General features: G+C 34.2%; 35 protein-coding genes, 1 long non-coding RNA gene and 2 pseudogenes across 68 annotated transcripts; 19 read left to right on the plus strand and 19 right to left on the minus strand.

Annotated features, from left to right (window-relative positions):
• Positions 1-6,219: 6,219 nt before the first annotated feature.
• Positions 6,220-6,717, minus strand: LOC142518525 (uncharacterized). Its single transcript, XM_075621313.1, has one exon. The coding sequence runs from the start codon at positions 6,715-6,717 to the stop codon at positions 6,220-6,222; it is 498 nt and encodes a 165-aa protein (XP_075477428.1).
• A 3,289-nt stretch (positions 6,718-10,006) lies between these two features.
• LOC142517639 (protein DMP7) lies at positions 10,007-10,908 on the minus strand. The gene is made up of 2 exons (XM_075619967.1): positions 10,550-10,908; positions 10,007-10,318 (listed from the first exon to the last, which is right to left on the minus strand). Exons 1-2 carry the CDS (start codon positions 10,868-10,870, stop codon positions 10,007-10,009), a joined length of 633 nt encoding a protein of 210 aa, XP_075476082.1. The 5' UTR covers positions 10,871-10,908.
• Positions 10,909-13,533: 2,625 nt separating this feature from the next.
• Positions 13,534-19,835, plus strand: LOC142517671 (uncharacterized). The gene is given in 6 exon segments (XM_075620039.1): positions 13,534-14,481; positions 14,987-16,481; positions 16,483-17,152; positions 17,241-19,290; positions 19,388-19,552; positions 19,641-19,835. Coding segments are annotated over 4 exon segments (3,009 nt in total). The 5' UTR covers positions 13,534-14,026; the 3' UTR covers positions 17,630-19,290; positions 19,388-19,552; positions 19,641-19,835.
• Positions 19,836-21,878: 2,043 nt separating this feature from the next.
• Positions 21,879-25,522, minus strand: LOC142517672 (prohibitin-1, mitochondrial-like). 3 transcript variants are annotated; one of them, XR_012813356.1, is made up of 7 exons: positions 25,398-25,522; positions 24,903-25,090; positions 24,120-24,236; positions 23,299-23,469; positions 22,677-22,889; positions 22,133-22,410; positions 21,879-22,082 (listed from the first exon to the last, which is right to left on the minus strand). XR_012813356.1 is itself a non-coding variant. In XM_075620041.1 (7 exons), exons 3-7 carry the CDS (start codon positions 25,077-25,079, stop codon positions 22,231-22,233), a joined length of 858 nt encoding a protein of 285 aa, XP_075476156.1. In that variant the 5' UTR covers positions 25,080-25,090; positions 25,200-25,288; positions 25,398-25,506; the 3' UTR covers positions 21,879-22,230. The 3 variants fall into 3 exon arrangements, 2 of the variants coding, with proteins under 2 accessions (XP_075476156.1, XP_075476155.1); XM_075620041.1 differs by adding an exon at positions 25,200-25,288 and having other exon boundaries at positions 21,879-22,410; positions 25,398-25,506; XM_075620040.1 differs by having other exon boundaries at positions 21,879-22,410.
• A 5,137-nt stretch (positions 25,523-30,659) lies between these two features.
• Positions 30,660-32,093, minus strand: LOC142518815 (zinc finger CCCH domain-containing protein 61-like). Its single transcript, XM_075621632.1, has one exon. It carries the CDS (start codon positions 32,019-32,021, stop codon positions 30,885-30,887), a length of 1,137 nt encoding a protein of 378 aa, XP_075477747.1. The 5' UTR covers positions 32,022-32,093; the 3' UTR covers positions 30,660-30,884.
• Positions 32,094-33,775: 1,682 nt separating this feature from the next.
• LOC142518433 (protein TPX2-like) lies at positions 33,776-39,034 on the plus strand. Of its 2 annotated transcripts, none has more exons than XM_075621220.1 (21): positions 33,776-34,037; positions 34,628-34,710; positions 34,803-34,898; positions 34,968-35,032; positions 35,127-35,176; positions 35,269-35,428; positions 35,518-35,614; positions 35,719-35,838; positions 35,925-36,035; positions 36,135-36,314; positions 36,392-36,454; positions 36,544-36,627; positions 36,716-36,871; positions 36,946-37,077; positions 37,158-37,241; positions 37,343-37,462; positions 37,548-37,714; positions 37,822-37,930; positions 38,013-38,072; positions 38,153-38,247; positions 38,336-39,034. In XM_075621220.1, the coding sequence occupies exons 1-21, from the start codon at positions 33,875-33,877 to the stop codon at positions 38,460-38,462; spliced, it is 2,322 nt and encodes a 773-aa protein (XP_075477335.1). In that variant the 5' UTR covers positions 33,776-33,874; the 3' UTR covers positions 38,463-39,034. The 2 variants fall into 2 exon arrangements, with proteins under 2 accessions (XP_075477335.1, XP_075477336.1); XM_075621221.1 differs by having other exon boundaries at positions 34,974-35,032.
• Positions 35,709-36,359, minus strand: LOC142518434 (uncharacterized). The gene is made up of 2 exons (XR_012813549.1): positions 36,179-36,359; positions 35,709-36,106 (listed from the first exon to the last, which is right to left on the minus strand). It is a non-coding gene; the product is annotated as an uncharacterized LOC142518434 (long non-coding RNA).
• Positions 39,035-42,494: 3,460 nt separating the features above from the next.
• Positions 42,495-44,107, minus strand: LOC142518305 (squamosa promoter-binding protein 1-like). 3 transcript variants are annotated; one of them, XR_012813508.1, is made up of 2 exons: positions 43,531-44,107; positions 42,495-42,970 (listed from the first exon to the last, which is right to left on the minus strand). XR_012813508.1 is itself a non-coding variant. In XM_075621070.1 (2 exons), the coding sequence occupies exons 1-2, from the start codon at positions 43,827-43,829 to the stop codon at positions 42,983-42,985; spliced, it is 303 nt and encodes a 100-aa protein (XP_075477185.1). In that variant the 5' UTR covers positions 43,830-44,105; the 3' UTR covers positions 42,532-42,982. The 3 variants fall into 3 exon arrangements, 1 of the variants encoding a protein (XP_075477185.1); XR_012813509.1 differs by having other exon boundaries at positions 42,495-42,975; XM_075621070.1 differs by having other exon boundaries at positions 42,532-42,986; positions 43,531-44,105.
• A 3,904-nt stretch (positions 44,108-48,011) lies between these two features.
• On the plus strand, positions 48,012-49,925 carry LOC142518754 (ADP,ATP carrier protein-like). The gene is made up of 4 exons (XM_075621567.1): positions 48,012-48,138; positions 48,247-48,768; positions 48,942-49,292; positions 49,418-49,925. The coding sequence occupies exons 2-4, from the start codon at positions 48,271-48,273 to the stop codon at positions 49,706-49,708; spliced, it is 1,140 nt and encodes a 379-aa protein (XP_075477682.1). The 5' UTR covers positions 48,012-48,138; positions 48,247-48,270; the 3' UTR covers positions 49,709-49,925.
• A 323-nt stretch (positions 49,926-50,248) lies between these two features.
• Positions 50,249-51,728, plus strand: LOC142518766 (pollen-specific leucine-rich repeat extensin-like protein 3). The gene has a single exon (XM_075621580.1). The coding sequence runs from the start codon at positions 50,375-50,377 to the stop codon at positions 51,575-51,577; it is 1,203 nt and encodes a 400-aa protein (XP_075477695.1). The 5' UTR covers positions 50,249-50,374; the 3' UTR covers positions 51,578-51,728.
• Positions 51,729-55,097: 3,369 nt separating this feature from the next.
• LOC142517771 (transmembrane E3 ubiquitin-protein ligase FLY2-like) lies at positions 55,098-65,221 on the minus strand. Of its 3 annotated transcripts, none has more exons than XM_075620209.1 (16): positions 64,888-65,221; positions 64,567-64,775; positions 63,597-63,669; positions 62,532-62,659; positions 61,559-61,674; positions 61,174-61,234; positions 60,011-60,077; positions 59,848-59,922; positions 58,640-58,797; positions 58,457-58,516; positions 58,248-58,341; positions 57,340-57,507; positions 56,331-56,659; positions 55,813-55,929; positions 55,580-55,729; positions 55,098-55,330 (listed from the first exon to the last, which is right to left on the minus strand). In XM_075620209.1, the coding sequence occupies exons 2-15, from the start codon at positions 64,702-64,704 to the stop codon at positions 55,628-55,630; spliced, it is 1,686 nt and encodes a 561-aa protein (XP_075476324.1). In that variant the 5' UTR covers positions 64,705-64,775; positions 64,888-65,221; the 3' UTR covers positions 55,098-55,330; positions 55,580-55,627. The 3 variants fall into 3 exon arrangements, with proteins under 3 accessions (XP_075476324.1, XP_075476326.1, XP_075476325.1); XM_075620211.1 differs by having other exon boundaries at positions 65,055-65,220; XM_075620210.1 differs by having other exon boundaries at positions 64,567-65,221.
• Positions 65,222-66,474: 1,253 nt separating this feature from the next.
• On the minus strand, positions 66,475-67,550 carry LOC142518709 (trans-resveratrol di-O-methyltransferase-like). Its single transcript, XM_075621519.1, has 2 exons — positions 67,268-67,550; positions 66,475-66,834 (listed from the first exon to the last, which is right to left on the minus strand). Exons 1-2 carry the CDS (start codon positions 67,526-67,528, stop codon positions 66,532-66,534), a joined length of 564 nt encoding a protein of 187 aa, XP_075477634.1. The 5' UTR covers positions 67,529-67,550; the 3' UTR covers positions 66,475-66,531.
• Positions 67,551-71,767: 4,217 nt separating this feature from the next.
• LOC142517878 (uncharacterized) lies at positions 71,768-78,433 on the plus strand. Of its 3 annotated transcripts, none has more exons than XM_075620374.1 (10): positions 71,768-72,012; positions 72,139-72,282; positions 73,152-73,316; positions 74,641-74,948; positions 75,041-75,151; positions 75,231-75,715; positions 76,123-76,291; positions 77,362-77,421; positions 77,495-77,601; positions 77,694-77,828. In XM_075620374.1, the coding sequence occupies exons 2-9, from the start codon at positions 72,150-72,152 to the stop codon at positions 77,588-77,590; spliced, it is 1,527 nt and encodes a 508-aa protein (XP_075476489.1). In that variant the 5' UTR covers positions 71,768-72,012; positions 72,139-72,149; the 3' UTR covers positions 77,591-77,601; positions 77,694-77,828. The 3 variants fall into 3 exon arrangements, with proteins under 3 accessions (XP_075476489.1, XP_075476487.1, XP_075476488.1); XM_075620372.1 differs by adding an exon at positions 78,169-78,433 and having other exon boundaries at positions 71,771-72,012; positions 77,362-77,601; XM_075620373.1 differs by lacking the exons at positions 71,768-72,012; positions 72,139-72,282 and adding exons at positions 72,319-73,050; positions 78,169-78,433 and having other exon boundaries at positions 77,362-77,601.
• An 8,673-nt stretch (positions 78,434-87,106) lies between these two features.
• On the plus strand, positions 87,107-88,551 carry LOC142517665 (protein ANTAGONIST OF LIKE HETEROCHROMATIN PROTEIN 1-like; annotated as a pseudogene).
• A 777-nt stretch (positions 88,552-89,328) lies between these two features.
• LOC142518527 (uncharacterized) lies at positions 89,329-89,766 on the plus strand. Its single transcript, XM_075621320.1, has 2 exons — positions 89,329-89,467; positions 89,518-89,766. The coding sequence occupies exons 1-2, from the start codon at positions 89,329-89,331 to the stop codon at positions 89,664-89,666; spliced, it is 288 nt and encodes a 95-aa protein (XP_075477435.1). The 3' UTR covers positions 89,667-89,766.
• A 562-nt stretch (positions 89,767-90,328) lies between these two features.
• LOC142517664 (putative serine/threonine-protein kinase At1g54610) lies at positions 90,329-95,346 on the minus strand. The gene is made up of 8 exons (XM_075620027.1): positions 94,337-95,346; positions 93,668-93,952; positions 93,256-93,573; positions 92,880-93,107; positions 92,564-92,664; positions 92,234-92,348; positions 91,016-91,483; positions 90,329-90,740 (listed from the first exon to the last, which is right to left on the minus strand). Exons 1-8 carry the CDS (start codon positions 94,742-94,744, stop codon positions 90,576-90,578), a joined length of 2,088 nt encoding a protein of 695 aa, XP_075476142.1. The 5' UTR covers positions 94,745-95,346; the 3' UTR covers positions 90,329-90,575.
• Positions 95,347-101,208: 5,862 nt separating this feature from the next.
• On the minus strand, positions 101,209-101,771 carry LOC142518866 (flowering-promoting factor 1-like protein 3). The gene has a single exon (XM_075621690.1). The coding sequence runs from the start codon at positions 101,703-101,705 to the stop codon at positions 101,388-101,390; it is 318 nt and encodes a 105-aa protein (XP_075477805.1). The 5' UTR covers positions 101,706-101,771; the 3' UTR covers positions 101,209-101,387.
• Positions 101,772-109,288: 7,517 nt separating this feature from the next.
• On the minus strand, positions 109,289-111,735 carry LOC142519461 (uncharacterized). Of its 2 annotated transcripts, none has more exons than XM_075622490.1 (3): positions 111,526-111,735; positions 111,284-111,405; positions 109,289-109,772 (listed from the first exon to the last, which is right to left on the minus strand). In XM_075622490.1, the coding sequence occupies exons 1-3, from the start codon at positions 111,680-111,682 to the stop codon at positions 109,485-109,487; spliced, it is 567 nt and encodes a 188-aa protein (XP_075478605.1). In that variant the 5' UTR covers positions 111,683-111,735; the 3' UTR covers positions 109,289-109,484. The 2 variants fall into 2 exon arrangements, with proteins under 2 accessions (XP_075478605.1, XP_075478604.1); XM_075622489.1 differs by having other exon boundaries at positions 109,296-109,772; positions 111,284-111,408; positions 111,526-111,733.
• Positions 111,736-112,664: 929 nt separating this feature from the next.
• LOC142519255 (pentatricopeptide repeat-containing protein At4g21190) lies at positions 112,665-115,341 on the plus strand. 8 transcript variants are annotated; one of them, XM_075622214.1, is made up of 6 exons: positions 112,665-112,781; positions 113,066-113,201; positions 113,856-113,954; positions 114,098-114,241; positions 114,361-114,573; positions 114,838-115,341. In XM_075622214.1, exons 2-6 carry the CDS (start codon positions 113,067-113,069, stop codon positions 115,153-115,155), a joined length of 909 nt encoding a protein of 302 aa, XP_075478329.1. In that variant the 5' UTR covers positions 112,665-112,781; position 113,066; the 3' UTR covers positions 115,156-115,341. The 8 variants fall into 8 exon arrangements, with proteins under 8 accessions (XP_075478329.1, XP_075478326.1, XP_075478330.1 ...); XM_075622211.1 differs by having other exon boundaries at positions 112,669-112,798; XM_075622215.1 differs by having other exon boundaries at positions 112,670-112,798; positions 113,066-113,153.
• A 466-nt stretch (positions 115,342-115,807) lies between these two features.
• LOC142518782 (acyltransferase GLAUCE-like) lies at positions 115,808-117,697 on the plus strand. The gene is made up of 2 exons (XM_075621597.1): positions 115,808-116,395; positions 116,676-117,697. The coding sequence occupies exons 1-2, from the start codon at positions 115,937-115,939 to the stop codon at positions 117,567-117,569; spliced, it is 1,353 nt and encodes a 450-aa protein (XP_075477712.1). The 5' UTR covers positions 115,808-115,936; the 3' UTR covers positions 117,570-117,697.
• A 1,600-nt stretch (positions 117,698-119,297) lies between these two features.
• On the plus strand, positions 119,298-121,876 carry LOC142519306 (cullin-1-like). Of its 4 annotated transcripts, XM_075622277.1 has the most exons (8): positions 119,299-119,569; positions 119,923-120,022; positions 120,231-120,416; positions 120,509-120,556; positions 120,720-120,923; positions 121,107-121,184; positions 121,369-121,455; positions 121,758-121,876. In XM_075622277.1, the coding sequence occupies exons 1-7, from the start codon at positions 119,409-119,411 to the stop codon at positions 121,447-121,449; spliced, it is 858 nt and encodes a 285-aa protein (XP_075478392.1). In that variant the 5' UTR covers positions 119,299-119,408; the 3' UTR covers positions 121,450-121,455; positions 121,758-121,876. The 4 variants fall into 4 exon arrangements, with proteins under 4 accessions (XP_075478394.1, XP_075478392.1, XP_075478393.1 ...); XM_075622279.1 differs by lacking the exon at positions 121,758-121,876 and having other exon boundaries at positions 119,298-119,569; positions 121,282-121,394; XM_075622278.1 differs by lacking the exon at positions 121,758-121,876 and having other exon boundaries at positions 121,372-121,704.
• A 3,535-nt stretch (positions 121,877-125,411) lies between these two features.
• Positions 125,412-133,461, plus strand: LOC142517735 (cullin-1-like). 3 transcript variants are annotated; one of them, XM_075620137.1, is made up of 20 exons: positions 125,412-125,567; positions 126,518-126,702; positions 126,790-126,889; positions 128,246-128,431; positions 128,643-128,690; positions 128,772-128,975; positions 129,137-129,214; positions 129,351-129,440; positions 129,530-129,610; positions 129,718-129,780; positions 130,899-130,934; positions 131,008-131,094; positions 131,195-131,344; positions 131,419-131,474; positions 131,560-131,680; positions 131,775-131,936; positions 132,023-132,166; positions 132,258-132,476; positions 132,604-132,771; positions 132,863-133,461. In XM_075620137.1, the coding sequence occupies exons 2-20, from the start codon at positions 126,563-126,565 to the stop codon at positions 132,962-132,964; spliced, it is 2,235 nt and encodes a 744-aa protein (XP_075476252.1). In that variant the 5' UTR covers positions 125,412-125,567; positions 126,518-126,562; the 3' UTR covers positions 132,965-133,461. The 3 variants fall into 3 exon arrangements, with proteins under 3 accessions (XP_075476252.1, XP_075476254.1, XP_075476253.1); XM_075620139.1 differs by having other exon boundaries at positions 125,431-125,567; positions 126,554-126,702; XM_075620138.1 differs by lacking the exon at positions 125,412-125,567 and adding an exon at positions 125,827-126,042.
• A 1,666-nt stretch (positions 133,462-135,127) lies between these two features.
• On the minus strand, positions 135,128-137,531 carry LOC142517847 (protein LATERAL BRANCHING OXIDOREDUCTASE 1-like). The gene is made up of 4 exons (XM_075620333.1): positions 137,079-137,531; positions 136,691-136,938; positions 136,177-136,504; positions 135,128-135,476 (listed from the first exon to the last, which is right to left on the minus strand). Exons 1-4 carry the CDS (start codon positions 137,328-137,330, stop codon positions 135,225-135,227), a joined length of 1,080 nt encoding a protein of 359 aa, XP_075476448.1. The 5' UTR covers positions 137,331-137,531; the 3' UTR covers positions 135,128-135,224.
• Positions 137,532-140,447: 2,916 nt separating this feature from the next.
• Positions 140,448-146,060, plus strand: LOC142517846 (sucrose nonfermenting 4-like protein). Of its 2 annotated transcripts, none has more exons than XM_075620330.1 (14): positions 140,448-140,572; positions 140,668-140,989; positions 141,106-141,190; positions 141,435-141,626; positions 142,136-142,270; positions 142,366-142,425; positions 142,828-142,917; positions 143,309-143,443; positions 143,716-143,860; positions 143,962-144,135; positions 144,736-144,799; positions 144,888-144,957; positions 145,518-145,632; positions 145,749-146,060. In XM_075620330.1, exons 2-14 carry the CDS (start codon positions 140,877-140,879, stop codon positions 145,844-145,846), a joined length of 1,476 nt encoding a protein of 491 aa, XP_075476445.1. In that variant the 5' UTR covers positions 140,448-140,572; positions 140,668-140,876; the 3' UTR covers positions 145,847-146,060. The 2 variants fall into 2 exon arrangements, with proteins under 2 accessions (XP_075476445.1, XP_075476446.1); XM_075620331.1 differs by having other exon boundaries at positions 140,482-140,532.
• A 6,028-nt stretch (positions 146,061-152,088) lies between these two features.
• Positions 152,089-157,260, plus strand: LOC142518045 (zinc finger CCCH domain-containing protein 32-like). 2 transcript variants are annotated; one of them, XM_075620641.1, is made up of 7 exons: positions 152,089-152,421; positions 152,538-152,683; positions 153,231-153,296; positions 154,521-154,640; positions 154,755-155,084; positions 155,247-155,561; positions 156,704-157,260. In XM_075620641.1, exons 1-7 carry the CDS (start codon positions 152,328-152,330, stop codon positions 157,079-157,081), a joined length of 1,449 nt encoding a protein of 482 aa, XP_075476756.1. In that variant the 5' UTR covers positions 152,089-152,327; the 3' UTR covers positions 157,082-157,260. The 2 variants fall into 2 exon arrangements, with proteins under 2 accessions (XP_075476756.1, XP_075476757.1); XM_075620642.1 differs by lacking the exon at positions 153,231-153,296.
• Positions 157,261-157,849: 589 nt separating this feature from the next.
• Positions 157,850-159,533, minus strand: LOC142518046 (uncharacterized). The gene has a single exon (XM_075620643.1). The coding sequence runs from the start codon at positions 159,294-159,296 to the stop codon at positions 158,268-158,270; it is 1,029 nt and encodes a 342-aa protein (XP_075476758.1). The 5' UTR covers positions 159,297-159,533; the 3' UTR covers positions 157,850-158,267.
• Positions 159,534-167,778: 8,245 nt separating this feature from the next.
• On the minus strand, positions 167,779-170,305 carry LOC142519525 (uncharacterized). 3 transcript variants are annotated; one of them, XM_075622568.1, is made up of 5 exons: positions 170,158-170,305; positions 169,791-169,935; positions 169,555-169,636; positions 168,735-168,851; positions 167,779-168,119 (listed from the first exon to the last, which is right to left on the minus strand). In XM_075622568.1, exons 2-5 carry the CDS (start codon positions 169,931-169,933, stop codon positions 168,069-168,071), a joined length of 393 nt encoding a protein of 130 aa, XP_075478683.1. In that variant the 5' UTR covers positions 169,934-169,935; positions 170,158-170,305; the 3' UTR covers positions 167,779-168,068. The 3 variants fall into 3 exon arrangements, with proteins under 3 accessions (XP_075478683.1, XP_075478682.1, XP_075478681.1); XM_075622567.1 differs by having other exon boundaries at positions 170,053-170,293; XM_075622566.1 differs by having other exon boundaries at positions 169,791-170,292.
• A 5,626-nt stretch (positions 170,306-175,931) lies between these two features.
• LOC142518868 (anaphase-promoting complex subunit 7) lies at positions 175,932-182,308 on the plus strand. The gene is made up of 18 exons (XM_075621692.1): positions 175,932-176,120; positions 176,256-176,324; positions 176,419-176,469; positions 176,833-176,979; positions 177,075-177,137; positions 177,389-177,504; positions 177,679-177,763; positions 178,425-178,484; positions 178,862-178,907; positions 179,340-179,413; positions 180,014-180,064; positions 180,138-180,338; positions 180,414-180,458; positions 180,615-180,708; positions 180,854-181,005; positions 181,284-181,507; positions 181,631-181,691; positions 181,946-182,308. The coding sequence occupies exons 1-18, from the start codon at positions 176,052-176,054 to the stop codon at positions 182,030-182,032; spliced, it is 1,695 nt and encodes a 564-aa protein (XP_075477807.1). The 5' UTR covers positions 175,932-176,051; the 3' UTR covers positions 182,033-182,308.
• Positions 182,309-182,491: 183 nt separating this feature from the next.
• Positions 182,492-194,739, minus strand: LOC142518699 (uncharacterized). Of its 5 annotated transcripts, none has more exons than XM_075621504.1 (17): positions 194,539-194,739; positions 194,290-194,372; positions 193,448-193,496; positions 193,187-193,339; positions 193,006-193,083; positions 187,185-187,289; positions 187,018-187,084; positions 186,874-186,935; positions 186,084-186,223; positions 185,799-185,925; positions 185,589-185,703; positions 185,251-185,339; positions 184,693-184,776; positions 184,264-184,605; positions 183,453-183,971; positions 183,300-183,359; positions 182,492-182,847 (listed from the first exon to the last, which is right to left on the minus strand). In XM_075621504.1, exons 2-17 carry the CDS (start codon positions 194,325-194,327, stop codon positions 182,767-182,769), a joined length of 2,109 nt encoding a protein of 702 aa, XP_075477619.1. In that variant the 5' UTR covers positions 194,328-194,372; positions 194,539-194,739; the 3' UTR covers positions 182,492-182,766. The 5 variants fall into 5 exon arrangements, with proteins under 5 accessions (XP_075477619.1, XP_075477616.1, XP_075477617.1 ...); XM_075621501.1 differs by having other exon boundaries at positions 193,415-193,496; positions 194,539-194,738; XM_075621502.1 differs by having other exon boundaries at positions 193,415-193,496; positions 194,515-194,738.
• An 816-nt stretch (positions 194,740-195,555) lies between these two features.
• On the minus strand, positions 195,556-196,077 carry LOC142518343 (monothiol glutaredoxin-S5-like). The gene has a single exon (XM_075621102.1). It carries the CDS (start codon positions 195,930-195,932, stop codon positions 195,624-195,626), a length of 309 nt encoding a protein of 102 aa, XP_075477217.1. The 5' UTR covers positions 195,933-196,077; the 3' UTR covers positions 195,556-195,623.
• Positions 196,078-203,366: 7,289 nt separating this feature from the next.
• On the minus strand, positions 203,367-204,011 carry LOC142518144 (monothiol glutaredoxin-S5-like). The gene has a single exon (XM_075620849.1). The coding sequence runs from the start codon at positions 203,867-203,869 to the stop codon at positions 203,561-203,563; it is 309 nt and encodes a 102-aa protein (XP_075476964.1). The 5' UTR covers positions 203,870-204,011; the 3' UTR covers positions 203,367-203,560.
• A 4,706-nt stretch (positions 204,012-208,717) lies between these two features.
• Positions 208,718-213,400, plus strand: LOC142518315 (secreted mono- and diacylglycerol lipase 1-like). Of its 2 annotated transcripts, none has more exons than XM_075621080.1 (11): positions 208,718-208,876; positions 208,963-209,032; positions 209,575-209,733; positions 210,416-210,481; positions 210,591-210,638; positions 210,748-210,815; positions 211,088-211,160; positions 211,279-211,440; positions 211,895-212,089; positions 212,443-212,531; positions 212,996-213,400. In XM_075621080.1, exons 3-11 carry the CDS (start codon positions 209,626-209,628, stop codon positions 213,210-213,212), a joined length of 1,026 nt encoding a protein of 341 aa, XP_075477195.1. In that variant the 5' UTR covers positions 208,718-208,876; positions 208,963-209,032; positions 209,575-209,625; the 3' UTR covers positions 213,213-213,400. The 2 variants fall into 2 exon arrangements, with proteins under 2 accessions (XP_075477195.1, XP_075477194.1); XM_075621079.1 differs by having other exon boundaries at positions 209,636-209,733.
• A 74-nt stretch (positions 213,401-213,474) lies between these two features.
• Positions 213,475-214,847, minus strand: LOC142518317 (uncharacterized). Of its 2 annotated transcripts, XM_075621082.1 has the most exons (3): positions 214,242-214,847; positions 214,043-214,108; positions 213,475-213,694 (listed from the first exon to the last, which is right to left on the minus strand). In XM_075621082.1, the coding sequence occupies exons 1-3, from the start codon at positions 214,762-214,764 to the stop codon at positions 213,687-213,689; spliced, it is 597 nt and encodes a 198-aa protein (XP_075477197.1). In that variant the 5' UTR covers positions 214,765-214,847; the 3' UTR covers positions 213,475-213,686. The 2 variants fall into 2 exon arrangements, with proteins under 2 accessions (XP_075477197.1, XP_075477196.1); XM_075621081.1 differs by lacking the exon at positions 213,475-213,694 and having other exon boundaries at positions 213,863-214,108.
• A 1,754-nt stretch (positions 214,848-216,601) lies between these two features.
• Positions 216,602-218,199, plus strand: LOC142519269 (mogroside IIIx synthase-like). The gene has a single exon (XM_075622235.1). The coding sequence runs from the start codon at positions 216,685-216,687 to the stop codon at positions 218,026-218,028; it is 1,344 nt and encodes a 447-aa protein (XP_075478350.1). The 5' UTR covers positions 216,602-216,684; the 3' UTR covers positions 218,029-218,199.
• An 8,674-nt stretch (positions 218,200-226,873) lies between these two features.
• Positions 226,874-228,450, plus strand: LOC142519199 (mogroside IIIx synthase-like; annotated as a pseudogene).
• Positions 228,451-228,954: 504 nt separating this feature from the next.
• On the plus strand, positions 228,955-230,614 carry LOC142518708 (divinyl chlorophyllide a 8-vinyl-reductase, chloroplastic-like). The gene is given in 2 exon segments (XM_075621518.1): positions 228,955-229,586; positions 229,588-230,614. Coding segments are annotated over 2 exon segments (1,272 nt in total). The 5' UTR covers positions 228,955-229,142; the 3' UTR covers positions 230,416-230,614.
• A 7,437-nt stretch (positions 230,615-238,051) lies between these two features.
• On the plus strand, positions 238,052-239,991 carry LOC142518714 (basic helix-loop-helix protein A-like). The gene is made up of 2 exons (XM_075621524.1): positions 238,052-238,545; positions 239,455-239,991. Exons 1-2 carry the CDS (start codon positions 238,255-238,257, stop codon positions 239,845-239,847), a joined length of 684 nt encoding a protein of 227 aa, XP_075477639.1. The 5' UTR covers positions 238,052-238,254; the 3' UTR covers positions 239,848-239,991.
• Positions 239,992-258,569: 18,578 nt separating this feature from the next.
• LOC142519116 (L-lactate dehydrogenase B-like) lies at positions 258,570-260,649 on the minus strand. The gene is made up of 2 exons (XM_075622045.1): positions 259,844-260,649; positions 258,570-259,152 (listed from the first exon to the last, which is right to left on the minus strand). The coding sequence occupies exons 1-2, from the start codon at positions 260,450-260,452 to the stop codon at positions 258,709-258,711; spliced, it is 1,053 nt and encodes a 350-aa protein (XP_075478160.1). The 5' UTR covers positions 260,453-260,649; the 3' UTR covers positions 258,570-258,708.
• Between the last annotated feature and the right edge of the window lie 7,982 nt (positions 260,650-268,631).

The raw sequence follows: 268,631 nt of genomic DNA on the forward strand, positions 1-268,631 counted from the left end.
ATACATAAGCCCACTTACAGTGATTTGCTATAAAGTTTCGGTTGAAGTCTACTGGAATTTGGCTGCTCTCGCTACTGGATTTTACTGCTTGACAAAGGCACTCTCTCTTAACTCGAAATTTAAGTGATAATCTCAAAGCTTGTGTAACCCATTTCAGAGACTTGAGGGTGTTATTTATAGGCCAAAATCTGACTATTAGCCTCCCTATTAATGATCATAATCTGCCATTAACAGCCTTTATTCCATGTTAATGCTTCAGTTACAAGTCTAAGCTGAATCAGTAACTGTCTGCTGAAATTCGCTCTTCTGCTGCTGGATTCTGTCTGCTAGATTATAATCTGCTGGAAAGATACCAGCTTCTGAAATAATAGCTTCTGCTGGAAATCCGTCTGCTGGAAAATATCATCTTCTGAATTATTGACTGTTGCTGGAATTGTTAGCTGCTGGGAATTCGGTTCTCACACTTCACATGTCAAATAAGTTCAAAAATGGAAATGTGACCGATGTGATACATAAAGTAATACGTAGATGAGTAAATATCTTGTCAGACGGTCTCACAAATCTTTATTTGCGAGATAAGTCAACCTTACCGATATTCACAATAAAAAGTAATACTTTTAGTATAAAAATTAATACTTTTTCATGATTGACCCAAATTTAAATAAGATATCTGTCTCACAAAATACAACATGTGAGACCGTCTCACACAAGTTTTTGCCTACATTAGATACAGTAACACTCAAATAATTGAAGATGATAAAGTTAACTTGTTCGGAAAAGTAACGTTATATTAATAATTCAAGAAAATTGGGAAAACTTAGAAAACTGTTTTGTAAATTGGGATAGTTGTGATTTTATGTCTTATAATTTTTCAAATATTTCCACTTATATTCCGATTAACTTTGCTTATTTTGTAATTTAATTTAGTTATTTGTGCTTAGGAAGTTGACATTATTGATACTCGACGCCGCACCAACAATAATTGGGTCGACATTAGTAATATATGGTGACACATCAATATTCCGGAGAAATATTATTAAATTTATGTATTAAAAAAATTATCGAACTAAAAGTAAAATTTGACTAGTTAGAGGGCCAAAATCACAATTAGACCAAGTTTTAGGACCCATTTTGTTATTTTCCCTTAAAAAATATAATAACTTACATACAAGTTTCGAGAAATATATATCAGTGTATTAACATATTGAAACTATCAGTAAATTTTTCGACCAAAATGGAATAGAATAAAAATTACCATATACTAGAGACTTTAATTAATTCATCTAATATAAAATGATTAATAATTATATTAATAATCTCCGCACTCAAACTTAAGTTTGCATTCAGTCTTTGTCAGAAAAATTATTGTTTGTACTCCTTAGTCACAAAAAAATGTTTCTGCCCTCCCTGGACTCACATGTTTTTACTTGGATGAAAATAGGTATAAAAAATTAAAAATATGGTACTAATATATAATATTTGAGTACCATTTGTTCAAATTTGGTACTAATATATGATTTTTGAGTACTGATATTGGTATTAATGACATATTTGTCTTTTCAAATTAAAATCGATACAAACTATTGAAAATATAGTACTGATATATCATATTTGAATATCAATTGTTCTAGAGCTAGTACCCATGTATGATTTTTAGGTACTCAAACATGTATAACACATGTTGATATTAATAAAATTGTTCAAATTTTATACTCAAAATCTTATCTTTTGTATCAAATCTAAAACTATTGTTATTCAAGTATTATATATTAATATCATATTTTCAATATTTTGTTTCAATTTTCATATACTAAAAATATGCAAATAGAGAAAGTGCATAAATAATTTTTTTAAATAAGATAATACCAAGACATATTTGTCTGACATTGACCTTTCCTCGCTCTTTCCATTTTTGTTGGTTTTCCTGTTTTGTGGAGACCGTCTTATGGAAACGACGGGACTGAAGCCCGAATGATCGGCCAACATCAATGGTTTTACTCGTTCTGTGTCCTTTCCTACAAATAATTGAATTGCTTACAAAAATCATAATATTGTAATAATTGTAGCCATGTAAAAAGTATTGGTTTTTTTACGTAAATATAATTATGTTAGAAAAATATTTCCTGTTTTTAATTTCGGGACTGAGTTATTATTTTATTATTTTTCTCATAGAAATAAGAATCGTGGGTACTATCTTGTGAAAAAAATTATGTATTTTAAATATCATAGTTAGTTATTATGTAAGTCTCTTATCCAACAAATCACTTGTAAACTGGATGCTATATCTGCTAGTTGAATTTAGTTTGGGCCAAAAAATTGCTGACCTTGTATTAAAAATTGCTGATATGTCTGACTCTACATATTTAACATCCATTATAGCAAAACATGATAAAAAAAAAAAAAAAAGAAATTATGACCAAAATCTAACTTTGATTACTTAGAAAATTAAAATCCAAAAGACGCGAACTTGGAAGTTCATTATGACGATATTCGTTATATAATCTTGGTGAGTGTTAAATGAATCATTTTATAACTTCATATGATGTAATGACTCAGTTGATTGTTGTGGCGTGTTCAATGGTATGAAGTTGCATGTTGATAACATTATTGTATATACTTACGGTGATGAGATGATGTTGTAGAAATGATGTTGCAATATTAATTTTGTATTTAAAAAAAAAAACACAATGAAATTGCACATAATTGATTTTTTTTTACAATTGCACATAATTTTTTTAAAAAAACAATTCAACATAATTAGAAGAAAACATAATTAAAAAAATACAATTACTCATAATTAAAAATTACAAATAATTTAAAAGTGGAGTAATTCAACTATGCATCTTCATGTAAACTCTAATATGTTCGATCAAGTTCTTTTAAAATCTATGGTGCAATTCTCAGTTCTAAATGATGATATATCGCTCCAGAAATGTGTTGAATCCTACGGTAGGATCTCTTGAAAGGACATCTTAGGGCACATAGTCAACAATTCGAGTTGAAAAATCACGATCTTCCAGCATATCAACCATTTTTTTCTCAACAATCATGTTATGGATAATGATACAAGTTTTCATTATATAATCTAAATCAATTGGATCTCACATGCGAGATGAACCTCTCACTGTATGCGATTGTGCTTGGAGTATACCAAATGTTCGTTCAACTTCTTTTCTCATCCTTTCTTGATATCGTGCAAAAATCTTATGTTTGTGTGATTGGGGCTGAGGTATGGTTTTCACAAAGATAATCCTTCTCGTTCACCTCAAATTGCAATGGAGGGGTTTCATCCTTTACAATGTTTAAGAACAAATTGGATCTCTCAAGCAAGTTGATGTCATTGTTGCATCCTGATATGCCGAAATATGCATGTTAAACCCATAAATCTCTCGATGCAACCAATATAATATGATTGAAGGTTCTTTTTGGTGTCCACTTTGATATTGTCATGCCCAAATTGTTGGACAATTCTTCTAGGCCCAGAACATAAAATTGATGCTTCCAAGCATCTCGAGAAATCCCCTTTCGAGAAATCCCCTTTCAAAAATTTCAGCATTTATTTGAGCGACGCCTGCAGGTATTAGTTGCCTCAAATATTGCTCCAAATATATCATTAACCCCCTGAAAAATATTTTCAAACATTCCATGGCTATCAATGCATTCATCCTTAGGTGTTCATCAACAACATCGTTTGCAATATCATATACAAATAGTCGGATCGCAGCCGAAACCTTCTGGAGTGATGATAACAGAGGTTTATCGGTTGTGTCCTTCCATTAGGAAAAGAAAGTCACATTGGTTTATAAAGTTTCTCCAAAATATATCCTCATTTTGAATCGCTTTTGAAAATCATTCTTGTTGTATATATGTGAGAATATCGTTGTAATATTGATATAATCTTTCAGCCCCACTAACACGTTCTCAATTTTTGATTTCGTTTGTAACCATGAACACGGCTCGACTCCCCCTCTTCAAGCGCTACAACAACATGTGTAAATAATATATGGGTTGGTGGTCGTCTTGAAGACATGAGCAATTGGTTCATCCTGGAATATGATACATTTTCATTGTCCAATGATGAAGAATATATATTTATCATAAGAAATATTGAAAAATGATGTGAGAAAATTTTAGATATTGTGTATGTGAAAGAATTTGAAGATTGTATGAAAAATGAAATCAAAATAGAGGTTCATTATAGAAAAATGTTTGAATTTTATAAAATACAACCGTCAGATTTTTTTTTTAAAAAAAAAAAAACCATATTTTCAACCAAATTTTGGATTTTTTTAATGATTTTCAGTTTTTTTTTAAAATTAAATTCTTTGTGACGACCAGATTAAGCTGGTTGTTGGATCTCCAACAGCAGATTAATCTAGCTATCAAATCAAGTTTTTTTTTTAATTAAAAAAGATTAAAAAAAATTCAACTCCACCGCGCACGAAAACTCTCCACACGAGGTCCACCGTGACCATCGCTCGAGAAAGAATTCGGAATCCACCATTGAATCTTGTCTATGATTGCACAAGTGGCACACTGGTACTGCTACTTGATTTCATTTTGTTTAAACACATTTATATTGCCGATTATTTCAGTACTCTAATTTCGAATATTCTTTCGAATTCCTTTCTCTGTCTTTATTTCTAGATCGTACTTCCCTGCGAGAAATTGGAGAAGGAGCCATGCAAGAATTTTTCATACAGTGACATCTGTAATTTCTATATATTTACTAAAGAAATATATTTTAGATAGCAATATCCAAGCATTTTTCATATAGTGGACACGGGTAATTTACTAAAGCAATCTAGGTTCATTAATGATTGGTTTTAACGGTAAGGTCCATTTTTTATAAACCAACCCGTATATGACAATTTGGTGTAATTGTAATTTTTTAAAAAGACCACAAAACCGCAAGGTGAACCCGGCCTAATTGTTTCCAGGACTCCGATTTCTGAATACTTGGCACTTTTGAGCTCTTTCATGTATCGTGATTCCCCACAGGAACTTGGAGAAGGAAGGGAGCCATGCAAGTAGAAATGATTGCTTGGACATACTTTATGATTACAAATGAAAGTTTAGAAGAATTAATCTACACCGTTAATCAAATCTCTAATACAATATTAGATATGCAACCGTTGGTTAATTTCGGTTCGATTTTCTGTTCAAATTTTCAAATGCCTAATTTGAAATCGATTTTTTTATATTACGATTTGGTTAATTTGGTTCGTTTTAACTTTTAATTAATAAAATGTTAGAAAAAATGAATATTCTTTTGAAATCTCTAAAAAATATCAAAGATTTGATAGTTAAGTACATTGGTAATTAAAATAAACACATAACTAAATATAATAAAATTAATAGAAAACGTCCATTTACTATTTTGCATTAAATTGAATGAATAAATATCACCCTTTTAACTATTTTAATACACAAGAACTCTTGTGAGACGGTCTCACGGATCAATTTCGTAGGTCGAATCTATTATTTGGATCATCCATAAAAAACTATTACTTTTTATGCTAAGAGTATTACTTTTTATTGTGAATATCGGTAGAGTTGACCCGTCTTACAGATAAAGATTTGTGAGACGGTCTCACAGATGGTCTCACAGATGAAGATTCGTGAGACCGTCTACCTACTCATTTTAATATATGTAAACGGTCGGCTCGGTTTTTCCGTGTACTAAACTTAAAAAACAGACCCAAAAAATCGAAATTACAAAAATCAAAACCAAAATCGATCGAATTTGAATCAAACCAAATAAACCTAAAAATTACAATTTAGTCGGGATGAATCGTTTATGAATATTGTTTTCATGTTACTGAATAAACCAGCCCTAATTTAAAATAATAATAATAAAGGTAAATTAATTTTTTTTTTTTTGATGCCATCTTATTAAATTAATTGAAAACTGGTAGGATGTCAATGTAGTTTTAATATATATAGATTAGATTATAAATAGGCTTCGTAAATTCCACGGTCTATATCGACTGAAAACTGTACAAAAGATATGTCGCTGTCCTCGTCTTCGTCTTCTTGTCCTTGTCCAATGCCGCTTTATCTGTATTTTAAAAAAAATAAAGAAATATTATTATCGTGTTTGAATAACTATTTTTTTAAATAAAAATATATTGTCAATATTTTCCCAAAAAAAAAGCATTGACAGCTGAAATCTTGTAATTTATTACGAATAAGATAGGTTCGCAATTACAAGTTTATTCAACCACAAAAGAAAAGATCATGCTCCCAAACAAAATGAGAGGAGGATGAAAAAGCAAAAGCAGCAACCGAGTGAGCCACCCGGTTAGCCGATCTCCTGACATGAAAAAGATGAGGGCTCTCGAGTGCCTCCATAAGTATGCTAATATCCGCAACAATAGAACCTACATAACTAAGATCCTCTTCTGGCCTTGTGACTGCTTGCACTGCAAGAAGAGAGTCCGAGGTGATTTGATGAATCTGAATGTTGTGCTGCCTAGCGACTTTCAAACCAACCTGGATGGCAAGAAGCTCGGCCATTGTAACAGATTGGGCCTTGTCAATCAATTCTCCGAAAGCCAAAATCGGTTGTCCCTCATGATCACGAATAACTCCACCGACTGCGCAACTAGGATATCCCTCTTTATAAGCTGCATCCACATCCAACCGGAATTGGTGAACTGACGGGGCAGACCAAGTGCTTTGAGAGCTGATCAAAGTTGACTCTGTGCCGCTCATAACTGAATCACGTGCCGAACGAAAATAATGGGAAAAACTAAAACATAACATCACTTAATATTTCGAAATCGGAGAAAAACACTTTTCATTTTTTTAGGTATATTTTTATTAGTAATATAGGTTTTATTATCGTTAAATGGTCAATATAGGAGATTATCAATGTCAAATATTTAATATTCGTTTGATTTGTTGATTTTGACCAAAAAATAGATTAAAAAAAATCAAAGTTATGTATGAAAACCAAAATATAACCAGTTATAAGACTAAATACAAACTAACTTACATTACCAGAGTCCTAATTTTCCCATAGCATGTTTGTCTTCAAGACCTTTGCCACATAGGAATCTTTCCGAAAATTCCATAGTTCAAAATGTCAAGTAAACTCTCCAAAAAATAAGGGGAAAATACATCATTACGTGTTGTGTTTTTTCATGTTATTTTATGGGTTTATGAGATGTTGCAGTGGAGATGTTAATCCCACAACATATAGAATGGTCACCTTTGACTTAAAACATATGGAGTTAAATTTTCTAACATGTGGAAAAAAAAATAATGGTGGTGATTAGATCTATTATGAGGATACTAAATCTAATATTTTATGGTATATAATTACAAAATTAATTAACTAAAATGGTATTTCACCATTACACCATTCAACAAAATCAACAAAATAAGAAGATTCAGAAGCTTCACGAGCCAGCTGATGAGCTACCCGGTTCATCGTTCTCTGCATATGGTGGACAGAAAAGAAAGCATCCGAATCCAGCATGTTTTGAATATCCGTCGTGAGCAACCAACGCAGAACTATTGATGGCATGTATATTTGTAATGAATCTGGAAAAACACAAACTTCTTTAATACCAAGTTTCAAGCAAAAATTCATACAGTATCTAATAGCACATAACTCCGCACTTTTTACCGTTCCGAGATGACGTATTATGCAAGCCGAATCACCCATGACTTTACCTTTGTTATCTCTGATCAAAGCCCCAACACTGAACCTGTTTCTAACTCCATCAAACCCAATATCAACATCTAATCTCATCTTATTCGGGGCTGTGGCGTCCAACAACGATCCAATGTCTTTGTCGAATCTATTCTGGTGGAGCAAGCCTTACCGTTCTGCCGAAAAGTTTCCCAGAAAAAGCCTACTCAATCAATTCTAAAATCTCTTTTGTGATTTAACGAATCATGGTTTCTTTTACATGTTTCTGTCCGTATAGCCTAGAACATAACCATAAACAACTCGAAGTCCTCGGTCTTAAAAAGCTTCAATATCACAGATGTTATCTCAATTAAATCTGCTCCTCTGAATTTTTTCAAAACTCCCCGAAAGGCAGTATGCCTTCACACATATTTTATATCCCGAAAAAATAACAAAGCACGACACATGGTAGCATAATTTAGTTTAGACAAATGCAAATACCATTTACTGGAACATGATGAGCTAGTAAATTCATCGAATCCGGAATGAGATTTCTCGAAGCACGCCAAAGAAACATACGTACCTTGGGTGGGAGGTTTAGATTCCAGATTTCTTTCCACCGATCTTTTTGCGGACGAGGCGATAGAAACAATGAGGGAGGTCTACAATTAATTTCCAAAAATATCTTCATCGGTGGGAAAATGATATCTCACTTCTTGTTCATTCCAAACCCCATCTTCTTGAATATACAGTGCCATTTTAAAATCTGAACTCACAAGCGAGTTGGGATGACTCCTACATCCAGAAAATTCCGGAATCCAAGGGTCTTGATGTGCCTTTATAGATTTGTCGTTCCCTACTCCCCAACACATCTTTTTTTTTCATAAGATCTCTGCCACAAATGAAAGAAAGCGCCATACGTGAGATGGTTTAGAACCCAAATCAACCATCATTATGTCTTTGCTTTTAAAATATCTGCTTTTGAGTACTCTCGCCAAAATTGAGTTTGGGGATTGAATAATTAGCATTACTTGCTTTGCTAGAAGTGCTTTGTTGAAAGCACGGAATTTTGTTAATCCCATACTTCCTGCTCCTTTAGGCATACAAAAAGGTTGTCCCATTTTGTGAAGAACCGATCGAATCCATGGTATCCTCCAAAGTGCATGGTCATACAAAGGAATAAATAGCCATGAAATAAAAATAATGGATGGAGCTTGAGGTAAATCACTTTAAAACACTCCAAATTTTCGGTCCCACTAGCTACAAGAAAGAGTGACTTTCTGCTACAATTCCTTCATCATTTTCGATCAAGGGAGCTGCCAAGATATTGACAAAAGGTTCTGTCCAGGAACAAGCAAAGTCTGTCCAATTTGAAGAATTTGTCATATCTTCTGTTGCGACATACATTGCATCGTTCGAATCACGGTTCGGTAGCTAGGAACAGTTCTTCGTTCGAACATCCCAACAAGTATTTTCTCACGTATTAATCCAAGAAAATTGGTAAGTGGGCTTGATATCAAATCATTAGACTATTTCAATATAAAAACTTCATTCATCTGATCATCTACCACTACTTCAACAGCTTCAGTGATTTGTTCAATTTTCCACATTTGCGGGGTTAGAGGAGGGAAAGAGATTAATCAATTATATTAAAAGTTAGTGATTAATTTTCCTCTTTAGATTTTGCGTGTTTCCAGTTCCCAAATTATGTTGCTTAATGATAAAACCCAGGGGTCATATATTTATTTCTCACGAGTTCCAAGTTAATATATATTTTTACGATATTTTTGGGAAGCAATCAATAATTACTTGTACTAAGATAACCATAGAAAACATAGCAATTCGGTTGATGAATAATTTTTTCTAAAAAATTAAGAATATCGTTAGAATAACCATAGAAAACATAGTAAGTTGTAATATACGAAAATGAACCATTGATTGCACTAATTGTAATCAATAATAATCAAATTCGTGACTTTAAATTTGATTGCAACCGTAAAACCGAGTGCTTGTCGTATCCATTACAATTTGCGCAATTTATGGATCGATTATTTATTCTTTAACACATTTGTCATATTTCTTTTAATTTTTTCGAGAGAAAATTCAATCAAAAACAATTTCTTCAATACGCAGCGCGTATTGAATTAGAAAATTCAAAAAATAGAAATGATATAAAATATAATTAATTATGTCAAAGGTACTAATTAAACGAGATCCGACAAATAAATTTAAAGTACCCCAATTTTTTTAAACATATGCATCAAATCGAATATCGAAACATTCCTTCAAATAACAAAACTAAAAATAAGAAAGAAGGAAATATCTAAAAACAAACAAAGAAGAAAGTGACGCGAGGTACGTAGGTTAACGGCGTGAGAGAGGAAAGCCAATTCCATGTCGCTTGGAAGGGAAAAGAACGAACAACAGGCTACAAATCACTCCCACCGTCACCGGCAACGTCATCAAAATTTCCACGGCCTCCTCCGATGGTGTAGGATAGAAGCAGCTGACCACATTCTTATCGAACATGGCCACCGCTCCGAACACCAGAATGGACAATATAGCATGAATAAAGTCCGCGATACTCACCCGATATTTTGCAGCCTCCTCCGGTGGAAGCCTGGCGGAGCCGTCCACGATCCAGAGCCCGCGGAAGGTGGCAACTCCGTACCTTACCTTTTCAAGGAAAAGAAACCGAAATTTGGTTCCGGATAAAGCATAAAACGTAAACACGTACACATGAATATTGCATTTCTCAATAAAGGTCTAGCTTATATGTTAAAATTGCAAGTGTTCTCGGCTTCTGAATAACCATGGTTTATAAAATAATGATGTAATATTTGGAATGACAACTACATACGAACGGTCATTAATGGCAGCCACTGTTATATTCATATGTGTCAGTACCTTTCCCCTTTCATCTCTGAAACTGTCGGTGAAACACAGAATGAAGCATGAGATCGCGCAGACGCTAAGAAGGGCGATGGTGGTGATTTGGCTGACGAATGATTTGCATTTGCCTTCATGTGTGAAGACAGGAGACATCACCTGAAACGCCATCACGGAGCCTGTGGGCAGCAGATTAGCCAGGTGGGCGGTGCCCTTGAAGGCTTTCCGGACAGCCTTTTCCGTCGGAGTTTTTTCTGGTTTTGAAGGCGCTGCTTGCTCCTCCAGGAGATGCAATTGCAGATCTTCATCTGTTTTTGTTTCTTCTCCATGGGATCCCATTGCTATATTTGTAAAGATTTCTTTCTGTCAATGTTCTGAGCTTAAATCAATATACGGTTTGGATTTTCAAAATTCAGATTTATTTTCCATGAAATATAATCAAGGTTTTAATATTGTTTCTCAAGATTTTTGCATGCATGAATCGTGAAGAGCAAAATGGATGTGGTCCTTTGAACATGTACAATATACATATAATTAAGGTTTTTCAATTAGTTACAAAGAGGAGTTTTAAATTATGTTAACGAGGTTTATAAATGTTTGAGAGACAGTAAATCTATATAGTAAATAAATTTGGAGTTTTTATTTTCGTTGTCAACCAGAACATTTGTAGGGTTCTCGACGGTTCCACCAACCACGTCAATCTCCGTGCTCATCAATGAGGTAACATCTATCTATTGGATGTGATGGAGAGTATACAATTTGTACATCCAATAGATGAACGTCACTTTATTGGTGGACACGGAGGTGAACAACATATTAAAAGTATACATATGTGTGTTAATTACCTTATTTCACATTTTAATGTTTCCAAAAAATGTTTATCTAATTGAGTGATAACGTTACCATAAATATGTGGAAGAGTACAATCATGTGATTGATTGAGAAAAATAATTGAATATAATATCTTGTTTTGAATTATTTATCTAAAATCGAATTCATCAATAGAAGCCATTATTGAATTATAATATTAAATTCCACTGTTATTTGTGTTGTTTTTAAAATAAAACATGAATTATAAAACTTGTATGAATACACAACTAACTAAGTGATTTTTGTTTTCAAAGAATCTTTGCTGAAAATATTAAAAATGGTTTTAACTTATTAATTCATTAGTGCTAGGATAAGCCGTCCGGTTACTTGAATGAGAAAAAAACATTTGAATAATATAAATATAAATATAAAATTATAGTCAATAGATCCATTGTGTGTTTTTATTTATAAAAATAGTCTTTTCTATGTACTAAAATATAAAAATGAGAGCTATTTGTTTTTTTTTTTTAAATACATAATAATGTAGTATCACCAAACCCTGCAACAGAAGAAAAGGTCCTGTGAACTGTGAAGTAGAGGGAAGCTTATACATCGTCACACTATCTACCTTCCAAAGATGCATGTAGACACAGCAGAGCAACGATTCCAGATCGGATTCCCCATCAGAAGGGGGACATGAGACAGTGATCTATTTTCATTAAATGAACTAATCTGATTCGTTTTTAAAATAAAAAGCAATCAGCATAAAATATGATTTTTTTTATGAATCGGATTGAGTCAAAAATATGTCTCACAAAATTTATTTATGAAATTGTCTTACATGAATTTTTGTATTAAAAATTGCCCTAAATCTTGTTTCATGTGTATGCATGTATGTATGTAATGTGTAACTAATTTAATTTGTAGGCATATAAATGATAATCCGACTTATAAAATGTAAATAGAAAAATTTACACTCTGTATCCATTACAGTTTCGATAAATTGATAATAGATTAATTAATAATGTCTTTCACACAATAATTTTTGTCAGTCAATTTTTAACGACGTTCTAAAAAGCTCGCTTGAAGCTCGATAAAAACGTCTCACTTTAGAGAAAAGGTAGTTTAACCGAATTAAACGTAATTAAAGCATTTAATTAAGTGTGTTTAAGCACAATTAATCGCATCTATTTATTTTTAAATTTTTTATTTTGAAGGTATGTCTTTTATTTTAAAATAATAAATTAGGTTTATAATTTAGATGTTTATTTTTAAATTTTAATTATGATTAAACATGTTTGATAATGATTTGACAAATATTTAACAATTTTTAACGTGGTCTGGTTGCAAAAACAAATAAAGATTGTAATTTTGAGATTTTTATGCTTTTATAAATATGAGAATTAATGTATCAGACTTAAATTTATCATATTTACGTATTATTTTATCTATTTATTGGTTTGAGATAATTACAATTACATTAAAAATAAATTTTTTTTTTTTCACGCGTAAACCTGTACTAATATCGCTTAAACTTGAAAATTTGGAGCTGACATCCGCGCACTTCACGTTTTTCAAAACTTTTTTTATTCCTCCAATTTTATTTTTATTTAAAAAAAATCGCCGACAAGAATTATTGCCAGTTGTAAAATGAAAATATTAATTAAGATAGGACTTCTCTCCATCATTGCTTTGCTTTGTCGGAGTCAAATAGTAATACATCACCAGTTTTCAACTTTATTAAGATATAGCTTTTCCTTTTGAGATTTAATAAATCAAATATTTTTCAAGGATAATTTTCACATCCAAACCCGCAATTTAGTTGATATTGTAACTATGGATTTTATTTGATACAGAGGAATTCGGTCTCATTTTGTCTGTGTCCAGAATTTTTCTGAAGCAAAAAAACTCGAATTAATATGATTTGTACATAAAACAAAACACATAATATACGAACCTAACCCATTATTCACTCTCGCTAGTTCGTCCTAGATAGACTTTTCATTGTGCTTTGACAGAAGAAAAAAGTAATCTTTTTTTTGAAAAAAATTATTCATCAATTAAGTAGCCGGGGCTAGATGTTGCTGTTGGTTGGTTTGGGTTTGGAAAAACAAACTAAATATTAAAAAATATGAATCTAGAAACCGAACTATATATTTAGGGGGAAAAAATGGAGATAATTGAGACGATGAAAGATGTGAAATTTAAGAATTTGGTTCCACAAAAAGTTACACTGTAATTGCAAAAATCCAAAGAGTCCAGACGAGAATGAGCCATAAAGCCACCCAATCAAACGCAAAAAGACCCCACGCTTTTGAAAATCTACGCTCACCTTTGACAACCCGCTCGCCGTTCGAATCCAATTTTTGTTCTTCCCCGTAAGAATTTTCACGCTCCTTTTCCCGATATCCACATTAAACTACAAAAAACACCTCACGCTTTTCTTCGTTCTTTTTGCTTTTTACTCCATTCCAATTCCATTAATCTCCACCTTTTCCCCAACTCTAAATCACTGCACATTTTTCCCGTTTCCTTGCACTTAAAAATATGGTGTTTTTTTATGTTTTCCACCCCAAAAGAATGACACTTGTGACCATCACTTTCACCTTCAAATCTCCGATAAATTCAAGCCCAGTGATCACTCCCCAGTTCCCACTCATATCTTCTTGATTCAGTTCTCTTTGCATGAGTGTATTTTTATCATCACAAGTAGCCATGCAAGTGAAAATCTCAGCTTCGTTCCTCTTGTTCCATGCTCTGACTCTGGTCTTCAATCTTTATGCCTTGAATCAAGAAGGATCAAACCTCCTAAAGGTGAAGCTTTCGTTCTCCGACCCTGCCGGCTCGCTCTCCGGCTGGTCCGATCGGGATGCCACCCCGTGTAAATGGACCGGAGTCGAGTGCAACCACCAGAACTCCGTCGTGTCGGTCGATCTCTCCGGTTCTTCTCTCTACGGTTCTTTCCCCGTCTCCCTCTGCAGCCTTCCTTCGCTCTCTTTTCTTCATCTCTCCAACAATTCCATCGGCTCTTCGCTTCCCCTATCCATTTCCTCTTGCCTGAATCTCACTTACATTGACCTCTCCGAGAATATTCTTGTTGGTCCCATTCCTCATACTCTTTCTGACCTCCAGTTTCTCAGGTAGGTAGAGTAATTTTTGTTTCACTGATTATTTGCTTGAAAAATTTCAAGAAACTTCGATCAAGATTACTTTTGAGTCTGTAAATATTCATATCAAAAAATAGTTGTCTAGAAAAGGGTCAAGTTTTCTGCAGTTGGTTTTTTCGTGGGCAGCGTGCTGCCTGGGGAATAATCAAAATTAAGGAAGAGATTTCCTAATTTATTTGAATTTTTATGACTTCTTTTTGTTTTGTTAACTTTTTGAATGGACGTTTAGGACTTTTGTTTTGGTGGGGTTGCCATGTTTCATTAGGGAGTTGTCTATCATTAAGTGTTATTAACTACTGCCGGACCAACTTTTGCCGTCATCATTAATGAGGAAATCGAAATTAAGTTTTTTTAAACTTCTAGATTTTAGAAAATTACGCATAGGATTTGGATTAATGTTTTTGCTCTTGAAATTTCAAAGATTTTATACGTTTTTCTAATTTTAAATCGCATGTTTCTGAGTGATATTTTGTTGCAGATATTTAAATTTAGCGGCAAACAATTTTTCTGGTTCGCTGCCTGCAAATTTTGGTCACTTCCGGCAGCTTGAGACTCTTATACTCACTGAGAATCTGCTAAATGGCACAATCCCTGCTGCTCTTGGTAATATAACAAGCCTAAAAGTTCTCATGCTGGCATACAATCCCTTTTCACCTGGTCAACTTCCTAGAGAATTCGGCAACTTGACGAATCTTGTAGAGCTTTGGCTCTCTAATTGTCAGTTGGTTGGCTCGATTCCGGAGAGTTTCAGCAGGCTGCATCAACTCAGGAATTTTGACTTGACCAGTAATGCGCTCGCAGGATCACTACCAAGTTTTATTTTTGAGCTCAAGAGCCTCGAACAAATCGAACTTTATAGCAACCTTTTTAATGGGAGTTTGCCAACGGGGTGGTCTAATTTGACTGATTTAAAAAGATTTGATGCTTCAATGAATAAATTTACTGGGATGATTCCTGCTGATCTGTGTGACTTACCTCTGGAGTCTTTGAACTTGTTCGAGAACAATCTTGAGGGTTTGATCCCTTCTAGCATTGCTAATTCTCCGAATCTATATGAACTCAAATTGTCTGGAAACCGAATCACGGGTCTGTTACCGCATGAACTTGGCAAGAACACAGCTTTGCAAACTTTGGACGTGTCAAACAACAACCTGTCGGGCCCCATTCCGGAGTTTTTATGCCATCGTGGAGCTTTAGAGCAGTTAGCTTTGATCAACAATGCATTCTCAGGGAATATTCCTGAAAATCTTGGGAAATGCAAGAGTTTAAGCCGGATTAGAATGCGAAACAACCAGCTTTATGGTGAAATTCCGGCCGAGTTCTGGGGCTTGCCTCACGTATACTTGCTAGAACTGTACGGCAACGCTTTTTCAGGAAGTATTTCACAAATGATATATGGTGCAAAAAATTTATCAACCCTTTTGATATCGAAGAACAGATTTTCTGGGAGCATACCTCACGAAATTGGGTCGTTGGAGAATTTGGTTGAGTTTTCAGCAAGTGATAATGCTTTTACTGGGGGAATCCCTGGTTCCATAGTGAACTTACGGCAACTTGGGAGGCTTGATCTTAGTAACAATGAACTAACTGGTGGAATTCCAAAGGGAACTGATTCCATGATGGATCTGAATGAGCTTAATTTGGCTAACAATCGATTATCTGGTTATATCCCTGATGAACTTGGGAACCTGCCGTCGCTTAGTTATCTTGATCTTTCACAGAATAACTTTATTGGACCAGTTCCAATGTCACTCCAGAATCTGAAGGTCAATATGCTAAATTTATCATACAATCAGCTTTCAGGTAATATTCCTCCTCTTTTTGCTAAGGGGATGTACAGGGACAGCTTTCTTGGTAATCCAGGTCTGTGTATCGATAATGCCAGTTATTGCAAACCCAAAAAGGGGTACAGAAACCAAGTATTTTCGTGGATTCTAAGGTTTATTTATGCAACAGCTGTAGTTATTTTCCTTTGTTGGGGTTGTTTGGTTTGGGTTGAAATACAAGAGCATCAAGAAAATGCAAAGAGGGGCCACTATAACAAAATGGACGTCTTTCCATAAGCTCTGCTTCAGTGAATTCGAAATAAACGATTGTCTTAAAGAAGACAACGTGATTGGATTTGGTGCCTCTGGAAAAGTGTACAAAGTTATTCTTCGAAACGGAGAGACGGTTGCAGTTAAGAAGCTGTGGGGCCGACAAAACAAGGATGAAACTGGTTTTGGTGTTGTCAGTTCTGATAAAGGAGAATTTGAAGCTGAAGTTGAGACGCTTGGGCAAATCAGGCACAAGAATATTGTCAGATTGTGGTGTTGTTGCAATGCTGCTAATTGCAAGCTTCTTGTCTATGAATATATGCCCAATGGGAGCTTAGGAGATTTGCTGCATGGTAATAAGCATCGATTTTTGGATTGGCCAAGGAGGTTCAAGATTGCCTTGGATTCTGCTGAAGGGCTCTCGTATTTGCACCATGATTGTGTTCCTCCAATCGTTCACAGGGACGTAAAATCCAACAATATACTGCTGGGAGAAGATTTTGGAGCAAAGATTTCAGATTTTGGAGTTGCCAAATTTGTCAAAGCTGTTAACAGGGCAGTCCAGTCCATGTCCGTCATTGCTGGTTCCTGTGGCTATATTGCACCAGGTATTGACATGATTTACAGTCTTTCATTAAGCTTACATCTTGGGGCCAATGTTCTGTCCTAGCTAACATATAATAATACCCATTTCAGAATATGCTTACACTCTTCATGTCAATGAAAAGAGTGACATATACAGCTTTGGTATAGTCATACTGGAGCTGGTTACAGGAAGACGTCCCATCGATCGAGAATTTGGGGAGAAAGATTTACCAACATGGGTTTGTGCTATAATGGAGCAGAAAGGAGTCGAACATGTGCTTGATCCAAACCTCGATTCAAGATTCAAAGAACACATTTGTAAGGTAATCGACATCGGGCTACTCTGTATCAGTTCCCTCCCGAATAACCGGCCTTCTATGCGCAGAGTGGTGAATATGCTGCAAGAATCGGGAGTTTGGATGCCCAAAATTGCAGAAAAAGATACTGAGACGTTCCCTTCTTTTTGTGAAGAGGAATGTAAGGAAGGAAGTTTGATATGAATATATTTATGTACTCTTTTCAATTAGGAATCTGATTTCTGTAAGAAGTGGTGATAGTAAATTTGATTAAAGTCGGAATCAAATCGATCGGAAGAATCGGGTACTGAATGCAAGGAATGGTAATTTAGTGGAGTATATATGGAATATTAGGCATTTTGCTGAAGTTTGAACAGATATTTTGATTGGTCCCGTGGATATCACATCGGTTTCCATTTCATATGGATGACTTGAAAAATATGCAGGTAAGGTGTCACGTCACAAGCTTGGTAGCCTATGACTTGGTGCTTTTCCCTCTCAATTTTCACAACCACAGACCCTCATGGCCCATTGGTGAGATGGGGCCTCATCTTTTCCAAAATTTAATGTAGGCGTGACAGTGTCATGTGGGGTCAATATTAGGAGCCACAAGTCGTCGGGTACAAGAACCCCTTATGCTCCCCTAGAATAGAAAATGGCTATCTAAATTTCGTGGCTTTTTACAGAACATACATACTAGGTTTATCTCAAGTTTCATCCGTTGTGAAATTAGATTAGCTCGGCTTGTCCTACAATTACTGTGTCCCCATGTCGCCAGAAATCTTAATTCAATTAACACAAGACATCACACAACCATTACCCTCGTGGTTGCTCCTAACTTAACACACTGCATTTTCAACAACCATAAACTTGATCAAGCAAGGGCGAGAGCTTTTCAAATATTACACACCACAAACAAATTTCCTCTCGAGGTCTTTTTGCTTGTAGTATGTACGTACTAAGGAAATACCCTCCTTTGCTATGTTCTAGCTCTTGTTTCAATTATTGGAACTTCATTCAAGGAATTTCCGCAGCTTAGTAGTCATCACGATATATCTATACAGTTATCGATTTCGTACCAAAACATACTATTTCAGAACTAAATCTTAAAAATACGTTAAGAGGAATCTGCAGTGGATTGAGTCTACAACATATATGACAAAAACTGTGAAGACCGTGCAATATGGGAGGCACCAGTCTTGGGGGAAATCCTTGCAACCCAAAAATCAATCTCCAATTGCACTTAAAGAAGCCAACAATCACTCCATTGCAGCGTGAGTCTCGGACGTGAACTTGCACCGAGAAAAGGCCACGTTCAACTTGGAAGAGGAAAGTGTAACCACCCTTTGACTAAGCAATCAGCAAAAATCTTGGAGTAATAGGAGCTTACCTTGGAGCTGATCATTCAAGCCTATATATATATATATATAGGTGAACCGAAGTGATACATACTGAAAGCTCCATCCCCGTACCTACAGATTTCGAAAATATAGCTGCTGGGAAAACAGCTTTCTCGATTCAATTTCCTGGCCAAATTCGAAGTCTTGTAGTAGTGTTTCGATGTCCAGTTGCTGTCATTGTTAATACCCCAGCCGTAACCGAGTTCCTGCTCATTCTTTCGAGCCCAGTTGCTGCCCGAAGTTGGTCCAAGAATAGCCGAAGAGCTTGATCAAGCAAGCTATCCAAAAACCCGAGAATTCCGCAACGGTTCGAAACAGATTTGCTGCCTTTTTTTTTCCAGACCACGATCCTGTCCATTTTCGAAGGTGACAGCAGCCGAATTCAGCCAAGATCGAAGCATTACAGCAGCCTAATTCGAAGCTTTGCCGCAACCTTGTTCGAAATCTTTTCGGTCCAGTTACTAGGTAAATTTCTGTCCATTTTCTAAGCTATTCAGTAGCCTCTTTCGGTCTAGAAATTCCAGGAACATTTCAAGTAAACGGTTGTCTCATGCTATCACAGTTCGAACCAAAAATTTAGATCCTAAGTTCCAGCAGCCGTAGAGCCAATTCCAGTAGCTGTTGGAGGTGTATTGGTCCAAGTCGCAATTAGATTTACCAAGTTTTGTACAAGTTCGAGCGGAGTTCTTCTAGCACACCTTCTAACATTTCAGTCCCAACGATATCAGTATTTTGTTAGTATTTGATTCAACATGCTTAATATTTAAATTACGATAATTTATTCGTAAATGCTCACCCCTTACATTCCCACTCAGATAAGAACGAGGAACAAATCGAGGATGAAGAGCAAGACTACTTTTGGGGATGGTGATGGAGCAAACCCAATTCGAGATCAGTCGAATTTATTCTGCCTTTTAATTTTATTATCATGTATTTCGCTTCTGCATTTTATTTCTATCGCTTTGTAAAGACGATTACTTTTTATGAAAAAGACTGGTTATTGCGATTTACTACGAGACTTATTGTTTTGTAATTATGTGATTGTGAGACAACGTCGGTGTCGACTAACCCCGGCCTCGGGACATGACAAAAACTAGATGATCAAGTCTCCCAAATTTACACGTACCAGGTTAGAGATCTGAACGGGCAGACAGTGACATGAAAACTGTAGAATCGGCCGTTTTAATTCAGTCGGCAGACATCATATCATGGCTTTAAATAGTAGGAAATTTTCCAGTCAAGCTCCTACCATGAACAATAAAGACAGCACAGAGAAATGAACAAAATTCCCAATCTGTCGTAGGAAACAGCTAAAGACTTCACCTTTACACACATTCTGTTAAGTAACGAGGATTATTGATACAAAGGCAATTTTATATCAAGATGAAGTCATTTCTTTCTTATTTTGTTTAAATGTACGAAGTATAATTCACGGTTAATGAGATCCTACCTATGTGGGCACTACCACACATACAATTTCAAAAAAAAAAAGTGGGTCCTATATATGCATGAGTAAATCTTGGCCATCCATCCTATCATGGGACAATGCCCACATGAGTAGAATGAAATAAATCATAATTTTCTAGCTTTTCATCATCAATTCCAAACCAAACATTTCAATCATTGGAAGTTGAGCATTTATACATTGATAAATTACAATATTCTCACTAAATTCGAGAATAAATCAAGAAACCAATTCCTCCATTTTCTTCGTGAAAACATAAACGTCAGTCTTTTCGTAAGCGTACTCTAGATTGCACAATATGATTTACTTGACTAATGTGGTTTACAAATTATTGCATTGGTTGGTTTGCTAAGTAACACAAATCATACTGCAATCATTGATTCAAATCTAGTGAAAACTATTATTATGATTAAAGTTCCTTTCATCTTTATAAAGTAAAGTTTCACTTGCTCAATTTGTAAAATTAATAAAAGCTCCATCCATATCTCTAACCTAGGAGTCACATTATCTCTCTTTACATGCAGGAAATCCGATCAAGGAAGATTATTACACAAGTTTCTTCTGCAATTATAAAACAAATGATTATGAGAAATTTGATCTCATGATACGGAAGAATTAAATTGTATTAATTTTGAAAAAGAGAGACAGGAATCGTCAAACGAAATTAGAACTATTATTGTAAATAACATTAGAGAAAATAAAAAAAAATTAAGTTTGAGTTTTGATCCAATAAGTTTTCAAAATTTGGTATTTGATATACTAAATTGTAATTTTCGATTATTTTGGTACAGTTGATAACATAGCATTCGACTAATAAATAAGTTTCGATGTTGTGTCAGTATTTATCGATATTGTGTCAGTATTTTTCGGTGTCACGTAGCATTTTGATGAAATAGGACTGAAATTTAAAATAAAAAATCAAGTTAATGCTTCAAAACCAAACTTTGAAAACTCGTGAACCAAAACTCAAGATATGATAAAAAAATAAAATTATACTCCATCTTTTGAACTGTGTTCTTTCCCGTCATTTTAAAGTGGTCGAGTGACTTAGAAAACAGGGACATGAAAAAATGATAAGGAATGCACTGTTATTTGTAGCCCAAAAGGGATTCAAAAGTTCAAAAACAGAGGTCCACCTTCCGCTAAATTTGCCACCAACTATACTTGAAGATGAATGAAGCCTAGGCTAGTGTACAATTTCTTGGGAATATATTTGTTAAACTATTTTTTGAAAAGAAAAGAAAGGATTGATCAAAGATATTAAGTTAAATATATATTTAATATAATAATTAAAATTTGATATCATATTTGCTTCTATCAAATCGAAATAAAGTGCCCAACAAATTTTATGAAGTCAGGTCCATCCAGTCATGATAGGACAAAAAACTCAACCGACAATCAACATAGGTCTCAAAACAACTATACCATATAAAGTATTAGTGCTTTAACAGTTACAAATATTATAGAGTTTGCAGGTGCAGTATTTTGTGTATTCTAGATTCTAGGGTGAGGGAAGACAGTTAAGATGGATTCAGATGTTCCGAATACATTTCACATATATAGAACGATCTACACATTAATCACACGCGAAATAAAACTTGAATACTTTTTCAGACATGATATGTAAACTATCCAATTGGGATGATGAGCCAGAACACATTCAAGACCATCAAATTTTGTCTGGCAGAGTATGAGCAAAAAATTAAATAGTATGTATGTCAAAAGATGACGTGCCCCCATAGTTAAGATCTAAGACATTGTGACACAGTTTAGAACGATGTAACTGATGAATCTCATAATATGAGACTATATGGAGTTCAGTCAAATGATACCAACTCTAACCAGAGTGACTTCTGTTCATTTAACTGCTGAGTTATGCGGAAAATCTTAATTCGATAGCAAACAGAGAGCTTTTATCCACCTCGTCCACTTACTTCCTTTCATGTTCTGCTCAGATCATGAAGGTTCAGCAGCAGCTCATCAGCTTTCAAATACACCTTGTTGCCTGAAGCTGCAACAGTATGCGAAATATCTTTAGAAGCTTCGATTCTCCTGAGCGTTAAAAAAGCTGAATAGTTGGCAATAGCTTGACCGATCAGCTCGGCACTCTTAGCCTCTCCCTGGTAATCGAATGAGAATTTTGCAATGATCAATTGAAATTTCCCAAGTTCAAGAAGAAAATTATTGAAAAAAAAATTGCAATGGACAAAATTGCTCTCGAGAAAGCTCCAGCTTGACCTCATAGTACTATAGGATACGACAGGAGAAGCATAAAAAGGAATAGATGTAGTTGCACATTTCATTTTTTTAATGTAATAGGAAAATGCAACATCCCGATCTTGAATAAGTGTTCACAAAAAACGATGTATGGTGGATTTATCTTTACCTGTGCTCTAATAATAGCACTTTGTTTGTCTTGCTCGGCCTTTTCAACTACGAACTTGGCCCTCTCAGCCTCTTGTGCAGCTACTTGTTTGGCTTCAATTGCAGCAGTGAACTCCTTTCCAAATGTCAGGCTTGTAATGGAGACATCGTCCAGTGTGATGTTGAAATAAGCAGCTCTTTCTGTCAGTATTTTCCGTATTTCCCTACTCACGTTCTACATACAATAAAATTACTGTCAATTTCTAATTCCATGTAATCAAGAATTTGCATATGATATCATAACCTCAATGTATATAATATCATAACCTCAATGTGCATGCAAGCCAATTATGAAAGGAGAATATGCTAAACTTTTTGAGTACATTCAAACTTGGACCATAGGGTCTCATCAGATCCTAGTTGCAGTCTCTATTTATCAAGAAACAAGTGTTTATATTCATCATAAGTAAAATACAAAAAAATGTTTCGCAAACAAATCACAAATCCTGAGAATATTCAATTCTAAAAATGGGAAAGCACGGGTCAATCAACTGTTAACATAATGTAACAACCGCATAATGCAGCCATTCTCCACTAGAAGAAAGGAAAAAAAAAGAACAAATATCCCTAGCCTAGCCATTTACCTCTCTCTGTGTGATAAGCTGGCTAGCATTATATTGAGCAACCACAGTTTTCAGTGTCTCGTGAATAATTGAAGGCAGGACTCGCTCATTGTAGTTTTCACCAAGGGTTCTATAAATAGTGGGTAACTGGTCTGGCACAGGGCGAGTAAGAACCCGAAGACCAATTTTTACCTGAAACAGTCAAACAGTTGATTAAATGTTGTAATTCAGGACTCCCCACCAAGGCGGCACCAAAAATATCATCAGGTGGAGGGGTGAAAATATCATCTGTTGGTTAAGTAAAGGTTCTTTTCCGCAACATAACAAACCATGAAGCTAAAAAGAACTTCCCAAAAAGATATTAATAGAAGTTTGTTCAATGTCGATTAATAATAAATCAAGCAATTTAGCTGAAAGCAGGTACATAAGGCAACCAGAATGCGGAAACATGGTGTTTTTTTAGATTATAGTAAACTATCAAATAAAACAAAAGTTTGCTCAGAAGATCAATAGAAAAATGGTTGGTACTTCAACAGAATAGAACAGCTTCAGAAAAGTACATCCACGAAAACTAAACCAAAGTGATTTATGGAAACGACTTTCTATGTTCCTTGAACTACAATTCAAAAAAGATGGCAACAGTAAATAAGACAATTATTTCAAACCAGACAGTGAACATCAAATCCATCCAAGATCATTCAGCGATTTCCGGCCCTACCGCGTATGATATCATGAATGCGGGTTTGGGGGTAGGAGTGTGCGTGCGTGTGTGTGTGTGTGCGCGCGCGCGCGCGTGTGTGTGTGTGACGTGTGTGTGTTTGAGAGAGAGACAGAGAGGTCACCATCTGAAGGTCGCGACTGCCTGAAGTGCTCTCCACCAGATGTGGGCGTGCCCGAACATCATAAATAGTTGGCCTTTCAAACCATGGGATCATCAAATGTGTCCCTTCTGGATACACCTGCACGTTGAGCGTATAAGAAAAAATATACAACATATCAAGACATCTCATAGAATAAAGATTTTAAAAAAATATTTAAGATATGGTAACTTATTGTAATAGAGTTAGGACCTTGGGTGGTTGATGACAGCAGTATGAAATACGAAGTTACAAACTTTGAAGAAGTATATATGGGAGCATGATGAGCCTCCGATGTAAGACATGTTCTTATTAATCGATGCAAAATAAAGTGTGGAAACGTTGAAGAAGATAGTAGTTTTCATCTGAGTTTCAGCAATTCATTTTGCAGGAAAAGCATGTCAAGCTTCAAACTGTATGATTATTGATAATACTTGATCAACTGCATGACCCAACATGGCCACCAACAATATTCCGTACATTGCTGTGTAATAGATATTCAATTTCTTTCAGAGCTTTGAGTTCATGGTGGAGAAGTGTCAATCGAAGAATATGTAACATAAGGAGTAAAACTACTAACAGAAGGCATAAACTGGACATAATCTTTTCTTCCAAAGTCCCATATATTTTCCATAGATATAAGATAGAACAATCCCTTTCCAGAGGACATTTGAACTTGTCAACGACAATTTTACAGATACAGATAAGGTTTAGATATGCAACATATAATATAATCCTCTAGATAAAGGCAAGGCTAAACGGCTAAACCTTATCTTTGACACCAACAATACGGTTGAAGACAATGGCACGGTGCCCTCCATCAACATTGTAGAGACTGTTAGCGACTCCATAGATACCAAGCCCAGCAACAATCCCAAGTTTGATCACAGCAGATGCTGCACCTCCACCAGGCATCTTCGGTACCTTGACATTGTTCAAATTCATATCGTAAACCCCTGCATTTATAGAAAATGCACAATTATTCACTCAAATATCGGATACTGAATCTAACATATTATTATAATGAAAATGAAGATCATATCTCATTGAATCAGCCAACTACACCTCAATCGCAAAATGAGATGATGCAGAAACTCAGAAGGCTCATATAATTTCACTAAAATCAGAACTTATTCGCACTCTCACCAAATCCCCTCAAAAAAAAAATCAATTTAAAAATAAAAGCAATATTAACGAACTTGAATCGAATGCAAATAAATAATGAGTTTAGACAGACAGAAACGTATAAAGAAATTTGCGTACCTCGAGAGCTGGAACGGTGAATAGAGAAGTATGTTTGACAGAAATGGGGAAACGAAGAAAAAGCTACAAAACCAGGGTTTTAGTGGGCAGGTCACTTGGACAAGGTGGAAGGGTTTACCTGTAGGTATTTCGAGAACAAATATTATTATTGATATTATTTTTATTATTTTAAAAATATGTTTTAAACTAGTTAATTTAAATAAGAAAAATATTTTATAAATATAAAAAATGAAGAATGAGAGTGATCATTCTCTCATTAGTATAGACTTTTTTATTTCAAAGTAGGTCTCTTGTGAGACGGTTTCACGAATCTTTATCCGTGTGATGGATCAATCCTACCGATATTCAAAATAAAAAATAATACTCTTAGCATAAAAGTTAATACAATACACAAAGCGTATAAAAATATACACAAAAGATCGGATCAGATAAGCAAATGACTAAAAATAATAGAGTTTAGATTTTGTTCATGAAAGTTCGATAACAAATTTTCTACACATTTCATTTTTCCGATTTCAAAAAGATTTTATTAGAAGATTTGATTAGTACAATATTACAAAAACTACTTAAACTCGGTTCAACAAGCCTTTGACCTGAGACTTCTAGCAATTACACAACAATACCAATCTATTCAGAAATTAATTTCCATAATGAATTATAATAGAAGGTCTTTTACTTTTTTTTAGATGTAATGATATTGATTATTAACCGTGTGAAATATAATTTTTTTTATTTTTATAAATCTTAAAACTTAATTTTTACATGAATGAAAAGGATCCAATTTTTGTTTTTTTCGCACGGAACCTTTCAAAAGTCTAGGACCATCGATTATATATTTTTTCCCGGTTGACTGTTGATTCTTTGTTGAACAAATGACAATGGTGGCTGCTTCTATTTTCTTAAAAATGTAAATTAAACAATTAATTAATTTTTTAACACAAGGACGACATTGTTCCAGTTGCAATATTAGTCTCAGCCATAATCCTTAGGTCAAAGTCTCGCCAAACAATCAAGAATTCATAGTTATTTTATATTCTAATTTTAATTCATTAAAAATAGTCAGTTGTAACCTAATCAAATATTAATTAAGAGCAAAAATTTGTGTCAGACGGTCTCACGGATCGTATTTTGTTAGACGAATATCTTATTTGGGTCATCCATGAAAAAAATATTACTTTTTATGCTTAGAGTATTACTTTTTTTGTGAATATCGATAGTGTTAACCCTTAGAGTATTACTTTTATTGTGAATATCGGTAGTGTTGATCCGTCTTACAAATAAAGATTCGTGAGAACGTTTTACAAAGACCTACTCTTAATTAAGAGAGACAATAAAAAGTTAGTTTTTTTTTTTTTTTTTTTTTGAATTCATCTGTAGCTTTTGTTCTTGTAAACCATCCGGATTGACGTACGTACTCGAAGCATCAACAGGATTCACAAATTCTTCATCATAGTTTTAGAACTCTATCCAATTTCGTAATTTATAAATATAATTGAATTGTAAGATTTTCTAATTAATTTGAACATTTTTATGTAGACAAAAATTGATATTACGGGGAAATCCGAGTAGTGATCCATGGAGTTTTGGGTGATTGGTTAATACTCGAACGAGTTCAAAAAATTAATTTAGAGAGTATCACATCACAAAGTAGAGTGATTGGTGTCAATGGACAGTGAATGTTCGACGAAAACATTCTGATGTTCAAGTCAATAATTGTTCAATAAAAATTGTAAAGAACTATATCATTGGACTTGTAACCTAGAGTCTACCCAAAAAATGTGAACATCGTCTATCTATAAATTTTCGGAGAATTTCACGAATTTTAATCTCTATAATTGAGGGCACGGCTGATCTGCTTCGATTTTATGTAAATATAGTTTGACTCTTCGTTTTACTATTTTTTAAATGTCTAATCCGATGATTAAACCATTTAATTGCGATCTAGTTCGGTTTTATGTTATAACTGAGTTTTCTTATTACATTTTAACTTTTTGTAATAGATCATTTAAATTTTAATGTTGTAGATTTGTTGGTTATGTCACAATATATATATAATCATTTTTAATAAAGTTATAGTTAATTATACACATTTAATAAGTAAAAATTATAACAATAGAAATACAATAATTTATATTTTAATCATTCACATTATATTAGTTATTGATAATTTAAATATACATAAATATTTCTTTTTTAGAGTACTATTTACACAATCGGTTCGTTTTTGAATTACATAATACCATATCTAAATCATAATAATTTCGATTGTATAAAAAAAAATAAGGAATTTGGACGATGGTTGATTTTATTTAAAGTTTTTTCTTGATTTGGATTTTCAGCTCTGGTTTAGATATGCCATGCTGCCCATCCCTGATGATGACAGGGATTATTAATTAATTAATTCGTGCCGCAAGCAGACAATATCATTGAATAACTTTTGGTTCTCTTTGTGCATGGTTGCCACCTTTCCTCCCCATATTTCATCACCATGCCACCTTGCAATACTCATTTGTTTTCTAAGTAATACAATAATAAATATGATTTGAAATTTTTTTGTTAAAGTTGAAAAGTTTATCATTAAGTCAAAAAATCTAATAATTGGTTAAAACACACATTTATTCTCTATACTCGTTACAGCAAATAGTGCACTTATTTGAGACATTATTACTTGTTAACATATGTAGTCACTTTTTTATGGACCACTTAACTGATTAGATCAAGCGACGCAATATCAAAAGTTTGACATTTGAGAATTTTTCATAGGATTTTGTGTTTGTTACAATTGATTTTTAAATCTGAAACCTTATATCCAATATAAGACTTTGATACCAAATTTAAGAATTTGATGTCAAATAATCTCGGGCTTTTTTTACTATTTAAGGTGAATATAAGAAATAATAAATAACTAAAACAGTTTGGGAGAAGTTAATAATTTACCGTATCACGTCGATGGAAAGTATCAAGGAGAAGTATCAAATCACGTCTGATCAATACAAATAACGCCCTGACAAATAGCTTGTATTCTTTTTAACCAATTATCATGTCTTGCTAAATGATGGTTTTTTTTTTCGAAAATTGAAAATTTGCTTCTACATGTATCATTTGCACTTGTTTCATCATTCTTTGTTTGTTTTGATATAAATTTTGAATAGTATCATTTTTCAAATTGCTTTCATCATTTTTCAAATTGCTTTGACATAAATTTTAAGAGTGATGTACCAATTGAAGTGTTGAAAAACAAATAAACAGACATATTCTTTTGGTGTTCGAGCAAATTAAATATATTTAATTATTGAAACAGCTCAATATCAGTTTTCACTTCAATTGTTTATACTTTAAATTTAGTTTGTCTTTCAATTTTGATTGAAACCTATAACTTATTTTTTAATTACATTTTTGCAGATAGAATTTTAATTTTGAACTTCAAATAGATAAATATTAATATAAATTATGATTTAATCATTGTTTTGCATATCAAGTCTATGATTATAATGGTCTTACATGTATATCAAGTCTAGACGGTGTGACTAATTTTTTTTTTTTAAATTTTTTATGCAGGTCACACCTATGCACAATTTTATGTTGGCGATATTCTAGTTTCATAAACTCTTTCATCTTTATTTTATTTTTTAAATTATTAAAATAATTACTACAAAATGTGAAAAAGCTCAAATAATCTCGAACCACCGGCCATGCCTTATATATACAGTTTCAAATTTTTTTTTTCTATTGTTATAAAAACATGCCAAATTATTGAATTTTTAACAACGCTTTAGATCGTTCCTAATATACTCTCAAATTTGAACATGAAATTTTAATCTCATCTAAAATTAAATTTCCAAAGGCGACAGTCCCGCCTACCTCGACACCTGCGGACTCCACCAAAACGAGTAACCGATGAATTTGAAGAGAACAGAAGCCACACATTCCGCCGTGCAAAAATGTCGAACTAAGCACCCTCATATTGCTTGGAACATATTGTGCAAACCGTTATCGGAGGGAGGGCTTGGGCTAAAGAATTCGAAAGCTTGGAATTGTGCGTTGATTGCTAAGACCTTATGGAAAATTCAATTGGGGAAAGAGAGTCTTTGAATTCGGTGGGTTAATCAAATTTATAGTTGTTTTGGAAGGTATATCACTGGAGCTGGTACAAAGACGAGTCACCACTCATTAAACAAATATTAGACATTTGGGATGAATTGATTCGTAGGATTGGTACGGTAGAAGATGCTAAGTCGCATTTACAGCGTTGGTTTGGCAACAAAGGGGGCCTTGCTCGAGCGTATGAATTTTTTGTAGAGACAAAGGGTAACTGGCCGTGGAAACCCCTGCTGTCTAGAACTTTTTTACCCCCCAAACATCGGTTCTTGCTCTGGTTATTTGCACACCGTAACTAGAGACAGATTGGGTTTTATTGTTGATAAGAAGTGCGTGCTATGCAAGACTCAAGAAGAATCGGTAGCTCATCTGTTCTTTGAGTGTGGAGTTAATAAAACCATTTGGGACAATATTCGTCAATGGCTTGATATGAAGAAATTGATGGGATCACCGACAGCTATCCTAAGAGCATTTCGGAGTCGTTACAGAGGTAATTCCGCGATCACTAGATTGGGACTCACGACCATGATAACAACGGTCTATCACGTGTAGAATCTGCACAACAAAGTTGCGTTTAAAAAAGTTAAAAGGCACTGTTCATCAGAGATCTTTTGCGTATACTCCTTGAATAGCTAAGAGGAAAAATTGTGATCGGGACTCACGACCATGATAACAACGGTCTATCACGTGTAGAATCTGCACAACAAAGTTGTGTTTGAAAAAGTTAAAAGTCAATCTCGAAGATACCATCAAGAAGATAAAAATACACACCTTTCGTTGTGTACCTGAAGCCATTAACATTGCTTATGAGTTGTCGTAGTTGTCATAATTTATGCATTAGTAGTATTATAATTCGAATTTTGGAGCTTTGACTTGTATTTGGTTTCTGATTTCCGTATTCCTAGATATGCCCAATGTATTTATATCCAATAACTTTTTACCTTTTTAATAAATTTTGTTTCATTAAAAAAAACTTCAAACTAAATAGGTCTTTCTCATCAATTTTGTAAAACGAATATTCTATTTATTTTTAAAAAAATATTACTTAATAAAAATAATAATAGTAATTATTACTGTAAATACAAGTAATGTTATACCAATAACATGGATAAACAGTCTAAAAAACTAACAACTTATTCAAATTAGAATTCAAGTTCATTAATATTCAATATTCACCATAAAACAAAACTTTACAATCATCAATTCACAATACCTCCCAAGTCCTAACATACATACCTTAAACAAGTCTATATATACTTAACTGACTCGAATTAAATAGACTAATGACTCGTATTAAAATCCCACAATTTACCCAAAAAAAAATCGAAGCAAAAATTTTTCTTTTTTCAAATCTCCATCCATATTCTTGGAACCAGCCTTCAAATTAATTTAGGTGAGGAGATCATTGACCCACCCAAGATCCGGCCCTCCCAGATTGCTTTCATTGTTGTACCTGTTGTTGTAATCCTCCATCAAATTCCTTCCAGAAAAATTCCCGTGAAAGAACTTGTTCTCTCCAGTGAAGATTTTGCTTGTTCCAGGGCTTGGGGTTGAAGGAGACAACATAAACTGAGGTTGCTCTACCTCGACGTTGGAATTATTCACATCCAACCATGGAAGATTCCTCCTAGTAGCGGTACTAAGGAGTGTTGCAGAATGAGAAATTGGAGCTTCGTTCATACGGATGGATTCCATAGAACGCATCAATTCGGTTAATTCATGTTTGTAAGTAATCCCGCCGTTGTTGAGTTCAGGGAATCCACAAGATTCCATGCTTGATAACCTTGAAAACTCCGGCGAGTTCACGGGAGGGGAGAGCGGTGGTGAAATCGGCGGCGATAAATGAGACATGCCCATTAAAGGAGAAGTGGGTGAAGCGTGGCAGAAACAGCAATGATTTAGACTCCGGTACACTTTCTCCGACATCGGAGAAGTCATGGGCGGTGGAGAAGATGGATCCGGCGACATGCGAAGCTGCTTGGTTGAATGAGCAAAAAAACATACCTTTCGCTTGCAATTCTTCCCATCTTTGCATGCCTCGGTTCGGTAGCGAGATGGGTGAAGCCAACATTCAAAAACCCCATGTGAGAATTCGCAGTTATCGCCTTTGTTGCAAAATCCCTTTCGAAATTCAGAGCACACAGTTCCAGAATAATGGAACCTTCTCGGATCCCTTCTCCGGGCCTTTTCGCCCGGATGAGCAAAAGGGCAATCCGTCCAGTCGTGGCTACGGCTCCGAGTGCACTTTCTAACCTTAAATTCGTAGATTCTGAACTGATCAGATGAATAAGGATCAGAATCATCCTCGTCTACATTGTTGCAAGGCAAGAACTTCGAGAGCACATCCTCCGCCTTGGGGGAGTCCGAGAACATGTCAGACATCGGCGTATGTGCGGCGGCGGAACGTCGGTTGAGGAGCTTGCGAGGTGGGATGTCGATTTCTCGGAGGGATTTCTTGTTGGGGTAGGGTAGGTGAGAGTGGTGGAACTTGTGTTGATGCTCATCACAAACAGTAGTGCTGCCCATAATTAAATTATTTTCTAGAAAATTAAGTACATAATAAAAGTAATAAAAAGAAATGTTAGCAGAAAAGGGTGCAAAGATTTTATGAAATGGTGTGGAAATAAGGGTGATGATATACACATATATATACATATATGAACAAGATAGAGACAGCTACGGAGAATGACGAGGATGGCGTAAGGTATGGGCGGAAGGATGCGTGGCTGCCCAGCACTAGTGGTGCTTTGCATGCGAAGGGATGTATGTGGCACCTCGATATTACACTCTTACATGCAAGCACCAACCCTCTCTTTTGTTCTCTTTCACGCCGACGCTGATGAACCCTACGGGAGCCTTCTAAAATTTTTTTAAAAAATATATGGGATTCATTTTTGTGTTGTTTTTCTAAAAAAAATATTCCAAATAATTTTCTTACGATTATCAAATTTGTCAGGCCCTAGCTATAACTACGTTTTAGCACTATGTATTACGTGAAATCGCTTCTAAGATGTTTGGGAGGAATTATGATTATATATTATATAACGTTTGGATTAAGTCCTACAAATGATAATAATTATATTATTATATTATTTATGTATAGTGATTTATCGTCTATAATATTATAGATGTATCTTTCATCCAATTTTCAAAGTCCAAAAGTCAAAGTGAACCCTATTTTATTCATCTCCAATATAAAAAAATTTAGCAATAAAAATTTCCCAACCCTAACTCAGATTTATGAAATCTCCATTTACAAATATCTAAATTTTATGTGAATTAATATATATGAAGATCTTAATCGAATCTAGATTACAATTTTAAACTACAATTTTAATATAAATCTTAGATGTTGAAAAGCAAGTTTTTTTTTTTTAACTAATTTATGATGGAAAATAGAAAATAAGGGTAAAAATATGTTATATTCCTTCAAAATTGATTTTTATTAAATAATTAATAAAGATAGATTCACTTGATTTATAATTTGTGCTATCTATTTTAATTAATTGCATTAGTTTTCTGGTTTATAATATTATTTTCTCGGTGGAGGTTTTGTCGTCATCACATAAATAGTACAATATATTTTATAACAATTATTTCTAAGATAATCTTATGAAAATTTAGTAGTTTGCTTTTATATATATATATATATATATATATATATATATATAGATATTTATTAGTTTAATTTTGCACCTCATTAATCTTTCAAAGAATTTTACGATTATTTCAAATATTTTATAAATTTTAAAACTTTTTCGGAAAGCTCCATTGCACTGCAGATTGTGATTTGTGCGACAAAATAACTGAAATTAAAGAAATAATAATAAAAGTATGTCTCTTGTGAACCATCTCATTTTTGTAAGACGGGTTAATCTGGTCTACATGTAGAATAAATATTTTTTCATGGATTGTGTCGAATATGAGATTCACCTTATAAAATTGACTGTAATTGACTGTAAGACGATTTCATAAGAATTTTTATGTAGTAATAATTTTTATATTTGTTAATGATAGTAATTATAAATCTATAATAACGATAATGAAAATTTAAAAAGGTAACCTCACGTCTAAGTACGAATGTACGATTATGACAACTTTTTTAACACAAATACCACCCCCAAAAATACATTATTATGATACGGCGCCGTATTATCCAACCTACATACATATGTAACGGTACACTTGGTCCATCTCTTCATTTTAAAAATTTCGACCGTTGGCCAAAATCCGAACGTTATTCCATCTCTCAAACTCTACACAATATCAATAGTTGGGACCTCCTGATCTACCATTTTTCTCTCGTTTCTCTCCAATTTTCTTTCTGTATTATCAAATTAATTCCCAAAATACCAAATAAGATCGACTCCGTAGCGTGAATGGCGGTGTTGGAGGAGTCACTGTCGATGAATCCGTTCGCTATCGATAATGTGTATGAATTCTCGGCGCCACGGTTCTACGACTTCTTACGCGAGGAGACCAACGAGGAGATTCGTAAGGCGGAGCTCTGGTTTGAGAATGCCCGCTCCTATGCCCCTTCCCGTACGTAATTAACTTACTACGCTTCTTGTTTTTAAAATCAATTTGCTTTTGCGATTCTTTGCTTTGCTATTAATCTCGAATCTTGAAAGCGGGACTTGAGTTTCTTCGAGATTATTGCAATAGCATGTGGGCATGTATTTCTTAATCATAAATTTGGAATTGGGTCTTGAATTTGGAACAAGTACATGGATTTTATAGTTATTCTTATCTATTGGCGAAGAGAATTCCGTCTCGTTCTTTAATTTCCCACTTTCGTTTCTTCCGATCATTTTACTATAGATAGTCTTAATTTTAATTGGACAGAATAATCTCAAATAAAACTAATTTACCAAGTTGTATGCTCTTTTCATTTAGAACGAGATGTCGAGCTCGACATTTATATTTCAATACGTTTGATCTGCTACATCAAAATCATGTAAACTGATATGGGTCATAATGCGATTACCAAATCAGGAATATGTTTGTCCTGGAACAGGACATTTGTTTAAGTGCCAAAGTTGATGAAAGATAAATGCCTTTTGGTGGTTTCCCATATTATGTTTAGCCGTGTTTGAATTGGGGATTCATGTTTATCTATATATGGTTTGCAGCATTTAATCCAAGAATCAAAGCTATCAGATCAGTTCAAACTCAGATACTATGCAAGTTTGATGAAGATGAACAACCGAACGAGGTGAAGTTATCAATAGCTTATTATGACAACTAGGATATCATTTTTCAATGGCTAAAAAGGTGGATGAACAAAATATCGCCTGCTTGTTACAGGTAACGGAGACATCAGAATCAGCATCAAATTCAGAACCGCGGGCAGATCTCGTTTCAACTGAAGCCAAAGAAGAGGTTGCTCCAGCTGAAATTAAGGTATATTTTGTACAAATATTCTGGACGAACCGTTGTTTAGAACTCGAGTTTCATTTCATTTGGTCTTAGATGCAGAATTCAGAAATCGAGAAGATATCTGATAATAAAGGCACTTGCAGTCAAGAAAATGAAAGGTATCTATTTCTTGAATATTGCTAATACTTGGACCTATTGAAGAAGTGTAACTTTTTCCTTGGCTAATCTAAAAATTACTGCTCGTGATTTCAGCCAAGTAGCAGGCAATGAAGCCTCTTCTGCTGTCCCTGCAGATGTCCAAGGTCATCATCATCCCAGTTTCATTCATGAATGTTCAATGCTAGTTCATATTTTGTTCACTTTGTATCTAAAACTAAATTGTTCGTTATGTTAGGAACGCAAATAACTCCGGCACCATCAAAAAAGATTGAAAACAAGAGTTTGCATTCAGCCAGAAAGATAGCTAGCTTACTTAAAAATCCTTCAGCAATGAAATCAAAGTATCAGTTGCAAAACTCACAAGTCAAAAGCATTAAACGGGCTACTGTTAAAAGGTTGATCTTTGTATATTTTGGATACCTACACTCTCCATACTTCATGATTTTTCATGTGTCAACTCAAGGCCCGACTCATATTTCATCAGGGAAAATAATGCGAAGAACAATGTTGGAACTCCAAACTTTGCCCATGATTACCCAGCCATAAAGAAGCAAAAGCTGGAAGGAGGACAATCTCGGCAGGTGGATATCATTTTTAACAGAAACTTTGTTCTCCATATATTTTTTCGCGTTCTATTGTGCTTTCTTTGGTAATATCTGTTTTAAATCCTCTCTCTTTTTCTTAGATTCAAACAATCAATAAACCTGCCAACTTGCCTCACAAAACGAGATTGGGTACCATAAGCAGTAGTTCCACCAATTTACGCCTTTCAAATGCTGCAAAAACTTGTAAAGAGGACAGACGGGTAGGCTTTCGCAAAATTTAGTGCTGTTATTCTCATAAACTTTCTCCGAACATAAAATAAAACATTGATTTGTGTTTATTGTGAAGATGTATGTTCGAGAACCAGCAGTTCCATTTGTATCTATGGCGGAAATGATGAATAAGTTCCAATCAAGCACCAGAGAGATTACCTTGCCTCGCAGCAGTTCTGTTTCACAGGTAACTATGTCTTCTTTTTCGCTTCTGAGAAGTTTTACTTCTTTAATTCATCACCGTGGATGCACAATAACCTGTATTGTCAATCACTGAATTATTCAGGGCAATGCCACGGGAACAGTACAACAGAGGAAATTGAAGCTTACATTAACAAGGCCAAAGACACCTGAATTTGAAACATCTCAACGGGTTCGTTGTACTAAAATTAAAAGTTCAGCGGAATTGGAGGAAGAGATGATGGCTAAAATTCCCAAGTTTAAGGCTCTCCCTCTGAACAAAAAAGTACGTGTTAACTTTATAAGATTTCAAAGAACCGAGGAATTTTCACCATACTTAATTATTTTACTTATTATACGAAGATTCTCGAGGCTCCGACTATAACAGCAATACAAAAAAGTGCACCCCAACCTCCTCAATTCAAGGTAAATAAGCCACTAACTAGCAAATAAAAGATCGAACTTTGAGCATTATTAGTTGCAAATAACAAAAAATATCGTCTTCCTTTGCACAGGAATTCCATTTGGAGACAATGTCAAGGGCCAATCAGAAGGCAGAAACATCTACTGTGGCCTCCATAGAACCAACACAGGAACAGGTACTTGCGAATATCTGCAAGCATCATCAAGATATTTATTATTAAAAGTTTAATGAAAGAATTCAACATATTTTTTTGTTCATTGCAGAACAATGAATGGAAGCCACAACTTACAGCACCAAAATCACCCCTTCTTCAGACTTATCTACGAGCACGTCCTCCGAGGGTCAAATCTTCCATAGAACTAGAGGAAGAAGAACTTAAAAAAGTTCCGCAGTTTAAGGCGAGACCTTTGAATAGAAAGGTAGATTACTAACACCTTCTGATGAAAATCATCTGGCAAAACCTGTTCCTTTACCATTTTCTATGTGCTTGCAGATACTAGAAAGTAAGGGAGAGATAGGTCTGTTGAGCAACACCAAGAAACCGGTTACCATACCTCAAGAATTTCACTTTGCCATTGATAAAAGAATCCCACCTCCTACCGCTGTCGTAGATCTATTTGATAAGGTAACATTTCGTCACTCAATGATACTGGATTTTTACCATGTTTATCTCATCATGCGTAACTTTTTCTCCATATTTTTCAGCTTTCGTTAGTTTCAGAGCCGCTGCCACATCAGGAGAAGCTTCCTAGAAATACGACACTAGATCCATTCCATCTCCACACAGAGGTATGAATATTCTTTCATCATATTGACGGAGTTTTACCAGGCTGACTGGTTTTCAGCACATTTATTTTTATTTATATTGATTTTTCGTTCCTGCATAACAGGAAAGAGGGGCGGAGAAAGAGAAGAAGAGAACTGAAGAACTCATGCAGAAACAGTTGGAAGAGGAGAGGGCTAGGATTCCGAAAGCCATTCCATATCCTTACACTACTGATTATCCTGAGGTATGTTAAGGTTATCATGTCCACAATTTCAAAATTTGTTGATAGACTGACATACATTGTGCATTCTACTATCTTTCTTGTGCAGATTCCACCAAAACCAGAGCCAAAGCCATGTACAAAACCAGAACCTTTTCGATTAGAAAGCTTATTAAAGCATGAAGAGGAAATGCGGAGGGAAATGGAAGAAAGGAGGAGAACTGAGATGGATGAAGCTCAGATGAGAATATTTAAGGCTCAGCCAATATTAAAAGAGTATGAATATATATATGAGCTAGGGGCAGTTTTTTTTTCATATTTCCAAATATGATAAGTATGCATGATCATTTTAATTTATTCTTCGGGATCAAATAATATAACAGGGATCCGATTCCAGTTCCAGAGATACAACGGAAGCCCCTCACAGAAGTCCAAGTTTTTAATCTGCAAATTAATCACCGAGCTGCAGAGAGAGCAGAATTTGACAAAAAGGTTCTTGATTCATGAGATATTAACTGTAAACAAAAATTAGTGGATTCAAAATCCTAACTAAGTGACGTACGTTTCCTCCCAGATTAAGGAGAAAGAAGCGACTTACAAGCGCTATAGGGAAGAAGCAGAATCTGAAAGGATGGTGAGCAGCATAACTCGCTCACTTATTTAACCTCTATAGCTTATTTTTATCATTTTATTTTATAATCTCAATTCTATCAGATGGAGGAGGAGAAGGCCTTGAAACAGTTGCGAAGGACATTAGTTCCTCATGCAAGACCGGTGCCTAATTTTGATAATCCCTTCTTACCACAGAAGTATGTCCTGAATAGCAATATTGTCAATGGTGTTTATCTCATGGGGAACTGTTTCCTAATATTAGTTTTTTGTACAAATTGAAAACAGGTCTTCTAAAGTAGTAACAAAGGCCAAGTCTCCTAGAATGCATATAGCTCGTACAACCGAGAAGCGAAGAGTCGTTTTTCCAGCACCAGCGACAGCCACCAGTGCAGCTGCCTCTTACATGAGATGAGGTAATGGTTGTGGGAAGTGTTCAAGAACCCTTGAACCTCAGAAACTCTTGAAACTCAGAAACTGTTATGAATATTAAATATTTGTCATTCCTATGTTTGTAAAACATTTGAAAATTTGATGGTGTTAGCTATTTTGAAGCAATGAAGAAACTTATGTTTGGTTGTTATCTGCTTCTGTGCTTCTGGAAGGGATAATCAAAGATAATTTTCAAACTTGGGAGAGGTAAATTAAAGATCTAAAAATTAAATATACTTCCAGCAAAAAATTACAACTGTGTCGTCTACATGATTCCACAGAAAATGGGAAAAGATTTAAAAAATGAGGCCTGGATTCGTTCTTGGATCACATATTGTACTTCAACCCATTTTTATGACTACGATTTCTCATATCACAGGACAGCGTGGCCACTCCATATTCTCATCTCATGTGCTTCCTGTCCCATTATTCATTGTCCTCACCAGTATGTAATGTAAAATAGGATTCACATGAAAGCACAATTATTGTCAGTTTGCAACAAAAGACAAATCTAGTTGGATAAAATTTTTGCTAAAATATTTTAAATAAAGGTTGACATAATTGTGATGCTGTGAGAACCTGAAATTCCAGCAGTAGCAGCAGCTAGCAAATTTCAGCATAATCTAAAAATTCCAGCAGAAGCTAATTTTTTGTTGAAAATGGTTTCGAAAACTGGGAGTTATTCCCGCCCCTGCTTGCTGAGTGACAACCATATCACTCACCCACTAAACTCATCTCAGATAAGAACGAGGAAGAAATATTAGAGGAGAAAGAGCAGATCCAGTTCTGGGGCTGGTGAAGAAGATTATTGTTTTCAGTTTATGTTATGTTATGTTAATTCCGCTGTATCTGTTAAGGCAATGATGTGTCTGGTTTTACATTTCCGCTATAAAACATCAGTATCCGAGTTGTAACAAACAATTGATTTATTTCGTATTATGAATAAAAGACTGGTTTCTGAATTCTGTACTCTGAGGCTTGTTGTTGTCGAATGTAAATTTGAGAACAATGCCGGTGTCAACCAACCCCCGTCCCAGAGCGTGACAGATGCTGCATTAAAAATTGCTCGTAAATCTTTATGTCAACCAGTCAGAAAAATTAAAGTTCTTAGATTCATATGATCATCAATTAAACATGCTAGTGTTATTGAGAACAATGACATGGCAATCTATCAAGTTTATCACCCCGAATTTAAGCCATACACAATAACTGAATCAGGAAAAAAAATGCTGCTATTACAGGTAATTGATAGTGCCTTTCTATACTCCTAAGCTATTGCACGGTATGACTACAACATATTCCAACCTAAATGACTACAATATATCAGCAAAATTCTGGGAACACATAAGAGCAAATGACATGAAAAAGAAAAAGAAAACCTTACTTGCTACTTTCAGAATATGAGTTTCCCACATTTTGCCGATGTCTACACCATTTTGCACATTCTTTATACCATTAAAAGCCTCAGCATATGTTACATCCAGTAAAGATTTGAGCAACATAAGGGTGTCATCCATGTCCCAAATATAAACATTCATTTTCTGATCCATAAAGTAGAGAATTTCAGTCCTTAGCTCGACGTGTACCCTGAAAGAAACAACCTTAACCTCACTATATATCATTATTCATTGATGCCTTGCTCCAAATGCTGAAAAATAAAGTCGGGGCAATTTATTTATAGATGTGATACTACAGCCGAAAAGAGAGATTATAGAGTGTCGTCGTCCCATTCTTCAGACAACATAAGGTTCAATCCAGCAGAGTACCATTGATTCTCTCACATTTTATCCTAGGGCCACAACTCATCAGTTTCAGGCTTTCCGCCCAAGATATCAAATCCAACTTATTCTGTAATTTTTTTATCCAATGTCAAATGCAAAGTCTAATTTTAAGACCAACTAATATCAAATGGGATTGACCATAATAGGAATACGTCAAATTTCGGCGAGCTTGAAGAGCACAGGAGCATCCAACATGGACAAACAAATGAAAAAAATCGAATCTTTGGAGTAATTTTTCTGAAAACTCAAAATTTATTAAACAATTGCGAAGGAACCACATACTGAAACCTGCTCATGGACCTGAATAAGGCACAGACACTCTAATTCAAAAAAGAAAAAAAAAATCAGGTCAATAGAATCACAGAACGAACAAATTCTAAAACCATAGTGAAACGTAAATCCATTTTAATAAACAATTAACAAAAGTGCGAAATCACTAGTACCGCTTCCTAATATCGCTTCCTTCAGCTTCTCTGCGAGGCCTCAAAATATAACAAACACATCATCCTATCTATATTTACAAAGTAATATTTTCGCACGAATGACCTAAATAAGATATCTTATCATAAAATATGAATAATGAAACCGTCTGACACAAATTTTTGTTCATCACGTATATAATATTATCCATGAGAGAGAGCCAAGAAGATATATTTGATAAATGATCTTATATAATTTCGAATGTTATCAGTTTAGATACATTCACCAAATAATAATATAATACAAGCAAAAGTTCATAGATTCATAGAGATATAAAACATCATATAAATTATTATGTTTGCATATCTATCATTTAAATCTCCAACAATTATTTCAAAAAAATTACATATCAGACCTGACATATGGACGAATATGCAAACATATGTTTCATGTTTGTTTTAGTAATAACAATGATATTTTCCAATATAATGCTAAGGATAGCTAGGATTTTCAGAATTAATCGGTGTTAACTAACAAAATATCCGATTTTATTTTGTGGTTAGTTTATGTAATTTAATTGAGAGAGGATGAGTTGATCAAAAGACTATGGCTACCGATTATCATGTCATTAAAAACTGATAATGACGATGTTAGAATCCAATGCCACTTCCATTTGACGATTTCCTATTTGACCAATTGGCAAATCCCATCGCTAATCCAATGATGACAATAATTTATTCTATGATAATAATTGCACATTGTGAAAATTAATCGATACAACATAGACTCTAACTTACTTTGGTACAATATATATTCGTATAAAAAATTTCTTATGTACGAGTTAACATGAGTGACAAAAAATTCCCTTTTTTTTTTCCTTTTAAAAAAATGGGTTAAATCCGGAGAAGATAGTAAAATAGCTTTTCTTATAGCTTGTTCAACCCATCATGTTTCAGTTTAATCTAGAGATGGAAAAAATATCGAAAATTTCGGATATACCATATCGATAAATAATGAAAATATCAAAATTTTAGATATATAAAAAATATTGATACAATATCATATTATATTGTAGTGAAATTACTTTTATCGGTATCGATATATTTTGGTATAATATCTCAAACAAAATTCTTATAATGTATATATCGGGCTTTAGCTATAATATTTTCTGTATCGCACAACTTTTCTTTTTCATTAATAATTTCGATATTTTGACGGTAATATACTGATACCGAAATTTTTATATGAACAATATTTATATTATTCCGCAATTTCAGTATACCTAATTTTCGGTATATTATTTTATTGTATTGAATTTTTCGGTACGATACACGATATCAACGAAAATTTTCGTTATACCGTACCAAACAACCCCTAATTTAAAAACTCTACATTGATTGGTAGGTAGGAATTATTATAAATATAAATCAAACACACAATCACGTGCTTTGAGAATTATCATAAATATAAATAAGATTATTGATTGTTCCAACACAACTATATATCATCAAGTAAAATATATTTTTATTTATTATATAAATTGATTGGTATTTATGTAGACTAATAAAATGGATGAAATTCATATAATTTTACACAATAGCTCAATTTTTTTATTTTTTATAATATAGAACCACATTAACGTAAACTAAATTTTTAAAAATTATTATACCCTATATGTCTCGAATTGTGAATAAGATTATTTGAGAAAAAAACATATTCACTAAACTCCATCAAAATTTCTCACGTTTCTTTCTAAAATAAAATACAATATGTTTAAATTCACAATTAAAATAATTCAAAATCATGATAAATTAATCAATCACGAGATTACTTGAGTAAATAATAATAATAGTCACCAGGATGAATTATATTAAATCAGTTACTGGAGGAAAGGCCCCGGCTCCAAGAGGACGACTACCATATCAATATGCATGCATAAAGTTCTTGTCGACCATAAATACGACACCGGATCAAGTCGCGGCGGCTTGGCTAACCCGAGTATTAAAAAAAAAAGATGATAAAAAAAAAGAGACAGAGAGAGTGGCGTCTAATATTACTTATAACAGCGGAATTAACGTTGTAGGATACTTAGAATAATATATAACGCGCGGCGACGAGGATGACAGAAGAGAGAGAGCTGCTGCCGGAGCACTGCCATTATTATCAATAGTTTGGCCATTGCCGTTCGACCGGATGGTCGGGCGGGTTTCTACGCCTCCTTTCGTTGTGACCCGCCAAACGCCTTCGGCAACTTCTTTTCGATTCGTCGAATTCCAACAGTTAATGAAATCTGCACTACAACCTACCTATAATTAATTCATTCACATAGTAAAGGTGAACTTGTGACTAGCTAGCTACTTGGGCTAGGTAGCATACAATTTTTTCATCGTTTAATATTTGGATAGATAAATTTGAAATCATTCGAAAAAATTTGATCTTGATGTTTTTCAATATAACACGGTTTTAACAATTAATTCAAGAAGAATTGAAAACCATTTACAAAAACTCCAAATAGTACTGGCATTTTTAATACTAAAAGTTTATTTTATAAACACGTTGGAAATATTTGAAAAGCACAACTCGAATCTTGCTCGAGCTCAAATATTGCTGATGCTCAAGCACTCAAGCACCAGTCACAACTGGATCAAACCAAAACTGGAAAATGAATAAAATAATCTGAAACACATAAATTAAAATTATATATCCAAACCAAACAAAGTCCACGTCAAGCTATATATAATAATAATAATAATAATAATAATAATAATAATAATAATAATATAAAGATATAATATTTTAAGTTACTTTGACGATAAAAGAAAGACAAGTTTTTAAGTATGACAAATAAACCTGCTGCATTGCTGGCAAAACCTCTGCAAAATTCCGGCCACCAACACCACCTTGGCCTTGGCGTGGTGTTCGCAGACCTTGTGCCGCCGGTGATACGCCTTGGCATCGATCAAATCCACGGAGCACTTCTCTGCCTGACACATCTTCATTGAACTAGTCCCACCACCAATAATTAACCCTTTCTTGCTGGGGGGGCCGCCACCCGCTGCCGCCCTTTTCCTCTTGTCATCATCAATCACACCACCACCCATCCGCTGATCATCTTCAGATTCACGAGCAACATGACCATCCATGTTCATCCGTTGCTTCAGATTAATGGACCTGTGCTGTGCTTGAGGTCAATGGTTTAAATCCTATTAATTAACACTACCGGCTTCCATTAATTTGATCGATGAAAGATGTTTGGTGGGGGGGCGATGATAATTTTGAGAGTTAAAAAAAGTTGAAAACTGGGACGTGTGAGGACCGTAATCTAATTTATTCTTTCGAAGTTTTTGTTTGTATGCATAGAGGAGATTGATCAATGGGAGATTGACGGCAAGAACATATGGAGTGTCTATTCATCAAGGAAGCAAATTCAATCCTGATTCACATATGTTTCTTATATTATTATTATATTAAAATTGAGACAGTCTCACGTATCTTTATCTGTGAGAAGTGTCAACTCTACCAATATTCACAATAAAAAGTAATATTTTTAACATAAAAAGTAATATTTTTCATGGAAGATTAAAATAAGATATGTATCTCACAAAATACAACTCGTGAGACCGTCTCACTTAAGTTTTTGGCATTAAAATTTATATATTGTCTATCTGCTTGAATTACAGAGATTTAGTAATTTAACTTTATTCAATTTTTTTTACATAAAAGGAACAGGAATAGTTGACCTAGCCAGCTAATATATGTAAATTTGAAATAATTTACATTTAAAACAACCTTTATATAAGTCTATGGTACGTACCATTAATATCGTAAAGTAATAATTTATTAAAGTTGTAAAATTAATTAATCATCACATTTTCGTAAAATATGAATTTATATTTAATTTATTATTTCTTTGAATTAATTAGCTTCTAAAATTATAATAAAAATTCTAAAATGTTGTCTATGTGCTGTCGATGTGAATGTTTTAAATTGATTAATTATCATATAGGTCAACCAACCAACCGTTAAAAATCAAATACTATACATGAAATTCCTTCGTTTTTTCGATGGTTAGCTCGCGTATAGTTTTATAACATATTAATGGCGGCACAAAAGTAGTAAAATCAATTTCTCAGGGACAAAAAATAGCACCAATACATAAATATCTACTTCCTCGAATTCATGAACCTAACGGTCCGACTCATTAGCGCCAAAGTAGATACACTATGTGTTACCACAAGTATAAGGAAATAAAATTGTGTCATGCTTAACAACTATAAATTTTGGCATAATAATAAATACTTGATACTAACAAACACATATGAAAAATCAAATTAAATTAAATGTTTAGAGAACAATAAATGAATCTGGATTAGGAATATATATAACTAAGTTTAACTAATCTAGTATTAAAGTTTTGGAAAGTTACGATCGTTTGTTTCTCTATGAAGAATTAGCTAGAATATTTGGTTTTGTTTGTATTCATTAAAAAAAAATCACATACATATATATGTTTGATCTCATGAACATCTATACGAATATTACTGAAATGTCGTCCACCTATTAAATATACTATTTTTTTTAATAATACACTATATTTTATTGTCTTCTTCAAAATTTCTCAAAATATATATAAAATAAAACAAATACTTTTTTCTATATTTTGAATCAATCAAATGCCGAAACGTGGTCGACAATATTTACTTCACATGCGTCCACGAACTCTAATTTGTGTCCTTTCGAATGTCTCATTAAAATGGACGGAAAAATATTGGTTAGTTTATGTTTATATCGAGATGATTTTTTATTTTATTATAATATCGTTATATTATTACGTTTGTTTTTTTACATTTTCATAAAAACTAATATTAATATATATATATATATATTGATGATCTAAAAATTAATATTTGATCATATCACAATCAATCAATTACTCTACGGCTTCAAGCCTGTACGAGTTGGACATGACGATGATGACGTGTCAATCAACTAATTGGGGATGGCTCAAGTTGAATTTATGATTTGATTTGATTTGATTATACATCGGCAAGATAAAACCAGGTAAAAGAAAAAGTCCAATTATTGGCCAATTCCGAGTAACATACGATTGGTTTTTATTTTTACATCCACCCATAAAAAGTAAAATTAAAAAGTAAAATAAATATTTTGTGAATGAAGCAAAGCAAAATAATTTAGGATCTTAAAATCATTTTGAGACATTTAATTATGAACTAAGTTTGACTTCGATATATTCAAATGAACAAACAATAATCAAGTTGGTCCTAAAAAGTGATATGGACCTTAGCTGTGTCACTGTCTTATGGACCATTAACATTAATAATATAGTTTCAACAAATAATATAATTTTTTTTTACAAGAAACCTGTTGGATGTGCATTGAACAAACCATCGAATAACATAATGTCCTGCAAATCATGACAATTGGAGAAATCGAACCATGCAAGTTTAGTACGACAGACTCGACCGATAAAATGTTGAAATAAAATTGAATTCATTGGTAGTTGGCATCACACTCATTTTTTCATAAACTCGGATACCCAAAACATAATATGCACCTTTTATTATTTAGATTTGATAGATTAACAACTGTTTTCAACACGAAACTTACCTAATTATGTTAAATTGAGCATCGGGATACCATCTTTAAATTGTAATTTTAGGTAGAACTACAGCTATAAATAAAAAAATTTGAAAGAAAAAGACACTTTTATACGTGCCTCTACCTGCTGAAATATGCTCGTACACGTCTAGCTAGTGATATCAAGTGTGTCAAAAGTGGAGGTGAAAGGCAGTTCAATGGCTTATTCGACGTCTACAGAAAGACCCTCAAATCTGATGGTTTTGCGGGGATTTATCGTGGATTCTTCATTGGTTTCATATATAGGTGTCATCATTGACTGTGTCCACAATTTGGCCAGTCGTGGCTCACCACATGAGTTTGATCCATCCAAGGAGAGCTGAATCTTATAATTCAATGATGATAAACACACTTTTCATTCACACAATGTTTCTTATGACGAATAGATTTTCTCAACATAACTGCTAATCAGCAATATAATGTATTTCCAATTCAATGGCAGAAATTTTCGGCAGACACGGCGCTGCTGATTGAGGTATTCAGCTTTTTTGTGGTTTACCCTTTTGAAACGGTGCAAGGACGAATGATGATGAGATGTGGAGAGGAACTGAGGTACAAGAATTCAGCCGACACATCAGTTCAGATAATCAAGAATGAAGGGATTCGTTCACTTTACAAGGGGTATGGAGCATGCCTTCTTGGCATGGTTCCGTTGTATTTAGTCATGACAGGGCACAAGAGACTGGAAAACAGACATTTTTGGATTACATCAGTGGTGATAGAGACTAAATAGAAGCAACCCCCTTGATATACCGATCCTAGCAAATCGTCTGTTGCAAGTACCAAATTTTGGCCCTCTCGGAACATATATATCTTTGATGCTATACTTTACTTCATCCTCGGGCACGAATCAAAAAACTTTCAAACCCAAAATTTAACAAATCTGATTTTGCATGTCCAGCCTAAAGTGAGTATCAACTTTCCTAAAACACTGGCACCAAAAATACATTACATGATAAAGGCAAGAAACTAACCACTTCAAACATATATAGAACCTAACCAACCCTCAAATTAAATTTCATTGGTTATATGAATTTTATATATAAATTTGTAATATGAGATCGATATCGGATTTTATTTGGTGCTTTCGGAGATAAAAAATAATTTAACGTAACTTTTCACCTAAAATATATACTCCAAATGTATGTTACAGAAATTCTTTCATGTCATAAAATATTGATACCGACGCTTCGCTGGGTCATTTTACTATCTTGGGGGTAAATGTTTGATTTTTTTGTGAAAAAATTAATATTCCAATATTTTTCAATATTCTATTTCTCTTGTATAAAAAGATCGAATACCATTTCATTGTCCTTTCATAACTTTAGGTATTGCCCCTCAAGATAAGAAGCAGAAAGGCCCATTATTCTTCTGTCCCGTTCTGACGTTCTGTCAATTAGAAGACCAAAGTTGTGTCGTTTATTGTGCCATTATAGGCCCATTATTCTCGATAATTTATCCCCGGGAAAATTTAATTTTAGGATCAGCCCAATGATGAAGCCCATGAAAGTCTCCAGGAGATGATTTTTCATGTATTTAATTGGTTATTATTATAATTTTGTTAAGTTTGTTACAACAGCAGACCACGTGTCATCTTATCAATAGTGTATTTGTTCTCTGTAAATTCTTGAGGAAATGAAACACAAATTTTTAATCCTTCCCTTTTTTCATCTGTGGGATTGTATTAATGTAACATCATTCGAAATGGCGTAAATTAACGTACTTCTGCCAAAAAAAGGATGCATTCTCGTAGAGTACCGCCCATTGGTCATTCAGATGAAATGGGTTAACGGATTTTAGGTGAAGACTCTGCATGAATGTACCAATTGCATGATATAGAACTTATTTATGGCTTTATATTCAGATTGCATGCATGTATATATTATGTTTAATGGATTTGCGATGCAGCTGTTAGTTAGCTAGCTAGACAAGATGATCCAACCACTGCGTTTTCAGGAGAAAATGGCGACTAATGTGGCAGTTCAACAGGCTAATGGGGGGCATTTCGTTTTTAGTAGTTTATATTCCTACACGAACACAAGAAAGGATGGATTAAGAAACTCAATAGACAGAATATTTGACAATGGAGGTTCTTGGAATCCTGTTTTATCATCATTTGTAGGCAATTTTCACGAGTCTTCTTCCCTTATCCGTAAACGGTATCCGATAGATGATGATATCCTTATTGGCATTGGAATGGCAACATTTTTCATGAGAGGGCTTGTTTCGGCAGTGAGCTTCACTGCTAGAGCTCCATTTGAGAGAGTGAAGCTTTTGCTTCAGAATCAGCAAGAGTTGATCAAATGCGGTAAACTATCTAGACCATACCGTGGGATTTCGGATTGCTTTGTTAGACTTGTCAGGAATGAGGGTGTTTTTTCTCTCTGGAGAGGCAACTCAGTTAATCTTATCAGAGTCTTCCCTGTACAGGTTAAATTTAATCCAAAAACGAATATGATTCTTTACTTGTTTTGTTTTAAAAACTTGCATGATCACTCACTATATGTAATAGAAATAAGCGATTGATTCTGAATTTGGTCGCTCAATGTGCTGACATGTTAACACAATTTTCACACTTTTTTGAATTTGTGTGTTCTAGCCAGGCCCTCAATGTTTTTTCTGGTTATGTCGTTCGTGGAATTTGTGTTGGATTGACGAAAGACAGAGTTGGTTGTGAAACATATTTAAAAACCTTGGTTGCTCACACCTGTCTTTATTCGTGCCTCTACCCGCTAAAATATGCTCGCACACGTCTAGCTTGTGATATCAAGAGTGTAAAAAATGGAGGTGGAAGGCAGTTCAATGGCTTATTCGATGTCTACAGAAAGACCTTCAAATCTGATGGTTTAGTTGGAATTTACCGTGGATTCTTCGTTGGTTACATAGGCCTCATAATTAACCATAGCCACCATTTGGCATGTGGTGGCTCACCCACAAAGTCTGATCCATCCAAGGTGAGCGAATCATATGGTCCAATGACAGCTAACACTTAAACATCATTTCACAGTCTCTCTTCTTATGATGCAAAGGCTTTCTGGACATAACTGCTAACGAGTTATGCATTTTCAACCAATGGCAGAAATTTTCGGCAGATGCAGCTCTGATGATTGGGCTACTCGGCATATTGGCTGCTTACCCTTTTGAAACGGTGCAAAGACGAATGATGATGACTTGTGGAGAGGCATTAAAGTACAAGAATTCATTCGAAGCATTAGTTCAGATCATCAAGAATGAAGGGATTCTTTCACTTTACAAGGGGTATGGAGCATGCCTTCTTGGTATGGTTCCGATGTATTTAGTTATGGCAGGGCATAAGAAACTGGAAAGCAGACCTCTTGGGACTATATCATTAGTGATAGGGACTAAATAGAAGTAATATTCTTGATATGCTATTCGTGGAATAAAGAACAAAATTTTGATAATAGCAAATTACCCGATGCAAGTACTGAATCCCTGCACTTTTGAAATACCGTAGAAAATCGAAGTACTTTGTAATGTCCAATATCAAGAGTAATCGAGTTGCTTTTTCTGGTGGAGGAGCTATCTTTTTCTGTTTCCACTTGATTTAGATAAGAAAGTTACGTATTATAAATGAGATTTATGTCAATTTCTTTTTTTGTTTTCAATTCAATCAAATTCAGCAGCATACTCATGCAAAACTGATGAATTCAGTCGAAGCAGTACTTATCAGTTCAAAATGGTCAGCAGCACAATCAAATGTCGAGAAAATGGTAAAAACTCAATCATGTTGGTTGCCATTACTAATGGTAAAATGTCCCTATTATTGGTAGGTTGTAACAAGCAAGAGGGCAGCCAAACAATTCACCAAATGAAATTTTTTCGAATTTCATGTATAAATGAAGGTATCTCCCAACTAAATTTTTTTGAGTCATTTACGTGACAATTGGTTGATGATGTTTCGACTTGATGTGACGGAAAAAGTAGATGAATAAATCTCAGCATGCATATGTAGCACAAAGAAGACCATACAAGGAAGGAAAATCTTGCTAAACAAGAACAATTTTCTTGAATTTCCATGCACATGGCCTCATATTCTCCACCCCTCTTCCTATTCCATGTCCTACTCCCCTTGCTGCTAATTCACCCATCTTTCAACTACAGAGCCGCCAAGATTGGTCATAGCACCACAACAAACTACCACCACTACCACCATTTTCCCAAGAACTCCACAGCAAATCACAGGCTTCAAAAAGCCTACATCGCCCTTCAAGCTTGGAAACACGTTATCTACTCAGATCCCTTAAACTTCACCTCCAACTGGAATGGGCCCTCAGTATGCAACTACACCGGTGTCTACTGTGCACCATTTCCCAACACCACAACCCAAACCGTTGCTGGAATTGACCTTAACCATGCTGACATAGCCGGCTACATACCTGAAGAACTTGGCCTTCTCACTGACCTAGCCTTGATCCATTTAAACAGCAACCGGTTCTGTGGAATCATCCCACAATCTTTATCAAACCTCACCTTTCTCTTTGAACTAGACCTCAGTAACAACAGATTCGTAGGACCTTTCCCTTCCATTGTCCTGTCGCTTCCTACTCTAAAATACCTTGATATTCGTTTCAATGAGTTTGAAGGCCAGGTGCCACCTCAACTCTTTAACAGAAACCTGGATGCTATATTTATCAACAACAATAGATTCACTTCTTTGATCCCACAAAATATAGGCACAACACTTGCTTCTGTCATAGTTTTTGCCAACAATAAATTCACAGGCTGCATCCCACCAGGCATAGCCAAATTCGCCAACACTCTAGAAGAACTATTGCTGAGCAACACGAGCTTAACGGGTTGCATACCAAATGAGGTGGGATATCTTTACAAGCTAAGAGTTCTCGACGTGAGCTTCAATCAGTTAGTTGGTTCGATACCATATGACATCGCTGGTTTATCGAAAATGGAGATTATAAATTTAGCCCACAACAAGATAAGTGGAGCGCTACCTGAGGGAATCTGTGTCTTGCCTAGCCTGACAAATCTTACAATCTCGTATAACTTCGTGTGTGAAGAAGAGGGAATATGTTCGAATTTAACAAGAAAAGGGATCTCGTTTGATGATCGTAGAAACTGTCTGCCGATAAGGCCATTGCAGAGGAGTAGGAAGGAGTGTGATGTAGTTCTGAATAAGCCTGTCAACTGCTCCCAGAATGGCTGCGGCGGTTCTGCTAATAGTTATAGTTATGCCGCGGTATCTTCAACTCCTCCACCTTGATTAAACCATCACCAGTCACCATTGGAATATCACTTGTATGTTCTTTTTTTTTTTTGGAAGTTTGGAATATGCTCATATCTACTTCTATATCACCTTATTTTATTGTAATAGATTTTGTGCTTATATTGTAAATATTTGATGACCTTTTTCATGGCTCGGAATACCGAATACTCGTGTGATTAAATATAAATATATCTATTCCAATGGTAAATTTTTCTATATGTCGTTCTCTATTTAGTTTAACAAGTTGTTTTCTTATACGAATTAATTTATAATTTATTTATATATCTTAAATAATTAATGACTAATTATTAATATACGAGCATTAATATTAATTGAACACATTGAATTCATTTATATTTTTCCCCATTGAAGTTCTACATGGTTTTTTCTTGTTTTATTTTTTCAGAGTTCGTTTAATTCTTGTAATTTTTCACAAAATTTGAAGATTACATCTCGATCTCTAAGGATTTATTTTGATAGTTATTTTGAGCTCCCCTCATACAAACAATATATTAGTCTATTTTTATTTTAGTTTTGTTACATTAATTTGTTTAGTATATTGGATCTTTTATGATTTCATTTTATTGGAGTGATTATTTATTTTCCTCATTCTATGAGTTTTTTTTTTACTTAATCATTTGAAGCTACATTAGTTTTCTTGATTTAATTAGTTTAATTTATCGATGGTTCGTGTTTTGTTTACATTTATATTTTTTCATATTTTTTTACATTTTGATTAATATATATAATATATTTATCATTTTTTGCAAAATTATGAGATTATATCAGTCTCCAAAGATTTATTTTGATAGTCATTTTGAGCTCTTATATTCCTAATTATATATTAGTCTATATTTATTTTAGTTTTATTACATTAACTTTTTTTGTGCATTGAGTTAATTTTCAATGTCTCGTTTTATTTTAGCACCTATATATTTGGTTCCGTAGCTCCATTTAATTTAATATGCTAAAACTTAACGGATTATTATGATTGTCTCTCCACCTCCACTCAAAATTTGTCATGATGGAATAGTTGTGGTAAAAGTATGGTTGAGATAATATACTGATTTATTTTCGGATGAGATAATTTGATTTGTGATCGAGTACAATTCGGTTAATATCATGTTAATTTAATTAAATTAATAAATTGTGAATTTGAAATTCTCCTTAATTAAATGAAGTCGGTCAATAGATGAAAAATTTCAAGTATTGTTATAATTTATTCGAGAAAAATATATTTAGGAATTGATATTGAAAATGAGAATAAACTTATTTAATTATTACAAAATGCATTAATATGATACTTTAGTTTATTTTTAATTTCTTAAATTATGATATTCAATTAATAAAGTCTCAATATCTATATAAAGCTTATACTTTTTTACAAATGTAATTAAAAACATGTCAGTAAATGTCATTTTTCTCATGGTAATTTTCTAATGAAAATAACTATTGAGAGCATGTAGATTCTATAGTTTTTTTTGTAAATTTTTCTAATATTTTATGTATAATATAATTTGATTAGTTTGATTTATTTTAACTTTATTAATAGAAAGATAAATTAACGAGAAATTAAAAATAATGAAATTTACTTTCTATTTTAAAATAAATTAATGAGAAAATTTTTTTAACCAAGACAATCCTTATAATAAATATCAATTATAAAGATAATTTATTGTCATTTGTTAGAGATTGCAATTTTTATACATGACATTTTTAACTGAGTATTATGTATTATTTTATTTATATATGTGTTTTACTACATATATTTGTTTGATTGATATTATGTTAAAATTTTATTTCAGATGAAATTATTTATCATCCATATTAATTTACAAATGATCCATTCTGATGTAAAATTAACTATATATAATATGTATTTTAAAAACAAAAAAAGAAAGTTAAACAAAATCCGTAAGGGTTAAAAGTTAGAAAAAGTACAATTGATATTTAACTTAATAACAAATTTAGTGGTTTTATTTTAGCATTATTATGATAATTTAGTTAACTAAGCAAATTTTATTTGATAATCGTTTGCCTATGTATAATTCATTTAAATACATCGTGATTTTGATTTTAGTAAAATTCATTATTCTGTTAATTTTATTTTTATTTATTTTTCATTGTAAATGATATTTGAATGAAAAATATATTTACTAATTTAAGACAGCTGTCATTATATTATTATCACGCGAATTGAAAAGTAACGTATAAATAATGAATATATATGATTTATTGTCATGTTGCATTTTTATCTATTGTGTTTTGATATATTTAAATTAATAAATACTCATAAACAAGATTAAGTCATGGCTGAGGCACTCTTTATCATTCGCAGGGAAACTAGAATTGATCATATGAGTGGTTCAAGTTGTGGAATGTTTTTGGTTGTCTATCACATCTAATATTTTGAATGTTTTCTATACTCTGTGCAGGAAATTTGTGTGCCCAATCAAGCGTCCTCCCATTGCTTGAAAACAAGTTTGTCGGCCAATTGAAGACGGGGGCATAAGATTGAAAAATCTAAAGACTTGGAATGATGCGTTGTTATACAAGACTTTGTGAAAAATTCATATGAAGAAAGATAGCATCAGGATAAAATAGATCAATTATGCTTATAGCAGATTTGGTGAAGTTTGACAACGGGAATGGAGACGAGAGGATTCACCACTTATTAAGCAGATTATGAGTATTAGAGAAGTGATGATTCGAGAGTTGGGGTCTGTTGATGCGGTGGTCTTGTGCTTGGAGGGGTGGTTTTACAGTAATGTGGGGCTCAGTCGTGCACCATTTATTCTCATCGACAGTGGGACGGTGGCTTTGGAAGCCTCTAATCATGAAATTGTTTATCCTCCCAAAGCACATGTTTGCATTGTGGATATTTGCACATAAATTTTTTTTAACCCGTGATAGGTTGGGATATATGCCTGATCAGTCTTGTGTGATATGTAACATGAAATTAGAGTCATTTGCAAACCTATTTTTTGGCTGTAATGTTTCCAACGGAATATGGGAAAGTGTGCGTAACTGGCTAAGAATGAAAAAGATTCTGGGATCTTCGACAGTAGTCCTCAAAGCTTTCAAAAGTGTCTATCGAGATAATTCGATACTGAATAAGATGAGATGCGTTGCACTGACAGCGACAGTTCACAATGTGTGAAATACAAGAAGCAAAGCTATGTTTGAAAATGAAAAACCGGTGATAGAAGACATTATCAAGAAGATTAAGATTACGAGCTTTCGATGTATTCCTAATGCGATTTCTGTTATACATGCTATATAAGAAGTGATTTTACGATTATTGGTTCCCTGAACATGTCCAGAGTATTTGTATTTTTTTTATATTTATTAATGAATGTAATTTCATTAAAAAAAAAATAAAAAATGAGGTCTTAGTGTAAGATACTAATAATAGAGGTCTATGACTATGTCAATATGAACATTTTTTGTTCTTATTTTCTTAAACATCATTCTTTCTGTTATAAAAGAATTGGACGGATCAAAACATGCTTAGTCGTGACAAAACCGTTTTTGAAGAAATATATGTTATGTACATACAGTGTGAATTGGCTGTTCTCAAGCATGCAAGAAAAAAAGACAAGGTTTATTTGTCAGTTATGCTTTTATCTTTCAAAGCCAAATAAATGGTGGTTAGAGAGTAAATATATGCATCATATCTCTAATTTCACACAAGGCTATGCACGTCAGCTTGTCTCGATGACCGTCCTATTCGTCTTCTTGCCATGGTTCCTGAAAACAGAGATGCTCAAGTCATTCTTAATACAGAATCTCATAGAAAAGAATGAGGAAAAGGACCAATCAAATTTATTCGAGACGGACACAAAAATTATAACCTCTCGCAAAAGATTACAAAGCAAGAACCCCAAGTATTGGAGTGATCGAATTTCGATCAAACATTGAAAGTATCTAAGCATCAGGGGACTTCATGAAACATGATTTTCCATCACTTAAGAAAATGCATCCAGAGGGAAATCTTACCGAATCAAGGGCTGTGTCGATTGATCTCCTAAGAAAGTATACAAGCTTCTAGGCAGGAGGAAGAGGACGGCGGCAAGTTGGGCACTCCATTTTTATGTCCATCCATCTTTGTAAACAAACCGAATGAAAGAAATGATCGCATGGTGTCGCCTTGGAACATTTTGGAGACAAAATAACATGTTAATGAAGATGTCATGTATAGAAAACAAAAGGAAGATTTATGCGATATCTACCATGCAATCATTTGTTCTTTGGCCGAGATCAATGGCAGTCATGCAAATTACACAATCAAGGGAAAGAATCGAACCCTGATCAAACCTCCTATAGTAGCAATATTTTTCGGGTAAAATCTGCAGTCATAATGTAAGAAGACAGCGGATCAACCAGTTACAAGGTGAAAATTTGCATATTCTTGAATGGTGATTCAACTTGAAAGGGGGACCACAGATAGAGTAATATAACACAATTATTTCACCAATTAGACAGCGAGAGAGCCAGATTAAACTAAAACTAGAAAGTCTGGGGGACTAGGGAGGAGAAATCATGAATTTGAGCGCGTGTGTATAATATTGAGAGAAACATATAATCATACATGAAGGGGGATTTTTCGGGGGTGGGGTTGGTGGGTTATCATTGCCTTTGGCTCCACCCAGTACAAGTGTTGGAAGTTATGCAAAAACGTAATCTACACAATCATCAGCAAACAGAAACTAAACAATGTACAGTTCCAAGGAGTGTAATTGCACCAAACCTGACGAGGAATAAAACATCGAGATCCGAAATAATGTTGCAGAAGAAGAACAAATGCTTGGAGTCCCATATAAATGGCCAAACAAATACACCAATCTCTGCTAGGCTCTATTCGCATGAAATTATGGGGACACCCAAATACATATAATGGAATAGTGATACGAGTTATCGTAATCCCTAAGATGTAATGAGGATGCAATGGTTTCCTTGAATCACGAGATACATTAGTGATTATTTGTGGTATCCAGAAAGAGTGCAGGAGGAGGAGAATAAACCGCAAAAATCTATGGAACTCATACATGACAAGAATGCCCCCTAAAAGGATTCCATCTGCAATATAATAAGAAATAATGCTGAAGTAAGCCGGACATTAAGAAAAATGGAGCAAACCATAGTACAAGGTCTTCAAACAAAAAAACAAGGTCATTTAGCATTCAATAAAATAATTAAATGATGGCCACAAACCTATACTGTACCATCTATCACTAACAAAGTGGACCTTGGAAGGTAATTCAACTGTGAAATTTCCTATGACTTTAAGTTGTTTATGAAATGTTATAGTTGGCCAGGTTATCGAAGAGATGTGAACTTGTCCCCACAAAAATGTTACAAGTTGTTGGTCGAAGTTATAAATTAAGATCAGATTTTCTCTGGCAGATCAAAACCATAAAACTACCACACTATCCATCTGTAGAGTGCTAAATAGCAAGTCTGAATAAATGGATCCATGCCATCAAAAGAGATTTTATTATCTTATTCTACGATCTGACAACAACAGTTTTTTTTCATCTGGTTAAATAGATAAAAAAAGGATGATAAACATTTGATTATAATGTAGAAAATAGCAACACAGAATGAACGAATGATCACTTTTCTTTTTAGTTCAGTACGCTGTGTGTTTGATGCATCATCAATAGCAGAACCACCACATAACATGTTCAAGATTAGATAACCAATCAAATAATTTAACCAACGATACTAAGTTCTGCATAGTAGAAAAGGATACATACAAAAACGGCTGTACAGAACTGAAAGCTCACGCCTCATTGTTTCCCAATTGTCTCCATTATTCATTGGTCTATTCGCCCTCCATATGGCAAGGAGGTATCGCATTTCAAATATTGAGAAGACGACAAACTTGAAAAATGCAGCCGTGGCAAAAGCATTAAACAGAGATTCTGTTATCAAAGAAGAATCAGCTTTTACATCATGCATATAGAATGTCATAATAAACAAAAGAAAAACACGAAAGAGTAACAGATGAGGCAGCGAAAACGGTTCTTTTCAAGTACAAAGCAAGTAGAAGCAAGAATGAACCATAACATACACTAATAAAAACCTTTCATCTATTGATCAACTAACGAGAATAAGCACTAAAACTCATCTGCAACTAGACAAATCCAAAATTTACACTGCCAGTCCCACATGCAGCCAAATTACTTTGGATGTACAATAACAGAATAATATCAATCAAGGTTGACCCAAACAAAAGAAAGAACTCCAACTACCATCTAATGTTATCCAATTTTCTCTTTGTAAAATTATACAAGTCCGCTAACTATTTTTCCCAGCCACAGTTGAGATACACGAGGCTGAACTAACCAGCTCCAGTAGGATCAGAATCAGGACCCGGAAGGAGACTTCTTATACCCAATTTACATTAACCTCAAGGAGGTGTTTCCAACCTTTTCAACTTCGACATCCATTCACATAGGTTTTTAATGTCTTCAAAACAAAGTTGTCTCTGTTTGTACAGATCGAGTGAAATAAATATAACCTTGCGAATAATTTTTTTGAAACTATGTGTTCACGTCTATCTGGAAAAAAATTTCCTCATTTTTTTCGAAGAAAAAATTACATCAAGTCACACATTAAATCAAATTTTCAAGCATATAAAATGGCTCCTATGTCAACATACCTACTAATATGCCTGCTGTAAGATGCATAAGACAAAGATAAGCATCCATTATAGCCTGATGTGCAATCATCGGAAGTGAAACTTTTGCAGAACCCTGGGAAAAGATTGTGAGATAAGTGCTTGGAACCACTTCAAGAAACATTCAGCAGAAAAGACATAATTCTGGATTGTAAGCAATCGGTTTCTCATATGTTGACAGGGAATCTCACAGATTGAGTGTTACTGTGATCCATTTGCCGGATTAACAGCAGAACTTCAAGGAAAGAGATCTAGTTCATCAGATGGTTAAAGAATAAATCAAATAAGGGAGAAAGCATAATGACCATTTTACTTTCCAGAAGAGACCAGTAATTTGTTATTCAAGAAAAAATATGGTAATATCATAAGGATACAAAGGTGACCATCAACGTATAATTAATTGCTTTATTGTAATAGATTTCAACGTTGACTGAAGTCGCATTTAAGAGCATGGGTGAGAAGCAATCGGCATCGTCATCCACTAAAGGGCTTTCCATTAATCCTCCAAGATGATATCTATGACGAACCCCGTCTAGGAAAATAAAGTGGCACAAGTGAAAAGGATATAAAGTTGCATTTTTACAGAAGATGCATAAAAAATGTCATTTTACAGAAATTGATGGAAGCAAGTACAGAGCACATCATAATACACAAAGTTTTGGAATGACACATCACAATGCCTTGTAAGAGGATAAGCAGGCAGCATCAAATCTAATAATCACTCAACGCTTTAAAATACCAAAAAAATTCTAATACGCACAGAAATAATAAGGTAAGCATATAAGCCCTTGGTGTATAATACACAGTGACAAGAAACATATAAATAAGAACTTAAGAAGAATATATGACTCAATTACAGACAAAATTTTGGATCAACTTTTTAAATCTTAAAGATATAATTCATAAAATCAGATAAAAGAAAAAAAAGGATCAACAAAAAAATTTTGGGAACTGCTTTACCAGATATACAAGTTTCTTGGGCCCCAATATAGTACACTCCTTCCATTTTTTTTTCCGAAAAGCAGCTATTCATCATATGGTTAAACAAAGAGATCAAATGCTAGTGCAGATTGATGTCCCATATACATGAGAGTAACAAGTTAAGATAATCCTTCAGAAAATCAGATGCTTTAAATCGAATAAAAATGCGAAGGCATTATCTTCCATGGGGTAAAACCAACTTCTGCATGTGGAGGTTTAGGAAAAACCAGACATGCAAAATAGCAAACAGTTTCAGGTTCTCGCAGGATTAATATGAAATTAATTCATTCTTGACTATCAACTAACATAATTTGGTGAATACCAAAAAGTACAGAAAATATGTTATAAGGCAAGAAGATAGTCTTCTGAAGGGTCTTCCCATTCATTTAGCAGATATTAAATATATGATACATAAGCAAATGAATAACATCATCGACCACAACTTTAAACATTAGCTTCTTTTTACAGAGAAACATCAATTATATTCATGAATGCATGAAGAGAGGAAGCAAGGACAGAGCATCATCATAAAGAAATTCTGACAAATACCATAGCAGGGTAGAGAGAATAAATAATCCAAATGCTTTGAAAAGCTTAGTACCTTGTCTGGAAGAGACACCGGAAACTTGGGCAGCAATTTCAATGTTACAATGTTTCTCCATTTTATAGATGGGAGCTGCAATTGGATAACAACCCGAAATGTTTAAAAGGAGATAATGAACTTTAACTTATGGTTTAGGAGCTAACTAAATTGAAAATTTTACAGTGTTTTCTTTTCCAAATTTTTTCTCGGGGAGACTCCTGAAACACCTGGGAGGAGAAGACTCCAAGCTGTACAGGTAAAATAATGTTGAATAAGTTGAACGAGACATAAAATAATCTCCAGATAAACTCATTGTGTAACAGTGTCCTTTCAGAGAACAAAAACATTTTCAATGATAAAATTTAGTACCAACTACCAAGCAAACTTGTTTCAAGAAAAACGGGGTTCAAGCAAACTCATACATGAGAACATTTAGATACTCAGAGCATAAGGACAAGAAATGTTTCTTCTGGGAAACTAACAGCAACAAGAAAAATTCTGCCTGCCTCTTCAGTGTCACTGTTGCATATGTTTAGTTGGGCTTCATTCCTGTTCTTAACCCCACATATCAAGACATAAATTTGCTACTACAAATCTCAGCTTAACCTATTTCAGAGTTTGGATGGATAGCAAACATCAAATTAAGAGGTTGATGGTAACATGTACATTTCAAAGAATTGCCCTGAAAACCATGGAGTAACCTGGTATTGTTGGATTAAATGAACTCTTAAAGCATCTCGAGGAAGAGAGCTCGAAGCTCAAAAGGAAGGAAATCATACTGCAGTATGGTTCTTTATTGTTAAATTAAAAGGAAAAATATTTCAAAAGATGCCTTGCCTAATTTATCCAATATTTACTAACTCGGGCAGTCTGGAACGAAAATTGAAAAGCACAGACCTACTGTGACGGTAGATTTCTATGGAGATAACAAAGATAACTTAGTAGCATTTGCCAAAGAAAAAAGGAAGGAAAAAATAGTGTGATATTAATACATAATTTCCATGGGCATCCTGTGGAACCTATATCACGGATGTAACTGAAAACATATCAAGCAATCAATTGTAATTTCAGAAAATATTCTATAAGAAATCACTTAGAAAAAATTGTACATATTAACAAAAACTGCTAAATTATCCATACCCCCGAAGGGACTAAATAAAGAAAGATTTACAAAATGGAAAAGGATCATTGCCCTTGGCGGAAGAAGTTATGGCAAAGCTTATGCACAAAAAGAAATTTATATGCATAAAAGTAGCATAAGAAGTTATCGCTAAGTTGATTCATAAAAAAGATCACTACACAATAAAAAGAAGGAATAAAATCAATAGAGAAAGTTGTGATCACCAAGTGATAAGGATTCGATAGTATGTAATCATCTTCTCGTCCAAACTCACCCTGTTTTCCACTGCAAAGTACCGAAAAATAACAATAGTACGGGCACAAAAACGTATAAATAAGCAAAAGAGGGACAATTAATACAACAGAAAGGACATACCATCTGCAATTACTTTTCTTGAATGATTTTTTGGTTGTCTTCAAATTATGGTGGTAAATTAAGAGGTAGAGAAAAAAAATCTACCAGCACCTACTGGCATATTATATATTACTTTAATCACTTTTAAATCATATCATGCGTTTGACAAGTTATAAGACAAGACCAAAAGACTATAAAACTAATAATTAAATAACAGGATCTTAATTGATTAGAATTAAGCAATATTGAAACTACCTGCTAGCTACCATTCGTAGTTGTCTGAAAGGCCATATATATACACCCTCTACCCTAAGTTGAGCTCCCCCAGCGTCATGTTCATTGTCAAACACGTCATGGAAAATTATAACCCCCTGGTCCATTCCACCATGACAATTACAATTACAATTACAATTAAAAACATAATGAGAAAATAGTTCTCTAGAAATTAGAAACTTGAGAATCTAAATGATTTTTTTAAGTTAAAACCCCCCTATTAGGTTTTACCCAACTCGATCACATAACAAAAATTTACCGTTTCAAACTTCTAGTGACAACAGAAAGAATTGAATGACGAAATAACTTCATCAGGATCACCGGCTGACACAATGCATACATGGCAGACTTATTGATGTTAATAGTTTTTTTACATAGTTATGACAAACTGCTTCACTGGGGAAGCAGGCTGAAGACACAACACCACAAGTGACACAGCAGAAGCAGCAACTTTATCCAATTATCACCAGGCAACTTTCAACAACGCGCCGTAGCATTTTATGCTCTCGCGTGTATCTCAGTTAGCATTTTTTTGAGAAACTAAAGAGCAGCACCCTGTATCCACATGGACATTTCAAATTCGTGTGAGAGTGATTGAGTTTTCAGGTGCAATAAGTTCGTCATGGTTTATCATAGTTCGGGTGCAATAAGTTAGTCATGTTTATCATAGGCTTCAGAAAATCTAATGTCTAGCATGCTGTGTGTATGCATGTGTTTATCCACTACATACGAGAGAGGATCCCGTAGCAATTAAATAATTAATGCAAATTTTCTTTTCGATGGTTGTTATAAGAATCCAGTGACTGGAAGATTTCCCCATTGAATGAACAGTCACTTAGTCAGAAATGAGTACTTATGCAATTAGCATAATTAATCAACAGAAAAGTAACAAGGAAGCATATGACTGATCACGTTCTTGTTATATCACCATTAAGTTGAAAAACAACCACCTTACCTGAACATAGTGTACACCATTTAGTTTTGTCGGAGTACTACTCAACTCTAATACTACATTGCCATCCGCCTTCCCAAAATCAGGAAACTTTGAAGAATTATTTGTGGAATCTTGGAACTTCCAATTCCCTATGTATCATAAATATCAGAAAAAACTTACAGTAAGCATATCAAAAGGAAAGAAAATCCATAAAAATTTCAAGGAGATAACAGAGTATTTGCTTGAACGTTCCGATTAACAATCTTCTGGATGTCCATTAAGACAAACCAGACCAAAGAACTGTACCAGAGAGAACTCCCGCCAAATTATCATAAACTAGCACTTTCGAATGCTAATTAGTAAGCCTGATGCTGTAGTGATGCCAGGTAAAATATTGCTTAGCCTACAAATACAATTCACACACTAGCATATGAAATTCGTGACTAGAAATACTTTTACACAAAGTACATCACTTTTTGCTGTCATCAGCAATGAAAAAAATTATTTCTTCCAGCTGAGGTAGCTGAGCAGAAAATAGAAGAGCAGCACTGCAAATATGATTGATGTTGAGATTGGAACCTGATCTTGAGCAGTAATAATGTAAGAAGTTTAGAAAATTCAACTTTTACTTATAAGGATTGAAATAATACATATGACTGCAACCTACAAACAAAAACACCACATTCAAGAGAGTTTTTTCTTAAGGTAACTGTTCTACTCAAACTTTTTCTCAGTGCAGATCGAGTAAATTATTTGTACAGTAATATTCCATGATTCAAAATTCACACAAGTGTTTCAGACATATTAATCTTTGATTGTAATAACTATCTGGGAAGGCAATTGATTATGATGTGCACCAAGAGAAGAAAAAAGTGATTTCTCATCGTGACAGGGACTGAGAAGAATTTACATAGTAGTGGCACAATCTATCAGGGATGATAAAATATTATAATTTATCTAGAGTATCACCAAACATAATGGAATTGAGCACCCATGGGCATAAAGAAACAACACAAGAAAAACTAAGTGTGAATTGTTCAACATGAAAAACCACTGAATAATTCCATAGGTAGGCAACTAACAAACCTCGATAAGTTCCTGTTATGTTCCAAGAAGTGAATGGACCCAATTCATGTTCTTCCTTCCTTACATGAAGCCACTGATGGAAGCAAAAGACCATAAACATTAGAACACTTTTTTCTTGGTTGTGTGTGTGTGTGTGTGGAAGGATAGGGGAGGGGGTGGGATAAAAATCCTCTACTGATTGACTAAATGAAATGAACCATTCTTCTTCTACCTGAAACACGCATCTAAAAAGCTCGGGGAAGAGTGAAAGAAGACAAGGACATACACAGAAAAAGCCATGTGTAATAGTTTGAGTTCTGAAATAAGACCTGGAACGGGGTCAGAGGACATAGCAACTAAGAATACGATCCAGTGTCTACAACTAAGCTGGTTCAAAAAATCCAATTATTTTACATATTCTGCAATTCTTACATGCTGAGTGGTGTAAACCCCGAAGTGATGCCTATTGCACTTTCATATCGAGGACAACAAGCATGGCGAAGAACTATCTCTCATCCCACATTATATGGTCAGATTAAATGTCCTTTCCAACAAATTAAAAACATGCTTATTTGATAAAGTAATAGCCCCAAACAAGGATGACGTTCTGCTTATGCACACAGTTCATTTTTCAATCCATCAAACTAGTACCAAAAACCCAAAATTGTTTAATAAACCAGCATTCAAGCTGTTCAACTAGAATATGAGTATACATTTACTGGAATTCATCTCATAACAACAATAGATAAAATCAAATTTCAATAATGCAAAACAGATCGGCAGATAAATATCTGATATTATCAAAGAACCACACTTTATAGAATCAAATTTCAAAACTGTTGAAAAACATATGAGCAATTAATATGTGAAATTACAGTAAGATACTACAATTCTAATTTACGATAAAAATAACTAGCAAAGTCGTGACTAAAAGTCTAAAACAACCAAATTTACATAACTAACCAGACACATTCACCAATTAAACACTAACCTCATCTCCCCAGGGTCTAGGTCCCTGCCTCAAAGGCCTCAACGTATATGCAGGACGTATCACCAGCAAAGCAAACCAGCACCCAAAAAGACTTAGAAACAAAGTTCTTGAAAATTTCCAACATATCATCGGACCCATCACAAATACCAGCTCAACTTCTTCCCCTCAGCGGATTCCTTTGATACCCAGATAAAGAAATGAAGCTCATTCTACCATGAAATTAAAAATATTTTCTTGAGACAAATGACACGTAGGTTTTGCTTAAAGTTGAGTCAAACAATGTTTAACAGACAATCTCCAACAATAAAAGAAGTAACACACCGATAAAATTTCCTTGAAAAAGAGAGCTTAACCACCCAAAAAAATTATGATATCGGAGACCAACGTCTCGTTTCGGCTTCAACAACTGAGCCTTTCAGTAGTCAATTCTTGAACCAAGAAACAATCATTCCATAACTGTTATCATACAGACGGTTACAAAAGATTACTTCTTTTCATCTGAAATTGATGATCCATGCACTTGTACATGTGTAAATTTCATCAAGAAATGTGCGAAGTTCTGAGCTTAGAAACGGTGGGAGGAGTTGGTTGGAGGAGTTCGTGCGTCTTTGTTGGGTAAAACGGGAGTCAGGGGGTGAAGTCGATTGTTAACAATACACCCTGCGGAATAAAAGATGAAATCACAGCAATAATCCAACGGACGGTGTGAGTCGTCCATTTTAGTTAATTGATGTGATCAACGGTATACATAGAGCTGTGATTGATGGAGTCTCCTACCACATGTGAGGACACACCATCTGGTCTCGGAACAAAATAAATGGTGAATATTTGTTTGTCATGGGAGATGAAATATCTACTCTTGATATCTATTTAAAAGAGACTCTTGATATCTATATATAAATGGTAAAAATAAACGGTGTGAGTCGTCCATTCACTTCTTGATATTTGTTTGTCATGGGAGATGAAATATCTATTTATTTATATTTTATATATATATATAAAATATAAATAAATAAATAAATAAGAGACACCAATTATGTGTATTTTTTGAGCATGACGTTCAGTTATTTGAAGTATAATTTTATTATATTTAATATCTCAACGATATCCACAAAAGTAAAAAAATCAAGAGAAGTCAATCAAACACATGATAAATATTTAGTTTTGAGTAGGTCTCTTATGAGACGGTGTCACGAATCTTTATCTGTGAGACGGGTCAACCCTACCGATATTCACAATAAAAGTAAAACTCTGAGCATAAAAAATGATATTTTTTCATGAATGACCCAAATAAGAGACCCGTTTCACAAAATACGATCTCTGAAATCGTCTCACCGAAATTTTTTCCTTCGGTTTTTGGAGAGTAGCTTTACTTTTTTCGAACAAAATTATTTCAAATTTTTATAATAAAAAATAATATACAAGGGAAATTCTTAATTTTTTTTTTAAAGGCTCCAGCCCATACCAAGACCATAAAATAGCATGTACAAGGCTTACTTTATTTATTTTTAGGTCCAATTTTCTGGGACTTGGGGTTATCAAGCCCAGCCCATTAAATAGTAAGTACACGGCGGGACTTTATTTTTACGAACCAGGCTTGATAACCCGGCCCATATGTATTTTTAAAAATATATATGATATAAAAGTTTGTAAATGGATAATATGTATTTTTGGATAAATGATACTTTATAAAATTTGAGAAAAACATTTAAAATTATGAGTAAGTTATAAAAATTTATTAGTAAAAAAGTTTTTATGACTCAAATTTCATGAAATCCCATGAAATCTTACCTATCTTGCAAAAATTTCACTTAGTTAAATCAAATATCATCAAATTCCACCAATATCAATCCCATCCAACGAATTACAACATGCTGCTAGCTCCATATTAAATGGAAACAATGGGACGATAAATATTAAATATTTATGTGTTATTTGGAACCAAATATACCATTAGTATTAGATTCAAGGATAAACTTCAATAATAGATCTCACATCTAATGCTGGAGTAATCTTGTAGCTACTGAATCCAACATCAATAAACACTATTTCCCATTCTTTCTCACTTCTTTCTTTTCCATTCAAGTAAAGCATCATCGTCATGTCCTGGAAGAGTTGATCTTCTTTCATTGTAACATCTTCTTCGTTATACCCCAAAACTATGTCGATTACTATTACTTTACCTCCGTTTTCCTTTTCGGGGATTGCTTCTCTGCATTTCTTTAATATTTTTATGCAAGCTTCATCGTTCCAATTGTGTAATATCCACTGTTTGAACAAGTACATGATATTGTCAGAATATGTAAAGTCTCATATTCGACGATTATCCTTACTGTATCAAGACATGTCTTTTCAGCGTGCTTATGTCATCACTCACATGCACCTTAGGAAATTTCTCAGGAGATCATTCATCTCAGAATATATATGATGTTTTTATTTGGTCATGTTGTGCTCATGTCATAAGATATATAGGTCTTCAAATGATCAGTTAAAAATTCAAGAACAAAATTATATTTTTTACAATTTAAAAAACACAAAATTCATTATGGTTGTAATTTTAGACTTTTAATCAAGTAAATCATCGGTCACTTAACACATTCATATTTAACCATATTTATTTATTGAGACCTCATCAGATAATTTGATTGGTTTGACAAAAAAAATCAGATTTATATATCTAATATAACAATATTGCACATACCTTTAGTAAAACAACATCAGCAGCAGGAATCGCCTCGAATATGTCTCCCCCAACATAGATCAAGTTACTGACCCCCTTCAAGCCAGAAACAACATGTGGAAGATCGAGAACTGTGCACTTCATCTCGGGGAATGCATCGGCAATAGCTTTAGCCATAGTCCCCGTTCCACCTCCTACATCGACCAAAGACTCGACTCCCTCAAACAACTTCTCACAATCTTTAAGCATCACATGGCTCAAGAACCGTGTATCAGCCTCCATGGCTTCATTGAACAGCTCATTCACGCTGTGGTAAGATTTTTACCACCCCTCTATAAATAGGAGAATGTTTCATTCAAAATTTACACCACAATTTTCGAGTTTTCTCTCCATATTTTCGAAATTTTGCTCTCCAAAATTCTGCTGCAATCATCAAATTATGTCCAAGTTCAGAAAATTATTTCTTTCGCTCTAGTGCTCAGAATCCGATCTCCACCGTTTAGACTATGATTTTATATGTTTTGAATAACATAACCAATTATAATTATAAACTTTATAAAACCTAATTATTAATTATGCTTGATCTCGAACACTAATTTTTTTAAAATCACATATGTGTGTGAATTTTGTCCATCCAAACCATGTGGAGGTAGTGCCCCCACATGTAGCATCGAAGCAAATATATAGGATGAAGGGAGAGTTGAATGATTATAATTTCAAGAAGATTAATAGTCACTAATTGGCCATTACTTGCCTGTTACAACACTGATTCAATTCAGCCGTACTCTTAAAAACCAATTTAATTTAGCACAATGACCTTTCATAATTTTCTAGAATGGGGTGTATTTCTTGAGCTTAAGTTGATCTTGTTTTGGGTTGGGTCTTCACGTGGACAACAGACTATGTTAAATAAATTAAGGTCGTCCAAAATATAATATGCAAAATATATGTCCTGTTTGAAGGGGTCTCGCAGTCGAAAATTTTATACGCACATACAAATCAATTCAGGTGGTGAGAAATGACTATGCCACCTTAAATTATGGTAGCATGCTAGTTTTTACAACAAAAAATATTAGAGTATGTCTCTTGTGAGACGATCTCACGAATCTTTATCTGTGAGACGGGTCAACCCTACCGATATTCACAATAAAAAGTAATACTCCTAACATAAAAAGTAATATTTTTTTCATTGATGACCAAAATAAGATATATGTCTCAGAAAATACGATCCATAAGACCATCTCACGTAAGTTTTTACCAAAATATTACGCTATCGGTGGCCTATGTTAGCTACTTCTGTTGGCTATTTCTCTATCTAGGCTCGCCATCTATATATGCATCATGCTTTTTTTGTCTTATTATATTTTTTTCCTATTTGATATTATACACAAAATGATTTTTTGGAACAGGTCACATAAGATAAAAGGAGTAGAAAAAAGTTGATGTGCATCTCAAAGAACACATAAATGTGCCCAGTATTCGGACAAGTGATGCAATATTTGATTTCTACGATGAATTCTTAACCAATTACCTATCAAAACTCGCAATGGGAAAGTTCCCACCATACACGCACTTGTGGGAAATCCTCATAATCAAATTCCCTACAACGAATGCAGCTGGGAATATAATTTTCAAGTTATTACATCATTTACCTTGTCTACAAAGAGTGGACAACCCTGTGATGTCATTAACATCCTCTTCCTGAAAATCGAATGCCAAGGATCGCGATACTACTCGTGGCTACGGGTTTTTGAGACGCATCCCAAAGTTCTTTTTGGGGTTAATATACACACTTCATTACTTTGGCTGGAACATTTTCAAGAGTAGTTTGATCAAAGATGATAAATCTCCTGCCAGATCAGGTGTCGATATGATGGAGCTGAATCTCGACCGATTGTTACATGTACGACAGCGTTTGACATCGCTAATCACAGGAAAAACATATATAATGGAGCTCACGCATTGTTGGTCTAAGTTAACACTTGCTCTCAGTCTTTATACATACTACTTTAGAAGCAATATGCGATTTTTCAAAAAATCAAACCTATCAATTATGTATTCCAAATCAATATCACGAAGCAATCTCTGTCAATATACAAAATCATAGCATTGTTGCGAAGTTGGGTCTTGTGAAGCTTCATTCTTGAAAATGCCCTCTTTATTGTTGTGGTAGAAACTAAGAGTTGAGACCAAACGAACCAACCTATCAATCATGAAGTAAATATTTGACTTCTTTGTTTCAGTTAGAGATCGTCGTAATTTAGGAAGATAATCAATATTTTCAAATCGCGGATCCTCGAAAACATCAAGCTTGTAATGATTCAACTGACTTTTCAAATGTTCTATGTCATCTCTAGAAAAATCATAGGGATAAAACTTCTTAGCCAAAGAACCAATAACACTCTCAGAAAAATATTAAAATATATCACAAGGATTGAAAGCATCACACAAAGTGAGAAGCTCCATTGATTTCTCAATAAATATATATTTCAATCATATCAACTGTTTGTCAATCACCACATTGAATACATGAAAATGATAATACTCCTTCAACATGAAATGATTTTTCTGTTGACAATAACATTTAGTACGTTGGATGTATGGATAAAAGAAATCAGGTATTTCAATACTATGAACACCACAAAAATCATTTACGCGTTATATAAAATCCTACCATTCCTCATTTCGCATTTTTTGGAAGAGTAATTTTATAGTTGTGACTAGCTTCATCGCGTTCAAAATATCTTGATATTTTCGTTATAATGTTTGACATAACACATATGATGCTTCCAAAATTATATGCATCAACAACATAATAACAAATTCAAATATCATCACACTCTGCACATATATTAAATTTTGATCCATTCTCCATAAGATCTTCAAGAAGTGTACAAATTGAATGAAATAATTCAATAACTCTACCAACAAAAGTGTAATGTGATCTTTAACGATAGATCCAGGAGATTGTAAAGTATAAGCTTGATTAAACCCACTATTAGTCCCAAGTTCTCCTACTATTATCAAATCAACTATTTCATCTTTCCTAATTGATTGTAAATGGCAATGTCGCTTTGAAGAAACAGTCACAAAATTGAAAATAGAAGTTAATTTAGAAAAAAAATAGTCATACATCTTGTACCTCTTTAGCTGCTGCAACTAACACAAGTTGGAGTCGATGAACAAAATAACGAACACAATAGGCATATGAACAATCTTGGAGAAACAAAGCTTGTAGCCCATTCCATCCTCTCCGTATGTTACCAGCAACATTATACTCTTGACCTTGCATGTTTTCCATCAAAAGCTTATGTTGTGACAGTATGTTACAAATTTGGTTTTTCAAAGTCACAGGATTTGTGTCATCAATTGCAACAACTTCCATAGAACACTCCCTAACATCCCCCATCATCATTTGCATATCGTAAAACAATAGTCATTTGAGCTTTATGGAAGATTATTCAATTGCCCCATCAACGATAATACAAAGCTTATTAGCATATCTAATTTCATCACGAATTTTATTTATACAAGATCCGCAATAATTTTTAGTATCTCTTGTTGAATTGATGGTGCTATATAACTGGAATTTTTAGTCGCTTTAGACAAAAGAATATCTCCAGTTTCTTTGCATAAATCTACTTGAAAATTGACCAATTCTAAAAAATTACCTCAATTGTGACAACTAAATAACTCATCGTATCCAATGCACAACCTTACAATGCTAGCCATCAGACATATCTCATAGAAGTCTTTAAAAGCAATCGATTTTGCTTTATTGTTCTTTGATGAGATGAAGCTTACTATTCTATAAGTGAGAAGTTCAATTTTATATATAGCAAATCTTTCGATAATTTGTACGATTTTTTGATTTTTTTTTATCAATACGCTGATGATAAACGTTTTTCAAACTCTCTCACTTTTGCTTAGCATCACTATGACGTGAACTACTATCTCCTTCGTACCCTTTCAAAATGGACAATTTTTCCAATTTAACAATTTTTCAATTCTTGAGAAAACTCAAGTCACGAAAACTTTATAAACCACCAGAAAGCTCAGAAACTACGTCTTTGTTGCTTAAAATAACAAGAGGATAACTACATATAGGTTGATACGGTCTCATACTAACATATTTTATTCGAATCTCATCTTGTTTATCACATGGATATTATCGAATATTAACTTGTTTTCCTGGATCTCACTCGTAATATGGATTATTGCTTTCTATCGTATCTACAACTCCATGATCAAGTTTCGTTAGTTTGTTTCCAATGTAGACTTTGGGCTTGAAGGAGAAGGATCATTCCGAATGTTTGGATTATTTGTTGATCAATCATTGTCTTTTCGAGAGAAATAATCGTTGACATCCATTTTTGGAACATGAAAATTGGAATACATAAAAATTACTTGCTGTCCAATATTAAACAAATGAGGATAGCTAATTCAAGAAAAAAAAATTTAAGGCAGTGGCAAATTAAAGAGAAACACAAGACATTGAAGTTAAAAATAAACAAAACTCCAACAAATAAAAGGTTACCAAACGTTTTGGGATGTCATCCCATTCTTTTTGAAACCCTAAAAAAACTAAATACCAAATTTGTTCCCTTTGTTGCTAAGACAGTCCAGTTTGATTCGTGTTCTACTGTGGATTATTCTTCGAAGGATTATTGGGTATTCGGACATTAATGTGACACTATTTCCAGTTAGCCATCAACTTCTGTGGGCAGGGGCCTTTGATAGCCTCACTCTTCTATCCGATTCAAAGGGTAAACTTAGTATGTTGTTTCATGCTAGAAATAGCTTTTATTTTGGCTAATTCACTCAGCGGATGATAATTAAATTTGAGTGGTCTTGGTGATAATGCTTGGTAAATATTGTACTTTGTGTGACAGGGATTTTGATCATGCCGCGTAAAGTGAAATATGGAGTTGATTATGATGATGACTACGGTGTCGCTGGTGGATTCGGTGATGGCTATGACTACGAGGATGATTATGAAGAATTGCTGGAAGAAGATGAGACTAATTTTGTGTCTGGTTAGAGAAAGAATTGGCCTGCTCAGTACTTTGTTGATTGATATTATTTATTTGTTTTACTTTCTCAAGTTAGGGTTATCTTTTTCTTTTTTCACCCACATCAATTTGTATTTTCTCGTTGACTCCAACTAAGCGGCCGAAGGCAGATTGCCTTGCAGCTCTACAGCGGCAGTCCGCAAAACTGCTGGCAGCCTTGATTTAAAGCTTATTATATTATCGATTCTCTATGGTGGTAGACGTGCAAAAAAAAGGAAATCGCAGGCATTATTTTTGGTGCTGAACTTTTTCTTCACGTGGGCTGAGGCCTTATTCATGTTAGTAATGCTACAGTATGTCAAGGTAATTTCTGAATAGAAGTTCGTTAGTGTTTGTTGTGAGGTTAATCACCGAAAGCTTATGGAGAATCGATTCCCTTAGGGGTCAATTCAACCAAGAATGAAAGAAACCGTGATGTTGTCTAGAACAGAGTCGTGATATGCTACGAAAGCACAGTGTTAAGGCATTATCCTAAAAGCCAAGACCTGCATCAAGACTAGTCCATGATTTAGTTAATTTTGAGAGCTATTCCCCAAAATTGCTCATTAAATAAATGAAGATTCAAAAAGATAATTCGGGCTTCAATTTGACAATATCTTGAAAATGAAACGAGAGCTCGTCGACAAAAATTGAGCTGCATCTTTAAAACCACAATGGCCTTCTTGTTAATCTCATTGCCTCAGGGATTTTGTGACTACCATACCCACGGGGAAGCTATACTAGAACTTCTATGTAATCTTTGTGGTCTCTTCTTTGTGTCCTTGAGTCTTTAAAAAAAATGTATGCAGTTATTCCATTATATTCTTATTTTCTTGATTGCTTTTATGCAACAGGTATCCCTGAGATAATGGCAAAACAGGAACTCCTCGGGACAGAGGTGTGGCATTGCCCAATATGCGCTTTTGATAACAAAGATAGCATGTCTTCATGTTACATATGTGGAGTTTTGCGTAATCCCTTGAGAAAAAAAATTAATAGCAGCAGCTGTATCGCTGCAGGTATAACTGTTCGTTACAGATCTCTTTTTTCCTTATCCAAATCTCTCCTGGTGCATAGTACATGTCAGAAAATTAACATTTTGCTCTTTCTTGTATCTCATAAACTGCCTTTTCATGATCCTGTTCTTATCAAAGCATCAATTCACCTACTTATGCTTCTCAAAGGATTTCTTGGAAATTACCATATTTATTTCATTTAACGAGTCTTCTGATTTTCATAAGCTGCCATCTGATGGTTGCATTTTGGCACTCATAGTTATTTTCAGTTTTTGTCGGCGGTGCTCTATTTCCTTAAAATATTTTTAGATTATATCACTTCCATGTAGTCAATGTCAACATGCAAAGGTTGTGGAGCTTCAATTATGACCGAGTCTCATTTTTGGATAAGCCAGTTGCCACCACAACCACCAATATTCATACTCTTTGAATCAAAAGATAATGTTTTTCTGCAGACGATTACCTTAACTATCCATGAGCATGGAAATAAATGTGCTGATTTTCTTTATTTTTGCAGCAGTTTTGGCTGTTAGATTTGTTACGGAGCTAATTTAGGTCATAAGTTGTTCTGATGCTGATTGATATCAACTCACTATAACGCTGGGTTCATCATTATAGAGGTCATCACTCATCATTGGATGAGTTCATGGATAAATTAGCCAAAAATATGTGATGTCGTGTTATATTTATGGTAGACTAATACCCAAAGGTTTGATATTACTTGACAATGATTCATGGATTGTGGAGTCCTAGTGACCAGTAGCTACATTACCTGAATATTTCATTTCCTCTTTTGTGTTAAGATTGTTGGTCGCAGATGGTGGCAATTTTTATTTAGTTATAATTTTATTTTTAATATTTGGTCACAGTTTAGCACAAAAAGAAACTGGGATTCAGTACCTGTGAAATTCTGTTGTACAATGACTTGTTTTTGTTCTTCGTTGGTTGGTCTTCTTAGTCACATTTAATTTGGCTTTAATAATGTGTAGAGAATAATCTTAACTAAGATTTCCACCTGTTTGTATTTTAGATAAATAATCCATAGATGATCGAGTAAATGAGAATTGTCTGTTTATTTCTACTCTGCAAACAGCTTTTTGATTTGTTTTGTGAGTTGGAAGAAGTTGCTTTACCATTTTGTTTTGTTCTTTTTTATATTTAATTAGGCAATTTTACATTCTAAAACAGTGCCGCTATTCTTATGCTTGGTTGGATAATATTTGGAACTAGATCTACATGTTTATGCTCATTTGTGGTTTTTGATAGCTTCGTGTTTTAACTTTCTTTTGCTTCCATCAAATATTAATTTGTCTTCACTTATCTCTAGATCTGATCTCAAGTGAAAAAGAGATAAAGACACTGTCTCAATTGGCTGCTGAAGGGACGGACACCTCTTCAGCTTTAGTGTCAAAAGGGAGATTTAGTGGGGTGAATAAAAAACAATCTGCTTCAGGCAGTGGGAACTATCCTGATAATTCTTTTACTAGTAAGAACAATGGGTCTTTATCTTCTGAATCTAGAAACACTGACATTATCAATGAGCAAAATGTAGCATCACTTCCAGAATATAAGCCAGAGTCATGGATGATTCCTGACAAAGTAGATGATGGATTGAGTCAACTTAATCTTGCAATTGTGAGCTGCCCCCAGCCCCCACAAATTTATATTTTTTACTTGGGAACTTGTTTATGCACAGCCATTGTTTATATTTCTTCGTAAATTCTTAGGTTGGCCATGTTGATTCTGGTAAATCAACACTTTCGGGAAGGTTGCTTCACCTGTTAGGGCAAATATCCCAGAAGGAGATGCACAAATATGAAATAGAAGCCAAACAACAGGTAATATAACAAGCTTTTTCTCTTATTCTTATCATGCTTCTAGCTAGCTGAATATATCATTTTTTTGTTGTTTGACCAGGGAAAAGGGTCTTTCTCTTATGCATGGGTGCTAGATGAAAGTGTTGAAGAAAGGGAGAGGGGTATAACTATGACTGTGGCGGTTGCTTTTTTCAAATCTAGAAGATACCGTGTTGTGCTACTTGATTCTCCTGGCCATAGAGACTTTGTTCCGAACATGATATCTGGAGCAACCCAAGCAGATGCTGCAGTTCTTGTAGTAGATGCTTCCATGGGCTCATTTGAAGCAGGTCTGGATGCTAATGGAGGGCAAACGAGGGAACATGCACAGCTAATTAGAAGCTTTGGAGTCGATCAAATAATAGTTGCAATCAACAAAATGGATGTTGTGCAATACTCTAAGGAACGATTTGATGTGGTTAAGCATAAATTAGGACCAGTTCTTCGCTCTTGTGGGTTCAAGGATTCATCTATATCATGGATTCCACTAAGTGCCATGGAAAACCAAAACTTGGTGGCTAATCCTTCTGATGTACGGGTCTCTTGGTTAGTAGTTTGTATTGCTTCCTTTTCTATTTACTTAATTTAGTAATAAATTATCTCTCATTCTTGATCTTCATGCACTTAATTGAGGAAACAATTAATCTGATGGATTGATGTCTGTTGTACATGGAAAAAAAAATTTGTAGTTTACTATGTTCTTGTGCTTCGACGATGAGCATAATATCAAGGCATGAGCATGAAATCTGCAAGTGACCATTCTAACTGCTGTAGTATGTGTATTGGTGAAGAAAGAAGTTTTGTTTTGTTCTGTGTTTCTTGTCATTTGTAAGGTTTTGTAGCAGTCTGTATTGAGTTCATTAAATACACTTGCATGTGTACTGTTCTCAAAAGTTTTTCATGATTTGCCTATATCAATAGAAAAACTCCCTGCCCTCCCTGTTCTGTTGCAGGTTTAAGGGGCATTTTTTGTTGGATGCGATAGATTCCCTCCAACTTCCTGCGAGAGATTACTTCAAGGCTCTTGTTATGCCTATATGTGATGTTATGAAATCACAGTCACAAAGTCAGGTCTCTGCCTGTGGTAAATTAGAGAGTGGAGCTATCAGAACTGGTTTCAAGGTACAGGATGTTGTGGCTCCTTCGTTCCAATTCAATTTTTTGGTAAAAATCAGTAGTCAACAATGATTTCTTCCTTTCTACTTGGAGGATTTTGAATTCAGTAGCAAATGGAGAATTTTGAATTCAGTAGTAGAAATTTTTGCATCTCACTACAGAAATACTGTGGTAGTGCATTGTGTGTTACGCGGTTACTTCATATGGACATAACTGTGACTGCATATTCGACCTACTTTCAGTCTCTTAGTCCCCACCCAAATGCATTGTGCATGGTTCAATGAAGAGATTGAGTTTGAAATGGCTTAGTGTTAGTTTGATTAATGGCAAGACTCCAATAATGCAGTTTGAGTTAATATTCTCTTGGCATTCTACATCCTGTCTGTATGACATAGCAACAAGTATCTGCAAATACCCTTTGGTTTTGATGTTTAGACCTACCTGGAATTTATTTGTTTCCGACTTGTGCCAAATGTATTAATTCAGAGACTATGTCGGTTACAATCATGCAAAATATTAGGAAATATGGGACTTCATAACCCTTATGACAGCACACAAACCTGAAATACAAAGTGTGCTTTAAGCTGAGATTAAGTATGATATTTTCTTTACTGAGATCCATTGTTAAAGAATTGCATCTGAAAAGCTCACTTTCATTGTGCTTTAAAATACCAAACAGTTCACATTTGTAGGGTTTATATGTGAAGGCCTCTTATTTGCATATTAATGTTAACTATCGTGTTCAATGGATTCTAAAGCATCCGATGATTTAGCTGGTTTATTTTATTGTGGAGTAAGAGCATTTTACTCTGTGCCTTTTCTGGTTTTTAGTTTGCAAAATAATTAAGATGTGCTTGGTATTACCACTCTCCGGCACTCTGTTCACTCCACTTGTAAGTATGCTTGTAAATGGATTTAGGATTGATTCGTCAAGTTTGATGCTTCTTTTTTTGGGGATGAGATTAATTCCAGAATTCTCCATCTATTTATTTGACGTGGGTTGCGTAGTTGGATGGATAATTCCAACTGTTTCCCTTCCTGCAGAGTATATTATGTAACACTGTCGTTGGCTCCAGGTACTTGTTATGCCTTCAAGAAAATTAGCAACTGTCCGTTCCTTGGAACACAATTCTCAGGTTTGTGATGTCGCAAGAGCTGGTGATAATGTTACTGTTAATTTGCATGGTATTGAGGGCAATCGTGTGACAGCTGGAGGTGTTATTTGTCACCCTGATTTCCCAGTTCCTGTTGCAAATCACTTGGAGCTCAAGATTCTTGTCCTGGATATATCTACTCCAATCTTAATTGGTTCCCAGGTTGCACTATAAATGCAGTCCATGTCAATCTTTTTTGAGGTAATAAATTCTTTCAATTTGATGTTCACACATTTTTATGGATATTTTTGCAGTTGGAGATTCACATACACCATGCAAAAGAGGCTGCTCGGGTTGTGAAGATATTGACACTGCTAGATCCAAAGACTGGGAAGGAGACAAAGAAATCCCCGAGATGTTTATTAGCTAAGCAAAATGCGGTGGTTGAGGTTAGCACATAAATGCTCAGCCCCGTAACTACAACCCCTGTGTGCCCCTACTCAATGGCGTTCAAGTCTTTTCTTTCGCACATTTACGTGATTTACATGGATGAACAAAATGTATTTTAAATAAACGTATGTCAATTACCTAAATACATCCATGGAACATGAGATTGGAATAATTTGGAATAGGACTTGTACTGCTATGTTTAGGCGGTCTAGCTACTCTTTTCAAAGAAAAAAAGCTATAAATCGCAGAAAAGGTCTTTCTTTTTGGTTTTAGATTTTCCAGAGGAAAAGTTGAGATCTCAGTGCTCTTTAATAACTAGCTTTGTTATCATTTTTGTAGGTGGTTCTGCAGGAGTCCATTTGTGTGGATGAGTACAGTAACCATAGAGCTCTGGGAAGGGTGTCCCTGAGAGCATTGGGAAGGACTATTGCTCTTGGTGTTGTAACTCAAATTATTAAGAGGGAAGAATAGTTGGATGTTAGATAAATGAGCGCATATATATATATATATATATATATATATATATTTTTTAAGAACTATGTGTAATCCAAGTTGATTTACTAAACTCACCATTTTTCAGCGCTGGTGGGAATATTTTTGTGTTGACCCTTTCTTTGGTAATGTTTAGTTCATTGCTTCTTTGCGTGGGATGGAATTTTATCTTTACAAGAATTTGCTTTGCCACGCCACATATAAAAACCAAGACTATTGTCAAACTTCATTTTTCATAAATAATTAACCTTCCTAGCTCATGTGTATTTGAGTTGATTTAAATACACACGAGTGTTATTTTGATTTCCGCTTTCAAATATCTGTGTTTCAATCATATCAATATATTTTCATCTCATAAAATTGATTTATGAGATTATTAAAAAAAATTAATTTAGTGTATAGCAAAAAAAATAAATAGAAACAACAAAAAATGAGGTTCATTCAATGAAGAATTTTTATGTGGACACAAAAAATAAATAGATGCACTCAAGAGTGTAAGAGAAAAAGACATGCAGAGTCTCGAGAAGTGTTTGAGTTGATGAATAATGTGAACGTTTGATCAATTGTCAGAAATCTGATTTTTCTTACAATACTTTCTCGGACGAGCATGTCGCACAAAGCTTGTCCGATACAATTTATTTTATTAACGTGATTTACAGATTATTACGTTGGTCCAGATGTTTACGGAACACACATCTTGATGTTACGGTTCTCACGTCATTAAAAAAAATAACAACCACTAAACATATATTTTCGAATTGATACGTTTCTAAAGAAGGTTTAGTACAAGTTTCGAATTAAATAAAACGAAGTTCATAAATTTTATAAGGTGGAAAATAAATAAATCAGAGATTTCTTATGGTCAATTCTTTGTATTGGAAAATTTCAAGTTTGTTTAATTTTAAATATCATATCATTAATTATTTAATCTATCTATTCTATATCTATATAAATATACAGATTGAATTGTGAATTTTCTTTATTATCCTCATTAAAATTGTACTCTAATGACACTTTGTCTTCCTTTTATGTAATTAGTTAATTATTATCAATCAATTCACTAATTATTATTTATTACTCTTTCACTCAATTTCATGGCATGACTACAAATAATATCAAAGTATTTGTTCAACAACTAATGATTCGAATCAATATGTAATAATATTATTTATAAATTTAATTGGTTTTGTGAAAATACCTTACAAATAATAGTAATAGTGTTATACATTCTTTTATTAAAATAATCAATATGTAATAATATTATTTATAAAATTAATTGGTTTTGTGAAAATACTGATATGACTCGTTTTTACGTGTTTTTAGTGTTGGTTTTGAGTCGCGTTCATGCATCATATTAGTTTGTTTTAGTTGAATTTTGCATTTTTTTTAGCATTATTGAGCATTTGACTAATCTCGTGTATTATGTGGTTATTTTGTAGGAATTGAACCAAAAAGTAGGAGAAACTTTGGCATAATATCGAAGAGGTCTCGCTAGGGCGGTCAAAAGTGACCGCCCCAGCGAGCATTGTGGTCTGGCCGAGGATTATTTTGCGCAAGTGTCTCGCTAGGGCGGTCAAAAGTGACCGCCCCAGCGAAACCAGGGACATGCTCGAGGAAGCTTATTCGAGGACCTCTCGCTAGGGCGGTCAAAATATACCGCCCTAGCGAGAAGCGAGATTGAGAAAGATTTGTTTCCAAATTTCTAGGGACTCTATCCTACACCATAACCTAACACACGAGAGCAGCAGCCGTTTTTCATCTTTTATCAGACTTTTCATCATTTTTCTTGGAGAGGAGGCTAGGAGCAAAGGAGATTTCGAAGACCTCGAGATTTCCACGCGTCGTGGCCGTCATCCATCGTCATCTTTAGTATTTTCATTATTCAGTATTTTATTTCTTACATTGATTGTTGGTTTTTATCATGAATTTCAGTAGCTAAACTCTAGATTTGTTGGGATTTGAGGGGATCCTACCCCGTACTCGGTGTTTAACATTATTTCTCGACGTTTTTATTAGTGATTTGTTTATGCTATTGTTATTTCTTGTTTCAATCGAAGCCTAGCTAACTTCCTTTGATTATTTCATGTTGTTGATGAGTTCGATAGAATAGTTAACAATACGATCAAATAGTATAAACCACGGATTTACAATTTTAGTAGATATACGGAATTGGGTACGTGTCGATAGTGATATTTCACCCGAATGAAAGCTAGTGGATTCCATAGAATGTAATGCAATCGTGAACTGTTAAATATTTGAGGACACTTGAGTACTGCATGTTTTTTATTAGTATTAATATAGCTCGACAGAGTATATTAATTAGTCTAGGGAATTCCGTCGAACGCACGAGTAAAAGTCGAGTGTGATTATTTAAACACGAGTGGTAGGTGAACTGCTAATTCCCAACAAATTCATTTCTCATTTGATTTAATCCAAATTAATCATTGCGTTCTTGAGTACGTTTTCTTTGCATTTTAATTATTTTAGTTGTTTCATTTACATTAGTTTAATCATCAACTCATTTTATCGTTGCTAAAGAAATTTTACTTGAAAATAAAAATAGTGTAACGCAGTCCTTGTGGAACGATACTCGTATTCACTTACGTTTATTATAACTTGACTATCGTGCACTTGCGATATTTAAATCGAGCTTTCATTTATAAAATAAATTTTGGGATTATTCACTGTGCAAGTTTTGCTCGATCAAATACCTTACAAATAATAGTAATAGTGTTATACATTCTTTTATTAAAATAAATAATACAAAAAATTTATATTTAACAAAACAGATATCTATATAAATATACAGATTGAATTGTGAATTTCCTTTATTATCCTCATTAAAATTGTACTGTAATGACACTTTGTCTTCCTTTTATGTAATTAGTTAATTATTATTAATCCATTCACTAATTATTATTTATTACTCTTTCACTCAATTTCATGACATGACTACAAATAATATCAAAGTATTTGTTCAACAACTAATGATTCGAATCAATATGTAATAATATTATTTATAAATTTAATTGGTTTTGTAAAAATACCTTACAAATAATAGTAATAGTGTTATACATTCTTTTATTAAAATAAATAATATAAAAAATTTATATTTAACAAAACAGAAACATTCTTTTATTAAAATAAATAATACAAAAAATTTTAATATATAATAATATTATTTATAAAATTAATTGGTTTTGTGAAAATACCTTACAAATAATAGTAATAGTGTTATACATTCTTTTATTAAAATAAATAATACAAAAAATTTATATTTAAAAAAACAGAAACATTCTTTTATTAAAATAAATAATACAAAAAAATTATATTTAAGAAAACAGAAAATAAAAAATTATAAATTTATATGTCGAGGTTTAATCTATATCTATATCTATATTTATATACTAATAATCTATATATTTTTAAATGTAAAATTAATTACTTTAATATTTACATTGACACCAAATTCACAGGAAATCACTATCATAAATACATGTTTATTTTTTTTTGGTTTTTCATCTACTCATTTAATAATAATAATTAATATATTTTTATTTTTAAATTTAAAATTAATTACTACATGTTTTCTTTTTCATATATTCTTTTAATAATAATCATTAATACATTTTTATTTTTAAATTTAAAATTAATTACTTTAATATTTACATTGACATCAAATTCACATAAAATCACTATCATAAATACATGTTTATTTTTTGTTTGTTTTTCATCTATTCATTTAATAATAATCATTAATATATTTTTATTTTTAAATTTAAAATTAATTACTTTAATATTTACATTGACATCAAATTCACATAAAATCACTATCATAAATACATATTTATTTTTTTGTTTTTTTATCTGTTCATTTAATAATAATCATTAATATATTTTTATTTTTAAATTTAAAATTATTTACTTTAATATTTACATTGACATCAAATTCACAGAAAATCAATATCATAATGTTATAAATTTAAATAAATTGTTAATATTACGAATATTAAGGTAATAATGGGAAAACGAATAGAGATGAGTGTGATTAAATAAAATTAAATTAGTAATAAATATTAAGGTCATGTAAAATATTTTTTTCCCATTTAGAAGGTAGATATATATAGATTACTTATGTATCAACAAAAATACGTGATTGAGAGAAAATGTTTATATGTAAGTGATTTCATTGCAAACATTTAAGTTATTTAATCAATTTTCAATATATGATGCTAAATACATATTACTAAATAATATATTATCTATTAATTAATCTATTAAATATATGACTTTCATTTGTGATCTTACTATTATATTATTATTATTATTTGTTTTACAATTTGTCATGTTAATGATGTTATTTAAGTCATTTTTTTATCTTAGTTTAATAAGATCATTAATAGTGTATTTAACTCGATCAAACTAATTATTATTTTAATTTACTTTTAAATTTAATTTTAATTACTTAAATTTATATATTGTCGTCAAATAATAATATGAAGACAAAGGGAGATGAGTCGACTGAATAAAAATAAATTATTAATAAATATTAATGTCATACAAAATTTCTTTATCTCATTTAGAATAAAAATATTTTCAGACTCTTTATGTGTCAATAGATATATGTGATTGAGAGAAATGTTTGTCTGTAAGTGATTTCAAACATTGTTTTTAAGTTATTTAGTCAATTTTTTTTATAAATATTGCTAAATAAATATTACTAAATAATATGCTCAATTTGACCATTTTTTGTTCTTGCAATGAGAGAAGTTTTTTTACCCTAGCGTTAACATGTTTGATTGTTATATGTCATTTGTATTGATCATGTAATTGTGTTTGGATTGTTTATGTGATTTGTTTGTTTGCACAAAGAAAAGAGAAACAAAATCAAATATCCAACAAAAATGGTTATTTTTCAATTTTTTATTGTTGAGATATTTTGTTAATTTTTAAACACATAATGCATGTTTTCTGTTTGCTTAGATTACTTAGTTTGAAGTGACTTACAAAATATTAAAAAAATTGAAATATTTCTTCGTTTTTACCTTATGTCTCAGAATATCAAGAGATAATATTTTTTATTTATTGGGGCAAATGTATTTCCAAACTTCTGTCTATAAATCAATATTTAATTTTTTTACGACATTATTATATTCTCTAATCAATTTTTTTTACTTAGATTGATAGAAGGCATTTTAATTTGAGTTTTTATTTTCTTGCTTATATTATTTTTGTAATATTATTTATTATGAAAATAATAGGTGAACTACAAAATTTAGTAGGTCTAAGAGTCCTCTGATGAACGACAAATATGGATAAATTATTAAAATATATAATATCCAGTAGATTTTTGGCATGCGATTTTGTTCTAATTCAATGATTATGCATGATTCTAAATTTTAATTATATCACAAGTTAACGCATGCTTTGTTGTTGCTATATATATTTTGTCAATAGTATAATATTTTTCTATGGTTTAAGAAAAATTGTGTGACTTTGAATTATATTTTTACGGCTGCTTTTCTAAATGGTTTTATTATGATTTCAAGGCACCATTTTTCATTTGTGTTTTTTTAAAGAAGTGGAATGAATATCTATAAAACGATGACATTAATAAGGTGTCTTCTCTTTATTTGAAAAAAATATTGAAAAATTTATACAAATTGTGAATAATATGAGTTAATATTTAATTTGAGAGTGATTTATGCTTTTTATTGCTCGTATATACTTCAATTTCTTTGTTATTGTACTAAATAAATTATTTTTAAACTTTGAGTTATCATTTTTTTTATCGAGGTTGTTTGTGTTATGATTTTTTTATTCGTTTTGGTTAGTATTGTTGGCGGTAATTGATTTTTCTGATATTATATTATGTGTCTTGTTGTTTATATAAAAATAAGTATGAAAGTATACCAATCAAAGCCACGTATTTTTGGTCTTCTGTTCTACGAAGAGAATAATAAATGGTTTCTGTAAATTATATAATTTCTTGGTTTTTCATACATATAGTCTACGAAATGCGTCAAATTTTGAACAAAAAAGTTAAGACAAACATAGTAGATGAAAAAAAAAGACATGTTAAATAAAAAAATAATGTTGTGTATTACTATGTTGGGTGCAATAATTGTCCCTGCTTGGTAGAGCCGTCGAACCGTGGTGCTTGAGCTGCTGTGCGGTTTAAAAGATTTGAGTTGCACCATTACTACTAGCTATAGCTTTGGTAAAGCGGCAAGCGCTCGGCCCTACAATTGGTATCAGAGTCAAGGTCACGAGTTCGATTCCCATTGATTGCAAGGACTGCAATTATTGGGAGGGATATTGTCGGGTGCAATAATTGTCCCTGCTTGGTAGAGCGGCCGAACCGTGGTGCTTGAGCTGCTGTGCGGTTTAAAAGATTTGAGTTGCACCATTACTACTATCTATAGATTTTGGTAAAGCGGCAAGCGCGGTCCTATATACTATGTCCTAATTTCTGTATGATATAATTCAAGCACATTTTTTTATAGATATTTGAAATTAAGTCCAACTAAGTAACATGAAACATATACATATATATTAAATCATATTTAAAGCGAAATATTAAGATCAAGAATGATTCAGATTTAAATTTAAACGAAGCACAATGAAGAAGAAATTGAAGAATTGTATGTGTACGTTAAGTGTTATATATTGATTGTGTTGTTACTTCATGGTTGTGTGACATATGGATGTCATATAAAATGTCAATATTTCTCAATAAAATAGTTTTCAAAAAGAAAAAATTCTTCATTCAGAAAAAGAAATACATAAAAAACAAATTGTGCATAACTCTCATTCTATTTATAATGGTATGAGAACAATTCTAAAGCTTTGTTGACACAATATAATATATCAATTTTGTGCATTTTATTGAGACATTAAGCCAGTTTCACTTTATTTCCTCCAATATTATCTCGATATATTTCGATGTGACTACGAGATTGTTTTTGTCTCTTTTTTTAGTCAAAGTGTCTAACCAGCTAATTCATAACATATATGATGGTAGCATAGAAAACTCCTCGTCAAATAAATTCACTTAGCCAACTATTGAAATTCAAATAAAATTCTACAATATTTCATCAAATTAATTTTGACTATCATAAAATGCTCATGAAATCTAAATGGTTATATTATTAGATGTGATATTGAATAAGACAAATACTTTGACATATATTTGAATGATATCTCATATGCATATCTTAATTACATTATTCGTATCTCTTCTCAAGATTTTTAAAATACAATAATTAATTTTGTATATCGTTCCACAAGATATAAAATATTATAAAACAAAATATAAACTCGATAGAAGAAAATTTGTTTTGTTTCAATGAATAATACAATATTATGTTCTAAACGCAACAAATGAGATTGAAACTATATCATCCTTATGACATGATGCACACAATCATTATTTCAAAGCTTTCAAAAAATGACGATCAATATGACTTTCTTGAATTGCGTCAAATTAAATGAGGACACAATTTTAAAATATAGCCATTTGAAGAGATTTCAAGTATTTTTCTCACAATGATTGAGAAATAGTTGTTAAAAATTTATTAACCTTATAGCTATATGTTTATAATATTGATACTAAATATATAAAAATGATATCACAAATATCACAATATTTGAAGAAGGTGCAACACCATTCATTGATTTTGTTGTTGAATAATATATAAGTTATACATACTTTTAGTCACAGTGAAAACTTTTCGCGAGTAAAAGCATTTTTTCTTAGGATTTATAGTTGATGATTGTCAAAAGCTGAAAAATCATTTAACAACAAAAAAGATAGTCGGAAAAATAAGATTATCAGATAAAAACAATGTAGAAAACCGAAAAAATGTCGTGATAAAGAAGCAAACTATGAGCATGTCAGATCCCGGATAAGGATTGTAAATAACATAATATATGTTAAAGACGATCAGATACTTGCTGAGCATACCAAAATAGTTATATGCATATTATAACAAACTACGACAAAGAGTTGTTGAGTTCTCAAAATCAACCAAGAAGCATATTGGAAAGTGTTTCGAGTGGATAAGATAATTTCTCTTATTCATATACCGTCTATGGTCATGATTTTTTATTTTTTATGGCTTAGTTTGTTTCAGTTGATAAATGTTATTAGCCATGTTTTAATTCATTTAAATATTATCAAATTTTCGTACATATATTTTCAACAGTTTAGGTTTTTACGTGCAACGCATGTGCATTTTTCTAGTATAATTTAAATATAAATATATTATTAGTTATGACTCGCTTCTAGACAATGATCAGGTGTGGACCCGCTTGACTGAGCCTAGACCTGCCTTGAATGGGTTGGCTTTATTACAAAGCTTGGTTTAAATCTGACTCATTGTCATCCAAAACATATAAATTAATGTCAATCAAATTACCGTGAATGATAAAGGGAGAGTCGGGTATTGATGGGTCTCAAATGGATCATGGTCCCAAAGTACGGCGTGCGTTGATCATTAACTGCAAATTTGCACAAGGGCATGGCAGCCAAGATATTCATCAGAATGAATGGCATTATTTCGCAAATAGCGACGGTTTTTCGTAAACCGTCGCAAATTGAAAAACGTCGCTACTTGCGACGGTTTTCGCTATGTGCGACGGTTGCGTTAAAACCGTCGCTAAGCGAGGCAAAATAATAGACCAACAGCTCTTTTCAAACGGCTATATGTAGAATATAATGGCTAGTTAAATAAAATATTAATAAAAATTCACTATAAATACAAATCAATTTCTACACATTTATTCATTCATCCAACACATTTCTACTCATCAACCACACTCAATATATATTCTCTACCATTCTCATACTTCCAGTTGTAGGTTCAATATTTATTTCTTTAATCCTTATTTTTATACAATGTCTCATTCTTCGAGCAGCTCCAGCTCTAGCCCAACAAGCGAAGACGAAGTACAAGTTGAAGTTAATGACGAAATTTATGATCCGGGAGAAGAAATGATGTTATGCATGCTTGAACTAAGCAGAAAAATACATGAATCTTCTGAAAGTAGTAACGAGATTCGACGAAGAAGAAGGTTCATCCAAAGAAATCGTGAAGCCGGTCACTTGCGGCTCGTCAATGATTATTTTTCCGCGAGCCCAGTGTATGAAGATCATATATTTCGAAGAAGATTTCGTATGCGAAGAGAGTTATTCCTTCTCATTGTGAATGCACTTGAGGCTAATTCAATGTATTTTCAACTGAGGAAAGATGCTGCTAGAAGGAAATGATTGTCGCCACTACAAAAATGCACAGCTGCTATACGTCCATTGGCTTATGGAGTCCCTGCCGACCATCTTGATGAGTACCTACGTATGGGTGAATCAACTGCCATCAAGTGTCTTTTCAAATTCAGCCAAAATGTGGTTGAATTTTTTGGTGATCGATACCTGAGAAGGCCGAATGCTGATGATATTCAACGTCTTCTTCAAATGCACGAAGAGAAGCACAAATTCCCTGGAATGTTGGGTAGCCTTGATTGTATGCACTGGCAGTGAAAAAATTGTCCAGTTGCTTGGAAAGGGCAGTTTACCAGAGGCCATGGGTCGCCGACAATCGTACTTGAAGCAGTCGCATCTCAAGATCTGTGGATATGGCACGCATTCTTCGGGGTCGCGGGTTCACGTAATGATATTAACGTGTTGTACGAATCTCCCATATTCAACAATATCTTGCAAGGAAATGCCCCGGAGATCAATTTCACAGTTAATGACACTCATTATACGAAGGGTTACTATCTAACGGATGGAATATATCCGGAATGGGCTACTTTCGTGAAGGCTTTTCCTTGTCCGGAGGATCCTAAAAGGAGGTTGTTTAAGGAAAGACAAGAGTCTGCAAAAAAAGATGTTGAACGGGCATTTGGAGTGCTCCAATCTAGATGGGCGATTGTTAGAGGTCCAGCTCGTTATTGGTACAGAAAAAAATTAAAATATCTTATGTTAACATGCATTATTTTGCAAAACATGATTGTTGAAGATGAGGGGTGTAACGTGACAAATTGGTCTAACGACGAAGGTGACGAACCCGCACAACCTGTCGAGGGCTCAAACCGAGGATTTCATGATTATCTCCGTAGAAATTCCGAACTACGTGACTCTCAAGTACATCACCAACTTTGTGCCGACTTAGTTGAGCATATTTGGACAGAGTACAACAACAATTAGTGAAGTCAGTTTATTACAAATTTCAAAATGTTTGATTTATATGTTGTTTTTAATTATATTCAACTGTTGTTTCCTATGTGCACGCTTTCAGTCAAATTTGTAATAAATTTTTAAATTTACATAAATGAAACTCGTAAAATAATCAATAAAACTATTAAACATTTGATTTTTCATATTTTAAATAATATTTTAAATAAAAGAGTCCAACATTTTTTTCATTTTTTAATAATATTTTAATGAATATTGAAATTAAGTTATTTTAAAAATAATAATACTATTTATTTTTAATAATATTTGTTGTAAAATTTTAACAAAATTAGAAAGATATTGAATTAATTAAAATAAAAAAAAATGAGTAAGTAGACAGTGAGACCCATAAATAATGAAAGTTGATATTAAATGAATGTGAGTGTGTGTTAATAATGGGAAAATGTTAATGTAATGAATACGTGGCTCGTGGACCCCATAATTTTTGAGGAGATGAAAAGTTAATAACATAGATTAATGTGGACGGATGCAGATGCCCTAAGGTCAAACAGAACAAACCAACCTGATATTTTTAAGATTCCCACTGCAATGCTTTCTATGGTCTGTTTTCCTTTCAAAAGAGAATATATCTGCCACTGTTTATGACCTAAAATTAAAATAAATTTGAAATATGAGATTGACATAATCGCACTCGTGATCAGTTTGTTGAAGTTTCAATATCTATCCCAGTTGACGCACTCGTATCCATCCCAACAGTATAAATAGCATGATCCCAGCTCATGACATATTAATGTTATCAAGAAAAATGGAGAATGCGTTCATCCCGGAGGATTGCTCCAAGAATTGAGAGGAAAATCACAGAGAAAAATAGGAGAAATGGAATTAAGATTCTTTGCTCCCAGCTTCTTTCTCTTCTTCTGGATGATACTTCTCAAAACTTGATAACATCAAGCAAAAGAAGGAATCCCTTTCGCGAAGAAAGTGAACTCAACCGTCCGTTACAAGCGATCGACCTCTTCTTGAAGTTCAAGAAATGGGACCAAAGCTGGATGTGGTTGTACCAAATGAAGTAGATGGCTACTCTAGGTTCCATCGGCTCGTTAAGTTGCTTCGTCGACATGGATCCATGGGAACTCGACGATCCAGCTGATTCTGCATGACAAGGTTAGGCCTCGCCACATTATATATAAGTGGAACAGAAACCGAATCGTTAGGAAATTATTTGATTTCATTTTCGCTTCAAATTTATTTTAACCGAAATGTATTCATTTAAATTTTAATTGTCAAGAAATAAGTAGCGAGGCGCACCTATGGAGCATTTTTGTATTATATACGTAGGAGAGGGAAGGGGTTTTCGTGAGTAGTAGCGAGGCACCTAAGAGTATTACTTTTTATTGTGAATATCGGTAGAGTTGATCCGTCTCACAGATAAAGATTCGTGAGACCGTTTCACAAGAGACCTACTCAAATTTGAATGATAAATGATGATTATATCCAGAGATATTTATATATGGAAAACGTAGAAAAAATATTTGGGAGAAAAAAAAATGAGGTTGCATGGATTAAAATAAAGAAATAAAATTGAAAATAGAAGTGAATAAAATCTTGCATGATAATTTCAAGTCAAATGTATAATTTCCATATATATTCCAATATATTATTTATACATGCATAATTTTTTTTATATAATTAAAAGAAATTTGTTGTTTGTAAATGTAATTTTTTCTTATTACCAGTAAAATGTCCCGTATTAGGTAAGGAATTTTCGGAGAATATGATCAAATTTGCTTATTATAGGATAGACAAAAGGGCTACATTTGAATACTCCTCACATGTAGAACTAAAATGACAAATCTTCTACAAATACAAAACCAAAATTGCAATTATGTTGCTATTCCATTTCATGCAAAGATTTGATGATGATTCTGAAAATTTTGAAACATTAATCTTCAGTAGGAAGAACTCTACACTAAAATATATACATGGGAGGAAACCATCCTCTCTATCTTGAATTTAGTTATATTCCAGATATCAACTGGATGAAACTTCAAATGCTTGCCTACTGAGGCCGGGATCTACCAGCTTTTGCTTTCTCGTGCCTCAAGCGTCGCGCGACTTCTTGGATCCTGCGATCATGCTCCTTGAGAACCTGGTCTATATTATTTGAAGGAACAAGTATTGGACCTGAGAAATGATATTTTCTCTCTTTGTTGCCATGTCCATCCTGAGGAGAGAATACAAGAAAGCCTTTTATAAGCCAAACAGAGCAACACCCGCAGGAATAGGGGGGGATGCACAATTTTTGTAAAAATTGCATATTTCTCCCTTAAATCTATTAATTAACCCTCTCCCGAATTCCTGGATCTCCAACCAACTCTAGACACTATACAAAAACATGAAGCTACTGGGAATGAGGTTATCAGTTAAGGCAGAAGTAGAAAGATGCCGAAATTACAAGGCAAAAATAAGCTAATATGCAAGTTGAGCGCTGAAACTTACCATAACTGGTTCTTTCGTGCTAGCTCTGCCCTCTTCTATATGTCTAGTGCCAGAAAAGATACGCATGGGATGTTTTCGATCCTGCTTCCTCGCCGGAACTCCAAATGATTCTGAAAGTTTACCTACTTGACTTGCAGCTTCTGCATGTGAAGAAGCCAACTTGTCTGGTGATTCGGCTTTTGAAAAAGCCCTGGATGCTACCAAACCTGATAGTGCAGATAAATCACTTCTATTAGAACCAGTGGAAAAATCGTCGTTTTTCCTTCCCGAGTACGTCCACCCCACTCCTGGGGCAAGGGGCCCTGAATGAGAATATCTTTCTGGATGTTTCTGTGGTTGATCTTTGTTCGTTTGCATTATGCCTTGTACAGGTTGCAGGGGATCAATTGGAAAACCCGAAGCAACTTCTTCCTCCTGAGAGTTGAACAATTCGCTTCGGCTTTTTGAATTAGGATGGCCTTGCCTCCTCTGGGAAAAAAAATAAAGCATAAAAAAAATGCCAGATTCCGATTTATCAGGCCACAGAAAAAATGACGAAAAAAATGGGATTGGGGAAGAGTGAACCGGAAGACAAGCATAAACATAATATCGATTTCCAGTATGTGCTATCCAAAAACTATTGAAGCTTCATATATCAGGATAACAGAGAGCTAATAGCGAAGACTAAAAAACTCTTTTAGAAAAAGACTTGAGCTTTCATCATTAAAATATTACTTCTCACTGTAAAAATGGACCGGATCGACCCACTTCACAGATATAGATCCGTAAGACGTCTCATTGGAGACCTACTCTTAAAAGTAGGTATTTTTGGTCTCCAATACTACCGATTTTTCCCCAAAAATACCTCTCCATATTAATATTATTTTATGAAATTAAAATAAGATTAAAAAAATAAAACTCGAATTAACACTTAATGGGACAATGAAATTTAATGTATAAGTATATGTATGCTAGTATTGTGTGCCAAGAGGACTAGTTGTGATTATATGTTCAGGAGAAAGCTGCAGTAGTTTGAATTCTTCACAACACGGCATGAGGATTGATTCGGGATGGAAAAATTAAAGCAGCAGCGCTAGCATCCAAAACAATGCTTTAGATTCAAACGTAAATTTAAATTTTGTTTAAAATATGTGGAATGATTTCTGGGTTTCCAAAAATAGAATAGTTTAAGGAAGACAAAGTTGCCAAATTGAGTTTACGACTGGATCTACCAAATACCTGCATCGATCTTGCTAACTCGGCATTAGCATCGGGTACTGGAGCAGCTCGCAATTCCTTCATTCTTTTGGATTCATTTGCACCCCTTGGTCCCTTAACTCCATGGAGTCCTTGCCTGTAAAATTAAAGTTCAAAAAACAAGCTAACAAGCCAGCAAAATTGAGTAACAATGTCCTTTTACCCCTTTCTCCCTTAATTAGAGTCCCATTTAGTGCAAATGTATCTTTAGAAGGCTTATTTAGCAATAGATCAAAAGTTCAAAACTAAAGACACTCATTTTTTACAAATAAGTAGCCAACATAGAAAACGCAATAAGGTCACAGCACACACCTTCTTGCCTCCTCTTCCCGTAGTTTTGCATCTATTTCTTTGCTTGGAGGGTACTTTGGTAAACTTGATGGAGAGCAAGCAAATGGCTTTGTTGAGAAGAACTGTAAAAAAAAGAATAAACATAAAAACATAGAGCACAATACGATATCCATAATGAAAGACCTTATCCTAAATTGGACAAAGGGGAATCGGCCGACTAGTACCTCAACCCCCATAGATGATTCTAGGATAGTGGCAAATATATCCACACACACATATATAATACACATATATTTATATAGAGGGAGAGAGAGAGGGAGAAAAGGAGAGAACTAACCTCACTTTTGAGAGCATTAGCGGCAGTACAACGACCAGAAGGATCAATTGAGAGTAAGGTCTCCATGAGGCTCACAGCAGCAGCGGGAACATCCTTAAATGTTTCAGCAATTCGCCGTCTATATGGCTGAACTGGCTTAAACACAGTTGAATGAGGTAAGTTTGAGTTCCTCCAGTAATCCTCGGAGGGAGAACCACAAAGCTTGAATATCTTATGTAATTGCTCAACCTAAAATGTTAAAAGACCGGTTTTATGAAAAGAACTGCCAAAGGAATGAGCCGTATTTGTAGGAAAAGAAAAAACATCTACTAAATTCTCTATATAAGTATCCTGCAACTATGAGTTCGCATGATAAAAGCCCTGTTCCGAATAATACCTCTGTCCTACCAGGCATGATGGGCTTGCCGACGCATAATTCTCCAAGGATACAGCCAGTACTCCATAAATCCACAGCAACTCCATACTGAGTTGCTCCAAGTAAAAGTTCTGGTGGCCGATACCACAAAGTCACAACACGGCTTGTTAATGGAACACTTTGACGACTATCAAAACAACATGCTAAGCCAAAATCTGCGATCTTCAAGATGCCATTATTATCAATTAAAAGATTTGAACCCTTAATATCTCGATGCAGGACACCGTGATTATGACAATGTTCTAATCCAGACAACAGCTGCTGCATGTAGCACTTCACCTGAAAATAAACCAGAAACCAAAGTAACACAATTTTTCCAATTAGTGTTGCATTTAAGGCAAAGAAACAAGATAGAGAATTTATCGAAAATTACCTGAGCCTCTGTAAACTTGACTCCAGGAAGTGAAGCGAGTCCAGTGAGATCGTGTTCCATGTATTCGAAAACAAGATATAAACTGGACGATGTTCTTGAAGTGACCAAGCCTTCCAGTTTAATTATATTTGGATGATCAAGGCTTCGCAAAATAAGAATCTCCCTTGCCATAAACTTGACACTTTCTGGATCCATATTATCAAAACGAACTTTTTTAAGAGCAACGACTTTGTTTTGCAGGAGATCACGACCCTTGTACACGCTACTGTAAGTTCCCTGGCCAATCTGCAATTAAAAAATGTTAATACAAAAGAACCAAAATAAATCACATAAAGATACAACACAAATTCCCTGGCCGATCCCTTGTATATGAGTGGAAGAGATTTTTTGCCATAAAAAAGTTGAAAACTTTGTAATATGCACACTATTTTCATTCTGGGATGCAGTCTTTGGATATACTTCTCTGCGACAGTCCCAGGTAACCATTAACTAGAACAAGACCAGCATACATCAAAAACAATTTACTTGGTAAAACCTTTAAACGCTCGAATTTCTGTGTAGCTACATGCTTTAGTTTGATTTAGAAAAAGTATTCAAATCATACTTTATTTACAAAATAAAAAAGTACAGTTCTTATAATAAATTCAACAAGAAGACCAAAATATTTACCTTATCAAGCTTTTCAAAAGTGTCTGCTTTCCGGGGAATCCATCCCCGAAGAGCTTCACCTGCTCCCGCAACGAGCCAAGATGGCCATCCAGCTGCAACCTGTTCTCCTTCTACAGCTTTAGGAATATTTGCCACTAGAGGAAATTTGTTCACAGCTTCAGGGGCCTCTCTTTTCTTGTCATAGTAATCATCTCTCACCCTTCTCGATCCGTTTACTTTTTTATCAATCAATCCAATTCTTACACTACGATTCTCCAAGTTCTCCTTCAGACGAAAGCTCTCTTCTCTTTTTGAGGAAATCGCTCGAGCCACACGTAATTCTGATGTTTTCCTAATCAATTCTCTCTGCTTTGGGCTCTCCTCGCCGTCTTTGATTACTGAAGAAGCTTTACCACACACACAACCCATAGTTTTACACCGATAACAAACAAAACCCCTCTTCCAAACTCGTAAATAACAGTGAATCCACTGTACAATCCTTCAAAACTTCCTACTTTTCACAAACACGTGAAGAAAATAGCATCATACAAGGCGAATCCAATCACATAAACCAAGACCCAATTCAGTACATAACTCGATACTCTCATGCAACACCGCCTGGAGTTTGAAACAAAAAAACTCAGCTTCTACAACAACTGAAAACCACAAACCATATAAATTTACGCAATAGCTTCACGCACAACAGTATATCGAAAAAGAACCAAACTTTAGGACCGGATCAAAGAAGATCAATTGCTAGATTCTCGAAATTCAAATCTTGAACAAATATGAAACAATCCCAGATACAGTCTGCTCGGATTGATTATCTACCACAAAATTCTTCAGGGAACAATGAAAAAGACTGGGTCTTGAATAAAATTAAAGAGCTATGATATTGACTATTCAACACGCTTAATAAAAATTAACTAAAATAATGATGCTGTAGAAATACAAATCCTATCTTTTTTAGTGAGAAACGATGAATGCCGGCAAGCTTTCTTCTCTCTATAAAACTAAAACAGTTTCCCGGTAAAGACTCGAAGACGGCGTGGGACTCTCTTTTTCCAACTACAGATTGGTAATTTTCTTTATTATTTTTTTACACTTTTCTTTTCTTTTCTTTTTCCTTTTTGTTTTGGATCATCCAAAAAATAATATTGTATATAATACAATATATTTCCTACTTTAAATTATTTATTATCAAATTTATACATCAGAAAATTTGAGTGTCGTATTTTTTTTTAAAAAAAATATTAGCATAATAATGTATTTAACTTTCTTTACTACTTGTAACCAAAAATCGATGTCTTTCGGTGTGCATTGATAAATTTTTTTATTAACGCAGTATCTTACGATATATATGCTATTTTATTAATTTTCAGGCACTTAGAGTAACTAACTTTGTTGTGATTGTCTGTTTTAATAATTATATATAGTAATAAAATGTTAAATTTTAATGTAAGTTATACGTAGTTCAACGGTTAGAGTCATTGTTTCTTGGTAATTAAGTTATAGGTTCAATTCTTATCATTTTTTTATTCTTTTATTTTTTTATTTATTTTTAATTTATATATCAAAATTACAGTGTTATCCCTTGTTATTTCTTATAATTATATTTTGATCCTCATTTAAATATAAACCAAATGAATCATAAAAAATATTATATATTTAAATATAAACCAAATGAATCATAAAAAATATTATATAAATACGCAACGTGTGCTTCGGTGCACTATTATATATAATTGTTATTAGTTGTGTTACGTGTAATTGAGAGAAAAAATAATATATCATAATTTTTTCCTTATTTTTTCCACTTGAGATTAGTATGTGTATAATGTATTTAGCTTCTTCTTTTTTTCTCTCTAATTGAAACCTTTTCCAATTTGGATTTTTTTTTTAAAAAAAAAGAATGTAATTCTCATGTATAATTTGCCACATTATGGCACATGTAGGATGTCTGCGTTGGTGAATGATTTAATATTTTTGTTGATAATGAATTTTTAATATTATTAAATTACAATAAATATAATTTGATGGTAATATAGTTGGAAACAATAATAAAGAACAGCAACAATTTTTAAATTTTTTTCCCTCACAGTTTACATAATAAAACATAGATTATTAATGTTTAGTAGCTTCTAATCAATATTTCTAAAATATATTAATTACCAAAAAATTTAGATGGAATAAAAATTTAATATCAATTCGAGTCCCCCATTCATTCCGAATATCAAGACGACACATTCGAGTATTCGCTTGGGACTAATCTATTAATCAACATATTCTTAACATCCTATGCACTAGCAGACATGTTTGAAATCAAGAACATTGAAAGTTTTGATCTTTTACATTGATAATAAATTTTAGTTTTAATTATATATATTTCAATTTTTGAAAAAAAATTCAATCTTTTTTATCATAAGAATTCTAACATGACAATGCATATATACGTAAATATTGACGCGCCATCAGCATCACATGAAAAAGAGGTTAAAATGTGGAAGTAAAAAAATATTAACGAACAAAAACGAAAATTTGTATGTTGGGATCTTGAGACTTGTTCAAGTTCGACTCCCACTAATTTCGAGTAATTTTTTTAATTTATTTAGATAGATTTAGTTGTTTTTTATTTAATTGTAATTTAAAATAATATGTACTTAAAAAAAGAAATTGATGTCACAACGTCAGCGTTTTGATGTAAAATAAGTAAAATTAGGGGGGAAAAATTGTAAATTAATATCCTAAAACAGTGAACTGAGGAACAACATGATTAAAAAAAATGGAAAATGGGTAAATTACTGATTCTTTAAATAAATCTAAAAAGGGTGGTTAAGAGTCGACCACATTAATTTACTCGGTTTGTATGGCCTTTAATGTAAAGGTATTATAATAAATATTCTTACATATTAGGTAAATAAATTGATTTTTTTAAAAAAAATAGGTTAACTTCGATAATGACTTATGATACATCCAACACAAATATCGTAAGTTTGGAAAGAAATTTCATCCTTTTAGATTAGATATAGGATTGTAACAAACTTCACCCTAAAAAAGGGGTTAGCCTAAATTATCTATTTTTTGATTTAATAAAATTATATTTTAGGAGAAAAAAATATTGTTTATTTGAATACAATAATTATATATATATATTATTTTTTTATTGATTTAATAAAATTATATTTTAGGAGAAAAAATATTGTTTATTTGAATAAAATAATTATATTATATTATATTATATTATATATATAAGTATATATGATTAGTCTACCTAATGGATAATGATTAATTCTCGGCAGAAAGTCGAACAACGGAGAGGACATATTTTTTTATAAAATTTTCTTTGTAGTTTTTTATTTAAAATTTTAATTTTATCAGTATAATATAGAAAGTCATCATTCAATTATTTCTCTCTTTTTTAGTCAATCATTCATGATTTATTTTTATTTTTATTTTTATTTTTATTTTCAATTTAAATTTGTGAATGGACAGCGTACGAAAACTAGGATCAACTTTGACTTGGCAAGGTTCTAGAGTGAAATTATCCATTGATTCTGGTATTGTCTTCAAAAATATTGTTGCCATATTAGACTATTTGGGCATCTATCTTGACTTAGTGCGTAGATGCTGACTTTCACAACTTTCCTAACATAATAATGTAAGATCGAACTTTTGCGTTTTATTATAAATTATAATTAATAGTAAAAATATAATTCAATTTTTTAAAAAATGTACAACAGCTCAATCGTCATGTTCCGATTGATATACTCAACAAGGACAAAAATTATAATTGATAGTAAAAATAAAATTCAATTTTTTTAAACTGTATAACGGCTCAATCGTCATGTTCCGATTGATATACGCAACAAGGAAAATTATTGCACTCCTAACAATCTTCCTCATAATAATATTTACACTTATTACAATTACTGAGAATCAAACTCGTGACCTTGATTCTGATATCAATTGTAGGACCAAATGTTTGTCGTTTTACCAAAAGTTATAGCTGATGATAACGGTGAATCTCAAATGTTTGAAATTGTACAGCAGCTCAAGTATCACGTTTCGTTTACTTCATTTAGAGAGGACAATTATTCAACTTTAACAAATAAAAATAATAACAATAATAGTGAATATATATATATATGTGTGTGTGTGTGTGTGTGTATTATGATATTATCTTCTACTTGCCATTTTTTTTTCTTTTTTTAAGATGGTTTTACTTGTATTTTTTGATCTTTAGATCATGCAGTTTGTATAAACAATGTAAGAGCCTTATTTGTTGATGTCTTGGAAAGAGTATGGGTCATTCTCGGACTCGGACAAGAAAAGACGACCAAAGTAGGATCAGTCCACATTTGGTCCCGAGAAGCCAAGAAGAGACCGAGTAAAAAAGAGTTATATGTTTTACAAGCTCGGGGTAGACTCATACAAGCCCAAGCTCATATTCTTTGTCAAACAAGACATAATGATACTTTTAGAGTGGAAAAAATGTCTGGTCAGACAGGAAAGCCATTGGCATCTCAGGCATTTGCAGCACTTTGGAGTCTTCCCTGACCAAGCAACGCATGATACTCGATAAGATTAAGTTAAGTGATTGTAGATCATGTCTACCTATAATCGAATGGTTTGTACCCATCCACGTTTCTAGGCCATCCGACCCGGGCTCACCTTATCGGTCACCAGCTGGAACCATCCAGGTCGATTCTTTCCTACTTAGACTGACCATGATGAGATGGGAGCGGGGCCCATAAGCCAGGGACAGTATGGGTCGCCATGCCTACTGTCAGAAGGCATGGCATGAGTAGATATCTAATCAGGAACAATGTACAGGCGCTACAATCGAGATCATTTTCTCCCCATAAATATCTAGGTTTGTTCACTCATTTGGGACATGAGATATTGCATTCCACTGTATTCACACTATATTCTATATATAACATTTGTGAGATCATTTTCTCCCCATTAATATCTAGGTTTGTTCATTCATTTGAGACATGAGATATTGCATTCTACTGCATTCACTATATATTCTATATACAACATTTTTTTTTGTGTGGGTACCCGAATGACTTGAGTATCGGAGTGGCTACACAAGAAAACCTTATGGTGCACCTCTAACATTCTTTACTTTACAAGTACGCAGAACACAACCCGGTTCCCAGCACTCACATGGAAGAAACATAACTAGACCCGGTAAATTACTCACCCAATTTTTTCGGAGTTCATCATTCATTAATATCAATTTGTAAGATATAAGAAATTGGAAAATAGAAATCGTACACTTTTTTTTGGAAAACGAATTGAACACGCTACTACAGGAGGAACGCCTCGCAGCCCAGGCCTTTTACGACTCAAACAGTCATTACACTTTCCAGCTTGCAACGACTCAAACAAGCGAGGCGCCTCCGAAAAAATGGAGCACTTCATCCTTATTTTCGTTTTTTAACATTCCTAACTATTAGTTTTATCAACTTCTAAATTTATTATTAAATATCTCTAATAAATGCAAACATCATTACCAGAAACAGATCTTATACAAGGTATTATTATTATTTATTTATGTTAATATTGGAATTTAGACCTAATTCAAATTCAGAAGTTAGCCAAAGAGACAGGATTATCCAAATCCATATATACATGCAACATTCCCCTTATGCACAATAATGAAAATTCAGAGCTTAAAATTTACAAGACAATGGGTGGCTTAATTATGAGCAGTTCAATAAATAACGGTGAAACCTGGGCCGAGATTGGAACATGTATATGATATGATATTAACTTTGAGACTTAAGATGTAGGATAATATGGTGTTTTATATATATATATATGTATGTATGTATGTATGTATAATTAATATAAAGCATAATAAAAATATATAAACAGTGAAATAATCACATCACATTATTATAATGAGGTGGCATAGACTTTTTTTATATAATAACATGATATTATTCAAATATATATACAATAAATAAACAGCAACACAATAAAAATATATAAGCAGTGCAATAATATAATCACATCACGTCATTATAATGATGTGTCATAAACTCCTTTTATATAATAACATGATATTATATATTAAATATATACACAATAAAAATAAATAAACAGTCAAATAAATATCCTTTTTTTCGTATATTGTTATCTTTTTCTTGTGTTTTGGAGCTTGAAAAAATATGGAGAACCAAACCTTCGAGTATCTTGCTGATAACATGTTAAAATTAAAAATTTAAGGTAAAAAATAAAAATCTCAAACTCACAAAATATATTAAACCACACACTTTATAAAATCTTGTCAACTCAATTGTGTGTTTTCTTCACAAATTGAGATACCTATTTATAAAATTTCTTTGGAAATAATCCAAAAATAAATATATCATTACATATATCATCACACACTAATTTTCAATATTTACAACTCTTACTTTCAACATTCAATAATTTCAACTCCTATTTTCACCTGTTAGAGATTTGATGAGAATTTTACCTGTAATGCAAGAGGGTAGATATTTGATAAGATTTTTACCTTTAATGCAAGACAATATCTGATCATTTTGGGCCAAATGGTTAATGGACATGGCAATATATATCTAATGATCTCGAGACGGACTTAATTTCATGAACGAAATTGGCTTTTATTGTACTTTCGACTCAACTAATTAATCCATCTCTAAACCCACATTTTTTTCAATTTTTTGTTGTTGGTTAAAATCCCACCCTCGTGCGATCACGTATTAGTAATTATTTCAAAAAGTGCAAAGCCAAAATAAAAAGAAGAAGCAAAATATCTTGGCTACGCACGGCCGTATGTACTATCCGTCCCAAAATATCTAGCTAGCTAGCTAAAATACATTAATATATAATTTACAATTGATACATCAATATAATATTATATATTAGGCAATTAATTTAGCATCGTATTCGTGTGTATGACACAACACATTACCCCTCTATATATGCAGAAAACTTCATCTTCAGTCAACTTCAAACAAGGTTTAATCGATCGGGACACTTGCTCAAGAGACATAATACGCAGTATTATTACACTTCTGATCTAACTTCGGATTCACTGCGATTGTAACACGTCCCTAACTTCGAATTCGTTGCGATTCTTGACAACAATATCGTACATGTGCATAGATTTGAATTTGTTGAAGTCTTTTGGGAGTGAGATGAGGTGAATCGTGGATCTTTTATGGAACTGGAGCAACTCCGGATCTCCGTGATAGTACCTCTCCCAACCGAGTGACAACAGTTTCCTTTCCAAGACTCCGTAAGATGTAATGACCTCTGCAGAAGGGATATGAACTAGGGTTTTCCGGCAGTCTCCGAAGTTTTCGACTAGCCGGACCACACCATTCTTGAAAACCCAAACACCAGACATTGGATATATTTTCTTGGCTTTTGGAGATGGGATTTCGATATGGGCTGCATGAGTTTATATAGGAGATGCTAGCTTGCTAGCAACTTTGTCATGGTGGATGGCACCAATACCAAGTTTATATGACATAATTGACAGTGAAATAAATTATGTATGATTAATTTGAAATCAATTGATTTCGATTATAGTTTTATTATTAATATTGAAACAATAGATAAAATCTCAAATCTATATCTTGTTTACATATTAGTTGCATAAAATAAAATGAACTTTAAATACCTCGATTATTGAGTGAACTTGAAATCCATCCTCATTAACCTGAAACACTATACAAACATGCAAGATGTGGATTTAAAGATATTACTTCTCTAAAATTACAAAAATACATTTGAAATCCATAGATTTGAAATTGATCGATCCAAGTACAACTTTATATCATTTGCATATCTTGTTCTGCTAGCTAGTCTTCTACACCTCCTTGACTATAACTAGGGTAAGACTCGGAGAAATTATTTGGCAAGTAATTGGAGGCCGGATTGTAATAGTGGATAGATTGGGCCCAGCTGAAACGGGTACGGGCATGGTCAAGATTGAGAGAGTCAGAATACTTCTCGAATCATGATTGGTCAAAGTTTACGTAAAATAATTCGATTTAAAATATATATTTTTAACTATTAGTCGGATAAATTTCTCCAATTAAGTAACTTTGGATTATAATTTTAAAAGTTAATTTTTTTATTACTATAAAATTCTTGAACTTCTGGAGCACTGTTTGGAAGAAACAGTAATATTATGATCGGATTGAGAAGAATCCGACATCTTTATTCGCTTCTTTATAAATTGAGCCCGTCCATTCGGATGAAGGAATCTTTCAAAATACTTGAAAATTCTCATCGGAAATTTCCAATATTAAAAGAGAGGTTAAGAGAAAAAGACACTGTCGGCAATGCAAGAATTTATCTGAGAATATTGGGTATCTTAAGGAATGTAACAGCTGACATTTGTGATCTAAGGATTTTTGAGGAGATTAAAGATTATGGGATTTCTTTTAGCATGAAAATAACTCATGCCATTGATCAGTCTGATTTCAAAATTTAGTTATGTGACTCGGATTCGCGAAGCAGTTGAATAATAATAAATGGGACTGGAAATTAATTAGGACGGGGAAAATTATATTTTTGGTCTTATAATATACATGTTTTTCAATTTTGAGTAGGTCTTTTATGAGACGGTCTCACGAATCTTTATCTATGAAACTGGTGAACACTACCGATATTCACAATAAAAAGTAATACTCTTAGCATAAAAAGTAATATTTTTTCATGGATGACTCAAATAAGAGATCCGTCTCACAAAATACAACCCGTGAGACCGTCTCACACAAGTTTTTGCCTTCAATTTTTTGTTCTTTTTTCCGTCAATTTATGGTCTTAGTCCGCTCATTTGCACTTTTTCCCGTTTTAGCGGCCATTTTCATCCGAGTGCCGACATGGTTCCGAAAAATGCTGACATGGTGATAGCATGACTGACATATCCGATTCTACGTCAGTATTAAGTGAAAATGATTAAAATCGAAAAAAAAATTCTTGATTAATGAACTAAGACTGTTAATTGATCGATAACATGAACAAAAATAATTAAAAAAAAACATGCAAGTTAAATGGCTAAAATTTAATTTACCCAATCAGCGTATGATTGATCACATGAAAAAAATAAATATAAAACTTTAGACTTTCTTAATTCATGTTGACTGTATCTGTCCCGAAACTCTGGTGAGGGCGAAGCGCGCGACATGTTTATTATATTTTACTAGCATGTATGTTGGTGTAACACCCAAAACATGATGTCAGTAGCCAGATAGCTCGATTCAGACAACAGATTGATTTGGAAAATACGTACAAGTTCAAGAATTGGTAAATTGGTAGGGCCATAAGAAAATGGATTGCCGTATTTCATGGTGAATTTTGATCATTATATGGATAGATCGATCCATTGGTTTAGTGTAGATTTAAATAAGTTACATATAATCTATCGACAGCGAAAAAAAATAAAAAATCAGTTGTTTTACAAGTTGACTGATGTTCATGGATTGGATGACAATAAGTTTTTCGATTAGATATGTTTTAAGAAGTTCGACGAAATTCAAGGGACACGTACGTACAAAAATATCAATAAAAGTTCGGAACAAGGTTAGAAAATCGGGCGAAACATATGGGGTTGCGAGAAAGATTGTTGGCTTTTGATTTTATCCCAAAAATGTGAAGTGTGATGGCAGGCATTGTAGGGATCATCGGATGCAAATTTCCCAAATAATAGAAAATTTTTCTAGAGTGCCTCGTGAAGCAATGGTCCTATGACCGGGCCTGACCCGACCAATGCCCAACATTGTTCTTGTCAAGACAAAGATTTTGGTTTTGGACCCACCGCATCCCGTCAAATTGTAAAAATATATCACACACAATATCTAATTGTGTTCGCGTATAGATTAATTAAGCTCCTGAATGTTATGAAATTAATATTCGGGGGTGTTCGAGCTGTTACATGATTAAAAAAGTCGAATTCAAATTACCATCAGGTAACTACCTTGATGATACTACCATAACACTTGGTGTTATTATATATATATTTTGTTACATTAGCACTGTCATCATTAATATTAATCACATGCAGGATATGGATTCTTGGATACAAGATTGAGGTACTATCATATGGATACCATCCCATTAACCCACAACCTACAATAAACATGTTTAATTATATATAAATAGAACTTAGTATAAATTCAAATTTTAATTTTTTCTGATTTCGAATTAGATATATAGTTTAATCTTGTAGCTAGCCCATCGATAATTACGTGTATACATGTAGCTAGAGCTATGGATATCGTATATATACACATAGAATAGTTGCGTAATCCATTGGAATAGTTGAGGTGTAAATGAAGAATACGCACGCATTAGATAATGCTATGTAGCTTTGTTTGTATAGTGATAGATGCGGTCAAATGTTAGGGTGTTGATGCCTTCGAAAGGATAGCTGCAGGTAGGGGTGATCATTCGGTCAGTTTGGTTACCGACCGAACCGAATTAGCAATAACAGAATCGATCCGAAATATTTATCAATAACCGAACCGATCGAATTAATTTTCATAACCGATGAAAACCGAAATGAATTAAAATCGATTAATTCGGTCGGTAACCGAATTAACCTATTAGCTTTAAAAAAAATTGTGATTTAAATTTAATTATATATGTAATTTTTCTTAAACACTACAGTCTACATAAATGCATAAAAATATAAAATCAAATACATCACAAATGTATAAGTTTTGTTTGAATACAATTAATACGTACATGTTTTTTTTATAAATATATAACATAGACGGGCATCGTCTCGACCGGTGACGAGAGATAGGTGGGCGACGGATGAAGTCAATAGTGTAGAATAGAGAAGTGAGAACGAGAAAGCCAAAGCGTTTAGAATTAGATCAGAATTAGGGTTGATTTTAAAATTAAAAATTTAAATATATAAAAATTGATAAATAATAAAAATTTATTAAATAATAGTATTTATTATATCGGTTAATTCGGTTAACCAATTTCAAAATTTTTAAAACCGTAACCGAACCGAATTAACCGAATTTTTTTAATTTGAAAAGCGAATTTCCAAAATAACCGAACCGAATTTTCGAATTGGCTCGGTTCGATCGGTTTAACCGAAATCTTGCTCACCCCTAGCTGCAGGTTATCTAATTAGGCTTATGCTTTCAAAAGCTTTTTTTAAAAAATCATTTTTTTTAAAGCAATTTTTGTAATCACACAACGCTTGTGAGATCGTCTCACAATTCAATTTTGTGAACGGATTTTCGATACGATTTATCTATGAAAAATATTATTTTATGTCGAAAGAAATTATTTTTGAATGTAAATTAAAAGTATTATTTTTTGTTAGTTATATTACGAAGAAATATTGTGCAATGTACGTTTATTTGAGTGAAAAAAATTATTTTTTATGTCAAATGTATTTTTCACTACATATATAGACTGAGCCGACTCGTCTCATGAATATAGATATGCGAGACCGTTAACCTACTCTTTTAACCAAATAATATATTTTTAAGCAAATTAATATCATTAAAGAAAAATTGCTTTTAGTTCATTAGTTTCTCAAACCAAACTCCTAAAACTTTAATAAAAAAAAAATCTATGTATGCTCACTATTAAAACTTGATTCTATATTGGATATAATTATGAGAATGATAAAGAAAAGGAATGTACATTTCCCAGGATTAACTATGCATAAGCTATATAAACATGAAAACCATTTTAATTATAAATTGCATCATTTTATGATTTTAGGGTCTGGCATGAGTGGTGGGTGGGTCTTATCTATCTTCGAAAATCTTGTCCATGCAAACCGTTGTGATATATGGTACATGAAAATAATTTTGTGGAGAATTTTAGAGTATGTTTGGATCGAGAGATTTGGAGTCATATATTTCAAATCCTTTTGGTTGTTTGAAATTATTCCTGTTTGTTAATTTATATAGATCTAATGATAAATCCGCTGAATTTGAACTAAACCCGAAATAGATATAATTTCAAATATGTTCTTGAAATCTCTCGTTTCAAATCAAATTATTCCATCTAAACACAACCTTAACAAAAAAAAAAAAAAAACTTGCATCAGATGTGGGCTCATATGCCGGCCACTAACTAGCTGAAAATTCTTCTCACAAAATTAATAAAACATAATTCGGTAAATAAAATAGTAGTATATGATTCTTTGAAATATAGCACACTCAAACACATTAATGTGTGTGTGTATCGCTTTTTCAAAAGAAATACACTTTATTTATAAAATATTTATTAAATACATAATAATGATCGGTCTATAAGTAAGAATAAGAGAAATGAAGAGATACATTTGACTTCGGGCCTCTAAAATTTGTAGAAAAGAACCAATTGTATTTAGTATATCAATAATGTGAAAATGAATTCAATATTACGGCTTATTTATTTTTATATTCTCGTGTTTTCACTGTAACGAAAAAATTTAAAATATTTTCACACTTAATAAATAAAGTAGGTTTCTTATGAGACTGGTCTCACGAATCTTTATCTGTGAGATGGGTCAACCCCAACGATATTCACAATAAAAAATAGTACTTTTTCATGGATGATCAAAATAAGATATCTGTCTCGCAAAATACGATCCGTGAGACTGTCTCACACAAGTTAATTTTTACCTAATAAATAACTAGCAATTATGCACTCGCAATGCATGTGTAACGTAAATAAAACATATATGTGTGACATTTTATGTCAAACACGAGAATTTTAAGGGTAGCGACGAATTTACAGTCAATGAATCAAAAGATATAGATTGTACCGAAAATATTGTAATCTGAAGGACAAATTCAATTTCGTTAACTATTATAAAAATATTTTCTATTAAATAGGAACTGCTGCACTCTCGATCCCATTGGTTTACCCAACTTCCAACAAAAGTCCCAAATTGTCGTAAAATGCATGCATAGAACTGAGATATATATATATGTATATATATGGGACACATGCAGTTATATGAGTTTTATATATGTTGAGTTGGCATCAGCAGGGCGGAGCCACAGTGCTTTTCACCCGGACTGGTTCAAAATTTTTTTAAAAAAATTATATGTAAATTTTTGTATAATTTTGGATAAATTTGATATTAGCCCAGGTAGATAAATTTAAAATATTAAAGGATTTTAGAGTTTAAAATTCTAGTCCAGATAGAATTGAATTCCAGGCTCCATCACCTAAATAATATTTTTCTGTATCCCAATCAGTAGACAACGAGATGCCACGTGATCTACCCAACATTTACATTCAAGCTTCTTAATTTATATAATATATATAAAGTATATATTAATTAATTCATCAAATGGGAAAAATAAATATTTATTTTTCTTTTAAAAAAAAGTTTATCGATGTTAGTAAACTCCTCTATAAGAGGCAGAGATCATTTGACTCAGACGACTCACGGGAGATGACAACAAACACCGACGTCGTAACATACCCCACCATAATAGGTATTCTCTAATCGAAACCCTGCACACTTTATCCAACATGCTTCGCTGTTATGTTGAGTAAAAGTGGAAATATAAAAGAGATATAAAGGAAATGGTCTAGAACAACATTTGTACAAGCGCATGTGAACGTGAACAACCCCTTTGGAAAAGCCAGATTTTGATTCTTTGTGTGTTCCATGCATGTATTATGAGATATTTTGAGTATTTCTTATGTTCAGAAAATAAAATTGATAAAACGACGAGCGCTCGATCTATTTTGAATAGACATAAAACGTAAATGTTTATTTAATCGTTTAAATGAAAGGCAACTAACTGCCTTGAGTTGTCATCGATTAGTTAATTAGCTGTCGCTGGAACTTGAAATGTTAAACTTCAAGATATTTTGGGACAAGATATTTTATGTATGTCAATATCAAAGTTGAATATATGGCCCGCATTGGCTGGTAATGGTACATGCACGAATATATACGTATATATTATGGGGATTGGGACTGATAATAAAGCAATAATTATAAATCTTGCTTTGAGAATTTATGTCGCCTTCTGTGAAGATTTTATCCACATACAGATAATATATAAATAGTTTAAAAAATGAGAAAATTGTCTGAGAAATATATATAATTGACTAGTTGATTTGTTTTATAGTAGTTTTTACATGAGACGATCTCACGAATAGACGGAACGATCCGATCTATATCTTAAGTGAAAACTAATGTTTTTGACATAAAAATTATATTTTTTTTATTTGTCGGGTCGGGTAGAAAATTTGTCGCGCAAAATTGACTCGTTAGACAATTTTATATGAGTTTTTGCGTTTTTTAATGGTGTGTGTGTTTTACAACGAATGAATATTTTTACATCATATTGTTCTCAGGATCGTGCTCTTTGCGATTTCGAATTATCTCGGTGTATCAGGAATTTCGGTAGATCAATGACTCATATTTAGTCAAGTACAAGGTCAAGGATATCAACAAACTGAGATTAATATATATGTTAAATTTTCCTGATAACTATTGTGTGTGAATCTTCATTTTATTCTATGGAAATAATTAATACAAGTTTTAAAAGATTTAAATTGTAGACAATTCACAAATCTTTGCATCCATAAGTTTAAGCTCTCTTCACCATATGAGATTGAAGATTTAATATTCTGTTGATACATGCATATTGTTTCATCAGATCAAAGACTAATTCTAATCCGTTATCAGGACCAAAATTTATCATTTGAACTCATTGATCGATCACATCTTATATACAATTATTCGAAAATTAATTGAGCCATCACATTTTCAAGTTAAGTTTATTATGATTCCTTGTGACTCATAGAAAGTATTTGTCTTTATATTGAAAAATATAATATCAAAATCGTAAAAAAACAAAAAATTATAATCACAAGGGATTTACTAACAACATGCCCAACAGCTGTTTGAGTTAGATTCCTTTTTCTAGCCTTCGTTTGTATTTTATTTTTCATTCTCGTCTCCAATTTTAAGTAATTTCTTTCCTTTGAATGTATAAGTGGGCAGCAATGCATCAGCTTCACTCTACAGTGCAACATGCTAGTTTAAGTTCCTATTTACCAAAATAGAACAAAATTTCACTACTTGTCCACTTTGTATATAGCCAACACTTTCTCATTTCTACAAAATTTATTCCTCGTACAAAGACACTACGAAAACGCAAATATAGACACAGATGAATAGGGTAGTTCATTCTTGGTCATTTTTTGTTTTGTTTTTGACCTCGGGAAACGAGGCAACAAACTGGACAATCTTTTGAACCTGTGTAACATCAACACGAAAACGACCAGCAATCTGAGCGATATCCATCGGGCCATCATGGTCCTCGGCCTTGCCTTCATACAGCAGGATGATTTCCCTTAGCTGTGATACATTCAGGGTTCCAGGAGAAGCAGGCCTCTCCTCATATCGGCTGGAATCTTGGGTAGTATTCCTTAATTTTGGCAAAGGCCTTTTGTATTTCTCCACCACAGAGGCCTGTGAAAGAAAAACCGGTATTTGAGTAACTTGATCAAGGTGTGTTGTAATCAGGCTTGCCCTTAATTAAATGGATTTAATTGGAAAAAATATTAGGACAAGTGACTCCGCCTTTGAATCCTAATAAAATCCAAATACCATGCCAGTGCTAGTGTCAGTGTTGTTTCTTGTGATATAGTCAGTTGAAACTAGAGATTGTATGGGTAAGGTGATGTTCAGTGGAAACTAAAGGGGTTTTAATCGGTCTCAATACATCACAAATCCGAAAAATTATACCTCTTGCAGTAAAAATTGCACTATTGCGAATTTGGTTGATAGATCGAACACAAAATGCAAAATCCTTATTTCCTCTATAATGACAAAAGAAAGGAGATGAAGTAAAGGCATCACGATGTCACTAACAATTAAAAGGACAAAAATATTTCAACGGAAAATATTTGCATGCTAAATGTCTTATGCAGTGCCATTCTTTCTATTTTGCATAGGAGCAATATATACAACAATATTATATTATGCATTAACAGTTGTTCCTAGAATGGCACAGAACAAGCCATCAGGAAAAATCACTAAATGCCATTGGTAACAGGAACTACTACTAGATAATTCTAGGGTCATTTCCACAAATTGTTCGCAAGACCACTACAAATAAACTTCCGCACGTTCTCTATCCTAGCCAAGCTCTTGAGTTCTTGTCAACAACAACATGAGCTGATGATCAAGGTTTCACAATAGCTTTGTCCATATGGAAATTTGGGTACATAGGAATGTTTCTCAGGCAAATGAAAATCCCACTTAGAATTTGATAAATGCATCGATTGTCACAGGCTTGGCTCAGGAAAATATCCTTCGGACATTGCATGCAAGCATCATTGAAAATTCAAATGAAACTTCCACAAAAATGAAGCTAGTGAGCTTATCTATGTACCAATCAAAATGGCAGATTCTTCCTGATCACAAAACCTCAGTACCATGGGGAGTATTCGGAGATTGACCTTCTTAATTAATCATCTAAATCGGGAAAAAAGCCAATCAAATGGTTCCAACAAAAACCTTATCACTTTTCCATACATTTCAAGATGATAATCACAAAAGATATTGAATAAAAAAGAACGAGGTACAACATGAAGTAGTGACTTCTAAGGTGTCAAGGTAGGAAAATAAAACAAATCTCAATCCTATGAAACAAGAAAAGCAACGTTTTCTTCTCTCAATCCTACAAAATGAAAGTTCCAACAAATGACTCGAAGGAACAAAGAAGTAACTTAAGAATGACTTTGGGAATGCAAAGTTTGCATCTTTAAGAAAATCTTGAAAAAATCTAAACTTCTATTCAATTGGAGTGCTCAACTAGGTGAGAATAAATTACGCAATCAGTAGAATCAAATTCCCATCTTTCAAAAAGTACTAAAAGAACTATCGATGAACAGAATACAAAAACTATCAGGAGTATTTATAAATACATACAGCAAATAAACCAGCAAATGGAGGAGTACTGAGTTCTAGAACCTCACCTCCCCCATCTCAAGCTTCCCTCCAGGCTTGGGTCGAATTCTTCCCACCATTTGACTAAGCATAACATCGTATTGTGGATCACGATCTTCAAGCACATTGTCGCTATTCACTCTCGATGCACCTCCTGAACATATCCATATTTGGAAATAGCAAATTCATTAAAACAACCAAATCACTAGAAAGCTTTTACGAATATAAATTTCAGAACATTTTCAGTAAATTAGCTACTCAATTAAATTACCAGAGTCAGAAGTGACGCCAGAATTCAAGGGTTCCTGGTTGATGGGAGCAGCTGGTGGCCGGCGTTCAATGGGCTTGCTCAGAGATGAGGGAGACGGCGTCGTATCAACTCTGGACCCGCCGATCCTTCCAGTAGCTCGACGGAGTGCCTGACCCATTAATCTTCTTTCCAAATCCACCCTTCCTTTTCTGAAAATTTATTTTCCCACCCCAACTTCATCGTCTCCCACGTCTAATAATAATGGGCCAGCTTCCAATGGGCCTAATCGTTGTGCTAATAGAAATATCAAAGGATAGAGACACATGGGCTGTTCGTTTGACTTTCAGCCCAATACATTATCGTCTTCCAAATCTATTTGAACCAAGTCGCTGATGGAATAAGAATCATCCACTCGAGCTGGTCATCGATAATCCAATTGATCCTCTCATAACTAGAAAAGAAATAATTGATGAATTATTGCATACTGCGTTCATTTATCAAATATATCCTAAAAAGATAGATAAAGCTTTATTAGATTCAATCTAAAAAGTAGTTTTCACAATTTTAAATATAAAAAATTATTCAAAAATATATTTCAAAATGTTTCTTACAAATAAAATATTTATTTAAATGAAACTACAATATCATGATCAAACCGTTCTTTAAAAGATATCTAGTTGGAATACGTTTAGAAAAAAATTGTTATTTTTTTACATAAAATTTATTATATAATGAAATCATGAATTTCTAGATTTTATGATAATAATTACTGGAGTAGGTCTTTTGTGAGACGGTCTCACGAATTTTTGTCTGTGAGAAGGGTCAATCCTACCGATATCCACAATAAAAAGTAATACTCTTAGTATAAAAATTAATATTTTTTCATGGATGACCCAAATAAATATCTATCTCACAAAATACGATCCATAAAACCGTGTCTCACAAGTTTTTGCCTAATTACTTTATCAAACAAGTTAGCACATCACTTCGTATTTTTATTATAACTATTGATATAGAAAATGGAGAATATCCAATACTAACTACTATTTGGTCAAATCATTTTCATTGGGTTCAAGTCCAATAACATCGGCGTCCTTTTATGCTTCATTTGAAAATAATTGGGCTCACTTATTGGGCTTAATCCAATGTCTGGAAAATTTTGCAGCCCGACGAGTCTGCTCCCCGACGACGTCGTTTTTTGCCAACATTTGTTCGAAAATCCAAAATGCTGCGTTCTGGATTTCTGAAACAGTTGCTATCTCTCCGTCTTTGCCGAAGTGGGTTGATTGTTCGTGTATGAATTTTGTTTTATCTGAGGCTGTAAATTTACATCGCGAGTTCTGTTTATTGGGAATGATGTTTTGGGACTGCTGAAACTTGTCAAATTGTTACCCGGTGGAATTTCTTTTTAACAGTATCCAGTCGATATGTGGAGAATCTTTCTTAGTTTGTTGTCAGATTGGGGAATGAACTTATTTTGGGTTACCATGGAAAATATTTATTCACTAAATTTAACTTCCATCTTCTCTAATCACTCATTCCTATCTTGCTTTTGTTTCAGGATGCTCGGCTTGAGGCATTCTCTGGCAATTTTCGGTACAGGATTGGAACCTGTTCAGTTTTCGAAGAACAGCTGCCGAAATCTTGTGGTAAGCTTTCCCATCAACGAGGACATGTTCTCAGTTTCTGCAAAAACTGTGAGCGCCCACTTCTCCAGTACTCTGCATTATGAGTATTATTTTGTTGAAAGTCAAACATGTTTGAATGTTTCGTTGCTCCGATACTGCATTAGTTTACTTAGTGTGGTATGTTACTTATTTGTTTTCTGGTATTCTTTTTGTGCACTCTTATCCCATGAAATCAGTCGGAAGGTCAAGAAAATTAAGTGGACGTGTGCTGTTTAATGACCTTAAGTGAAGTTTATTGGATACTCTGGTTAAGTGGAAAATGCACTCGGTGTTTGTGTGATTTTCAAATTCCCCGTATGGCCGTATATAAATAGGAAAATTTCTCACTGGGATGAAAATAAGACCAACCATAACTATAACGTACAGAATAATCAACTGGACAGAGCCAAAATTCGGCGAAGTTCAGTTTGTGGCAGGGAAATGGTTTTGAGGAAATATTTGGTTTAGCTTGTGTTGAATTTGGAACTAAAAAGCATGTTTGTAGGGCTTCTAGCAAGAATATGAAGATTTGCCTGTTTTTCTACAAAAAAGAATGTTGATTGAATTCCTTTAGATCTGATACATATCCTTGAATTAGTGTGTGTGTGTATATATGATGAACAAGTAGTCTCTCTACAATCCCGTGTATTGACAGATGTCTCACATTACTGATAAATTTTTCAGCAATGTGGTGCTAAGGGTCCTCGACCAAGGTATCCCCGTGTCTGGAAAACCAAAAAGAGAATAGGGACCATTTCAAAGTCCCTGAAGCTTATTGAGTGTGTAAGTTTTTCTCCGTTGTAAGATATAATGCTTGGCAACAAGTATGTTTGATCTTCTCGTGACATTGTAAGTTGTTCTCTTTTTCTTGCCAGCCAGCACTTTGAACAAAAAAAATAGTGATTTTTTCCATTGGATCATTGTAGATTAAGGGATTATCAAATGTCAAAGAGGAGGTGTATGGTGCACTTGATTCCTTTATTGCATGGGATTTAGAATTCCCCCTGATTACAGTGAAGAAAGCTTTGAAAAGCCTTGAAAATGAAAAGGAGTGGAAGAGAATAATTCAGGTATGTAAATACACATTTTAATGTCTCTCTGAGAATAATTCAGGTATATAAATGCACATTTTAGTCTCTCTCTATTAGTTGCTTGACATAACTTGATCTTACTGCACATTGGAGCACAGGTAACAAAATGGATGTTAAGCAAAGGTCAAGGGCGAACAATGGGAAGCTATTACACTTTGCTGAATGCTTTGGCAGAGGATGAACGACTTGATGAAGCTGAAGCTCTCTGGGGGACACTATTTTCTGAAAACTTGGAAAGCATGCCCCGTATCTTCTTTCAAAGGATGATCTCAATCTATTATCATAGAGACATGCATGATAAGATGTTTGAGGTACCTCCTATTCTGCAATTCCTAACTGACCCAAAAAATTTAAAATTTATACAGTTTTCGTGAAAAAATTAAATATGAACCCTACTCTCTTAAAAATGCATTATATTTCCATCTCGACTACATAGATGAGATTGAATTTGGCTAATTTGCATCAAATGCACTGTAATTGTATAATATTTACGTCTTCATAAAGTATTGAGTTTTCAAGGAATCAGACATATGTCTAGATTTGCTTCTCTAAAAGAATCTTCTTTTCAAATTTAGATATTTGCTGACATGGAAGAGCTCGGCGTTCGACCCACTATGCCGGTCGTTAACATGGTCGGGGATGTATTCAAAAAGCTTGACATGTTGGACAAGTACCAAAAATTAAATAGAAAATATCCGCCGCCAAAATGGGAATACCGATATATTAAAGGTAAGCGTATCAGAGTCAGAGCAAAATATCTTGGTACAACAGATGATGACGGTGAGATAAGTCCTGACAAAGAAGACGATAGCGATTTAATGGATCATAATGATAATCCTGAAATTAGTTTTGATGAATGCAATGAGGTAGATAATATGTATAGCAAGTTCTAGTTTTCCTTGTTCCCTGAAGTTAGATTCTGTACTCTGTCACAAGGAATGAGTATTAGATGATCATGAGTATATTCTGATACATATAACTTTTGTTGAAATTTTTTGTATCATAGATGTATATGTTTCCACAGATTCTACTTTGTATCAAGTAATCTATCGTTATATAAGAATACTTGGTTTTATTTATGATGCATTCAATTGAATGATATCTTTTTTTTTTGTTTTGTCTAAATCTTTTTCTAGAAGATGCCTCAGTTATTTACTAACAAAAAATTAGAGGAAAAAGAGTTGGTAAAAATTAGAACTAACAGAGTAGTCGCTTTCAGTTATATAAGAAATCTTTAAATTTTCTAGTCATTGAGTTAGCATCTCTATACAAGAACAAGATATTTGGCGTGCATAATATAATTTCTTGGACCTTTAAAGATTTACACACTCCCAAGTCATACAGTTGTTTCGAATTGGAAGTGAACTCCAAGTTTTTAGCCCCAAGAAATTCCTAAAAAACATGCAACAACTTATAGAATCCAATTGAAATCAAGAAATGACAATTTCATGCCTATATTTCAGATCCATGAACTGTAAGTGTACGTTATTTTCAACTATAAAATATTCCATTTGACCGATCAAGTTCCACACTGCACCGCTAAAACCTTACTCACACTTTTCTCACCAATAGTCACAGACTAAATAGTATAAGAAATTGATAATATTGCACCTTCCACATATAAATACGTGCACAATATGTTGAAAAAGGCAGTAAGATCGAAGCATTTTCGTCATGGTTTCCCACACTCTCTCTTTAACATTACAAGATTTAATGAAAGAGGAACAGACTTTACTGTTCTCTCCTAGCAATCCTACACCTGTAGAAACCATGTTTTTATCCAACATAGATCAAGCACTAACTTTTCCGGTCGAAACAGTCTTTTTCTACGAAGTTCCTTCAAATATGACTTTATCAGATACAACTGACGTCGCGGATAAGGTGAAAAAAGCGGTGAGTGAAGTGCTTTTGAGGCCTTATTATTTCATGGCTGGAAGACTTAACTTCAATGATGAGACTAAGAGAATGGAACTTTTTTGCAATAATGCTGGAGTCATTTTTGTGAGTGCAAAATCAAGATTTTCAATCAAGGATCTGGGAAATCTTTCCTACCCGAATCCCACTTTTAGTAATCTGATTCACCGTCCCGGGCTGTATAAAAGCCTAGCAGAAACTGCTGTTTTCACTATCCAGGTAATATCACAGGACCTTCTGTCACATTTTGTGCTTGTGTATGTGAACGCATGCTCTTTTAACATGAGATAAAACGACGTGTAGGATCAAGTATTTGTTACACAAAAAGTTGTAAATAATAGTGATCCAAGCATCATGTCTCTATGAGTGTCTTACACAGGTAATCACACACGGAGAGTGGGGTTTGTTATTGGTCTCAACCATAAGTGTCAGATAGAAGATTGGAGTGATCAATGAACATTCTTCCTTTGAAATTCCATATTCTCTGATGTTTTTTCAGGTTACAAGATTTAAATGTGGTGGATTTTCAATAGGATTCATGTCGAACCATGGTGTTCTCGACGGGAAATCAGCAAGTGAAATGTTTGATAATCTTGCTTCAGTATGCAGAGGAGAAGGCTTAAAATCTCAACCCATCAAGAATGACAGAACTTGCATCAGAGCAAGAAATCCACCCCAAATTCATTATCCACATAAAGAATACGTAAAACTTGCTAAGACAGCATCCCTCGCATCATCTTTCACCTCACAGAAAAGAACATCACCATCTCCACTGATTTTCTCCGAAAAGTATGCACACAAACTCTTCTCTTTCAGTTTTGAAACGCTCAAACTATTGAAACAAAAAGCCATTTTGAAGTGCTCAACCTTTGAAGCCATTGCCGCACACATTTGGAGGGCAAGAACAAAGGCAGTATTTGATGAGAAAAACCATGATCAAGATTCAACAGTTCTCTTTGCTGTGGACATAAGGAATGAAACGACACCACCTCTACCGGATTCGTTCGCAGGAAACGCTGTAATTACAGCATTTGCAACTGCAAAAGCTCGGGATTTGATCGAAAAACCCTTATCTTTCGGGGTAGAAACCGTGAAAAAAGGGAGGGAAAGAGTGACAGATAAGTATATAAGATCAGCTATAGATTGGCTGGAAGTTCACAAAGGAATTCCAGCAACTTGTGATGGAAGTTTCTATGTGTCAGCTTGGTGGAAACTGCCATTTAAAGAGCTTGATTTTGGATTTGGAAAGCCTCGATATGGTGGTCCGATTGTGAGTGGGAATGATGAGTTTGTTCTTCTTTTATCTGATGAAAATGGGATAGGAATTAATGTGTGGATGGGTCTAAAAAAGGAGAAAATGGAGAGGTTCGAGTCTTGTGTTTTTGAGATATGAGATTGTTGGATATGCTTTGAGAAGTTGATTTGTGTTCTCTTTTTTTTCTGAACATACATATAGTGCATGGTATTTTTATCTGATTAGCTAGAAGCACGTTTTCGTGTAACTTAATAATATAATGTAATAATTTCTGCAGTCTGATGTTTAAATTTTTGTATAGGTTATTATAATTTCTTTTATGTGGTGTTACCAAAAGTTAGCATGTATAATTATTGTTAGAATTAGTCTTGTAATTTATTTTTAATATTTTTTTCGATCAGACGTTGATGTGTGTAGTGTTACATCAGCACTCTCGATGAAAAATGACGTATGTAAAACAATTCGATTTCAAAATGATATATTTGTGTTAAAACTTGAGGATAATATGATAGGATCGAAAATAAACAATTTAGACAGGTGTGAATGAATTGTTATACAAAATATATCAAATAATGTTAAATTTAAACTGTGCTAACAGTTCATGTCAATATTCTAATCATACTTAGTAATTTAAGATACTAAAATCAATTTCTAAGTTCGAAAACAAGTCAAATTACATGGTGAGCATAATAAATATAAATGCAACAGCTCACTTTACATAAGTTGACTTATCAGCACATATAACAATCTCAATAACACAAGTAAGGACGCGAGAATTTGTTTATGGAAGTTCGAATGCTAAATTACTACGTCTCCCCTTCTTCTGTTTCCAGAAAAATTTTACTAGAAAATTTGATCGGTACAATAACTTGTACAAACTCACTTCAGCTCGGTTCAAAAACCCTAATGAGCTGAAATTCCTAACATTATTTACTTCAACATGATCTGTTCAGAAACAGAATTCTGACAGTTATAATCTCATCTCTTTTGTCCATGCTGACAATTTTATTATAAAATTGAAGATAGTTTCTTTGTCTTCATAGAATGTTGACAGAATGATCTTCGAGTTGATTTGTTCTGTTCAAACAGCTTGGTTCAAGTCATGCTGATGAATAAACTCTATCTTATCGAAATAGTTGAGCAGCTCGATTTGTCTGTTCAAGAAATCTTATAACATCGTAAGTTTAGTACACTTGTAGTCTTGATCAGTTTTAGTTTAATGATATGTATTGATATAAGTTTAAGATGGATCAATTTAATTTATGATAACTAAAATTTTGATATAAATTTTATTACAAAAATAAATGCGTGATGTTATATGGGGAGATGGAAATACTGCGGATCCACTACAAGAAAACACTAGCATTTAATTAGTCACCTCTACATTCATTTTGTGACCATCTGGAACAAACCATCGCTAAGCCCGCATTTTTTAGTGGGAGTACACTTTGAAACAAAAATATATTCAAACAAAGGCGTCCGACTTGATTTCTAATTATAGTTGTTAAAATGGATCAATGAGACGGATCGACTCGAATATGTCAAAATCATTTGATCAACTGAGAATTTGTCATCTAGTTGTATATTTGGTGAGCAAACTTGTCAATTTTCATTTATATTTGATGAGTTGGGACGGTTGACCCGCAACCCATCACTCGATGGGCGAGCCGGCTGCTATTTGGGTGGGTTGGGAATTTCTCGAACCACGCCTGCCCAATTAGTTAGGACGGGATGGATCACTCGAGCATCTCAATCCATTATTACAGCAGATTCCCATATATTTTAATGTTTTTTTTCCTTTTTTCAACGATTTGTCTGATGTTGACTTTAGACTTAGTCAACTAGTCAGTATCTGTAGACCATTTTTTTTAGCTAATATCTGTAGACTATAAACAGAGAAATTGTTGCAAGTCGTTCGGTCAATGATTTCTCTCCTCTCACTTGACAATTCTCATCTCCACCATCTCCGCCCTGAAGATGTCTGACAATGCCGCCGGCGCCGTGAAAAATGCCCGGACTTTTGAAGAGGCGTGGCCTATTTTGCAGGAAGGCATCGACAAGCTTATCCACCATCTTGAACATGAAGGACCAGGCCTTTCTCAGATAATCACTTCAGATGAGTACATGCGGTTTTACACGTATCCTCGTCTTAGTACTTCGTTACTCTGAAGTCGTGTTATGAAATCATTTCCAGACATGAAATTTATCTCTATTGATTTATCTGTATGTTTGAATCAAGCTTGAAACTTTATTGAAAATCTGTGGTTCCTACGTTACCATTTCAAGACAAGGAATTTATCTCTGCACAGGGCAATATTGTGATTTGCCGGATGTGGGTTGTAATGTTCAAGTGATTCAAAACTGAATATTTGTGCACTGAAATGAGTTTGATCATCCTAAGATTGATGAAATGAAGGATACTGCACCGGTTTTTTGTGAATATTGTGGTTAAATATTTGAGAAAATAGTGCTTCCTTACATCATGAACCAGGTGTGTTTATGAGGTATGTTATCCTAATCCACTTGGTCCTGACACTCGAAAAATGTATGATCAATATGGAAAAACGTTTCACGACTACATCTCTTCCAAGGTTAGCAGATTTCTGCTGTTGTACATGCTTATTTTGTTGCCCTCAAAACCAAAATGAAACGAATTTTTCAAATCTGATTAAGTTTTTCCTAAAACATTACTTTGGCCCTTTAAACAGTATATTATTTCGCTTGTCTTCTGCTAATAAATATATATGCGAACCAACTTGAGAAGGTGCTGAGTTTTCTCCCAATCGTCATGATTTCCAGGTATTGCCATCTTTAAGGGGAAAGGAGAATCAAGATTTATTGAAAGAATTGTTGAAACAATGGACTAACTTTAGAATTTTGACTCGATGGCTCTCGAGATTTTGTTTTTACCTTGAAAGATACTATATACCGAAGGCGAGATTAGTATCACTTCAAGAAACCAGTTACTTGGCCTTCTATAAACTGGTCTGTGAGAATCTTCTTGACTTTTGAATGCCGAATCATTACTGCTGTCGTCTTTCATTAAATCTGATAATAACTTCTCCTATATTCTGTAGATTTGCGGTGAAATCAATGGGAAAGTTACAGACGCAATTCTATCATTGGTGAGTTTTCTTCCAATTTATCACTGCTGAAGAATGATGAATTTCTAAATCTATGATTACTTTCTATACTAAAAACACACACATACATATCTGTCTTGATACACTGGTTTAATTTTAAGTCTGAGTTCATGATAGAGGTGATGCGGTGACCACGTGTTTTCAGATCGACAGGGAGCGTGAAGGTGAACAGATTGATCAAACTTTTGTCAAAGAAATTTTGGATATATATGTGGTGATAGGTGCGGATTCATTGAAATACAATGAAAAAGACTTTGAAGAAGCAATGGTTAATGCCACGGCCGAATTCTATTCAAAAAAAGCCCTGGACTGGATTTCGATTATGTCCTATGAGAATTACATGGTTAAGGTCAATCCCAAGTCTATAGTTTTGCTATTGAAGATGTTAGTGAGGATCTTATGTTACATTCTATAGGATATACAATCAGTGTGGTGGAGGATTTAATGTATAATATATCGGAAGACTCGAAATATGAAAACTGTGCGACGACACGTTGATGTCTTATTTTTGTTCACCATATATGTGATGTAGGTTGAAGAGTGCTTAAAACAAGAGGAAAGCAGAGTTTCAAGCTATTTGAGGTATCTAACCAGATACAAACTACTAGAGGTTCGTTTGCTGTTCTTTCTCCACATATCATGTGCCTGGAGACTTAAAACAATTATGCGTTTGAGTCAACTTATACATATGTATATGCGAAATACAGAAGTGGAAGAAAAAAGGGAAGAAAAATTTCATTATTTTTAATACCAAGCAAAGTTTCTTGATGAAGTGAAGATGTTGTTCATTGCAGCAGGTCGTGAAACGTGAATTGCTCACGGTACACGCGAGCAAGCTTGAAGAAAAGAAACATTTGGATGAGGCAGCTGCTTGATCCGATAACTGATATTTAGCATCTTCAAGATCGTGTCCTTATTAGAGTATCGAACCATTTGTGTATGTATATGGAGTGAGCCATTTATATATGTATGTATCCGTATCGACCTTAACATCTTGATGGATCGAAATAGATATTTATCTTTGTTATATCTGTATGAATTATGGATGTTCGAAAGTGGCAAGTTCTATTTTGTGGATAATTCAAGTCTCTGATGTAAATGAGTGAATCTTCTGTACTTGGCTGCGATCACACCTTGTTTGCAAGCTCATGAGTTCGGTCGGGCTCGTAAAATTTTATTACAAAACTGCGGACCGAGTATGCATCATCCACATTGGCACATTGCCTTGTGAAGTTGTACCGAATGCATACATGAACACTCTCTAAATATTCAGCTTCACACAATGTTTATATCATCAATATTGTTGAAAACATGAATAAAACTTGTTGATACGATGACTTCCCAGTTCCCCCAAGAAATCTTGATCGAAATCCTCTCCAGACTTCCTGCGAAATCCGTAGGCAAGTGCAGGTGCGTGTCAAAACCATGGAAGGATCTACTTTCGAGCCAGCAATTCATTTCCATATCCACGATCCAAGTGGATGGCTTTTCAAGGAACCTCGAGTGGTTACCAGATACTTGGGCTACGATCGTGGGTTCTTCTAATTATATTGTATGAAATTATATTCTTTTTTTTTTCTTTTTTTTGAACAATAAAATTATATTCTTACATTTGTAGACACATCAAATATTAATTTTTATTCGCTATCATATGAAATTTTATGAAATTAAATATATTAATTTTTTTAATATTACAAAAATTACAGATATTTAACGTATTTATTTTTTATTTTTTGGTATATATAATTTTCTTATTTATTTTGTTGTTAGAGATATTGTCATAAACAAAATTGATATATTTTTTACATTAAAAAATTATGAATGAAACTATTTTAATTTTGATTATTTATTGATATAGAAAATTATTGTTCCATGTTTTTTGAAAATATTAATTGTTTAAATAAACACGTTGAAGTTTAATTGCAATAAATTTAATATTGAGTTGTTTATCCTCTTTCGTAAATTAAATCCATAAATAAAAAAATATTATATTATGAGTTCTATGAAAAAGTTTATAAATATCAATAAAAATCCTGCAGATAAAATACAAGAAAGATTATGTGAAATATTATAAATATGTGAGATTTTACAAATGTCGGTATAAAAGGGGTGTATTGGTTATAGACTTTTAATGACTTTTATGGAGTTTAAAACTTTAGAGGTATTCAAACTAGACTTTTATATACTCCATAAAAGTTTAGAGGTATTCAATGTAAACTTTTGTAGAATTTTAAAAAGTCATGTGGTATTCAAACTTGACTTTTAAAAACTCTACAAAAGTCTATAGGTATTCAAAATGTCAATAGACTTTTAATGACTCTATGGAATTCTATTAAGTACAAGAATTATAGCCTAAGGTACAACAATAAAATGTCAACAAAAGTCTTTGATTCAACCTAAAGATTTGGATGTAGAAATCTTCCAAATTCAATACAAACTTTCATTCTTTTCTCATCTATTTATTTTTTCTTTTATTTGTACTTTTTAAAAACATAATTAAAATTTAAATTTTTTATTAATTATTATATAACATTTTATTTTTAATTATTTTCTTTAATTTTAGTTAATCTATATATTAAATTATTGTATAAGCAAATTCATACCGATACTATATCAAAATTTTCGGTATACCGAACCAAAAAACCTTACATTTTAAAAAAAAATTTATAATTTATTATTTTAAAATATTATATATTTTAAAATTTTGTATATTTTTCCGGTATTTCGGTATATACCAAAATTTTCAAATTGGATATCGTTAACGTACCGAAAAATTCGGTATTGTTACCGTACCGTATCGAAATCTTCGGTATACTTAAAATTCGGTAAATTCAATATTTTTTTGTTATGGTAATCTCGGTATACCGAAAATTCGGTATTTTTCCCCACCTCTAACAGGGCTTGTATTGGCATGTGCTATATTACACAATTTTCTTTGAAAGAAGTGTCAATTTGATGAATTTCAAATTGAACTAGATAATGAAGCTCAATTGTCTTCATCAGCACAAGTTTATGAAAGCGACGACTTTGATCAGTTATTTAATACTCAAAAACAACAACGAGCAAATGCTAATGCATGGAGGGATATCATAGCCAATGGAATGTAGAACGATGTTGATCAAATTGTCAGTAATGATTAGATTTTTTTTTATAAAAGACTACTCATTATTTTGAGTGTTCTTTTAATAAAATTTTATTATAAACTTATAAAAATATTATTTATTAATATGTTGAATTGACATAAAGAATTGAAATTTTGATTTCAATAAATTGGACAGTTCATTTGTCGTTTTTCACAAATTAAATTGATTTAACTTTTAAGTAAGTAAAATTCATTTAAATTCATAAATAAAAATAATAATTTAAAATTGAAGAGGTTATCTATGTCCAATAATTATTTTAAAAAAATTAATAAAAATAAATCACAATTATAAATTACAAAATGTACATAATTCTATGAAAAAGTTTACAAAAGTCTACAAAAAGCTTGAAAAAAAGTCTATAAGAGTCTATGAAATTTGTTTTACAATTCTATGAGATTCCATAAAAGTCAATAAAAATCTATCAACTCCACAAAAGTCCATCATTTAAAAAAAGTCATTAAAAATCTTTGAAAGTATAGAATAAATACACCCCCTTAAATCTACCAACTTCACAAAAATTTGATATTTAAGAAAAATCAGTAAATATTTGCAACGAATACACCACATAAGTTGATAAGTAGATTTGAAATTATAACATAAAAATGTACGCAACTAACATAAGAAATTTCAAATCATTTATTATTTTTTTGGAACAAACAAATACAATAGCTTTAAAGTATGCATTTGAAATCAAATCGACTCAAATCTTTCGATCCAAACACAAGATTCAATATTCGAAAATATTATTTTATCAAATATTGTTTAAGAACTCTGAGACTCAACTTACGACATTGTTTATAATTTTTTTTAGAAAAACTTACGATATTGTTTATAATTTCAAAAATATATGATATTGTTTAAAACCCATAGTTTAATATTTCTTTTTTAAAAAAACAATAAAATCAATAGTAAATCTCATTTATCATTGATCTCCACGAGATTTGTCGATTTTTTCATACCGGTAGAAAAAAAATGCTTTAATATAAAATTTATAATATTTTTTCGGTTAAATCAACATAAGTTATATAATATTTATTTATTACATAACTAACAAAAAAATTTAATTTGTCGTGAAAATATTAATTTAAACATAAAAAATTAATACATTTTCATAAATCGAGTCGGAAATTTTTGTGTAAAAATCGAATAGTTCTTGGAACACGAACATATCTAGTTAGTTCCTAAGTTGTGTATTGTTCGATTTAGTTATCGATGACTTATAGTCCATCCAGATACCACCTATATTTGGATTAAAAGCCGAGTTTAAAACCTTACTATAACAAAATATTTCCCAAATTGAATACAATATTTGAAATAATTTAAAATAAAAATTAAATTGATATATAGAGTTAGTATTGATTGGTACATTAGATAAAATAACTATGAATTGTCTAATCAATAACTATGAGATGTTTTCACAAATTTATATATGTGAAACGAGTTGACTAGATTCATATATAGAGTGAAAATAATATTTTTGACATAAAAATATACTTTTTTCATAAGTCGGACGAATATAAAATATGTCTCATACAATTGACAAAAGAGAATATCATATAAATAACTACATAACTTCTTACATTTATTAATTTTTCATAATTTAAATTACACCTGCCAATAGTCGTGTCATCTCATAGTTGAAATGGGATCGCGCAATAGATTTTATGATATGAGGGTTTAAATGAACATCAGTTATAGTTTAGGGGTCAGATTGCAATAACCGGGACGACCGCAGTCCCTAGTATAGAATTTTGGGGAAATATATTATAATGTTGTATACATATATAGACGGGAAAAAAATATAGACGAGAGAGATTCACTCGCCTCTCGCTCAGATTTTCTCCTCTCAGGTATTCTCTATCTGCGTATAGATTAACTATGTATGTGTGTTGGGCGTTTTTCTATTGTGTGCTGGTACTGGTGCTGGTGTTTGTATATTCTGCTGGCGATTCGTTTGATCGTCTCGTGTTTCTGGTATCAGTATGATTCTTGATCGTGTTTGCCTGCCATTATACTCCTTGTTAGGGTTTTATTTTTCGAATTGTTACTGGTATGATTATTGGGCGGGGAGGTATGTTTGGATATTTGACGGTGTTTCTTTATCTGCTGTGATTTTATTTTGAGTTTGCTGTTGTCTTGGTGATAATTCTTGGCCACAGTATAAATTCAGTTCTCCTGTAATTGATAATTAATAGGAATAAATGCTCTTGCAATCATTTTTATTTATGAATTTGTCATTTATTTTGATAGGGAGTTTTGACTTCAGGAAAGACTTTCAGAAAAAAAATTTGTGGGAAACGTTTGAGCGTATTGTGCCTTACTCATGTAATGGTGAAATCCAATATTTTTTTCGTGTTTTTTGTAGTGAGTTTTTTTTTTTTTTGCTGATTTATAAGATTGGTTAGCATTGTAACATATTGTGATCGGAATTAGTGTAGATTTCCGGGTGATGGTTCTCTTAAAAAATACTTGTTTTCTAGGTTTGATAATTTATGTCTTTTTGCTGTGGCATTACATGTCATTTATGATCCTCTGTAATTTTACGTTGATTTTCCTATTTCATTTGTCTGTTTTGTACTACCTAAGACTTATTTCAGCTGCCTGTTTTTTATTCTCAATGATAGTATGTCAAGGGTACCTAGTATCGTAGTTATTATTGAAGCTACTGATAACTTCTTTATAAAGATGAAGATATCTGCAAATGCTATCGAGCTCATTGTATTGAATTGTCTAAAAAATTTGAGTTTCCGTGATAATTTTTGTTTTAGATTGATCTGTTTTACTGTTTAAATGATGTCAGGTTTGGAATCAGAATTAAGTTGTTGATCTTGGCCAGATATAGAAGATGTCAATGAACCAGCGGAACATCATTGATTTAGAACAGGGATGGGATATTATGCAAAAGGGGATTACAAAACTGATAAAAATTCTGGAAGGATTACCAGAGCCACAGTTCAGCTCAGAAGACTACATGACGCTCTACACGTATCAATTAGTTCTTTGTATTATTCTCTTGATTTCATAGACCATAATTAACGTACTTAATGCATGTCTCCTAATTTTGATTTACAGAACAATTTATAACATGTGTACTCAAAAGCCCCCACATGATTATTCTCAACCATTGTATGAAAAGTACAAGGAGGCTTTCGAAGCATACATTACATCGACGGTAAGGTTCAATTCAGATGTTATAGTTACAGATGTACCGTTGTGAAGATCTGTATACTTGCATGCCTCCACAGGTTTGCCGTGTTTTGGGGATGATTACTTTATATTTTGTAAAATAAGCAACTTTCCAAATTAGAATCTCCTTCATTGCAAGTTACCTCCATAGACAATCTTAAAATGTGATCAGTCTTTTCATGATATAAACTCTGTTAACCTTGCTTCAGATGCCTCAGTTTATTAACATTATGGCCAATTTTCATTTGTTTCCATACAAATATATGCAAATGACGTGGAGTTACTCCATCTCGTGTCTATTGTTTGTTGATCCTACTTGTCTTTATGATTTGACAAATTCATGCGTGTTATTTGAACTCGTCAGCAACTTTAGCGATTAAGATATCTGTTGAATCACAAGGCACATTCAGTCTTAAATAACTATGGAGAACCTTTACTTTTCTGACAAGGCTTTCTTACCTAGGGATTGGAGGATGGTTATTGAGTGGGTTTTAAGTTGCCAGATGGCAGAAAACTGCAGAGAACCTTATTTATGTCAGTGCCAAGGCATGTGGAGTTCATCCTGATGGATAACACTCTAGGGTTGATTGTTGAAATATAATGCGTCTTAGGAAATAAGTAATAGATTGCCTTTCAGTGGCCTACATTCTTACCACATGGAGGTTTGATCGATGACAAACAGGGTGCAAAATCTACCTAAATATGAGATAGGAAAAAAAAGTACAGTTTGTGCAATGAATTGAGACATTTAGTTGGTTGATGATCTATAGTCATCTTTTGTTGACTATGTAAGCAGATGGCTTAAAAGAAACAATTTATTATGTACTTTCCTTTTGAATTTTTTTTTCTGTTTTATGATAGAAACGCTATTTTGTTTAGATTTAATATGAAAAAGGCTTTTTAAATTTATTTTAATGGGAAGCTGAAGTAAAAGGCTTAAAAACCACATTTTACTATTATTTGGTTCCGTTCTTTTTAAGCATCTAATTTTTTAAAATAAAAGATCAACGAAATATCACTTTTGTGACAAAACAATGTGTTTTTAATTAAAAAAAGATACATTTTCTTGAACAAGTTTCCATGCCATTAGGCTGAATCAAACTATGTGAACAATATTAGACAATCTCATTTCAACTATGCCACGAAGTGGTCTTGAGCTTTTAAAAAATTACACCCCTGACATATAAAGTTGTCCGTCTCTATTCAAACTAAACATTTGTTGGATAAATTTAATCCTTCATCTTAAAACTTAAGTTATCACTGCTTGTTTACCTGCTAAGTTTCTAGAATTTAATTGTGGTACCACCATTCCAATAAGTTGGCATTTCTGATTTTCATACAGGTTTTACCCTCATTGAGAGAGAAGCATGATGAGTTTATGTTGAGGGAACTCGTAAACCGGTGGTTAAATCATAAAATCATGGTTCGATGGTTGTCAAGATTCTTTGTCTATCTTGATCGATACTTCATAGCTAGAAGATCACTCCCAGCACTTAAAGAAGTCGGTTTGACATGCTTCCGAGACATGGTAAATTCTTTTTAATTGTATGACTTCTTGATATCTTGTTCTATTCTCTCTCATATACATGTAAATTTGTCTTGTAGCTTCAAAAGGGGAAACAAATTTCAGCTGATTTTTCTGCATTTGTTTCTTATACATTTCCCCTGCTCTGTTTCATCTTTTCTTCCTACCTTTTCCTGTTTGGTTTTTAAGCCTAATATTGGGATTGTTATCCCAGGTGTACTTAGAGGTAAATGGGAAAGTAAGAGACGCAGTTATATCTCTGGTATGTTTTTCATATTATTTTTGTTTGGTGCCTTTCTATCTCTGTTTGCTTTTGGACCCTGTATATGATTATTTCTGACAGATTGATCAAGAGCGCGAAGGAGAGCAAATTGATCGAGCTTTGTTGAAGAATGTATTAGATATTTTTGTCGAAATTGGAATGGGTCAGATGAATGAGTATGAGAATGATTTCGAAGCAGCAATGCTGAATGACTCTGCAGCTTATTATTCTCGGAAGGCTTCCACTTGGATTGTAGATGATTCGTGTCCAGATTATATGTTAAAAGTAAAATTTCCCTTTGACTCAGAATTCTCCATCCTCCTCGAATTTAAAGGAGAAAAACACATGCACAACATGCATTGACGTAACTGGAAATATGGGAGCCAAGGTGTCCCTAACCCTACCACTTTTGCACTTCGTTGCTAAATTTTGGATTGAAAATGCAGGCGGAGGAGTGTTTAAAAAGAGAGAAGGACAGAGTTTTGCATTATCTTCATTCAAGTAGCGAGACAAAGTTGCTTGAGGTTCGATCTTGCACTAGGATATTGAGTCCTGGAAGTGGGTGATGTGTAGCATTCTGAGTGTCTTGACGCGAATAAATTGTTCATGTTAATAGGATCTTATGATTCAATTGAATATTCATTATTTTTTTAATTGTAGAAAGCACAAAACGAGCTATTGTCTGTGTATGCCACCCTACTGCTTGAAAAGGAGAACTCAGGTTGTCATGCATTACTTAGGGATGACAAGGTACTTAACATGTGAAGTCTTTGTTTCCATGTTTGGTTTTTTTTGTTATGGCGTTGGATATGCAAGTCATAGCCTTTCCAATCTGTTAGGTTGAGGATCTGTCAAGGATGTATAGACTCTTCTCCAAAGTACCTCGGGGCTTAGAACCTGTTGCGAATATATTTAAGAAGGTGCATAAATTTTCTTTTTTAAGTTATGTAATGAGTATCTATTTATTCATGCTGCCTGTACCTTTTCAAAATCATTTGAAGTTTAACGTATCATGTTTCCATGGCAGCATGTTACTGCTGAGGGCACAGCTCTGGTTAAACAAGCAGAAGATGCAGCAAGTAACAAGAAGGTTTTTTTTCTTTCTTTAATTTGTTCATTTATTTTTAGTTTGATTTATTTGATTAATAGATTGCATGCTTTGTAGCAGTAAAAATAGTTGCATTTTTGCTATGTGGAGCTCACAGTTTCATATCTTCTTTATAGTTTCAGTCTGGTATTTTAAGGGTGTAAAAATCATTACTACATTCGAGAAGAAAAATGGAAATATTATGGTAGTAACACTATTCAATAAAACAATCACAAACTCAGGCCTGAGAATCACCGTCATGCCTGCCTCTCTTGCATGGGTATTCCATGCATATGATGTTAGAATTTTCTAATGATCGCTCGAATTTCTATGGGAGATTAATGATTGTTGTGAGGTTGTTGATTTAATTCAACAAACTGAGGAGAACTCAACATGTACCCTTTTAGTAACAAGGAAGAAAAGAAGATGGATAAATACTTCCCAAAGGTGTAGTTGTGGTCACGAATTAAAACTAGAATCATCTCTTGCTAGATCGTACTAGTGAAAATTATCATTTCCCCTAAAGTATTTCCACTGCAATAGAAAATTTAATTTAAATTGGCAGATGCAAATGAAAAGTCTGCATTCCGTTCAATTCAGTATACATCAACTCCTCCACTAAATGTGGTGCTCTCAGTTTATCCAAAACTTGTCATGGAAACTAAATCTTTTAAGTTTTAAGTTCAATTCGATCCATATTTCTGAAAATCTTGGAAGACATTGGAACCTGTGAACAAGTGGTTTGAAAGATTTTTGTACTTGACAAAGAAATCCATAAAAACGTTTCACATACCTTTTCAGTGGTTTCTCGTAATTATAACCAAAATGTTGGTTCCTGTTAAAGCTTTCATTTTTGTCTGAAGTGGACTGGCATGAATTTGTTATTAAAAATAATTTCTAAATGTCAGAATGACATTATTATTTTTTTGGGTTTCCAAATAATATCTGCTGGACCTTAGAACGCCAAGTAGCACATTATTCCAGTTCTGGTGACAACATTTTTTTCGGAGGAGGTCTTCTGGAAACTCTGTTATATTTTCCATGGAATGATTATGCAAAAGCTTTTATGTAATAGTTTAATACTTGTAAACTTATCTTACTAAAAGAAGTGTCTTTTACAGGCAGAAAAGAAAGATGTTGTTGGATTGCCAGAACAGGTAAGCTTTTCGTATTTTTTTTATTTTTCAGTATGTTTTCAGATGTTAGCATTAACCAGTGTACGGAAATCAGATTTTTGTCAGAAGAGTAATCGAGCTGCATGACAAATTCATGGCATATGTGAATGACTGTTTCTTAAACCACACACTTTTCCATAAGGTTAGGATTATGAAACTAATTCATGAATTTTTGTCATATGCCTTTTAAGAAGAGGCAGTAGGTATTATACAACCTTCCCATTTTTATTTGTTCTCTCTAGGCTCTTAAAGAGGCCTTTGAAGTCTTTTGCAACAAAGGTGTTGCTGGGAGTTCCAGTGCAGAACTCCTGGCAACATTCTGTGATAACATTCTCAAAAAGGGTGGTAGTGAAAAATTGAGCGATGAAGCTATTGAAGAAACACTGGAGAAGGTATGTATTATGTATATTGCACTGTCACTTTTAACATTTGTTTGCCCATGATTGAGGCTCTAATCTTCTCGCAGGTTGTGAAATTGCTTGCTTATATCAGTGATAAGGATTTATTTGCTGAATTCTATAGGTGATTTTTGTAACTAACTGGTTTGTTGGTGTTTAGTCATTCATTATGTGACATACTTTATTCTTTTAATGGCTTCTGTCAATAGGAAAAAGCTTGCTCGGCGGCTATTATTTGATAAAAGTGCTAATGATGAGCATGAGAGAAGTATACTGACAAAGTTGAAACAGCAATGTGGTGGTCAGTTTACATCAAAAATGGAGGGGATGGTGAGCTTGCTTGTTGCTGATTTGTTGACTGGTGTTACCTATTGTGAATCAACTTAGGACATCATTATATTTCCTTCCATTGCATCCATACCAGGTCACGGATTTGACACTAGCAAGGGAAAATCAAACCAGCTTTGAGGAATATCTCAGCAATAATTTAAATGTTAATCCAGGGATTGACTTAACAGTGACTGTACTCACTACTGGTTTCTGGCCAAGTTACAAGTCCTTTGATCTTAACCTTCCAGCTGAGATGGTACATTGCATTAGGCTGTATCTTATTTGTTTTCAAAGTTATCATACCACTTTCTTTTCATTATTGCTTTGAAAAACTTGTGTTAGGTGAAGTGTGTAGAAGTATTTAGAGAGTTCTACCAGACAAAAACGAAGCATCGAAAACTTACGTGGATATATTCTCTGGGTACTTGTAACATCAACGGAAAGTTTGAACCTAAGACAATAGAGCTGATCGTGACAACCTATCAGGTTTTGTCCCAGCACCAAGATCATATCACATTTATTCATGATTTCTTTTCCGGATATGGTATTGATTAGAAACTGTGGTTCCTTTATCTAGGCTGCTGCTTTGCTTCTGTTCAACGCCTCAGATAGATTGAGTTACCAGGAAATCATGAATCAGTTGAACCTGTCAGACGATGATGTTGTTAGGCTGCTTCATTCGCTTTCATGTGCCAAATATAGGATTCTGAACAAGGAGCCAAACACCAAAACTATTGCTCAGACTGATGTTTTTGAGTTTAGTTCAAAGTTCACTGACAAAATGAGAAGGATTAAGGTAATTTTCTCATGCATTATCCCTATGCTAGATAGAGTAGAACTCGTAGAAGATGAGAAGAAACGCGTAGAAATTTTTAGCAGATTTATTTCTACCTGACTCTCTCACTGCTTTCATTTGAATGTAGATCCCTCTCCCTCCAGTTGATGAGAAGAAGAAGGTCATCGAGGATGTTGACAAGGACAGACGATATGCCATTGATGCCTCAATTGTGCGTATCATGAAGAGTAGGAAAGTTTTGGGATATCAGCAATTGGTTATGGAGTGTGTTGAGCAATTGGGTCGTATGTTTAAGGTACCCTCTGCCCTTGAAGTGTACATTAATTTCTGTTGGATATATTTTTTTCCTGCTTAGTTGCTGACGTAGCTGAAATGTAACTTCAAAGCCTGATGTTAAAGCAATCAAGAAGAGGATTGAAGATTTGATCACTCGTGACTATCTGGAAAGAGACAAGGAAAACCCCAACTTGTTCAAGTACTTGGCATGATTCAAGCCAGCTAGTGATTGAATTTGTAAATCTATTGCTGCTGCAGAACAGTTCAACAGAATGAGGACATCTTTCAATCGCAAACTGCAAAAAGTTTTCAAAACATGCCTGATGTTTTTGTGACTTTGTGATGATTTGTTAGACTCGGAGGCATGAGAAATCTTGAACAATATAACGTAAATCAGGCATGGGCCATCGCTACACGTTGGTCTGGATTGAGAAGGTATTATTGACTGTTCTGAGCAGTGAAACAAATCCAGCTCCTTGCTTTTCTTCGTGCTTGGTCCTCCATGTATGTTGTCCATCTCAATACTTTCCCCGGTCATACATTAGCTTTTTTCATTAAATATAGCGATTTAGTAAAATCTGTCTCCACCTCTTTTTACATTCCTCTCGCCTTTTAATTCAGTCACCACGTCAATTGATGTTTTGTGTTGTATTATATGATTCAGTGACATTTGTTTTTGAATGCTTACTCTCGCAGTTTTCAGCTTTTAGTCTAATGTAACATAAAATTAGATCTACGTTTTCAGATTGTGGCAACCGAAAAAAAATGAGAAATGAATGCACTTGTACAGCATTTTTTGCAGAACCCTATGTGCTCGTTCGATTAGTGCCGCTGTGTGTCCCATTACGTCGTAGCCTAGAGAAATTGTCTTCCATTCTCCGGCCATTGTAGACGTTCTTTCTTCAGTTTTGCTATTCTCTTTTCATGTGCGAGGGAAAGGATTTTTGTAATTTTAATTTGTTTTCTTTTTTCCTTTGGATGGGTTCAACTCTTTGAAAATTCTGATCATCATGAAAGTTTTAATAGGTTTGCAAGTTCTTTTTGGGTCCCTCTTGCCTACCCAGGAATTCGTAATATCGATTAGATATAGCAAAATAATAATAATGATGAGTAGAAAATAATTCCAAAAGTCGTCGTGTGGATCGGGTGGAAGACGAGGAAAGATATTTGTCTTCAATTATATGTTGAGCACGCTTGTCTTTTGTTTTCCTCATAAATGGTTCCCAGCCAAGAAATTGGGGTCATCTCTTATAGTTGGGTGATAACTTTTTTTAAAAAATAAAAATTTTCATGAATTGGGTTGGGTGGAAATTTGTTTCACAAAATTGACCAGTAAGACTATCGCATAAGTTTTTCTGAAATAATATCATATTTGGTATTATTTTTGTGGATGTGATAAACTAATATTATTTTAATGTATATCACAAATATCTTTCAATGGACGAACAAAAGAGCAATTGTAGAATAAAATGGTAGGTTTAAAATATGGGTGGGGTTTTGATACAAGCCAAAGAATTGTACTTGAAATCACACCCTAAAAAGAATTTTTGAGACAACTTCAAAAGCAGCAATAAAAGTTAGCAAGTTGGGGTAAAGAGCAAAGAGGAGAAAGATGGGAAATTCAGTTAAAATTGCATTTAGATTATAGTCTCACAAAAGCATAAAAAATTGAGACTTTGATGGCTTGCTGGCCCACTCTATTCCAACTTAGGATCATCAAATCAGGGGAAGTTGCTTACCACCAACCTGATGCAGTTTTTCTCCATTTTCATTCTCCTAGACTAAATATGTTGCTTTCCATAACTGAAATCTTGATGTTATTCACAAAATTGTGGAGCATCTTTTGATTTATATATCAAACTTTATATCACAAACTTGCATTTCACATCACACTATTCACAAGTCCTGAGAATGTCATGTAACTAATGAAATATGTTACATCACTTGAAACAAGGGCTTTTAATTAAAATATTATAAATTTGAAAAAAAGTTGACCAATCTATAACAAATTGAAGGGGAATATGATCAATTCAGAACAATAATTAGACTAAATCCTCAAAAAAAGAAAAAAGATAGACGTGATTGCTTAGAGAATTGGTGTAGCAGCACTATGAGTTAAAACTTTTTAGCCTAACTTTTTCGGGAAAAAAATTATTGGGATCTCATTTCAGTATAAATATATTTATAACATTGATCCGAATAAATATTGCTCGAATGTTAATTTTTAGTAAAAAAAAATTCTTTTTAGAACAACTTTTTGCGAGATCCAAGAAATCATTCCTCGAATTTCTGGATTTAGTTGAAATCCGAGGAATCATTACATTAATGTAATTTTCCTCATATTCATAGATTGATTTTTTTTTTTAGATTTATAATATTTAATTTTTTTTAAAAAAAAAAACCCCTTGAACTAAAGTTGACAGAATATATTTACTTAAGCATGTCCTAGTTCATTATATTTTATTCTGATGTTCAGACATAATTGATTTTAGAAAATTCCAGTGTTTTCTTGCCCTGAAGCTTGTTTGTGACATAATGTTTGCTGTAGTCTCCATGGTTGTATCTTCTGTACTTGCAAGGATTTTTGTCATCCACGAGTTCTCGAAGTGGCCCAACCTCTAGTTCATAACTAGGAGCGTAGAATGTGACAATCGAGAGCCTGTCTTTTTCTTTATGCGTCACTGCTCTGTGTTCCACACTCTTGTATCTCCCATTTGTTAGAACCTGGTATATATGAAATAAGGAATAATATTTCTGTAACTTTGCTGGCGGATGGGATAAATTTTAGTGTTAGTAGGTGACTGGCTGCCTATTATGCTTTGGATCTAAATGATATAGCAATTGTACAATAGCTTCCATAGCAATCGATTAATATTATCAGTAAAGGAACTATTTGGTCTGAGATACACTTCTATAACCTTTTCAAACTTATTTTGTTAACCGATATTTGATTGTATGCTTACTGCCAGCAGACGACCGCTGTTTAGTCATTGATATTCGCAATTCAGCACCACCAGCACTAGTACACATTTTGGAGTGGCATCGGAGGGACCGAGGCTAGCAAGGATGATCTTCATATAAATTAAAGAGTGACAACTTAATGTATTCTCCTAATATTAAGAATTCTTGGCTTCGCTACGACACCTGGCAGAGGAATAGCATCCAAGGATTGGCTCTAACATGATTATGTCGCATCCAACTGGTTAGAAGCTTGCAAACAAGATTATTTGCATCTTTGTGACACTGATTAATACAAGTTGCTAGAAAAGCATATTGTACTCGTGTATTTACCAACCCCGTCAAATCCCACAAACTAATGGGGAATTCTGATCCTACTTGTTCTTAATATGCCTCAAAACTTGTGAAAGGAAGGGTAGGAACTAGGAAGCAGCAACAAGAAACTGTAAAAGGCTTGATACCATACCTCAATGGTATCACCAATATTGATGACCAGAGCATTTGGAATAGGTTGAACGGGTATCCATGCATTGTTTCTTAGTATTTGAAGGCCAACTGAGTTGCCCTTTCCTTGCTGTAAAACTGTCAGTGCACTTCCATCAGAATGTGGGCTTAAACCTAAAACAAGATCTGGTCTGGGGCATGCTGGATAATAGTTCATCCTTATTGCTTGCACAGCCGCACCAAACATCTCTTCGAAAACATCGTCCTTGCAGCCAAGACTAATAGCTATGTACTTGAGCAAATTCTTGCACAGTTTCCTTATTTCTCTGGAGTATATCTCCACAGTTTCGCTGTAAAATTCTGGAGGCGTTAGTTTTGAACAATAACAAGCTGACTCGTATAGGTCTTGGGATGAAACAGAATGATGGAAAAAGGTCTCCATCACCTGAATTTCAGTTACATTGACGTGAACTTACTGAACAAGTGATCTATGCAGAGAAACAATATTATGTGTAAGGACATAGACAGGTTTTTACCTGAAATTGGATGGCTTTGCCGGCCATAATTTTGGGTTTCTTACGTAATGAGGCTCCAACCCAAGAGCAAACATGTTGCACCAATCTAGTTTCTGGTTTTCTGAGAAAACAAAAGCCTGGCCATATCCCTGAACTGTCCCTGGAATCATTGGATACTTCTGTTTCTCCTCTAATGGCATCAAGAAGAATTCCGTTGCCACTTTTTCAATTTTTTCCAGCAAATCTAAATTAATTTCATGGTTTATCACCTGCAAGGAAATTGAAAAAAACAGCGGTCAAATATTAGATGATATTCCATGGTGTTGCACCAAGCCAGATAAATAAATACTAAACCATTCTGTCTTGGTGGGTTTTATAGGAATTATATTCAAGTGTTTGAGGCAAATACCTGGAAAAACCCCCACTCCTCACAAGAAATTTTGATCTTCAAAATCTCACTGCAAATTTCATCTATATTTCCTTTGCAAAGTTTTGAGAAATCAACAACAGGAATGTTATTATTTGTAGAGGTAATCACGTTATCTGAATTTGGCCTTTCTGTCAAATCCCTAATGAATCTTTCGGGAATATGTGAAATTTTGGCCTTTCCCAACTCTTGAACGTCATCAATATGGCCAACTTTGATATCAGAAACAGACATTGGAGCTATTGATTGTGTGATGATTTTGAGTTGTATCAAGTTAGGTGATCAAATGTTGTCTAGATTGGGGTTTATTCAGTTTGGACAGTGTCTATTTATAAAAGAAATGGAAAGTTCCGTTCCAAATTATTGCACTTTCCGAGTTTTAGTGATGCATGTTTTTTGTCAGAGCCTAGTCAAATAATTCCTATGATCAAATCCTTTAAAAAAGTCAATTTATTTTCACAAATTAACAACAAATTGACTGAATTTCTTTAAACTGAAAACAGTGGGGTTTTAATTTTTTTGGTGGATTCTGCTGTACTCAAGATTCATTTTTAGAAACTTATGTTTTAGAAGAAAGATTGTGATTTGATAAGATGATTTGTCTCTGTTAGATAACCTTGTTCATAATCAAAGCTAAAACAAAGAATTTTGTTGTGTATGAGTGAATTTCAATTACAAGCCACACAAAAGGTTGGTGGCATTAGCACCAAGAAGAATATTTGAGTGGTGTTTATAATTTGGTTGTGAAAAAGGACAGAATCTATTCAAGAAATGAAATATTCTACAAGTAAATATAGTTGTGACAAGTGATACTTGGGTAGGGGCCAATTCCTCCATTTGCTAGTATGTCTGTCTCCATGGTCAATAGATGACATTTGTCTATTTGGGAGAAAATGTCATTCGGATAATGTTGAAACCATTCCATATCCTTCTTTGTTTGTCAATCGGAAATTGTGGACACCATTATATTAAGCTTTTGTCTCAGTTGTTGTAATATTTTGTTAATCTTCCTCTATCAAAGTCATCTCAAGTTCATACATCAAACACAAATCAATTGATCCTAACCCACCTTAAAATAGGCCATTTGTGTGCCTTTTTCTGGGGGAAATTTGGAACCCCACATTAGGAATATACCATATAATTATGTCATCTTTTTTAATTATGTTTTTCCTATGACTCTATTCCCTCCAAATCGATTCGGTAATGATCAGATTTTTCTATGATAGCCTCGAATGTTTTATTACTCTCAATGGAACATAGACTAACTTATATCCAATATTGCTGCAAAATCACAAAGTGAAGCAATGTAGAAAGTCTCAGAATTCTTGCAAAGATTGATCAAACAATCTTTTAAGTAGATTTGCATATTTAAAATGACATTCACATTATAATACAGACAGAATTCTCTGCATAGTAATCTTTTCTTAGTACTTCAAATATATATATGTGTGTGTGTGGATTTTTATCAACTGAGAAATGATATGTGAATAAATAAATATCTGATCCGAAAAATCACAGTTTAACTTTAGATTATCCATACTAGGACTATAATCTTTGCTTTAGGGCGAGTCACTTTTGTTCCGTTCAATTCAAAACAAGCACAGCCAAAAAGAGAAAATACTGTAATATTTGGTCATCCCACTTACAAATTAGTCGAACTGAACAAAAATGGCATGGTTGCAAATCACTGCAGTGGAGGAACACTGATTTTAGATAAAGGTCCTCTCAGCCAAAAAACTGTTAAATTATATGTCGAACATGATGAAGGAGATTCATTTGATCAAAAATAGCTTCAAATGGAAATAATTAACTTAAACCACCAAAAGAATTGAAAGGGATGCAAAGCAAGGTGAGACAACACCATTCCATCGGTCTAAAGATCAAATATTGTTTTTCAGATAACATTCATTTTATGAATATAGAGACAGACGGCAAAAGGAATGAATATTGTAGGATACTGATCAACTCCAAATGAAAAAAAAAAGAAGTAAAATGCATGGTATGCGTGAAACGATGGACACGATACTCTTTAAAAAATAAAGGTTATATTTAATATAAATATATAAAAGTATGAGACTTTCAGAATAGGAGTAATGGTGAAAATTTCTAAATAGTTTCTTAATTAATCGTGATACATTTGGCATTTGGATAGAGATGTCAATGAGACGGTTATGACTAAATCTAAGACCCGTCTCATGAAGAAAAATTTTACCTATTACCCATCCCACCTTTGACATCTCGAATAGAAACGGGGCTGGGTACTAATTTTTTTAAAAAATAAAAACAGTAATATTTCTTCTTACATGACCGAATTATGAAACAAACAAGTCTCTAAATACAACACAATAGAAAATTAATTCATGTCTTCGACCACACTTAATAATAATAAACAAAATATTTTCACGATATAAAGAATTACATAAAAAAAGCGTTACAAGCTCTCCAAAAAAATTTGACATCTCCAAAAATAAGTCATAACATAAATTAAACAGATCAATATAAAATCAACGAGTAGACAATATTTCAGACACATTCTTCGGGATCATCTTCCTCTTCGTCAAGAATGATGGGATAAATTGGTAAACTACTTGAAAAATTAAATACAAGATTAAAGAGAAAAAGTACATTGAAAAAATAAAATTGTAATTTAAAACTATAAAAAAATGTAATTTAAAGAGAGAAAGTACAGTAACAAAATTCAAATAAAAGTACAATAAAAAAATAAAACTGTGATTTATTTACCTTTCACATCACCCCACAACCATCTTCGCGAGCACATCAATTCCTCCAAAGTCGTTGGATTAAGCCTACTAAGATGAGGACCAACTATTCTTCCACTATTGCTAAAAGCGGATTCAAATGCGACAGTTGACATATGAATAGCTAAGATCGTTATGGTTGAGGTGTGCTAATAAAAAAATGAAAACCAATAAAACTAAAACCCTATAGTATTTATATCCACATATATGGGACGATTATTATAGGACTCATGACCCATCCCATACCCGGACGGGTCTGAAAAATTAGACCCGAGACTCGTCTCATGACCCATTTAGTATGCCCAAACCCACCCCATATGCACGAGTCCATTACGGGACCTGGACCCATTGACATCCCTGTATTTGGATTGTTACAAGTGGAAAGAAAATAAGAATTCATGATGATAAAGGGTAAAATGAGAATTCACGGTAATATCAGGGGGAAAGGAAGAATTAACGGTAGTACAGGGTACTAATGAAATCATTATAATATAAGGGGGCGTCTGCGTATAATCTGAAGGAAGAGAATGCTGACTTGGCAACACATCGGGGAATCTTTATAATTGATGTGGTGCGGGACCCATATCATAATTTTTATTACACAGAAAATTTCTTAAAAATAATCGGGAATTTTAGGGTTCGGGGTAAAATTGATTCTGTCAAAAGAATTCCCACTGGTTCATCTTCTAATCAATTATCAAATGCTTCTCGATTTATGTATAAAGTTCTCATTTTAATTCTTCGCACTTGCGTTCCCTAGCTGTTTCCTCCTCTGGTGTTCTTAGATTTGTCGTTCTTGATTTCATTTTTAGGTCTGTGTTCGTACAGTCTGGGATTTGTAGATTAAGGAAAAGTGGTGCTTTGCGTCATATTGTGGTTCTGAAGGTGAAATTCTGCATTGTCGTTGAATTTTGAGGGATTTGGCTCAATGGTGCTCTTGGAATTCGCAATCAAGTGTTATTGACGCTGTTGAAATTCCGATGCTGTTCTTTTGGGAAATTCTAGAAGTAATTAGGAGTTAATGTATCCTATTAATATGGATTTTGCGCCTGAAAGTGGAATGGTGTTGATACCCACGCGTTTCGTGTGGCCTTATGGTGGGAGAATTGTGTATATCAGCGGCTCGTTTACTGGGTGAGATTTGATGAGCATTTAAAATTGTTGAATACTTGTTATTCAATTTTATTCTCATCATTTGTGGTTTTCTGAGCTTGGTTATTTTCTGTAACTTATGGTAATTTTTGCTAAAGGTGGACGCAATGGCCTATGGCCCCGGTAGAGGGTTGCCCAACTGTGTTTCAGACAATATGTAGCTTACCACCCGGTTATCACCAGGTTGGTGCTGTACTTCGGCTTTGTGGATCGAAATTGTTGTAGTGCTTGCTAATTTATGTAATTGCCTGTGAGTTTTTTCGGTTGGTAAGCCAAGAAAAAATGTGTACTTCTTTGAGGAATTTATTTAGCTAGTTGTACCTTGAAATTGGGATTGCACCTCTTGCTTTTTAATTATTTGCAATTTTCAACGGATTCCATATTTGTTTGCTTGTGCATTAAATTAAATACTGTTGCTTATTTCCAGTACAAATTCGTGGTTGATGGGGAATGGAGACATGATGAGCAACGACCTTTTGTCAGTAGCAACATTGGAACCGTGAATACAGTCCTCTTAGCTAGGGAATCTGATTTCCTTCCTGCAATGATAAGCCCTCAAATACCTCCCTCTGGTCCCAGTTCCAGTATGGATGTAGATAATGAGACCTTTCAGCGTGTGGTATGCAGTTATTGCTCACATCTTTCCTTTCGTTACTGCTTGTTTCCAGATGCTATTTTTTGCAGCTATGGTTTTGTAATATTGTTTGGATATCTTGGACCAAGAAATTCATCCATACCCATCTTCAATTGAAAAAGAGCATACCTTCCTGTTTTTTCTATTGTTCTTACCTTTCCACGGTTTGTATGCTGGTCATGCATGGAAAAATCTTAAGAATAACGGCTTCCTTTATTAGTTTCCATATTTCAAAGCTGGGATATATTTTGATCGTCACTACTGCAGGTTTTACCAAGTGGTTTTGGTGAATAATAAATGTTTGAACACTCCCTATTTTACATATTACAGTGTGGCATCTTAGCGAAATCAACCACATCCATCTCCAATATTATAGCATAGCATCAAAGTAAAACCAGCACACCCTCCTCCAAATATGTAGCATAGTTTGATTGGTGGCTCATGATACTGAAAGTTACAGGAGCTGCCTCATCATAATTAATGTCTATCAACAGGTTCGACTGTCAGATGGTACTTCACCTGAGCCCTTTCCAAGCATATCAGATACTGATTTAGAGATTTCTCGGCATCGTATAGCTGTGTTCATGTCGACACACCTGGCTTATGAGTTACTTCCTGAATCTGGAAAGGTGTGGATGGCCCTTGTCTGTCCTACTGCAATTATTTTACATTTATTTCGTTTTCGTTTAAATTGTCATATTGATTTATTTCGATAAGTTTGCAGGTTATTGCATTGGATGTTGAACTGCCTGTAAAGCAAGCATTTCACATTCTGCATGAGCAGGTACTTTTGACAATAATAATTGCTAGGTCGAAGTTGTTACAAAGTGTGTTTTAGCTGTGAAGTAATTTTGGTCACCACTATCTAGCAGCATCAGTTTTTTTGCCATCATTTTTTTAAGAACATAAGAGAGCGTGATGTTGTAGCGGATGAAAGGATATCTGCTTGTAATTTGTTCAAGTTACTGAAGTAGTCAACTTGAAATATGACAAGATTGGGGACTGTTTGTGTTTTCTTATTAAGGGTCTGCAATTGCTCCACATGCATATCTTTATGCTTATAGAATCAGAGTACTTCATTTAATTTTCCCATGTGATATTAGTTTTTGATTATTTATTATGCTTTCTTTTATTACTTTCATTGTGATGCGAACAAAAATCTTTTGAGCAACCAAATTCTTTCCAGGGAATCTCCATGGCGCCCTTATGGGACTTCTCAAAGGGAAAATTCGTTGGAGTCCTCAGTGCCTTGGATTTTATTCTCATTATGAGAGAGGTATAAGATTTGTCTTTTCTATGTCTTTGTAACGAATATAAATTATCACTCACCTCCGTATTCCCTACTTTTCCTGATTCTACTCCGTACCCCAGTCCTTTTCCATTTCAGAGAGATGGACCAACTTATTTCTCGTACAAATCTTTACTCAATTTGCATTTAAAAATGTGAGATGTTAATTTGTTCCATTGAAATGCTTTTGTGGACCTCTTAAGATGCAGTAGAACAACTCCATGTGCACTACCCTTGTCTTGTTTTCTAAGTTGCTTGAAGCATAAAGAGACTCGTTTTCAGTTGGCTTTATTAAGTTTCTGTATTGGTAGGCTCACATGAATAATATATGCTGATTATCTGCTCCAAATCCTTGACATGTGTTCATTGTGATTGGCAGCTTGGTAGCCACTGTTCCAATCTGACTGAAGAAGAGCTTGAGACGCACACTATTTCTGCTTGGAAAGATGCAAAGTCGTATCTGAATGGTCAAATTAATGGGCAAGGAGATGCAGTTTCAAGACGACTCATACTAGTAAGTCTGGATGGCTTTGTTATATTCAGAAAGTAGATCGTGCTTTGGGACATGTATAAAATGATAGTTTTGCCTTTTTCATCCCTGTGGTAGTTGATCTGTTCATTCTGAAAAGCATGTCCATGCATTCTGCTTGTGGTCGTTCTGATACTTCCATGATTATCTGATTATGTAAATCTTTCAACCGGCGTTGGCATTTCATTCATTTGTTACTTTGTCCTGTAATTAGCATGTACTCCATTCTTTTATGCTAATTTGATGAGGATTTTCAGGCTGGACCAGATGACAGTTTGAATGAAGTTGCTTTAAAGATTTTGCAGAATGGTGTTGCCACAATTCCCATTATTCATTCTCCTTTGGAGAATGCATCACACCCACATCTTTTACATCTTGCTTCTCTTTCTGGAATACTAAAATGTGAGGATATTGAATCAGGCCTTCGTACATTCGTGTATTTGAATATTACTGTTCAGGAAATGATAGCATTCCTGTCATAACTAACATGGGGTATTTTCCAGGTATTTGTCGTTTTTTTAAACATTCCCTAAGTTCATTACCAGTTCTCCAAATGCCAATTTGTGCCATCCCTGTGGGCACATGGGTTCCCAAGATTGGAGAGCCAAATGGCCGGCCATTGGCTATCTTGAGACCAAGTGCTTCACTTAGTGCGGCACTGAATTTATTAATTCAAGGTAACTATCTGGCTTCTTTCTGTAAAAATTTCATCTTCTTATCACATATGAAATTAGTTTAAACAAATATTTTCTTTATCGTGCTTACTGCTTTAACATCTAAATCTAAAGAATATAATTTATGATACCGTTTACGTTTTACTTGCATGTGCCTCTTCTTGTAATGGTTGGTGTCCTTTAACCCTTGTGTTTAACAGTATGATAAATTTATAGCCATAATGTGTTCCTTTCACAACCTTAGTGGGAGAATTTTTGTTATGTTCTTGCGGCAAAGTCAAAATTTATGATGAAATTTATGACAGCAAGCATTCAACTTTGGATTCTCCAATCTGGTGTTCTAGAAGATTAGTTTAATTTTATAACTCTAAACATGATATCTCTTGGCTATAGAGGGTTCTTTCGCTGAATATGTGGGTTCTCCTTAAAGATTTTCCCGGGAAAGTTATAACTTCTTGAGAGTTCTTTCATGTATGTATGCGATTTCGTGAGGCACGGTGTATGCCAAAAACTCTCCCTTTTGATCTATTATTATGTGATGTATAAGTAGAAGATTCATGTTGTTATATCTGTGTGACTCCACCCTATCCCTGTCTTACGCAGCCCAAGTTAGTTCGATACCAATTGTGGATGACAATGACTCGTTACTGGATGTATATTCTAGAAGGTTAGTAACGCAAACTGTTAGCCATGCTTATTTTATTTTTAAAGACATTTGGGGATTTTATATCCATTTGTTTCTTGTTTTCCTCCAGTGATATAACTACCTTGGCAAAGGACAAAATTTACACCCATATTAATCTTGAAGAAACAACTATTCATCAGGTGTGCACATCTATTACGTTGGCGTTTTTTCTGCTTTACCAAGGGCAAGACGTGCTATAATCCTTATGTTCAACTACCATGTATAGGACTTGAATTAGATCTTCATTAAAAGAAGCTAACTGGCTGCATAATTTAAATTTTTGTCTTGGTAGGGACTAGGGTGATGATCATAGACGCCTACATTAAATTAATTGCAATTGATAACATTAAGTTAATGCATTGAGTGGTTTTTTATGCATCCAAGTTCCCTTTGTCGAACTTCTTATCTCAAGCAAATGCATACTGTAGCAAGCTGCCATGTGTTACTTTTTCAATATGCTGCTAGCTTTTCCTCTGGATGCCGTGCAATTCGTAATTGCTTGCTTGCAGATGATGCCAAATACCGGAAGCCAAATCTCCTTGCTTTTGTTTCACATGAATTGTCTTTTAGATCTGGATAGTATTGAATGAGTTTTTTGAGTTTGAAATTCGACAAATAAAGCTTATCACCACCCTATATTTTACTAGCATAATTCAGTGATCTTTGGTATTATTATCGCCTTCCTGCTCTCGAATTATAGGCATTGCAGTACAGAGATGATCCATTTTCGACGTACGGGTACACCAGTCAAAGGTGTCACATGTGTTTGCGGTCTGATCCACTCCATAAGGTGATGGAGAGATTATCCATGCCAGGTTGCTTGTTGTCTCCTATTAAAGATTTTCATGAAACATCTCTTTAATTTGTTATGCATTTATAGATCACCCGAATCACTTAGCTTCTTGTTTTATTGTTAATTCTTCATGTTCAGGCGTTAGACGTCTTGTTATTGTGGAAGCTGGAAGTAAACGTGTAGAAGGTATCATTTCCCTTGGTGATATTTTTCGGTTTCTTGTGGGTGGCAGTTAAACAAAGTCAGCAACAACAATTTCATTGATGGCATTGTTCGTATATATATACAATTGGATGCCTCGTCTTTCGTTGCCGGGTTTTAAGTTAAATCAGATGAAAACCGAGCCTTGTAATTCGAAACTGGGGTTTTCTTGAACTTAATGGTCTGATTTCCATTTATCAGCGGCACAAAATTTAGTGAAAAAGGAAAAAAGAAAAAAGAGAAAAAGAAGAGGAGAGATGATTGAATGATTCGAATCTTTCTTTAATGTTTTACTTCTGGTATTATATTGCTTTGGTTCTACGATGTCTTGTCACTATACACTATAGGTAACTTGATTGACATGTAAAAAATGCAGCCATGGAAGAGTCAACCTTAAACTATACGATGTTTGATATAATTATATAATACATTCTGCCTAGTCATGGTACGCATCACTGGGCAAGGCCGATGCCCTCTTCTTAGGGGTGAGCATTTGGTCGGTTCGGTTACCGACCGAACCGATTTAGCCATAACAGAAAAGCAAATTGAATTAGCCATAACCGAATCGAACCGAAATATTTCTCCATAACCGAACTGACCGAATTAATTTTCATAATCGATGAAAACCGAATCGAATTAAAATCGACCGAATTAACCGATTAGCTTTAAAAAAATTTGTGCTTTAACTTTAATTTTATATATAATTTTTTTTGAATACTATAATCTATATAAATACATAAAAACATAAAATCACATACATTACAAATGTATAAGTTTTGTTTGAACACAATTAATACATGTATTTTATAAAATAACATAACATGGACGGACAGCGTCTCGACCAATGACGAGATATGGGTGGGTGGCGGATGAAGTCAAGAATGGAGAATAGATAAGTGAGAACGAGAAAGTCAAGGTGTTTAGAATTATATTAGAATTAGGGTTGATTTTAAAATTAAAAATTTAAATATATATAAAAATTGATAAATAATAAAAGTTTATTAAATAATAGTATATTTTATATCGGTTAATTCGGTTAACCGATTTCAAAATTTTTAAAACCAGTAACCATATCGAATTTTTGAATTACTCGGTTCGGTCGATTAATTCGGTTTAACCGAAATCTTGCTCACCCTACCTCTTCTGGAATAAAAAAACTACTAGAGAAAATCTGAAAAATTATTTTTATACAAATTATATGAGGAAAAAAAGAGAGATCATTTTAAGAACCAATGGTCATTTTAATACTGTAGTTTTAATAGGCATGAGTAATATTTTCTCGTCATGAATATAGTATTTGAAATTCAGAAGAAAATTATATCCGAAATATAAATATGATGGGGGAGTGAATAAGAGAATCATCAAAATGATGTGTTTGAAAGCAATTAGTTCTCGATGAGCGACTCCATCAAGCCAAAACTCGCAACACTTTCAGATCTAAAATTTAATCACTCGAAACTTATTGATAAAGTTACAATGATAAATTACTTGCTTAAGAGTGAAGAAAATCAGCACAAAAACTTGTGTATTTATAAATATTCAAGAATCAACAGAAGTCCAATTCCACTAATGACACTGTAGGTATTAGTCCCATTTTTTGGTTCCTGACGATACCCATGCACCTCTTTATTTCAGTATCAATAGGAAGGTTATGCAAACTGTGGGGGCGTAAGATCGTGATAGCATAATCTAGTATCTGTGCAATGTCTGATGGTGCAATTCTGCAGTTATACGTCGAAGGTCAGCATTTTATTCCATGACGATAAACGCCTCTCACAGAAAAAGAAAAAAAAATCAGGGCACTTTCTGGTATGGGGATATGGGTGGATTCATCCAATAGTTCACCTGAATCATTGGCAAAGCTGCTACACATTTTGTGGTTAGTTCTGAAGGAATTTGAGCCTGGATGATGGATGCATTAGCCAACTCAGAATTAGGCGGTTGGAAAAATTCTGATTAAAATTTCAAAGTATCCTGAAAAATGGAGATCAAATGGTTTTTAAGGTTTAAGATCATACCACTGGCATACAGGAGTCGTCTTTTGGGATGTGGTTGTTTGCATAACCTACAGCGCTCTCAATTTTCTTGACAGTGTCTTCTGTATTTTTGAGTAATGGTATTTCCTAAAGATGAGAAAATGAATCAGATCACATAGAAGCACTGTTAACGACCTTCTGCTTTGTTGATGTAAGTCACGATACCAGACCACAGTGTGCTGATGTAAAGAAACTATCACTCGTGTCTTGCTTTTGTTTTTTAGGCCAAGAAAAAAAACTAGATCGATGCTTGCAAGGAGATAAAGTATTTTGACTGGAATGCATTCCTATACCTGCATAGCAGCATCTACAATTGTTTGGGCTCTTGTTCTGGAGTCATCTATGATTTGAGCCACAAGTGTTCCTGATTCTTTAGCTCGAAATGCAGGTCAAGAGGCTCTCTATCGCGCACGCCGACGCAGGGGGTGCAAATCATGGGCCCGATTTGAACTGAAAAAGGCTTGACTTGTATGCAAGCGTACGAGCGCGATCTTGGTACGTCGAATGTCGGATCGTTCAAGGCAAAAATTGCTCACATGTCCTTGAGACCTTTCGCATGGCTTGGCTGTTGGTGCTTCATCTGCCCAACCTTTGGTGTTTTGTATGCCATCTTTATGGCAACATTTGGCCTTTCATATGGCTAGTATCGGCATGTATAAATAGGGGATATGCCAAAGGCCAGAAATACACACCGAAATCCACTTTCTCCTGCATTCTGTTGTTCTGCTCTGCCTTGCTGCTGCTCTGTTCTTTCTTCGTCCACTGCTAAAGTTCAAGTACTGGTTTTGTTCGCTAGCATAGTGATTTGCACTGCGTCACTGCTAGTCTGCCCATTGTATCATGTGAAACAGGCGTCCGCTAGAATCTCGAAGCACATACCGGAGGAGACGAATCTGTTTTAAGGAAACTGTACAACCTACAGGCCTCTGTTTGGTTTTGATTTCTTTTACACGATAGTCATACTGTAAAAAATACACTTGTTTCGGTTAATGCTTTATTTTTACGAATCCATTTCTACGCTACTGTAGTTAGCATTCGTTTTTTTAACAACAACCATATATATTATGAGTAGGTCTCTTGTGAGACGGTCTCACGAATCTTTATATGTGAGACATGTCAACCCTACCGATATTTACAATAAAAAATAACATTCTTAGCATAAAAAAGTAATAATTTTTCATAGATGACCCAAATGAGATATTTGTCTCATAAAATACGACCCGTGAGACCGTCTCACACAAGGTTTTTGCCATATATTATATATAATTTTTATTTATTATCACATCATTTTGTTTTCAAAATTTTATGTAAATAAAAATTGAATTTGAATATTAATTTTTTTCCACATAAATATTTTTTAAAGTTGTACCATTATATTTATGGAATATTTTTATACTATATGGTCTAACGCCTGTGTGACGACAATGACATAGTCTTTCGTGGGATTTCCCACCACACGAGAATTCAACTGAAAAAACCTCCGTACTCGACTTCGCTCACTCTATTAAATACATTTCCCCACTCTCTTTTCAGGCGCGTCTGGTCACCTTCCCAACATTTACATGAAGAAACCACACACAAATCCTAAACTTCATGGTAATTGGGGAGCACTTTCCTCATGAATGAAAATATTGATATAAAAAAAAATTAGATCGTATTTGGATGAAAATAGAAATCACATCCACTTTATAATATATATATATATATATATATATATTAAGATGTGTAATTGAAATTAAATTCATATAATTTTATATATTATTATTATTATTAATTTTTATATAATTATTAGTGCGAAATATCTTGAATTATCCACCACTTGTTTATGGTTAATACGTCGATGCACGTGTGAACAACATGTGTGGTCTTTGTCCAAGTGATAGATATTAAAATATTAGACTTTGGTTGATACGTGACACTTTTTTATTTGATAATTACGTGACTTTTAAAATCTCTTGCGTCACATATTATTAAATTACAAAAACACCCTCTGGTGAAATGGATACTTTCATGAAAAAAAAAAAATCAACATTCGATATGGTTTATATATAAATATTTGTCCATTGTACTTTTCCCTGATTAACATAATTGGTAGACTTTTATGTTAATATAGAAGTTTATATAGTACACATGAATAATATTTTTTTCGTCATTAAAAAATAAGATGTGTGACATTCATGATAATTAAAATATATGTTTCATAGTTTATTCTTCACTATAAAAGTTAATTGAAAGATCGTCATCGTTGAAAAATAAAATATGATAAAACGTGCAAGGGATACCAATATATAACATGGATTTGTGTTGTGAAATTTTGATAGTACTTTTGCTAATCAACTTAACATATATTATTCAGGTAAAATAATTAAAATTACTTAATCCCATACACCATAATCAAATGAAAATTTATGAACTTAGGCTCTAAATTAATTTAATCTTTTAAAAAAAAATTATATATGCGATTTTGATCTTCTATGTTATTAAAACTGTATCTTAGTCGTGTAATTTTTTTTGCTTTTTGATGATTTGAGTTGTTTTTATCAAGAATGTTGATATGAAAATACTTGAATTCTCAGTTGTCACAGATCAAAATCATACAAGAATCAAATCAGCTCCACATCAAGAAAATACCAAATATGGGGAAAAATAAAAATATATTAAAATTTGATAATATAGAAGACTAAAATTATAATTAGATATAAAGTAAACACGAGAGGGAAAACTTGTTGGAAAGCAAAATTACCAGATCAACCACAAAAGCATATGATTCAATGTATATATAAATTAAAACGATTTACATAAAATATTCCTATTGACTTCGACCCCCTTCTCATTGCAACACGGTCCTTGAAGCTCAATTATATATTTTAAGCATGCAGCAAACTTGGTCAAGCAAGGACTGTGACAACATTATGTGAAATGAAGAAAATCCTGGTAATCATAAGATCATTTTGATTCTATTAATTTAATACATAATTGAAGGTCTGACGTACAAACTCATTATAACGATATTGCATTGAATAGAAACTCGATGTGTTTTGGTGTCATCGGATGACTCCGAAATAAGATATGTCATCCTCCTATGACATTCGTCGAAGTTAACCTTGAATAATCTCTTTGAGCAGTCCCTAAATCTCTTTTCGTCGTGGGTAAATGTATCGGACAGAAAATCTCACGGCGAAGAGTGGGTGTCGTCCGATGTTTCTTATTTCGTCGATCTCTTTCACCTTCTCTGGTTTCAAAGTGATTTTTCGAACTGAGCGTGAAATAACTCTGTGAACGTATTCCACAAGAATAAAAAAATACTTGGGATAAGTAAACTAAAAACAGGGGCTATACACTGTGTCGTGGGAATTAATTTTCATCACCAAGTTTTATGAAACCATATGTAATGTTTCTTTTTAATATTATATCACATCTATTTAGAAACTCAATATAATACAAATTCAAGCTCTAAAAATCATATATTTACCGCTACAGAAAATTAATTTATACAAATCTCGATCATGCCAAATTTCATGTACGGGAAAAAACTAAGGAAAAAACTTGTGTGAACCGTCGTATTTTGTGAGATGGATATCTTATTCGAGTCATCCATAAAAAATATTACTTTTTATGCTAAGAGTATTACATTTTATTGTGAATATCGGTAGAGTTGACACGTCTTACAGATAAAAATTCGTGAGACCGTCTCACAAGAGACCTAATGAAAAATTAATCAATATATACTATAAAATTTAAAGAAAAACGAAAAACCACATGCATAAACTGATTTATTTTTAAAACCTTTTGCTATTAAAAATCAGGTATCAAAACCCTTACAAATGTGGTAAATATGCTTAATTTTTTAACACATTAATTAAATATTCTCGATTTTTTTTTAAAAAAAAATAAGAAATTAGTAATTTTTTAATATTCGGACTATGATGTAATTGCAATGTGACAATTGGTCGTGCAGGGAAGGACAAATCTGTCTTTTCGCATCGCTCATTAAGTACCACCCTGCATGCGTGAGATTACTGTTAGGTACGCATATTTGGCGCGTCATAAAGCTGACAAAATAAAAATAAAAATAAAGTATATATATTTTTAAAATAAAAATAAAAATAATTTTTTTAAAGAAAACGGAAAATGTTTTATTTTATTTATTTTTTAAATTAATAAAAAAAGGGACACAAAAAAGTGCACAAAATCACAAACACACGCAGTGTGTGAAATTATATAAAAGGCAAACGAGTTCCAAAATATCACTCGAAAACCCCTTCTCTCTCTAAAACTACCGAATTCCATTCGATCAAACCGCTTCTCTCTCACACAATCACACACATCTCTGTGTGATTTGTATCTATAAATTCTTGTATATACCCAAGTTCTTGCATTATCTCGGTGAATACCTTCCTTTTACTACGAAATTTTTGTGTTGTAGTTGTGTATTTATACTTTTTTTTTTGTATATTTTGGAGGGAGTGTGTGTTTGTGTATGGAGAGGTACAGTGGAATCCAGGCAATGGAAGGGGTACCGGAGGAGTCGGTTGGGGAATGGGTGGCGCCAGGAGGAGAAACTGGGCTTGAAGGTGTGTTACATTTGCATTTCATTTGAATTTCACCTGAATTTAAGTCCCATTTTACTAAATTGAGCGTGTTTTTTTTTTGGTAATGTTGACGAGTTGTGGTTGATATTTTAATGCAGAACCTATGTGGCAATTGGGGCTTGGTGGGGGGCCCGAGTCGTACCCTGAGAGGCCTGATGATCCCGATTGTATTTATTTCTTGAGGACTGGATTCTGTGGATACGGCAATAGGTGTCGGTTCAATCATCCCCGTGATCGTGGCGTGGTAATATTCCCAGTTTTTTAGCTGTAGGATTCAGTTTTATTTTTTTTTAAATGCACGATTTGTGTGATCATTGTGTCTAAGATTGGAATTTATTGATTTTTTGTGCCGATTTGATGATAATCTGGCTAAAAATTTCGTCTTTTTTGTGTTGCTCTGATTATAGTTGTAGTCATGAAATAGTTTGGAAAAATATCTCATCTTGGAATGATAAAATTGATTCAATCATGCATTGAGTCTGATGGATGATGTGCTGTGAAATATTCATAACAGTGAATGTACACAACCAGCCCTTTCTTGTTTTAGAGGTGTTTTAAATTGTTTTGATGAAACAGAGTAGATAAGATAGAGAAAAATATTTAAATCATAATGTTCTCAGTAATCGCACATTCAATGAGTAGAGTAGTGAAATCTTGTATGGAATTTTCATTAATTTTGGTATACTTGGAGTCTTTCTTGTTTAAGTGAGGTTGTGATGGTTTTGACTTATTATAAGATTCGACCGAGGAAATGAAGTGATAGAATGTTGGTTTTTTTTTACTAATTATAGGCAATGGGAACTATGAGGGCTGGCGGAAGTGAATATCCGGAACGCCTTGGGCAACCTGTCTGTCAGGTCTAGATTTTTGCCTTTGGTTTCAGCTTTCAGATAACCATGTTTATGCAACTAAGCTGAAATATATTCAGATATATACTCTTAAATTTGGTGCAATGTGTAAATTGCGAAATGATATAGGGCATATATCTAAGTGCTCTGTTCTACATCTTGTACCTAATGTTTTTAATGGTTCCTTGATGTCTTGGGGATTTCAGTTTCTTCGATTGTGCAACCTAAATATAAATTTCTCTTCTTGTTGGTTTTGAAAGGTAAGTTTGTACTGGTTGGTCGTGAATTGGCCTTTTTTTGGTTAGATCAGGTGGTATTATGGTATATCACATGGTCGTATCCATTGTGTCAACCTTTTTTATATTTATTATATCCTAGGCCCTCGGGATTAATGTTGGTTGAATTCTTGAGACTCAAATAGTTATATTTGCTAAATAATCTTATTTAAATTTTTTTGTCTCTTTACTGTCTATATTATGGATGATGGGCATTGGCATGGCATCATATTTTTTATGTTGGAAACATATCAGTCCTTAGATCATTCTCCTGTGTCTGTTCTTTGTTGAAAGTTTTCCTTTATTGTTCCATGGTTCTTTGTTTTCTTGCTATCCATTATCGTCCTCTTGTTTCGTTTGATCCTATTTGCAAGTCCATAAGTTACTCTTGTTCTTTACTTATTTTTATTTTAAAATATTTAACTTTTTCCTGTCCTCTAAATTGATTTTGTTGTCGTAGTTTTTGCCAGAAGTAACAAAAATACCTGTTACATTTTCTCTTACGTTCCATCATTTTGTTATCGGCATGGGTTTATTATCACCTTAACACGCTGGATAAAACTAGTATTTGTCGACGAAACTTGTTATGACTAAGATACTCGAAAGTCTTTTCTTGTCTTATATGGTGTGGCAATCGGCAATTATTAGTCAATTGAAAAGGATGTTGGCCATTTTTTATTGACGATCATGAGGATTTCCGATTTCTTTTATTGTTTTATGCCTGCGTTACTTGCCATACTCCTTTTTTTATATATATCTCAGATTCCTAATGTAATTATTTACAGTTACATTGGAAAAGTTTCCATCCAAAGTTTTTTCTATTTTAGTTATTTTATTTTTAGTTGTTAAAAACAAAGAAAAAAAGTTGATCTATTCCTTAGAAATTTTATTGTAAATATTCTGCTTATTCTGCTCATAATGAAAGTTTATACGAACATTATTTGCACCAAATTTATAGTACTACATGCGGACGGGAATGTGCAAATTTGGTGCGTCCTGCAAGTATCACCATCCAAAGCATGGAGTTGGTCCTTCAGGTCCAGTGACACTGAATTTTTACGGATATCCCTTGCGACCGGTAGGGAACCTTGAAATATATAGTCTTTTTCATATTTTTGTTCCATCTTTTATGATTTCATTTTAGATAATGTTTCACTAACTATCCAGGTGTCTCGTTGAGTTTTTGATGCAGGGAGAAAAGGAATGTTCATATTATGTTAAAACAGGGCATTGCAAGTTTGGCATTACCTGTAAATTTCATCATCCTCAACCAGTTGGTACCCAAGTTCCAGAGCAAACTCCTAGTCCAGGGGCATTGGCTGCTCCAGCAGCTGTGGCCACACCTGCAGTTTATACTACGTTGCAGCATCCTGTTCAATCTTCTCAACAGTATGGGGTAATTTCCGGCAACTGGCCGGTAGCCAGGCCACCCATACTTCCAGGTTCTTATGTTCCTGGAAATTATGGTCCCTTGCTCCTTCCTCCAGGAGTTGTTCCTCTTCCTGGTTGGACACCTTACCCAGTAAGTGTAGATGAAGTGTTTTGCCTCTTCTTTTTTCCTTCTTGAGCCCATGTTTGCCTATCTTTGTGACTGTTTTAAATGATTTTGTTCCATGCTGACTACGACCGTTCTAACTTTTAAATGCTTTTGTTTCATGCTAACTAGTAGAATTGCATTGTACAGGCATCGATTAGCCCTGCAGGCTTCTCAAGTACCCAACCCTCTGGCAGTGGCACAGTTTATGGGATAACTCAGTTATCTCCTCAGGCAACCTCATACACCGGACCATACTTTCCTGCCACTTCGCCAGCTGGTCCCTCAAGTAGCAGTCAAAGGGAACATGCATTTCCAGAAAGACCTGGTCAACCGGAATGCCAGTACTATTTGAGGACAGGGGATTGTAAATTTGGATCTACTTGTAAATATCATCACCCACCCGAGTGGAGTGAACAAAAAACAAGTTTTATGCTAAGTTCAATGGGTCTACCACTACGCCCGGTAAGCATGTAGCTCTATTTTGAATATGTAATTGTTAATCTAATTAATCGATAATTATATATAGAAGGTGTTCATAATTTTATATGGCATACAGCCTTGAATGTGCATGTTCATTTTGACCTAGTGTTTGCTCTAAATGAAATATAACATGAAATATAACATGCTATGAGTGCATTGATCCGTTCTAAATTGGCGGATAAATATATAATCATCGCGATTCTTTATGTTTTTTTTAGATGATTGACATTACTACTACACAATGGTTTGGATCTTTATTCAGATTCCCTCAATTCCTTAGAACTTGACAGATCAATACTTAAGTAACTTGATATGGAACCGAAGCTTTGTGGAATGAAACACTTCTTCCTTTTCTTTGGTTATTCTATTGGTTACGCTGCTAATGATTCCAAGACTGCATATATCGGTTGATTGTGACCTCTACTGGCTTTCTGGAATGGATTATTGCTTGATTGGAAGGTTATTGGCTTACAAAACTGTAACTGTTACACGTGGGGAGAAAAGTGAGTGTCACTGAATTGCAGCGATGACAACTGTCATGGTGAAAATATTTTTACTGCTATTAACTGTCAGCGCAACAAGTAATTCGGTGAGTGAAATTTGTGAATGACAGTTTGATTGGCTGATATATGAGTTTGTGCCAGTAATTAGAGGGTTCGGATTTTTCTTCTAGATATTTTTGTATCAAACATCAGAGCTCGAGTAAGCATATTCCCATAACTTTCATAGCTTGGAGTTATAGGGTACCTCTGTCCATCGATCTTCTTTAGGTTCTCTAAAAACAGGTGGCGTGCTTCCATAAACGTCAGTAATTTCACAGTTGATGGAGCTAGGTCTGTGTAACTAACATGTCTATACGTCTTGGAAAACTAACGATCTTTGAGGAATTCATATGCCTATCAGTCTTACAGAATTTCTGCAGATTTGCATTCATCTTCGTTTTTGCATCACTCCCTTCCCCGATCTTGTATATAAACCTTCAAACTTCTGTATTTTCCTGTTGTTGACCCAATTTCACAAGTGTTGTGACTTTGGTGATGATGTTGGACTCGTGATTGCATTCTGTTGTATGGTCATCACTGAGACTTGTGCCTTATCTTTCGTATCACTCTCATCATTTTCAGGGAGCACCACCATGTCTACATTATGCACAAAATGGAGTTTGCAAATTTGGCCCCTCGTGCAAATTCGATCACTCAATGAGAACGTTGAGTTACAGTCCGTCTGCTTCCTCTCTAACTGATATGCCTGTTGCTCCTTACCCTGTGGGATCAACAAATGCTACTCTGGCTCCATCATCCTCGTCATCAGACCTGAGACCCGAATTACTTCCTGGTTTCAGTAAAGATGCCTTCTCAGCACAGATGTCATCTATGAACAGTTCAAGTGCCTCAGTTGGTTCAATGTTCTCAAAAAGCGAGCATGTTCCTCAATCTGGAATGAGTTCTGTCTCTTCAAGAGTTAGCACAAGTCAGGGAGGCGAGATTCGCACTTCAAGATAAACAGAAGGGTCGGCTCATCAGATCCTCTCCATCACCAAGCAAATGTGAGTCATTGATGCAAATCCGCCTCAACATCCATCCGTGTTCATAATATGATCACCAAACTGCCATTTCCATCACAAAATAAAGCCATCACACCCCCCAAAAGATCTTGCAAGACCTTGTTTATCCTTTTCACCTAGTCTCTTCAATAACAAATAAAACAAACATCCTTTTAGGCATTCACAGCACTGCTCAATTTTTTAATCTTGTTGTGTCTATTCATATTATCTTTTTCAGAACGAAAAAGATACATTCCTCACCACTTCCACTTTAATTTAACCATTTCCACAATTCTCTTATCCATTGATCTCTTGTTAAAAGACCATCCCAAATTGAATCGGCATGAATTTGTTCAGGTTCTCTTTTTCGGTCTGGGGCTTTGTAGTGGAAACGAAGCGATAAACTTGGAGAATGACTAGGCAAGTTTATAATGCCTGTTTATGCGAGATATGTAGTTATGTTGTCTGAATTGCTCGAACACTTCTGACTATAAATTTATGACCAATACATGAAACTGTATAGAAAATCTTGAATTTGCCAATTATTGTCCATTGATTTCTTAAGTTAACCATTGGATTTTTGTTAATGATACAATTAGTACGTATTACTGTACTGCAATATATTGCATTCTACAAGGCTTCATGACTTGTTATAGGAACCTTTAAGGAAGGCCTCATCCTAATATTATTTATATCGATATAAAAGTATATTTATACTATGAAGCTCCACATTCCATGGTTTTTTGATAGTAAAAAATTACAAGTTCCTCAATTTAATAAGTGTTTATGCATTTAATTAAATTTTGTATGTGCATGATATATTGATCCCGTCGACTTATAAATGAAACGATCATGATCTTAATGCTATATGTTGATATAGCATACTCAAGAAAACAACTGGCTGTAAGGGTAGGATGTGTCACATAAGATAATATTGTGGCACGCTTGAAACCCTTACTTAAATATAGATAAAATAAAACATATAAGACGAGAAAATTATTTTAACTTCAAGGAATTGTATGAGTAAAATCTCGTTCATTAATAAACCCTCGATCGACAGCTTCAAATCATCACGTGCTCAAAAGAGTGGGTAACCTAAATCCACAAAAGAAGGAAACAAAGATGAGCAACTACTTGGCGTGGAATCAGTACCAGTTGTAGCACTGCTGGTTGGAATGCTCATATATCATTGGAATATTGTTTTCACAATCAGTAACTGGAAGAACATTCATGTGACCAGCTCCTATACTCGTTAAAGGGTTATTTATCATGGCTGAAAGCTCACAGTTGGAACCCAACCCCTCCCATGACTGTATTTGATCACTGTCCAAGAATCCATAGCCCATCATGTGATTATCACAGTTCGAAAAAATTTCAGGTTTTTCGATATTCCAATATCCCCTTGTTTCGACATCTCCGATTCTGGATTCATCAGAAAGAAGTGCATTGCTATAGCTTTCGTCACACGGGTCGGATGAGAGACTCAAGTTTGGGCTGCTCAATATTTTCTGTGCCTCGGAAGAGCTGGAAGGATTCAAGTACTTGTTGGGAACAATGCAATCTAGATATCCAGAATTTGAGTCCGTTGTGGAGAGGTTAAAGACGGTGCTGTGATTATCATCATTACGTGATGAAGAAGATTCACGGGAATGACTGGCGTCGGCTTCTGATTGGATAGTATGATTCATGATCATGCTTACACCAGGCTGAGTACAGGTGGAGGGATGGTTTGCATTGGCTTCAGATCTCCTGTTCTGTGATGATGATCGCTCAAAAAAGTTCTGAAAGTTATGATCAAAAGGGTTCACATTTAGTGAGGGGAAATTATTTGTTTGATCAGAGTATATGAAATTTGTTCTTGCTTGAGTGCCTTTCATCGAAAGGGCTGCCCTATCATAAGCCAATGCTGCTTCTTGTGCGGTATCAAAGGTCCCTAACCAGTGTCTTTCCTTGGTGGTGGGGTCCCTTATCTCCGCCGCGAATCGGCCCCATGGACGCCGCCTGACGCCGAGGTACCTCCCCGGTTCCGCAGGCTTCTTCCGTCCCCGACGCTCGCTCGTCTGAGACACAGCGGCTGTGTTGCGTTGGAGCAATGTGAAGCCTGTGTTGGTGAGAATGGGTTCAAAGAGAGGGAAGGGTATCGTTTCTTGGGAGGGTTTATTAGGATGTGCCATGATTGTGATTCTTGAAAAAATGAAATCTACGGTTTTCTTTCTTCTTCACAGAATGTTGTTCTTAATTAGTGAGCTGCTATTATTTTGAGGGGAGAAAATTGGATGAATGGGAAAAGTTTCGAAATGTTGAGGATTGTGAAAAAGGGATGATTCTTTTGAAGTTCGATTGGTGAAAGAGCGTGTGCATGGAGGGAGCTTTTAAAGGCAGCAATTAGCAGTGTTTGATGGAAGTAGGGAAAAAAGGACATTCCAAAATGTCATTCTTTGAAAGGCTTTTTTGAAATAATATTTTATATCTATCTCGAGTTTACTTTTTTATTCAAGAAAGAAACATATAAGACAGAGACTATTGGATTGAGGATTATAAATTATCTTATTAAATATAAAATGATTTTGAGATTTGTGCTTAATTAGAATTTAAAATGTATTTTAAATATTATTGATATCGATCATCATATTAGTCTTAATTCTAATTCTCGTAAAACATAGTGTATAGATATCATACTAATAATCTAACATTTTTAAAAAGGGAAATAATATTTGGTTCACTGATTTGTCTCAATTTGGATTTTGGTCTACTAAATATTCAAAGTTTAGATTTTATATAATAACTTTTTTGGGTTTTTAGTCTTATTTCATTGGAACATTGATCACTACAACAAAAATAGCTTTTCGCAGCGCGCAAATTCGCTTTCCTGCGGCGCACATTGCACGCTGCGAAGTTCCAAGCTGTTGAAAGTTCAAGATTATCCGCAGCGTACATGTGCACGCTATTAATACTATTATCAACGGCGTGCATATGTACGCAGTTAATACTACTATCCGCAGCGTGCAATGTACGCCGTTAATAGGGAAAAAACATCAAAATATTAGCGACGGTTTTTGACAAAATCGTCGCTAATTGGCGTCGGTTTAAACCGAATACATCCGTCGGTGTTTAATCCGTCGCTAAATTAACGACAGTGTTTAAATTTAGCGACGGTTACAAACCCGTCGCGACATGTCGCGACAGTTTAAAAACCGTCGCTAAAGTTTGCTTAAAAATAAAAAAAAATTACTTTTATAATTTAATAAATTTTAAAAAAACTACAATACAACTACGATAAATTGACTGATGATTTTAACTAACACTTTAAAAATTAACAAAAAATTGAAACAAAAAAATTATCTAAATCGAAATTAAAATCGTATAAGGAGGAAAAAATTTAAGTGTTAGTGAAGTTGTGTGGAAGAAAGTGGAACGGAAATCGGATATTTATAGACAATTTGCGACTATTAGCGACGGTTCTCCGTCAAACCGTCGCTGATTTACTGAACGCGACGGTTTTTTATTAAATGGTCGCCGATTTAACGGTTTATCGTATATTGTCCTTAAATGTTGGGACAGTTAAATGTCCTTAACATTTGCAACCTTTTTCCGCAGCGTGCTTTTAATGCACGCCGTGAATGCATGGTGTATTAACAGCGCACATTATTGCATGTTGCGGATAGTATATAATATTACTTTCCGCAGCGTGCTTTTAATGCACGCTGTGAATACATAGGGTATTAACAGCGCACATTATTGCACGCTGCGGATAGTATATAATATTACTTTCCGCAGCGTGCTTTTAATGCGCGCCGTTAATGTATATGTTATTAACGGCGCGCATAAAAAGCACGCTGCGGAAAGTATATAATATTTACAGCACACATAAATACATGCTGCGGATATTACTTTCCGCAGCGTGCTTTAAATGCACGCCGTTAAAAGTACTATTCGCAGCGTGCTTTTAGTGCACGCTGTTGATGATGTGCTGCGAAAAACCATTTTTCTTGTAGTGGATGTAATACGAAAATTCTGAATTTGACATGAGAAATGTTGAGATATACGAACGACATCATGTCAGCAAATGAACAAAAAACAACCCGAAATCAAAAAACATTTTTGATGATTTAATGGACTAATACTCTAAGGCTGCGTTTGGTTTTGAGGATAAAATAAACTAATGATTAGTAAGTAAATGATAAAGAAAATGAATGTTGTAGGAATGTAATATATGGTGTTATGTTTGGTATGATTTTTAAGTATAGGTTGGCGGCGACGGTCGGTGGTCCGGCGTCGGCTGGTTCTTGGCGGCTGCCGGCGGCGATCGGTCGGCATTCGGCGGCGGTTGTCGGCCGGCGGCAGCGGCGACGGCGGCGGTCGGTGGTCGATGGCGACGGTCGTGGCGGGAAGTGGTTGTGAGTTTGGATATAGGAGAAGGGTAAAATTGGAAAAATAGGAAGGATTAAGAGTTGGATAAATAATCCTAGGGGTGAGTATGTATTATTTTAACCCACCTAATATAACCTAATCATTCATAGGAGGTATTGACTTGGTTAAATAATCACGCGTATCAAACGAAGGATAAGGTAGATTAAAAAAAATAAACTCAATTTATCACCCAAACCAAACACTCCTAAACGAGAGAAGTTAGTAGGGAAAAAAAAGTTGTTTTTCATTTTTAAAACTAAAACCAATTTAAACTTTCACAAAATTCTATGCATAAAACATTTCTTAAAAACCTACTAATATTTATTTATCTAAAGAAACTTACGTCATTGGCATGCTTTTACTAGTATCCCTATATATCTCTATTTAATCGCATTTTCACGAGAGACTCGAGCATTTGAAATCTTCCATCATGGATTTCATGGTATGCACGTGTTTAATCCGGGTTTAATGCAAAATTAATCAAATAAAGTGTTCCAACGATCATGTCTTTGTTCATATTTAATTTTCAAAGGGAGCAGTTAGGGAATTGTCGTAAATTATATTTTCAAATATTAATTATATTAAAATTTAATACAATTTTATTATTATTAATATTGAATATTCTTAATTGTCACCCATTCTAATAATTTGAGTTTTAAAATCTAATTGTTGAGAATTAGTGACATGACATTATTATTTGAGTAAGTCGTTAAATTATTTATGAAATATATTACATGTCATATAAAAACGAGAAAATTATGTTTGTTTGGTGTGATTGATAAGATGTTTTTTAATTTATTCAACTAATAATCAAAATCTACACCAAAATCGCATAATTAATCATGGTTCGTCGTATATCGAACATATCTATCAATTTTGTATCATTCAAACTATATTTTCACATCTTTCGATCATCTGATATCAGATTCCGAATGATATTAGCTGGTCTAACAATTTCGACTAGCTTGTGCAGATGGCTATACAAATTGAGCAAAACTAAGAAGTTAAATAGTTCGATATTGAATTTAAATATGCATACATGTTTCAAGAAACCTTGGCAACCAAGTATTGAAAAGTAGGGATTCATTAAGCCCTGTCTAGTCAAAAGGGGATATCAAAAGCTTAAAAAAAACACATGCAAAGCATAATCCAATTAAAATCGTAATTTATGTTGTTACGTTTAAGCCAGTGATATTCCAATAGTTATACCGTAATACCGTTGTCTCACATCTTAAAAATTAAAGATTTAAAATGAGTTTATAATGGACTACAATGGACTTCTATAGCAACTTGAGTTAATCATTTTCGTAAAGCGACGACGAATACGAAGTAGTTACTATAGGGGCCCGTTGTGCAGTCACGTAGGCGCGGGCCCGAGCTCGGGGCGTGACAGAATGGTATCAGAGTCGGTCACCGGCATGGAACACCGGAAAATAAGTGTTATGCGGGGCAAAGTGTTACATGCATGAGAGCTACCTCTTGAACATGTGGGAAAAAGTGCTACATGACGGGAGCCACCTCTATAATCTGTAGGTGCCACCTCTAGATTCTCGGCGCTGGTGGATCAAGTGGTCAGGCCGCGACGAGGGCGTCGCGTTTTGAAGAAAGATTGATTGTGATACTCTTGTCCCACGTCTTAAAAATTAAAGATTTAAAATGAGTTTATAATGAGCTACAATGAACTTCTATAGCAACTTGTGTTAATCATTTTCGTAAAGCGAGGACGAATACGAAGTAGTTGCTATAGAAGCCCATTATGCAGTCACGCATGCGCGGGCCTGGGCTCGGGGCCTGACATATAAAACCAGGCCAAAATTAAATTAACATGTAGTTTAAAAAAGGGGAATTACATTTTCGGTATAATATATATATATATATATTTTTTTTTTTTGCAATCTGGTTATTTGTATTGTCAATTTTCACTCATAGTTCACTATCTTTAGTTTTTTTACAATTTTAATCATTTTTTCCATGCGACACCAACATGAAATTGATGTGATACTAACACGAGCACTTCCTATGAAATATGACTAAACTTACCAAAAATCAAAAGATATAAGACTAACAATGAAATTTGATAATATAAGGATCAAAATCGCAAAAAAGCAAGTTAACATAACCAAAAATAAAATTTTCCCTAAAAAGACCATTAGATAAAAATTATGAATTTGTCAATTATATTTTCCATGACAATTCACACAACGAATTTTTTCCACTTTATCTAGATAATTACAAAAACAAGGTAATAAGCAGTTCTAAATATGGAGCTTTTAACTTTATATATCATTTTCTGACGACGCTTTTCACGTGCTTAATGGCATTGGGAACTACATAAGATCATATATTAATAATAAAATTTACCTCACATTAATGATTTGGAACTGTTTAATATATATATATATATATATATATATATATAATTATAATGATTTGCTATGCTTTTTGTATGACATATGTAAAAGATCTAGGACCCTTGACTCTTCCACTAAACATTTCCCACCAAGACATCAATTTCATCTTCAGACCATATATGAATTTTAATTTCCCACCGAGACATCAATTTCATCTTCAAAATTATATATATTCAATATTTTAGTGTCATTTTATTGATATACATATAAGTGGACTACAGTGTCACGCCCTGAGCCCGGGTCCACGACTGCGTGACAGCACAATATGTCCCCTATAACAACTACTTAGTATTCGTTCTCGCTTTTACGAAAAATGATTAACCCAAATTGTTATAGAAGTCTATTGTAAGCTCATTATAAACTCATTTTAAATATTTAATTTTTAAAATGTAAGCAATGGTATCACGCACATTGAATGATCAAAATTATATATATAAAAGCTTAATATTAGATAAATATTTTGGAGTTTAAAATAAATGCATCTTTAAAGATAACAACTTTGTGTACATGATTTTTGGTTAATGAGATCCTACTTATGTGGCACTACCCACATTTCAATTTCAACGGGTAAGATCTTGCCACATATACAATTTCAAAAAAAAAATGGATCCTATATATGCATTGGCAAATCTTGGCCATTCATCCTATCATGAGGACAATGCCCACATGGATATGATAAAATAAACCAGAAAACTGGTTTTGGTCAGATTGTAATTTTTGCACGATCTCCAAAAAAAAATGCAATATTTTTCCTTCTAAAAATATATATTTAAGGCTATCCTTAATTCAGGGAAAAAAGATAACGAGAATATGAGAGCGATGACCAAAAGACCTGGACTTTGACTTCATGTCTTTGACCCATCACCCCATTTTTTGAAATATTAATAAAGAAATGCATTGGTGTCGACCCGCTATGATCACCTTGCCTCCACGTAAGCAAGGTTGTACCTATGCGCTCTGAGGGTTGTACTGACACTGAAAAATCAGATTAAAACTACGAGCGCATAATTCTTATATTAATAATTTTTATATTAATGTTTCGATGTAGGCGTTAATTTTTATTTTTTAAAAATTATTAGAATTTAAATAAATTTTTTTATAATTAGTTTGATTTATATTAAAATACGTAATCGTGACAATTGAGCAGAGTTTGATTTCATGTATGATGTTCAGTAATTACAAGAAAGAAAAAAATTTGAGTACGAGTGTAGTTGATTTTTCGAGTTTGAGATCCGAATATATTCACGAACCATCTTAAAATTTTGTGATTGTTAATTTATATAAATCTCAAGCTAATGTATGGTTGGAAAATGCAATCAATATGATATTTAATATTGTTTAATCTTGACTCCTGTTTTAAGTTTGCGGATTATTATATCCAAATTCGATTATTATGTGTTCGACGATCCCTGTTTAAAACAGTATAATTGAAAATCTTATATTTAAAAAATCAAATATAAAATGACTATATATATATATATATATATATATATATATATTTCACTCGCATAATCAGTGAGATTTGAACCCAATAGTAGTCATGTGCGCGCGCGCACACACACACACATATATATATATATATATATATATATATATATATATTTCACTCGCATAATCAGTGAGATTTGAACCCAATAGTACTCATGGGCGCGCGTGCGCGCGCGCGCCCACACACACACACACACACATATATATATATATATATTTCATATTGTTAGCTTTCTATTTGGGCTCCGTTAAATTTCGGTGATAAAGTAAATATATGTTTTCGGTTATCTGGTGTAGTTAGTTCGTGCTAAGTTGCTGCAAAGTTTTTCCGTTGTACCATGAGAAACAGTTGTCCGTCGAGATCCTCGAATCACCGTCAAAGGAGATAAATCTGTTTTAAGTAAAATGTACTTCGTACAGGACTCATTTGATTTATTATTGTTATTTTATATACGATATTCATACTTTCAATAGTATGCTCATTTTTGTATATTGTTTTTGATTGTCGACTACCGAGACCTCAACAAAGCCTGCCCAAAGAACTTACTCATCGACAGTGGTTCGAAAACTTTTTATTTATAGATTGCTATATTGAGTATAATTAGATAAAGATGGCTCCTAAAAATGCCCCTACGTCTGTATCGAGATTGTTTTCTTTCCCAACTTCTATATTTTTGTTATTAGCAATTTGGCTAACAAAAAAGGACTGCTATTATTTTAGTGTTCGTTCGATCATGTCCTCATTTCAGATTCAAAGACGAAGAACATTTGTCGATAGCTCTTCAACGAACTCCTGCCGAGGTTGACTGATACGTCTTTTGATGGCCACAACTGTTCCATCGCTGAGAAGTCCTTTGAAAGCTAAACCAAATGCACCAAATCCTATTAGATTGGTTTCATTGAAATTTCAGTTATTGATGGAGCTGAAAATGGACTGCTTCCTCATCCTTTCATCTCCACTATGCACAATCGAACATGGAATCTAGGATTCAGACAGTCTTTCGAGAACCTTAAGGAAAAATCTTGAGAATTGAGCATGAAATTTATTGGAATATTACCGAGAGAAACGCAACATCTTGATTATTCAGCCTGAAATTTCGAGGAAAAACCGGTGACAAAAAAAGTGTCTCAAGAAACTTGAAATTCAAAATCTTGGCGACAGAGTTTATCATCAGTTGAACATTATGTGACAGAAAAGGAACTCGAAGTCTGAATCTTGACAACTGCTCATGCAATTTAATGCAGATACCAGGTTACAGAAAAAGACATGTTTCAAGAAAATTGAAGGCAAAATCTTGACAAATGATCATGGAATTTAATGCACTATCAGATGACAGAAAGAAGTGTTCCAAGAAACTTGAGGGCAAAATCTTGATAACTGAGCATATGAAACTTAATGCAACATCGGGTGACAGAAAAAGATCTGTTTCAAGAAACTCGAAGACAATTTTTTTTTATTATTTGAAAACGTTACCCACAGCAGATTGGCCGAAGGATCAGGTTTCCGAGTTCTTGTTCGAAATTTTTCCGTATTGTTTCATGCAAATCCACAAAAGCAAAAGACAGTGGCTAAAGCAGCTAATGCCCCTCCTACCTCTCCAACTATAACCGCTAATGAACCTGCCATCTAATCGAGCATTTGCTTCTCTCTTGGGTAAAAACTGTCCGAAACCGCCCTTTTTCTCTATATACCGCAGAAGTACTAAATCATAAACAAGAGAGACATCTAGCCGCTGATAGCCTCTCAAGCAGCATTTCCCTGTGATGTCGAAGGTAAATAGACAACCCCACATCAAAATATTCAAGAAAGCCGCGACGCTCCATCTTTTTGTTTAGAACACATAGTGCACAATTACGAGCGACACTTCCTATCAATCAACGTATGTAAAAGCGGCTGTTTTATGTGTTTCCTGGATGATAATCTTTAGAATAAACATGGCTAACATAAGCTGCTGAGATCCTATATATAATAAGCTTAGAAGTATATTAGTAATCACTGCTACGAATTCATAAACATGTATCAGATAACCAGGGTTGACTAAAATAATATATTTGATGATATTTAGATACACACACATTATTACTTCAAACACGATGATGTTGGTCTTGTAGCTTGCATATTTTTCTGATTTTAGTTATGTTATGAGTCAATTTGCGGTATTAGTACATTAACTTGTATTTTTTCCCCACTTTTTACCTTTGTTTTGCCCAAATTTGAAATTGACCACCCGAAATTGCATAGCCGACGGTGGAATATGTTGAGTTTGAAAATAAATTATGGTTTTGGTTGTAATTTAATGGTAAATTTTACATTCTATTATTTATTATATTACAATCTAACATAATATATTTTTTCGAAATTTCATGTAGCAAAACTATAACTAAAATTCTAACAATTATTACCATTGTTGGGTACATTAGAATTAACTACAAGCCTTGAGGCTCAATGCAAATTACAATGCGGTATTGTATTCCACACTAGATAAGAGAAATTGTTACACAATGGTATTGCGTTCCAATCCTATAAAGGCGACTATTTTTAGTACTTTCTTTCATCCGAAACTGTCGTTAATAGAGTAGTAATTCTTCAAGCGTGAGATTTCGAGCTCGTATCTATAAATAATTAGCGTCACTCACCTAGCCACTTCCATCGAGCTGCCCTTGCGATGCAAGGTGCGCCATGTATTGCTACAAAACCACAAAAAACGACAGTGTTGGCGACATATCGAACAACTTAAAGAGGTATAAAAAAAATGCAGTAATTCAAGTAAATCTCCAACACCCTGACCTCATAATTCAATTGTAATTAAATCAATTAATCGTAAGATGTGGAATGTAACAGACACCAAACCCATTGCTTAGGAAAAAAACTCGTTAAATTAGGAGAAAAAAACAAAATCTCCCCCGACAACACTTGGTTTTATCCAAATCTCAATAGATATTCTATATTGCTGCATTTCTTCACATGACATACAACAATCACAATTTTAACTTCGCATACGCTATGATTGTTTGGTAATCCGAATACATTGTTGTACAGCATACAAGCATGCCTAGATTCATAATATTCATGGTTTTTTTTAATCATATTCCCTCTCAACTAATGCTAATGTCAGGTTGAAAGCGACACCATACAGATCCTTCGGAAGAAATTATGTCATACGAAAATAAAACAAATGCAAACTACTCATCACTTTTCATACTTCATTAATTGAAATCTGCTAGAATTGTCACAAAATAATTAAGAGCAAAGGCTGTGAAAACAATATGAAACAGACTGACTATAACACGTAACCAGCTTACAGCATGATACGCATATGGAGATTTTCCTTGACGTTCAAAATGCTTAGCCAAAATGCACCATTCGATCGGTCTCCACTCCTCTATTTCAAAGCAATTCCCGAGCACAACTTTGTATAGCTGTCAGCGAATCAAAATTTCAAGAGAACATCAGCTTGAAAAAAGAAATTTGGAATTGCAGGACTATAATATAGAGCAAAAGCCCATTTAAAATTTTAGTGAAGCAAAGAGCACCGGAAATTTTAGATGAAAATAAGGAAAGAGCGCACAATTATGCTTTAGGAGAAAAGTACTGGCATCAGGTTGAAGAAAATCAAAATTGATCAAGCAGGTTCAGTATAATTCATACATTAATTCAATATCTTCTGCCAAAATATCAACACCACATCACAAACTAAATAAAACCCAGTTAAACAAATCAAAAGAAACTCAAAGGGCTTAGATTTACGCACAACAAAATTTCTTACGAGTCTTACCAATTATCTATTTTTCTGATTTTTATTTGTCACCATGCACGTTGCCTGACTGAGTTTCTGCATAACCATGCACTGGTCTTACTTATGTACAAAGGATAGATGCCCATGATCATTTATTCAATCGAATCCTTCGTTTTCATCCCTGCCTCCCCGGTTTTCGATACATACAAACATTCCAACAATTTACAATCATCGGTCTCAAATTCTATTTTTATCTCCAGAGATCGATGAAATCTCCAATCCCAAGAAACGTATCACCGACTACATGCCACTAAAAATGGGTAAAAAAACAAGAAAATTTTATGGTTTATAATCCATAACACATCCGAATAATTTAACTAACTGACCTTAGTAGTGTTTACGAGAAGCTCAGTCCCAGCCGGATAAGATGCATAGAATTGGTCTGCTCTTGAGAATCCAGCTCTAGTCCTGATTATACCAAAAAACAAAGAAAAAGATAAAACAATGATATCCCATCAAACTTTAACAAGACTTTCCGGAATAGAAATCAAAACCCAACCATAAAATAGATATTCAAATAAAAGCAGACAAACAAAGGATCCAACATATGCGATAAACTCACGTATTGTTAGTGTAGGCATAGCTGATGAGAGCAGTGAAGCCAAAAAACCCACCGTAAGAAACCATTCGGCGGAACTTCTGAATTCTCACAATCTCATTCCAGCCTTCATAAAGCCGCCACATATTAAACTTTGGCATGTACATTCCTGAAAGCAACAATTTGGGTTTTTCAGGCAAATAATAGAACATGTGCTCTGCTTTCCCGTGACTAAATAAATGCATAAGCTACTCAGTATAACAAAATCAATTTGGTGTAAATTAACTTGGGATGAAACAGGACGAGGACACAAACATCAGTGGCAATCAAGATATTGATTTAAAGGAATTTAACAGGAAAGAGTAGAAGAGAATTAGCAGAGGAAACCAACCACCCGATTCCGAAACCCCCTTTTCTTTTGGGTACACAGCGAATGAATGAGAAGAACCCAAAAATTGATTAAAACAAATCTTCAAAATCCACCCAAATCTTCTTGTGTCGATTCACAGTCAATTGAACATAACTTAGGGTCAATAAAATGGAAGACGATTTATTTAAAATTAATTAATATAAAAATAAAATTTTAAAATATTCCTTCATACATATGCTCGAGATTAGGTGAAATACTTTAGAAGTAAAATCAATATTATATTTGAAATAAAAATTAATAATTTCACTTGTTTATTATACAAATTATAAAAATGATATTTTTGCAGTTACATCAATATGTTCGATGTAAAAATTAATACTTGAGTCAAATAAGCACATATCAGAAAAAAGAGTTATACTTTTATTGTGATAATAATAATATATTATAAAGAAATAATTTTGACCCAAATATTAAAATTCTTCAATAAAATAAAATTATATTACAAAAAAATGAAACATAAAAATTAATATTTTTATAATTTAATATGAAACAGCTCAACAAAAAAATAAATACTTTACTAAATCTAAAACCAAATCTAATTTCTAAATCCATATGATGAGAAGTATTCATGGATCATCATGAACTATATATCATTTAGATCTACAAGCTCTAATTTGCATAAGATAAAATCTGAAAATCTAACTTTTTCCATTTGTGTCGAGTCAAATGTTATTAATGAACCAATTAAAATTCGAACTCGAAACGAGTGAGAATTGAGCTACTTGAATTTGATCAAATCAAACTGGAGTCGAGTTTTAATCGAGCCAATAACGAATAGAGCTCAGCTCAAGCTTCTCAACTCACTTACATCGCTATTATTAATGTCGCTAGCTGTGGCGATTCTCATAAACCTAACAAAATTATTACTTTTTTAAGAATTCGATATTGTTCATAGACTATTATTATATTTAATAATTAAATTAATTATTATTAGATTTTAAACTTTATGATAAATTATATGATGTAAACCATAGTAACAAAAATTTAAAGTTAAAAAGACAAATCACTAAAAAAAAAAAAAACTAGCGCCGGTTTTAACCGTCGCCTAACCTTTAGACGACGGTTCTAGCGACAGTTTGGTGGTCCGTAACCGCAGGTCGCGTTGTCTTCTATCAGCGACGGTTTATTAATAATCGTTACAAATTAGCGACGGTTTTGTTGAAAAATAATTAGCGACGGTTACATAGAAACCGTCGCTAATTTAAACGACGGTTATACTTAACCGTCGCTAATTTAAGCGACGTTTTTTAAAAACCGTCACCCCATATAACACATCGCTCTCAACGGATTGACATATAAACGTCGTCAAAGGCTACGGTCAAAAAATCCGTCGCAGAAAATGGCGACGAGTTTATTCTAACAGTCGCAATGTTAGCGACGGTTATAGGATAAACCGTCGCTAATCCAACCGTTTTTTTGCAGTGACATTTCGAGATTTTGGTTTTTGATGGGAAAATAGCCTATGTGGCTTTTTTTATATAAAAAAAATTCACCTAGACAAATAAAATTAAAAAAATTAAAGTCGGCGTGATCTTAAAATAAAATTAACAAAAAAAAAATGAAAACATTCACACTTATTGTAAGGCCCGAGAAATTTATTCGGTTAATCTAAAAGGATTTGGCGATAATTACTATAATCTATTGGTGATAATTGATATGATTATAGACGAAAAGTATTAGACCGGAAAATGTGAGAAAAGACGCGAAATATATGTGTAAGAAGGTGTGCTCGCGCACATGCGCGACGTGATGCGCGAGCCATGCGCGGAGTGGACAGAAGACTCCGGCGCATATGCGCGACGTGATGCGCGAGCCATGCGCGGAGTGGACAGAAGATCCCGGCGCATATGCGCGACGTGAACGGCGCATATGCGCGAGCATGGCAGAAAGGTTGGCGCACATGCGCGGCAGAAGGCGCGCATATGCGCGAGTAAGGAGAGGCACGAGACAGTAGGTCTCGCGCATATGCGCGACTTATGTGCGCGCATATGCGCGAGTAGTCCAGTAGCTGGATAAGGCTTCCGGCGCATATGCGCGGACCTTGAGCGCGCATATGCGCGAGTCATGCAGAACAAGAACATGTCACGTTTCTATCATGCACGAGTTATGTATATATATATACATACAAACGTTAATAAGGATAAATCGAGAATTGAGGGGAAGTTTTACTTCTTGATTTTAGAATTCGATTTACGAGAAATCCGTTCGTCTGATTTTGAATCCAAGGACAGTAACGAGTTCCTAGCGACGACAGCTACAACTGGACGTAAGTTTTGTTACGTTTTGATGTCGTTTGAAATTATGATGTTATCAAAATTGAATATGAATCATATATGATGTTCTTGACATGTTAGACATCATAGAATCGAAGTCAGATTAAGAAACGGACTGATTATGTAATTGTTATAAATTTTGGAGTCGATTTGATTGAGAATCGATATCAAATTTATATCATCGTTGAGATTATGATTTCTACCAATATTAATTATGAGTTCTGGTATTATATATGTGATGTTGGGACTGACGGGGTTATCGAGACTGTATTGGTATGCCGTCGAAACATCAGTTGATTGATATTGATCAAGCTCGGTATTGGTTGAGATGGTATTGTGGAATCATATGTCGATTAGCGTTGATCAGATTATGTTTTGATTTTAGTATTACTCAGAACAGGTTTTGAACTGAGTTATGTACTGATATTGTATCTATTCGATTGTTATTAGCAGATTGGGTATGGACAGAGTTGATTTCAATACTTCGTCTTCGTCGGACCGAGAAGATAAATGTATAAATTAATGTTGAGTTGGGATTGCACAACTCGAGTGAGGTTTGGCTCGAGTTTCCCTAAATCACATACTTTACCTTATTGTATTGATTTGATTGATATACTTGTTCTCTTGATTGATAGATAGCAGGTATTAGACGAGTATCTTGGGACAGAAGTGCCTGATAGTGGTGGGATCGCCACGGGCACATTGCACGATGTCACAAGATAGTGTATTGGCGATAGTGCCAAAGTCTGTCACCGGATGATTGGCTATCGATGTGGATAGAAATGTGGCTTCTTCTATTACTGGTGATCGGTACTGTATTGATGTGGATAGAATGTAACTCTTCTATTACTGATGATCGATGTCATATCGATGTGGATAGAATTGGAGTTTCTTCTATTACTGGTGATCGATACTATATCGATGTGGATAAAATCAGAGCTTCTTCTATTACTGGTGATCGATACCCTATCGACGTGGATAGAACTGGAGTCTTTTCTATTACTGTTGGTCGATATGAGAATGCTAACTTCTGGAAACCGGGATCCCTAGACTAGGATTGAGTCTAGTCTTAAATGTGACGTCATGAGTCTAATTGACAGTTTATATTGAGTTATGTTGATTATGTTCTTGAATATGGTACATGATGAGTTATGTTCCTGATGATGGTACATGTTTAGAATAGGATTTATTATTGATATGAATTTATATTCTGATTTGAATACATGTTAGACATATCTGTTATATGCTTTTATATTGTTTTTATGATTGCATGTATACATGATTTATACTGAGAATGTAATTCTCACCGGAGTTATCCGGCTGTTGTCTTGTTTGTATGTGTGCATGGCAACAGGTGGGATAAGATTAGGGTCAAGAAGAGAACGAGGCTGGACTAGATAGCGTGGAGATCCGGGCTTCGAAGCAACTTAGGATTCAGCACTGATATATAGTTGAACCTAGTTGAATTCTTGTAGATAATACAAGATTTGTATGTTTATGTCTAATATGTAATTTGAATTGAATTACATTACGTTTCCGCTTTGTATTTTAAAAAAAAAAATTAGACCCTGTTTATTATAATTGTTTGAATTATTCCTAAAGACGATTAAGGAATTAATTAGCGTCCGGGTCCCCACATTTATTAATCAAAAAATAAATGTGCATCTTCCTAGTAGACTTTGGTTTCTTGGGAAATTGATTATTATAGTATATTTCAAAATTATAATTTTAAAAAAATGACATTCTTTATTGCACATTTTGCATTATGTCGTATATAATTGAAAAATATTAAGATATCATTTTTCTATAAACACACATGTTGCATTTTCGTGATTCATTTGTTTAATTATTTATTATTTCTCTTTAAGAATTGATTTAACATTTGTATATTTTTTATTCCAAATCCAACTACTAGTCGCATTTTTTTGTAAATTTTCCAAAATAAGAAACAACGAGTCTTTTTTGATTGAATGTATACCTGCAGAATTTTGTGAAATTGTTATCAAATAACACATATATCACATCTTTATACTCCTCAAAAAAATTAAATGAATTACATATATATATATATATGTATGTATGTATGTATATTACATATATATAATTTATTAAAAGACACATTAAAGTACGTACTTTAATGTATAAAAATAAAAAAATCACTTATATTCGTAATTATATTTTCTTAACTGCAACGAATCACAAATCATCCATTTATTTTAATTTCAAAATATTCATGATTAAAAAAAATTAAACGTACAAATTATCAAAAAATCATGACAATAATCAAGTAAAATCTTAAAAAAAATCAAAATCAAAATTAGAGCAATCAATTTTAGGCTATATATTCTAATGATTTGACATATACAAAATTGGTAAAAGAATGTGTTTGCCTATGCACACAGTAATATCAATACAAAAATCAATTTTTTTTTGCGTAAAAATTAAGTGGAAAAAAAGAAATTTATACTTGTTTAAAGAAATATGATTGATGTGCCTCACGGTCGCTCTGTACGCAAGTAATTGATGAGATAATAAAATACTATTTTGAGTTGAAGAAATTAATGATGAATATGATTAAAAGGATATGTGATATCTTTGTAATTTGATATGATAAAAAGATTATTATGATAAATTAATATAATTGAAAACTAAAATTGATTATAGTAATTGTGTGTTTTTTTCCTTTTTATATTTTACTTTTTTAGGTGTAATTTTTAAAAAAATCACATAGACTACTTTCCACCAAAAACCAAAATTCTCAAATTTATTTTCCAACTCAGCATGTTTGACTGGTCATGTCAGTTAGTTAATTTCCGGTTGTAAATTTCAATTTTGGATAAACAAAGTACCGAAATTAAGAAAAAAATACAAGTTACCTTATAAATTGACTCATAAAATGACTAAAATTGGAAAATGAAAAGTTTCAAGGTCAAAAATTTAATTTTTTATTTTGATGTTTGACGCCATGATTAGAGATGGTATACCGTACCGTATCGAAAATCCTATATCGTATACCGTACCGAAAATTACGGTATAAAAAAATCATACCGATTATATCGAAATTGTATGGTATACCGAAATTTCGGTACGGTATCGGTATATACCGTTTTATACTAAAAAAAACCTGACAGTTTAATTTTTTTTATAAATTTATTGTTTTAAATATTATATATTTTAAAATTTTTGTATATTTTTTCGGTATTTCGGTATTCCGGTATATACCGAAATTTTCAAATTGCATACCGTTACCGTACCGAAAAATTCGGTATTGTTATCGTATCGTACCGAAATTTTCGGTATACCGAAAATTCGGTAAATTCGATATTTTTTTGGTACGATAATGATAAAATTCACATTATTTAAAACATAAAAGCCTTGAATTATTTTTATTAAAAAAGCCTTTGAAACACCAACCATAGGCCAGCGGGGGTGTTTACAAATATTCGGGGCCTGGATCGAAATAACCTAAAAATATGTCCCTGAAAGTGAAAATTTAATTCGAATCGCGATTTAAAAAACAAGAGCGCCTCGCTACCCAGCTCTAATCAAAGCTCCAGACACGAACTACGCTCCACCTGTTCGATGGATGTACCGAAAGAGCATTTATCCACTTTACTGGATCATGGCCTCTACTCTTCCGCTCAATTGCTGGTAATAATGAAGCTAATTTCATGCCGACTAATGATATTTGGTCAATTGTTTCCTAATTAGGCTTATTTATGATATTTTTTTAGGATTTGAGTTTTTCTTCGCGGAGAGTAATTTTTTTTTTTTTGGGTAAACTAGGGTTGTTTTGCTATTTCGTCAACTTCGATAAGTCCTGAGACGAGTCCTCATCTTAAAGCGGAGAGCTTGGTTTGTATTTTTAACAGTTTTTAGTATTATTTATTTGTTTTGAACTTTTACTGCCTTTGTGTTGTTGATGATTATATTTTATCTCTGGTGACAGGTGCTATATGGGGATTCACTCTTTCGGGAAAAAGAGTACCACAGAGCGATTGTAAGATTTTAGGCACTTGGGATTAGGCTATATTTGCAAGTCCATATGCTACTTTTATGTGATTTAGCTGTATAATCTCAGTTCTGCTTCGTTTTTGTGTCTTAAATCTTGGAATGGATTTGTATATTGTCTTGTTTTAACTTTTAATTCAGTTGCCTGTTTGGATCTGTGGAACTAGAGCCGTATTATTGAATGGATAAAGAATATGCACAGATTTATATGTTCCGGTTTCAATTTGAAGGCTTTAGTTCCTCGATATCAGACACTGAAAAGGAATTTAATACGCACCTTCTTTTTTCGCTCCAATGCTTCTTCAAATTTGGTGTTGTATTTCATTTTCTATGTTTCTCACATCTTGGACAGCAAATGTACAAGCAAGCATTGCAATACCACAAAATAATACCCAAACAAAATGCAGCTGCATCCCTGACAACCAGGAGCTCATTGTCAGCAGCAAATAGGTCCTCTTCTCCCGGTTCTCTTAATCCTTCGGCTTTAAATGAAAACGAGGTATCACATATCACGTGGAGTACGTATTTTTGTGATGTTAGCAATTCGGAAATGTTAAAAGGCTCTTTGTCTTTTCTTTGTTATTGTGAGTACAGGTAAAATTTAAGATTGCTACTTGTCACAATTCACTAAATGAGAATAGAGCTGCTCTTGCTGAGGTATATAATTATATTTGACTTTTATCATCTCCATAGGTTTCTTTTCTGTTGCAAATCAAGTCTCGTGGACTGTGTTAACCTTGTTATCACAGAGTCCCTGAACACTTCCTTTTCTTTTCTGAAATTGATTTTGTATTTTGACTGGCATCAGGTTTCAGCATTTACTATATTTTGAATATTACTGAAGTCTAGATAGACAGTGTTCATTAATAGCACTTAAAGCTCTGATTTGCCATCATTTCTTTTAATAGATGGAGGGAATTCCTAGCAAATCGAGGAATCTAGAAATGAACCTTATGATGGCAAAGCTTTACCGAAATTCTAGGCATACTCGAGCTGCAATTGGATGTTTTAAGGAGTGTTTGAGGTATCCTATCTTGGTGTTCAATGATAATTTTGTACAATTTACGAGTACTCCTTCACCTCAGAGTGGCAATCCAACACTCCAACTTACTTTGTTTGCTTGTTTGTTTTTCTTTATTTGTGAAATAATCGACAATTGTGACAAATTAGTGTGTCCTTTTATCCTTGATATTGACAGGATTTGCCCTTACATACTTGATGCTATTATAGCTTTGGCTGAATTTGGTGTCTCTGCCAAGGATATCATTTGTATGTTTCCTCAGGTTTGATGTCTACATTCATTTCCGTTTTTAGTTGGAAGGATGGTGCTTGACAATGTTGCATGAAAAGGTTTCTGGTATAATGCATGTGCATTTTTTCTTTGTTATTTAATGGTCCTGACCATTCTAACTCAGATCAATCCTTCAGTTACTTTCATTGTTCAATGATGGTTGTCTACGCTTTCCTTCATGATGTGTATTTTCATCATTCAGATTTGGTTTGTTTGTGCTAATAAAGGATAAAATTCTCTAATTTCTTCTAAAGTTCTTGCTACGATCAATCACTCGATTGTTTTTATTTTAGCATAGAGATAACATTATTTTAAATTCATTGGCATGCCATGCGAAAGCTGTAATGACAAGAAGTTTCAGAAAGCTCTTCTTTTATGTACAGCCAAATAGTAACTATTAGTTGATATCAACAATACTTCTTTGAACACTTCATTATCTTCTATATTTTATTCAATTCTCTTTTGCATGATCTTCCGTTGGTGCTGATATACATTATGATGTTGTACACTTGTACTGTTTCTTTCAGGGATCTTCTAATGATCATCAGTTCCAACAGTTCAAAGTCCATCGATTACTAACTTTGGCATCAGACAGTAGTTATTTTAAAATTTGTACAATTAGTTCTAAATTTTCTTACTCTACAATCTTCCAGGCTCCAAGTAGAAGTGGAAGACCTCCCTTTGATTATTCTGATTCGAGTCGTTGGTTGTTGGTAAGTTATGGGAATCAACATAGATGCAGTACTCACTCTATCATTATCTCACTGAACTAAAATTTGCAAATGGGTTATCTATTTCTGTTATATTTTGTTGCATTGAGCTCCCTAATATCATCGTAATTAAACATTCAGTTTCACATTTCATAATATATCTCAAGCTAGGTGATAAAGAAGAACTTGGCACATCAAAACAATATTCTGAAAAATTCATACTTGCATCTATCCAGATATTTTACTTCCAAGACATTGAACTTCTTTTAAAAAATATTTACTGCAATCATGTGTATCTGTTTGTTTTTCGTGACATTTAAACCACTTGATGGAATTTTTTTGGCTCTGTAACAGTCATGCCATCTTTTCTTGCTATGCAGCGTTATGTTGAAGCTCAATGCTGCGTTGCTTCGAATGATTACAAAGGTCAGGCTGCATGACTCAAAATTTTCCATTGCCTTTCTTTGATGATCTGATTTCTGTACGAATAGTTCCATTTTGTGCATGGTTGCATTACATGCTCATGTAATCCTTATCCTTGTTCTTCTATGTAGTGCGATACACCTTTTGTTTTCAAAACATAATCGCAATACTTGATTAGAGAAATTTTATAGCAGAAATTTTTCAAGCGATCGTTTCTCATTGTACTGCCACAAAAATGCACTACCAATTTTGACGGAAACTATTAGTGGCAATGATTTTAAGTTCTGTGACTGAGAAATTTCATTCTCTAAGCATAGCCCATTTTGTGATGTATGTTTTTATCATGCAGATTTTGATTCTCTAACTCATGGGCATTCACCATTATATTCTGCACAATGCATCAAGTTCTTATTTGTTTTTTCCCCTGGTTTACAGGTGGCCTGGAACTATTCTCAGAACTTCTGCAGCGATTTCCTAATAACATTCACATTTTGCTTGAAATGGCCAAGGTCTGTAATTTTTGAATTAGAATGTATCTTAATATTTCAAACACGGGCAGGGATTTTTATCTTGTAATATCTCACTATTAATTAATTTCACACTTATTTAATCAGTTTCAATTTAAAATGATCCATCAGGCTTCCTTAGATGAACTATAGAATAAACTTCTTCTACGTGATTAGATTGTTAGTGACTTGAAATGCAATGTTGCTTGAGGACAGATATCTATGTCAATGTACCATAATATTGATGGATTCTAGGTTAGTAGGTTCTCTGAGCAACTTATTTGTCCAGGTTGCGGGTTGCCTTTGCCTATATGGATGTAAAAATAAGCAGTGTTTTTGAAGGTCCTTGTGACACAGCCCGTCATATTTAGGTGGAAGGTATAGACTGATATGCATATTTATAAATGCTAAGTTAATTGAATAATTAATGCACTTTCCAAATACAAGTGATGTCCATCAATAAGTAGACATAAATAGTTTAGAAAGTGATTTGGAAGTGCCGAATTTAAGTTCTTCGTTAGTTTTTCATGTAAGGCTACCATATAACATACCCAAGCCCTGATGTCTTTCTTCTATCATGTGTCATTGAAATGTCTTTTTAAGGTTAAAGCCGTCATTGGGAAAAATGATGAAGCCATTTTGGACTTCGAAAAGGTAGGAAGTTCACTTGTACTGTTATAATTTTTTGCTGTTGTCGACAACATTAAATTTAGAAAATTCTCTACAGGTTCGGTCAATTGATCCATATTTGGTTACTTACATGGATGAGTATGCAATGCTTCTAAAGCTCAAGTCTGATTATTCCAAGTTAAATAAATTAGTTCATGATCTGTTGAACATCGATCCTACAAGGCCTGAAGTTTTTGTGGCTTTGTCTGTTCTTTGGGAAAAGAAAGACGAGAGAGGAGCTTTATCTTATGTGGAGAAGGTTAGATGTCTTGACTTTTGTTCTTCACTTCTGATACAGACGCTTTTATGGTCTTAACTAATTAACTAATGACAGAGCATTCGCATCGATGAAAGGCATGTCGCTGGCTACATAATGAAGGTATGGTTACATCTAGTGCCATGCCTGTTTTCCCTTTTTGCCACTAGTTTCTCAGAAGCTCGAGGATCTAAAAATTTGTCACGAATCACTTGATTTGCTATCTTCAATTTTATTGGTTTGTACGATTTCCTTAGGTTATAATTTGCATGATATCAGGGAAATCTTTTCTTGTCGATGAATCGACCAGAAGCAGCAGTAATTGCCTACAGGGGAGCTCAAGAACTGAGGCCTGATCTTCGATCCTATCAAGGTAAGTCTTAAGAGACAATCTGGCAGACATAAAGTTATCAAAACTCTATGGATTGGCTTTTTAATCTGATATGCATTCTATTTCTGAGAATTCATTAGACAAGGGAGAATGCATTTTGTGCCTAAAATCTTCAAATATATGACAGGGTTAGTTCGTTCTTATTTGGCTCTGTCAAAAATCAAGGAGGCTTTGTATGCAGCTCGAGAAGCAATGAAGGCGATGCCCCAATCAGCAAAGGCTCTGAAATTGGTTGGGGATGTTCATGCTAGTAGCAACAGTGGCAGAGAAAAAGCATGTGTTTTGGATTCTTGCTTTTGTTTTACTTCCCCTGGAGTCTCTTTTTCCTTTTTTTCATAAGCAACTTTCAGATAAAGCAACTTGTAGAAAACATGTAGTAAATCTTTGAATATTTTAACGGTTTGACTGGAGTTCTATCAGTGAACTTAATAACTGAACACTCCCTTTTCCTCTAATTGAACTTGAAAATTATGAAGACCTTCTGCGCTATTAAAATCAGCTTTCTTATGATAATTTTTCTTAATATTTTGCTTATTTACTTAATTTTGCAGGCAAAGAAGTTTTATGAATCAGCTCTCAGACTGGAACCTGGTTTCCTTGGAGCTGCATTGGCATTGGCTGAGCTCCATGTACAGGAAGGTCGAAATGGAGATGCTGTCTCCCTCCTGCAGCGATATTTAAAAGATTGGGCCGATGATTCTTTGCATGCTAAGCTGGCTCAAGTTTTTGCAGCTACAAATATGCTGCAAGAGGCCCTTTCACATTATCAGGCAGCACTGAGGTAAATTTCCCTGCCCAATGTGTGGTGGTGGGGTGGTTCTCTGCAGGATCATTGGGCTCAACAAAATATGTTTTATTGCTGCTGATAACGAGGAAATAATGTTTGCATCTTATCATCATTCAGGATAAACCCCTTAAGTGATGATGCGAGAAAGGGACTCGAGCGGTTGGAAAAGCAAATGAAGGTTTGTATGGCTACCCTTCTATGGAATCATTCCTGCCAATAGATACTAGTGGACACAAGCACGGATACAAATATTTTGTCATGTTTGAAATAGTTTGCCTGTTTCTTATGGAATCATTCCCGCCAATAGATACTAGTGGACACAAGCACGGATACGAATATTTTGTCATGTTTGAAATAGTTTGCCTGTTTCTGTAGCCGTGTGGTTTTGTATTACAGTTGAACCAACATTTCTTTACACCTTTTTTCTTTTAGGGGGTTGATCCTGATGCCCCTGAAGAAGACGAAGATAACGAGGCTGATGATGTTGAGGTAGATCCAGATGATGCTGATCTTTTATAGTGACTTATCCATTGGCGTAATTGACTTGCCAAAATCTTGTTGGGTAAGCATGGTGTTGTGTAAAATTACGGGGTTGTGAAAGCCAAATTACAGGGGTTGTGGAAGGCTTTAACATTTAACAGGTTTGTCTCACCAACAAACCTTACTAAAACTCCAGTTTTGGTACCATTTTTTTAAAAAAAATATGTATAGAGTTCGACATTCTTAAATGGCTACTCAATATAAAAATCATCTCAATAATTAGCTTTAGGTAGACTGATATTTGGTGTATGATTTGCGTTATCCAATAGCGATAGTATAACTGAAATTATATTGATCGAAATTGGAATTTGTCACGGGTTTTAATAGTTGATTAGCGCACATAAAAAAATTAAATGATATTGCAAATCCTAACCAGCCTTGATTATTATAACATTGAAAGGCACTAACAGCAACTTTTTTATATTAAATCCTATATTGAAGGATCTTATCTTGCAGATCTATCAATATTTCAATCCTTATTTATTACAACATTAAAAGCTAACCAACTGCAACTTTTTTACATTTAAAATAACATCAACGCCGTAGTAAAGTGTGCCCACAAGACAGGACCAAGATTACATACTCGTAGCTAACAATACAAACACTCGGCAAGAATATAATTTACGATACAAACACCGGCCGTTTTAGTTTGTGAGAGTGTGGCTAGTGGAAGACCTAAATATGTAATACATAAGCGGGCATTCTTGCGAAAGCTAAACATGGAAAGGTTTTCTAGGAGTTGGTGCTCGAGTCTCCACGGACTGCAATCTTTGCTTCAGATGGAACACTTCAACCTGGAAATTGATATGATGAATTTGGTCAATAAGTAAGAATGAGTTATATGTCAAAAGAATGTGGAGAACTGGTAGTCAAGTTGAACCAAGGATGAGTAAAATCTTATATAATGTCATTTCCAGATCAACCAATTGTGAAAAATGGCCAACATTTCTAAATCGCAAAAACATGCAGTGAGCCCTGACTGTGAGTAGTTACTCAGCTGTCCGGTCTATCTGATACAGTGAAGGGATGTTTTCTTACTCTCTAATGAATTCACTGAACGTTATGATGTTCTAAAGGACAGGAAAACAAGGACTCGGGTTCCTCGTAATTTATTGTCTGATTAGAAGACGAGAGTGATTTAGTTGATTCAGACAGAGCACAGAAGATTGATCAAGTAATCAACCCAATCAGTTTAGGACCAACGTATATTTTGATGTTATCATGTTGATTAAGAAGTGAATGGAACCTGTAGTTGGAATGCTCTAGCTCGTTCTCCTGCAAGGACGCCTCGTGTTGAATGAAGCTCCTAAGAAGGACATCAGTATAATCAGTACCTCGATAACTTTTCATAATTCACTCAAAAGGAAAACTTAGATTGAAAGCTACGCTCTATCTATACCTTCTGTGTATCATCCAAAACGGCTTTAAGGAAAGCTACATCATGTTCCAGTCTTACGTTGTCAGAGTGGACAATATTAGATAGGCTATTAGCTTCTTCATGCGCCAACTCAACACTGTTTAGCTTCTCCTTAAAAAACTCCAACTCCTTCATTATGTCTGCCAATTGTTTCTCCATTTCCTGCCTACTTTTGAGAGAAGATAACAAGTTCTTTTCTGCTGCCTCACGACCAGCTAATGCAGCTGTCAACTGTCCTTCCAGATTGCCATTCTTTCTTAAAAGGGCAGCTAATTTTGCTTCGTATACTTGATAGATGTTCGATTGAGCTGTCATTCTTGATTTACCATCACTCTCTGGAAATACAAGACCATCACTTTCTGAAAGCAAGCTTCCACTTCCTTGCTTTTCAAGAGAGCTCGAGTTATCATATTCTGAAGCACAAGTTTCTTCTGCAATCTTATCTCCTCCAGAGCTAATCCCAGCTCCTAAATCGACTGGCTTTATGCTTTGCTCCCTTAACTGAAACAATATCAAGTACACCCCATAAAAATGGATAGGAGTTAACTGAAACAATATCAAGTACACCCCATAAAATGGATAGGAGTTTCATGTCTTGGGATTCCTTACCAAGTTGAGGTTTCACGAGACCAACAGAAACACTGAAAGCAGTAATAATAATTTTTTTCCCAACAAAAAGGTATAAGAGTATGAATGAGGGGAAAAAGAAAAATAGCAAGGTCGTCACTGCCAACAGCAACTTTTTCAATGAGAAATTTAACAAGAAAAATTGCAAATAGCCAATTGTGTTTACCCGTGGTTGATTTTTGTCTTCTAAGACATTCATGATTGTCATCTCAGCATTCTCCTCCTGATTATTAAATTGTTTGCGGAAGGAGACATTTCCAGGAGCAGCATTTGTGTCAACAAGTAAAGATTCTGACAATGATTTTCTACCAGGCCCATGTTGTTCGGAAGCAGATGCTAAATGAAGTCTTGAGACAGAATCAAAATGACTACTGAGAGAACCATTGTTTGGCTGAGAAGACAATTCTACAGATGAGGCACGATTCTCAGACAGCAATCCAGCAACTTTACTCAATGTCGATTTTTTAATAATTGATGATTCAATCTTCTCCATGCGCAGTACCTCAACCTGTAAAAAAACACAAGAATCAGAAATGAACCACAAGCACCTAAGTCATAAACCAAAAAACCACGTCATATTTGGCTCATCTAGAACCTGGTCTGATGCATCCTTCTTGAAACCACCAAAAGCAACAAGAAAATCCCTTTCCCTGTGCTGTACAAGAACTAGGCTAAACCCCTGCATGGGAGAAGTAACAATTCTCAGAATGTAGAATGAAATATAAAAATATAGCATAGGGAAAAAAAAGACAAATACAAAAGTGAAAGTTATGCAATTGCTTCATTTAAGTCTATATTTGGAAACACAGAAATGAATGGGTTCACAATATGCAATTTAAGATTTCAAGGAATGCACGCCAGGTCTGTAATTTTGTGGAAGGTCAATAGCCACAACCCAACGAGAGTCCAGCTGATCCATTCTTAGCTGGTGTTTCATTCAATGTTTCACAAAGTCCCATTCTATAACATGATTTTTCAGAGTTCAGAAAAGGGCAACGCTAAAATATCTATAGCATTAATTACAGTGGTTACATCAATCACATGCCAAGAATGCAAGCAACATGGCAAACAAATATCCATAAAAAGATTTTCAACAATTAGTTCTAAGAATGAGAGTTATTTGCGTGAGTAAATCAGAAAAATCAAACCAAACCTTGTTGGTAGTGATGGAAGATGAAGGTGATGCAACAGCAACTGACCATTCGAGCTTAAGAACATCAAATATCAAGGTCTCTGCATCTGCTGTGAAAGGGAAAATTATTGGGATTCGGCGGAGGAATTAAACAGGATTTCAAAATTCTTATCATGTACTGTCAACCAAGGAACTTTGAAAAATGGGAAAGTCTTGACTCGAGACACAGGCAACAGTTGCTAATATTCATGCGAATTAAAAGAACGATACATTCTCAGAATATCAAAAAATGAGAGCAAACCCAAAGACAGCCAGCTACTATTATAGCAAAAGATTGGTTGTGAGCTAGAAGAACATACGTTTTTTCTTGCTACCACCACCAATAATATACCACTTAGTTCCGCAAAGTGCTCCACAACAACCAGCTCTAGGCGATGGATGAAAACTCCGAGTTTTAACTCTTGACCAAACCATCTATATGAAACAATTCACGAGTTATAGTGTTGCATATAAATCATATAATCATCAACTAAGAATTCAGTAAATTTAGATCAATTATTTCCACAAACCGTCTCGAAGTCAAGAGAGTATAAGTCATTTAGAGTACGAGACTTTGACACTCCACCAAAAACTAACAGTATTTTGTCATCATAAAGAGCCGCAACGTGGTTCGACCTTGGAGATGGACGCGGTCCACTGCATACAAGAAAACTTCAGTCAATAACATCTGAACCATTTCTTTCCATATTTAGGGATCAGGGAAAAACATGTAACAGAAAGATAATCAGATATAGAGAGATTTACTTGCAAATGGTACAGGAAGGCCTATAAATATCGACAGCAGTTTCGCTTACGTGCAATGAAGAGGGAGCCAGGTCAGAGACTTCAGATCAAACATATGCATATCATTGAGTTTCCTCCTTTTAGAATCTTCACCTCCGAACAAAATAAGAACAGAGTTTGCCCTAACAACTGTATGACCACTACGAGCAACCTGCAATTCATGTAGCTCTAAATATTACTGATTATTCTAAATTCACCCACTAACGCTCCATTTGACTATAGAATTACATTCCCTCTGATTTTTTCCTTTCAAATAAAAAATAATAACAAAAAATTTAGATACCATTTCTTAACACACAATGAAACGATTGGGGAAAAGGCAGAAAAAAGATACAAAAATAAGTGAAAAGGCAGAAAAAAGATACAAAAATAAGTGCCTTGGTTTAATTTTTTACAAGTATCTCATCATTAACGTCAACAGAAGGAAAACATAATAACTAAGCATTAGATCCACATGCTTCTTCAAACCAACAAGGGAGTGATTCTCTATGGACGAAAAATTAGACCAGGGTGAACAGCTCATATGCTAACTTATTCAAAAAATAAAATAAAATGACGCACGATGCAAAACTCAGAACTTCTTGCTGGAATAATTATTTGTAACAGGAGTACTCACATCCTTATGCCAGATAAAACCGAAGCTCAAAGTTCTAATGCTAATATATAACTCAGAAACGTATCGTGCTTAAAAAAGTATAGCTCCATGTCCCAAATGCAAAGGCCTTAGTAATGTTAACCTATTAATCATGGAGAAAATCTGGCAATAGTTACTTTTAACATATTAATTATGGAGACCTTTACCGGAATGTCTCCCTTTGCTTCTGTAAGTGACCAGTATTCTTCGTCCATATCAAATGCCCAGACTGCATGGTAAGGAGACAAGTGCGTGAGGGGACACATTATCATGGAGAGAGCAAGAGCGAGTTACAATCAGATAAAGCTTACCAGTGACCCTTTCACTAGCAGGTTCAGTTTTTCCTCCTATAAGAAGCACTTTTTTTCCCCAAGGGACCTAGAAAGTGACATGAGATGACTATCAGGCGGCATAGGCAAGAAATAAGTGGCTCCAGCACATACCCAACACTAATAAGATGTAGGAAATACTGTCATACCAAAGAGTGACCCTTGCATGCCGGAATTTTTAAAGGATGACTAGTTGATGAAAGATAACGCTTTGGTGAAGCCTTGGCCCATGAAAATCTATCAAAACTCAGTACCTGAACACATAATGAAGAAATAAGAGTGCATTGCATTTCACCATATGACATACTGTTATGAGCCCAGAGTCAATCAGGAAAGACTTGGGCCCATCAGGCCCAGAAACACCCAAAGGCCCAACTAAAATAGCCTTTGAGAAGCCCAAGATAATTAATACGTATGTTAGGAAGAACAAGGGGAAGAAACACGTGAATGGGGGGGATAAAAGAGCAGTTAGAGGGGAGGAGAGATTCATTCAGTTATATTTTCTGTTGAGTGAGTACTAGCTATGGCTAGGGAGAGAAATATTGTACAGAGCTCATAACTCTGGGTTTCCATATCTTCATTCAATATAATATTCCATTTTCTTACTGTCATATTACTTGCAATTGTATGTGCATGAGCCTCTGAATTCTCGGAACACAACATTGGTCCGACCTGCCGGATTCGGGGAACGCACAAAAAAAGATGGCCAGCACACGTAATGATGCAAAGTTTGAAACAATGGAACGATCAGTGAATGGGTTGCAGGAGAGTATGTTGCAGGTACAGGGAAGGCTGGATAAACTCGATCAAACGCTCGGCGGCTTCCATGAGCTGAGGGGACTGATGGAGCAGCTGATTAAAACACAGGGAGGAGGGAAGGGTCACGGTCATTACGATGAGGCACTAGAAGGAGGGCGGGGAGAGAGAGCGGAAGCCACTAACGGTAGGAGTCACGAAACAGTTACAGAAGAAATGAGGATGGCGTTGAGAAGGATTGAATTACCTGTTTTCGAAGGAGAGGACCCGATGGGGTGGCTGGGGAAAGTGGAGCAATACTTCGATGTTCATAACACTCCAACCGGATGTAGGCTCAAACTGGCGTACATCTGTATGCAGGGATCCACCATTCATTGGTTCCGATGGATGAAGGCGAGGGTCCCTAACATGAACTGGGGTCGGTTTGCGGAGGAATTGATTAAGAGGTATGGCGGGTACGAGGCGAATCCATTTGAGCTCATAGCCTCGCTGAAACAGGGACAACAACCCATCAACACCTATATTGAGCAATTTGAGGTGTTGGTTGCCCAGATTGGTGACGTTCAAGAAGACCAATGTCTGGGTTATTTTATGAGCGGATTGCGAGAGGAGATTCGTCGGCGAATGATTGTTCATAATCCGCAGACGGTCGATCGCGCGATGTTATTAGCAAGGGGGTTGGAGGTCGAATAGTTCGGTAAGGTGATGGACCGTGGCATAAGTAGATCTGGGCTTGGCCAGGGTCTTGAACAGAGAGGGCCCATGAATATGAATTGGGCTAATCAGGCCCATTCCACTTATAAGGATCGCCATCCTAGTAACCCACCATCGCGTGTTAATGCAAGAGCGTTGGGTCCTTGGGTCCAGTAGAAGAGTATCAGCACAGGCCGCATGCCCCGACGAATTACGGAGGGGGGTCGCGATCATATCCTGGTGGAAACAGTGGAGGAACAACAAGGGTCCAGACGCCGAAGAATCGTGATGGTAGAATCGTGTCACACCAAGAATATTTACACAAGAGGGAGAAGGGGCTATGTTTCAAATGTGGGGAGCCATATCACCCCTTACATCAGTGTGTGAATAAGAGTTTAAGGGTGACGATTCTGGCGGAAGAAGATGGGGAAGAAGTCGAGGAGGGTCAGGGGGCAACTGAAGAGGGGATTAACCAACAGCAGGGAGAGGCTGAAGCATGGTTGGAAGCCCCGGTCACTGAATACAATACGCTGGAATTGCCAATGTATTCGGTCAGCGGTATTAATCAACCGCAGACGCTGAAAATGAAGGCGAAGGTAGCAGGACGAGAGGTGGTGGCGATGGTTGACAGTGGTGCGAGCCACAACTTCATTTCGAGAAATTTGATTGCTGATTTGGGAATCGAGGTGGATGAGGGGGTGAAATTTTGCGTGTGTCTGGGGGATGGGTGCCGTGTGGCTTGTCAAGGGCTGTGTAAAGGGGTGGAAGTCGATTTGGGTCTTTGTCAGATACAAATTGAAGGGTATTTATTTGAGTTGGGTGAACTTGATCTCATCCTGGGCGTGGATTGGCTTCGAACGTTGGGCGACGTCATGCTGAATTGGGCCAATATGTAAATGAGATTTACGTGGCAAGGGCAGAATGTGGTTCTACGAGGGGACCCGAAACTCAGTAGATCTGTGGTGTCGTTCAAATCAATTGCTAAAGTGAGAGAGATAGAATTCTGTGGGGCGGTACTGGTCAAGTAGGATGACAGTGTGCTGCGCAAAACGGCAATAGAGCAAGAAGGTTCCAGTGGGGCAATTGACATGCTTCTCTCTCAATATGAGGGAGTATTTCAAGAGCCAACAAGATTGCCTCCTCGACGATTACAAGATCATATCATAAACATCAAGGAGGGGTGTGGACCGGTGTCGGTGCGTCCATATCGCTACGCCCACCACCAAAAAGATGAGATAGAACGTATGGTGCGAGACATGCTCAAATTGGGTGTCATACAGCCGAGTAGCAGCCCATACTCCAGCCCCGTGATTTTAGTGAAAAAGAAAGATGGCAGTTGGCGATTTTGTAATGATTACCGGGCCTTGAATGAGATCACCGTATCTGACAAATATCCTATTCCAGTGGTTGAGGAGCTCTTCGATGAATTGCATGGTGCGAAGTACTTTTCAAAGCTGGATCTCAGGTCGGGTTATCACCAAATTCGGGTACAACCCGATGATATTCCAAAAACAGCGTTTCGAACGCATGATGGGCATTACGAATTTGTGTTAATGCCCTTTGGTCTGAAAAACGCCCCGGCAACGTTCCAAGCCACAATGAACGAGGTATTCCGACTTTATCTAAGGAAATTTGTTCTTGTATTTTTTGATGATATACTGATCTACAGTGAAGGGTGGGAGGAACACTTGTTGCATGTAAGGATGGTGCTCGATGTCCTGCTGCGTAACAGTCTGGTTTTGAATAAAAAAAATGTCACTTTGGGTTGAGTCAAGTAGGCTACTTGGGACATATTATCACTGACCACGGGGTGATGGTGGATCCAGACAAGATAGCAAGTGTTAGTCAGTGGCCGAGACCGAAAAACACAAAGGGTTTGAGGGGATTCTTGGGGTTGACGGGCTACTACAGAAAGTTCATTAGAGATTATGGGAAGATTGCTAAACCATTAACAGACCAGCTGAAGAAAAATAATTTCTCCTGGAATGACATGGCAGAGGATGCGTTTGTCAATCTCAAAGAGGCTCTTAGCACGGCCCCCGTCCTTAAAATGCCCAATTTTAGTCAAGAGTTTGTGGTGGAGTGTGATGCATCAGGAGTGGGGCTAGGGGCAGTGCTGGTTCAAGAGGGCAGGCCCGTCGCCTACTACAGTAAGGCACTGCCTGAAAGGGCTTCAACAAAGTCAACATATGAACGAGAATTAATGGCTTTGGTATTATCTGTCCAACATTGGCGCCACTATCTTTTGGGGCGGAAGTTCACGGTGATAACAGATCATAAACCACTAAGAAGCCTCTTGCAGCAACGAATTACCATTCCAGACCAACAATATTGGTTGGCCAAACTACTCGGATATGAGTTTGAAATCAAGCATAAGGGAGGGTTGGAAAATGGGGCCGCTGATGCGTTGTCACGAAGAGAAGACAGGGGCGATTTGATGGTCTTGACAAAAGCTGAATGGGTTGAGATAAATGAACTTAAGGAAGCGGTTTGGGGAGATCAAGAGCTGAGGAAGATTATTGACAAACTTCAAAGGGAGGACACGGGCAGCACCCATTATATGTTAGTCAATGATTGTTTGTTGCACAAAGGCAGATTGGTGGTTCCGAAGTCTTCGCAGTGGGTCACCAAATTGTTAAACGAGTTTCATAACACCCCAGTTGGGGGTCACGCCGGTGCATTACGAACATATAAGAGGGTAGCAAGTAATTTTTATTGGAAGGGAATGAAGGCAGATGTCAGAAAATTTGTAGCCCAGTGTTCAATCTGTCAGCAACAAAAGTATGAGGCTACCAAGCCCGCGGGGTTACTCCAACCGTTGGCACTGCCCAAAGTGGTTTGGGAGGATTTAGCCATGGACTTTATTACGGGACTCCCAAAATCAAAACGGTATGATGTAATATTGGTGGTAATAGACAGGTTATCAAAATATGCACATTTTTTGCTGTTGAAACACCCCTACAAGGCCAGTGCAGTAGCTGAGCTGTTTGTCAAAAATGTGGTGAAATTACATGGGATTCCAAAGACGATTGTGAGCGACAGAGATGCTGTATTTATGAGTCTGTTTTGGTTTGAAATTTTCAATGCTCCAGGGAACCCAACTAAAAATGAGTACAGCGTATCACCCTGAGACCGACGGGCAGAGTGAAGCGTTAAACAAGTGCGTTGAGACTTACCTACGTTGCTTCTGCTCAGAGCAACCTAAAAGTTGGGCTCAGTGGCTACATTGGGCAGAATATTGGTACAATACTTCTTATCAAACAGCAGTAGGAATGAGCCCATTCGAAGCGGTATATGGACGCAAGCCACCAAGCATGACTCAATTTATTCCGGGAGAGACACAGGTGGCAGCGGTATCACAGGCATTAGGGGACAGAGATGAGCTCTTACGGCAACTCAAGTATAATCTGGAAAGAGCTCAGCACCACATGACAAAACATGCTAACAAGAAGCGGCGAGAGGTTCAATTTCAAGAAGGAGACATGGAATACTTGAAGTTGAGACCTCATCGACAGAATTCAGTTTGCTCCAGAGTTGCTCAGAAACTATCCAGCAGGTTCTATGGGCCATTTAAGGTTAAAAAAAAGGTAGGGACAGTTGCCTATAAATTACAGCTGCCCGAGGGGTCAAGAGTGCATCCAGTTTTTCATGTTTCAAGCTTGAAACGAGCAGTGGGCACCTCTGATATTGAGATCAAACTCCCGGAAGAACTTGACACAGATTTGCTCATGACTTTTGAACCTGATTTGGTTTTAGCAGAGAGAATTAAACTTCTAGTAGGACAGCCATGTCAACAGATTTTAGTGCGATGGAAGGGACAATCCGAAGAGGAAGCTACATGGGAGAGTCTAGAAGATTTTCAAAGGCAGTTTCCTGATTTTCGCCTTGAGGACAAGGCGCATTTTGAGGAGGCCGGTAATGTTATGAGCCCAGAGTCAATCAGGAAAGACTTGGGCCCATCAGGCCCAGAAAAAGCCAAAGGCCCAACTAAAATAGCCTTTGAGAAGCCCAAGATAATTAATACGTATGTTAGGAAGAACAAGGGGAAGAAACACGTGAATGGGGGGGATAAAAGAGCAATTAGAGGGGAGGAGAGATTCATTCAGTTATATTTTCTGTTGAGTGAGTACTAGCTATGGCTAGAGAGAGAAATATTGTACATAGCTCATAACTCTGGGTTTCCATATCTTCATTCAATATAATATTCCATTTTCTTACTGTAATATTACTTGCAATTGTATGTGCGTGAGCCTCTGAATTCTCGGAACACAACACATACAACATTCTTCCTCAAACAAATCCACAGTCAATGTTGTGAACAAAACAAGCAATATTTGAACCCATCATTTCCTTCACAAACACTGTACACAATTGCTTAGTTTGGGAAGCTGGAGATGAGAAAAACTACTAATTCCAGATAGAATAAAAGAACAAATAAACTGTAGAATTTACAACCAAAAGAAACCATCACAAATTTTGTTCAATAACAGGAAAGAGAAGGTGAAGTGCTTATGATGATACCTGGACATCATCCAGCAATCCATCTGAAGATTCCCCACCGACTACCACCATATTGTTCCCAACAACTGCTGCCGCATGCTATATAGAAATCATTCAAATTTTCAAATGTTTCATCTAAGAAGAGAACCAATAAGGCGTGATTTTTGTTCAACCGATACGAGTAGGACCAAGTGTATTTTACATTGAAACGAGCTTTGGGCTTCTCTCCACTGACAGAAAGCACCATCCAATCTTCAGAGCTGCCTGAAGCACAGTTATTAAGCTCAGACCCATCAGATGAAGATTGACGGATTAGCTCATCATAATCATCGGAGGTGTTTTCCATGCTTTCCCCCTGCCATGATAGAATAGTTCAATGAGCAGGCAAGTCTTTAATAGAACCTCTCGATGAACGAAATTGAATACTGACATTTGAAATGTTAAGTCTTTTATTGTGCCTTACTGGACTTCTAGTTCCTTGAGCAGCATCTGAGAGTTGAACTTTTTTTATTCTGAAGGAAACAAAAAATATGAAATACTTTACAACTATAAGTTTCTGAAATATTCACAATGCTGGTTAACCATAACAAGACACGAACACCAAAACCATCTGCACAAATGATGAGTATGACTGCGACATGTTTCGATTTGATTGTTAGATCTGGACATGTAACGAAAAATAATATACCACAACAGTAGCCAGTGAAATCACGCATTCTATTATACGGAACAATGGCTTGATTCTCAAAAAGGTCTAGTTGGGTCCTGTGAAAATGAAAGGTAGTCTAATCGTTGTTTTACATTCAAGTAAAAGGAACAGTAGTTCAATATTCCGTTCAAAGGCATCTCAGGGAAGAGGAGGGTCACTGTGTCATCAAAATACTACGTTTAGCCCTTTGAAACACTATCATCAACTTCCATAACAATGAATATTTTGTTCAAGTGCATATTCTCATCATACATGTGATTAATACCACAAAAGATTAAGCAGCGCCAAGTCAACAAACACAAGAGCATAGTTTATTCTCAACATTCGTCTGAAATAATGACATTTGGAGGCATCTACAGTTTCAGTTCACGAGGATAGAAGATGCATTGATTCAACAAGCAAACCTTAATAATTATTTTCACAAGCCATAGAATAAAAAATGATCAGTAATTAACACACGTTAAATAAAAAACGATTTGGCAGCGGCGTTCAATTTTTTTCTTCATCCGGCGACCCAAATAAGTCAGCCCAATTTCCACACACAAACAAAAAAAAATATATATACTTTTTAAAACAAATGCATTTACATCAACTACCTTTCAAGCTTCATTCTTCTCCTCGAGAACCCGAACATTTCCTTCTTTTTTACAGAACCCCCAGCAAATTGGAACGAGGAAACCTTCATAAATTTTCAAAAAATACACCACATTACAGGCACAGCAAAGTATGGACATAAAATCAACAAAAATCAGGTCTAGATACAGCATTATGCATCTATAAACTAATATTTACACGCATACACAACACAGAATTGAAATTACCGAATATAACAGAATGCAGCTTACTTTTAGGGATTTATATATCACTGCAACGAATCGAAGCTAGAATTTCAAACGATTTTGTAATACTGTACTATATAGTGTCAATAAGTTAGCTCTCCGCGTGTACATACAGCTAATGTAAGTATAGTTTATTGGCATTCAGCGCTGAAGTGAGGCAGAGAGTGCGTACTGCGCAGGTTAGCGTTACGATATTTCGGTACTTGAAAGTAGAGAGAAATTATGCGGGGTTGCTTATTATTATTATTATTATTATTTACAACAATGATATATTGAATTTAATTTTTTTAATATATATCATTCACGTCGTGTAAAATTTGTTAAGTACGTTGTCAAAATGTTTATTTAGATTAAAGTTATAATTCAGCCCTTTTTAAAAAAAATGTTTATTTCAGTCTTTCGGGGATATACAATATTTTATATCCGAGGAAAATAATTTTATGAAATATCTTAATTTTTTATTCGATTATAATAATAATTGTTTTGTGTTGAGATCCCGCAGTTTGGAATGTGTGTGTATTTATATGGAAAAAAACTTGTATGAGACAGTCTCACGGGTCGTATTTTGTGATAAATATCTCTTATTTGGGTCATCCATAAAAAATATTATTTTTTAAGCTAAGAGTATTATTTTTTATTGTGAATATCGGTAGGGTTGACTCGTCTCACAGATAAAGATTCGTGAAACCGTCTCACAAGAGACCTCCTCATTTATATTTATATATTCTCAAAATGGGTAAAACTATTATTCAATAATCGTGGACCAACTCGAGAAGCTCGAAGAATAAGCATTCAATATCGAATAGAATGTTTATTATTTTGTTAAATAAATGTTTCTCATTTAATTTCATTTATTCCATTTGAACGTTTCAAACTCATATTGAATGTACTTGAAATATATCTTAATTATTGATTATTACGATTTATTAAGTTAATAAAAAAGTAATTTAAAATTCATAAATTTAAAATTCAGGATTCCAAAAATCTAATCCACAATAGTAATTTATTACATGTCAAACAAAATAAAGAAGAAGCAGCATGTGCTATTATTGGAATCGGATAAATGGACACCCCAATCGCTGTAATGCTAGCTAAACCCACAAGGCACCAGCCCTTTCGAGCATGGGCTTTAAGGAGCTCTTGAGGTGGAGGCTCATGACCTCATTTGCTCCTCCCACGAACTTGCCGCCGATGAACACCGCTGGAACGGTGGGATTGCAGCCGATATTCGACAGTGCTTGCTCGATTTCCCAACCAACCGGGATCTTGTCGAGCTCGTGCACCGTTGGATTCACCCCGAAGTCATGAAGGAGTGCCCCAACGCTGTAGCTGATGCAACATTGGCTCTTGCTGAATATCACGACGGGTTTTTCGGAAACCATGATGCTTACCTTCTCCATTGAACCTTCGATTATAGAGATGTGCTTGTACTTGATCTTTCAAATGTTGTCGTCAGAAAGATGAACGATATTGGAAATTATATCGTGTGGTGATTTGATGATATATATATATATATAGGAGTTTCGATCGATGGTTTGGTGTGAGGAAAATGGGGAGTGCACGAGGGGTATTTATATAGAAATTATATTGAGTGTAAGACCGTACGTACGAACTATATACTATTGGATTTGTGCTAGCAAATTTCTCTCATTTTTTTTATGGAAAAAAATCCTAATCTCACATCGGGCCAATAATATTTTAATAACTTCTTGTTTTTTAAATGAAAAAAAATAAAATTTTGATCTTTATATTATTAAATTTCAATTTTCAGTTTTAGCATGATACATTTGTTTTTCTACAATTTTAATATCTTTTTTGATGTGGTGTTAACTTGACACAGCGTGTCACAAATGTAGTATCAAATCAACACTTTCGCTGAAAAATGATTAAATTTGCCAAAACTTTGAAAGATATTTGATTAAATATTTAATTTTGACAACACAGATGATCAAAATCACAAATTAGAAAATATATTTGGATGAAAATTATAGTTTTCATTTGTTTTACTTTTGTTGTAGTAGCTTAAACTGAAGCATTAGTTGAGGGCGATTGATGGGTTATAGCACATAGGAAAAAAAAACATATACGATAACGAATCTCTGCGTAAATCTTTGGTACGGTGGCTTCTCAATATTCCCACTATTTCCTATTATTCCTATTTCCATTCAACCAAAGCACACACTAGAAAAACCACGTGCATTCACTCCATCCACCCCCGCGTAAATAATTAGTTTGTATTATTTAACTGATAAAAATTAAATTAGCTATAATTTATCCTCATTAAATTCAAAGTATATATATATATATAGAAAAAAAAATCACGATTATTTATGAAACGACTAATTATTTCATCAATTCGAACACCCGTTGAAGTGCATGTTACGATGAATATATGTGACTAAAGTAGTAAATTATTCAAAAAATCAACATTTTCAATATTCTCATATATTATACATGAGGTGTTTATTAAAAGTTATAAATTTATTCATGAACATTAATTAGTGTCTGATTTCATCTTTTGTCGAAAGTTGTATAAAGTTATATGTAAGCGTATTGCTTGAGATTTTAAGGTTAACATGCAGAATACAGTTAAGTGGGAGAACATATTATTACGATAAGATTCATTTTGTAGCCTGATCTAAATACCCTTTAAATTAATTAAGGCAAAAACTTGTGTAAGACGATCTCACGAGTCGTATTTTGTGAGATGAATATCTTATTTGGGTCATCCATGAAAAATATTATTTTTTATGCTAAGAGTGTTACTTTTTATTGTGAATATCGGTAGGATTGACCTGTCTCACATATAAAGATTCGTGAGATCGTCTCACAAAAGACCTACTCATTAATTAAAGATGTGATAAATGTACAAGGGAAACATATTTCTATATAATAAGTTAATACAAATATATATATAAGCTACTAGGGAAACTGATGTATACTAATATAACCCAAAATTAATATAATTTGTTGGGTACCACAATTGTTTATGTTGGAAAAGCGATCAGACCGTGGTGTTTGAGTTGTTATGTGGTTTAAAATATTTGAGTTGCACTATTACCAACGGTTATAGCTTTTGGCCTAGTCGTAAGCGTTTGTTCTTAAAAATTGGTATCAGAGTCAAGGTCAAGAGTTCGATTTTCGTTGATTGCAAGGAGTACAATTATTTGTAGGGAGATTGTTAAGTGCAATAATTGTTTCTACTGGAAGAGCTATAGAACTGTAGTACTTGAGCTGTTATGCAGTTTAAAAGATTCGAGTTGCAATATTTCCATCAGCTATAACTTTTGGTAAAGCGACAAGTGCTCTGTGCTACATGATTTCAGATTAATTTTAAGAGAAAACTCTCCGTAAATTAAGTAGGAGATTGTGATATAAAAAAAGAAAATTTTACTTTGAGAGAGACAGAGTCGTACCTGTGGTTCACAGGGCCTGAGGCGATATGTTGAAAAAAAATCTTGTTGTGATAAATAACCGTAAAATTTAGTTTGAAAATTAAAAATAATCGAACAATAGATATAAGGAAAATATAATTTACGAATTATATATTTATCTCTTTGCGATTTTTTTTTCTTCGTGCGCCACAACATCAACATGGCTCTAACGTAATGCAGTGTCATTTGAACAATTATATTAGAAAAAGATTGAAATCGGCAAACATTGTACTATATGTTACTAAAATTGAAATTTGTCAACATAAACTATCAAAATAACAAAATGATAAATATAATGAACCAATATTGTAAAAATATATAATTTGTTTTAAATAATGAATATAAGATTTTATTCAAGAAAACGGAACATAAAGATATGTAAAATAGATAAGTATTACAATTTTTTGTGTTTTATTTTTTGAAATGAGTCCAATTACATAAATTCAAGAAAAGAGGCCAAATAATCGATAAGTAAAGTATAAAATTTTAACACATAAGTTGACACAAGATAAAATAATAAATATATTGGACAAACATTATCATTTTATGCATACAAAATTTTTAAAAATTTAATTAATGAGCCATGTAGCTTTATTGTTTGGGCTCTACATAATTTGATTAAATCCCCAATGAGCACAATCATCATATTTAATCATGTTTTCAATGGGTCAATGTCCAATTTTTTTAAAAAAATGTCCAATGCACATACTATTTAGGTGCATGCCTCAACAACATGAGACCAACGATTTTTTTTTTTGGGCCCCTGTGAGAGCCGGGTCCTGAGGCGATGGCCTCTCTCGCCTCACAGGAGGTACGGCCCTGGAGAGAGAGACGCACAAATAATATTTGTATGATTAGCATTTTGGTTGTAATTTTGTCCACAATATAATTAATCAAAAAAAATTTATTTTCTCTTTAATGTTCTTGCTTTTCTTTAATACAAAAAATATTAAACAAAAACAAAAAGTTGATGTTTTGAAGAATGAATAAATTTGAACAAAAAATATTTAAGTTATTGTATAATAGATTTACTTATAGCAATAAATATTACGTATTTAATTTATAAGTACTTTAATTTCAACTTAATTTAATATATTTATACATAAATGTTTGATCATGTAAATGAATTGAATTCAATGAAATAATTAAGGAATACTATAGGTTATCATGTTTAAAGTTGGTGGATTTTGAAGATGATTTTTATGTTTGGTACAAAATTATATTATTTTGATGCAAATAATGCGCTCAAGTAAAGTAATACACTGACGATGGTTTTACCACACACAAATCTGCTGCATCATGAGTAATGCATTTAAAAAATTTACAAATTGCTTTCATGTTTTAATGAAAGAATGAAAGAAGTAGACATGCATCACACTATTACTTCATATTTAAATTCTTACGAGTCGCGAACATCTCGCGGGTGCTTATGAAGTGATTAACGTATCATAACTCATATACTGGTTCACATCCATTGTATACAATTATGTGAATATCGCTGAAATGACACTCATTTGTTGAATGTAATGAAGTTTATATATATGTATATATCTCAGAAGGTCGAAGGTGTCTTTATTGTGTTAAATATTAGGTGGTCCATTGAACTTTCTAGTGTATCTTTCCAGAAGGCATCAATTGAGGTTGAGAACGAAGTTGAATTTATCCATTTGGGACCTAAATTTTTTCCATTCTGAAAAAAATATTAAAGGTTCGCATCTAATTCGCGGCAGAAGACAACAATGAAGTGTGCGTATGCAAGATGAGGTCCCAGAGCCTACGTTATCTCGTGGGCTATTGATTCTCTGAAGTCTGGAGCACAACATGGACTTGTCGAAGACGGGCAAAAGTACGTGCAATAATCGCCATTTTTCCGACTAATGTGTGTAAATTTTATATGAATAATCTCAAGTTTATTTAACTAAAAGATATATTAATCATCAACATCGATTATATTCTTTGATCTACACAATTTTTTTTATATTGACTTTATGTGTTTTGGTGCTTTCGTCCTCGATCGATATATCGAATTCCCATTTAACTTTCTAAAAATATTGATTTCTAAGCGTCGAAGTCTTTGATCTAGTATCACTTTCAATTTTGGTCGGATGATATTCAATACAGTTCTGCAGTTTGAAGATGGATGATTCAAATTCACAAAGTTATATTTTTAATCGATCTATGAGATTGTGAAGTCCCAAGGATTTGTAAAAGATATAGATGAAGAACTTTCTGATGTGAGTGACCAACTGAAGATAGCAACTGCATATCTCAAGGGAAACGTGAAGGTTGATCTTCTCCGGTTTGAGCCTGGTGTTGCTAAATCTTTTAATGAGAAAAGATTTCTGAGTATGTTATACTCTCTATCTCCCATATTCAAGCTCAAATAGATTTTGGCGACAATAAATTCAGACCGCAAGAGAGATCATTTCATTTTATGAAGCCTAAGTGACTGAGTATGAGTTGTTATTAGAAGTAGGTGCTCATTCTTTTGCTGAACAAAAAGGGGAGTAGAAGTAGATGTAGAAGCCGAAGCTGCTGATGAAAAAGTGGACAAGTCTGATGTTGATCTTGATGCCGATCATGATGACGATATTGTTGGAGACGTTCCATAATTTGTTTGGTTTTTTTATATGTTATTTCTAAGTTCTGAGTTTTTAGTTCTGTTTTCTTAGTTATCTTGTTTTATTAATGAAATTTCAGAGTGTTTTTGTTACGTGTTATAACATCTATTTGATAACATTGCACTAACATGTTTGAATTCAGGGGAGATAACTATCTAACTCAAAGGAAGTTATTATACATGGGAAGATAATGAATATGAGAAAGACAATATCATATTTGGATATTTTGTCCAGAAAGGCAAAAATAAGGAGATTGAAAGGAAAAATACGTCTTGGTTTTCAAGATATAATTTATTCCTTAAACTATCTTTTCCTTATTCATAAGATATTGTTAAATATTTGGTTAGAGTTTTTTCTTTCTAGATTTGTATAAAGATTGACTCTATATTTGATTTGATATGCTTAAAAAATTTTATTCCCTATAAACTTCATCTTTCCATGATTTGTAGGGATTTACTCGAAGGATCATCTATAGGTCAAGATATCTATATATATGCGAAGAGACTACAAAAATACTGGCTGGAAAAATCGACGATAGTGCGAGGATACAGAAAAATATATATGAGATTTCCATAACATAATCGAGTGAAGATTTTGTGTGATTGACTCACACAAGTTTGTATACTTGTGCATGATATATTCTGTTATATTTTATTCATTAAAATTTATTTGTGTGTTCAATTAATATATTCACCTGCATGTTATAAAGGTGTGTTACAAGACCTAAATCTGTTATACATAATCTTAGTATTTTTGTAATTTTATGCAAAACAATTCTTTCAGACTTATTCGAAAGTATAGGTGATCAAACAATTCAAGATCCACTTGTTTAATTTACTTCACTATGATAATTTGGATGCGAGTTTTTAATTCATTCAGTTTAATTAATTGATTGATATCTATTTTTTTTTTTTTGAAAAGAGGATTCCACAGCTGCTACTCGTAAGTGCGCACTCGATAGACTTTTGGACTGAACGCGATAACCTGCAAACTACGTCAACCAAGTAAACCACATTAGGCGAGCCTTACATGACATGCTCGTCCAAGAAGATGTTGATAAAGAATAGAACTTGTGACCAATTGACCACAAGTACACGTATTTTACTAACTTGAACACATTTATTTACAATTGTTTGGCAATAAAGGATGTGGTTATTTTATCTCACTGTGCTTCAATAAATCGCTCGAGTTATTTCTTGGTCTGTGTTGTCTGGTTTATTAATGTTTTATTTAGAATGTTTATAATAATGGTTCATTCTCTCCCAACTGGTCGATCTTTTTAATTTATAATTTAATGAACTAATTTCATGTGCTTATAAAACCATGAAGTTTTTTGTTATTGGATCTTTAATTTTGTCTATTTCATGATATACTTCAATTAGTTATTTTTTTAATCCTAAATTTGTAAATAATCGATCTTAGCTTATTATATATTTGATTCTAAAAAAGAAAAAAGAAAACTCACAATATAATTACCCCTACAATATCTCAAAGGCCGCTTTCTAAAGTTGCTTGGTGTACCTGCGATTGCATCGATCAATACTTACCACCAATTATATTGTTCTTTTTTATTATTATAATTGTAATTATATTGTATTTCAATTTACAAAAAAAAAAAAAAAAAACTGTATTGGACTTCATCTATCACCTGAAATTTATTGTATTTCAAAAACTATGAATACATATTATAATAAAAGGTAGACCATGGACCCCCATATGTAGAAGGATAACTTATATATATGTACTCCACACCCAATATATATACATATACATACATATATGTATATGTATATAGACACACACACATACATATATAATTCAATTTTTGTAGTTTCATGCAAAAATTCCACTGGCAATATCTTCTCAAGTCTATCATACTTTATGATAAGATTCAACATACACCAAAAATATAATAAGAGTGCATCCTATGTAAATCGAAATCTCGTATAACACACACAAAACATAATCATGTTATGTTAGCTCGAGTATTTAGCTAGTGCACAATATGAATTACATCGGCATAAAAAATGTCGCTAAACTTGTTCGACTTCTAAATTGTAAATTAATCTTGTTAAAGTAGTAAATATTGAGATCCAAATTATGATAATATATGAGTAGTACTCATTATTCTTATGTCTTATTTAATTAAATATTATTCTTTTAAAGCAGACAAGTTTGGTTATATTTGGGCATATATATATGATCACAACACTTAATTCCTTTTAAAAAGTTGCAAAATAGCGACATCTCTATTGCTTGTAGCTGTTTCCGGTGTTTAACTAGCTTTCCCTCAAATTCATCCATCAACTTTCTGAACCGATCAGGTCATTTTTGTTCCATTCTAGAGATAGAGTACAAATTTCAAGCCTATTTTATGTTTAATTAATTCTCTTTATAGCCAAGCTTCCTTTACACACAAGAAGCATTTGTATAACATGAGAAACTATAACACATACATTTCATCAAAATTAAAGTGTCTCGTACTCGCTCGATGATGATGGATTCTTTATCTGAGAGTGGAAAACGCAAATTATATTAGGTTGTGTTTGGATCGATTGATTCAATTATGTTCAAATATATTTTTATTGTTTGTAGAAGTAAGACCATAAACTTAATTGTTATGACTTTCAAGTTCACTCTATATATTATTATGTTATTTGAAGTTCATTCTACAGTGTACTAATAGAAACGAACGGGTGTTCCCAAGTTTAAAGTTTATTAAATAGTCAAACACAAAAGGTGAAGTTTCACGAGGAGAAGCTCTAGTGCATACACATGATTCAAACTTCAAAGTGGTGGTTTTGTTAGGAAAATTGGAGCCCGGTGGCTTATTTTCTCTAATTACATTGATCTCTCTACTTCTAATTACGCATCGCTCTTATTCTACACTTATAAAATATGACGTAATTAATTAAGATGCAAGAAAATGCATCATTATCCGTGTCTGATTCGTACTTAATTATGCTGGTGCAATTAGACCCACAGGGCACCAGCCCTTTTAAGCATGGGTTTTAGTGACCTCTTGATGTGGTGGCTCATCACCTCGTTCGCTCCCCCGACGAACTCGCCACCGATGAACACCGCCGGGACGGTAGGGTTGCAACCGAGTCTTGACAGGGCTTGCTCGATCTCCCGACCCTGGGAAATCTCGTCGAGCTCGTAGACTGTCGGGTGGACTCCGAAGTCACTGAACAGTGATCTAATGGAGTGGCTCATGCAACACGAGCTCTTGCTGAAGATCACCACCGGTTTCTCCGACACCATCTTGCTAACTCTCTCCATTGGCTATCGCGGTTTGATTTAAGGTAGTTTTCGACTCTAAATGGTCGTCGGGACGATGGGAAATTGGAAGAAAATGTGATCGTTGATAGAGAGGATATGTAACTAGTTGGATTGGTTTAGTTTTGGTGTGAGGAAAATTGTGTGTGCATGGGAATGTTTATATAGGAATGGAGGAAGGGTACTGTTGTTGGATTGGTGAGGTGGGATTTTTTTTGTCCAAAAAAATATTATTATTTAATTTAACGCATCATATTTCGTATTTATCAATAGTTTGAGAGTGACATTGAGCATAAAAAAAGGTACATTGCACGATAACGAATCTCTGCATACGGTGATAGAGACATGTCCTTCGGTACGGTACTCATAAATATAATCTTAACATAAAGGTGGACTACTAATTTTTCAATCAATTCGTGGATCGATCTTACAAGTATTACTAATTTTATTAGTATAGACAATTTCATGTATGTAGCTATATGCATATTTTGTATGAAACTTAGAAAACTCTAAAATTGCTAAGAAATTATAAAGATTTTTGTGTGGGTTTTAACTTTCTGATTCTTGCTCACGAGTTGTGTTTTGGTTGATTGATTGACTATTTATTGTTTAATAATAAAAGATTAAATATCAATAAATCTCCAACAATATAGTTGTATTTGTGTTTAGTCTTTATCAGATCATTTTTTGCTGTATCTGATTTACACAAAAAATGTTTCTACACTCTTTGGTCTTCCAATTGTTTTCTCGTATGAAATTCTGATATTTGAGCAAAAATGTTTCAGATATAACATTAATATATGATTTTTTTAGTCGATATTAATTATACGTCTTTTCTTGAACGAAAATCGGTGCGAAATATTGAAAACATGGTAATATATGATATTCGAGTTCAAAATATTTCAAATATGATACTAATATATTATATTTGAATAAAAACTAAAAATAATTTGTAACAAGTATTGATATTAATGATTCATGTATTTTTTCTAATGAAAATCAATACAGAATATTAAAAATATAGTATTAATATATGATATTTGAATATACAAAAATGTGTAGCAAGTGTTAACATTAATATAATTTTTCAATTTTATATCCAATATCTTATATTTTATACCAAATATAGAATAGTTAGTACTCAAATATCATATATTTATTCTATATTTTTAATTTTTTGTACCGAATTTCATCCGAAAAAACATATATGAGCTTAGGAAGTGCGGAAACTTTTGTGTCCATCAAGGGCTGCAAATTTTTTTTAATTTAATATGACAGGGACTGAACATAAATAAAAATATGCCGATGGGAATTTAAAAGCAAGTATCCCGTAATAAATTAAAAAAAAACATGTTAAAAATGTGTCGTCTTTAACCATGCACTGTTTATTATTCTCCATGTTAGATATTAAAGCAAAGATTTCATAGAATTTTGATCTTATAATATATAACGATGTTTTAGTGATTCGTCAATTCCAAACCAAGCGTCACCACTTCACCATGTTTATGTGTATATTCTGAATGTTATTTATTTTTTTATATATATCCGTCCATATTATTATCTTTATTCTGAATGTGATTTATATATACTCGTGTGTCTCTATATACATTTATCTTTATTCCGAATGCGATTTTATTTCTCCACTCCAAAATTGTACTTAAAATTCAAAAAAGCATAGCACCGGGAAATTTATATAATTACTATCCTGTCAAAGAATTTGGATGTCTATATTTTAATTCTCAAACTAAAATTTATTTTTTACGAGATTTTTCGATTCGGGTTAAACGAATTATTAGCAGTCTTTATTATTAATTAACTCATGAAAATATTGAAGGTTAAAATGAGATTTACATGTCCAATTGGTCTTTTTGTTGTATCTTTCAAAGAAGCATCTAGCAAGTTGGAGAAGGAAGTTGGATCTATCCATTTGGGACCTCTTTAATTTCTTATTTTACTTTTTTTTTTATAACAAAAGTAGATTTCATTTTTCCCCTTCTTCTTTACGAAGATTCGCTTGTAGGAAAGGAACAAGCAACGAGGATAGAATAGCCTTATTGTTAAGGGATATATATTGATGACACCCGTGAATGGATATATGTTTAGATTTAGTTCCTTGTCGGAGAATAGAAATTTGTTAGTGTAAGATATCAATTATGTATGTAATATATTCATTTGTATATATATATATATATACACACACACACACACACACACACACGATGAGAGAATTGATGATTTACCTAAACTTAACATAACTAACTGAAAATCTCACTTAGCTGAAAAAAAGAATAAAAAAAATAAACTATTTACGACGTCAATAAAATTTATGAAACGTAATATTGACTATATTTGACACTGGACAGGGAGATCGCAACTTGGATCTCACGCGTATGTAGCCAAAAAAATAAAGGAGGAATGGGCTAAAGATATATCGATAGGTCGGCGAAGTGCCCACAAGTTTATAAATGGCTCTAAATTGTCTCAAAAGTCAGTTTGCAGCATTGCTCTAACTTGCACTCAAATATATTCATATTACACTAAAATCTCAAGTTTATGTTCTGATTCGAGACTCAATTTTACAAAACACGTCCCAACTCCAAAAAAAAATGTCATTAGTAGCAGCGGGTGCGATTACTATGACTACTTAATGGAAGATGAATTTTAAATCAACCTACTGAATAGGTTAGAACTTATTTTAGCCTTTTTCCGATACGATGATTATTTATTTCAAACACTTCAAATGGATGATTTTCTTGAATAACAAAAAGATATATACGAAATCCATAGAATGGAAATAAAAGCAAAGAGAATAAGGACGATATATACAACGGGTCGACTATGTATGGCTGGGAATTATACACATAGAGATCTTGTGCAATACCGAAGATGATAAGATCAAGAAGAATGAGTGAAATATATACAAAAGTAATGTGGATGAATTCATGTAATGTCAGCTTTTAGTACTAAGAAAATGGGCGATGGTGGTTCTCGGCATCCCATCCCATGCAACGATGTTGGCATAGTGGACAAATTGCTCTCTATGTTTTATATATATATATATATATATATATATAGACGCCTAAAGCTTGGCCACACATGCATTTTTTATGAGTATATTTCATGTGAGACGGTTTCACGGAGCTATATCCATGAGAGGAAGCGGCCTAAGTTCTTATCTACAATGAAAAGTGATCGAGTGGGAAATCCGTCTTACATAATTGAGCCGTGAGACGCTCTCATAGGATTTTGTTTGTTATTTTACTGAAGCGTGTGTTTTAAATGAACATGTAATGTATTCAGGTAACGTTGATAGTTCAAAATAGAAAAAGAATATTGTAACATTTTGTTCATTAAAATTCAAAGCCATACTTTTAATCAATGAAAAAAGTAAATTAACTTTGATGTTATAACGTGGGCTCCAAAAATATATAGGCCCAAAATTATCTTAGTGGTCTTTCATCTCTCACTAGAGATTTGGGCTCCAAAAATACATAAGAGGCCCGAGATCTATCGTGGGAGATGAAAAAAGACAACTAATGACGGTGGAAATTGATGAAAGCTATAATCAGCCATTAATTGAAAAGGAAATTACTGACTGGAAAAATAGTTGTGAATTATCCTCTCGAGAAAAGAGGAAACAGGATTGAGTTTAAGTTATCAAACCGTTGATCTAATAATTAATGTTTTCTCGTGTTTTAGCACTATTAACATTTAGACTACTTATGTGTGATATATTGATCAGTTGATATATGATTGAGGTAATACTCTGCAAAGATCGAGCAGGAAGAGCAAATATAATTACAAGAATGGTGAGCTCCGGTCAAAACATGCAATTATATATTTGTATATTGATATCGACACTATCATTAAACTATTCTTGAAAAATAAGTTATGTCAAGAAGAAGAATCCTGAACTCTATGCTAAACCAAATTAAATATATTCAATCTAATTTAAATTATCTGAGACTTATTTAACATATGTTGGACTGTAGATCTATATTTATTAGATTAATAAGGTCGAGGAGTTTAGAGTAATTAAATATTCGAACAGTTAAACGAGCTAGATTCATCTCATCGCATAAAATAGGTGGATTGATATGACATCTTTTGACCCTTTAAAATGATGTGCCAGCTGCTTAATGGCGGCATGCAGGTCGGTCAGGTTCGTTTGCCCGTCGTGATAATATTCAATACTCACATTCTAGATTCAGGCTCAGTCAAAAGCGATTTTAATGAGATCTTATAGCAACTAAGTTAACTCAAATTGATAGAAGAGCCGATTATAAATCATTATAATAAACTCGTTAAAATATTCAATTTTTTTAATCAAAATGGAATGAAGTCCTACACCTATCACTATCATATCTTACCTACTTTTTCAAAATCTTTAAAATCATTTTTTTATAAAATTATCTCTATCTAAGTCTTTAATCTCAATTATTTAATAACTCAAGTCACACGTTTCACAGTAAAATTTGTGAACAAACAAAAATTATTATGAGATAATGTCACAGATCAATTTTGTAAGATGAATATTTAATTTGATATAATTCATGAAAAAATATTATATTTTATAATAAAAATATTAATTTTTATTTTAAATATAAATTAAGTCATCTTAAATATGGAAAAAAAAAAACCAAAGGTCAATTAACTCCTAGGCATAAACCATCCTGAACAAGTTACAAACCTATTTATAAGCAACCCTATGAAAATACAATTTAACCCCCTCAATAAACAACCTTATTCAGGGCAATTATGTAATTACATAGTCCTAATTTCAGCCGAATATTATATATTTAATTATTTATATTTATATATATATAGGCTCTGTTAATTTCCCAAGCGAAAGTGTCCCCCCTCTCCAGAATCTATACAACAAAACGACCTCTATAATTCGGCGTCGTTTTGCCTGGTCTGAGTTCTTCGGAAAAAGACTCTCGAGGTCACCGGAAAGCCGACCATTTATCTGAATTGGATATTCCAATTCGGTTCTGGAGCTTTAATTGGGTTAGTTCCGGTGTTTTTTTGAAGTGCTGGTTGGTTTTGTTTATTTACTTTTCTATGATTCGTTATTTGATTATCTTTTTTCGCAGGAGATGGAAAGAAGACGGTGGTTGGCCATTGCAATTTTTGTATATTTATTTGGATTTTCGTTGTGTAGAGGTAATTAATCTTTTTGGGTTTTTAGTTCTGATTGCGGATATATATGAAGAGATATCTCGATCAGTGGTGAATCCAAAAATTCTAATCATGGCAAAATTCAGCACAAAATTGAAATATTTTAGTACAAGTTTGTATCGCAGATACACTCTTAACCCTTCTCGGGATTTTTATCAAATAAAAAAAAAAAAAAGTAATACTGTGTGTAGTGTGATTACAAATCAAGTTTCTGCGGAGGAGTTGATCGTTAAATGACTGAATTTTATGAGCCATTACTTGTTATATAAGTCTCGTTTTATAAAATACAGGATTCAATCTTTGATTAAAGTTGCTCTTTGCCTCTTGTCATTTACATAAGAATTCGTCAACTTCTGAATTTCATGACTTGTATGATACTTAATACTTTTTTATGTGGTGTCAATTATGTTTTTGTAGAGAAATCTCGTTCTAAATTAACTTTAGATGTTGTAATAAATTTTTTTTTTGAATAGTTTACTTTGTTTTGAATGAGAAGGTTTATTATTCTTATTGCTTAATTCTGTTAGGAGATACCTGCATCTCTGTTCCCGCTGTGCACATGAATTTTTCCATGCTTTATGTGCACAGAATTGAAGGTCACGGTGAAGCACAAGCATAATACCAATGATCAGTCGGTGACATACAATCATACTCTTGCAAAAATATTGGTGCAATACGCTTCAGCTGTGAGTTCATTCTGAATTATATTTTGGATCCATGTGGATGATCAAGCTTTCGGAAAAGTATTTTAGATATATATATTTCTTGAGACATTTTTGGTGCTTGTCCTGAAAGATATGTTCAGTTGTGTGAGTTGTTTTTTTGAGGAGTTGGTTGTTTCATTTACCTACCCTTTATTATCGAAGCAGTAACTTGACAGGTTTTCCCACTTCATTATCGAGTGAATAATTTTTTATAATAACTCTCATTCTACATAACGAATCTCTCAAGAAATTTTTTTTGGATAGTATTTTGTTGAGTCAACGCGCATATGATCATCCTAAAATAACCGAATGTCAGAAAGTTTTAAATATTTGTTTCCATTTTTTTCATCGAATCCCAAAATAAATCCAATTTCTTGACAAATCAAGATATTTCAACAAGAAGATAATCCGAAAGGTTATCCTAAAATAACACTCATTAAAGTGCAGACAAGATTCCCCTGGTATTAAAAAAAATAAACTCTCCTTTTATCGAAGCAGTAAGTTAAACGAGTTTTCTCATTTCATTATCGAGTGAATAATTTGTTATAATGCCTCTTATTCTACATAACGATTCTCTCAAGTTTTTTATAGTATTTTGTTGAGTCAACGTGCATAAGCGAAACTGCTGATATATCGTATAACTAAACAAATTTTGCGCTTGCAGGTATATTTGTCAGACTTGACGGAATTGTTTACTTGGACTTGCTCGAGATGCGACGGTCTGACAGAGGTATAGTAATAGTCTAACAGTTACATGATACATCATATTTGTTGACTTTAAATTAAGTGGCTATTTTATTATCTAATATCTGAATTGAAACTATTCTTGTTGGGTACAGGGCTTTGAAATAATTGACCTAATCGTGGACGTGAAATCCTGCCTTCAGGTTTGGGGAAACGAGTCTTCATTTTCATCATTTTTGTCAGATAAAGCATTATTTTTATGTTTTGTTGACTTTGTTAATGATGTTCTAATATTTGGTTGTTTCTATGAAGGGATTTGTTGGGGTTGCGACTGATCTTAATGCCACTGTCATTGCAATCAGAGGAACTCAGGGGCTCAGGTTTGGCTTATTCATGCTTATTGATCTATTTATCTTCTCCGCGGATGGTTGTTTCACCTCAAGGCCATTTTATTTGAATTTTGAGTCGAACTTTTTAAAAAAATAATACAACTGATGGACAATCTCCCATACTCATTATTTTGTTCACCCATATTATTACTGGTACTCGTGTCTGTGAGCTTTTATAATTAACATTACATAAAAATATTTTTTATAAACTAAAAATGGTGTAGGGTAGTACTTAACTTATTTATGGGTAATTCTGTTTGCAGTTTACAGAACTGGGTTGAAGATTTGTTCTGGAAGCAGCTTGATACTGATTACCCTGGAGTTGATGATGCAATGGTGTGTGCGACTAAATATATGCATTTCTTTTTTCTTTGTCTCCTTCACATGAATATTTTGACAAGTTTGCTGTATTTGCATCCGTGTACATTTTATGTGGGCTTATTCTTTGGTCCAGGTGCATCATGGTTTTTATTCTGCTTACTACAACACATCCTTGCGTTCTGGAGTTCTAAATGCTGTTCAAAAGGCAAAGCAGTTATATGGAGACACTAAGATAATGGTTACTGGGCATTCAATGGGAGGGGCCATAGCTGCTTTTTGTGGACTTGATCTTCGTGTAATTCCAATACTCGATTATTAACCTATTATTGGCTTTTACTTTAATGCCACATGCCTTATATTTATTTTGCGATCTTTCCCAAAAGGTTATAGTAGAGAGCTCCCAGGGATTTTTCTGTGGTAGAAAAATATCAACATGATTCCAGAATTAGCCTAGTCTTTGGGCAAGTTATCAATCAAGAAGATCGACCTCCTTAGTTCTGAAAGATGTTTCACATGAAGTGCTTGGAGCTTCTATAATCTTAACTTGCACGACTGTGTTTCATTTGTCCAGTCCAAAAATTTACACAGTGGTTTCTTAATTTTTTATAAAAAATTGTTTTGGCATGTCTTCTTGTAGAGGATTCAAATTGCATTGTATAATAATAATAATTCCTGATTAATATATGGTGAGATAATTCGTTTAATATTTCTTTTTTGGAGTTTTTTTAAACTACTTATCCTGTTATCAGCTCAGTTTTGGACATCAAGATATTCAGGTTATGACCTTTGGGCAACCTAGGATTGGCAATGCTGCTTTTGCTGCATATTATAGCGAGGTGCTGCCAAATACCTTTCGCATCACAAATGGACATGATATTGTGCCTCATTTACCTCCTTATTACCGTTATTTTCCTCGAAAGACGTACCATCACTTCCCGAGAGAGGTACTAGTTTTTGGTGTTTAACTTCATGACATATTTTATATTAGGCTTTTAACTTCATGACTTTTTTTATATTAACCTTTAGTTGCTCAATCTTTCTTTGATTTATTTTAGTATTTAATCTTAATTAACCTTACCACTTTCTTGTTGGATCTTTGTTGTAAACTCCAGAACTGGTCTACTTTGTGGTAATGATTGCTTTAGTTTTATACTATTTACAGCAGTATCTTAGTTCTTCTACTTCATAGACCCCCAAAATTAATGACCGCGTAAACATTTTTGAATCATACATTTGGGTTATTTTGGCTTTCATTGCTTCATTATTTTTCTCTGCTTGCTCAATCTTCGTGTTGTAGGTTTGGCTTTACAATATTGGGTTTGAAATTTTGACTTTTACAGTGGAGAAGGTCTGTGATAATTCTGGGGAAGATCCAACATGTAGCAGGCAAGTATTTGCTTATAAGCTTTGTCATATTTCTATCAGTGAATTTTATCTGTTATTTTTGGTTGCTGCTGTAGTATATAAGATATAATATAGGTGATGCTCTCTTTCTACTTTTAGATAGTCTTGATCACCAGAGGTACTGGATGGTGATGAATGACTCTTAGGACACTAAATAATGATAGACTTAGCCAAGATTCTATACTGTTGCCAATCCTTCACAAGAATATTCTAGTTCTCAAATTGCTTCCTCTTGTATCAGTGGTGGATCCCCTTCAATCGTGGAAAAAATGTTTAATTTTATTAAAATTTCAATCTTCATTTACCTCTCCCCCAAAACGTGGAAACTATCCATCACCCCCATCTGCACTGCTCCGGAGTTCTTGGGTATTCTCCTGCTAATATCATTTGTGATTGCTAGCTAAGTGGCAGCCATTGTGATAACCACTTCTTTGATTCCTCTGTAGGTCGGTGAGTGGGAACAGTATATCTGATCATTTGACATATTATGGCGTTGAAATGGGATGTGATTCACCAAGTGAATGCAAAATTGTGATGGATCCTCATGTTGCTGCTTATGGAAAAATGGATGTTGATGGGAATTTCATTTTATCCCAGTATCCACCCACACCAATTTTGAAACAGAGTACAGAGGAGGTAACCGATCAGGGCCTTTCTATGTAGATTTCGATTCTGGTCAACTGTGCCATTGATTTGTGTACATGATGGCACGAGCCCTATGGTTATTTTATTGGTTGTAGCTGTCTGCTGTGTCTTCATGGCCTTGATTGGGAAAGAGTATCTTATATATAAACATTGTTAATATTTGTATATATCATTTTAATCCAAATATCTACTTTGTACGTGTACTACATCGTTGGTGATATATCTGCTCAAATTTGATAGAAGGATTAATTCAAAATTCAACTGAAATTATAAAAAAAAATTCGCGATTAAGCTTTTACTGAGAATTTTTTCTTGTATAATTTTTCAGTCAGCAATTCTTACAGAGAAGACGAGATACAAATCTTGCCAAATTTCATTGAAATACGAATTTTTGCAAGAGCGCAGTTGGTAGATGAATAGAAAATGTGTGACAAACAAAATAAAAGGATCGGATCACCATTTTCCTTCAATTTGCCTTCAAATCATTTGGTGTCACTTTCCTGCATAATCATCACCAAATCCAATATGAGAAATGTTTATTGATCATATGCAATATTATGTCGGTAACAAAATACAACTTTGTAGAAGAAAAATTCATGATCACTTTTTGTACCAGTTCATTATGTTCATACACGAAAATTTCAAGTCGGGGCGAGCTACACAATCCATCATATAAATGAATTAGTTTTCGAGATCAAATATAAAGTTTCATAGTTTGTATCACAACAATTTAAACTACCCTGTCCCTTTGAAAAATAAATATATTTTGCATAAAAGCATGTAGTTAGCGTATTATCTAAACATTTTTGGCATGGAAATTTGACTTTGTTGTCTTAAATTTTGAGTACCATCAAGAGTCTTCTCTTCTCCTGTGGCAGCAGACTCTTTCTCTTCATCAACCTTATTTCCCTCTTCTGCAAATTCAGCACCTCAAGATTACATTACAATACAAGACGTACATACAATGGCGTGACAAAATAACATAGATAAACAAGCATTTTGACGTGACATTTGTATAGATGATAAGAACTTTTCAGATATACAAACCATTTTTTATCTCTGCTTTTGCCTCTCCTTCCACAGCATCATTCCCTTCTGTTTTCTCTCCATGCACATGCCCCTTGGCACGGGGAGAATAGTATTCGGATTTCCCAGATATCCCGTCAGAGATAATGGATTCAATAGTTTCTTCATGATCCCTTATCGGCGAAAGAAAGTTCTTTGGAGAATGATCGTATGAATTCAGCTTTCCTTGATCATTTTCAACAAAATTCTCCTCCTCTTCTACATTTTTTGCCTTATCCTCCACCCGGGATTCGCTGTTTCCATCGGCTCCATCCTTTTCTTTTGTATTTTCCTCTGTCTCCTCAATATAATTTTCATTATATTCAACTTTCTTGATTAATGCATCAGGGCTATCATTTTGCTTCACATTTCCAAATTCTTGAACATTTTCCTCCTCTGTAGCCTTCTCAACGACAGGGTTATTGATCTTGATGGAATTCGAACTTTTGGATTTTGTAACAGTATTGTCTGTTGCAACAGCCTGCTTTGATTTCCCACAACCCATATTTGGTGTTGAAATGAAGGGAGGAAAGGATTTCTGAATTAAGAGGAAAAAAAACAAAGAATTGATAGCTTTTGTTTAATTCCCTTTCTGATGCATCTGTCTGTTCTTCACCTTAATTTGTTTTCATATATATATGCTTAAAACACGTATTTTTTAAATGAAAAATTATGGAATTTATTTATTTTGTCGAAATGATTATAATTTAATTTGTCATGAAAAAATAAAATAAAATGAACACGGGCTTCTCTACTGGGCGTATCAAATGAACAGCAAAAAAAAAAAAAAAAAAAACTCGCTTCTAACAATTTAATCCAACAAACAAACACGACTTTAGTTCAAAACGCTGAGACTAGTATTTGATATTCACAAATAGCGATTTATCGAAGACATACAATTAGCTGTATATGACTTTTCACATTGTCGGATGCGTAGTCCACAAAAAAAAAATCATTTGTGATCCTTTGTATGCCATTGGGTATTTAGATTGCCATAAGGTTGCATTTTTTAATTTCACAATAACAAATTCATTGGCTTATTTAGGTAAATCAATTGACAATAGATTTCAAATCCCACAAATTAGTTATTTTCCGAGTCATTGTGGTGGAATTCAAATGCATCAAATGAAATCATTTCAAATCTTCATATCAAAAACACCACCTTTTCTTGTGATTTCATCTTCCCTTTGTTCTTGTATATAATGTTTTTATCGTCGGCTGCGGGTTGGATATCAACTCATATTACAATTTGATATACCATATTTACAGAGTTTTTACGGAACTTCTAATAAGCATTTTCTTGATCCTAGTTTGGTGAAAGTGTTTTGGGGTGTTTGTGAAAACCATCTTCTGCTTCAACTTCTATAACTTTTAACTAAAAACTAGAAGCAAGATCGAAATATTTTTTTTTCTACTTATGTTTTTTAGTTGATGGTTTAATGTTACAATTTGATATTTGAATCTTTAAAAATTTTATCATATTCTACAACTACTCTCAATTTTTATAAATATTTTGAAATTTTTTAAAGATGTTAAATTTTATTTATATATGAGTTTGTAAGAGTTTCAAATGAAATTCATATAATTTAAAATCACATTTTATTACAATCATTTTATATTTTAAATATTAATTTTTTATAATTTACATTTCCATATATATTTATTTTTACATATTTTGCGAATTTATATAAATTTTAAATCTTATAAATTATTAAGCATTCATGTTATAAAACGTAAATTAATTTTCTACAAAATATACAAAATTTAATAATAATAATTGTGTGATTGTCAAAATTTAGACAATTAAAAAAAAAACAAATGTTGTGTAGGTTAAGGATATTGTTGTAATTGTACAACAACAAAAATCTTGAAAATAATTTTTCTTCGAACATTCAAATTTTAGCTTATATTAGTTTTATGATTTTATTTTCGAACACTTTTTACTTTTGCTTCTCACCTATTTTCAGAAAACAAAATAGAAAAATTACTTTAAAATAAACAAAAACTCTCTCACACACTCCATTAATACGATAATATTGGATATTAAAAGTTTTTTTTTATATATCTTATTAGCATACATCCAGTTGCGGATGTTCCAGAATCTGATATAAAATATATATATACACACATGATTTTTGGTGTCCAAAATTTTTTGTACACCAGGCCCTAGTTTATTTGACGATAAGGACTTGTCACCAAATCACCCTTTCAATATTATCACATAACAAAGATCTTCCCTAAATCTTCATTTTTATATTCTATATTGCCCACCTGCTCCTTAATCATTGTACAGCTAAGAACTAATCATGCGTGTATGTATATATATATATATACAGCTGAGAACTAATTATGCACATATATATGCACACACACACATATATATATTTGTATACCACTACAAAAGATTGGAGCTGGAGGTTCGTCCATGGAGAAAGAACAGGTGAAATTCAGAATCTTAATGTTTCCTTACTTATCTTATTCTCATGTATATCCTTATTTTGAACTAGCCAAGAGGCTCTCGAACAGAAACCTCCACATATATTTCTGTTCTTCTGCTATCAATCTTGAATCCATCAAGAAAACCATGCAAAAACAAATACCCTCAATCGAACTTGTAGAACTTAATTTGCCATCCTTGCCTGAGCTTCCTCCAGATCTCCATACAACCAAGAATGTGCCTCCCAACCTGACATCAGCCCTTTTACAAGTTTTCCAAATGTCAAGATCTAGCTTCTCCGAAATCGTTAATAATTTAAAGCCTGATTTGGTGATCTATGATTACTTCGAATCATGGGTTCCAAAGCTTGCTTCACCTCAAGGTATTCCTTCTGTTTACTTTGCAACTGTGGGAGCAGCAACATTTTCGTATTTCCATCATATATATACATATGGGAGTGTTTCTACTTTTCCTTTTAAAGAACTATATCTCCTGGAGCATGAAAAAGAAGTTGTAAAAGCTCCCGTTGAACTGGAAATCGAAGATGTTGATCAAGATTTTGCAGATGGAATGCTCGGCTTGTCTAGTGAGATTGTTTTGATCAAGGGGTCCAAAGGGTTTGACGCGAAGTATATTGATCATCTTTCTGCTTTGTGTCAAAAAAGAGTTGTGCCCGTTGGACTATTAGTGCATGATTCCAAAGGAAATGAAAAAAATTCAGATATTCTGCAGTGGCTGAGTAAAAAAGAGCGTTCCTCCACTTTGTTCATTTGCTTTGGGTCTGAATATTTCTTGTCTAAGGATCAGATACAAGAAATCTCAAAAGGGTTGGAGCTCTGCGACGTAAATTTCATATGGGTTGTAAAATTTTCAGTTCAGGATGATTGTATCACCTTAGAAGAGGCATTCCCTCAAGGATTTCTGGAAAGGGTGAAAGGAAGAGGGATAGTTGTGGATGGATGGGCACCACAATCCAAGATTTTATCGAATCCTAACACAGGTGCTTTTGCTAGTCATTGTGGTTGGAGTTCTGTGACCGAAAGCTTGTATTATAGCGTTCCGATCATAGCCATGCCGATTAGATACGATCAGCCTATAAATGCCAGATTGGTTGTGGAGGCTGGTGTCGGAGTGGAGGTTGTGAAGGGTCAAGATGGTGTTTTCACTGGGGAAGAACTGTCAAAATCGATCAGTAAAGTTTTTGTGGAGAGGACTGGTGAAGACATAAGGTCTAAAGCAAGAAAATTGAGCGAGAAGATTAAAGAGGAAGAAGAACAAGAATTAGATGAAGTCGCAGAGCAGATTATGAGGCTTTGTTTGAAGAGTAAGTAACAAGTTTGAGTTGCATGAATTCACAGTTAAAGATCGATGCTGAGAATTCAGTTGATCTTTGGTTGGTTTGTATTTCTAAATGTCAGGAATTGATTCAACAAAATATGGAGGTTTGTGTATCCAAACTTTAGATCTATAGTTATGTAATGAACCTGTTTGGTTAACTCGAAACATAGAGTTTGTCAAACCTCGAACCAGTGACATCGGCTTTGATCTTAAAATTAAAAAGACATGTTTTAACAACACCAAGTCTCGTAAACTGTTGTATTGATTTTTGAATAATATAATATTATCAAATGCTATTAAAGCATGGATAATAAAATTGTTGTAAAACACGTTCCAGATTGCACAAATAATTCCAATACTGATCGACCAACAACAAGCACATCAGAGAATTGATTCAAGCCTTTGATTATTAACCTCACACACAAGAAGAGATTCACACGGTAATACACCAAGAAATTGATCTACGAAGGATAAAAAAGAAAATACGATCAACACAAGAATTACGTGGTTCGGTTCCTAAACCTACTCCAGGGGAAGCTGTCAGAATTTTTCTCAAAATCATGTTTTTTACGTATACATGAACATGAAAAAATATATGCGAAAGCTTAAATCGAGTGTTACCTCCGGCCATTGAAAATTTGTTGAAGCTTTCTGATTTCTTTTCGATTGAAGCCTTCTAAACACTTCAACACTCCTTTAGATGGTGTATTTTCTGTATGAGATTGTGTGTTTAGGGACCTCAATGTCTTCGGTATTTATAGGCACACTCATACCATCACCGAGTGTTTTGGGAGCTCGAGATTCAAACCAAATTTGTATACGCATCTCAATTTTCAAAATTTGAGGCTGCCATGTACAAATTTTTTCAACAATTGTTGGCAATAACCGTCGTCATTTTCAACACGTTTATTTTACGGGTCATAATTTTCTTACATTCTCCCACTTGACCTGTATATCTCATTTATCATAGGAGAAATTAAAATACATGAATCATGGTGATAGGTCATCTAAAAACGATTATTATCTTCCATGTATCACAATGTATTATATCTCTCAAATAACTTAATGAATAAACCCTATGTTTATTCGAGGTCCAACTTTATTGATATTTTTCATGATAACTGAATATGTACATAACTGAATATGAAAAATAACATAACTTAATGAGTTTCATTAATTTTGTTTTTACAACAAAATTACATAAAAGAACCAAGTCCCATTCGTTCTGTATGATCCTTGAATTTCAATGGTGGCATGCCTTTAGTCAAAGGATCTGCAATCATCAATTCAGTGCTAATGTGCTCGATAACCATGGTTTTATCTTTAACACGTTCTCGTATGGCTAAATACTTAATGTCGATGTGCTTGCTTCGACTACCACTTTTGTTATTTTTAGCCATAAAAACAGCAGCTGAATCGTCACAATATATTCTTAATGGCCTAGATATAGAATCCATAATTCTAAGCCCTGAAATGAAACTCTTCAACCATACACCATGTGAGGTTGCCTCAAAACAAGATACGAATTCAGCTTCCATAGTGGAAGTAGCAGTCAATGTCTGTTTTGCAGTTCTCCAAGATACAGCTCCACCAGCTAGCATGAAAATATATCATGAAGTGGATTTTCTTGAATCAATGCAGCCAGCGTAGTCTGAATCAGAGTAGCCAATTACTTCCAAATTCTCAGTTCGTCTGAACATAAGCATATAATCTTTGGTTCCTTGAAGGTACCTCATGACTTTCTTTGCAGCTTTCCAGTGATCTAAACCTGGATTACTCTGATATCTTCCCAACATCCCAACAATAAATGCAATGTCAGGTCTAGTGCAAACCTGAGCATACATTAAGCTTCCAACAGCAGAAGCATAAGGAATGCTTTTCATTTGTTCCCGCTCTAGATCATTCTTTGGGCATTGGCTCAAATTGAATTTATCGCCTTTCACAATGGGAGCTATACTTGGTGAACAATCTTTCATCCGATCTCTCTCTAAAACTTTATTTATATAGGTTTCTTGAGACAGACCTAGAATACCTCGAATTCTGTCTCTATGTATCTTAATGCCAATGACATAAGATCCATCGTCCATATTCTTCATATCAAAGTTCTTAGAGAGGAATTGTTTCACCTCATATAACAAACCTTTATCATTGGTTGCAAGTAATATATCATCCACATATAGAATAAGGAAACAAATCTTGCTCCCACTGACCTTCTGGTATATACATTGATCCATGAGGTTCTCAACGAATCCAAATGAAGAGATAACATCATGAAATTTTAAATACCATTGACTGGAAGCTTGTTTCAATCCATATATAGATTTCTTAAGCTTACATACCAATTGCTCACCATTACTACAGAAGAATCCTTCAGGTTGTTTCATATAAACCTCTTCCTCTAGTTCTCCATTAAGAAAAGCTGTTTTCACATCCATTTGTTGTAAATCGAAGTCAAAATGTACAACTAATGCTAGAATGATACGGAGAGAATCTTTCTTAGATACAGGAGAAAAAGTCTCCTTATAATCGATTCCTTCCTGTTGAGTGAATCCTTTAGCAACAAGTTTTGCTTTATACCTTTCAATGTTGCCTAATGAGTCTTTCTTTGTTTTGAAGACCCATTTACATCCAATGGCTTTTACATCATCAGGCAACTGAATAAGATCCCAGACTCCATTAACTGCCATAGAATTCATCTCTTCTTTCATAGCATTAAACCATAGTTTTGACTCATTACAACTCATGGCTTGTGAAAACGTTTCAGGATCATTTTCGGCTCCGATGTTAAAGTCCGATTCTTGTAAATACACAATATAATCACTAGATATTGCTGATCTTCTTATTCTAGTAGATCTTCTAAGGTTGTTTGGTTGATCAACAATTTCTTGTTGTTCTTCATTAACAACTTGATCTACTGGATTTTCATCAGCGATTTGTGGAACTTCAGTAATCGGTTGCCTAACACCCATTTGGTCTTGAGGGGTGTGAATAACGACCAATCTATCATTTGAATAAGAGGGTTGTGCATTAATGTGATCATTCTCCAAAACTATGTCATGATCACTCCCACTAATCAAGTCATTTTCAAGAAATTTTGCATTTCTTGATTCCACAATTCTAGTGTTGTGAGATGGACAATAGAATCTGTACCATTTGGATTTTTCAGCATACCCAATGAAATATCCACTTATAGTTCTTGGGTCCAGTTTCTTTTCATATGGGTTGTAAACTCTTATTTCAGAAGGACAACCCCAAATGCGTATATGTTGCAAACTCGGTTTCCAACCTTTAAATAACTCAAATGGCGTCTTTGGAACAACCTTAGTTGGAACTCGGTTTAATATATACACAGCTGTCTTAAGAGCTTCAGTCCACAAGGATTTAGGAAGTTTAGAGCTACTAAACATGCTCCTCACCATGTCCAATAATGTTCGGTTTCTCCTCTCAGCTACGCCATTCTGGTCCGGAGAACCAGGCATAGTATATTGGGCAACAATCCCATGTTCTTGGAGAAATTTCGCAAACGGACCAGGTGCCTGTCCATTCTCAGTGTATCTACCATAATATTCTTCATCTCTATCAGTTCTCACGATCTTAATATGTTTTCCACATTGCTTTTCCACTTCAGCCTTAAAAACCTTGAAGGCTTCAAGTGCTTCGTTTTTGTTATGAAGCATGTAGATATACATGAATCGTGAATAATCATCAATGAAAGAGATGAAGTATTTCGGACTTTGCATGTCCATATCTGGACAACAAATATCTGAATGTATGATTTCTAATATTTCTGTACTCCTCTTGGCACCTTTTTTAGACTTATTGGTCTGTTTTCCCTTTATGCAGTCCACGCAAGTCTCAAAATCAGTAAAATCTAAAGTACTGAGTACTCCATCATTTACTAATCTTTTAATTCTCTCTATGGAGATGTGTCACAATCTCCTGTGGCACAATATAGAGGAATTTTCATTTATAACACATCTTTTAATACCTCTTTGAACATGCATAGTGGTGTTATTATTTTGTAAAGAAATAGAGAAAAGATCATCAACCATTGTACCATTTCCAATAAGATTTGATTTATAAAACAAATTTATTGATTTATCCAAAAACTGAAATGAATAACCAAGGGGTACAAGTTTTGAAACTGAAATTAAATTCCTAGAAAAACTAGGAACATAAAAAGTTTTTTCCAATTTTAAAATATAACCACTATTCAAAACTAGGCAGCAAGTCCCAATAGCCTCCACATGCGAAGACATCTTGTTTCCTGAATAGATTCTCCGCTCATTTTCTATTGGTTTCCTTAGGTTTTGCATATCCTGCAAGGTATTTGTAACATGGATTGTAGAACCAGAATCAATCCACAATGTGTTATAAATCATATCAACCATATTAGATTCATAACAGACAAATGAAGTAGGAATACCTTTCTTTTCAAGCCAGTCCTTAAATTTATTGCAATCCTTATTAATGTGTCCCAGTCTTTTTACAGAAGAAACACTTGGATTCTTTCTTGATGTCAGGTTGGGGTGGAATTATTCATTTCCCTTTTCCCTTGACTTTGGCTTGCTTCTTATACTTTCCTTGTGTAGTCATAAATACATTATCACTCGTTTCCATCAACAACCTTCATTCCTCTTGAACACACATGGTCATTAATTCATTAATCGACCATTTATCCTTATGTGTATTGTAGAAAATTTTGAAGGGTCCATATTGCTGTGGAAGAGTGCATAAAATGTAGTGCACAAGAAAAGTCTCAGACATTTCCACTTCAAGTGTCTTGAGCCGAGCCGATATGTCCCGCATCTTCATGATGTGCTCTCGCACACCTTTCACACTGGTGAGCCTTAATGAAGAGAATTCCATAATTAGGGTGCTAGCAAGTGCCTTATCTGAAGACTGAAACTGTTCATCAATAGCCTTCAATAATTCTTTGACATTATTATGCTAGTCGACAGAACCACGCATACCAGCAGAGATTTTGGTCTTTATGAACATTACGCAGAGTCGATTAAATCGCTCCCATTTTTCATAAAGATCAACATCATCCGGAATGCTGTTTTCAGTAATAGCAGATGATTCGTCTTTCCGTATAGCATAATCAATATCCATCCACCCTAATTGAAGAAGAATTCTTTCTTTCAATATTTTATAGTTATCGCCCTTTAATTCGGGAATGTCACATTTCATATTAGAAAAACTCGCAGGTTGCATAACTGCACAAAATATCATATGCTTAAAATTTTGAAACAATATCATGTTTTACCAATGTAATTCATGTTTTAAAAATCTAGTGGCATAAAATTTGCCTGTGGGCTAAAATTTTAATTCAATAAGATTTTTCTGTAACTTTATGATAAAACTATCAAAATGTATTTTCCTTAACTCCTGTGGGTAAATTAAGAAAATATAATTTGATATTTTAACCTAATTAGTTATATAAATATAATAAAAATCCATGTGAGGTAAATTTTATTATGTTTATATAATTAATTACAATTTATGTCCATTATGTGATCCAAATCCACTTAATGCATAATTTTTCATAATTAAGGATGTTGTGGCTATTCCTCAATTATTTAAAATTATACGGTTCACTGGACAAAATTTTGGCTTTACTTAATGCTTTATATAATAATTATTTCTCAATCAACACTTTCCAAGAGTGCTCCCAGGAAAAATGGGTAGTGCTAAGGCCCTTTAAATACCCAACTCCTAGACAGAGCAATGTTCATCAGGGAGACTAGTGGCTAGTCAAGGCAGTTTAAACCGGTCTATGAAGAACTCTCTCAGATAATGTTTTCTTACGTCACCTTATAATTATTATTCAACTTAATTATCCACATTTATGTGAATCTTTATAAGCTTTTTCATATTAAATAACTTTATATTCACATTTTTACTTAATATGAACAATTACATTCCCCATCAGTTTTTCCTCTTCAATCAGAGTAGTGATAAAGTGAGGATCACATTTACATAAAATGTGGGCTCCTCATCAGTTTTTCTCTTTTATCAGAGTAGTGATAAAGTGAGTATTATTTGTTCATTTGTGAATATCTGAAATATTTTATTATATTCACATCTTACTTGATATGTTCATTTCAAATTATAAACAATTTAATATAATTTGATATGAATACAATGTGAATATTGTTTTTCCAAAATATTTTTCAATACAATTTGCATTTAAAAAATTCCAAAAATAAATACAAGTATAATATTAAATTTGCATGTACACATCAAACATTTATCCATAATATTTGACATTTTATCTAATATGCAAAAATAATTTCTAAACATGTATTAAAAATTACGTCGAACTTGGAATTATTTTTAATGTGTACAAATTATTTAACCAAATGCTATATATATACCGAATTATACATATAACCTACTAACACATTAATAATTATTTATTTATTATTTTTATTTTAAAAATAATAATAATAAAAAACGAAAAAACAAAGACCATGTATACCAATTTGATAATTGGTGTGGGTCCCACTACATTAATAATAATAATATAATAAAAATTTGCATAGACTTTAATGAGAAGGCAGATTCACGTGAAATGTTTCATTGGTATTAATTTTCTGAAAAATGAAGGCAACTCATTGTATATCTCTTCGTCTTCAACCTCTCCAATTTTCAGAAAACCAGTAGCACCTTCTTCAAAATATTTTCCTCCCGAAAAAATTCTCCAATATTTAAGATTTCAAGGAAGAATTTCAAGGTGCAACCGAGAACACAATTCTGAGGTAAGTTTCTCAATATCATTTTATCTGATTTTCAACTTCAAGTTTTTACGTAAAACTTTCCAAAATGAAAACAAAATTTTCAAGGTTGAGGTATCGTTGCTCTGATACCAAATGTCAGAATTTTTCTAAAAATCATGTTTTTTACGTATACATGAACATGAAAAAATATATGCGGAAGCTTAAATCGAGTGTTACCTCCGGCCATTGAAAATTTGTTGAAGCTTTCTGATTTCTTTTCGATTGAAGCCTTCTAAACACTTCAACACTCCTTTAGATGGTGTATTTTCTGTATGCGATTGTGTGTTTAGGGACCTCAATGCCTTCGGTATTTATAGGCACACTCATACCATCACCGAGTGTTTTGGGAGCTCGAGATTCAAACCAAATTTGTATATGCATCTCAATTTTCAAAATTTGAGGTTGCTGTGTACAAATTTTTTCAACAATTGTTGGCAATGACCGTCGTCATTTTCAACACGTTTATTTTACGGGTCACAATTTTCTTACAGAAGCAACCAACCCCAAGAAAATTCACTATCAAATTTAGAAGAGGGATTACAGTAAGAGTTTAAGCTTCTCTGCCCAACATATATACAAGTCGACTGACCAAGAAACTCTTAACTGTAATTTCTTAGCTTGATTGCTAAATAAATCTTGACATAGATATATACATTGATTTGACTTCAATTCTCAGTTGCTACTCCCAAGTTAAACAGCTTGATTAACTCTTCTACAAGGCTGGACCAATCTCAACAAAAATAATAAAATCTGTTGATGTAACTTAATTAGGTATATATCACTTATTGTTTGATCCAAATTTGTGAAATGTTGTCAGGTATAAATGCATCAAATTAGATGAAAAAACCAAATCCTAAAATTAGAATGATTGTAAGCATTAAATTCAACTGTTAGTTCTTGTTTCTTTAACCACTATGCAACTAAAAACAAAGGATTTGTCTTGAAAGCATTGCTGAAAATCGAAAAATACAAAACCTAAACTGGAAGTTGTTAAATCTGAAGGGAAATAATATCTCTGGTTTTAATTATTATATTTTGAAATTATTTCTCTAATTCAATTTTCCTTGTTGATTTGATTGAGTAAATATTTGATATGATTTTGTCCTTCTTAGATGATGAGATATTAAGTCAAATTTATTCGAAGATTTGATTATTTGTGATAGTATATTGGTGAGATATGGTACTAGTGTTTAAAAAGAGTTTATTCCTAATAAAACTCTTACTTTCCTTGTTTTTTAGGTTTCCTTGTGAAGATAGGATTCTGCATCTATAAATAAGAGGTCAAGCTCATGGGGAATTGTGCTTCGATATTGAACATACACACATACACGTAGTGGAGATTCTCAGAGCAATATAATTCTCGAAGTCGTCAGTGCTTTGAAGAGTGGTGATCTCGTATTGCCTTAAATGTTGAAAACATCTGCAGACAACATCTGTGAAGAAGTTGGCTGAAGATCGTCTTCGTGGATTCTCGTTTGGCTCACGTTTTCAGCTTTCTTGTTTATGTTTTTTTGTTTTGGTTATTTGGTTTAGAAAGCTTTTATTTTCTCAATTGGTTGAGGAAATTGATTTTAGTCTTAATCACTAGTGATAGGTTTTTGTGTAAACGATTTGTTTTCTAGTGATTAATTTTTGCCATAAGGCACCGTACAAGTATTTATACTTGTGCATATTTAATCGTGTCCATTATTTATTTAAAGTAAATTCGTGTTATAAAAGTTAATTTTCCGCTGCATGTTATCTTAGATGTTGTAACATCTGGCACAACATTTAATTATGATAAAACACGAATTCTCTGTTTTACATCCTATACTGATATTTTTATAACTCACTATTATCTGTCGAACAATAAATCCTAACAAAATCGATATTATTATTGCGTATCTTAATCAAAATTTTACTATAAATATTTTTTAACACATTCTAAAAAATAATTAAAACTTTTAATCAAAATTTATTCATCTCATGAATGGAAACATTTTGAAAAATTATTCGATATAAGGATTTTTTTTCCGAATGAAATATGTACAAGTCCCACATGATGTCCAATTTCCAAAATTTTTATTCATGCCCATTTGCTTTATTGCAAGGACTTTTCAACCAAAAAAATCCTCTCAAATTATTTACACTAAAACAATATTTCATTAGTCTATCGCCTACTCAACAATCATTGGAGAATTTGGGATCTAAGCATACCAAAGTTCTTGAGAACTATACAACTAAAAAGAATTTGAGTGAGAGGTTCCATTCATGGAGGAAGAACAGGCCAAATTTAGAATCTTAGTGTTTCCATACTTAGCTTACTCCCATGTGTTTCCCTTTTTTGAACTGTCCAAAAGGCTCTCAAACAGAAAATTCCACATATATTTTTGTTCTTCCGCTATCAATCTTGAATCCATCAAGAAAACTATGCAAAATTCACCCGTCAATTCCTCAATTGAACTTGTGGAACTTAGCGTGCCATCTTCGCCTCAGCTTCCTCCAGATCTCCACACAACCAAGAATTTGCCTCCCAACATGACACCAACCCTTATGCAAGCTTTCCAAATGTCAAGCTCTAGCTTCTCTGATATCTTCAATAATCTGAAGCCTGATTTGGTGATATATGATTTCTTCCAACCATGGGTTCCAAAGCTTGCTTCATCCCAAGGTATTCCTTCGGTTTACTTTGCAACTTCAGGAGCAGCACCTTTTTCATATTTCCATCAGTTTATATACACACGGGAGTATTTCTACTTTTCCTTTTCAAGAAATATATCTCTTGGACCATGAAAAAGTCGATCTAAAAGCTCCGTCTAAACTGGAAATCAAAGACGCTGATCAAGATTTTGCATTTGGAATACTTAGGATGTCTAGTGAAATTGTTTTGATCAAGGGGTGTAAAGGGTTTGATGGTAAGTATATGAATCATCTTTCTGTTTTATGTCAAAAAAGAGTTGTACCCACCGGACTATTAGTGCATGATTCTAAAGAAATTGAAGAACAATCAGATATTCTGCAGTGGCTAAGTAGAAAAGAGCGATTCTCCACTCTGTTCATTTGCTTTGGTAGTGAGCACTTCTTGTCTAAGGATCAAATACGAGAAATCTCAAAAGGGTTGGAGCTATGCGACGTGAATTTCATATGGGCGGTAAAATTTTCGGTCGAGGATAAGCGTGTCACTCTAGAAGAGGCCCTGCCTCAAGGATTTCTTGAAAGGGTGAATGGGAGAGGTATAGTTGTGGAGGGATGGGTTCCACAAGCCAAGATTTTGTCAAATCCTAACACAGGTGCTTTTGCTAGTCATTGCGGTTGGAGTTCTGTAACAGAAAGCTTGTATTATGGTGTTCCAGTTATAGCCATGCCTAGTATATATGATCAGCCTATAAATGCCAGATTGGTCGTGGAGGCTGGTGTTGGAGTGGAGGTTGTGAAGGGCGAAAACGGACTTTTTACAGGGGAAGAGATGTCGAAAGCGATCAGTAAAGTTTTTGCGGAGAGGAGCGGTGAAGAAAAAATGAGGTTCAAAGCAAGGAAATTGAGTGAGGAGATTAAAGAGGAAGATGAACAAGAAGTTGATGAAGTGGCAAAGCAGATTTTGAGGCTTTGTTTGAAGAACAAGTAGCATGAACTTTCATCCACTCGCCGTTGAAGATCTTGTGGTTGTTTTGGCCTTTTAAATGTGGGGAATTGATTGAATTAAATGTGAAGGTTTAATATGTATATCCAAGCTTCAGTTGTAGAACCTATTTTCGTTATAGGGATGATCACATCGGTCTCCTATGCATATGTCCAACCACCAATAATTGAAATTGTGTGGTTCTACGGAATACACAGCATCATATTCATATCATATTCATATCTTCAGTTTTTTTTTTTTAAATTGGTAAATATGCTATATAGAATTAAATTTTTTGGACCTTTTAAACTAAAACTAGTCGTTCAAAATCTTAATTAAGCCCCTATGGTAAGTATGTGGGGTGTTTTATTTAAAAAAAAATTATAATTTAGAAAGTATTAGAAAATCATAAAAAATATATATAATATGATGAAATAGTAATCATTTTGAAAAGTATACAACATTTTTTCCTTTTGTGGGCTTTGGTCCGCAATTTTGCATGAGGCCCAAATCCATTTATGCGTTTCCCAATCCTGTATCTTTCCACCAAATATGAACCAATCATTTGGATCCTACTGCGATAGAGGCATTGAGCTCTCAGCAATTGCACAATCGTTGATTCTAATGCCGTTCACCCTCTTTTTTCTTCATTTCATGAACTTTCTTTAACACAATGCTTTTCCTTGGTCCAATTTTGTTCTGAAATTTAGGTGTCCGCAGTCAAGAAAATGTCAATTTGCACCCCCTTCAACTGCAATGGACTTGCACTTCACTACTCTAAAAATCTGAGCTATAAAGGGTGTTTATTCTCTCGTTTTGATAGTCAACTTCAGGTAACCACTGTCCCATATGCTTTCCCTTTTCCTCCTGTTTATTTCTCACATCCCTTTAAATTTGGGAGAGAAATATCTAAACTTGTGACTGCTGTATCTACGTCTACCTCAGATGTTGAAACAGTACCCATGGTTTCATTCAGAAGTAAAAACCCGAAAGATATTAATGTTTTGGTGGTGGGTTCAACGGGTTATATTGGGAACTTTGTGGTTAAAGAGTTGACTAAAAGAGGTTTTAATGTCATAGCCATTGCTAGAGAAAGAAGTGGTACAAGAGGGAAGAATAGTAAAGAGGAAACGTCCGGGTTGTTAAATGGCGCTAATGTGTGCTTTTCGGACTGTTACCAAGTTAGAATCTTTAGAGAGAAGCATTGAAAATCTTGGAATTTCTGTTGATGTTGTTGTCTCTTGCCTTGCTAGTAGAAATGGTGGAGTTAAGGACTCGTGGTTGATTGATTATGAGGCAACAAAGAACAGTCTTGTTGCTGGTAGGAAGTTTGGTGCTTCTCATTTTGTTTTGCTCTCTGCCATCTGTGTGCAAAAGCCCCTTCTCGAATTTCAACGAGCAAAACTGAAATTCGAGGCCGAATTGATGGAAGAAGCCAAATTGGAAGAGGGTTTCACATATAGTATAGTAAGGCCTACTGCATTTTTCAAGAGCTTGGCAGGCCAGGTTGAGTTGGTTAAAGATGGGAAACCTTATGTCATGTTTGGCGACGGGAAATTATGTGCCTGCAAGCCGATCAGCGAGCAAGATTTGGCCTCGTTTATCACAGATTGCATATTGAGCGAAGAAACGATTAACCAGATTCTTCCCATTGGGGGACCGGGGGACGCATTGACACCCTTGGAACAAGGGGAGATTCTGTTTAAGCTGTTAGGAAAAGAGCCTAAGTTTCTTAAAGTACCCATTCAGATAATGGACTTTGCTATTGGAGTTCTTGATTTTCTTGTGAAGGTGTTTCCTTCACTGGAAGATGCAGCCGAGTTCGGGAAGATAGGAAGGTATTATGCAGCAGAGAGTATGCTGATCTGGGATCCCGAAACAGGCAAATATGATGCAGGGAAGACACCGAGTTATGGCAAGGACACTTTGGAAAAATTCTTTGAGAGGGTGCTTCGAGATGGAATGGCTGGCCAAGAGTTGGGGGAGCAAACTATTTTCTAGAGATTATTTGGTTGTTGGTTGGTCTAAAAAATCCTCAAAAACTAAGTTTGCCTGTCTGGTTTTTGGATTCTGGAAAAAAAACATGGATTTTGTGTAATATAACTTTAGTGGTTCATTAATTGGAAATTTGATTTTTCGCTACTAACCTCTTGTACAAGTAACACTAGTTACGTCATATTGAAACACAGCTTGTGTTTGATATTACATTGTGACCCATGAAATCGTCTCACACGGTTTTTTTATAAAAATAATATGATATGTAAATATTATTATATCATAATCAGCAAATGATAATGAAAAAGTAACTCGTGAAGAAGAATGAATGATTGATGCGTAACGCAAAAGGATTCGGGCATCCATCCATATATTATAATAAGCCATTGACGTTACGTTTGGTACGAGTGATTGTGGGAGGACTAAGGAAGGAATAACATATAATCCGTTGTTTGACTCGTTTTTAAGTTGACATGTGATAACTCCCAGCCCGTGATTAATCCACTGTACGTCAATGAAAATAAGAGATAGTAATCCTCACTTTTCTGTGGTATTCACAATCCTTAAATGAACAGTAGTTGATATTTATGCTTCCCCTACCCAATTTACCCTTAACCTCACCAACCAAAAAAAACAAAACTCTTCTCATCTCTCTTCAGTGGCCGCCTCTTTTATTTCTTCAAGCTTCGAAACTGTTGAAGGGTGAACTACTTCTCTGTCTTCTGTAGCCGTTTTGTAAGCATCCGTTTGTGGAGGTAAATGTTGTATGTGTTTTTTTGGTTGAATAATTAGTTTTCCCGCTTCTTATTGGTGAACTAACATTGATTGCTGCTTAATTTTCGTTTCATTTGTTTCTATCTGCGACCGTATGGAAGCTTGAGCTATGCTATGGAGGTAAGGTTGGGTTAGTTGTGAATTTCCCCCAAATTTTTTGAACCACCGTTTCCGGCATTTGTTGACTTGAGTGAAAGAAAGTAATTTCTTTCCATTTCTGTACCAATCTCAAAGTAATTGCTAGTACAGAAGACTAGTTTTTTTAATAAATTTTTTTTTTGAAAATTACAGTTCTTAACCAAATATGTGTGGAATTTTCTAAAATTGAAAATTGAAATACATTTTTTGCATTTTGTTATTTGGTTAACATTCATGTCCTTTAATCGCGTTTCCATTAAATGACATTTGTTAGTTCACAATGTTCCTGCCATTTGTTTCGTAATCACACATAAATTTCCAGTTTTTTGTTGAGTTTACTGCCAACATGGAGCACCGTAGAAAACTTCTCATCCTTCTGCTGGTCTACCATATGTTCTGTCAATCTTTTTTGATGTTATGTCTCCTAATATGAGAGCATGCACGAATGGTCGCAATTACACATCGTGTCCGTCGAAGACAAGCTGCTTCGTACAGCATGATCGGCAGAGTCAATGCTCAATTGAGCAATCTGCATAGGATTATTGAACTCGGAGATATCCAATGTGTGACTAACTTAAGGATGAATCAAAGCGCGTTTGCACGACTCTGTTATTTGTTGAAAAACGTAGGAGGGTTACCTGACTCAAGATACGTACGAGTCGAAGAGAAAGTTGCCATGCTCTTGTCTATATTGGCACATCATAAAAAGAATCGTGTTGCTGGGCATGATTACATACGTAGTGGACAGACAGTTAGTGCTCATTTTCATGATGTTCTTAAAGCGTTGCTAAAGTCACATCCACTACTCCTTGTGAAGCCGTCTCCTGTTGATGAAGATTGTAGAAATGAAACATGGAGGTTTTTTTAAGGTAATACCTCATTTGGATCTTTATATTTCGAATTTTTGTTTCCTTAATATTTGGTTCCATCATATAAAGGTTATATACACATTGCTTACAGGGTTGCCTCGGCGCTTTGGATGGAACCCATATCGGTGTACATGTCCCTTCCCAAGATAAAGCAAGATACAGAAATCGAAAAGGTACTATTGCGGTGAATGTGTTGGGTGTATGTGACCGTAATATGAATTTCATCTACGCTCTGACGGGTTGGGAGGGATCCGCGGCAGATGCTCGAGTTTTACGAGATGCACTAAGCAGGGATGATTCATTGAGAGTTCCACGAGGTTTTGTCTGTATTTTTGAAGATGAGATTTCTTTATTCGTTTTTTAGCATTAGTGCCAAGTACTGAGTTGGTTTCAAAGATTTGTCAAACTCTTACTAATTTCTGTTACCAAAACGCAGGTTGTTATTATCTATGTGATAATGGATATACAAATGTTGAGGGTTTCTTGACTCCGTATCGCCGTGTTAGGTATCATCGTGATGCTTGGGGCAATCGTGCTTGCGGGCCACAAGATTACAAGGAGTTGTTCAATTGGAGACACTCTCAAGCTCGGAACGTAATTGAAAGAGCATTTGGTTTGTTGAAAAAAAGATGGGTCATCCTTCGAAGTCCTTCGTTTTACCCACTAAAAATTCATAACCATATAATTTTGGCTTGCATTCTGTTACACAATTTCATACGAACTCAAATGGATGAAGATCCAATGGACAATGTAGAAGAGTATGGTGGGAGCCCAGTTAATGACACACAAAATGCGCACATTAACAATTTGGAGTCTTCAATTGGGTGGGATGCTTGGAGAGACGAGTGTGCAATGTCGATGTGGAACATGAACAATTAACTCGCTTGTATTTCATTTTAATTACACGCTACTGTACTTTCAATTTCAGTGTATTGTTTCTCTTATGTTCAATTTCCCTAGGCTCTCACAATATTCACTTTTGTGCATGTAATGTTTTCTTTGTATAAAATTTTTCGTTACAGCTTTGCCATGAAATGTTTGCTCCCTATTTCCGTATGTTTATACTTCGTGACACAGTATGACACAGTTGAAGGATGTTTTTTTTTTGTACAGAGGCAGAGAAACAATACAATTGACTATATATGTATAGTGGAGCATCATCCGCGAGCGTTGTCGTCAGGAGCAAAAAACAAGACAAGACACGACGTAGTTGGAATGCTCGAGAAGAAGAAGTTCTAATCCAAGCACTGAAAGATGTCATAACGAAGGGATGGAAAAGTGAGAATGGATTTAAGGCTGGATATTTAAATCTGTTGGAGAATGCAATGCAGGAATCTATCCCCGGGAATAGCTTACGTGGAAATCCACATATCAATTCGAAGATCCACGTGTGGAAGAAAACATATAGTGCTTTAGTTACCTTGCTAAGCAAAAGTGGTGTGGGCTAGAATGATTGTAATAACACAATCGATGTCACGGACGAGACATGGGAGGCAATCGTTAAGGTATTGTTTTGAGTGTTTAGTTAATATTCATTACAGTTGAATTCTCTTGTTTAATTCTTGGATTTTTCATAGACCGACCCAACGTTACGTTCAATGAGACACAACCAGTGGACACATTATCATGACTGGTGCGAGATATTTGGAAATGATCGTGCTACAGGTGAGCGCGCAACCAATTTTGAGAATGCACTTCATGAGGTCCTCAACATAGATAATGAACTACCTACTGCTGCGTGGCTTGCCGACACACCTGTATTTAACACATTCGACGATGCTGAAGACTCTAAATCTGAGACAAAACGCCATCATCAAAACCTAAGGAAGGTGGAACTTCGAAGATTAAGAAAAAGAAGAAAGCTACTGACGCCGAACACACCATAGTTGAAGCCATCAAAAACCTTGCCGACATAACGAGAACCACAATGACATATTTGATCAAGAAGCTTGGTTCAGAGGACAAGCTTGCAGATGCACAAGATGAGGTGTTGAGTGCATTGGACGGGATGACTCATCTTTCAGAGGACGAGCAAGTGCTTGCAGCTAAGTTGTTGTTTAACAACCACAACGACTTGGCTTTGTTTCAACGATTAGGTCATCGCGGCAAGATTTGTTTGGTGAATAGGATTTTGGGCGGAAATTAATGGGTGTAGAAGATGTGTTCTTTGCGAAGATGAATCAGTGTGAATCGTCCATGTAATACCTATATGTTTCAGTCTGTCTCAAGGGCATTGAACCATTAGTTGTTTTTGGTATGTGTTTTGTTCAATTTTAGTGTGTCTCATGGGTAAGTACATTTTGCTTTTGTAAGAAGTTGTATCTGTAGTTGTACGTTGTCAAACAATTTCTGCAGTTGTGGTGGCTTTTGTTAATGAACCCGGTACGTAATGAAATGGTGATTGGTTTTTATTATCCTCAACATTAATGCAATCGTGTACACAACATACAATGTAGGAAAATGCAATTGTTTAATGTGGCTTGTGCGATTATGACGTTAAAAGGAGAAAAAAAACTACAACTGCCAGAAAAAAAAGATTTGGAAGGCTAATAACAATACTTTCTGATTACTTTGCAACGTTAATTTACAAAATATTTGTACAAAGTCTGCTCTTCCCCACCGTAGGAGCCAGTACAACCATTGTGCCTAATCTATTAACATGGCGTCAAAAGGGATAGTACTGTAATGGATTCAAAAGGGTGGGGAAAGAACAAAACTTTTTCTACTCTTAAACCTGCTACCCACTTCACTCAGTTGTGAGGTCAATTACGATGATGGCCGAATCGCCAGGGCCGGCCATTTTTTCCTTCCAATCTTCACCTTTCTTACCACGATGCACTTGGACTTTGGCGGTCTCATCTTCTTCTTTACAGTCCGGCTGTAGCTCCATTGTTGGGTGACATAACTTCATTTTCTTCCTCTTCTTGGGGGAATCAGAGGCAGGCTCAAGCATTTCAACACCCTGCCATTTCACTTCACACTTCTCAACTTTCTGAATGTTGTTGTTTTCATCGTCGGAACACAGATCAATTAGCGGTATAACGTAGGGGCTTGTCACAGTATCTTCAGAACCAAAGTTAAAAGTGACAGACATGTTTTGGGAAGTGATCACACATACAAACGATTTTGGATGGTATGCATATGTGAGCTCAGTAGGATGATGTATTTAAATATAGGCATTTAATATCATAACTTACCCAACTACTTCTACTAATTATCAGTCTTTCAACCTGTTAATTCAATTGTACAGAAACGTAGGTGAAGTCCAAAGAAGATATGCAAATCACATTATAATGATGGGTCCAGGGTGGTAGATATAAGCCATAAATAACTTTGTTCAAAATTTTACATTTAATAATAATGTTTACAAACCAACCATAAATGTAGTTGTCGGTCAAAGTCTACATGCTGCTCAACCTGTTGCCGCACATAGGATTTTATACAGACACTTTCACCACGAATCTGCCAAAAAATAATAAAATAATTCAAGATGAAGCATTATCGATGTTTGAGAACAATTAAGTAGAAATTTGTAGTACATTTTTCAATGAATGAGTAGGACAGGAACATATTCATGGACATACAACTATGAAGGAAGGAATAGGACACAAATTGAAGCTGATGATCAATGATATGTTTGTAGAATCATAAACAAAGTACACATAGTAATCAAATCTCCTTAAAACGACAACACACAACATTAAAATGAAGTACACACTTAAGTATAATGTGTATACAAATTATGTAAGTCACACATTGAAGAAAATAAGAAAATTTGTACCACACATACTTACGTGGAAAGAGTAACAAAACAGTAAGCTTCATTATCAGAAGTCAGCTTTTACTCCTTCGTTAGTTCCATTTGCTCCAACAACATAGCTATATCTTGGGAGTTCTTGTCCATTCTCTTTGCTAGATTGCGATTTTCACGAGTTAAATCTGATATAGCTTTCAGTAAATCACCTAGTTTCTTACAAGTCTTACGTGCATTGTCACCAGTATCATTCGGGTTAGAAGTGGAGAAATTATGCTGCGAGGCTGAAGTTTCAACAGACGTCGTTCTCAAATAACTATCAAATGCTTTCCTCGGCCTCTTTCCTACTCTCGTACCCTTTGAAACAAGCACCAGGAAATCTATAAACTTCGGAGTTGGCTTCAGACCACTTGTCATACACACCCGATTTTCTTCCAACAAAAACAACATAGGTTTTAGGCTGCATTCAAAGATGTTTCAGCACAAACCCGAGCACATTTAATAATATATCTACGTACAAAGAATGCAAGTGAACAAATCAACAAAAATTACCCACGCGAAAACACAAACTGTTATACAGAACATTTAATGGAATCCAACCAAGGCGTTCAACTGGTTATATGGTCAGATTAACATAAAAAAGATATCAGACAAACAAGACTGAAAAAGAAGGTCTCAACTGCGATTCTTAAATTCTAAAATATATGTACAAAAAATTGTCCAAGAAAGGAGAATTAGAAGACATCACCATCTCTTCTATTAACTATGTTTTACAAGTAGCTGGTAATCTTGACGGACGTCGGTATGAACACCGGCCAACACGTTCACAACCTTCGATCGCCGATTTACGAACACAAAAAATACGATGCACAACAAGGACTCCGTTACACAACAAAAAATAACCCCAAAATCGTATGGGACCAGTAAATGGTGGAAGAAAAATTAAATGCAGGTATGCACATAACATTTCAACGGTTACACTGCAAGAAATTCACCTTTTCACTCGTCCTCAGTCCACCCAACTTTGCGAAGCAACGATGATGAAAGTAGAAATCGGACTGAGATTTCCCCAGCAGCAGAGGACGTAAGGGTTAGGATTTGGTTTGACGAAGAAAATCTCGTGCCTCAAGTTTGTACCCTACTATTTAAAATTTTACAACTTTTTTAATATATACAATATTGCCTACCTACATATTTATTTTAGTAAATAAATTTATATTTATTTTATTACATCTATATTGTAAAGTTTAATATATAATTATGAATCCAAATAATTTACCAATATAGATTTAAATAGCAGTGAGGGCATTTAGGTCAATACATTAATGTTTACAGAAATAATCCATCATTTTAAAATCATACCAAACAACATCTTATTTATCCTACCATACTATTAATCCATATATCTCATTTTTTAATCACTCTGATTACTAGCTTAAGAAATTATTTCAAGGCTATCTTGAAATTCATAAGCGCTGTTCCAATTATCCATCCGAACTGTGATTTCCAAATTCATGACTAAAGATCAAAATATAAATCAATGGCGCAGAGTTGGTTTAACTAATCAAATCGAAGGGGAAGTACAAAATCAAAACTAACAAGACCAAGAATCAAGTTGTCATCATTCATTGGTTAAAAAAGTACATGCAAATGACCTCAATTTTTTTTCACCTTTTCTTTTGTTATTTCAAGTGTAATATGTTTTAAAAATATATAAAATTCTACTTTTAAAAAAACACTAGATCATAAAATTCGACTCAACCTATGATTTATCATAAAATTATACGATTCGACAGATTTTATGCTACACCTGGAGAACTCTCGTGACTATTTTTTCACTTGGGCCACATGACTAATCTATTTATTTTTAGAGTAGATCTCTTGTGAGACGTCTCATGAATCTTTATCTGTGAGACGGGTCAATCATACCAATATTCACAATAAAAAGTAATACTCTTAGCATAAAAAGTAATATTTTTTCATGAATGACCAAAATAAGATATCTGTCTCATAATATACGACATGTGAGACCGTCTCACACGATTTTCTGCGTTATCTTTTAACTCATGAAAGCTAGTATTACTAAATTAATTGAAACTATGTTGTATTTCTAACGAGTTGATGGAAAATCCAGACACAACTGTTTCTCTGCAGCAAATATTCTAACAGCTTTCTTGCTGAAACAAGGCCCACCCAAAAAAATGCTCCTCCTCTCTCACGCACCAGTACGTATCTCTGCGCGCATGCACGTATAAATTCCCCATTTTTGTGCGTTGAAATGGGCAGATAAAGTTCGTTTCAGTGCGTGAAATGGGTAGCAAGGGGGAGACGCTGCTGGAATTCGAAGAAGATGAGATCAGAAATCTGTTTATGGGCATCATGGAAGGGTACAAGGACACTGTGATCCCACCATTTTCTAAATTTTCACCAATTTCAATCAGTGAAAATGGGCCCAACTCAAGAAAAGGAGACGACGAAGAACAAGAATCCATATGGGCAGAGAATATACTCAAAGTCAAGGAACGCAAAAGGAGAAAGCAAATGAATGATAGATTCTCTATTCTTCATTCTATGGTGCCCGGCCTTTTCGAGATCTATAAGGTCGATTCAGTTGTCCCCCACTTGTAATTTTCATTTGATAAATATATTTGGTTAGATATTATGGTTTGATTCCTGTTTCTCTGCATATTCATCTTTTTATTCGTGGGTTATGATTAATTCAACTAGATTAGATGCGAGTGACCGATGGTGTGAAGAATTGCATTAAGTTTTCAATTTATTTCATCTGTCACATGTTGGGCTAGATGATTATCTTTGTAAGACGTGCTAATTTATCAAAAGTTTCTGCAGTTTAAGTCTTATCCATCAACTTTCAGAGCCATATGCATTGTAATTGCATTGTTTATTTCTTGCTAATCAATCATATTCATGATTTTAAAGAAAATTTGTTTTTGTATGTATCTATCTTTGTATATACTCTGTTTTTAATCAGTGGATCGATAATTATTGGTCTATCCATTTTTGTGAACTCTTGAATTCGATTCTCAAAATAGCCATAGCATCCAATATGAACTCAGAATGCCACTTAGTGTAAACTTAGCATGTTTCTGCACTTGTATCACATTTTGATACTTGCATACATAGATAACCCTCTAATCGATTATGTGAATTGTGACAAGTATTCGACGTGTATTAGAAGATATCCTCGCAAGTAAGGAAAGGTACCCAAAGATCGGTATTAGCCACTCGCGGAGGAGGCAACAATGCAATCCCTGTCCCTAATCAAGCTCATTATACTTGATATTATCTCTGTGCACTTGATACAAAAATTTCCTTGCATTCCTTCTTGCTCATCTTTTTTCTTTGAAAAATCTGTAATTTTGAAAATCTTCTAAAAGATTTAAGGATAGTAATGCTCTAACCTTGGATATTGGCTTTAAAATTCCATTGAATAAGTTGATTGGCACGCCAAAATTTGTCTTCTTAAAGTTTTTTCTAATGCGTTTACAGCCCCCAAGGGAAAAGATTATAGATGAAACAGTGAAGTTCATTAATTCCCTTGAAGAAGAGATACGCAGGCTAGAAAGTCTAAGGAAACAGCCATGGCATGAATCAAGGGAGGCCAAAAAGCAAGTTTTATCAAAAGGCACAAACCAGAACTCCTCTGTCAATGTCACACTAATCAGTAAGGCCACATTCCTGGCCATTGAAGTCCCGTTTAGACCTGGTTTGATGACTGATATTATATATGTGTTGGATAAGCATCAAACTGAGATTTTGGAGGCAAGAGTTTCGGTTGACAACCGAAACTTGTTAACATTCGCAGCCACATTAATGGTACCGAATCATCATGGATGTGACATTGCCATCCAGAAGATGAAGGAAGAGCTTCTAAGCTTGTAGCTTTACTATGGACAATATGGATTTTGATGGTGTTTTCTATGTTTGACTGATGGATTATGAATTCTTGATTGAATTTTGTGTGTAATAAGGTTATATTATGAATGTGTATGAGGCTGAGATTTATTTTATCTGTTTATAATATAAAAATTCAAAAGGTGTAATTTTTTTCCCAACCAGCTCCTATGATGTTTAAGTTAAAGAACAAGAAATTAGAAAAGTATATATTTTTCTTATTTTTGTGTGTAATAGGTTATTTGATTTTTGTGAGACCCCGAAAATAAAATAACTTTGATGGCATTTTGGTAAATAAGTTGAAAAATATTCAATTTATTTTGATGGCATTTTCGTAAATAAATTAAAAATTAGAAAGCAAAGAACGATAGAGGTGAGAGAAAACAGGGTTTTTGATTTTCTTTTCGATCGTGCGATTTATCGGTTTATCCAATCGACGAACTGACTTCAGATCTGGGATCGTTGACACGAGGTCTTCGATTTGAGGTATAAATTTTATATTTTTGGTGATGTTTGAAATTCATCGATTTTTGGAATAAATCCGATAAATTGTTAAATCATACAGAAACTGAATATTGTTGAATAGTGTATGATTTTAACGAATAAGAGATGATTATAGTGATGTTATTTTGAATTATCCCAATTTATTATAATTAGGGAATTTAACAATTGAGATTGAAGAATTATTTGTCAGTGGTTATTAATTCTGATTATATATGCGATAGAGTAATCGACAAGAAACTAAGTTTTGAAGTCGAAATTGAATTATGTTATGATTTGAATTTGATGTGAATTTTCGAAGTTTCAAATATATTATTGAATTTGAATATATTATTGAATGAAATGAATGTGTTATTGATGTAGATAAAGTATTATACCGATATCTTCAGGCTACATTAACTGGAACGAAGAATTGAGGTATGTTGCGACCGGGTAACATACGACATGTATCTGTATTATATGATATATGTCGGATTGATTTGATTGATTGGAATGAGAATACATATCTATATGCCTTATTTGTTGATTGATGTGGCATACATGACATTGAGATTGATATATCGATGTATAAAATAAATGTTTTGTTAACACACATCGTTTGATGCATACATCGATACATGACATGCACGTTGAGCTATGATCCTTGGATACCCTGATATGATTTGATTGGATTCTGGGGTTTGTGAACACAATTGCTATGTTGGTATTATATGACCCGTAAAACATAGACAATTGTGGCCCCGATGATTGGATATGAGATTTGGGATTTGATGGCGCTTTGTCGACGCTATCATACGAGTATCCCTTATTGAGGCCGGTGTGCCAGCTCGAGCATTGATTTGATAGCGATTCGTTTGATTCTGACATGTGCTCAGTGGATGGGCATTTGACCCGATACCTCCACGACATACATGCATTGCATACCATATATCATTGTTTAGATATCTGTGGTATATATGATTGGTTGTTCCATACGGAGATTTGCTCACCCCCAAGGGTGGCTGTTGTTGTCTTTGTGTGTGGACAATGGCAGGTACTCCAGGATATCAGGAGACCGGAGAGGGTACTTCTGGAGGGAGCCACAGCTTGGGCTGAGGTTTTATGTTTATGTCTTGTTCCCAGTATATATGTATATGTATCTATATACCAGGGCATGTCCCGAGGATATGAGTTGTTTGTATATGATTGGTTTTGATTACGTGTAGGCATGTTTATAACGTGAGATTAAATACTATTTTTAGTATTCAAATAAAATGATTTGGGCTCATTGTAAAGAAAATTTAAACTCGTTTTCCGCTGTAATTAGTTAACCCTAATCAGATTGCATTGTAATAACGATTAGGAGCTAAGGGCCCCACAATTTTACTCTTTGACAGTGTTCTAAAAATCCCCGCCTAGAACCGCCTAGGCGGCTAGGCGCCGGGCGGTCCAAAACCGCCCCTATTTTAGGCTAGTCGAAACTTCTAGGCGCCACCATATTAATCGGCCGCCTGCCGCGAAAGCCGCCTAGGCGATTTTACAATTAAAAATCCGCCTAGGCGGTTTACACTTAAAAAAAAAACAAATTATGAAGAAGCAACTATGTCACAAAGATGAATTGTTGATGGCGGAGATGAAAATGTTGAGACAAATGTTGAAGATGTAAGGGAACTTCACGAAGAAGAATTTGTATCGGATGAAGAGGAGGAAGAAACCATGGATTTTGAGTTTGAATCTGATACAGAAGAAGTATTGGAAAAATATGGAGATGAACTAGATGAGTTAGATGTTTAGTTTTAATATCAATATATTATGTTGGAAAAAATGTTGAACAAATTTAATTTTCATTGTACAACGGTTGATGTGGATGATTCATATATAAAAATTTATTAATATATATTTATTATTACAATTTTAAATTTTATAATAATATATATTTCATATACAAACATTATACTCATGAACCACTTAATGAATTTAAACTTTAAAAAAAAATCGCCTAGGCAACCGCCTAGGCCCCGCCTAGTCGCCTAGGCGCTAAGCGGTAGGTAACCGCCCGCCTACCGCTTTTTAGAACACTGCTCTTTGATAGAAAACACCGTAAATTATTGTTTGACAATTAAAAATTACTCAATTTTTGTATTTTTATATTAAAATTTTATTTTTATTTATTTTTATAATTTCCTATATTTTTTTTAGTGTTGGGGTGTATATTTCGAAATAAGAAATTTTTTAAATTTCCTAAGAAATACATTCTATATTGATGAATATTTCTTTGAATCGGTTGAATTTTATTATTTCTCCATAAATGTTTATAAATGAGTGATGTTATTGCAATTACTTATTTTTCAATTTCGGTTTTATTTTTTTGATGAAAATATTATTTTTAGTTATGTATATAACATGTCTAATCAAACTTTTTTAGCTACTACAAACAAAAGCGCGAAAATAGATACTAAAAAACTTATTTTATTTTTAACTGTCACGCAACAATTCAATAGTTATCTACCTGATGGTAAAATTTAATTGATTATGTGGAATAATGTAAAATATTAATTATTAGTTAATATTATGATGTATACTATTAAAGTTGTTCTCTTTATTTTTTTTCCAATCATTCATTAAAATATAAGATTTTTTTATTTTTTAAATAAATAAATACTTTTATAATTAATATAACATTTTACGAAAATTAAAAATAAATTGTTGTCTAAAATTATGCTTTGAAAGTGTTTATTTTTATGGTGAAACTAAAAATTAGCATCAAAAGTAATTTTGTCCATTTTTAATGCAAAATTTCAAAATGAAATATCTTTAACAAGTTGTGGATTAATAATACTATCACATGGAACAAAAATTATACCTTGAAATTTATGTTACCAATATTATAAAGAAATTTTGCCAAAAAAACGATTTTTTTGAGTCAATATCAGAAAAATCATTTGTTCGCAGTTTTTGATCCATAATAAAATGTGTTTGTACTTCCTGAGTTCACATATATTTTCTTGGATAAAAATCAATACAAAACATTAAAAATATGATATTGACATATAATATTTTAGTAGTAACTATTTCAGATCTGATACTAATATATGATGTTGATATTAATAAAATTGTTCTAATTTTATACTCAAAATCTTATCTTTTGTATAATATCTAAGATATTTCATATTCAAATATCATATATTTATATCATTTTTTAATGTTTTGTATCGATTTTCATCCAAAAAGATAAATACACCATTAATACAAATATTTGATATATATGTTTGAGTACTCAAAATAATATATTAATATCACATCTGAAATAATTAAAACTTAAATATCATATATTAATATCATATTTTTAATATTTTATAACAATTTTCATTTAAAAAAAAATTATGTGAGTCCAAATAATTGACTCATTTTCTATCATGAGAACTTTGGGATATTTTGATCAATTTACCGAATATATATATATATATATATATATTAGATCTATTGTGAGACGAACTCACGATTCTTTATCTTTGAGACAGGTCAATCCTATCGATATTCATAATATAAAGTAATACTCTTAGCATAAAAAATAATATTGTTTTATGGATGACTCAAATAAGAGATTCGTCTCATAAATACGACGACTCGTGAGACCATGAGGTTATTTAGGTCATTTTCTATGTTGGTTTAATATAGTCATTAATAGTGACTTAACTCAAACAAAATAGTTATTATTTTGATTTTACTTTCAAATTTAATTTAATTACTTAATTTTATACATTCAAATTAATGAAAAATTCTTATCATAATGTTATACATTTGTTGCTGATAGAAATATATGACTTTCATTTGTGAACTTACTATTTTACCCTTTTATTTGTTTTATAATTTGTAATGTCAATGAGGTTATTTAGGTCATTTTCTATGTTGATTTAATATAATCATTAATAGTGTACTTAACTCAAACAAGATAGTTATTATTTTGATTTTACTTTCAAATTTAATTTAATTACTTAATTTTATACATTCAAATTCATGAAAAATTCTTATCATAATGTTATACATTTGTTGTTAATATTACTAACATATATTACTATTATAAATAAATAAATAAATATTATAAATATAGTTATTATTTTGATTTAAATTTCAAATTTAATTTAATTACTTAATTTTATTATAAAATTACTTACTTTTATACATTTTATACTTAATTAAATAAATTTTTAATATTACGAACATTAAGGTGATAATGGGAGACGAATGGAGATGAGTATGATTGAATAAAATTAAATTATTAATAAATATTAAGGTAATATAAAACATTTTTTCCCCATTTAGAATATAGATATTTTTAGAGTACTTATGTATCAAAAGAGATACGTGATTTAAAGAAAATGTTTGTATATAAGTGATTTCAATGCAAACATTTAAGCTATTTAGTCAATTTTATATATATATGATGCTAAAAAAATATTACTAAATAATATATTATCCATTAATCTATTAAATATATGACTTTCATTTGTAAGCTTACTATTTTACCATTTTTTTGTTTTATAATTTTTCATGTTCATGATGTTATTTAAATATTTTTTATGTTAATTTAATAGGATCATTAATAGTGTTCTTAACTCAATCAAACTAATTATTATTTTAATTTACTTTTAAATTTAATTTTAGTTATTTAAATTTATACATTGCTGTCAAATTCATGAAAAATCTCTACCATATTAATGATTGGTAATAATGGGAAGACGAAGGAAGATGAGTTGAATTGAATAAAAATAAATTATTAATAAATATTAAGGTCATACAAAACTTCTTTCTCCCATTTAGAATAAATATATTTTCGGACTTTTTATGTGCCAATAGAGATACGTGATCGAGAGATATTATTATATGCAAGTGATTTCAAACATTGTTTTAAGCTATTTGGTCAATTTTTTCTTTTATAAATGCTGCTAAATAAATATTACTAAATAACATGATCCATTTGATCATTTTGTGTTCTTGCAATGAGATGCGTGTTTTACCCTAGCGTTAACATGTTTTATTGTTATATGTCATTTGTATTGATCATGTTGTATTTAGATTGCTTATGTGATTTGTTTGTTTGGAGGAAAAAAAAATACAAAACAAAACCACATATCACACAAAAATGGTTGTTTTTCAATTTTTTATTGTTGAGATATTTTGTTAATTTTTAAACACATAATGCATGTTTTTTGTTTGCTTAGATTACTTAGTATGAAGCGACTTAAAAAATATTAAAATGCCGAAATATTTTTTCATTTTTACATTATGTCTCAGAATATCAAGAGATGATATTTTTTATTTATTGGGGTAAATATATTTCAAGACTTCTGTCTATAAATCAATATTTAAAATTTTTACGAAAATTATTGTATCCTTTATTCAAAATTTTTGTATTTAGATTGATAGAAGGTATTTGAATTTGAGTTTTTATGTGCTTGCTTATATTATTTTTGTAGTATTATTTATTGTGAAAATAATAGGTGGACTAAAAAATTTAGTAGGTTTAGGGGTCCTCTTGTGGACGACAAACATGGATAAATTGTTAAAAGATATAATATCCAGTAAATTTTTGGCATGCGATACGATTTTGTTATAATTTAATGATTATGCATATGATTATAAATTTTAATTATATCACCAGTTAACGCATGTATTGTTATTGCTAGATATATTTTGTCAATTGTATAAATTTTTTTTTTTTTGTTTAAGAAAAATTGTGTGACTTTATATTATATTTTTACGACTATTTTTCTTAATGGTTTTATTAAATGATTATTTCGATGCACCATTTTTTACTTTGTGTGTTTTTTTTCTAAAAAAATGTGGAATATCTATGAAATAATGACGTTAATAAGGTATCTTCTCTTTATTTGAAAAAAATATCTGAAAATTTATACCAATTGTTAATAATATGAGTTAATATTTAATTTGAGAGTGATTTATGCTTTTTGTTGCTCGTGTATACTTTCATTTTTTTGTTATTGTACTAAATAAATTATTTTTGAACTTCGAGTTATCATTTTTCTCTTATCGAGGCTGTTTGTGTTATGATTTTTTATTCATTTTGATTAATATTGTTGGCGGTAATTGATTTTTCTGATATTATATCATATGCCTTACTGTTTATATGAAAATAAGTATGAGAGTACACCGATCAAAGCCACGTATTTTTGGTCTTATGTCCTACTAAGAAAGTAATAAATGGTTTCTGTGAAATATATAATTTTTTGGTTCTTCATACATATAGTCCACGAAATACGTCAAATTTTGAACAAAAAAGTTAACATAAATATAGTGGATGAAAAAAAGACATGTTAAATAAAAAATAATGTTTTGTATTACTATGTCCTAATTTCTGTATTATATAATTCAAGCACATTTTTTTTATAGATATTAGAAATTAGGTCTAACTAACATGAAATACATGTACATATGTATTAAATCGTATTTAAAACAAAATGTTAAGATTAAGAATTATTCATACTTAAATTTCAACGAAGCACAATGAAGAAGAAATTGAAGAATTGTATGTGTACGTTAAGTGTTATATAGTGATTATATTGCTACTTCATGGTTTGGGACATATGGATCATATAAAATGTCAATATTTCTAAAAAATAAAATAGTTTTTCAAAAATAAAAATTTCTTCATTCAGAAAAATATATGAAAAAATTGTCATAATTCTCATTCTATTTATAAATGGTATGAGAATAATTCTAAAGCTTTATGGACACAATAGATCAATTTTTTGTGCATTTTATTGAGACATCCAGTTTCACTTTATTTCCTCCAATATTATCTCGATATATTTCGAGGTGGCTAAAAGGTTGTTTTTGTCTCTTTTTTTAGTCAAAGTGCCTAACCAACTAATTCATAAGATATATGATGCTAACATAGAAAACTCCTCACCAAATAAATTCACTTAGTCCAAATATTGAAATTCAAATAAATTCTACAATATTTCATAAAATTAATTTTGACTATCATAAAATGCTTATGAAATATAAACAGCTGTATTATTATATGTGTAATGCCCTAGATTTCATATCATGTTAAGCGAAGATTATTGAATTTGAACTAATGTGATTATAGTCGGGCCATTACGAGACCAAATTGGGCCAAGCATATGAATTACACAACTTGTGGACAGAGAGTCTGGCGCCCGAGCGGTAGTTTCTGACCGCCCGAGCGCCAGTGTTCATCCAATATATGTTGCGGGCAGAAGAGGTGGTGCCCGGGCGGTAGGTTGTGACCGCCCGAGCGCCAAGGTGCAATTTGGAAATGGTTGGACAGAGAATGCCGCGCTCGAGCGGTAGTTTAGCACCGCTCGAGCGCCGACCCAAGTTCAAGAAAAATAAGCCACGTTGCTTTACAAGCAAACTGGATATATATATATATATATGTCATCCTTCAGAATTCATATCAAAAACGAAGAAAGGAAATCGAAAATCTTTCAGAAAAATCCTTACGCCTTTATATTTTGATCCGTCCGTCTGATTTTGAATCTTATTTCAATACCGTGTTCCTATCGTTGACAGCTACTACAGGACGTAAGTTTTGTTACGTTTTGTTAAGATTTGAAATTATGATATTGTCAGAATCAGACATGATTCATATATGGTGTTCTTGACATCGTAGACATCATAGAATCGAAGTCAGATTAAGAAACAGATTGATTATGGAATTGTTATGAATTTCATAGTTCAATTGACTGAGATGTGATGTCAGATTTGCACTGTGGTTGATTATAAGTTATTGGAATTAGTATATACTGATGTGGCATCACCGGTATCGCAAGATTGTACTGTTGTACCGTCAGAATTTGATAAGACAGAGATGTCTTGATTTGAATAGAATATTAATGCAGTATATTGATATTGTCATTGCCAGATTGAACATTGACTGACTTTGAGTCGAGACTTCGATTGTATCAGAGCGACAGAACGAAAGATATAAATAAATGTTGATTCGGGATTGCACAACTCGAGTTAGGTTTGACTTGAGTTTCCCAAAATCACATACTTTATTTTATTGCATTGATATTTGCAAATTATCAGATTGATATGTTTAGTCTATTGAATTTATAGCAGAGCAAGAGTCTGAGTTTATGGCAAATCAGCCTAGCTAGGGCAGAACCGCCGAGTCTTTGACAGAACAGCTAAGACTCTAGACTTACGGTGTATCGATGAGCTTAGATGTAGATCGACTTCTATTGTAGACATTCGATACAGCATGCCAAAGTCTAAATTAGATCGGGATCCCTAGATTAAAAATAAGTTGAGATGAGATAACGAGTCATTACAGAATGGTATTGATTCATGTAGTCATATTAGATACATGTGTTAATGTTTGTTTATGCTTTTATATATGTGTTATATGATTGCATTGATACATTGTTTATACTGGGATTTTATTCTCACCGGAGTTTTTCGGCTGTTGTCGTGTTTGTATGTGTGCATGGCAACAGGTGAGACAGGTTCAGGGTCACAGAGGTGAAGAAAGATCGAGATTAGAGTGGTGACTACGGACTTGGATTAGAGATAGGGTTTAAACACTTGCTCTATAGTTGTTAACCCTTAGTTGAGACTGATTGTATATAATGCAAGACTTGTACTTTTAATACTGAGATGTATATATATGTTTTATTTCACTACGTTCCGCATGTTGAAAAAAAAAATTAGACCCTGTTTATTATAATTGATTACATTATTCCCAATGACGATTAAGAAGATGATTAGCGTCCGGGTCCCCACAACAGGTGGTATTAGAGCGATAGATCCTTTAGATTGAGATAGAAGAGGCTAGTGAGCGGGGTAGATTAAGGATTTCTTTCCTACTTTTGAATGCTAGCATGTCTTACTGCTTTAATAATTGTTACTTGCTTATCTGATTTGATATAGTAATATGTTTATTGAGAATGGATCAGCACCGATTCTAGATCAGCAGTAAGATGATCAGAGGAGGACTGAAGTTGGTTGTTGTATTTGAGTTACTAATCCTTTGATAACCAGATATGCCTCTTAGACGAATCCCAGAACAGGGTAGTACATCAAATCCTCCAATGGATGTAACACCGACTCCAATGGAAACGTTACTGAAAAGATTTCAGTCGTTTCACCCGCCAACTTTGAAAGGAACAGAGAACGATGTGGAGTGCGAGAGTTGGCTTGACGATATTGAAATGCTGTTTGATTCATTGGAGTATACAAATGAGCGGCGAATTCGATTGATTGGACACCAGTTACACGATGTTGCAAAGAACTGGTGGATTACGATAAAGAGGGCTTTGGAGCATAGAGGTACGACTATCACCTGGAATGTATTTAGAACTGAATTTTATCAACGATTCTTTCCAGTGTCGTACAGAAAAGACAAGGGGGCGGAGTTTGCTAATCTAAGGCAGGGACCGATGAACATAGAAGAGTACGTGTCCAAGTTCTCCACCTTGTTGAAATTTGCTCCACATGTTGTTGACAGCGAGGAAGCTACTGCTGATCAGTTCATCAATGGCTTGAACCCAGAGATTTTTACATTGGTGAACACAGGACGATCGAATAACTTTTCTGACGCCCTGAACAGAGCCAAAGGAGCAGAAGCCGGTCTGATGAGACTGAAAGGGGCTTCATTTGTGCCTCCAGCACCGAAACCACAGCAACCACCTCCCAGATTTGAGGGTGGCAGCAGCAGTGGAGGGAAGAAGGAATTTTTGAAAGCCAGAGGAAAGCAATTTAAGAAATCTGGCTGCAGTTCTTCTAGCTCCGGTGGTTCCTGACAGAGCCAGAGTTATATTGGAGTTTATTGTAAGACTTGCGGAGGAAGACATGCAACTGAGCAATGATAGGGAGTAACTGGTAGTTGCAACATCTGTAAACAGCTGGGACGCTTTGCTAAACTGTGTCCACAGAGATGTTCCCAAAGATCTCAGGGAGCCGAGTCATCGGGATCAGCAGCACAGATTGAGAAACGATCAGCTGCTGTTCATACATTCCAGCCAGCGCCAGCTCAGTCACAGCAGAGGTCAGGAGGTAGCCAGACTGTTAGCCAGCCTCCTAGACAGCAGGCCAGAGTATTCGCTTTGACCGAGGAGCAGGCCCAGGAAGCACCAGATGACGTTGTGGCAGGTAACTGTTCTTTATGTGGTTACCCTGCTTATGTATTGATTGTTACCGGTGCTTCACATACTTTTATTTCTGAACGATTTGCATTAAGTCAAGCATTGCATGTAGAGTCTTTAGCTACTGTAGTGTCTGTCTCTTCTCCTTTAGGGACATGTTTGATATCCGTAAATTCTGTAAAACATTGTGTACTACAGTATGACGGGCATGAGATTGAATTTGATTGCATCGTACTTGGATTGTCCGATTTTGATTGTATTATCGGTATCGATATGCTGACCAAGTACAGAGCTACAGTTGATTGTTTCCACAAGATAGTGAGATTCAGACCAGATATGACGGAAGAGTGGAAATTCTACGGTAAGGGTTCTAGATCGAGAATTCCTTTAGTATCCGTATTATCTATGACTCGATTGTTACAGAAAGGAGCAGAGGGATTCCTTGTATATTCAGTAGATTTACTGAAGTCGAGTCCATCATTGGCTGATTTGCCAGTGGTACGTGAGTTTGCTGACGTCTTTCCAGATGAGATCCCGGGATTACCTCCAGTTAGAGAGATAGACTTCAGCATTGAATTGATGCCAGGTACAGTGCCAATTTCTAGAGCCCCGTACAGAATGGCACCGATAGAATTGAAAGAATTAAAGGATCAGCTGGAAGACTTACTGGCCAAGGGGTACATCAGACCGAGTGTTTCTCCTTGGGGTGCTCCAGTACTATTTGTAAGAAAGAAAGACGGTTCGATGAGATTCTGCATCGACTATCGGCAACTAAACAAGGCAACGATAAAGAATAAATATCCTTTGCCTCGTATTGATGATTTGTTTGACCAGTTGCAGGGTTCTTCAGTATATTCCAAAATTGATTTAAGATCGGGATATCATCAGCTGAGAGTCAGAGATTCTGATATCTCAAAAACAGCATTCAGAACCAGGTATGGACATTATGAGTTTATTGTCATGCCATTTGGTTTGACGAATGCTTCAGCTGTGTTTATGGGACTGATGAACCGTATATTCTAGAAATATCTCGATGAATTTGTGATTATATTCATTGATGATATTTTGATTTATTCAAAGAATATGAATGAGCATGCTGAGCATTTAAGAACTGTGTTGCGAATTTTAAGGACTGAGAAATTATAAGCTAAGCTGTCGAAATGTGAGTTTTGGTTAAGACAGGTAGTATTTCTTTGTCATATTATATCCGGAGATGGGATATCAGTGGATCCCAGCAAAGTTGAGGCCGTGATTTCTTGGCCAAGACCGACGTCAGTGCCCGAAATTCGCAGTTTTATGGGTTTAGCGGGATATTACCGTCGTTTCATTAAAGATTTCTCGAGTATAGCTAAACCAATTACTCAACTGACTCAGAAAAATGCTCCACTTGTTTGGTCTGAAGAATGCGAGACCAGTTTTCTAGAGTTGAAAAAGAGATTGACCAGTGCTCCGGTGTTGACTATCCCATCCGGTACTGGTGATTTTGTGGTTTATTGCGACGCCTCTCACAGAGGGTTGGGATGTGTTCTGATGCAGCGATGGCATGTTATTGCTTATGCCTCAAGACAGCTTAAACCACATGAGACCCGTTATCCAATTCATGATCTTGAATTGGCAGCCATTGTCTTTGCATTAAAGATATGGCGACACTATCTTTATGGTGAGAAGTTTGAGATATATTCTGATCATAAGAGTTTGAAGTATCTGTTTTCACAATCTGAATTGAATATGAGGCAACGAAGATGGCTTGATTTACTTAAAGACTTTGATTGTGAAATCAAATACTATCCAGGAAAGTCTAATGCAGCAGCTGATGCACTAAGTCGAAAGGTATGTTCTTTATCCTTGTCGATGATCGGTGTTTCAAATTTGATAAAAGACTGCTGTTTGTCTGAATTAGCATTTGAAACAGATTATAGACCGTTGAGACTCTATACGGTGCAAGTGGAACCTGAGCTGATCTTAAGGATTAAGGCAGCTCAGAAAATTGATCAGAATGTACAGAAATCAGTATCGATGATCAGAACAGGACATCGATCGGAATATCAGGTACGTGATAACGTCTTGTATGTAAATAATCGTTTGGTTGTGCCGAATGTTTCAGATTTGAGACGACAGATACTGTCAGAAGCGCACAACAGTCGATTCAGTATTCATCCTGGTGGCAGAAAGATGTATAATGATTTGAAAAGACAGTTCTGGTGGAAACAAATGGAGACTGACATTGCCGAATTTGTTTCCAAATGTCTGAATTGCCAGCAGGTGAAAGCAGAAAGAAAGAAATCAGGAGGTTTATTACAGAATTTGTCCATTCCTGAATGGAAATGGGATTACATTTCCATGGATTTTGTGACGCAGCTACCACGTTCCTCCCGAGGTTGTAATGCGATTTGGGTCGTGATTGACAGATTGACCAAATCCGCATGTTTTATTCCGTACAAGATGACGTACAGATTTGACCAGATGGCAGAGATCTATGTCAGAGAAGTGGTCAGATTGCACGGAGTGCCAAAGTCAATTGTATCAGACCGTGATCCTCGATTTACTTCGCACTTCTGGCAGAGCTTGCAGCAGGCTCTCGGTACGAAGTTACATCTGAGTACCGCATATCATCCCCAGACTGACGGACAGTCAGAGCGAACTATCCAGACACTGGAGGATATGCTGAGAGCAGTAGTGCTTGATTTTAGCACTAATTGGCAAGATGCATTGCCACTTTGTGAGTTTTTGTACAACAACAGCTATCAGACGAGTATTGAGATGACACCATTTGAAGCGTTGTACGGAAAGAAGTGTCGATCCTTTCTCTATTGGGATGATATCTCTGAAGTGCCTGAGATTGGACCTGATATGATCAGAGATATGACAGAAAAAGTGAAGCTAATTCAAAAGAAAATGAAGGCAGCGCAAGACAGACAGGCCAAATATGCCAATGTTCGACGTAGACCGTTGGTATTTGAGGCAGGAGACCGAGTATTTTTAAAAATTTCACCTTTCAGAGGAGTTGTCAGATTTGGCAAAAAAGGAAAATTGTCTCCACGATACATTGGGCCTTATGAGATTCTCGAGAAGATAGGAGATCGTGCCTATCGACTCGCTTTATCGCCTTCATTATCCGGGATACATGATGTCTTTCATGTATCGTTATTAAGGAAATACCTTCCTGATGCTTCACATGCTATTCAGCCAGACGAGGCCGAACTGGATGAGACGTTGAGCCATGTTGAAAAACCGATTCAGATCATCGATCGTAAAGAAAAACAACTCAGAATGAAGACCATTCCACTTGTGAAAGTTCAATGAACTCGTCATGGCACTGAAGAAGCAACCTGGGAGACTGAATCAGATATGAGACAAGAATTCCCAGAGTTGTTTCGATAATGTAAATTTTTATACAGTTTCTGTATATACTCCCTATTGATATGATAAATTGCCTGGGATTTCGGGGACGAAATCGTATCTTAGAGGGGGAGAAATGTAATGCCCTAGATTTCATATCATGTTAAGCGAAGATTATTGAATTTGAACTAATGTGATTATAGTCGGGCCATTACGAGACCAAATTGGGCCAAGCATATGAATTACACAACTTGTGGACAGAGAGTCTGGCGCCCGAGCGGTAGTTTTTGACCGCCCGAGCGCCAGTGTTCATCCAATATATGTTACGGGCAGAAGAGGTGGCGCCCGGGCGGTAGGTTGTGACCGCCCGAGCGCCAAGGTGCAATTTGAAAATGCTTGGACAGAGAATGCCGCGCTCGAGCGGTAGTTTCGCACCGCTCGAGCGCCGACCCAAGTTCAAGAAAAATAAGCCACGTTTCTTTACATGCAAACTGGATATATATATATATGTCATCCTTCAGAATTCATATCAAAAACGAAGAAGGGAAATCGAAAATCTTTCAGAAAAATCCTTACGCCTTTATATTTTGATCCATCCGTCTGATTTTGAATCTTATTTCAATACCGTGTTCCTATCGTTGACAGCTACTACAGGACGTAAGTTTTGTTACATTTTGTTAAGATTTGAAATTATGATATTGTCAGAATCAGACATGATTCATATATGGTGTTCTTGACATCGTAGACATCATAGAATCGAAGTCATATTAAGAAACAGATTGATTATGGAATTGTTATGAATTTCAGAGTTAAATTGACTGAGATGTGATGTCAGATTTGCACTGTGGTTGATTATAAGTTATTGGAATTAGTATATACTGATGTGGCATCACCGGTATCGCAAGATTGTACTGTTGTACCGTCAGAATTTGATAAGACAGAGATGTTTTGATTTGAATAGAATATTAATGCAGTATATTGATATTGTCATTGCCAGATTGAACATTGACTGACTTTGATTCGAGACTTCGATTGTATCAGAGCGACAGAACGAAAGGTATAAATAAATGTTGATTCGGGATTGCACAACTCGAGTTAGGTTTGACTTGAGTTTCCCAAAATCACATACTTTATTTTATTGCATTGATATTTGCAAATTATCAGATTGATATGTTTAGTCTATTGAATTTATAGCAGATCAAGAGTCCGAGTTTAGGGCAGATCAGCCTAGCTAGGGCAGAACCGCCGAGTCTTTGACAGAACAGCTAAGACTCTAGACTTACGGTGTATCGATGAGCTTAGATGTAGATCGACTTCTATTGTAGACATTCGATACACTATGTCAAAGTCTAAATTAGATCGGGATCCCTAGATTAGAAATAAGTTGAGATGAGATAACGAGTCATTGATTTAAATACAGATTGGTATTGATTCATGTAGTCATATTAGATACATGTGTTAATGTTTGTTTATGCTTTTATATATGTGTTATATGATTGCATTGATACATTGTTTATACTGGGATTTTATTCTCACTGGAGTTGTCCGGCTATTGTCGTGTTTGTATGTGTGCATGGCAACAGGTGAGACAGGTTCAGGGTCACAGAGGTGAAGAAAGATCGAGATTAGAGTGGTGACTACGGACTTGGATTAGAGATAGGGTTTAAACACTTGCTCTATAGTTGTTAACCCTTAGTTGAGACTGATTGTATATAATGCAAGACTTGTACTTTTAATACTGAGATGTATATATATGTTTTATTTCACTACGTTCCGCATGTTGAAAAAAAAAATTTAGACCCTGTTTATTATAATTGATTACATTAGTCCCAATGATGATTAAGAAGATGATTAGCGTCCGAGTCCCCACAATATGAGATATTGAATAAGACAAATACTTTGACATATATTTGAATGATATCTCATATGCCTATCTTATTTACGTTATTCGTGTCTTTTCTCAAGATTTTTAAAATATTATAATTAATTTTGTATGTTGTTCCACAAGATATAAAATATTTAAAAACAAAATGTAAACTCAATAGAAAAAAATTTGTTTTGTTTCAATGAATAATATAATATTATATTCTAGACAAAACAAATGATATTGAAACTATATCATCCTCATTACATGATGCACGCAATCATTGTTCCAAAGCTTTCAAAAAAATGACGAACGAGATGACTTTCTTGAATTGCGTCAAACTAAACGAGGACACAATTCTAAGATATAGTTATTTGAAGAGATTTTCAAGTATTTTTTATCACAGTGATTGAGAAATAATTATTGAAATTTATTAACTTTATAGCTATATGTTGATAATATTAATACTAAATATATAAAAACGATATCACAAATATCACGATGTTTGAAGAAGGTGCAACACCATTCATTGGTTATGTTGTTGAAGAATATATATGTTATGCATACTTTTAGTCACAAGTAAAAATCTATCACGATTACAAGCATTTTTTCTTAAGAGTTATAGTTGATGCTTGTCAAAAACTGAAAAATCATTTAACAACAAAACAAATAGTCGAAAAAACAAGATTACAGATAAAAACAATGTAGAAAACCGAAAAAATGTCGTGATAAGGAATCAAGCTACGAGCATGTCACATCCCAGATAAGGATTGTAAACAACATAATAGATGTTAAAAACGATAAGATACTTGTTGAATATACCAAAATAGTTATATGCATATTATAACAAACTACGACAAAGAGTTGTTGAGTTGTCAAAATCAACCAAGAAGCATATTGAAAAGTGTGTCAAGTGGATAAGACAACTTCTCCAATTCATATAACGTCTATGATCATGATTTTTTTTATTTTTTGTGGCTTAATTTGTTTCAATTGATAAATGCTATTAGCCATGTTTTAATTCATTTAAATATGAACAAAATTTTGTACATATATTTTCAGCAGTTTACGTTCTCACGTGCAGCGCACGTGTACTTTTCTATTGTGTGTGTGTGAGTGTGTGCAAGTTTTTATTCGTGGGCTTCATAGAATTCTAAGTCCAATATCTCATGCACTCTGATTCGGAAATTTGCACCTCTTTGCCAAAATAAAGAAGGATCCACATGTAATTAACAAATGACGATTAATAGGAAACAATCCAACAATTCATTTGCTCAAAGTTCAGATATATATTTTCGAACATTATTATTTGACTGAGACTTCAACCGAGTGAAGCCAACACGAGAAGATACCCATGAGACTAAAATCCACAATCAGTACCTAGGGTTCTCCTCCAAGCTCCGCTCTTAAGTTGTCGTAAGGATAGATCTTCGGTGCCCATAGGTTGCATGCTAAAGTGCCTTGATCAGACCCTTATAGTTACTATTTGATCAAACTATTGCTTCTGTGGCTATGGTTAAGCGTTTTGATAGTATCCTCGACTTGACTTTATAGAGTGAGATTGAGATCTGTATCTACTCCCGGCTCCTTCAGCAGTATCGTAGCTAGCAGACCTACTTTTGTTCAGAGTTACAATTTCAATGTTTCCTTGATGTTAAGTTTTTGGATCAAGTCTTTGATCCAACGTATCTCAAGCATTATTTCAGATTCCAAAAGGGTCTCAGAGCATTTTTTTGAAAATGGGTGCTCTACCAATACACCGAATAAGCCGCATCTATCTAACTGAATCTAATTCATTGTTCTAGAACTACAGGTTTGATCCCTCTTAGCATATAAAAAATTGTGAAATAACGGATAATTTCCCGGGAGAGATAATGAGAAGAATTCTACAATGGATTTGTAGCTTGTGAGAGATTATGCAAACAACTAGATTAGCAGAAACTAGGCAAAATCGTCTCAACCAGCAGCCAAAACATAAATTTGGAAAGAACTGGAGATAGTGAATGGAAATCCAGTTATTTCCAGAGCCGCAATGAAACCTAACGACTAGGTTGACGTCTTGTCCTCAACCTTAAAGTAGTTAAAGTAATAACTAGGAGAACTGAAGAATGGAAGATTGACCGTTATTACTCACAGGTGCACATCATATACCAACTCATGGGCAAGCTCCGTAGCTCCTTTTAGCTATATTGGAAAAAATATCGCACAGAAGTTATGAATAATCTTGATAGTGGGTTCAATGGGACAATCAATGTTGGGAGGAGCTTTCACAATTCACATGAAGATGCAACTGCAAATGACTCGGTAGAAATAGTGACTCCATAGAGAATGATACTTGGCGTACTTGGTATTGTTTAAATCAGGTTTAAAAATGGGAAAGTATGACAATAACGTCAGGTGGAGATGCCCTTTAGTGGTTGGACTCTTATTCTACTTCTAAGTTGGAATAGGGTGTCATGACCCCAACTCACCCAATCACAATCACTCATAACCCAAAACTAGCAAGTAACCAATATTTCTTTTTCATGAAAATATTCCATTAAAGTTCCACAACTTTTAAATGCATAGAAGCCCTAACACTTGGCAATATCCAGTTGCAAGAAAAAAAGTGGATTGGAAATTACTGTTCTAGCCAATTATACGTCATAAATTTTCATCCGATAGTTTGATAAAGAGAAACCAAAAGAAGACTGTTCGAGATTTGTTGTAAACTCCATAAACCTAATTTCATGAGAGATCTGACCTACCTTCAAAATACTAAAACACTCACATATCACGCTAAAAATTACTTGGGCACATTACTTAATTATTAAAGAGTTTTGCCCACAAAAATCTTGGAAGAAAAATACATACCAAGAGAAGTGGGGTAGCTGAAAAATGACAACCTCATAGAACAATAAGAACATCGTACTTGAAATAAAATTCATGATGACATCTGATTGCATCACTAAATAAAGGCAAATCATGAGAAAATGATAACTCGTGTTATTATCCAGCTGCAAAGCAGAGAACATTTCAGTGACATAGAAATTATACTTCCAGTTGACTTTGTACTTCCAGAATGGTCTTGGCGGAGTTCCTCAGCTGCTGAGCTTCTTCATCAGTAAGATGCACATTGGTTACCCCCAACACTCCGCTCCTACCTAATTGAGCAGGCAAGCTTAAAAAAACATCCCCGCCGTCGATATTGTAGAAGTCCTTTGCAAGAACCGAGACTGGATGGATCCTTCTTTGATCCCTTAGTATCGTTCGGGCCAAGCTAGAGACAGAGTACCCGATCGCCCACGACGTGTAGCCTTTCAAGCTTATGACTTCATATGCACTTTGGACAACTTCTTTGTGGATGTTTTCTAAGGTGCGTTTCTCATAGGCAATTTGTTGCCTCTCTAAGAAGCTTAGTATTGGGACTCCTCCAACACTTATGCTTGACCATAGAGCCACTGAACTGTCGCCATGTTCCCCAACAATGTAGGCCTAGAATGGCAAAGATATGAATAATTAATACATAGTCAGCTTACTTATATCTAGGTAGCACAATTACTAGCACTGGCCTGTCACAAAAGTCCAAGCATTTTGTCTGAATTCGTCATGCGTTACTTGGGTGATTGACAAACTTCATTTCCTTTAATATTAGTTTAGGAGCCCAGATCACTTGCCCATCCACTACCCAAACAAGCATTATTCTTTTCTCGCATTCTTTTATGACACAGAAAAAATGGTATATTATCGATTTAGAATCCTTGCCCTCTCTATATTGGTGGGATGCTAGACCAAAAGTCTTTGGCAACAACTCGCATTTTGACAAAAGAAAAAAATGGTAATCGCTCGAATGTAGTAAGTAGATCTCATGTCATGGCTTATATGCTTGTTGTGAAAATCTTGGGTAGCGACACCATTTGACTTTTATTTAAAATAATGTTGGCAGTATTCCTTAAAATATGCTACTATGTTTTTTTCTACTGGATTTGCAGATTTTTTTTGCGCAAGAAATGATAACATGTTTTTGAAAATGGACTTGGGGCCGATAATCAGCTTGATATGATAACTCAAAATAATATGAAATGGAAAAGCTATTGCAGCCAGTAATACGCCATGTATATGTGGAGTAAACTTTTCAAAAGTGGAAATAATTAAATAATAATAACAATGAATAAAAAAATCTCACCTGCACATCCTGTGCATTAACATCAAGGTGATCGGCGATCAAGAACCGGAACCTGGACGAGTCCAAGTTGGTACCAGATCCGATAACCCGGTTAGGTGGGAATCCGGACAACCTCCAGGCTACATAAGTCAAGACATCAACCGGGTTCGAAACCACCAATATTATACAATCCGGAGAGTACTTAGCCAACGGTGGCACAATATGCCTAAACAGAGACACATTTCTCTGCAGCAGGTTCAGCCTGCTTTCTCCCGGGTTCTGTCGTGCACCTGCGGTGATGATGCAGAGGTCGGAGTTCGCAGTGACAGAGTAGTCGAGGGAGGCCCGTATCTTCGTACGTGGGAGGAAAGCGGCGGCATGTTGGAGGTCGAGCATCTCGCCGCGCAGCTTGTCTTCTTTTGCGTCGACGAGGGCGAGCTCATCGGCAAGATCTTGGGTGAGGATCGTCTGGGCGATGGCCATACCCACGTTCCCGACGCCAACTACGGTGATCTTGGTGTGGCGCTTGGTGGGGGACGGTGGGGCTCCACCAGTAATGGGGCTGAAAAAGGCTGGAGTTAAGTCCAGTCCACCGGGGCCCAAGTAGGAGGTGGATGTACTCTTCTGCATGATGTGTAGAATCGTGTATGGAAGTGTGAGTTTTTGTGTGTATGAATGAGCGTCGATGGTGGAGAAAATGGTGACTAGCCTCGCCTCTTATATAAGGATCGAATTTTTCGGAAACAAACGCGCCGCCGCCCTGATTTTTCCACGTAGCAAGACTTTTCTACGATGGTATTATGGTGATACTGATACGGAGGAAGAAACCAAGTAAAAATATTATAAAAGTCCTTTTTGGGCCAATTTGGACTATTCGCCGACAGTTTATAAGATATTTCGTGGAACAAAAAGTAATTTCAAACATTTAAAAATCTTATTTTTAATTTTTGAAAAATATATTTTCTAAGAGTTTTCCCTTGTGTTGCGTGATATTTCGAAAATGAACACTTGATATATGAGATATTCTTCGGATATAAAAAAAAATCAAATATATATCTCAAACATTGCAAGGGTAGTTTCACAAGTTTAAAAACGTATTGTATCATTTCCTACTTAATCGTATATTTATTCTATATAATAATTGAAATTATACACATTCTACTATATTTTCTACATCTTTCAATTTATTATTCTCGTGTTATATTATCCCATCGTACAAACCATGACGCTGCATTAAATGTTGTCATGGAATAAAAAATGCACGAGTAGGTCTCTTGTGAGACGATCTCATGAATCTTTATTTGTGAGACGGGTCAATCCTACTGATATTCACAATATTTTTTCATAGATGACCCAAATAATAGATCTGTATCACAAAATACGATCTGTGAGATCGTCTCACACAAGTTTTTGCCAAAATGCACAACCAAATTAAATCACTTATAGAGAGACATGTATTAGACTCGCATATCCACGAAAACTATCGATGACTAATCGTTCTATTTTTCGACTAAGGACTTGTATGCTGTTCGAGAAGGTAAGTGGTGTGCACCCCAAGTCTCGGCATATAATTTCCCTTCTTTCACATACTTTGCATTTTCCTATTTGTCCTATCAATTGTATAATTTTGAATATATTCCACCATTTCTATAAAGTAATTTTTAATAAAACCAAAGATGTGAAAAGCATGGTAGAAAGTTACTTGCAAGAATTTTTTCACTCTACCGACCTAAAACTTGGTGCTGTAAACGTATTTGATCACGTAATTTTTAAAACCTGATGCTATTATCTTTGGTCAACTATTTTTTAAAAAAAGAAGATGAAATCCTCGAATGTATTTTCAATTTTATGAGACGATATAATTTTGTGATTTACTTATATCTAGCATAATAATTTTATTTAAAAATCATAATTATAATTTTAAACATGTAGAATTTCAAGATTAGAAGTTATAAAATAAAAAAAATAAAATGTAATTTTTAAACAATAAAGGAAACAAATTATTTTATCACTTATATCATTATTTTTTTTATATAAATTATAGCTTAAAATCTAAATTTTTGTTTTATTTTTTATTATACTTGTTGCGAGGCTAATAACTATTAAGAATTAAGCAGCATTAGTTTTTTGGATTTATCTTTTGTTATTGTTGAATATTATGTTCATTTGTATAAATCATAAATAAAAAATCAGAAAATAATAATACAACTCAAAATTTTCGATTATATTAAAATAAAAAACTATTAAATGAGCAATCAAGAAAAAAAATGAAAAATCTAAGAAGGAAAAAAATGTATATAGAGAGAAAAAATTTGTGTATGTGTTAAAAATTTTAAAAATCTATCCAAATCTTTCGGTTGAACTATAGACAAATTTTGGCAATTTATAGTTGTATATTAGGTTTCAATGTTGGTACGCTAATGAATTATTAAAAATCTATTATACACCTAGATTTTTATAGAGTTTTTAAAAATCAAAGTTAATATCACTTGTGTGGGGACCCGAACGCTAATCATGTTCTTAATCATCATTGGGACTAATTAATCAATTATAATAAACATGGTATAAAAATTTTTTTCTTTTAAAATGCGGAATGTAATGGGATTCAATCTAATATACATATCAGTATTAAAGTACAAGTCATGTACTATATATACAATAATTCAAACTAGGATTTAATAATTAGGTATCAAGTGTCTGAACCCTATCTATAGCAATGTCAAGTCTGTGATCTCCACTCTAATCACGATCTATCTTCATCTCCTCGACCATGAACCTGTCCCACCTGTTGTCATGCACACATACAAACACGACAACAGCCGGATAACTCCGGTGAGAATATAATCCCAGTATAAATCAACGAACATGCAATCATATGATAAACATAAAAGCATTGACAGATAACAACAATATGTATCAAAATATGAAACATAATCAATATAAAACAGTCGACAATGCTCGTGACTCCACGACTCAGACTAGACTCAATCCCAGTCTAGGGATCTCGATTTCCAGACGTTGGCATTCCTATATCGACCAACAGTAATAGAAGAAACTCTGATTCTATCCACGTCGATATAACCAAACATCCAGTGTCTTGACCTATCCGTCACAGACTGTGGCACAATCGCCAACACACTATCTTGTGACATCGTGCAATGTGCCCGTGGCGATCCCACCACTATCAGGCACTTCTGTCACAAGATCACTCGTCTAATACTCATCTATTACATGCTTCCTATAAATCAATAGAACATCATATAATAATCAAATCAATGCATATAATAACAATAAGTATGTGATTTAGGGAAACTCAAGTATATCATACTCGAGTCGTTCTCCCGGTACCACATTGACTCATACCTTTCGTTTGTAGTCCCGGTCTGAAACAATATCAGTTCTGAACTCAAGACTGTCTCTGTAAATCTGAAACGATATATCGAGAATCATAATATCAATATTTCATTCTCAATTTACCACTGAATCTGATTAATCTGAATTTAATTCAAATCATCGGCATAACGGAACAATCTCAATATCCCCGTGAATACCATATCAACAACTATCAATTACAAATCATAACTCATATCCGATACAATCTGTAATCAATCAATAATCTAAATCTGTCCGGTTTTCAGTCCATATAATCAGAAATTCATAACAATTCCATAATCAATCTGTTCTTCGATCTGACTTCGATTCTACGATGTGTAGTATTCCCAGAACACATAATAATGATCAAATAATAATTTCTCCAATATCATAATTTCAAATGATAACAGAACTCAATAAAACTTACGTCCAGTTGTAGCTCTCGTCGAGAGGAGTACGGTACTGTGTCCGGATTTAAATTCTGATAAACGGATCACTCGAATCACAATTTAAAGCTTGAAAGAAAACTTGACAAATCCCCTGAAGCTTTCTCGGTTTCTTCTCTGGACAATTGAAAGAAAGTGAAACTTATATATATCAAACAAGCATGGCAAGACAAGTGTCCACTTAAACCCAAAATTACACTTTAGCCCCTGAACTCTTCACTATTTGCAATTCAGCCCTCAATAATTACGAAATTGCCATCCAATAATTACGAAATTGCCATCAAATTTAAATTAAGTATTTTTCCACTTAATTACCAAATTGTCATCAATAATATTTTCTTTTCGGGGTCTCATAAAATTGATAACATCTCGGGCCTTACAATTCTCCCCATCTGAGACACGATTTCGTCCTCGAAATCTCAAGCAATCATATCACAGGCAATCAAACCAGAAATAACAGAAACTAAAATAGTAAACTCACATTAGTGGAATAACTCTGGGAATTCATCTCTCATATCTGATTCAGTCTCCCAAATAGCTTCTTCAATGCCATGACGAGTCCACTGAACTTTCACAAGTGGGATGGTCTTTGATCTGAGTTTCTTTTCTTTACGATCAATAATCGGTATCGGCTTTTCAACGTAACTCAGAGATTCATCAAGCTTGGCCTCGTCTGGCTGAATAATATGAGAATCATCGGGGAGATACTTCCGTAGCATAGATACATGAAAGACATCATGTATTCCAGATAGAGAAGGCGGTAATGCAAGTCGATAGGCACGATCTCCTATCTTCTCGAGAATCTCATACGGACTAACGTATCTTGGAGACAATTTGCCTTTCTTGCCAAATCTGACCACACCCTTAAAAGGAGAAATCTTCAGGAATACTCGATCTCCTACCTCAATTACCAACGGTCTACGTCGAAGGTTGGCATATTTGGCTTGTCGGTCCTGAGCTGCCTTCATTTTCTTCTGAATCAGTTTCACTTTTTCAGTCATATCTCTGATCATGTCGGTCCAGTCTCAGGAACTTCAGATATATCATCCCAATAAAGAGGGGATCGACACTTCTTTCCGTACAAAGCTTCAAAAGGTGTCATCTCAATACTCGTTTGATAGCTATTGTTGTACGAAAACTCACAGAGAGGCAATGCATCTTGCCAATTAGTGCTAAAATCAAGCACTACAGCTCTCAGCATATCTTCCAATGTCTGAATCATCCGCTCTGACTGTCCGTCAGTCTGTGGATGATATGCGGTACTCAGATGTAACTTCGTACCGAGAGCCTGCTGCAAACTCTGCCAGAATTGCGAAGTAAACCGAGGATCACGGTCGGAAACAATCGACTTCGGCACTCCGTGCAATCTAACAACTTCTCTGACATAAATATCGGTCATCTGATCATATCAGTACGTCATCTTGTATGGAATGAAAATGCAGATTTGGTCAATCTGTCAATCACAACCTAAATCGCATCATAACCTTTGGAGGAACGTGGTAACTGTGTCACAAAATCCATGGAAATGTGATCTCATTTCCACTCAGGAATGGACAAACTCTGTAACAATCCTCCTGGTTTCTTTCTTTCAGCTTTCACCTGTTGGCAATTCAGACATCTGGAAAGAAATTCTGCAATGTCAGTCTTCATTTGTTTCCACCAAAACTGTGTCTTCAAGTCATTATACATCTTTTTGCCACCAGGATGGATACTGAATCGACTGTTGTGCGCTTCAGTCAATATCTGCTGTTTCAACTCTGAAACATTCGGCACGACAAGACGATTATTCACATACAGTACATCCTCACATACCTGAAACTCTGATTGATGACCTGATCTGACCATCTCAATCGATTTCCGAACTTTCTGATCAACTTTCTGAGTCGCTTTAATCTTCAAAATCAACTCTGGTTCAGCTTGAATAGCATATAATCTCAACGGTCTACAATCTGTCTCAAATACCAATCCAGACAAACAGCAGTCTTCAATCAAATGTGAAACACCTGTTGTCGATAAGGATAAAGCACATACCTTTCGACTCAATGCATCAGCTGCTGCATTGGACTTCCCCGGATAGTACTTGATTTCACAATCAAAGTCTTTCAGTAAATCCAGCCATCTTCGCTGTCTCATATTCAGTTCTGATTGTGAAAACAGATACTTCAGGTTTTTGTGATCAGAATAGATTTCAAATTTTTCACCGTACAGATAATGTCGTCATATCTTCAATGCAAAGATGATGGCTACCAATTCAAGATCATGAATTGGATATAGAGTCTCATGGGGTTTCAGTTGTCTTGAGGCATAAGCAATGACATGCCCTCACTGCATCAAAACACATCCCAATCCCCGGTGAGACGCATCACAATAAACAACAAATCCACCAGTACCTGAGGGGATAGTCAGCACCGGAGCACTGGTCAATCTTTTCTTCAACTCCAGAAAACTGGACTCACAGTCTTCAGACCAAATAAATGGAGCATTCTTCTGAGTCAACTGTGTAATCGGCTTTGCAATACTGGAAAAATCTTTGATGAATCGACGATAATATCCCGCCAAACCCATGAAACTGCGAATCTCGGGCACTGATGTCGGTCTCGGCCAAGAAATCACTGCCTCAACCTTACTGGGATTAACAGAAATACCGTCTCCGGATATAATGTGACCCATAAATACTAACTGTTTCAACCAAAACTCACATTTCGACAGTTTAGCATATAACTTCTCAGCCCTCAAAATTCGCAACACGGTTCTCAAATGCTCAGCATGTTCCATCATATTCTTTGAATAAATCAATATATCATCAATGAATATGATAACAAACTCATCAAGATATCTTTGAAATACACGGTTCATCAACCCCATAAATACAGCCGGTGCATTCGTCAAACCAAATGGCATGACAATAAATTCATAGTGTCCATACCTGGTTCTGAATGTTGTCTTCGAGATATCAGAATCCCTGACTCTCAGCTGATGGTATCCAGATCTCAGATCGATCTTGGAATATACAGATGAATCCTGCAACTGATCAAACAAATCATCAATGCGAGGCAACGGATATTTATTCTTTACCGTTGCTTTGTTCAGTTGTCGGTAATCGATACAGAGCCTCATCGAACCATCTTTCTTTCTCACAAACAGTACTGGAGCACCCCAAGGAGACACACTTGGTCTGATATACCCCTTGGCCAGTAAATCCTCCAAGTGTTCTTTCAATTCTTTCAACTCAATTGGTGCCATTCGGTATGGAGCTCTAGATATCGGAACTGTACCTGGCATCAACTCAATGCTGAAGTCTATCTCTCGAATCGGAGGCAAACCAGGAATCTCATCTGGAAAGATATCAGCAAACTCACACACCACTGACAAGTCCGCCAAGGATGGACTCGATTTCAGTAAATCAACTGAATAGATAAGGAATCCATCCTCTCTTTTCTGCAATAATCGAGTCATATTCATAGCAGATATCAAAGGAATTCTGGCTCGAGAACCCTTACCATAAAATTTCCACTCATCAGCCATCTCAGATCTGAATCTTACAATCTTGTGGAAACAATCGACTGTAGCCCTGTACTTGGTCAACATATCGATACCGATAATACAATCAAAGTCAGATATCCCAAGCACAATACAGTCTAACTCAATCTCATGCCCATCATACTGCAGTATACACGATCTAACAGACTTCACTGATATCAAATCTGTCCCCAAAGGAGAAGAGACAGATACTACAGTAGATAGGGACTCAACAGGTAATGCATGCATCAATGCAAATCCCTCAGAAATAAATGTATGTGATGCACCAGTATCAATCAATACATAAGTAGGGTAACCAGAAATAGAACAGTTACCTGCAACGACACCATCAGGTGCATCATGTGCCTGCTCCTCAGTCAAAGCAAAAACTCTGGCCTACTGTCTCGGAGGCTGGCTCACTGTCTGGCTTCCTCCTGGCCTCTGCTGTGACTGGGTAGACGGTGCTGGCTGGAAAGAATGGACAGCAGATGGTCGTCTCCCGGTCTGAGCCACTGATCCAGATGACTCTGCTGCCTGGGATCCCTGTGCACCTCTCTGGGGACATACTCGGGCAAAATGTCCCTGCTGTCGACATATACGAAAAGAGCCAAACACTCCTCGGCACTGCTCTGTTGAATGCTTCCCTCCACAAGTGCTGCAATATGGTCCTGTATAACTTTGGCTCTGACCAGTCTGTCTCAAGCCATTGGAACTGGAAGAACTGCTGCCAGACTTCTTAAACTGTCTTCCTCTGGCTTTCAGATAGTCCTTCTTTCCACCACTGCTGCTACCACTCTCGAATCTGGGAGGGGGTTGCTGTGGTATCGGTGCTGGGGCAACATATGAAGCTCCTCTCTGTCTCATCAGACCCGCTTCTGCTCCCTTTGCTCTATTCAGGGCGTCAGCAAAATTGTTTGGTCGCCCAAGGTTCACCAATGTAAATATCTCCGGATTCAAGCCATTGATGAACTGATCAGCCACCACTTCTTCATTCTCGGCCACATGTGGAGCAAATCTCAGTAGTGTAGAGAATTTAGACATATATTCCTCAATGTTCAACTGCCCTTGTCTCAGATTCGCAAACCCATCACCTTTATCCTTTCTGTATGACACAGGGAAGAATCTCTGATAGAATTCGGTTTTGAAGACATTCCAGGTAATAGGCGTACCTCGATGCTCCAATGCCCTCTTGGTCGTAATCCACCAGTTCTTGGCAACATCATGCAATTGGTGTCCTATCAGTTTCACTTTTCGCTCATCAGTGTTGTCCAAAGAGTCAAACAGCATCTCTATGTCGTCTAACCAGCTCTCACAATCCACTGAAGTCTCAGTGCCCCTCAGAGTCGGCGGATGAAAAGACTGAAATCTCTTCAATAATGTCTCCATCGGAGTGGCTGTAACATCCATCGGAGGATTTGAAGTACTGCTCTGTTCCGGAATTCTTCGGGGAGGCATATCTGATTATCAAAATG

The sequence above is a fragment of the Primulina tabacum genome, chromosome 11 (genome assembly GCF_025594145.1).
Source record: "Primulina tabacum isolate GXHZ01 chromosome 11, ASM2559414v2, whole genome shotgun sequence".
NCBI classification, from domain to species: domain Eukaryota; kingdom Viridiplantae; phylum Streptophyta; class Magnoliopsida; order Lamiales; family Gesneriaceae; genus Primulina; species Primulina tabacum.

Excerpts from the sequence above, each read along its gene's own strand:
- LOC142519461 (XM_075622489.1), bottom strand. The coding sequence starts at position 111,682 with ATGGGTCAGGCACTCCGTCGAGCTACTGGAAGGATCGGCGGGTCCAGA. Across the intron at positions 111,409-111,525 it reads TGGCGTCACTTCTGACTCTG|GAGGTGCATCGAGAGTGAAT; the intron begins GTAATTTAATTG and ends GGATATGTTCAG. Across the intron at positions 109,773-111,283 it reads GGAAGCTTGAGATGGGGGAG|GCCTCTGTGGTGGAGAAATA; the intron begins GTGAGGTTCTAG and ends TTTCTTTCACAG.
- LOC142518046 (XM_075620643.1), bottom strand. The coding sequence starts at position 159,296 with ATGGCACATCCTAATAAACCCTCCCAAGAAACGATACCCTTCCCTCTC.
- LOC142518433 (XM_075621220.1), top strand. The coding sequence starts at position 33,875 with ATGGCGGTGTTGGAGGAGTCACTGTCGATGAATCCGTTCGCTATCGAT. Across the intron at positions 35,429-35,517 it reads AAACGGGCTACTGTTAAAAG|GGAAAATAATGCGAAGAACA; the intron begins GTTGATCTTTGT and ends ATATTTCATCAG. Across the intron at positions 35,839-35,924 it reads CTTGTAAAGAGGACAGACGG|ATGTATGTTCGAGAACCAGC; the intron begins GTAGGCTTTCGC and ends TTTATTGTGAAG.
- LOC142518527 (XM_075621320.1), top strand. The coding sequence starts at position 89,329 with ATGCGTTCATCCCGGAGGATTGCTCCAAGAATTGAGAGGAAAATCACA. Across the intron at positions 89,468-89,517 it reads TCAAAACTTGATAACATCAA|CAAGCGATCGACCTCTTCTT; the intron begins GCAAAAGAAGGA and ends AACCGTCCGTTA.
- LOC142517878 (XM_075620372.1), top strand. The coding sequence starts at position 72,150 with ATGCCGCGTAAAGTGAAATATGGAGTTGATTATGATGATGACTACGGT. Across the intron at positions 73,317-74,640 it reads CAGCAGCTGTATCGCTGCAG|ATCTGATCTCAAGTGAAAAA; the intron begins GTATAACTGTTC and ends ACTTATCTCTAG. Across the intron at positions 75,152-75,230 it reads AAATAGAAGCCAAACAACAG|GGAAAAGGGTCTTTCTCTTA; the intron begins GTAATATAACAA and ends TTGTTTGACCAG.
- LOC142518525 (XM_075621313.1), bottom strand. The coding sequence starts at position 6,717 with ATGAGCGGCACAGAGTCAACTTTGATCAGCTCTCAAAGCACTTGGTCT.
- LOC142519255 (XM_075622209.1), top strand. The coding sequence starts at position 112,932 with ATGTGGAGAATCTTTCTTAGTTTGTTGTCAGATTGGGGAATGAACTTA. Across the intron at positions 113,955-114,097 it reads CCCTGAAGCTTATTGAGTGT|ATTAAGGGATTATCAAATGT; the intron begins GTAAGTTTTTCT and ends GGATCATTGTAG. Across the intron at positions 114,242-114,360 it reads AGTGGAAGAGAATAATTCAG|GTAACAAAATGGATGTTAAG; the intron begins GTATGTAAATAC and ends ATTGGAGCACAG.
- LOC142519116 (XM_075622045.1), bottom strand. The coding sequence starts at position 260,452 with ATGCAGAAGAGTACATCCACCTCCTACTTGGGCCCCGGTGGACTGGAC. Across the intron at positions 259,153-259,843 it reads TTAATGCACAGGATGTGCAG|GCCTACATTGTTGGGGAACA; the intron begins GTGAGATTTTTT and ends TTGCCATTCTAG.
- LOC142517847 (XM_075620333.1), bottom strand. The coding sequence starts at position 137,330 with ATGTCTGTTTCTGATATCAAAGTTGGCCATATTGATGACGTTCAAGAG. Across the intron at positions 136,505-136,690 it reads GCAAAGCCATCCAATTTCAG|CGAAACTGTGGAGATATACT; the intron begins GTAAAAACCTGT and ends AGAATTTTACAG. Across the intron at positions 135,477-136,176 it reads ATATTGGTGATACCATTGAG|GTTCTAACAAATGGGAGATA; the intron begins GTATGGTATCAA and ends CATATATACCAG.
- LOC142518815 (XM_075621632.1), bottom strand. The coding sequence starts at position 32,021 with ATGGGCAGCACTACTGTTTGTGATGAGCATCAACACAAGTTCCACCAC.
- LOC142518315 (XM_075621079.1), top strand. The coding sequence starts at position 208,966 with ATGGAAAGAAGACGGTGGTTGGCCATTGCAATTTTTGTATATTTATTT. Across the intron at positions 210,639-210,747 it reads ACGTGAAATCCTGCCTTCAG|GGATTTGTTGGGGTTGCGAC; the intron begins GTTTGGGGAAAC and ends GTTTCTATGAAG. Across the intron at positions 212,532-212,995 it reads GAAGATCCAACATGTAGCAG|GTCGGTGAGTGGGAACAGTA; the intron begins GCAAGTATTTGC and ends ATTCCTCTGTAG.
- LOC142517664 (XM_075620027.1), bottom strand. The coding sequence starts at position 94,744 with ATGGGTTGTGTGTGTGGTAAAGCTTCTTCAGTAATCAAAGACGGCGAG. Across the intron at positions 93,953-94,336 it reads CTTTTGAAAAGCTTGATAAG|ATTGGCCAGGGAACTTACAG; the intron begins GTAAATATTTTG and ends TTTTAATTGCAG. Across the intron at positions 90,741-91,015 it reads GCACGAAAGAACCAGTTATG|GATGGACATGGCAACAAAGA; the intron begins GTAAGTTTCAGC and ends TTCTCTCCTCAG.
- LOC142518766 (XM_075621580.1), top strand. The coding sequence starts at position 50,375 with ATGCACATGGCCTCATATTCTCCACCCCTCTTCCTATTCCATGTCCTA.
- LOC142518144 (XM_075620849.1), bottom strand. The coding sequence starts at position 203,869 with ATGGAGAGAGTTAGCAAGATGGTGTCGGAGAAACCGGTGGTGATCTTC.
- LOC142517639 (XM_075619967.1), bottom strand. The coding sequence starts at position 10,870 with ATGGGATCCCATGGAGAAGAAACAAAAACAGATGAAGATCTGCAATTG. Across the intron at positions 10,319-10,549 it reads TCAGAGATGAAAGGGGAAAG|GTAAGGTACGGAGTTGCCAC; the intron begins GTACTGACACAT and ends TTCCTTGAAAAG.
- LOC142518709 (XM_075621519.1), bottom strand. The coding sequence starts at position 67,528 with ATGGAGGCTGATACACGGTTCTTGAGCCATGTGATGCTTAAAGATTGT. Across the intron at positions 66,835-67,267 it reads CTGATGTTGTTTTACTAAAG|TGGATATTACACAATTGGAA; the intron begins GTATGTGCAATA and ends TTGTTCAAACAG.
- LOC142518699 (XM_075621501.1), bottom strand. The coding sequence starts at position 194,327 with ATGTTCGGGTTCTCGAGGAGAAGAATGAAGCTTGAAAG. Across the intron at positions 187,085-187,184 it reads CATGCAAGGGTCACTCTTTG|GTCCCTTGGGGAAAAAAAGT; the intron begins GTATGACAGTAT and ends GTCACTTTCTAG. Across the intron at positions 183,972-184,263 it reads AAGACAAAAATCAACCACGG|TTAAGGGAGCAAAGCATAAA; the intron begins GTAAACACAATT and ends ATATTGTTTCAG.
- LOC142518305 (XM_075621070.1), bottom strand. The coding sequence starts at position 43,829 with ATGAACATGGATGGTCATGTTGCTCGTGAATCTGAAGATGATCAGCGG.
- LOC142518782 (XM_075621597.1), top strand. The coding sequence starts at position 115,937 with ATGGTTTCCCACACTCTCTCTTTAACATTACAAGATTTAATGAAAGAG. Across the intron at positions 116,396-116,675 it reads CTGCTGTTTTCACTATCCAG|GTTACAAGATTTAAATGTGG; the intron begins GTAATATCACAG and ends ATGTTTTTTCAG.
- LOC142518343 (XM_075621102.1), bottom strand. The coding sequence starts at position 195,932 with ATGGAGAAGGTAAGCATCATGGTTTCCGAAAAACCCGTCGTGATATTC.
- LOC142518866 (XM_075621690.1), bottom strand. The coding sequence starts at position 101,705 with ATGTCTGGTGTTTGGGTTTTCAAGAATGGTGTGGTCCGGCTAGTCGAA.
- LOC142518045 (XM_075620641.1), top strand. The coding sequence starts at position 152,328 with ATGGAGAGGTACAGTGGAATCCAGGCAATGGAAGGGGTACCGGAGGAG. Across the intron at positions 152,684-153,230 it reads ATCCCCGTGATCGTGGCGTG|GCAATGGGAACTATGAGGGC; the intron begins GTAATATTCCCA and ends TACTAATTATAG. Across the intron at positions 155,562-156,703 it reads TGGGTCTACCACTACGCCCG|GGAGCACCACCATGTCTACA; the intron begins GTAAGCATGTAG and ends CATCATTTTCAG.
- LOC142518317 (XM_075621081.1), bottom strand. The coding sequence starts at position 214,764 with ATGGGTTGTGGGAAATCAAAGCAGGCTGTTGCAACAGACAATACTGTT. Across the intron at positions 214,109-214,241 it reads AAAAGCAGAGATAAAAAATG|AAGAGGGAAATAAGGTTGAT; the intron begins GTTTGTATATCT and ends CTGAATTTGCAG.
- LOC142519306 (XM_075622277.1), top strand. The coding sequence starts at position 119,409 with ATGTCTGACAATGCCGCCGGCGCCGTGAAAAATGCCCGGACTTTTGAA. Across the intron at positions 119,570-119,922 it reads GAGTACATGCGGTTTTACAC|GTGTGTTTATGAGGTATGTT; the intron begins GTATCCTCGTCT and ends ATCATGAACCAG. Across the intron at positions 120,023-120,230 it reads ACGACTACATCTCTTCCAAG|GTATTGCCATCTTTAAGGGG; the intron begins GTTAGCAGATTT and ends CATGATTTCCAG.
- LOC142517735 (XM_075620137.1), top strand. The coding sequence starts at position 126,563 with ATGTCAATGAACCAGCGGAACATCATTGATTTAGAACAGGGATGGGAT. Across the intron at positions 128,432-128,642 it reads TGACATGCTTCCGAGACATG|GTGTACTTAGAGGTAAATGG; the intron begins GTAAATTCTTTT and ends TTGTTATCCCAG. Across the intron at positions 128,976-129,136 it reads GTCCAGATTATATGTTAAAA|GCGGAGGAGTGTTTAAAAAG; the intron begins GTAAAATTTCCC and ends TTGAAAATGCAG.
- LOC142518714 (XM_075621524.1), top strand. The coding sequence starts at position 238,255 with ATGGGTAGCAAGGGGGAGACGCTGCTGGAATTCGAAGAAGATGAGATC. Across the intron at positions 238,546-239,454 it reads GCCTTTTCGAGATCTATAAG|CCCCCAAGGGAAAAGATTAT; the intron begins GTCGATTCAGTT and ends ATGCGTTTACAG.
- LOC142517672 (XM_075620040.1), bottom strand. The coding sequence starts at position 25,079 with ATGAATTTGAACAATGTCAAGGTACCGAAGATGCCTGGTGGAGGTGCA. Across the intron at positions 22,890-23,298 it reads AGCTTATCACACAGAGAGAG|AACGTGAGTAGGGAAATACG; the intron begins GTAAATGGCTAG and ends TATTGTATGTAG. Across the intron at positions 22,411-22,676 it reads GTGCTATTATTAGAGCACAG|GGAGAGGCTAAGAGTGCCGA; the intron begins GTAAAGATAAAT and ends TTCGATTACCAG.
- LOC142518868 (XM_075621692.1), top strand. The coding sequence starts at position 176,052 with ATGGATGTACCGAAAGAGCATTTATCCACTTTACTGGATCATGGCCTC. Across the intron at positions 177,764-178,424 it reads TCATTTGTATGTTTCCTCAG|GCTCCAAGTAGAAGTGGAAG; the intron begins GTTTGATGTCTA and ends ACAATCTTCCAG. Across the intron at positions 180,065-180,137 it reads CCATTTTGGACTTCGAAAAG|GTTCGGTCAATTGATCCATA; the intron begins GTAGGAAGTTCA and ends AATTCTCTACAG.
- LOC142517771 (XM_075620209.1), bottom strand. The coding sequence starts at position 64,704 with ATGGGTCCGATGATATGTTGGAAATTTTCAAGAACTTTGTTTCTAAGT. Across the intron at positions 61,235-61,558 it reads CTACGAATGGTAGCTAGCAG|TGGAAAACAGGGTGAGTTTG; the intron begins GTAGTTTCAATA and ends GGTACTTTGCAG. Across the intron at positions 59,923-60,010 it reads AATTTGGAAAAGAAAACACT|CTCCCATCTATAAAATGGAG; the intron begins GTAAAATTTTCA and ends ATCCAATTGCAG.
- LOC142519525 (XM_075622566.1), bottom strand. The coding sequence starts at position 170,011 with ATGCATTTATTTAGTCACGGGAAAGCAGAGCACATGTTCTATTATTTG. Across the intron at positions 169,637-169,790 it reads TATGCCTACACTAACAATAC|GACTAGAGCTGGATTCTCAA; the intron begins GTGAGTTTATCG and ends TGGTATAATCAG. Across the intron at positions 168,120-168,734 it reads CTCCATATGCGTATCATGCT|CAATACATGGCGCACCTTGC; the intron begins GTAAGCTGGTTA and ends GTGGTTTTGTAG.
- LOC142518754 (XM_075621567.1), top strand. The coding sequence starts at position 48,271 with ATGATCCAACCACTGCGTTTTCAGGAGAAAATGGCGACTAATGTGGCA. Across the intron at positions 48,769-48,941 it reads TCAGAGTCTTCCCTGTACAG|GCCCTCAATGTTTTTTCTGG; the intron begins GTTAAATTTAAT and ends TGTTCTAGCCAG. Across the intron at positions 49,293-49,417 it reads CAAAGTCTGATCCATCCAAG|AAATTTTCGGCAGATGCAGC; the intron begins GTGAGCGAATCA and ends AACCAATGGCAG.
- LOC142517846 (XM_075620330.1), top strand. The coding sequence starts at position 140,877 with ATGTATCCTATTAATATGGATTTTGCGCCTGAAAGTGGAATGGTGTTG. Across the intron at positions 142,426-142,827 it reads TTCACATTCTGCATGAGCAG|GGAATCTCCATGGCGCCCTT; the intron begins GTACTTTTGACA and ends AATTCTTTCCAG. Across the intron at positions 144,136-144,735 it reads ACTGAATTTATTAATTCAAG|CCCAAGTTAGTTCGATACCA; the intron begins GTAACTATCTGG and ends TGTCTTACGCAG.
- LOC142519269 (XM_075622235.1), top strand. The coding sequence starts at position 216,685 with ATGGAGAAAGAACAGGTGAAATTCAGAATCTTAATGTTTCCTTACTTA.